The sequence below is a fragment of the Aquila chrysaetos genome, chromosome Z, assembly GCF_900496995.4.
Source record: "Aquila chrysaetos chrysaetos chromosome Z, bAquChr1.4, whole genome shotgun sequence".
In the NCBI taxonomy this organism is placed as follows: Eukaryota; Metazoa; Chordata; class Aves; order Accipitriformes; family Accipitridae; genus Aquila; species Aquila chrysaetos.
In genome coordinates this window covers 56,105,263-56,321,911 of record NC_044030.1, presented here as the reverse complement: position 1 = coordinate 56,321,911, position 216,649 = coordinate 56,105,263, and the positions used below count along the sequence as shown (strand labels likewise).

Sequence of the window (216,649 nt, the reverse complement as noted above, 5' to 3'; positions counted from 1 at the left end):
TGGAGGTTCCTCCTCTCGCTTTTGGAAAGCTGGGACAACAGGATAAGGTTGTGCTTGTTTTCCTCCAAAAACCAGTAATTGGAGATCTCAGTGCTGCAAGCTGCTTCGTGCAAGCAGGTGTGACATATTTACAGAAGCCCACTGAAGTACAGCAGACTGTACTACAGCAAATAAACTTGAACACAGGGAAGTACTTACGTGCTTTTATAAAGAGTCTGCCCAAACAGCAGGCCATACACCTCAGCATCACAGTACCATGTTTATTTGAACTTCTAACTTCGGGGAACAGTTGCTGCTAAAGGCAGCAGCAAAATAGCTGACTATGTTCCTGAAAAGGTAGGAGTAACTGCATTAAAAACTCAGACAGCTGCTCTCAAAAGGAACAAGGTGGCCTATTTTGGCCCTGTTTTCTATCCTGGGTATGAGTTCACATAAGAAGACTCAAGAGAGGGACTACTTTTTTGTACTGAACTTAGCTATTTGTCACCTGATCAATTTTGTAAGAAGCATAGAATTTCCTGAGAAAGGGATTTAGTTAGCTGACATCATGGCTTTGTAAGATAGTGAAGCATCAACACAGTATCTCCTACCTGAGAATCTCAAGTATTTTCCAAGTGTGTGTAAACGTTATCATACTATTTTACTGATGGAGAAGGCAAGCATGTACCTTAATAAAAGCAGACTGAAGGACATCGAAGGAATAAAAGCCACATCACTTGAGGTTTCACTACCATCGCCATATAACTAGTTTTACTACCCTTGCATGGCAAAATAAGTGTCAGTGAGCTGCAAGAGCAGGGCTGCCCCACGAGGGCCCATGAACCAGGAGCGCAGGGCAACCTCAGCACCATGCCATCCCCAGCAGGGCACAGCCCCACGGCGCCTAAGCAGGACCAGGGCTGGTGACACAATCTCCCAAAAACCCCTCACCAGCCCGGGTGACAAGTCAGGTCCAAGACCCACCCAGGGGATCCAGTTAGGCACAGCCAGCCAGGCCTGGAGACAGGGCAATCCATAGCATGGGCCCATGGTCCAGCCAGGAAAAGCAGTAAGTCAGGATGGCAGGGGCTAGAGCTGGGCACAGACCTACTCACAGCTCAGCTCCGGCAATGCTTGGGTGCCTGGGCATAAGCTTGAAGGGGGCTCCCAGTCCCACAGGCAGAGGGTGCACTGGTGGGCTCACCAATGAGGCTGGCCAGGGCACCTAAAGCCTACTCTTGCACGTAGTGCCCTGGCAATGACGAGTACATTGTCTTCTGTAAAACATCCTGTGTTCATTATTACTGGTTTTAATAGCGATCATCTTTGTACAAGACTGGGACATCTCCTGTGACTCCTATTCTTAGAGCAGCCACTTCTGCAGCAGCTATGCTCCTTCTGCTTTAACTGTTGTATTTAACTACAGCCCTGCATGTTGCTATTTTTAAATATCAAAGGGGTTTTTTGCAATAGGGAAGCAGACATGCATAGAACTATTATATTCATACTCAAATATAACTGTCCGTTAACAAAAATTAAAAGTCATTTAACTTCCAGTTGCTCTTCATTGCACAGCAGCACGATTTTTTTCCTTAGGAAAGCAGGAACGGTCCAAGACCCAAGCAGGTATTTGGAAAATTCTGAGCAGAAATACAGCCAACTTGATCCCTGTACCCACTCAGATCGATTTTTCTGCCTGAAAATTTGAAAGTAATCAAGAAACAAAAGTTGTCCCTGTTTCTCTACAGTTAAGCTCTGCTGAGCTGACCACAATGCTGCTAGCAGATCTTCTCTCAGGTTAGGTGGATTGGTTACATGCTTTAGTGACCTATTCACTTCTCTCTTTTTCAAAAGAAACTTGGTTAAATCTAACGAGATGCCATCTCAGGGCTGCTTCCGACAGCATGACTTTGCAACTTTGCTATTTCTCACAGTGTAGCAGACCAGAAGAATGGTAGTGCTGATAACGCAATAGCAAGCGGTAGAGACCTTCCTTGCACTAGTTCTGCCCTTACTGAACAACCATGCTCAGGCAAGGCCTTTTACCTTAAAGAGTGTGTTATACACGGTATCATGGTATGGAGCCAAGTGATTTTCAGTTGAATAAATCATCAGCTCAAGTACTACAGAATAACCTAATACCAAACAGAATAATGGAGAATTATAAACAAGACCTCATAATAAGATCCCACCATTTACAGAAGAAAACCATGGCAAAATGGAAGAACAATGCAAGTACTATTAAAAAAAGACAATGACAGATGGTAACTACGATACTTCCCCCACCCAAAAAAGAAAACAGGAATAGACTGCTAAAAATCTGCAGCATGTTTTACTAAGCAGCCCTGAGGATGTGAACAGAAAACAGTTTCACAGCTACGCAAATTGTATTGCTATTCAGTTATTTAACAAGTCCTCACTGTTGGGCACATAACCCTGGCTTACTGTGTGTCTCAAACAGCAGCGGGATTTTGATGGGGGTCTCTGATCAGGAATTTGTTAGCAAATTAGTAAAGGTTTCTTTGTGTGCCAGACTAATAGTTTTCTGTCCTATTTTCTGTCTGGTTCCTCTCCTCTCCCCCTGCCCTCCTCTGCATATTTCATATTTCAAATTTCTCCTGAGCAGTATGTGCCAACAGCCACAGAAAAAGCAAAAATAAAATGACAACATATTTGTTAACATTTTTACCTACATAACATCAACTTAAGTCAGAGTACCGCTGTCTGGTTGATGTCTCCAATAATCCCTTTTTGCTGGTAAGTCTATAAAGGCTTTACTTTACAAATACAGACATCTGAGTATTTTATGCTATTTGACTAAGGTGCCATTTCAAGTCAGACTCTATAAATACAATCAGACAAGCTGTCTGATGCCTAAGCACTGTGCTCTGTCCAGGGGTGTTGGGTGTGTGTGAGGGCTGTTTCTGAATGCCATGAGAACAACAGCTTGAGTTGCTTCTTGTAGGAAACATTGAGGGAAAACAGCAATACCGCAGAGAGATCTGTTTTTCTTTCTTTTTAACAAAATTATTTGCTGTGCACTATCAGCATGTATGCATTTGTAACAGAGGCTTGGAATCCAGCTCTAGTGTTCTTACACTTTTAATGACACCTAGCCCTTGTCAAAATAACAGTGGTATTGCTTCCATTGCTATTGATGTGAGGGAGGCTTGTATTTTACCTGTCATTTACGTGTTGAAACACCAGATTGCTAAGTGATTCCACCTGTTTCATCAGTAATGAAATTATAATGTCCTGTTCTTGGTGCAAAATCCTGTATTTCTGCAAGTCTTGCATTCTTCTACTGGCAGAAGCTCAGTTTTCAGCTCCTTAATTCAGATTTTCACATCACATTCGGAAACTTCTCTTCAGATCTTTACAGCCACATTTGGAACACATCACAGGACTCTGCCTGTAACATGGGCATTTTGTTTTACTGTCTCAGCAAGAGGTATATTATTTTGAAATCCAGTTCTTAGTGGGAGTATGAAGGAAGGAGGGATGAAATGTCAGTATTTCAAGGACTGTTACAAAACTTAGGGAAAAGGATCACAAGACAGAAGTCTTACAAGGCCAAGGACATCACATGACTCAAGACAGCATGTGCACATGACAAAGACCTTTTAAATTCAGCTTTTCTCCAGATGTTGCTAAGCAATGGCATATCTGGCTTTCCCATGTATACATAGAGCTAAATCCTGAGGGGCACCGAGCTCTTGCAAGTCCCTTTATGTTCAATGAAGCTGCAAATACTGAACAGTTTCCAGGACAAGACCTATACGCTTAATAATTCTACTGACTTCAGTTATGCATGTCCTGTGTTGGCTTACAAGTCTTGCAAGCTTGTAATTTTTTCCACCTGAAAAAGCAAAGGTTGCAAGCGCGGTTTTGCCTGTATGTCTTCCCATAAGCTCTCAGATGTCTGTCAAAGGAATTAAACAGAAAATAAAATTTTGCAAATCCACCTATTAAAAATGAATTTGTAATTGGTGAGTCACTAAGGTTCCTTTTTCCATGTCAATAGAGATTAATTAGAATTCTATCTATTTGTACACAGTTTCTAGATAAAATGGTTACTCTGTCGAAGAACACAAACATGGCATTTTGAAATGTGTTGCCTGAGTAAAAGCTGAAGGAGGATCATTGGATACTGTGGATGAAGCATTAGAATTTCGCCTCATTTAATGTTAGGGACTGCTCATGGACTATGTATTATGCATCCCAAATGGAGGTGGCATAGAAATGACAGTGGTTTTGATCCTGGACATTATGATTTTTATTCTTTATGCAATCTTATTCATGCTCTTCAAGGAACAATAGGTACTGGCTGATCCACTGATTTTGGAAAAAATCATAAAATGGGGAGAAGACGTGTCTACAACATAACAGCCTACTCAAGAAGTGGACCCACTGACTTCCTCCTTCCATTTATTCAGTACCTGTCCAAAGGCAAGCTTCACTGGATACTCCCTAGGTCTTATACTGGAAAGGACAGTGAACACCAGGTTCTTATTCATACTGTCAAGTTTGGTAAGATTTTGCAATGTTTCCCCCTCATCTCTTCCCTCCGTGATTCTCATGTAAACACAAACCACACTCATATAAGCATGGACATGCAGGAGTTGGCCTGATCCAGTTCCTCCTCTCCAGCTGATCAGTCTTGAAGGTCAATAGTGAAACATGCACATGCCCTCACTCACATATCTTACATGCACATTCATATTCGCAGTCCTTTTCAGGTCACGTACAAAATTTTCCACATTCTGTTCGCTGACTTTAACCCTGAGTCAGATCCTAGTCAGCAGCCTGCAGTCCTGAGGCCTTTGATCATTCTTGTTGCTCTTGGTGCCCTTTTTGGTGTGAAAGGGTGAGAACAGCCAACAGTGTTCAAGTGGCAAGAACAACTTGAACACACTAATAAAATAACGTTCTCATTACTACCAGTAAAGTAATGTTAAGATGGTATTTATTAGGGCAAAACTTCAATGATTAAAAAAGTGTTTAAGAGTTGATATTGTAGCCCTGGTTTAGGAGTGCATAAAAAACATGCTTCACTAATTTGCAATGTGTGAATAAAAAACTCTCATCTTCACAGTAAGGCACACTGAAAGTACTAAAGTGTTTAATGTATTTCAGTACCACTGAAGCCAATGTGAATCACCAAAGCACTTAAAGCACATGCTTGCTAAACTGGAGTCTTCTGACTAAACTTCTTGCTGCATCTGATCTCTATCAGGCATGCACATTTTCAGTCACAGAGATTATTTCAACATATTAGGGGCTGGCCAACAATTTTTGTTGACCTACATAAGTAAAACAGAAAAATAACTCTTAATATGGAAGTATAGTATTCTGACTAAAACCTAGTAATTATTTTTAATAAGACTGTAAATATGCCAGTCACTCTGAGACCTATGGTTCCCAGGATTGTTTAAGAACAATTGATGCCATGTTTCATCATACAATTCCAAAAAGATGAGTAATGGAAACATTTCTGCCTGAGTATGTCCTTATTTTGCATTAATTGTCCTTTATTTACTATAAGTATTGAGCCAAGTCATAAAGCAGTATCTGAACTGGAAAACTGGCATCCAATGACACATAACATGCTCACCAAAACAAGTAAGCATCTATGTACAGAATTGTTTTGTTCTGCCAGCATTCCAACCAGTTTGCTTCCTACTCAATAGTTTTGTGGGTATGGTCTACAAAAGCTGGAATGCTTCTCTATTTTTTATTAAGATCATATCACTGAAAACAAGTGCTTTGATTACATTTAGGAAAATGTCTATTTAACTCTGTCAAGGAACTGCTGAAAGGTTGGCATGGTTCAGTGACTGAAAAAATGTGACTACTGGAGTGTAGCCTAAAAGCAGAAGTTCATATAGCACTTCCCATTTTATTTTGCTGTTTTGATGTTATCTAATTTACATCCCCAGAAGAACAAGCTCTATAGCTCCACACAGTGTTTATTTACAAACGTCAAACCTCTAAACAGGCCACAGGATAGTTAATTAGAGATTTTTCTAAATGTGGATAAAGTCAACCACCTCTCTAGAATTTTTCCAATGCATTCTTCTTTAATGGGTTTACTTTTCTGATAGGTTATTTAATATTTGTGAGGTCCATCTAAGAACATAACTGACAGTATTCACAATTCTTGTGTGTGTATATATTACCAGCTAGTCCTGGTGTTGCATCTTTTGCCCCTTCGGCTCTTCAGCTGACATTAAGTACAAGCTTCTGCTTGACAAACAGCTAGGAATCTGTCTCCTTAACTAATTTACACACATAACAATTTGGTGAGGCACATATTATTAGCAAGATTTTAACAACAAAGACTTAGGTGACTTCCTAGACACCACACGGATGTCCCTGCATGGTCTCAGACCAGAAGTCAGAACTCTTGGCATATAGTTGTCCTCAATGCTCTGAGCCTCCTGATTGGAAAACATACTTTGATGTGCAGGAGATAGGCATGAAGAAGAGCAATTTACTCATAAATACAGTAATGAAAAGGCTCTACTTTAGGCTGATTATATTCTTGCATTGAATGGGTTATCATTTAATCAATGATGATTTGGAATGAGGAATCAGTTTTCATGTAATTTACCAAGAGATAAATGACTTCTGAGTTTTGTCCTGCAACTGGGAGATATTTTAAGCCGCAAGAGATAGATCATTAACAAATAGAAAAAAAAACAGAGTTTGAAAATAATTTCTTTTGGATTGGACTTGAACAGGAAACAGCTCAAAATATGATGCCTCCTCTGACAGTGACAATTTCAGTTGTACTTGCAGCTGTATTTTAGGCATGTTCGGCCAGCTTCACCTCAGTATCAACTTGGCTGAATCTGCCTTATAAAAGAGCTGATTTTTTTTTCAGTGTAGTCACCGATCACAAAGAACTAAAAACTGAACTGATCGCGCATTTCTTTCAGACACAGCCAGATCAGTATAGACAGAGATGAGTTCCTAAGGGGAAGAGAGATGGAAACTGGAATATCTGTTGCCCAGGATGCTGTATGGTTGTAACACACAAAGTGATAGGAAACCAGGGTCTTGAAACAAGTGTGTAATTTCTTTGCGTAGCACTTCAGGGATGTTCACTTACAGCACTCTGTGTTTGTTTCCAAGCAGCTTGGGAATAAAACTCCAAAGTTCAGATGATGCTCCGCTAGCAAAATATTTTAAAAGAACTAGCTGAACCGTATAAAAATGTTATCAAAATAGAGTGGAATTGCTATAGCTCTCTTTGCTTACCAAATAAAAGCCTGCAGAGGGCACTGCTAATGCTATAGGCACCTTAAAACACTGTCAGAGGTTATTTAATATGCATCTCAGTCCAGACAAGTGCCTACAATGAAGACACACAGAAGATGAAATTAAGGTTAATATCCACTAATCACAGACAAGAAAATCCCTCTGTTTTCTTCTTTTCTTTTACTTTGTCCCTTGTATCTGCTCAAGAAGATACTTGCAAATGTGTTTTGCATCTTGACACCTGTAAGTCAGGATCCTGCTTCTTGGATAGAGATGGTGTCACAGGCTGCTGATGATGTCCGACAGCCTACCAGATCAGATTCCTGCCTCCAACATGTATGTTTTCCTTCACTGTTCATCTTCAGACTGAAAACATTCTTCTTCAAATTCAACAGGGAAGTCAGGGCATGATCTATTACAGGTAACACTGTATCCATAACACAAGTGTTATGGATAACATGTATCAATCTAATATGTATAGCAAGACAATTCAAGTGCACTGCTGTGAGTTTCAGATGATACAACACAGCAAATGTTCACAAAATTCCAGAAACACCTAGTAAAACCAATAATTTAAATGTATAACATACAAGTCTAGGTCATCCTATCTACCAATGCTTCCACATGCAAGAGCTCCTATCTCTCCATTTTGTCTACAATTCCCATATGCATGTAATATACTGTAACCGTACTGTGTACCCCATACTTCAGGTAGAGGGTGGTACCTGTTAAAAACATGCAGCCATCACCCCATAAAAGCTTAATTAATTGCCCTCCACAGATGGCAGCTTGCATGGTTCTTCAGTCAGTTTACAGTGCATAGAAAATGTTTTTCCAGCACTGCTTTATACTGAAAATGATGTTAGAAAATGCATACCAAGAGTCATTTAGCTCATTCTACAATCACTTTTTCCTCCTGGAAAGCCATATATCATTTGTATATAGCCTCTTTATTGATCAGAGTTGATCCAATCCAATTAAATGATCTGCAGTTCATAATGTTGGTGCTTTCCTTAAGAGGCTGCATTGCATGTTTCAGAATCCAAAAGAATAACTTATTTCCTAAAGCCAAGACTTTAAAAATTATCTGTGATTCTGGATGTTTCAGATTCCTAGTATCAAATTTCAAACATCTTCAGGGAATGCAATTCTCTAGACGTATTCAGAAACCACAATGGCTTTTGGCAAAGTAATTGCGTGCACAAAGCAAACACTTCAGTGGTAGGCTACATGAAACTAAGAGCATATTCATAAGTCACTGAAACCCAGATAATAAAGGCTGAAAGAAGATAATGTATTTCTAGGGATATTTTCACTGATGTAGAAGAATTTTTTAAAAAATACCCCCCATACTGAATTTATAGCAGTTATGAAAACAAAACTGAAGTCCACAGTATTGTTTCTATATGGATTTTATTCCAAAGAACCCAAATCTTCTGAAAATGTTGTGGTAGCTATGTTCAATCTGATAGCCCATGGTTTTGGCACATGTATTTATTGACACTGACAATGATTAATCCATTAAGTGATATGGGTTGCTTCCAGAACTTTCAAATCTGTTTCTCCCTTCATATTTGGCTTTATATATTTTGTGTGGCTGTTAACATATGGATAAGAGCTCTGCTTTGATCTCCCTTTCTATTTTCTCAGAGACAAGTAAACATAAGAAAGTATTCTGGGCCCAAATGTATTTGATTTCTAACCTAACTAAGCCATAACTATGACTTTATTGTAATATTTGTATACACATATATTTCCACTTCAGAATTCACTAGCAGACTTACTAATTTACTTGCAAATTTTAGGTTTGGGTTCTTGAATGCTTGGTGAAAGCCACTTCTGAATAATATATACATTTCCAAAATTCAGAATAAAAATGTGTCAGTTGTTCAGTTCATCAACTGAAAAAACCCCAGAGATATTATTTCAAAACTCTATTGCAAAACTCCAGAAATGTGAGTTCTAACACTACTGGTTTATACTGCTGGTAAGTTACATGAATTGTCCAGTGAGAAAATGAAAACAGTACTGTGTGACTTGTGTGAAATGACATACCACTATAAAATGGATGGTGAGTATTTACAGGAAATTAGAGAATGATCTGAAACCAATTACTAACTGCATAAACTTACAAATTATCAAATGGTAAATAGTTGCCAAATGATTTTGTGACCATTTGTGAATAATTGCTAGGGAAAACAGGTGGAATGTATCCAATTAATTTTATTACTTGCACTTAACTTTGCTCAGGATCAGGTTTTTATTTTATTTAACCATAGCTGGGTGTAAAAATAAAAAATAATTTGACAGAAAGTGAGTATAAACATAATCATTAATCCAAAAGAACTGTACTGGTCTATTCCAGAATGACTGTTTTGTGTGGTACAATGATGGAGTCTAGCTATTATAAATGAGTATTGTCCCAGTATTTCAGGTCATATACTGTATATAAGCACTGATTGCTGACTTAGATTTTGCAGTAACAAGAGAATAAACTGTTCTTACCCTTCTTTCTAACAGTCTCTTCAAAGGAATACTCCTTCCATTTCTCTTGGCTGAATTCAGAAAATGTCTGCAATAATCAGAGTGATTTTTCTCTGTGCTTTAATAAAACTCATGACTTTGCAGCTGCCTAGACTTAGCATTCAATCCACTGTTTGGTTTTTTTTTTTAATTTTCCTTTTAAAATACAAAAGATTTTCCTGTGGTGTTATAGCATGTTATAGCAAGTAACTTCCCTTTTACTGTTTGGGTTTTTTTTTTTTTAATTTCTGGTATTAATAATTTGATATTTCCTTAGATTTCATGTTTAAGGATGATAACAACCATTATAATTCACCCCCTGAAATTATCTCTGTGGATGGTCTATAGGAAAATGAGCTGAATATTTGCCCTACCTTGTTCTGTTTACATGGATCTGTTCTCAGTGAAAAAGTCAATTTTTGGTGGGTCAAAGGATGACTAATGAAATAGGTAGTTTAAATAACAGGCTAATCTATGGCAACCTTCACATTTCAGCAGCAGAAATCTGCAAGGTAAAGGACTCATTTGTTCCATAACCAGTTCTAAGAATTCAAGCTGACTTTAAATAAAGATATTTTGATGTACATAACACAGATGTTCACACATTGTCACACACCTTCTGTGGCTTATGTGACATAACGCCTACATCTGTAAGCAGCATGGCAAAAATGTCATGCCATTGACTATGACCATGCTTCGCTAACAGTCTAAGTTTTTTTTGGCTTTGAGCTACATTGCTGGTAGTGATAATAGTGGAGGGAGGGATCTTTCTTTTTTTTCAATTTCACATACAAGGACTGACCTTCCATAATTGTTCATGCAACAGCTGCAGATATAACATTAGGTGAGAGCTAGCTGCACAATCTAAATGACAGTTCACGGCAATAGCTGCAAAGCAATGCCAGGAGTCTTAACAGTGGCAACTGTGCAGAATACCTACCCTCCTGCAACATTTTCATCCTGTATCTACTTTTGCCACCAGCAGTGTCCTCTCCTTCCTTTCACTAGCCTGCTAATATCAGGACTTAGGTATCTAGACTTACAATATTTCAATGCCCCTGGATGTTCCCACAGCTCTGCATGAGCTCTTCCTTTTCAGGACACAGCTATCTCAAGAGTGCAGTTTCCAAAACAACATGGCTGTCACTGAGTAGGCAGCTGCAAGTAACTCTTGTCTTCAACTAGGTGAACTTGATGACAACTGACAACTGGACCTCTGTGTATAAAACGTCTTTCACAGTTCCACTGAGCTTTGTTATCACAGTCTCGCTGCTATATAGTGTAATTGTGCCTTGGTAGCCACTGCCAGATCTGTTCAAGAAACTCTGTGAGCTTGGTGCCCTGCATGCAATTCATTTCTACACAACTTTTGTGTCCCAGGGTATTATTATTCCCAGAGTTACATTCCCATACTGCAACACTGGGAAATGTGCTTATGTTTTCGTACTCAAGTACAAACAGCCTATGACTAAAAAAAGTCTATTATTACCAAATTACCATCCTAAGCATCTAAGTATGTTCTTGATTCAGCCCACAAAAATGTACCAAAAATGACATAGTTTAATCATATTCCTATCACTGATGTGAGGATTTTGACAGTCACACTTTTAATGAAACACTGCACCATCATTATTTCTAATTTCAATTATGTGCCTCATGCCTCTCCACAAAGAAAGCAACAATAGCAGCAACACAAACATTACAAAGACTTCAGTCCATTTACTTTTTGCACAATGTACAGGTACAACAAAATGCTATAATGTAGTTGTCACTAACAGCAGTAGCTGTTTCCTTCATTAATGCTGCTCTCAGCACACAACCTGGCATTGTTCTGCAGGAACAGCACGAGCTGGAAGCATGTTTACCTCTTATGTGTACACATGCATTAGGATGCTGTAGCATTAACTAAGGAAGCTACAAAGTCGTATGAAAGACATGCAGGTGCCTTACGAATTGCTTCATGGATTTTCTTTGAGAAATTTCTCTGTACTTTCATCAAGATGAACTTGGCAAAATCTAATTAATCCAGAAGAAGGACAATTCTAAAAGTCCTACCTATTCTTCAGGATGTATTGTGCCATTTATTTTGTAATATGAGGAACGTAAGGGGTGTTAATAAATGAGATGCTGCTACACTCCTGAATATTATTTCCATTTCCTAATTTAGAAGACTAGCTATTAAAAAAGCAGGCCGAAAAGGGTTCAGAGGAGAGACTATAGCAAGGAGGGTGTTTGTAGCAGAAGTGCTGACTGGCACCTATCTGGCAGCAGTGAATTTGATGGTAAGGCATTTCCAAGTTGCCCACTTAAAAGTCATGGGTACGAAGTATCTTGCTATTTTCCTCCTTCACTATATTCTTTTTCACGGCATAATACAGTTTTGTCTGGATTGTAATATACACATCTTTATAACTCACTTCTCATTTTCTGTTTGTGTTCAGACAGAAATATTTCATCTGAAATGCGGTATTCATATGGTAACAACAACAATTTATTAGCATAAAGATGTTTGTTAGGAGACAGCAGGCCTTAGACACGGGGAGAGACCATGTTCTTTGAAGGGAACTGGGTAATTTGCATCCAGTGAGACCTGTTTCAGGATAGCTCAGTCCAGAGGAACTCCTCTAGCAAACAGTGCTGGGACACTGGTTCAGTAAACTTTCCTGATTTCTACCAGTAGCTATTCTTTCCAATACAGGCATTGCCCTTGCAACGGTGTGGACATCTACCTTTAGTTCTCTTCCACCTCCATTTATTTTCCAGTTACAAGAGAAGACTAACAAGTCTCATTCACTACATCTAAAGCTACAGCTTTAGTTTCTACTTTTCATCCTTCACAGCACATGCTCCTGTTCTCTCCTTAGTGTGCGAATAACAGCATTTGGGCAAGCATGGGAACAAGATTAAGGAACAGGTCTTGGATGGAAAAAAAACTAGCAAGAAGAAAAACCCCAAAGTTTCTTTAGGTTAATTAGGTCCTTGATCCAACTCGTCTCTTGGGAGAAATGTTTGGGGCAGCAACTGGCAGCAGCTTGACGCCAACGCCACGATGCCGCACACACGCTGCGTGAGCAACTGTTCCCTGCGCCTGCGCTCACCTTGTCCCCAAAACACGGCCTTGACGGCAACGCGCGCGCCCGCAGGTCCTTCTCACCCAGACTTCTCTTTATCACCTACAGCAGCCCTGCCCGGAACCCCTCTGTCACGAAACGACCTCTTCATCTCCCAAGCCGCCGGCTGGGCGCGGAAGGGACCTACTTCGTGCGAATGGTCCGACCGCACCCGGCCCAGACGCAGGCCGGGGCCTCCCGGGGCCGTGAGGCGTCAGCAGTCCCAGCGCCGGCGGCGGCAGCCAGAGGCCGAGCCGTACGCCGGCACCGCAGCCTCCCGGCTTGCCTGTTCGGGACGTGCCCTGCGGGCTCGTCCGGGGCCGGCGGACGGGACGGGACGGGAAGAAGGGGGGCCCCGGTCCCGGCCCCCGCACCCCTCCTCGCCCAACAGCCCCCCACGCATGCGCAGACCGCCACCACAGGCCACCGGACACCCCCACCCACCCCCCGCGCTAACTGCCGGACGGCGCCTTTGCGCGCTTGCGCAGAATACGCCTGCCTGCCTGCCTGCCTCCCTTCCCCTTCCCCTTCCCCTTCCCCTTCCCCTTCCCCTTCCCCTTCCCCGCCCTCCTCTGCACGCGCATGCGCTTGCGCTCTTCCGCCCATCCCCTCCCCGCCTCCGACGCCGGAGCGCGCCTTTTCGCCCGGAACCTTGACACGGAGTCTCTCGGGGCCGGGGGCGGGAGCCTCGGACGCCTCTGACGTCACTTCCGCGCGGCCCCGCCGCCGGGGCCAATGGGCGCCTCCGGTCGTGGCCCCGCCCCGCCGCCGCCCTCCCCCTCCCTCCCTCCGCTGCCGGGCCGCCGTCGCGCTCGGAGCCGCGGCGTTCAGACGCCGTAGCGGGGGAGGAGGAGGAGGAGGAGGAGGAGGAGGAGGAGGAGGAGGAGATGGCGGCGAGGGCCTCGGCGGCGACAACGACGACGACAGCGACAACAACAACGACGACGACGACAGCGACAGCGACACGGAGAGCGGGCGGGCGAGGCACCCGCAGGAGGGAGGAGCCGCCGCTGCAGCCGCCGCAGCTCCCGCGGGCCCGCTCGGAGCAGTGACCGGCCGCCTCCCCCACCGCCTCCCTCAGGCCCCGGTCCGCTTGGCTCTCGCCCCTCCGCGGACTCGCCTCCGCCTCTGCCCTCGGCGGCTGCGGCGCTCCCCGCCCCCACGCCCGCGCGAGAGCACCGGCGGCGGCGGCGGCGGCGGCTGGGGCGACGGCCCGCGACCCCCAGCGGCAGGGAGGCCTCGGCCGCCCCCCTCCCGGACGCGGGCGGCGGCGGTGAGCCGAGGGGTCCCGTCGTCTCGCTGGTGATTATGCGTGGCGGGCCCCGGGCCGGTGGTCAGAGCCCTTCGTCTGGAGGCCGTCGAGCGGGCAGCGAGCCCTCCTGCCTCTCTCCTTCGGCTGATGTCCCCGCCGTCCCCCGCCTAGGCTAGAGTAAGCTGAGAGCCCGCTTCTCGGGAAGAGGGAAATCTACAGCCATGTATTTTCTCAGCGGCTGGCCCAAGAGGCTGTTGTGTCCTCTGGAGTCCCAGGAGCAGCCTCTTCACATCCAGACGGATCCCCAGAGAGCTTTCTTCGCGGTCTTGTCCCCATCTCAGCTGAGCATCTGGTACTGCAGAGTGAGTATCCATCCTCCTGTTAGCCCTCAGACCCCGCTCTCCCAGCTGAAAAGAGCTCTCATCTGTAAAGTGGGGTTTTTTTTCGTTCCTGTTCCAGAAGGGGTTATAAAATTTGGGACTAAAGCTTACAGATGACTTCCATTATTTGTGAATCAGAGCTGTTAAGCCACGATGTTTACTGATAGTAATGTCACGTTGAGAAAATATGTAAGATCAATCTGCTTGGAGTTAACACCTGTTATTCCTGAAAATGAGCCTTCTAACCAACTATTTTTTTCCACTTTGACTTTAAATAACGCTTAAGCTTAATATAAAGAGTGTTTAGCAGTGCCTTTTTTTCAAATATGCTTAATGTCTTCTGCCTTCATATGTTCTGTGTTTTGTATAAAAAAAAAAAATGTAGGAGGTATGAAACGCGTTTTTTATAAAACAGAGAACAGACTATAACATTCTCTGTAATGGTATAACACAGAAGTTCACAAACTTTTCTTTTTGTGAAAAGTTTAAAAGTTTTGTGGCCCTAAACAGAAGAATTGTCATGGCTTTTGCATGGAAGTTGCTGCTCTAGCAACACCCGCTTTGAGACTACATGAATAATTGACATTAAATGCCTTGCTTTGAATTCACTTGGAATTAGTGTGGTAACAAAAATGCTGTTTGTCAGTTTGATTTGATGCAGTCAATGAAACAGCTGTGACATTGACTTTAAATTTTGATGCTGGATCCCTTTAAATACTGCCTAGATTAGACCCTAGATCTGTCTATAAATATCTCCAACTCCAGATAATTTACAGAGTTCATCTCAGGTTACAGGAGAGAACTAACAATCCAATTTTAGAAAGCTGATACTGAAAGGTATCAGATGATAGTCATAGCCTTAAAATCTTGTTTTAAGTTATACTGAGATTTCATTGCTTTACCTTGTGTTGTGCTCTGCATGGCTGTTCATTAGTTCCTGGGTGGGGTGCTGATGCTTTTTTTTAACCTATACCAGTAGCCAGCTAGGACATACCAGCCCAGTAACTATGCTGTGTGAACATCATCATGAGGCCTCTGTTTTGTTACATTTGTGGCACATAGTGTAGATAAAGCGTATGCCCTTCTAGCTTTTGCCAGTTGGTAAGGCTATGGTTGTAGTCTGTCAGCAGAGCACAACTGATTTTCTTTTCCAGGAAAATACATAAAGAAGAACAGGCTTGTAGGATGCTTCTCAGGATGTGCCTTGTTGTCTAGAATGTAGTTTACTTTATGGTCTGTTCCTCAGGACAACGTTCATTAACTTACATGTTCATTAGCTTACGTGCTTGGACTTGTTTTGAAATGTTAAATGTTGTATAACTGGCTACAGGCAGAGCACTAAAAGAATTCACTCGATGGAGAAAAGTTGAGGTAACTTACAGGTCATTAAAATGTTTTAAATATATTTTAGTTCAGTATATAATGGCTGGTTTTGAGGAAGGTGCTGACTTTGCCAGGCTTGATCACTGACTGATCTTAGACTAAAAACGATGTTACAATCTCACCACCTCTGTGGACATCCAGCTGTTAGCAATATCCTGCAAGAGAAAGGTTTCTGTTAAGGGCATTTCATTTTTTAAGAGAATCTCTTGCATTATTTTCTATGCATATAGCTGGGGTTTTGGGTGGGGTTTTTTTTGTTTGTTTGTTTTTGAAGTTGAAGCTTAAAACCATATGTTGGACTTTACTATAAAGGGAACTAAAATTATTGCATTCTAGAAAATGTTTTCATTTGTCAGAAGGACCTTCTTTGCAACAAGGCTAAGGTCTGGTCAGGTTGAATTAATTCAACTTCTTGAGGTAGAAGAGCTTTCACCTAATGTTCTTGTTAAGACTTACTACTGTCTCAACTACATATGAAGGTTTCATGTAAGAATGAAGTGATGATGCTGGTGAAGTTCTGTTTTGAATTTTTCAAGGAGAGGGAGGGGGCCCTTTGAAATACTTCCAGGTGTGTGAATTTACATTCAGTATGTGTATTTTTCAAGTGAAGTGGTAATGTTTAAAGCTCCTTTTCACCTACTGTGTGCTAAGAACTAATGGAACTAAGGAAGGTTTATGCAAAGTGTGGATTGTTTTCTGGTTTGGAAACAATATAGGTACTAAGATTAGAAACTGCGGTAAATGGTATAGGTAAAAACAGATGGAATTCTGTTAGTGGTTTTGAGCCAAAAAGTCCTTGACTATTTTACATGTTATTTTGTAGGGAGAGATTGGATTGTGGATAGGAAAGGCCTCTGATCAGTGGTGAATGTTTTTGATCATGCATCAGTATTGGTGAAAGATTTTTGAACATGCACCCCCAATATGTGTACATTTATTTGTTTATGAATTATATGCATGTGCTACTGTACTAGTATGCATGTTATCAAGCATATGCAACATAGAAATTAAAAAATAGAGTAGAATAGAATAGACTATTTCAGTTGGAAGGGACCTACAACGATGATCTAGTCAAACTGCCTGACCACTTCAGGGCTGACCAAAAGTTAAAGCACATCATTAAGGGCATTGTCCAAATGCCTCTTAAACACTGATGAGGCCTGGGGCATCGACCCTGTCTCTAGGAAGGCTGTTCCAGCATTTGAAAATTAAAAAAAAAAAAAAAAGAATGAGGTAAAGCTGAAATAAACACATTTTTAAAGTTTTACTTTATTTATTAATGGTACAAAAAATATTTTCTTCTTTCACCCCAATGGATTGTATTAAATGCATCTCACTTTGGAGACTGTTCCAAGTATTTTTCTTAAATCAGAAGAAATTATTGGCCGAGGTACCTCAGAAGATTCCTTGACACTAAGAGCCAATGAAACCATTCTCGTTGACAGCATTGGAAAGCTTGTCAGTGTTTTCATTCTGGTAATGTTAAGTACTTGGATGCTTGAAATGAGAAACTTCAATTCATGAAAGAAACTTTGTGAATTGCTAAAGTGAGGTAATTGATGTTTAATAGATTGACTTGGGAACCAAAGGTGATGTTTCGTGAGGCAGCTGTGCAGTACTAAGTGTTGTGATCCTTCCCGCTTGCACCTATATTTTAGTGGCTCTTGGGTTGGACTAGTATATGGCTTTTACAGGGTTGTTCAGCTTGCTGAACAAATAGAAGCATGTTTTTTTCAGCTCATGAAGGGATCAAAGGAGCATTGTAGTTGGCTTGTTGAAAGTGTTACTCCTTTAACAGTAGTGGCTTTTAATTTTAAATTGGTTCGGTTATCTGGCATCATAAGAGCTTGAGGCAGTACAGGGGATTCTAGCTATTCACCCACAGGGCTCTAGATATTAAGGGAAGATGTATGCAACAGAGGAAGGAGGTGTGATAGATGAACGGAGTTAGTTCCCCCTTGAAGTGTTGAGGAGTGAATTGTGTGCAACAAGAATAGTCTGATGACGTATTTATATGTATAAATATAGTTCAGCCTTTCCTTTCTTTAATCTTAACAAACTTGTGGCAATGACAGGACTAAGTACTGGACTTGAATATTTAATGAAACTCCTGGAGGTTGTTGGACTATCTGCTATGACTCTGCCAGTCAAAACCAGTTTTGTAAGCTGTTTGAAGACAAGAGTAGCTTGCCCCAACTACTCATTTTGAGGAGCATTTCTTAATTACCTAGGTGCTTATCAGCTTGTGATTTACATCTGTGCTTGTTTTTAAACTTTCCTGTTTTTTTGTGATGATCTGATGTTGAGTCAGATCACCCAAATGAACTATAAGCTTATGGGAAAGCATGCATGTCAGAATCCTAGATTGTCAAATAATCTGTATTCATGCTAAACGCTGAATAAGTCTATATTCAGACAGCTCTCATAACTTGCTCTTATGTGCTTTCCAGTCTCTATCTGTTGCAGTATTAAAGTTGCACTTGATAAGTGCTTTAAATCTAAGCGTATGCATTATTTAAACAAATAGGACAAAACAGAGGACTATGCTTGTGTTAGAGAAGTGATCTCCATAACCTGGAATTTTGGCATGCTATAAAAGGAGTTACTTGTGACACTAGTGCTTATAGTTCATACACTATATGAATAAATATGTTTAAAAAATGCAGTTGGTTTTGTAATTTTTTTTTATGGGGGTGGCCATTAAAAGGAAAAAAAAATTGTTTTCACTGTGCTTTCAGGATTATGCTTTCATCTCAGAACTGTAAGCAGAATAATTTACTGAATGATTGTATGTGGCCTTTTCCTAGATAGGATTAGATACAATCTCTGTAGTGTTTTTTTCTGGAATTTGGCTGCAAAATAGACAACAGACATCTTGATAACGATGTAAGTGGTTGTGTATTGTGAACAATATGACACAGATAGCATCAGTGCAAACTAAGATGTCTTGCTTCTTTTGCTGTGTTTTTTCCTTAGTAATTTAAGCCTGAGATGCTAACCTCCTACTGATACCCATCAGACATTTGTCCAAGAAGGCCATTTCTTTTTATATGTCAGTAACAGTTGTGCTGTTGCTTCTATTGTAAAGATGTATTTGTGGTTATATAATTAAAGAAAAGAGAAATACCTGTTAGACTGATGGATTTAGCATGTGAAATGTAAAATTGTCATGTGAATATTCAGTAGGCCTTACAAGGTTTTCTGTGTCTCCTGTATTAATATAAAATAGATAACATCTGAAAGACGTCTGAGAATGACTTGCATGAAGAGAAAAGCATCCTCGGTTATGAGTTTTGACTCTCCCCTTAGCTGCACATAACAGAGTCATTTGCCAGTATGAGATCAGAGATGAGGTTAGAAAGTCTATTCTCCATCACACACAATTCCATTTAATACAAATTTAAGCACTTGGCAATTCGTGGAGCTGAGGAGCAGCAAAGATCCATAGAATATGGCCTTTCTTGTTGGCAATGTTTTTGAGCAGTAGGTTAACAAAACTTCAGCTTGGGAGAGGTAGTGATTGACAGTTCTGATGCACTTTGGTTTTTTGAACTCTTTCACAGTACCTTATGTGAAGCACAGTACTGGGAGCTGTGTCTGCTGTGTTTGTTGGATGGATACTCTGCTGATTCTGACCTTTTCAGCTGCTTTTAAAACTGAATTAAGAGAGTTATGTTTTTATAATTAGCTCTGCTTTTAGAAATTCTTCTATCACCACCTTGTATCTCTGTTACTGACAATATGTTACTTTTTGTGGTTGTCTTTTTTTCTTCTAGTCCTTAGTGATGAATTTTCCTTATGCATGCATGCATGCTTTTCTTTTTTCCATCTAAGCTTTCCGGTTTCTTAGTTTATGAACCTGCAAAGCTTCAGCCTTTAAAGTGGAGCACAGACTAATGACGAAAATAAAGTGCACAGTGTCACCAGGCCTTTGTTCTGTTTTCTCCTAGCCTTGTCTTTGTCACTTAGATCATAAGCTCATCAGAACAGCATGTTTTTGATTTTTGTCTTATGCCTACAGCCTAATGAAGCGTCGAAGCATTTGTCTTAAAAGACTAAGCAGAACATTTGTGTTTTTGAAAGAAATTGCCTCTTCATTCTAAACAAGATCAATTTTTGATGTCTAGAATAGTAAATTGTTAGAGGCTGAGGGTATTAGGATTTTAACAGTTATCTATGGCCTTGCAGGTTCTTGTATTGATGTTGCATTAAAAAACTGAAACCTATTGTCGTGGTTTAACCCCAGCCAGCAACTAAGCACCACGCAGCCGCTCACTCACTCCCCCCCCACCCAGTGGGATGGGGGAGAAAATCGGGAAGAAGAAGCAAAACCCATGGGTTGAGATAAGAACAGTTTAATAGAACAGAAAAGAAGAAACGAATAATGATGATGATGACACTAATAAAATGACAACAGCAATAATGAAAGGATTGGAATGTACAAATGATGCGCAGTGCAGTTGCTCACCACCCGCCGACCGGCACCCAGCTAGTCCCCCAGCGGCGATTCCCCGCCCCCACTTCCCAGTTCCTATACTAGATGGGACGTCCCATGGTATGGAATACCCTGTTGGCCAGTTTGGGTCAGGTGCCCTGGCTGTGTCCTGTGCCAACTTCTTGTGCCCCTCCAGCTTTCTCACTGGCTGGGCATGAGAAGCTGAAAAATCCTTGACATTAGTCTAAACACTACTAGCAGCAACTGAAAACATCAGTGTTATCAACATTCTTCTCATACTGAACTCAAAACATAGCACCGTACCAGCTACTAGGAAGACAGTTAACTCTATCCCAGCTGAAACTAGGACACCTATACATAATACCATGTTGTCAGCTGCTAATACTGTTCATGCTCTCACCATATACAAGAATCTTCTTCCTAGACATAACAGTTGTGAAAAGACTGATAGTCTTCCAGATATTCAGTGTCTGAAAGCTATAATTAAATGTAAAAAATTCTGTGGAAAGTAAATTTGTAATAGTGAATTCATGGCATTAAAGATGACAATGCTTTAAAAGAGAAAAGGAAGTATTAAGGATTGTGAAATTTACTTGGGTTTAAAATTCAAGTTACTTTGGATTAATAGTTACAATAAAAAGAGCAAAATAAAAAATGGAGTTCAGAGCTGAACATGTTGACTATGGATAGGCTAGGCAAAACATTCAGAGCTTGTCAGTGTTCTTGGGTGTTATTTGAGCAGAAATAATTGGGTTCAGTGCAACTGTATCAGTATTTTAAAAAAATCATTTAACTTTTTGCAGTACGTAAGAATTTGAGTATGACTATCAACTGCTTGATGCAACATTCTTAGAATTTAGGCAAGGATATGATTTTGCTATTCATATTTAATGCAGGTATAATAACTATTTCTTTGTTTTGAATAAAAATTATGGGAGTGCTGATGTCTTACAGGAACATCCACAGGCCTAAGCAAGAGTATTACTTCATGGTTTCAGTCATTTTGGGGGTGACTGTAAATGGCAGTGTTCCTGTCTTGCTGTCTTTCCTTCTGGGTTCAAGTGGAATAATGGTAAGAGAGCAACTAAAAATAAAGGAGCACTAAGAAGTTTCAATGTCCGAATGCATACATCCTGTTAGGTGTTTACTTCTCAAACTTAGTCCAGTAGTTTTCCATTGTATTTGCTGACCCACTTAACTTGTTAAATCCACTATATGTACAGTTTGTCATTAACCTGCAGGAGTCAAACAATAGAATCTAAATTAAGGACAACTCATTTTTTCATTATTTTATATTCTGTCAAACAAAAAATGGTTGTACCTCTCTCCAGTTGGTTAATGTACCATTTTCTTCGAAGCCCTTTAAACATCTCAATTAGGACAGACACTTGCTCCTATGAGGGCTGCTGTTCAAGTCTGTACTACTTGTCCTATTTAAGGATGGCCTGTTCAGAGCAACATTCACGTCTTAGTGTAGGGTTTAAATGTCTACTTGATTTGCATTTACATCAGATGTGGTAGAATGTTTGTGTTTAGAGAACTGAAGTGGTAATATCCCATGTCTAAGCTTGCTGAGGGAATTTGCTGCAGGGTTTATATATCTTGATAGATTTCTTCATAAAAACTACTTTATATGGTTCAGTGTTCTGAGACTACTTATGCTGCTCATAGTTATTGCTTAAAAAGGGCAAGGGGAAAGATGTATTTGGTCAGGTAAAATTAAGTAAAATAGTAACAATTTTAAATTATTTCACCATGGGTTTGGTTTGTGTGTTGTTTTCTAGTGGTTTTTTTAATTGTTTGCTTAGGTATTTTGTCCTGAGGTTGATGCAGAGCTCATCTTTCTTAGTGGAAACTCCAAAGGAATTCTTAATGTACAACAACTGATAATGAAAGAAAAGTGAGTTTTAAAGCAGTTTGAGTTAGGTGTCTTTGCTCATGAAGCTAGCTTGCTATCTTACTGTTTTATAAATAGTGGAATTCCTCTGTTTCAGTATTGGTCATCCAAAACACATTTGCTTTTAGCTGCCTCTAGTGAATGTTGTCATAATATCACATCAGTAAAAAAAAGTAATGTTTTATGCTAGAAAGGCATTGTTGAGAAGCATAAAGATTTCTGAGTAAGAGCTCCTGGTTAAGGTGCTTTTGTGAAGAGGTAGCCAAGGTAGTTGAATGATGTATAAGAAGGGAAGGAGATAAAGTATATTAACTGTCTGAACAAGGGATTCTGTTTCTCTCTTTTCAGTGGCATTAACTAGAGCACCGGAGAATTTGTTTACTCTTTCATAATGATACTACTATATTATTTTTAAGGTTATCTTTCCCATTTTTTTCCTTTTCACCAGTTTTGTTATCCTGTGAGCATCCACCTCTACTGTTCTGTTCATAAGTGAGTGGCAGCTTCTGTTTTGCCTGACCTTACGTTCCTCCTGAGACACAAAATGTACTATATCAAAATGCTAGATTTTCTCCGCAGCAGATTGTAAAATGCCATATATGCTTCTTATGTATTTTGGGAAGCTTTTGCTAGTTTTAAGTTGCAATTTGAGTAAAGACTTGCTTACTCAGTTCTTTCTTCCTTAGTCTTGTGTTCTTTCTTCCTTAAGAACTGAAGCTGTTTACTTTTGTTCTGTAGACAATTTTTTTTTTTCCAAGCAACTCTTTATTTGTTAGGTCACTTGCTAGGTTTCTGGAATCACCAGTTTCTCCAAAAGATGTGGCTCTACCATTAACATTTCAGCAAGCGGATTTTAAGCATTATAAAGAAGGAGAATCAGTATATTCACTTATTTAAGACAGTGCACATGTTTCATTAGTTGTCCTTAACTAGATTTCTTTATAATTTTAGTAGCTGCATGCAGAAGTGTAAAGAGGGAAAAACCATGGAGCTTTCATGAAGCTGACATGGAGAGTTGGTTCTTCCAACAGAAACAAATGTAAAGGTTTAGGGAAAATTCTGTGTGATAGAATCTAAACCCCTACTGTTTCTGTACAGGCGGTGAGTTAAGTATCTAAAACTAACCAGAGAGAAGTATTGTGCTAACTAGGCACTTATTTTTGTTAAAAGGTGTGTTTAATGGCTTGCTCTGCTTGGGGGAAGTAATTAAAATTAGGCTGATATACTCCTGTTTAGAGAACATAGTCCTGTGCCATTATACACCTTCGGTAACTTTAAATGTAATAAATGACTTCAGATGTAAAATGACCATTTCTCTTTCTCTTGCATGAGCAGAGCAGGATAGCAAGCTGCCCTTCTAGCTTAGTTAACCTTGTAGCAGTCCACACTTTTGTGGGAAGCTTGTAAACAGGGGGATAAAGTTTGTGTTAAGGTTTTCCTCACACATGAAATAATGCTTTTGAGTTGTGGCGTATGTGGAAATAAATTGTATCAGTGAAATATTTATGCTTTAACCATTAGCTAGGTACCCTTTGTGACACATTGAAATAGAAGTGAGTCTGCTTTCTAACAAGAAAAGAAGCTACTTAAACTGCAAAAAGATGAAAATGATTACTTGCACTTTTAATGATAACTCCCTTAGTCCTCATCTGTAAGGCACAAAATGAGATCAGTCTAGAAGTCAATTTGTATAAATATTATAGGTGCTGTGTATACAGAAAGTTCCTCCATGTTCTAAGGTGTAATAGCAGCTTGCTTGTGAATAAATGTCACAAGAACATTACAGTATAAACACTGTCATTATGTTCTGTAAAAGTAGCAATATAGAAAGAAAATTGTTGTGCATTAATGAGCTTCTAAAATATTTTTTGCCTGCTGCTAAAATGCTTGAAGCACAGAAGTGCTTTAAGATTGGTCTCCAAATCTGCACTAATGATGCAGATTACCAAGATTGTACTGTCACAAGGCACTTTTTCTCTGTATATCTAAGGCAGTTAAGGTGGGTCTAAGCCAAGCAGTGAAAGTCTGTGTAGTTCATGAGAACAATTAGTAAGAATCTGTTAAGAATAATTAGTTATCTATTTAATGTTAGAGAATTTGATTGGCAAGTATCTGCAAAAGAAGCCACATGAATTGAAATGGCTGGTATAAATAGTTCTTAGGGTAATGATTAGTTTGCTTGTTATACTTTACAGTTTAAATATTTAACTTTATTTTTGATAATTTAGTTATGTGTGGGTGTGAAATTTAAGTAATAATGCTGTTTACAGGATGCAAAGTCATACTATGAATTTACCAAGGCTAAGACTGCCTGTGTGACATTAATTCAGCTCCTTATTTATATGTATGGTGAAAACATTTTATTACTTTGTTTCATACTATTTTTCCTTTTAAATTAATTTGTTTGTAACTCTACTTTTTCTTAAGCGAAACTGAAGCAACTGATGGCAAATATGATAGCAGTACATACCCACCGAATTCTGGGGTAGCACACACCCACTTGATTTCTGGGTAGAATTAATGTTTTTAGATTTGTTGTATCAGCTTCTGCCAGTTGAGCAAGTAAACTAACTAGGAACAATAGTAAGTTGCCATCACCGTGGTCCTAGTGGTGGCTGACGAGCTTTGCCAAGCAGTTTCATGATTCCTTTCAGCAAAAAGAGTGATTACTGTTTAGCCTTTTTGTTCCTTTCGAGGGGCTGGAGGAGTGTGCTCTTTTTGGTACAGTTTGCTGCTACAACTCTGAAGAAAAATTGACATTGATAAAGTTAGGGAGAGCTTCTGTTAATGAAGATGAGGGGAAACTTCTTTTAAAAAAAGAAAAGTGTGGGTTGTTTAATTGAACTGAAGGGTGAGGAAGTATAGTTGTCACCTAACGAATATATATGCACATACTTCTCCATCCCCACCTCCCAGTGGTGGAGGGTAGCAGAAGGGGGAATACCTATCTAAGCTGTAAGCTATTACTGGTTCAAGAGCAAGAAAGTGCAAACAGTTCTTAAATATATTTAAGAAGGAAGATTGTTTCTAAGCATTGGAGCAAGGAAGGCTAACTTTCCATTAGGTTTTTGTGTCAGTGCTCTCAACTGCTTTCATGAAAGGGAATGAAGACTTAGTGCCTATGGTAGCTTTGTCTGGGCTTCATGACCCCAAAGCTCTTCTCCATTCCCAGGAGGAAAGGTGCTAATGAGTGCGTGTCATCATATGCAAAATCTTTTCAGCAAACTGTAAAGGTGGATTTTTTGCACAATTTCTGGCAACCTGCTCTTGAAGAGGTATGAAACAGATTTCCTGATTATCATTCTCTGTAATACAATGGCCCATGCATTTAGTAGAAACTAAGCGAATTGTTGTACCAAATACTCTATAGAATATTTCATCCTAGTTAATTCAAAGTCCTTTTCATTATAGGAGCCTATTTGAGATGCTTCTGTTAATCTTAAGCGTCAGTCACCGTTTGTCTAACTTGAAACTACTTCTGTATTCTGTAATGACTCCTTTCTGGGCAAATGAAGTATTTTATTTAAATGTCCAGGTTTTGAAAGAGTGAGATTAGGAATGACAGTGTGGCAGTTCTGCATAAACACCCTTTAAAAGCACCATCATGTAACGCATTGTCAAATATACACTAATTTTTTAACCTCACTCTTTAAGGGAAATGTGTTGTTGCTGTTAAGGAAATATAGTTGCTTACAGTTATATCACAATATAACAAACATCCCATTCCTTTTAGATATGAGATGTAATTATTTTTTTTTTCCTCCAGCCCAGTGTATTAATCGTAAGCTACAAGGAACTATCAAAAGCAGCTTCTCAGTTTGGACCTTATAAACAAGCAGAGTGGCGGCCTGACAGCACCATGATAGCTGTTTCAGTAAGTAGCGTTTTTACTTCTTACTGCAGTTAAACTATTGCAAAGAGAGTTTTGTATTACCAATTTCTGCTTATGCAAACTTGCAGATTGTATGTACATTTAATTCATATTTATCTTGAGAAAATATATAATAGTACCAAGGTTTTTTTGGATGATAGAAGCTTCCTTTAGTAGTTTTCATTAATTTTTTTTTCCCCTGAAGAATGAACTGCCGTTCTTTGTATTAAAATTATGTTTAGATATATTGGCAAGGGGTGATCCAGCATCTCATTACTTTAGTAAGCTGGTCACAAAGAATAAGGGAACTTAAAGACATGTGAATGAAAGACATAGATGAGAAGTTAGATGACATAAGCATATTTAGCTTGATAAATAGGGTTTACAGGTGTTTGAGAAAGGTAGGTCTTAAGAGGATGAAACTGTGGCTTTATTAAGGTGGAGTATCTTTTGGTGATTAAAAAAAAATTGTAAGGCACTGAGAACACAGAAACAAGGGCAGTGATAGGTGATACATAGACTCTTCTGTTAAGAGTCTTGAAGGTAAAGTTGAGATCTTGTCTCACATGGAAATAAAATCTCGTTTCGTAGCTGGTGCTATGCTCACAGCGGTGGACTATTTCAGTACCAGCATTTAAAAATTCGAGGTGCAAAGTAGACACAACAAAGGTGGGAGTAGGGTTTATGGGAGTCAGAATAGAGGATGATACTCTTGGTGACTTTTGGTCAGGTCTTACATTAGGACCAGGTCTTAAATTGGGTAAGTTTCTTTTTCTAGCTTTTAAAATCAAGGCTATTGTATTTAAGATTTTCTTGTGAGAAGGTGCAGAAGAAAAGAATGATATAATTAAATTTCCCCATCAGAAGTTGATGATGTGCAATGACAAACTGGGTAACAACTACTGTATTTATTGGTACACAGACTTCATCTCCTAATATAAACCACCTTCTGTGCTTAAAATGATGCCTGTAATGCTTTGTAGTTTTTAAACCAATCAGATATTGTTATCTTAGTGGAAAATACCAGATGGTTTATGGAATAGATTGTGTCTCTACCAATATCATCACGACTCTAAATCAACTAAACTTTCTGTTTTCCCGTTTTCTTGTATGCAATGCAGGGGTAGACTTTTCTGAGTAGCTGGTTTAGAATGTTTAGATCACCTAAAAGGATCTCATGAAATCAATGCAGTAAAGTATTTCTGTTAGTGTCAGATTATATATTCAGTTAGCAAATGCTTATAGTTACCAGCAAAGGCAGAAAGGAGACTTCTGTAACATTTAGAATCATAGAATCATTTAGGTTGGAAAAGACGTTAAGATCATCGAGTCCAACTGTCAACCATGCCCACTAAACCATGTCCTGAAGTGCCTTGTCTATGTGCTTTTTGAATACCTCCAGGGATGGTGACTCAACCACTTCCCTGGGCAGCCTGTTCCAATGCCTGACAACCCTCTCAGTAAAGAAATTTTTCCTAATATCCAATCTAAACCTCCCCTGCCGCAACTTGAGGCCATTTCCTCTTGTCCTGTCACTAGTAACTTGATAGAAGAGACCAACACCCACCTCGCTACAACCTCCTTTCAGGTAGTTGTAGAGAGCGATAAGGTACCCCCTCAGCCTCCTTTTCTCCAGACTAAATAACCCCAGTTCCCTCAGCTGCTCCTCATAAGACTTGTGCTCCAGGCCCCTCACCAGCTTGGTTGCCCTTCTCTGAACACGCTCCACCACCTCAATGTCTTTCCTGTAGTGAGGGGCCCAAAACTGAACACAGTACTCGAGGTGCAGCCTCACCAGTGCCCAGTACAGGGGAACAATCACCTCCCTGCTCCTGCTGGCCACACTATTTCTGATACAGGCCAGGATGCCGCTGGCCTTCTTGGCCACCTGGGCACACTGCTGGCTCCTATTCAGCCGGCTGTCGACCAGCACCCCCAGGTCTTTTTCTGCCGGGCAGCTTTCCAGCCTCTCTTCCCCAAGCCCGTAGCGCTGCATGGGGTTGTTGTGACCCAAGTGCAGGACCCGGCACTTGGCCTTGTTGAACCTCATACAATTGGCCTTGGCCTATCGATCCAGCCTGTCCGGATCACTCCGTAGAGCCTCCCTACCATCAAGCAGATCAACCCTCCCTCCCAACTTGGTGTCATCTGCGAACTTGCTGAGGGTGCACTCGATCCCCTCATCCAAATCATTGATAAAGATATTAAACAGAACAGGGCCCAACACCAAGCCCTGGGGAACACCACTTGTGACCTGCTGCCGGTGGGATTTCACCCCATTCACCACAACCCTCTGGGCTCGTCCATCCAGCCAGTTTTTCACCCAGTGAAGAGTACACTTGTCCAAGCCATCAGCTGCCAGCTTCTCAAGGAGTATGCCGTGAGAGACAGTGTCAAAGGCCTTGCTGAAGTCCAGGTAGACAACATCCACAGCCTTTCCCTCATCCACTAGGCAGGTCACCTGGTCATAGAAGGAGATCAGGTTGGTCAAGCAGGACCTGCCTTTCATGAACCCATGCTGGCTGGGCCTGATCCTCTGCTTGTCCTGGACTTGCCATGTGAGTGCTCTCAAGACAAACTGTTCCATAATCTTCCCTGGTACCGAGGTCAAGCTGACAGGCCTGTAGTTCCCCAGATCCTCCCTCCGACCCTTCGTGTAAATGGGAGTCACATTGGCAAGCCTCCAGTCCTCTGGGACCTCCCCTGTTGACCAGGATTGCTGATAAATGATGGAGAGTGGCTTGGCAAGCTCCTCTGCCAGCTCCCTCTACTCTTGGATGGATCCCATCTGGTCCCGTAAACTTGTGAGTGTCCAGATGGTGTAGTAGGTCACTAGCTATTTCTTCCAGCATTATGGGGGATATATTCTGCTCTCCATCCTTGCCTTCCAGCTCAAGGGGCAGAGTACCCTGAGGATAACTGGTCTCCCTATTAAAGACTGAGGCAAAGGCGGCATTAAGTACCTCAGCCTTTTCCTCATCTCTGGTGGCAATGTTCCCCTCTGTATCCAATAAGGGATAGATATTCTCCTTGGCTCTCTTTTTATTGTTAACATATTTGTAAAAACATTTTTTGTTGTCTCCTACGATAGTGGCCAGATTGAGTTCTAGCTGAGATTTTGCCTTTCTAATTTCATTTCATCTCTGCGTGACCTAACAAGATCCCTGTACTCTTCCTGAGTTGCCTGCCCTATGAATAAAAAAGAATTTACTATGAATAAAAAAGAATTCTTCAATTTTATAATACAGCATATCATCACAAGTAAACTATCTAAACATATTTTAATTATACCTTTATGCAGTAGTTCAGAAAAGATTTAAATTGTTATATTGAGTTACTTTGCAAGTTCTGTTTTTTCTGTGGTGTTGGGATCCATGTGCTCAAGAGACCTTATGGCTTAGTTGACAGTCAGACTAGCTTTAATTTCTGCCAGTTCAGTTACCGTGCTTTCAAGTTTTTCTGCAGCTGAATATATAGTGTTCTTTTTGGCAGATGACGTCAGAATCTAAATGCCCATAGAGTCTCAGTTTGTAAACTTGAGTTGACAAATTAAAATTTGAAATGGTCATACAGTTTATATAACAATGAGTGTCATGAAATTTCTAATATTCTTCATGTTTCTTATGCTTATATTGCATCTCCTGGGTGTATATATACAAATAATATAGTCAAGTATGTTTGTTATGGTAGTTTTAACACCAGTTCTGTTTTGCAAGTTTCTTTTAATAATGCTTTTGGAATATATGTGAAGTTGAATTTGAAACAGTTAATGAGTCCTACTGAAAGACCACATTTACAAATATTGGTGTTTTTGTTATAGAGAGATGGGGTGGAAAGGCAGTTTTGGGAGCTTAATGAAGGTGTTCCTGCTGATGCATGATACTTTTATCCCTAAGTAAAACTGTGAACATTTTTCCAAGAGAATAAACATTTTTTCCCTTCTTTGTGACTTTTTCTTCAGAAGAAAACTAACGAGTACAAATGAAGGAGCAATAGCAAAGCAAGTTATTAATTAAAAAAAGAATAGTTTGTACTACCAGTTTTGTTGAACTGAATTAACTTCAGTTAATTACTGAAGTCCTGTGCAATAGCTCAAAATACTAGTTTGAAAGCTGACTGAGGTGATTTAGTTTCAACCTGTTATTACCTGTGCTCTTGAGTTGCTTGATTGTAGTAGTTTTTTGTAATAACAAAATTATGTTGTACTTTGTTTTTAGGAAGGTGAACAAAAGGCTTAGTATGTACTTATTAGCCAAGTAGTACATTCACTTTTTTTTAACAACATAGTAATGGAGACTGTAGTCTGTATTTAATGCCCACTAGAGCAGTGATGCACAGTGTTTGTCGTTTCTGACTGCCAGAGTGTTCAGAGCATCTCTCTGAAAATAAATCACTTTGCAGCATATGCTTTGAGGTAATTATTATTTGTATTGAAGTCAAACTTTGGTCTAGCATATAAGGCTTTATAAAATACCTCAAGTAGCTTTAATGGTATGCAGTTAAACAAACTTAAGCAGTTCTCACACTGTCATCATCCCCTAGCAAGTCTAACTTCTTCTATACTAGTATCCTCTATTGCTAAATGGTTGGCACATTTTCTAAACTGATCTTTTTTCCCTGATATTTTGTAGTTTCTTCTCTCAAATTGCTGCATTTGTAATTTTTCCAGTGTTACTGGGAAATATTTTGTTCCTTGTCTAGATTAGTGCATACACCTAAGGTAGCTGATTCTAGTAGTTAAACTTGTGAACTGGGTGAAGATGCTTCAATATAGAGAAATAAACAAGGCATTTTAGTCCTTCCCCTGTTACAGGCAGTCCTCTGATGGAGACTGCTCTTCAGTCTGCATTCCCATAGCTAAGGCAGAGCTTTATTAAACATCGTAGCATATGAGAAACTATGTGGTGAAATCCCTTGAAAGGTACTGTATGTTTATACTTTTGGCTGCCAGAGATGAGAATGATCAGGGAACAGATGACAGTGATGGTTACTTTAGTAAGTTCATTGCAACACAGACATTTCTAAAGCAATCTGGAAACTTATGTGAATGAATATGATCAATTTGCAGGAAGTGTATGGTTGAATGCTTCTGCATTTCATCCAGCTCTTCATGGAATATGAGGTTCTATTTAGAAATGAACCGGTAACAATAGCAAGTTTGTGCTTTGAATAGTGTTCAGTAAGGCCCTTTGTACCTCAATGTCAGTATAAAGATACTTGACGGTATTGCTTTACTTTTCTTTCCAGGATAAGATAACTTACAAGTTAAATATTTAATGATATAACGGAAAGAACCTGTAAAGATGTTAGAAATGAGCATGTTTCTTTACCACATAATACCTGAACGTGATATTACTGCATATAGAAAAGCTTCCATTTATTTTCAGCCTGTCTCAAGCTCACCATTATGGTTTGGATTTTATTCTTGCATGAGAAAGATACTTTGAATGAGAATAGTTGCGTTTCTTGGACTTTGAAGCCAAAACACAAATCTCTTTCATGATAAAGCAAAATATTTGACTGGGGAAAAATATGGCATCTGTGAACTGATAAACTACGCTATCAAGAGGGTTACTTTTTCCTTTATTCAAAGAAAAGGAAACCAACCTTGTAAAGTAACTTGAAACCGTTAATTTCAGTGCTTCTTGTCTCCAGTAATAGTGCTTTAGGTACATGCCCAGCCCATATTAAAATGATTGGATGGAAACACTGTTTAACCAAAATGCATTTGTCTATTTGCCTGAAGGATAAATTCATGCTTTAAACAAATTGTACTTCTTTGAACAACTAACCTTACTGGTCATCTGCCTCTCCTGTGCTTATACAAACACTGGATCAGCTTCTAGTCATGACTGGAGCACCTGATAACTAAATGATTTATATTTGTTCTCTGAATAGCGTTATAGTTTGAAGTCAGTCTTCCAGAATGACAGAATATGACTTGGGATTGAATTATAGTATAATTTTTTTCAGACACTGGAAGATTTTGAAAAGGTGTTTTAATATCTGAAGACACTGCGTGACATAAGGATTTTTTGAAAACTACCTGGATGACAAACATCGCGAGGCAGTGCCTAGCTTATTTGCACTGTGTAGTGTCCATACTGTTCAAACACCTTGAGTTCTTGTTCTGAAGGCATCCTACCTTCTACTACATGCTTTGTGCATTAATTCTCTTCGCTGGTGGGAGTTAGGTGTCCACATTCTAAATATCTGATGTAGCTGTCTGGTTTTATGTATTTATATGAATCAGAGGAAAATTTCTGCTGGACACATACATCAGCAATGGTGTTTTTCCATTTTTCTACTTACTGAGTGACCTATTCAGTAGGCTTTAAGGGCTAGTGTGGATTTTACTCAGAATGAATTTGAACACACAGTTTTTTAATATATCTGAAACTTGGTATGAGTATGTATTTATGTTCAATATATGAGACATATGTAGAAATCACAAGAATCTGTAGATTTTACTCATGCAGATGAACTAGACATGTATCTTATCAGTGTTTCTCTTTCAGACTGCAAATGGATACATCTTATTTTTTGAAATCCCATCAGCAAGAGACAAGTATCTTTATGAGCCAATGTATCCCAAGTGAGTATTTTAAACTTCCTTTGCATCCCCACAGTGTGATAAAATATGACTAGACAAGTCCTAAGCAGATTTTATGGTAAAAAATATTTCCTTCCAAAGTATGTTTTAAAACTTGATGAGTATATGAAGCATCATTCCTATGAGTTAGAGTCAGTTCAGAAGAGAATTTGGTCTAATTGGTTTGCTGTGTGCTGGTAAGATTCCTTAGGTCTCTCTTATAAGCTCTCAAAATCCTAAATAGCAGGGTTAAAATTGTCTAATTTTATAATTTGAGGTAGTTTGTTGAATTCATGACCTGTAGCAAGCTTTAATTCCTTTTGAATAACTCAAGTCATGTTTCTTAGGAACTATTAGGGTGCAGTTTTTTAATAGATTCCTCTCCGCTCCCCAACTTTGTAGTAACTTAGAGATTTTTGAAACAAATGGGAAATAAATTCTCAACATTTTGGAAAGAATACGAATCATTGTCAGTAAGAATATAGAAGTATTTTAGCTGCAGTGTGTTATGTTGTCATTATCATCTTATTTTTCTTACGGTGAATTGACAGAATTCTTTTTATGTGTATGTTGGATTTATTTGTGGTTGACTTAGTTGACTTAGATTGGCAAAATTGGGAAATATGTAGGACAAATTAAAACCCGAAGGGGTATATTTATATGTGTCTGTGTGTGTTTAGATAGGCAGAATCCATAGTCAGTGATTGGATCAAATTTGTCCACAGGAATAATAAAACACCCTTGATTTCTCATTGGCTAGAAACTGCTTTTTTTCATATATCTCTATATATACCTTTGTCATTATGATGATGCTAGTCAACTTAATTTTAAGTTTTTTTCATTTTCGTAAAACAAGTTAAAGTTCATTTGTGGGTGTCTCCAAATGGACATATATGGGGAGTATTGGATAACCTATGATACCATGTAAGAGGAAAATATTTTGATTTTTTTAAATCATAACTGTTAAACCGTGAACATTAAAAAAAAAATAATCAGGTCTTCACGAGTATTTAAATTTTAAATGTCTATTCTTTTACAAGTGCATATAGGAAGACATGACTTGGCAGGTAGTAAAGTATTTTGAAGTGAGTTCTTGCTTCATTGAGTGGAAAATTCTGTGTGTGTTACTACTATAATGCATCTTGTGGCCTCTGAAATAGCCCTCAAAGCTCTGGAATTAAATGGAATTTACTGTTGCAACTCACTTGTCTATTTTCCAAAAACTTAAGACATTACTTGCTTTTTCTGAGACCTGAATAGCATTTTTCAAACTGACTTTTCTTATCTATCATCATTTAAAAAAAACCCAAAGAAGCAGACAAGCTGTTGCTGCACCCTGTTGAAATAAGTTAAGGGATAGTATGTCTTCAGCTGTACGTAACGCAAAAGACTAAAAATAGTTTATGGTATGTTCTTGTTCTATTTGGAAAGTTGGGGGGTTTTTTATTGGCAAAATCTGAAAATATATGGAAATAAGTATAAAATATGCAGTAAGAGTTAAAAAAGAAGCTTTGAAAAGTTTGTTTAGACATGCCACATGTAGGAAGGTTTGGAAATATCTATTAAGCAGTCAATGACTAACCAGTCTCACTTTTATATAAAACATTGATAATCGATTTGTGTTGTCAACCTAAATTTGTGTTTTATGAAAAAGACTTTCTGTTAGCTGTGTGTTGAATGGTCAGGATTTGAAGATATATTTGTATAGCCCAAAAGGGTATGATGCTGATTCTGTGGATGAATAAGACAAGGTGTTTGTCCCTAGAAAGTTTATGATAGGTTGCTCACAGTCTCCTAAGACGAATGCATCTGCTTAACTTTAAGAAGATGAATGATCTCACTGAATTTACTGGGATTACTAGTCTGTCTATATTTAGCCCTCAATTTTGAAAACCTGCATAAAATTACTAGTGTTCTGGTTATATTAGATCAAAAGAAAGACACAAGCATTTGTGTGTGAATTATGCCTGCTGCGATTAACGTCAAAATTATTCTATAAGCTATTATAATGGGATGAACTTTTTTTGGTGCAGATACAGTGCACTGCCTGTAGGCCGTTTGACTAATTTGCTTTGTACATCAAATACTAACCGCCCCCCCCCCCGCCAAACCAAAAACCCAAACCAAAAAAACCCATAAACCCAAAATGAACAAACAGACAAACTAAATCAAAAGCCCAGAATTGAAACTTCTAACTTTCTTCTGGCATATGTTCATCTTCCAAAGACATTATTTCACTGAAATGCTTGTATTTAATTTCTACTGGACTGAACAATACCAAATTAATTTTGCTAACTCTGAAGCCATTAAAAAATCAGTGAAAGGCCTCGTATGTGACTTGCCTTGTGCTTAAAAGGGGACATCTTACTGTTTTCTCCCACTGTAACAGTGTGTTCTTGGCTCCTTCCTCTGTGTTGGCAGCAGGGATTATGCAGCTGTGCCTTAAGTAAAGTCGGGTTGCTGACCTGATGAGGAAACTAAACCTGCCCATCTCCCTTCTTTGCCCCTCCCCATCCCCTGCCCTGGCTTCCAGTAGCTTAGATTGCAAGTTGGCATATAATAAAAGGCTGGCATTAGAAAATTATGACCTTGAAGTAGCACTGAGTAGCAGCACTGGAAAGTTCAAAAACATGGAGTGACTGTTCAGTGATACTCATATGATAATTCTTATATGATAGTTCATGATAAATCAATTCCTTGCAACATTGTAACTCTCATGCAAATATTAATTACAATTTGTCCAGCTCTGTCTTATGTGGTTTTTTACCTACATTAGGCAAATTGAGTGGGAGGGTGGTGATTTTTGCAGAGAGCATAAAGATGTAAGGCTGTCCATGCATAGTGGTGTGATAGGACAGCTGCTGGAAACAAGTCACTAAAAACACTGAAAAGGGTGGACAAAAGGTTCAAATGTAGGTCTCCACACTTTGCATATTTGAGGTAAAGGTTTTTTTGTCTACCATTCTTCTCTTTGGACACCTCCACAACATACCAGAAAGTTAAGAGTTGTTGTAGAATTTCATCAGTTGTGGTTTTTTGTTTGTTGTTGGTTTGTTGTTGGTTTTGGTTTTGGTTTTTTTTTTTTGGTAGTGAGCACACTTAAGTCAGTGCTCCTAAAAGTTCTGTCTTATTCATAATTTTAAAAAGTAGAATAATTCTTAATGTTGATGAACAGTCCATATCTACTAATTTTTTGTAAGCAGAATGAAGCCTGTTCTAGTATCCTTTCTTTAAATAATAATGGCCAGTCCTGACAGAAATATAAAATTTCATTGTAGTGCCTACAAAAATAAAGGAAAACTCTCTTAATACAACTTCAGCTTGGACAGAATTCTTAAGCAGTGCAGGTCAGCATAATGAGGTGGTTGTGTGCTGGGAGTATACACCAGTAACGTCACCAGCCGTGCCAGAATCCCGGTACAAGATTTTCTAGTTTAGTCGGTATCCTGAAGTTGAACTTGCAGCTAGATTTGATCCCATACAAGTGAAAACATTGAGAAAGGTTGTGTTTAAATTCTTCTGTCAGCTTAGCTCTCATTTAAATAAAATTTGTATATTTTACTGTAAGTAAAAAAAGCATGTCAGAAAAGTGGGTAATAAGGTATATGATAGACAGTCACTTTCTTGACTTTAATTATTTTTGCAGTCTTCCAGATTGGTACACTGGTAGCTGCAGTAAAGTTACACTTTTGTGTAGTATTGTTATTTTTTAAATAACTGTTCTAAAATATCCTTGATAACGGTTTAGCCTTGATTTGAAGAAAAGGACCAAAAAAAGTTGCTGGAAATAAAAATCACACCTCATTTGTCCATATGGGAGAGGGACATTTGTGGAGAAGTACAGTCCTTCTAGTTTATAGCTGTTATTACATAGAGTTGTTACTCTATATGGCTGTTGAGCAAGATGATCCAGAACAGCTTGCCTGTATTTGATCTGTTAACAGAACTATTCTACCATACAGTTATTGTGTAAACTGTAATTACACTTGCAAAAGTTTTTTGCTGGTACAGCTTGAACAAAATTCCTCAAGGTAAAAAAAAATAAGCCCAAAACTGCATTGGAAGTGACAGAAACACTTTTGCCATTTATAACTCAACAGGCATTGCAGTATGTCTAATCACAGTATGTGGGGTTTTTTTTTAGCACCAAGTCTCTCTCTTCTCTCCCAATCTAATCAACACAGGTGTAGTAGAAGAGCTAAAGCATGAGTTGAGACTAAGCTCTCTGTCATCATGTTTGAATGCAAGATTGTCTGCTTCCCCTTATCTTTTAGTAGTGTGAAATAACCAGATTTTGGAACGGAAGGTTGAGTGAACTCCCCCTGTCCCCTGCTATTGTTTGTTTGAAAATGGACAGAATCGGAGTCTAGGAAAACAGATTTCCTGTTTAAAACTGCCTATTTGGCATGACTTCCTCCTTTTCATATCAACCTATTGTAATGGTCTTTATATTCTGAAATTTGGTGTTTTAATGGAAGTGCTGGAATTCAGGATTATCAATGTTTGCAGCTGGAGCCCACAAAACCTTTTAAGTTTGTTCTATCAATCACTGAAGGCATAGCTCCAACAAAACTGAGAATATATGAAATACTTTAAGATGGTTGAGTGGGAAGTTCTTTTTAAACCCTAGCTATTTTATACCTTTAAAGGTTTAATCAGTTTAAAATATACTTATGTAGATATGGTAAGGGTTAAGGAACTGACCTGTTCAGCATTATGTACATTTTATGTAAAATCTGTTATTAGATTAATGTGATAAAACAAGTCCTCATATCATAAGCACAGCATTCTGTCAAGAATTCTGAGTATTTATATTTATATATAAAAAGGGAAGCTTTTAAAATTTTTGCTGGAGTCAATTGATAGTTTTTTGTCAAATTGTAATATTTTAGGAATGTTATGAATTGCAGTTGTTCAGCTGAAGGAAATACTTCTGGCTCTGTTGATATTTCACTAGCAATTGCTAGTGTGTTCTTGGAGTGAACAGACATTCACGCTCAATGAAAACCTAAAGTATCCTGCTTAATTTGTTAGACTAAAAACAGGAAGAAAACCAGTAATTGTATGCGGTTTTGTTTTTTTAAATTGAGCCAGAATAGTCTGCAGCTTCATTCCAGCTCTTGGAGACTTTGCTCCAGTTCAGAGCAGACTTGGAAGAGAATCAGGATTGGCTGTTATCCCACATTCTGGGATACTTTCCTGCAGCGAGCCCAAGTACAAAGTCCTGCTTCAATTAGTTCAGTCTAATTTTACCACCATATTACTAACGTCGTTGCAAGATAAAACATGAAGAAAACGTACAGATGTACCATTATCTTACAATAATAGAATGGTAAAATAAAATTAATCTCCACCTATGATACACTTAAGAAAAGTGTCAGTGCAGACAAGCAAATTTTTAGCTTTGTAAGCTGTGATAAGGTACAGTAATTTTTTTTTGAGAAGTTTCCAAAGGAACTTGTACAGATATTCCTTTGTTTCACAGTGAAGAGATGTGTAACACCATCACAGTAGAGGCTTCCCTGTACTGAACTGATAGTTATTTCTGTTTAGAGTTCTGTCAAGGAGAGTGACTTAGGATTTGTCACTCAAAAAGGCAGCATGCAGTGACTTAATGCTGAGGATACTTTTGCCTTTAAAAAAGACAAAACCTAAAAAACTTTACATTGTTAATAAACTAAACATGGTAACTGGAGATTCTTTTTGCCTCAGATTTCTTCATATCCTCAAGTGGAGCCTGCATTTGAGGGGTGGGGGAAAGTGATATGAATGTTGTGTAAATTTAGAATGAGACCTCAGTGCTATAGATTTTTAAGTACCTGAAAATACTTTAAAAATTGAAGTTGTTTTCTAACCAATACGGGCATGTGAACAAGCTAGTGTTTATATCCTGGTTTACAATGCTGTATTGTTGCTTATACGTCTGGTTACTGTATTCATGTCCTACTCTTTCTGGCACTTCTCAAAGTTTTTTCCTTTTCTATAGCATATTGGTTTATAGGTGCCATAAATTACCTCATCAGTGGGGATTTTTTTCCTGATTCAGTGGACTTAAGATTAGTATGTACAAAGGTTTTGAACTTTAAACTCTGCAAGGGTAACTGATGAGGTGTACAGTTAATTAACTTAGCAAATAATTTTTGTTCAGGATTAAGCTTGTGCTAAACTTTAACAGTGTGGTTTTCCCCATAAGTTGTTTTTGGCATTGGTTGGAAAATGTATTTTTAAAACTAGATTAGTTGTAGAATTTTTATTAACCATTATGGCACTTGCTAGCCCTTGATGTGGTTCAGGAGGTTTAAAATGTCATCAAGAAGTCTTTGCAACTGGAATAATAATTGATAAACCATTTAGCTTTTTTACATGAATAATTGATGAATATGCTAGCTAGTTTTTTCTCTACTCAGACCACAGAAACCTGTAACTATCTAATTGCGTAGAAAAGGCTGTGCTAAGAATTACTTTTCTAAACCCTTATTCATTCTTTATAGTTGTTTCCATAGACTCTCTTTAAAGTTTGTCCAGCTCTTGCCAATCTGTGTGCGTATAGCTCTGGATCCAGCCAGACATATTTCATCTTCAGCTGGTGCCTGCCTGCAGTGTATGGTGGAGAGATGCAGGTTTAGGGGTGAGAAGGAGCTAGTTGTGTGGAAATCAGAGCTCATAGTGTAACTTGTTTTACTTGTTTAAGAACCTTTCCTAAAAAGCACAGTGGGCAGTGAATTGATAGTGAAGAATCACACGTTTAGAGGTGACGCAGGCTTTTTGAATCAGGTACAAAAAAGTTAAGTCCTTAGCTGTACAGACAATTCACTAACTGAAGTCTTCATGTGAACCATTTTAAAACAGTTATTAAATATTGTGTAATTGTGCTAATGCAACAGTAATGGCTGTTGTCAGTTTTTTGCTTTTATGCTTTCAAGGAGAGCAACTCAGAGTTCTTGGTGGTGTAAATTCATTTAGAAACCTTGTTTGCCCTATTTTTCTCACATGTATAATGCTCTTAATAGTTGAAACATAACCCAGAGATCTGCCCTGAGGCTGGATAATATGAGTGGCAGGGTGTGGGGGATAGTATGGGCAAGTATGTAGGACAGTGGGCACTTCCAGTGTTTTGGAACTTTACCTCTGAACAAGTGCAGAATCCAGAAAAACTAGTAAAATGTTTGGAAAAAGTATGCTGTCACCCTGGCAATTCCAGAGACACACAAATAACTGCAACGTGCTGGGGCCTGGCCTATGCCTGTCGAGCCCAGTTCAACACTATTCAATACCCTCAAGGAGAAGAGCAGGTCTCTGGATCTCACAACAAAACTGCGGCTACTCCAGCCCTGGCGACAGGCACTGCAGCTGAACCAGAGAACCAGCCTGTGCCAGTTATCAGTTGCCTCCATACAGAAGAGGAAATACACAAAAAAAATCAGTGTGCTAGGGTTATCACGGGAGCAGTAGGAAGCAGCAGAACCAGAGGTAATAATGCGATCCCTATCCCTGAATGAGCTGTGGGATATGTGGAAAGATTTCAGCCATTGTCCAGGAAAACACATTATCAGCTGGCTGCTTAGATGCTGGGACAATGGGGCTAGTAGCCTGGAATTGGAGGGTAGGGAAGCCAAGCAGCTGGGATCACTTTCTAGGAAAGGTTGTATTGATAAGGCAATTGGAAAAGGGACACAAGTCCTCAGCCTCTGTAGGTGACTCCTGTCAAGCATGAAGGAAAGGTACCCCTTCAAGAAGATGTTATATGTCAACCAGGCAAGTGGACAACAATGGACAGAGTTATTCAGTACCTGAGGGAATTAGCTGTGCTGGAGATGTTTTGTTATGACCCAGACAATGCACAATCACCCAGAGATCCAGGCATGGACTATCGTGGCCTGAATGAAGTCACACTGCCACTGAATGCTGCCGTGCCAGACATGCTAGAACTTCAATATGAACTGGAGTCCAAGGCAGCCAAGTGGTATGCCACAATTGATATCGCTAATGCATTTTTCTCAATCCTTCTGGCAGCAGAGTGCTGGCCACTGTTCGCTTTTCCACTGACCTCGGTATCTGCATAGGTGTTTCTCTCACATTCTACTCCTCCGCTGCAGGTTTCCCATTCTTAAATATGTGATCCCAGAGGTGCTACCACCATTGCTGATGGGCTCAGCCTTGGCCAGAGGCGGGTCCAACTTTGAGCCAGGGAAGCTTCTAGCAGCTTCTCACAGGAGCCACCCATGTAGCCTCTTCCCCACTATCAAAACCCAGCCACACAAATCCAAAACAAATGGCAAGATGAATATCATGAGAGCCCAGTGAATGTGATCAACAAAATAGCAGCTATGTCTCCACCGACTAATAAAAGGGGAACATAAGCTTTCTTAGGCATTGTGGGTTTTTGGAGGATGCATATTCCAAATTACAGTCAAATTGTAAGTCCTCTCTCTCAAGTGACCCAGAAGAAGAACCATTTTAAATGGGGTCCTGAACAACGACAAGCCTTTGAACAAATTAAACGGGAGATTGTTCATGCAGTAGCCCTTGGGCCTGTCCAGGCAGGACAAGATGTTAAAAATGTGCTCTATACCGCAGCTGGGAAGAATGGCCCTACCTGGAGTCTGGCAGAAACTGCTGTGGGAGACCTGAGGCCAACCCCTAGGATTTTGGAGTCGGGGATGTTGAGCATCTGAGGCTCACTATACTCCAATAGAAAAAGAGACACTGGCAGCTGCCTCAGAAGCGGTTGGTACTGAAGCACAGCTCCTCTTAGCACCCCAACTGCTGGTGCTGGGCTGGATGTTCAAAGGGAAGGTTCCCTCTAAACATCATGCAACTGATGCCATGTGGAGTAAGTGGGTCGCACTGATCACACAATGAGCTTGCATAGGAAACCCTAGTCACCCAGGAATTTTGGAAGTGATCACAGACTGGCCAGAAGGCAAAGATTTTGGAATATCACTAGCGGAGGAGGTGACCCATGCTGAAGAGGCCCCACCGTATAAAAAACCACCAGAAAATAAGAGGCAGTATGCCTTGTTTACTGATGGGTCCTGTCACATTGTAGGAAAGCATTGGAGGTGGAAGGCTGCTGTGTGGAGTCCTACACGACAAGTTGCAGACAACTGGTGAAGGAGAAGGTGAATCAAGCCAGTGTGCAGAGGTGAAAGCCATCCAGCTAGCTTTAGACATTGCTGACTGAGAAAAATGACCAGTGCTCTATCTCTGTACTGACTCATGGATGGTGGCAAATGCCCTGTATGGTTGATTACAGTAATGGAAGCAGAGCAACTGGCAGCGCAGAGGTAAACCCGTCTGGGCTGCCGCACTGTGGCAAGATATTGCGTCCCAGCTAGAGAATTTGGTTGTAAAAGTGTGTCACGTAGATGCTCATGTACCCAAGAGTCAGGCCACTTAAGAACATGAAAATAGCCAACAGGTGGATCAGGCTGCTAAGATTGAAGTGGTTCAGGTGGATCTGGACTGGAAACATAAGGTTGAATTATTTATGGCTTGGTGGGCCCATGACACCTCAGGCCATCAGGGAAGAGATGCAACATGTAGATGGGCTCATGACTGAGGGGTGGACTTGACCATGGATAGTACAGCATAAGTTATGCATGAATGTGAAACATGCTGCAATTAAGCAGGCCAAGTGGCTAAAGCCCCTGTGGTATGGAGGGCAATGGCTGAAATATAAATATGGGGAAGCCTGGCAGATTGACTATATCACACTCCCACAAATCCAACAAGGCAGGCACCATGTGCTTACAATGGTGGAAGCAACCACCGAATGGCTGGAAACATATCTCGTGCCCCATGACACCACCTGGAACACTATGCTGGGCCTTGAAAAACAAGTCTTATGGCGACACAGCACCCCAGAAATAATTGAGTCAGACAATGGGACTCATTTCCAAAACAACCTCATAGACACCTGGGCCAAAGAGCATGGCATTGAGTAAGTATATCACATCCCCTATCATGCACTAGCCTCCAGGAAAATCAAACGATACAATGGACTGTTGAAGACTACACTGAGAGCAGTGGGGGGTGGGACTTTCAAACATTGGGACACCCATTTAGCAAAAGCCACCTGGTTAGTCAACACCAGAGGACCTGCCAATTGGGCTGGCCCTGCCCAATCAGAACTTTATGTACTGTAAAAGGGGATAAAGTCCCCATAGTGCACATGAAGAGTATGTTAGGGAAGACAGTCTGGGTCACTCCTGCCTCAGGCAAAAGCAAACCCATCCATGGGATTGCTTTTGCTCAAGGACCTGAGTGCACTGGGAGGGTGATAAGGAAGGATGAGGAAGTCACCTGTGTGCCTCAAGGGGAGTTGATGTTAGGTGAGAATAGCCAATGAATTAAATTGTGTGATGTTAATTGCTATATAAACCTGCCACTGTATGTCATCATTGCTATAGTTGTGCTATGCTGTGCTGTGCTACATCAATGGTATTACAGTTAGAATCGCTTAGATTAAGGAAGAATGACAAAACCGAGGGAAGTGCAGTAGTGATGGGACCAGAACCGACTTCAGCATGCAACAGTCCAACATTACACACCATACTCCTGCTGTGCTCGATGTCACCCACCCGCCGCACTGCACCGAAGCCCAATCCTGCTCTGCTGACTAAGCGGACTTCACAACACCCTTCCTGCCCAGACCGACTGTTCTGACAGATGGAGCCCAAAGTGATGGACTGAATGAACTCAACCCATAGACTAAAGGAATGATCCCTGTCCCTCTCCCTCTCACTCTCCCACCCCCACCCCTCTCTCTCTAAGGACAGGAAAGGTGGTGGTAGTTAAGTGGGATGCATTGGAAAGTATGGGACCTGACCATGATGTAAATGGTATAGAATAAAGGGTGGATTCTGTCCTGGTTTTGGCTGGGATAGAGTTAATTTTCTTTCTAGTAGTGGGTATAGTGTTAGGGTTTGGATTTAGCATGAGAATAATGTTGATAACACACTGATGGTTTTGATTGTTGCTAAGTAGTGTTTATACCAAGTCAAGGATTTTCCAGCTTCTCATGCCCAGCCACCAAGAAGGCTGGAGGGGCAGAAGAAGTTGGGAGGGAACAGAGCCAGGACAGCTGACCCAAACTGGCCAAGGGGGTATTCCATACCATGTGGCATCATGTCCAGTATATAAACTGGGGGGAGTTGGCCAGGGGGGAGGGCGGGTTGCTGCTCCGAAGCTAACTAGGCATCAGTCAGTGAGAGGTGACCAATTGCATTTTGTGCATCACTTGTTTTGTATATTCCAATCCTTTTATTATTATTATTGTCATTTTATTATTGTTGTTACTGTCATTAGTATTTCCTTCCTTTCTGTCCTGTCAAACTATTTATATCTCAACTCGCAAGTTTTACTTTTTTTTCCCCTGATTCCCTCTCCCATCCCACTGGGACGGGGGAGTGAGTGAGCAGCTGTGTGGTGCTTAGTTGCTGGCTGGGGTTAAACCACAACACCATTTTAGCAGCAGCAATTAAGAATATCATAGCCCCAAAGTAGTATAAAAATATTTTACCTTGTTTGTATCAATTATTTGTTCTAAAGGTATTTACTGATGAACAAGGGTGGAGTCTTTAATATTTTTTTCAGTAAAATGTCTCCATTACATCCCAAGCAGCTGCAATTTGACTAGTGGGAATGGCTGCTACTGACTTGTTTGTTGTCTGTTTGGTTTTTTAGTTAATGAGATATCCGCCATTGTCTGTTTGTTTGGTTTTTTAGTTAATGAGATATCTGCCATTAGCCACACTAAATTTTTTTGGAAGCATAGTATTTGTTGACTGTGAGAGCATCTCTGAACTTTTCTAAACTATTATCCAGATATAATAGCTATCTATATTACTATGATTACCCCAGATAGTAAAATGGAAACTTAAATCCTAATCTAATGCTATTTTTACCTCTGGAATAGGATTCTCCAGTAACAAGCAGAGAACAGTGAACACTATTTTGAAATACTTAGAACAGACTAAAAAAGATGATGTGTTATATACCTTAATTGCAAATTATAATGAAGTCCTTAAGTACCTCTGTTCAGATTCTCCTGTAATTAACTTCCTAAGTATTTCTTAGTTTCTTCTGCTAGCAGTGACTAAGTCTGGTAACTGATATTACTGACTGAGTTTTGTCTGTGGATCATGCTGTATCACTTAACCGCTGTGCATGTAGTGGAGGACATAAGTGTGGTACTGTGTTGCTAGAAAAATTAGCTGGCTGGTGTCCTGTTTCCTCTCTGAACCTCACCCCACCCCAGATAACAAACTCCAAGGAGAGTCTTCCTCCCAGTTCAGGGGAGGCTAGCTGATTATATTTTTGCATGGTGCTGCCTCTTTCTTGAATTTAGGATGCTTAAGGTTTGTTGTTTGGGGTGGGGGGGGCATTAAATACACTTCTTCGTTTTCTTATTGTTGCATCTTGCATCATAGTTTGAGCTTACAGTTTTTTCTTCTGAAGAACCAAAGTGTTACTTCCAGAGCCAGTTCTTCCCTTGTAAGAGGATCAAATGAATACAAAAAAATCATGACTTCATGCTAAGAATTTTAGCAATTTACTTATTTATAGGCTTTTCTTTCATTTTGGGGAAATCAGGTTAGAACTGAGCAGCAGGAGAAGGTTAATGTGGGGAATGCTGAGAGGATTGGAGTTGGGAGAAAGAGGGCAAGCCCTTAAGGTGGCCTTATGTTTGCCATTCCTCTTTACCCTTATTTAAAATGCGATTCATGAGGTACGGTTACATAGCCTTTCAACATGTGAAAGATGTTTTGTTACACCATATAGTGCTCTGTTTTCTGTGAACAAGCATATCACTGATGACATGCTAAATAGGGAACAGAGAATGAACCTGGTGATTTCAAAAATACACCCTGATCTTCAAATCAAGATCTGAAACTTCCCCATAAACCTTGTGTTCTACCTTTAAAAATACAGCCTGGTATTCCTAATCTTTCCATGTTTGGGGTTTTCTTGGATTGCAGATGTAGTGGGAGATTTTTCATAATTCCAAGTGTTGAGAGATTTTTATTCACAGGTTTAGTTACGTTAACAGATGCTGTGGTAATAGAAGTGAAGTAATTATATTTGTTTCGACATGCAGCTAGTCAGTCACTGGAATGTGTCGGTTCCTCTCAATTCTTGTGCAAAAGCAAGCTACTTACAGTTTGGCTACAACAATAGCAGATGCCGATGTGGCAACCCGGACCAAACATTCTTTCCTTCTTCCGTCAGCAGTGCACATTCTTCGTTTAAAGGTCAAAGTTAACTAGTAAGGCTGATTCATGCAGATGTGGACTGTATGAACCCAGTGTACTTTAGATTGCAGCCCTTTTGCACCCATAGTAAGGGTTTCTTTGAATCAGTGAATTTGACGTAATCACAGGCAATGAATTAAAATACTGGCATTTTGGAGTTTGTCGTGATGGTAGTGCCTCAGTGGAAAAATATATACGCCGCAGATGGTAACAAATTTGCTGAAACTAGCTCATGAAACTGAAAATATTCAAATATTCTTGCAAATTATTTTTATCAAAGTTGTTTGAAGAAAAAGAAGCCTGCCCATATGGAGACTTGAAATTTCTCTTCCAGAAAAGATGTCTTTTAAACCATATTATTCCCATTCTGGCTTTATAGTTTGTGCTGTGCAGAAACACTGTGTTTATACTTCGTTATATACCTCAGTCAGTTACAACTGGCACGTTATATGGTGTGTTATACATATATAACAGTAACATTTATGCATTACACAACCGTTTTCTCTCAATTTTAGTAATTTGCTTACAAGATTTAGTTGTACCACTGATTCTTGATAACCCAGAGTCATTTCATCTTGATTGGGAGTATACTATCTGGACCTGTATGTCCATATGGGTTGAAAGGCATGTCTCCAGACACCTGGGGTTTTCTAAGTGTTTCTCCAACCCACACGATACTGCATTGCAGATAGTGACATAGAGATTTGAAGGAATTAATCCTGTATGATACACTTTTTATCTGTGAAATCCCTGACTCTAAAAGATACCAGGCCAAATCAGGTGGATTTCGCTTCGTGAACTTCAAGAAATGCAGTCTCATTTGCTGTTTTAAAAAAACCCCACAACACTCGTATTAACTTGTCACCTTTTTTAATTTTTTTTTTTATTTCAGGCCTCCTGTCAGTCCATGATAGCTAGTTTACATGAAGGGCTATTCTTTCCCAAGACACCTGTATTTTGTAATTAATTGCCTTTTGAAATGCAAAACAAACATTTTAATAATTTAATGTTTATACAAGTTACCATCTGTGGGTGGTAGATTAACTATAACCCTACAGTAGTTTTTTCTCATTTTTTGCTGTAATCCTTCATGGTCACCATACATCTGCTAACTCCAGAATGTCAAAGGTTGCCTTGGCCTTACCTTAGCTAGCATATATCTTTTGTCCTTGCTGGATAAGAAAAGGTGTAGTATCCATCAAAGAATAACAGATGTGAACTTTGTGTTTTCTATAAAATGGTAGTAGAATAAGGCACTTGTCAACTGAGATAACCAAGACAGAAAAGAGATTGAGGTATCCTCGTGGTGTCAAACTTACCTAAACCTGCAGCTGCTTTGGTTTCTGCCATGTCTTAGGCAGTTGCATTGGCTGCCCTGGTGTAAAATTAAAGAAGTGTTTTGTCAGTTAAGATTCAGGTAAAGGTTACATAGATTTGTGTATGTATCTGTTGTTTCTGACTAATGAAGTTATACTAAACTCTTAACTTGTCTGCAATGTCTGTTTCATGCATAAAGTGCTCTTTTTACTAGCATAATGCTCATGACATGGGTGAACTGGATGATATGTTACAATACTTATGATTGTATGTCAGTTTTCATTTTAAAAAAAAAAAAGTTAATGAAATGCATGGCACATCTGATAACCCAGACAAATAAGAAATACTTTAATGATGCTGTATTGAGTTTTAAAAATAACTGCATTTCATTAGAGAATGAAATGTGAAATTTAAAATGAGGAAAATAAAAATTGGAAGCTTTCTACATCTAGAAGTTGATACTGTGTAATGGTCTTTAAAGGAAGAGAATCAGTGCTCAGTCATCTCTTTTCTTAGTAGGTCTTAGGTTTATTGTTAATTTGTTATAGGGAGATACATTCTTATGAATTACTGTAATAAATGTCTTACCTGTTAGGTTATGCATGCTGAATTAATAGTATAGACATTGATCTGGCAAAAGGAACTGGAGAAACATGTACATTTTACAGTCTATAATATCTGTAATGCATCTTGGCAAAGAATGAATTGGAGATACTTAAAAATTCAACACATAATGGAAACAGTTGAATACCATTTTATTGAATCAGAATTTGCATTAATATATATAACTTATTTTAGGATTATTAAGATGGGCTGCACAGCTATCGTAGTGTTCATTTTCTGTTCATTGTTTTATTTTTGCTTGCATATTCTTTATAGACATATAGGATGATATGACAGACTAAACTTTTTGCACTAAAATGATGTTCTAGATACTAAGTGCTGCTCTGTGGCAGGCTGCACGAGTGCCTAGTGTATATATATGTAGGGGGGAAAAAAAACATGGGAATGTAAATCAGTAACTTACCTCTTTTAGGGGACATCTTGTTTCAGTTGTAGTATTTCTCTTTTATTTTAGAGGAAGCCCACATCTGAAGGGAACCCCACATTATAAGGAAGAACAATGTGCTCCTTCATTAAATCTAGAAATGAAGAAAGTGCTGGACTTGCAAGCCTCTATCACAAGGTATGCTCACTAATCCTGTCTTAAGAATTTTTTTGCATATAGCAGTTGTTCAAAAAGTGAAGGGGAAACTAGATGGAAAAAAACTTATAGTAAATTTTTAGACTTATTAATAGTAGGGACTAATAGTTACTAATAGTTAAGTTACTATTACTAAATCTAAGGACGTGAAAAAGTAAATTGCTGTTTAATAATTCTTTCTTTCTGTGCTTGGCTATACTGATATTTTTAGCATATAGAAGTATAGAGCACATGTATGTTCAGTATTACATTACGTTACTATAAATGTGTTTGTCCTTGGCCTCAGAAGTATGGATTAGAGATTTCATGGAGACATAGATACATAAGAGCAAAACTGTATGTAGCATTTCAACATTTCTTCAGCTGCCCACAGATTGTCCCTATTTGTCCTGGAAAAACTTTCTGTTTATCTCTTCCTTTTTTGTGGTGATTGCCTTCCCTATAAAATAAGCTTTGAACTTGCCAAATAAGTGTTTGTGAAAAGTTAGTGAAACTGTGTGGCACTGGCGTGGGGTAGAAAAGTAACAAAGTGCAATCTGGGAAGACGCCCAATAGGAGGAAATGGATGTTTGAAGAAATGCAGTATATGCTGGAAAAAGATTTCCTAGGAAGCTGGAGGTTGTTGTCTGCATGCAAACAGATTAACAGTAGTTTTCAGTATTTTGGAGATGTTTGAGGAAGGATTTAGGAGAACTCTAATTTCTACTTAATCAGTGAGCTTAGACCATGGGTTAGAAAGTGTTGTGGATTATTTACAGCCTAGGCAATATTGGTAATTTTCTAGGATGGGTGAATTGTTGGTAGATTGTTGGTAACAATGTCTTATGTTTAGTCAAAAGTATTAAAAAGATCTTCAGCAGTTTCTATACCAGTTAAATAGTTACTCTAACAATACAGACCTGTTAAAGAGCTCTGATTCCTGGAGAAAAATAGAGACATATACCATAGTTTGTCAGCTTGGTACCTTTACTGTCTAGATGATTTAGGCACTTAGTTTGTAACTTATTTGATGTAACTTCTCAACATAGTTGCTGATAGAGGAGGCAGTAAGATGCTGTTTATGACATTAATTGATTTTTCTGTGACATTGATTTGAGATGCAGTTTTTCAGAGAATGACAAATACATTTGTTAGTTTGCAGTCCATGTTAGAGGATCTACTTGTTGCTACTGCTGATGGATTTCTCCATCTCGTTCACTGGGACGGTATGACCAATGGAAGGAAGGCCATCAACCTATGTACAGTTCCATTTTCTGTGGACCTGCAGTCTTCTCGAGGTAAGTTTTGGGTTTTTTTATTGCTTTTGATGGTTAACTATTTGCAAAATACCATCTAATATAAAATATTATCTCTGTTCTCAAGCAGAGATTAGAAAAATGTGCCTTTTATAAATGTGAACAAAATAGCTTGTTTACATTGTTTTTTTCTTTGAAGTAAGAAGAAAACAACTGAAAAGGCTGTTGGCTTGCAATATCACTGTGTTTTTAAATTAATCTTGTTTTCTCAGCAGGTTCATTTTTGGGCTTTGAAGATGTTTACATCAGAGATATGGAATACTGTGCCACGCTTGATGGTTTTGCTGTTGTTTTTAATGATGGCAGAGTTGGTTTCATTACACCAATGTCAAGTAGATTCACCGCTGAGGTATATTTCCTTTAGTATTTCTAGCATGTACCCTACAATGAATGTGTTTTCCTTGGTCTCTGCATTTCAGTTAGCTTTCTACTTTAAATTCTGTTCAGCTGCAATGAAACTAAAATTTAGCAACTACTTAGGAGATATCATAAGAACAAGACTATATTTCATGCCATAATTTGAACTAGATTGTTCTAGGGCTAGTAGCTGTCTATGGGAGGGCATAACTGACAGTAGATTTAATTTTAGTTTATTGCTTCAAAATGTCATTATAGTTCTGAGATTTTCTGTCTTTGTGACAGGCTTCCTGTTGCTAGTTGTAAGTGGGGTGGTAAGAAGTGGTTTCTCCTATGGCAAAGTATCATAAGTGCTATTTCTAGCTTTTAGCTGTAATCAAGGCTAACTGTTCTTAGAGTGACAAACATACTTCAGAATTTGTTTTAAAGGAATCTTTTCCAAGTTAGGTGTTTTCTTACCTGTAATTCAGCCTACAAACTGTACTACATTTTGTCATTAGATCTCGTTAATTTAATTACAGAAAACCCAGCAGGATTTGTGTAGTGTGTCTGAAACTCCTTCACACACTTAACAATATCTGCGACTTGAGCTGTTGCAGATGGGAGTTTATTTTCCTGTTTTGTGTTTTGTCTTTATCCTCAGTACCATCTACTGATTTTTTTAATGCCGTATCAGAGATATTCTTGCCTTATATGTATTGACTTGCTTTGGTTATTTAGAGCTCTGATAAACAGTTTCCTTACATACTGGCATGTTTCTGTAATTTTTATTAAGAACAATGAAGCCAATTTTACATTTACTGGATTTTGTTTATCTGAGCCATGTCAGTTAATCTTGACATTTGCAATAGAAATTTCTTGAGGTGATGAGGGTCAACTGACAGATCTGTAATATGGCATACATGGGTAGCACATGGGTGGAAGCTGACTAACATGAATAAAAGCACTGTTAAACAAAAAATTCTGTGAATTCCTTTCTTTACAGCAGCTCCATGGTGTTTGGGCACAAGATGTGATTGACGGAACTTGTGTGGCAGTGAATAACAAATACAGGCTAATGGCATTTGGATGTGCCAAGTAAGTTTTGTAAGGCTGGTTCAATGGGGAGGAAAATGATTTCATTATAAAGCTTAAGTACTATTCTTAACAAGTTGTGTTGCAAGAGCTGCAAAGGTGAAAATGATCAGTCTTCTTAGAGATTGTATAATCTGCTCTGTCAAGAGGGTATGAGGGAAGAAATTATTGCGTGCTTGAACTGCAGTTGAAATTGGTGCTTGCTGTTCAGCTTTGGAAAAAAATAGAAAAGTGACTGGACCAGTAGTGAGAATTGGAAAGCGCTGCTGTCCCAGTTAATCTCAAAGCAAGATTATAAAGTCAGTTTTAAGCAGTTAATCGTAATGATATTGGAGAAGAATCAGCACTTTGCACCCAACTGAGAAAATGCTCTGTGAAGTGTTTGATTTCATCAGGAAAAATGTTGCCTGTTTGACTAACTGTGAATATAAATTAAATGTTTCAAAAGTGCTCTTAGTTTTGGTTTTTTGCTTACTGCTCCTTCAAGACAGTTCCTCCTGTATATTACTGCTTCAGCTGGTCTAGAGTGCAGCTTTTTTTTTTTAATTGTATTTTATTTGTTTTTTAAAATGTTCCAAAAGGTCTGGGCAGTTTAGTCTTCAACTGTCTTCTTAAGAAATAGTATTCTCAGTTGTAGTTGTAGTAACAATGCAGTGTGGTGGTGTTTGCCTCTAAAACAGAAATAGTTACTGTAATTCATTGATGTTGGTATGCATTAGTACACTCCTGATGAAGCTTTAGCACTAAGTGAATACTAACTTCCCTCATGGATTGTCTTGCAGTTGGAAGCTCTAAACATATCTGGATTGTGTGTGCATATGTATTTCAGAAAATGAAATAGTCTTAGTGCGTTGGTTATTATAGGCTGGTGTTTTGGGTCCCTCCACTGCCTTCTGGAAAGTATCTTATAAAGTTGTTTCATAAAATTCTTTGAGTGTTACTTGACACAATGTTTCTGTTCTAGATAAATTTGGTATTGGTGAGAAAAAAGCAGCTTTTATTAACCCCCTGAAACTGATGAGAAATCCAAACGGTCTGTAGTCTAAAGCATGTGTAATCTCTTCCAGCGGCTCTGTGCAGGTTTATACAATAGATACCACCACTGGTGCCATGCAGTTTTCTCATAAATTGGAGCTGACACCAAAACAATATCCTGGTAAGCTACTTTTATTGTTAGAATTTTCCAGCTGTTTTTAAGGTATTAAAAGAATATTTTTATCCTTGGCTAGTTAAAGTGTTTGTTGTTTGCATTATCACTGATGGGATTAGTATTTACTCTTCCGTGTTTTTAGTAATTTACTCTTGCACATTTGTTCTTTTAGCTGCTTGCTTTTAACAGACTTCTGGATGTGTTTCATATGTGAGGGCTGGGGCTGGTTTTGGGATTATTGTCTTTTTTTTCTAAATCTGAATCTGAGTTAGCAGTTTACAGACAGTGCTGCTTCTGGTTGTTCCTTTTTAAATACTGCAGATCTTAGTAGTTCCCACATGTAGTCTTGAGATTACTTTTCCATTACTCACCTGAGAAAATGAGAGATTATTGTCAAAACTGATAATGAATATAATAGAGGTGTGAATTAACTTGAAACAACTGACATGCAGGGTACAGAAAAAAACTGAGTAATCCAGCACCCTGCCTGAACTGCAGTGAACAAAAGCTCAGTGGAATTTTTCATGTAATAGTGATGAGTATTGCAGGCTTGAGAGTGAGGAACGTATAAGGTGGGTAAATTCTGTCCTCAGCTGAAAATATGTGTGCTTATTAGGTTTCAACAAAAAAATCAAATCTGTAAATAGGAGAGTTTTACAGTTGTGCTAAGTGCCAAAGGAAGAGGTTTCAAGGGTGAGTATAAAATCTTCTTTTGTCCTAAAAATCATTTTGCCAGAATTGGAGTTCTATGGTTGTGTCATAGCACATTGCATTTCTGGCCTGTTTTCATGTATTCTTAGTTTCCTGTGAAACCAAACATGTAATGGAAAGAAAACATGAATTTCTCATTTGCTGCCTATTCATTTTGAGATGGTCAGTTTGATGAATGCAGCAAAGAAGTTAATTGAAAAATCAAATATTTATTTCCATATGTTTTTGTTTCTACTCTTATGATGAACGCAGTTGAAGAACATTTGATGTTTTTCACATGGTATTTCATTGTTTTTAAACAGATATTTGGAATAAAACAGGACCTGTTAAACTAATCAAATGGTCACCTGATAGCTGTGTTGTGATGGTGACCTGGGAATGTGGAGGCTTGTCCTTATGGAGTGTTTTTGGTGCTCAGCTTATCTGTACTTTAGGAGGTGATTTTGCGTGAGTATCTTTAATGAAATTGTAAAATACTTTATTAAAAACCTTTATTTTTCTAATTAAAAGCATTTAATTAGAAACTGATTCACTGAATTAGCTTTTAAAAATCTTTTTCCATTGTAACTCCTTAGATACTGGAATCATTGAATAATATTTAGGAGGGGATCATTGGAATATAAATGAGAATGTATTATTTTCTTTTTGTAGTGATCTTTTTGCCATAAAAGCAAATTTGCCATAAAAGCAGGATTTAGCAGGCAAATACTAACATTCCCTCAGTGCCAGTATATATTTGCTGAAAATGTGCTAGCATCCAGAAATCACAATTCAGTTTATGCTAGATACCTGACAATTTCATTGCCTTTTATGCTGTGTCATGGATCAAACAGGCTTTATAGTTTGAGGTGAGGTTCAATACAGAACCATGTAACAATACAAAGATAGGAAGATAATTTCTTATTTTGATGAAGTTATTTTCAATCTCAAACTTGTTCTGTTCTGTTTTTAAGGTATCGGTCTGATGGTGCCAAAAAGGACCCTCTAAAGATCAGTTCTATGGTAAATGTGAATGTAAAACCACTGTAATAGGATGGCTGTTAATTTTTAAAATTATTTTTAGCAAAACAGATTTTCAGAAAATCAAACTGGCTTTCTTTAGCTTTATTACTTTTAAAGAGTAAGCTGCCTTTACTATACTTCCTAACACCAATGTTGTATTGAAGGAAGAGGGAAAAGGGGACAGCTGATTTTTTTAAAATTTTTTTTTTCACGTATATGCCTGATCATGAAGTGTGCATGACATGCCTTGGCTTTGCTTTTGATGTTAAGAATGAACACTTTTTGTTTTCCGTAACCTTTTTTTTTTTTTTTTTTTTTTAGTCTGGTGCTGTATTTCAGAGTACAATGAGACACAGAAAAACACTAATTGTAAACTTACTTATTTCTCTAAAATTACTAGCTTACCTTTGCCTGTTGAAGTAGCTTAAGTCAGAATATGAATTAAAGAGAAACTTAGCTGCTGTTGGTTTAATACAAACTAATTAACATGAAGTCCTGCTAGTCTGTCAAATCAGTAGCTGCTGATAAATATCAAACACAATCTTCAAGGCCTCTTTTACAAACCATGAATAATTTTGTACAATACTTCTAAAACTTTTGATTTTATTTATGTATAGGCTAGTTGCTATGAAGATTGGCAATTTTAAACGTGCATCCCAAGTGGATGTACATATTTGCAAGGACAGTACAATGTACCTTTTAAAAAACCCCAAAGATTGAAATTCGGATACCATTGAATTTAATGAACAACGACTGTAATTTTGGGGATCAGGATCTTTTCATACCTGATTCTGTTTGTGGATTTTTTGTTAGTTGCTTTAAGCTGCAAACTAAACAGTCTTCATTACTTATGTGGATGTCTTGCATACTTACTTTTCATTTAATCAACATTTTTTACATAAAAAAGAAAAGAATTTAAGCTAAATTCTTACTGTTCCTTGTGGATTTTACTGCTATGGGTTACTTATGATTCCTGTGATGATGCATTTTAGAACACCAAACTGTGTGGTTTTTTTACTAAGCTCATGTCTGTCATAAGATCAGTTTCAGTTACAGCAAGTTTTTGTAGTTTTTGTTTTCTGAGAATATATAGTGTTGGTTTTGCATTTTTACTATTGTTATTTTTTTACATTCAGACCTGGGGATCAGAAGGATATAATCTGTGGGTTATTGATGGGAATTCTTCTTCAAATGTGAAGCCTGAAAGAGATGTAAATAATGAAGCTCGCCAATTTGGTATTCTGCAGTTTCATTTCATCAAGAGTGCACTCACTGTTAATCCTTGTATGGTAAGTTTTTTGTTGATAAATATATCCTTATTTCAGACCACATTTCCAGTTTTCAGGTGACCTCTGAGTTATTTTTTTAACAGGTTTTAAGTCTGTTCTGTAGCCATTAGTCTGGTCTTCCTTTTTTCATCATAGAGCCTTTAAAATGGTACTTTGGAAATAGTGCTATGCAATACTGTAACATGAAACCTGGTAGTACATAGTGATACAAAAACTGAGAACTGCCTTAATGCTTATTTTTCATATTGTTTACATAGAACTTGTTAATATATTTATCATGTGTTTTCCTTTGTTTTCTGTACATGAAGTTCAAGGTTGCTTTTCTTTTTTTGTTGTTTTGTTTCGAATGTAGAGTAACCAGGAACAAGTCCTCCTTCAAGGAGAAGATCGCTTGTATTTGAACTGTGGAGATGCAACACAGGCTCAGAGTCCCAGAAATACTTCAGCACACTCTGAACATAAGCCTACCAGGGAAAGAGGCCCTTTTTCAGATGGCAGTTTAGATTCTCAGGGTTTAAGCACTTTACTAGGACACAGACATTGGCATGTTGTACAGGTAATTGTTGCTGGTTGCCCATATGTGCTTTGTGCTTGCAAGAGTTTATAGGACTGGAATTTGCAGCTGATCTCACCACTCTGCCATTTTCCTCTAGTTTGAGATCATTGCCTTTTTACTGCCTCTTGGATTTCCCCTGGTACAGCTTTTTCTTATGGCCAAATGGTAAAGGAAAGTTGACAGTCTCAGCCTTGTGGCTATGAGTTTGCATCCTAGCCAATAAAAAAATCTAAATGTCTTCTTGACTTCAGGAAGGAGTAGTTCAATTACTTTCCTATGCTTTGAAAGGGAGAATAAGTGCAACATGCAAGAAATCCTTTAGGGGTTTGTTCTGTTATTTATGCAAATTACTTTAAGCATATTCAGCTGATGAATACAGCCTTTGGACTTTGGCTGTATTTTCAAGCAGTCTTAGATGGCATCTATTTAAGCATGTAATTCAAATTTCACAATATCAATCTTGTGAAAAAGAAATTATTTCCAGGGGCAGTAATGGGACAGATTCTATTTTCTCTGGAATGTAGAAGAAATATTTAATAACTTTTAATCTGTAATTCTAGTGTGTGTTCTTCCATGCTTGAATTGGTAGATATTTTTCTAAATAAATGTTTTTAAAAGGTCCCCAAGATTTTTTTTTTCATCTAGTAAATGAATTGGTATTACTAAACAGCATTTGACTCTAGGCATGTATGTCAGGTTCTAGGTACTATTGAATTTCCACTTTAGCTGAATTTCCACGAGCTGAAACTGGTGCAGGAGGGCAAAGTCCTCATTCTGTGTAGGAGCAAAACTAACACAATTGGAATTACTGAGGGAGCAATATATCCATGAGAACAGCCAGTGGCTGAGCAATGAGAGCACCTACCTCCTTGTAACAGACCAAGGACTGGAGTTTGAACCTGGATTTGTATCATCCCATGTGACATGAACAATCCAGGATCAAGATTTAATTTGATATATCCCAGTCAACTGCTCTCATAACAAGGCTTTTGGATGTGCTGGTGTGTATTTCTGATGGGATTAGAAATTTCATCCCAACACTGAAAGTCCCTCCTGAGTGCTATGTTTATCAAAACTTCTATGTTCCCATGAAAGGCTCTGGTGGAGGAGAAGTACCTAGGGCGGGAGAAGAGCAAATTTTGACTATTAATCTGTAATATAGTATTAGCTGTTGTATGTTGTTAATGCATTTCTGTATTTCTTATATTAAAAACAGGCTAACATTTAGGCTTCAGTAACTTTCTGGGGGTGGGGGGCAGGGGAACCTAATTGTATTTAAAAAAGAAATCCCAATATTAAAATCCTTTAAGCCAGTGTTTTGGAAAAACATGGCCATTGTACAAATTCCTGGTATAGTTATGGTTCTGGTTTTCTCTCTTTTTTTTTTTTAGATTCATAGTACGTATCTAGAGAGCAACTGGCCTATAAGGGTGAGTTATTTAAAGAATATGTTCTTGCCTCTTTAAAGGTATGGGGTGTTGATAACTGTCCCTTAGGGCTGGATGAGCTCAGGAAGATGCAATCATTGTTTTAAATTACAGAAAGAAGAATATATGTTGGGCAGTAAAGTAGAAAACATGAAGATACCTTACAAGTTTTGACTCTGACATTATATTGCCTTGTAGTGATGTGCACTAGGGATAGGATGTATCATTTAAATAAGTTCCCTCCTGAGGTTCTGGGTTTTTTCTCTTTGAACAGTTTTCAGCTATTGACAAGCTTGGACAGAATGTAGCTGTTGTTGGCAAGTTTGGTTTTGCACATTATTCTTTACTTACCAAAAAATGGAAGTTGTTTGGAAACATTACCCAGGTGAGAGGTTATAGTACTTTGTTCAGGTATACTGGGGAGGTTGTATTTCTTGGAATGTGACTCTTAGATTATTTTTTTATTTTCTCCTTTTCAAATAACCTGTAGACACACTTGGGATTATGGATGCTGGTTTTGCATGTGTTTTTCATAAAGTGGCTGCAACACTTATCTTGGGGCTTTGGCACAATAATTCATGTCTGATTATTAAAAGGTTTCCAAATCTGAGTGTACATAGTCAGACACTCCCATATGTCTTATCTGACAGTTTTTGTGAGACATAGCTTTGGATGCTAAGCTTGTAAATTCTGGCCAGAAGCAGAAAGCTAATTTGAGAGAGTTCAGGGATGCCAGTAGCATAAGGAACTGTGGAGCTGTGTTTTGTAAGATGATGTTTGTCTTTCACATGTTATTCTTTAGTACTTTGGGTTTTTTATACAACAAACACTTCATATACATAGGTTGTCTTGCCACTATCAGTAAAGCTGATAGAGATCATGTATGGCTTTCAGAAATTTCCCATAGAATGTACGCGTATGTGTATGTGTGTATAAGTATATAAAAATACATACATATATGTCATTTGCTTGCTTTTTTCAGGAGCAAAATATGACGGTAACAGGTGGCTTAGCATGGTGGAATGACTTCATTGTTCTTGCATGTTATAATTTAAATGATCATCAGGAAGAGGTGACGTATTTTTCTTCAAAGTAAATTAATCATGTTTAGAATATCTGATCTGTTCTACAGTAGTATTATAAATATGAAAAGTTAGATACATAGGTGACTTTTGGTCATGTTCAAAAATTCTTTATTAATATGTAAGTAATTCTTTGCAGAAAAGTTTATTATAGCTATTAAAAACTATTGTCTGCTGACTACCAAGAATGTACTCATTGTTCTGAAAAATTTGTGATGTTTTTGCATGTTATCATGAAGCCTGTTTTGGGGTATCTAGTTACAGTATTTTGGGACACTTTTGTAAGGTGTTAAATTAGATGGGTGGAAGAGCTTTACTTACTCTTTGCTTTTTAAAACAAATGAATAAAACTCCTTCCTTTTGTTTGTTGTTTAGTACTTCAGATTTGGCTGTACTGTTCTTTAACCACTTTGGATGCAATAATATAGTGCAATGGATAAAACATTTGATGAAACTGAAACCCAGTTATTTGTCTTGCTAGAAATCCTTGACAGCCATTCCACAAAAAAGAAAATAATTGAATGTGGAATTACTATTAATTTGTTGGTAAACAGAATCTGTATTCAAACCTTTTCCTTGTAGCTGAGAATCTACCTGCGAACATCTAATCTTGACAATGCATTTGCACACATCACCAAAGTGCAAGCAGACACGTTACTACTGAGTGTCTTCCGGGACATTGTAATACTCTTCAGAGCAGATTGTTCCATTTGCCTATATAGTATTGAGAGAAGGCCTGAGGGGTGAGTATCAGTATTTAAATGCTTTTGCAGTAATGTCCTTGTAAATCTGTTCTCAGTCTGAGTAAATTCTTATCATAATATAAAGTTGTTTGATAACTTGTGGAGTCAGATTTTTAAAATACAGAGGGGTGTTATCTATATGCCCAAGTGATAGTTCACAAGTGTTGTCACTTGCATGCGTGCAGATACGCATATTAGGTGTGGAGGTAGTGACTGAGATACATGTGTTTCCAGCTGTCTGTACAAACATGTTCTAGCTGATAGGGACTTGAAAATGGAATGTAAATAGAAGAAAAAGGTACTAAAAGGCACCCACATATTTGAATATTTTTAATAAAAAATGTTTCTAACATTAAAAGTAGAAATTGGTGACGGTGGTGGTGGAGTAGCAAAGATGAAGAGAGACAATTTTGGTTTGCGGTTGTCGGGAGCTATTTTGGTGCAAAAGAAGTAGCAACGTAAGAGCCAGATACTTTCAGATAGTTAAGATTAGCGAACCTAAGGAGGAGATAAAGATTCCCAGATAGTTCTTTGAAGTGCCTAAGTAGGCAATTTTTCTTACACTTATGGCATCTTGGCTTCAGCAAGAAAGGACCTTTTTTTTTAGCAGAAAGCAAGCTGTTGATCCACTTTGGAGGAAAATACTTTCAATGCTTTTCAAAGAAAACTCCCAACAAAATCCAAACCCTGGAATTGTCTTATTGAAGGGTGAATAGAGTCTTATTCTGAAGCATCTGATGTTGTCTTCTATCCACTTATAGCTGTATTCCCCAAAACTATCAAGATAAAGTAGCCCAGCTTAGGTTTATTTGGTAACTTTATGTAGAGTAGTTACGTGGACCTGTGGGATTCCTGGTTAAAGAAAAGTAATTTTAGTCTATAGAGTAAACTGTTTGCTGAGATTAAGTTGTTTATTTTCATTAGGTTTACTTCAAGGTATTAATTTTATGTTAAATACTATTTTAAACAATATTTTGCAAATATTTTAAAATTGCTAAACATAGTCATTTTTCCTTTCAGTCTTAACCCTACTGCCAGTATCCAAGTTCTTCAAGAAGTGTCCATGTCTCGGTACATTCCTCATCCTTTTCTTGTAGTGTCTGTTACGTTGACATCAGTGAGGACAGAGACTGGCATCACCTTGAAGATGCCTCAGCAGGTAACATGTCTATAGTGCTCAAATTTAAAAGAATTGGTGCCTACATTTGTTAGCTTAGTCCCCAAAGGTTACGTGCTGATAAATGAACCACAAATCAGTGGTTCTTTTATGTGGTAAAATGCGGAACATGTTTTTTCTGATTCTTGTTATATAGACGTTTTATGTGTGAACTGGGGGCGGGGTGGGTGGTGGTAGGAATAAAATCCAAATTCTTACTTCTATTTCCTATCTTCTTTTGTCATCTTGTAAAGTTCGGGGGCAAACGTTGGAGGACAAAGTAAACTTAACTATGTCAAGGGTATGTTTCTCTATTGTGCATTAAAAGTTGAACACCAGAGCAATCCATGGCATTAAGAAGTGCCTTTCTTGCAGCAACAGGTCCATTACTCAAAGAATAAACAGAAAAGAGGAAAAGATGGCATGTGACCCTGTAAGGTTACTTCTAGTCAATTTCCTACTTGCTAAAATAAAGTAAGATGATCTCTCCCACTGGTTATGTCAGGAGATAGGCCAACAGTCAAACAATTACCAAGGTGTGAAGGTGAAGCCCTATCTTAACTCCAAGAAATTACTCAGGCCACTGAAAGCACAGTGCAAAGAGAACTTGCATTTTTGTTCCCTGTTGTGTAAACAAATTAAGCTTAACTATTTGAGTAGGTGCAGTATGAAGCATATTCTCTCATCAGAGCAGCTACCTTAAGATAGTTCGGATGTTGCGCTGTCTGTGAGGCAGGCCTGTAGACATGTGAAGGTGCATATTTTTCTCCACATACCAAGCCACTGGCAGATAGGACAGCAATGGCACAGATGTAAAATCTGAAGCTTTGCGCTTGCTTCCTTCCGTTCATTCTAATTTAGTGTCCCACAATGCTGAACATGTGTCCTGAGACTTTGCTACTATCTTAGACAAGGGCATAAAAGCCAACATGCTTATGGTTTTCTAGTCCATCTTGTTGTGAGACAGCGTCCTTATTCCTGAACTACCTGACATATGGTGTTTCCTAATTTTGAGAAAAAGCTACTGAAACTTTTTAGAGCACTAGTAATATTTTAAACTTAGCTTCAGACTGAACAAATATTACTTCTTTTCTTTCTAAGAGCCCATATCTTCAAACTTTGTCAATCCTCCTGACCAAAAGAAAAGTATTAATGTTAGCACTGAACATGACACTGCACTGTAGACAAAGCAATGTGTCTGACTTAGCAGAGTGTGTCAGCTTTCTCAGTGTTGTTGCCTACTGGTGACCTTAACCCCTGATGCTGCAAATTTACCATACAGACCCCCTACCCATTTATTTTAAAACTAAACTTCATGCACAGCATGGTATTAGCTCCAGTGACTTGGTTTAAAATTAACATGAAACAGTTCTGAAATAAATCTTTAGACATAATACTTTGCTTTCCTGATATACCTAACTAGAAAGATTCTTCTCTAAGTGCAGCTTCTAGAAGTTCAAGATGCTGTACAAGTGTGGCTAAATTCTTTATGGCTCAACTCTTTTCGGCTTCTGTACCAGTGTTAGTCTTTGCAGCCAGATACTGGCAATTATGTAGTGATGATACTGATAAGAACACAGAGCTTTATTTTTCTTAAAATACTGGTGGCTTGCCCATGCCAAGAGGCATAGTTGGAAAAAGCCTGTATGAAATAAACACATGGAATAAGTCTAGTGAACAAGAAACCTTCCAGTATTTACTCCCTTGCACAAGAACTATATGAATGAACCTATCTGTAGGTACCTAGTTCTACTGGATTTTTCTGAGTCCTTCTGCATTGCATTTGGTTGTTAGTCATCTCTGTATGGCAGTGCAGTTAATTTACTCTTTTTATTCTGGATTTGTATTGTGGTTATGGGTCAAGTGATGCATTCAAAAAGCTCAAATAATTTGCATAATACTATTTTATCCTTAGGCTTGTGAAGCTGAAAGTATTATGCTAAACTTAGCAGGACAACTCATCATGTTGCAAAGGGATCGATCTGGACCCCAGATCCGAGATAAGGATAATAATCCTAATCAAAGGAAGCATGTGAGTAAATGTATGTGGAATACTGTATATGGCTTCAAAGATGTCAGTGACTGAAGAAGTTCTGGAAGGGAATGGTCCGGGCATAAAGAAAAGAGGTCTGCAATGCAAGGCAGGGTCTACACTTACAGGCTGAATTGTTAGCTGGAAGTAAATCACTGCTCCCGTGATTTATTTTTTTTCCTAAGAATCTGTGAAATGTTACTACTTAATTATGTGAATGTCTAACCGAAGTATTTACTACTTGTGTTTACTACTTGTATTGCAGTGAAAGATATCAGTTTTAAGCATAAAGGTCCTGTGCAAAATTTGGTATGCAGTAATGACACAGAATCTCCAGTCTATCTAAAACTATTCTGTATGTTTATGGAACATTTCATTTTTTGCAGAGTATGTTTACAAAGTTCCTAAAAACAACAATCATAGAAATCAGTGACTGAACTTTTCAATTTTTCTGCACTGATGAAAAACACTTCTACATGAAAGAAGCACTTTGGGAGAGCGAAATCTGAGAAGTTTAGATGAAGAGTTCTTTGCAGCTCAATCAAACACTAGCAAATTTGGTGTTTGTAGTAATTTTGTCAGTTCTAGGTTGGACTCTTGGGCTCTCTGAAGAAGCAGAGAGCAGATTTTTATTTTCTTCCTTTATTTTCACCCCTCTGGCCTCCTGACTAAGGAGGTTAAAAAAATTGAAAGAAGTGTCTTTTGAGTTAATGTAAGTAATAAGTGATGCTTTCCTAGGTGGTAGGGTGCAGTTAAGGGATAAGCAGATTTGCTGCTTCTTTGTTAGAGGAATAACATGTTTGAAGAGAATAGTTCTTAGCTGAAAAGAGTTGTTGTGAAGTGGGTAAAAAAAAAACCAAAACCAACCAACCAACCAACCAACCAAAACCAAACGAATAATGAATTCTGATTTTTTTTTTTTTTTTTTTTTTTTTCCCCCTCTTGTTTTTCAAATAGCTGCCTTTTTGTGCTCCAGTTGTCCTAGCCCAGTCTGTTGAAAATGTATGGACTACTTGCAGGATCAACAAACAGAAACGCCACTTACTGGAGGCTCTGTGGCTCAGCTGTGGTGGGGCAGGTATGAAAGTCTGGCTTCCCCTGTTTCCCAGAGATCATCGAAAACCACACTCCTTTCTGTCAAGACGGATCATGCTGCCTTTCCACATCAACATATACCCATTGGCTGTTTTGTTTGAAGATGCCTTGGTTCTTGGTGCTGTTAATGACACTGTGCTCTATGACTGTTTATATCCTCAAACCAGTGCTAGAGAACACTTAGAGGTTCTCTTTCCTTTCTCCATTGTTGAGAGAACCTCTCAGATCTACCTCCATCACATTTTACGCCAGCTCTTGGTTAGGAACCTCGGTGAACAAGCCTTGCTTTTGGCCCACTCCTGTGCCACATTACCATACTTTCCTCACGTACTAGAACTGATGCTTCATGAAGTGCTGGAAGAAGAAGCTACCTCGCGGGAACCCATTCCCGACCCTCTGCTTCCCACTGTGGCGAAGTTCATTACAGAGTTCCCCCTCTTCCTGCAGACAGTTGTTCATTGTGCTAGGAAGACAGAATATGCCCTGTGGAATTACCTTTTTGCTGCTGTTGGAAACCCGAAGGACTTATTTGAAGAGTGCTTAATGGCCCAGGACTTGGACACAGCTGCCTCTTATCTTATTATCCTACAGGTAATGGTACCTCATATATTGCAAGAGAGGTGATATTTACTAATGTTGTAGTATTTTAGAAAATATTGTCATATCAAAGTTAATGCAAGTTAAACAAATTTTTAATAGTTTTCTGTTATGTCCGGTTATGAAGGGGCAGAATATTATACAATGTAAGTAGTTAGTTTACTGTTATAAAAAGGAAAATAATAGCATGAGATTTGCTTCTTCTAATCTCTGGTATACTTGAATGTGACATGTCATGGCTTGACTTAATAGGACTTCTGTTGCTTGATGGTGAAAGCAAATGACTTAATTATGTTTTGTTACTTGCAGAATATGGAAGTTCCAGCAGTCAGCAGACAACATGCTACTCTCCTATTTAATACTGCCTTAGAGCAGGGAAAGTGGGATCTTTGTCGTCATATGATCAGATTTCTTAAAGCCATTGGCTCTGGAGAAACAGAGACACCTCCAGCTACACCAACAACTCAGGTTTGTGATTAAAATAGTAAATACTGTGCATCAAACCTTGTATGATTAATCTTGCTATTACATAGCACGTTTGCTCCTTTGACTGTATGTTTGGCTTTTCTTGGTTTTAGGAACCTAGTTCAAGTAGTGGCTTTGAGTTCTTCAGACATCGAAGCATTAGTTTATCCCAATCAGCAGAGAATCTCCATAGCAAATTTAACTTGACAAAAACACTGAGTATGCCCTCTGGCCCATCTGGAAAAAGGTAATTGGTAGTAATGTCCTCTCCTTCCCTACTTTGTTAGGTACTGTACTAACTCTCTTACCAATTTAAGTTATAGAGGTACATTTGTATGAGAGTTACATTTGTCATAGTTTCCCTCCACATCCTTTTGCATTTGTCTTTTCCTGACTCTCATAATGTCTGTGCCTCTTTCTTGCGTTCTTGGGAGAATATGTTCTCACACATGTAAATATATATGTTTGTGTGTTTGTATGTATATATGCACAGGCACACTTACATGGATCCAGTGGATGCATATGTAGTAATTTAAATAGCTAGTGAGACTGCATGCCTTATATTTGAAGGATCTGTTTTGATGAAAGGTACATCTTGAACAGCTCACAGTATACATTAGTATACACAGTATACTATTAGCATCATAGTATACATTGCACTGTGTTACTGTGCACATCTTGATCTAGCAGTGTGTTGCCAAGCCATAAATAGAGCCTTTTATACCTTGGGGTGAATCCCTCTTAAACTGCTGTATACAGAATTCATATTGATCGGTATTAATGTTCAGAAGCAGCACTGAGCTGGGATTCATTATTATCTTGGGTTTGGCTTTTTTCCCCACATAAGACCTTTAGAACAACCTTAGTACAAATTCAAATGCTTTTATTTAGTAATTTTCCATAGAGAGTACTATCTTAAGAGTTTTGATAAGAAGGGTCCTAGACTAATACTTGACTTGTTCTCTAAACTTGTTTCTCAGAAGTCACTTTGCAATGGCATCTGCCTTTTATCTCTCCTTCTTTACCTTTTTCCTGCATTGCTAATAGTTTAATACTGTATGGACACTGCTGCTGTTGTAACTTGCTTCCCTTATTTCACTTACCTGTTGAGCGGGATCTTTTAGAGAACATAAAAAGCAAGGAATGGTGGAAACTGCTTCTGTTGGTCCATAGAAAGCTCCCACTAACTACTCTGGTCACTCCATGTACTGTGGTTGTGGCCAACAACATTTACAACTCTGTTTTATCAGTCTTAACGTCACTGTTCTCTGGTCTGTCTATAGGTGGAGTAAAGACAGCGACTGTGCCGAGAACATGTACATTGACATGATGCTCTGGCGGCATGCTCGGCGTCTGCTAGAAGAAATCAAGCTGAAGGACCTTGGCTGCTTTGCTGCACAGTTAGGCTTTGAGCTGATTGGTTGGCTGTGCAAGGAGCGAGCCAGAGCTGCCCGCGTGGAGGATTTTGTGTTTGCTTTGAAAAAGCTACACAAGGATTTCCTCTGGCCATTTCCAGTCATACCGGCTTCATCCATTAATTCACCTTTCAAGAATGGAAAGTACAAGACAGGTGCTGTAACATCTGAGTTGATTTGGTTTCCCTCCTGCAGTCCTACACCCATCAGTCTGAATCTGTCCTTCCTCAGTTCAGCCAAGCAAAGAACAGGCTCAGGCTTGTCACCTGCACAGCTTTCTCACACAGGGTGTGTTTTTTGAAGGGAATCTTTAGCACAGATGGCATCTCTTGTGTAGTCTGATTACAGTACTGTTTCTGTTGAAGTTTCTTGCTTTCTCAGGTGCAAACACTGAACTGGGTATCACTTGTGCAGATGTTGAGTTGAATGTGGATATTGCTCTTTCATGTAAATTCTACAGAAAATTATTAGAATCAACATTCTCATATAGCCTTTAGATGAGGTTTTGATTAACGTTTTATATTTTAAATAGTAATGTTTCTAATATTTGAAATTTGCTTTATGTTAAACGGTAAGAATTTTGAGGAATTGCAGTAAACCTCCTTTGTGTTATTAATCTCTCAGTTCACTAGTTTATCTTCTCTGGGCAAAGCTGATACTAGCTGCCAAGTCCTCCTCTTTTTGGTAGTAGCAGCACTATAATTTAGTTCTATTGATGCTAACACTTTATCAGCTGATATTTCTTTTATGCCAGTGCTGACATAAAAAGCTGATCAGAAATTCTTGAAGTACCTAAACTTGCTGCATTCCCTTGCTTTTGGTGATCCCTTAGCAAACTAATTGAATATTGATTTAGATACAAGTTTTAGCTTCCTGAAATGCCTGGAGAGAACTTTCCCAATTTTCTTTTTGATGTTTATATGACTTTTCTTTGGTGGGTTCTTTTTTTTAGCCGTAGGGGAGCAGTTGCTAAAGTCTCAGTCTGCAGACACCTTTGTAAACATGGAAATGGACACAGGGGTTTCAAACACACCTCGGAGTCGCAGCTGGCTTGGCACTATCAGCTCCTCTCAGAGAGAGATTGACACTGTTTCATCCCACGGACCACACATGCAAGATGCATTCCTTTCTCCTTTGCTAAGTAAAGGTTAGTCTCTGTTCCTTCTGTCTGCTCACTGGAAAAATGCACCTGGAAGTACGCACTTCTATTTTGATACTTGCATGCCACTGCTGTATTGTTGCTTCTCAACTGCTGATAACCATAATTCAGAAAAAAAAAAAAAGATTTGTTGAAAAGTGAACAAAAATTTTTACAACAGAAAGATAATGCCCATGTCATACATCTTTAAGTACTTGAAGTAGAATATGAAATTGATATTTGCTGAAGTTCCTGCCTGTGGTAGTAACTTGAAATTTATTATTTTTACAGTCTGGCTGGGAAGAGTGTTCTAAGTTTTATATTTTTGCCTCTTGCATGGGTCGGCCTCTTGCACAGTTTGGTATGGTTCTAATGCATGAACTTTGTGCTTTTGGATTTCTTTAGAAAGATATACATTCTTTATTGAGGAAATTATAGTCCCATCTAGTTTTCTTTTTTCCTATGGCTTTGTTTAAATCACTTTTTTAAAAGGTCAAATGTATGATCAGCTTATGAAAATACAACAGGGAATTTTATTCTTTGTTAAACTTTGCTGATCACAGTCAGAGACAGGAAATGTTTGTCTGACCATTCATATTTTTTTTTTTTTTCCCCTCCCTGTTGTCCTCAAGCATACAGCAACATTTTCAACAGTGTCTACATTATGTGATTCCCACTTTATTAGGGAAGAGACCTAAGTATCTAAGTATGAACTACAATCTCCCCAAGATGCTAGGGCCTCCTCTGAGAGTCAGAGCACTTGGAGCTGTAATTTAACAAGTTGACGGGCTTTAAAAAAATGAAGAAAGAGTGAGGTTCTCTTCCTCTGCTTGGGCACTTCCTCATTCTATTTTCACTTCTGTTTCTTCTGTTTATTACTTCTGGAGACTGCAAGAATGCATTAGGTTTAAGTAAGTTTGTTACAGAACTCTCCAAAAAAGCATAATTTAAATTTTCCCCATTTATTCCTCTTTTCATTGCATTATCTTGTACTGCTGTCTGCCACTACCGCTGTTTCTATAAACAAGTATCTCATTTTTTTTGCTGAGCTGGATGAAGACCTTTGAGTTCAATGGACTTTGGTATGCATTTTGAAGCGGTTTATTTCTAAAGTGAAACTAAATTAATAGTCTTTAAAACGTTGCGAGCTAAATTCTAATAGTAGTAATTTCACAAATAACTAAGCCAGCAGTGGTATGCATGGGCAAGAACCTAATAAAACAACTTTCTGACTTTCTCAACATTTTCCACAGAAAAGATACATCTACTTTAATATGGAAACTGTTCTGGAGGTTGGGTGCCTTCATGACTCACCACTATAATGGTTTTAGCTTTGCTGATACTGTTCCTGTGAAAATTCTGTGCCTACATCTACTCTTCATGTGTTTATTAGAAACGCTTATTTCCTTGTGTAATTAGTGCAGGTGAATATTTACATTACCAAGCATTCAGAATCTTCAGGGTTTTGTATGAAGAAAATAACTTGCTATTGCTTCTTCCTTTTTAACAGTTAAGGAATGAGTTATCTTTAGACAGACCACACAACCCTTCCTACAGACTTAATTCTAGGACTATAGTATATAAGAGGCTGTCACTGCGCTCTTACAATGATTGCCAACACATCTTTAGGATCCCTTATTGATATTATTCTGCAGAATTATTTTTATTTGATAGAAAAACTACTGCATTCCTCCAATAATAGTTCCACCATATAGTGTAACAAGAAGAATGCTGAAGTGGGATGGACAGTATGCCTGAAGTACAACTTAGCACTGTGATACACAGCAAAGCGTTACTGCATAATTTGTCAATTGCTATAGGAAGTAGTTCAGAAACTCTGCATCTTGCTAAAGCAAGCAGTTTCTTTTCCCCTCATGTTTCTGAGTGTTTTTGATAGGTGATGAATGCAGCATTGGTTCAGCAACGGACCTGACTGAAACAAGTTCTATGGTGGATGGTGACTGGACCATGGTGGATGAAAACTTCTCCAGTCTAAGTTTAACTCAGTCAGAGCTTGAACATCTCTCTTTAGAACTGGCTAGTAAAGGGCCACACAAGTCACAGGTCCAGCTGCGGTAAGTAATGTAATCTTTGCATTTGAAACTTAAAATGACTAGTATGTAGCATTAGGGGAAAGAAACACTGTCTACAGAATCACACTGGGATTTTTGTCTTTAGAGTGGAAAAAGAAGTAGACTGTTTTTCTATATAGGTACTTGCTACATATCTTCATGGAAGCAGGATGTCTGGATTGGTGTATTGTCATAGGCCTTATCCTCAGAGAATCTTCAGTAATCAACCAGGTTTTCAGTATAATGCAATCCTCTGATATTGATGGAGAAATCTGTCAGAACATCAAGACTGGCCTATATGCTGTTGACAAATGGGCTTCTACAGATTGGTAAGTGTTATTTTCCACCTTCATTTTCATTGCAGTTGTAGATAATTAGTTATCTAAAAAACCCCTTTGAGTTCTCTCAACCCTAGCTGAAACAATTATTTAAAAGCACTTTTGAAGAAAATTTCAGGACAGTCACTTAATACAGTTGTGATCAAACTGGAAAAAAACCAACAAACCAAACCCAAAACAACCAACATCCCCAACTTCTGTTGTTTTGCTTATGGTTGCCTTTTCCTGTCTATTAAAAAAAAAAAGTTTCTGTACAGGAAGGATTATAGAAGATACTCATTTATATTAAACATCTCCCAAGAAAAGCTGCTTTTCAGGCATATGACGGAAGTACTATTTTTTAATTCACTCACAGTGGTCTGTACTGTTAATTTTCCTAGCCCTGGGTACAAGCCATTTCTAAATATCATCAAACCACAGATCCAGAAACTAAGTGAAATAGCAGAAGAGCAAGTACCGCCTGAAGCTTTTCAGCCAGTGAATCCTTCTAAGGTTACTGAACAAGTGAACCCCAGAGCTGAGGAAAGCAGGACTTCATCTAGCCATGGTGCTAATCCTCAGAGTGATGCTGGCAACAGCAATGCAAGCAGGCATGAAGAGGACAAGTCTAAGATAGAGGATGAGGATTCATTCCAAGAAGGCAGTTATGACTGTATTGTGTCTTAAACGGAAGATGAACAACTTCCCAAGCATCAGGTGTGAAAGGAAGCAAACCAGCTTCTAGACATGCTTCCATGTTTTGGATTTGAACTATTTTTATTTTTTTTTTTTTTTAATATTTCAATCTTTGAAATCTTTAGTGGGGATAACTAAGCAGCAGTTTCATCTAATAATTTCAAAAGTAGGCAAGTTTTTTGGGGTTTTTTTTGATGCAATCTTCAGACTACAGCTTTAGGTTTTGATACTTAATAGTGTTGAGAGACAGTAAATACATATGGAGACAGGTTCAGCTAAAGTTCATCAGTACCTTTACATCACCAACATGTTCTGAAGGAACTACTTATCTCTTAATTGAGTTTAAAAGGCAAAGAGGGGATTAAATTTAAAAACTGTTATACTTTGCAGCTTGCCTGCCTAAGAAATATCTGATCAATGCAGTTCAGATTGGTTTGATATCGGTATTTTGTATTAAAGGACTGTAAAATATATTGTATGTTTTTGTGAATACTCTTGTACAAATACTCAAGGCTGTACCTTATTTGAAGGTACCTATATGTATTGTGCATGTTCCTAGATGACTAGTAAAGTTAAAGCAGAGTTGCACTTCTTTCTGGATGAGGCATACTTTACTGACCTAACATTGACACAAGGTGGCTTACCTGTTTTTTACTGCCACTTAACAGATCTTGTAGTTGGGCTTAAGGGATTGCTGAAGGTTATTTATTTCATTGTAAATTCTTTTCTGAAAAACAGATTTTTTAAATGTAAATAATCATCATATACTCTTGCTATGGAAAATTAGTTTAACAGCTCATACTTAAACATTTTTCAAACATTTTATAATACGCATACTTGTAACTAAGACATATTTAACTTTCATACAATGTTATGGAAAGCTGGCTGCATAAGTTTGTTGCTTTGAGGTACTTATTTTTTCTAGCTGCTGTCCCTATGTAATAACTACCTGTAACAGTATTAATTTAGGTATTAGCTTGTTTGTACTGTGCAATCTGAACAAAAATGCAACATTACTCATTTTATACAAAATAAACTAGTTTATTTTTTATAACATCACTTGATTACTGACATGGACCAAACTAGTCATCATAGGGTAGTTACAGCATCTGTTGCTTTTCTAGTGTAGTTACTAAATGCACATCCATTTAAACTCTGAAAATTAAGAGTATTCACAATTAAGTTGAAATAAATTGTGGTTTTATCATCTTTATTTCCTTTGTAGATAAGATCAAGTGCTTTAAAATGTACAAATGTTAAACTGTTGCTTTAGAATGGCTTTACTAAGCCACTACAACCAGTACAAGTGCAATAATTGCGAGTATTACTTGGAAAGCTGGAGATTTCAGTGAATGCAGCTTGAATTTCCATTTAAGAGTTGAAACTAATAGTGAAGTTCTAAGAAAAAAAATCTGGTTCAGGAGTCCCAGCATTAAGCTTAGTCTGCATTGTAGCTACTGGTTACATATAATGTCTATCATACCTACAAGCCTGTTGTGATCCGACATCAAAATCTATTATTGTTATATGGGGATACTTAAAGCTTTTTTATGATAAAAAAACCTGCTTAATCTATGGTAAAAGAAATAAAAACTGTGCTTCAAGTTAATATTTTTCTGTGGTTCTGTGGTAATGATGTAAACCGAGCTCATCCTGATCAGCTTTCTGCTCTTCAGGTTTTGGATCTGTACAAGTAAAAACATACATTAACTGATATACTAACATTCTTAATATTAGTATCTTACTACTGTGCTACTGTTGTTTAGCAGTTAAATCTTTTTAGTTGTGAAATTTTAGAAGTTTGTACTTCTTTAGTAGTAATTCTCTCTATGCAAATCTTATGTGCTAATTTTGTATTTCAATTTCACTGCTGTTATACCTGTAATTAAAAGACAAATGTATTCAACTTTACTTGAAGTTACTCCTGTGGAAAATAACTATTTCTGACTCCAAGCCATTGACAGTAACTTCGCAGAATTCAAGTAGGTTATCTCAGAGAAACAAAGCTCTCGAAACTACCCAATGAAGATTGTTTTAGTTTGCCACATCATACCCATATGGCCTGTTTTACAGGATGAATGTATCAAGCTTCTAAGTTAAAAGTTACCTTATTAGTGCACCTTTGAAGTTAAATCCACCTACTGTTCTGAAAAGAGGTGTATTGGGTTCAGGGGGCAAGGGTGTGGTAGCAAGGGGGGCTGCAGAGTTGGCTGCAGTGAGTACAGCCCAGGAGCTGCCCCTGTGTCAGGTGCAGCCAGTTCCAACAAACCCACCATGGGATATAGCTGAACCCCTCAGCCAAGCTGGTGCCTCCTCTCTGTAATATATTTAACAAGGGGGAAAATAATGCTGTGCAGCAGCTGTGAGAGAGATGAGTGAGGAAGAAAAGATGTGAGGAACAGTTCTGCAGACAGGGAGGCCCATAAGGCAAGAGCAGGAGGAGGTGCTCCAGGCACTGGAGCAGAGATCATCTGCAGCCTGTGGAGCTGTACAAGTAAAAACATACATTAACCAATACACTAACATTCTTAATATTAGTATCTTACTACTGTGCTACTGTTGTTTAGCAGTTAGTTAAGATCTTTTTAAGACCATGGTGAAGCAGGCTGTCCCCCTGCAACCCATTGTGGAGCACATCAGAGCAGATACCCACACTGTTGCCTGTGGAGGACCCCACACCAGTGCAGGTGGATGAGCCCTGAAGGAAGCTGCAGCCCACGAAGAGCCCACACAGGAGCAGGTTTTCTGGCAGGATTGGCAGCCCATGGGGGACTGGTGCTGGAACAGTCTGTTCCTGAAGGAGTATCCCATTGAGATGAATATCTACATTGGAGCAGTTCATGAAAGACTGTCCCATGGGAGGGACCCTACACTGGAGCTGGAGAACAGCAAGAAGAGGAAGGAGCAGCAGAGAGAAGTTGTTACAGACTGACCATGACCCGACCCTTGACTAACCATCCCCGATCCCTCTGCGTCACTGTGGAAGAGGAGGTAGAAGAGTGAAGTTAAGTCTGGGAAGAAGGGGAATGTTGGGCAAAGGCGGTTTTATTTTTTTGTTGTTGTTGTTGCTATCCTACTTTATTTTTAATTGGCAGTCAATTAATTTTCCCCAAGGACAGTTTGGTTTGCCTGTTACGGTAACCGATGAGTAATCTCCCTGTTTCAACCCATAAGCTTTTTCATCTCGTTTTTCTCCTCCTGGCCTGCTGAGGAGAGGGCATGAGAGCGCAGTTTGGTGGGCACCTGGCAGCCAGTCAAGATTAACCCACCACAAAAGGTTTATTTATCTAGAAATATGCACTATCACCTCAACATACACATAGGAAAAATGGGCCATTTAACCAGCTGGGAGTCAACATTGTCTACGGAATTCCAGCTCACTGCCTCTCATCATACTTTGTTTATCCAGCTCACATAAAACTGGCTGCCCTGGTTCTTAGGAGCCTGGCCTACTTAAGCATTTGCCATTAAATGCTGTAGAAAGATGTCCAACTTCCTCCTTCACCAGCATCTGCATATGAAGTTTTCTTGATCTGGTTCTCATCCTGTACAAAACCAATTGCCTCTGAAAAACAGCAACAATACTGGATTCCTTGCTACCCATTTAAAAAATCCTCTCACACAGGGTATACTTGCAAAACTGCTTGAGTCAAGTCACATTTCTGATAATAATTTTCACCATCACTTATGTCAACCAAAGTAAGCTAATTTTTCACTAATGTGTTTTAGTCCAAAGCAACCAACTTAAAACAGTTTTAAAGCTGAAGTGTCTGTAAGCTACAGGTTGAGATTCACTCCTAAGTAAACAAATACATGAATGCAAAATCTAGCCAGAACCTGTACAAAGGAGGTCCCTTCTCATTATAAACTGAGGGGACTTGTCTACAGCTATAATGATATATAAAAGAAGATGGGTAACTTGTTGAGGGTAGTAGGCTGGCTTCACTGAAGGAAGGAGAGGCCCCAAGAAAAAAAGGCCACAGATGCTATTTACTGTCTCATCATAGTTTCCTATCCTAGAGCTGAAGACTGTTGAAATATTCTAGTGGGCAGTGAGATGAATAGCAGCTTGTGGTGAATGGCTAAAGTAGTCCTAAGTGCTTAAACACAGAAAAGGAAAGAGCTTTCTCATACCACTCTGAAAGAAAGATACAACTTGCTGAGTTTTCTATTTATCATGTACCACCTGAGATAAGTAAACTCAAGGAGATTCCTGCCAGACAGCACTGAAAAGAGAGAGACTTTACAAAAGCACACAACTGGAGGCTGAAGCTAGCTAAACAGTTCAGACATAAGGCACCTAACCACTCTTTAATAACTTTTTTCAAATTATTGTTTCCTATCAAAAAAAAAGAAACACCACACCACCACACACAGAAAAAGCAACAACCCTGAATAAACGGTGCATAGGCAGCTTTCTAAGACAGTTACTTAAATTCTCCTGTACCTATTGGCTTTGAAGCTTCTATTTGTTCCAGAGTCTCAGACCCAACTGCAGAATTACTCCTTTCTAGATGAACTACTGCTAACTTTCAAGACTGATTCTTGCAGCCTTCTGAAACTGACATTTTTTTAAAAATTGTTCTGTTCATGGCCAGTGGTGCTTGACACCCTGCTTGAAATATAGGTAGCAGTGACTAGATGTCCCTAAATTGGCTTATACTTCCTGCTCAAGTCTCAGCTTTATCCTTGGCATGTTCTCAAGCTGCATCTGCAGCTTTGTCAGAACCATAAAGTGTCATAGCCCAACAGAACCTCTTCTGCAGTGAACAGGGAAGCCTAATTTCTAGGACTAATTTATCCTCTGAGACTGGAACGGATTTTCATGAAGACTTGAGAATCCACGTTCTAGCTTCAAAACAGAAGTCACACTTGCGCAACTTCACATCATTGAAGCACACGGTTTTGTGACAGCACATGGGGTTACTGATTTTGCATGGCTTTTTAACCATCCTTCACTGAGACCACATATCAAGTTCTAAAATGGGTCATCCTGCAGGCTCCTTCCAGATTATTATCAAGAACCAGATTAGGTTTAGCCCTCAAGGAAAAAAGTAGTGAACAGCATTACGATGCAGGCAAACTCTTCAGCAGCTATGTCCCATATGCTACAATTAGCTCTGTATAGACTTGTTAGATCTTGTCTATTTGATTAGTGTTTTTCCAACAGGCTTGCAACGCAACCTAAAATGAACAGACATTAAAGATGGGTCTTGCTAACACAGAACAGCTCTACTCAGCTCAACAGTCTGTCACTTTGTGTATGACAGCTGAAATTCTCCTGCTCATTGCACCTACCGCAACACTTTCTTTCTTCGAATGCATACTTCTACCTGACAGGCAATCTGAAGGTACAGTGACGCTCTAACGCTGCATTAGATTGTATAACCACAACAGGTACAGGCCTGCTTTGCAACCACATGCTTAAATTGATAAAGTGCTTATTTCTGAAGCTCTTTTACCTACAGATATGAAACAAAGTACTATGTATGTTAATAGAGAACATAATAGATTCTCAAAGCCATCAAAAGTCAGGGAAGAACTGTAGCATTAAGGAAGAGTAAAGCAATTTAGAAAAGCCTGTGCATGTGAATTGTTTCAGATGAACATAGGGTAATTCCAATCAACTGGCTGCTTACTGCCCCCACTAAGAATAAAGACTTTTTCTACTCCCATGCCCTTGTATCCTTAAAATCACCAGCTGGTTGCTTATCATATATTTCACAGAGTAAGACACACAATTTTTATGAGAATTAATAAACCACAGTAAAAGACTAATCTGCTTGTACTGAATGGGGAAGTAGACAGACACTGAAACAGCAAAATTTTCCATCCTGTTTTTCTACCTGTGATCAACAATAAATTTGCTCTCAGCTGTCAGTTTTGCAAGGAGTACTTACGTTTGCTACCAGTGACTTCCATACCATATCTTGTTTCAGGAAGAACCTTCCTCTCCAGGCAACTAGCCAGGGCCCTTATTTTAACAATTTTTACAGTCTTCCGCCAAGCATTATCTTCCACGTAGCTCTAATGCTAGCTGTCTAACTCCAGCATCACTTAAAAGTATTTCTACCCCAGGCTTAAATAAAACATAGTGCAATGAATAAAAACAACTCAAATATGCCTTTAATCATGCTGAAAATCGAATTTCACTGATTTTCGCTTTTATTTACAAAGACAGAAATTTATAACAAACCAGACATCCCTCATAATTAAATTATTTAATAAAGGTTAAATCCTGAGTTAGCAAAAGTTATTGCTTCACTGAAGTTTCAGACATTTCTAACAGGCATTTTTATATTTTTGGCTCCCACTACAAATTCTTCACATAGCACTTTTTCAAAGCCTTAAATCAGAGGCAAAACACAAAATAAAAATCAAAACCGAGGAAGACAGTAAATATCAGCGCAGCTTTAGTTAACTAGCTGTACATCAGCTAGAGTACAGTACAAAACATTTGCTGAGATTCAAGACAAGAGTTATGAACTAAACCTCCATTTTTCAAATAATTAATAGCACTTTTTAAAAAATAATAAATGTGTAATACAGGGATTGTAGTTTCAAATCAGATACAATCAAGCAAGTGATGATTAATGCACATGTTAATGTAGAAAGACCCACTGGTTTTAAGATACTGATGGACAGTTCATTATGATTACAGTAATTAAACCTCTTACTCTAGTCCATGAGCCAGTTGACAGTCTTCACAAATGTACCTTGCAACAAATGAAACTGGTTCTTGCCACTATCATCCACAACTACAGAACAATTTGAAGGAAAAATACCCGATCAGGGAGCTGCTCTACATCACAGCTCACACAAATTAGAGTCACAAAATTTTCTTTCACATGCCCTGCAAACTTCCCAGTACTAGCATGTTTTTACTCAAAATGATGATGCATGCACAAAATCTGCTTTGCACGCAATTTTGGCAATACTCATGAGATGAACAAAATACTGATCTGTACAATTTGTAGCATAGTATCCACGTCACAGTGTTTTATACACAGTTTGGAAACAAGTACGAATTTTCTCCAGGTACACAGAGTTCTTTGAATTTCAGAAACTAACATTAAATATTACACTGCAGTTAAAAAAAACTGGGAGTATAAAAAAACCCAAAGAGGTCAGTGGCTTCTGAACTCAAAGCTTGTCAATTAAAACTGGAAGATATTTTAAAGCACTCTCAGTCATTTACAAAACCCATCCTGTGGCAATAAGAGCAATCCAGAAATATCGGAGATCTTTTTGAAGATGACTCTTCCTGGTATTTTTCCTTATGGAAAGCAAACTGTACTTCAAGAAACAGTTAAACGTATTAGCGAAGTGCAATACTGTCACATTACCAAAAGTCTCTCCAGAGGAGATACCAAAAAGTAGCCAATTCTAATAAATTATTAGATAACGTGAAATATAAAGTAGGTTAATTACAAGACATCCACATAAAGGAGTGGGGACTTAGCACTCTTACATACAAGAGAGCAAGTCCCATGCTTACATGCTGATACTGAAAGATCCCAATAGGAAAAAAACACAATATGATGGTTAGGTCAAACTTACCCACGCAAGTTGTAACACTGAGGAGACAGGCAAAAGGGTAGGAACTAAGTTTTTAACAGAAACATATTATTTGGAGAAGACAATCTAGATAAATAGTTACCACATTCCATCATAATACCGATTTTTCTGCATTGTACATTTGCCAAGGACTGGGAATGCAACCTACACAAGCATCACAGCTTCAGTGACTTCATCCAGTGACAAAAGTAATGTTTAGGACTTTGCCACCTCTGCTCCCCCACCACATGAACAAGCATCCTTTAGCTGAAGGTCTTACTTTAATAGGACGGATAGGATTTATAGGTGATAGTCCCCACATGTGCGTGAAGTACGGGTTGTATTTTACATAGTATCAAAATAAGTTCATGAGGCCCTTTCATTGCAATTGCCGTAATATGCTAACATTACCTCGTCAAATGCAGTTCTCATTTTAAGAAACCCACTAGTCAAACTGCCATTTCAGTGGAAGAACCAAGGTGAACTGCATTCATGTTGACATGAAGTCATATCCCCAAGACAGCAGTAGTCTTTAAATAGTCAAACTGCCAAAGAAACACCATTTGTCGCCAAAGTACTTTAAATTCTTGTGAAAGTCTCTGGCATCTTGTTAGAAAGTGTTTGCTATAACAGCATTCTGCATCAGAGAGATTACCCTATTAGCGCTGCATTACTGTCAACGTTAAAAGACAAAAAGGTCATAAGTGCAGGACCAACCAGAAGAAAACGTCCAGTTTGGAAACCTCTCCAGTAAGGCATAGAGTTGAGGTGACTTTTGATCTTCCCCAAAAAAGTAATGTGCTGCTATGGCGAGGGACACTATTCCATCAGAATGCTTTTCTGGGGCCTGAAAGTGAGAAAAGGGCGACACAGTCTTTATGACTGTTTATGGCTTTTAAACATAAGATGAATCCAGATACACTTTTCTACAGACTTGATATCTATGCAACAAACTTCATCCTGCAGCTTTTTGTCCTATATGTTAAAACACTTCCTGTCTTCAAACATACCAGTCTGATTACATGATGAGTTCAATATTAATTGAACTTGCAACTAGGTATTCAGGTCACAGTGCCTCTGACATTACATAGCTTGCACATGCTCCGACTTCAAAGTTTGTATCTGTTCGTTTTGCTGACAAATCAAGACATGGACTCCAACACAGTATTTATACTGATCCTTCTATTGTGATCCTTAGGATGAAAAGGCTTTTCTGCCTAGCTTTGCCACTATCAATCTTGCAAAGCTTGTCACACTGCAGATTCCTGTCTGCCTTTATTAGATACCCTCAGAGGATTATTTGGTTAAGTGTTTAGACTGCCTGATCCAGGAAAAAACAAGGGACTTCCTGAACTTTCAAAGTTTTTTGTAATATTTACTCAAAGAATAAGACACTGTTAAACCTGTAATAAAAACACACAGATCTGCAAAAAGTTCTTCACTGGCAAGTTAACAGAGCAGGGAGGTCATAAATCCCACTGGAACAGCAATGCTGGAAGCCTTGCTTCCAACTGAAAATAACGTACAAGAAAATTTAGAAAACAAAGTTTTTACAACTCTCTTCAGCTTCAAGACAGGTAGGTTTCCCACCAAGGACTCCCTCTAATTTCCCCAAACCAACCAAAATACATCAAAAGGAAACTACTCACAATAGGAAAAAGAACTCTGAAATAACAGTAATAAAGATAAAACTTCAAGAACTATAAGGTTAAGATCAGAGAAATCCAAACTTACAACCTAAGACCGTGGAGACACGGAAAATATTCTCCCTTTGGCTGTTTGGCAAGTTAGTGGACTAAGCATAAAAAATATATGTGAGCTGATACATAAAGCTGAGGGAGAAATTAAAAGAGGGAAGCTAGAATTAGGATCTATCAAATAAAGCAAAGCTTAAGAAAGTTATAACATTTTTCACATAAGAATGCAGAAATGGTGACAACAGGGCAGACCAAGGGATCGCTATGTTTCCAGCAGCAGCATACTCACTGTCAGTTCTACCCAGAAGTGCCATGGTGTAGCCTGCAGCCCATGGGAGTAAAACACAAAATAGTCTCCTCCTAAGCTAGCAACTGGTATACCATCCCCGAGAGACCAGGTGGACAGAGCCGACCCTTCATGTGGCCGAACATAGAGAGACATGTGACTTGGACCTGCAGAGACAGGGATATGTATCTAGATGTATCAACAGGTGGAGGTAGAAGAACCATCTATTTTCCTGTATAGTAGCATGTTATCTATGTATTACTATTGCTGTCTTTCACAGCATGATGCAATTGTCTTGTGTACAGAAGAAGCTTCAATTATTTCTAAGTGGTGAGATAAATGAGATGATGATGTAGGAGAGGGACAGAGGTATAAAATCAACTTTAAGAAAGGACTTGGTATAAAAAGATCAAGGCTTACTCACAATAGACAAGGTTATCAGTACCCCAAATAACAACTGCAACACAACACCCACAGCTTCTAGCGTGTTATGAAACTGAATTAATTCATGCTAATCTCACAAAGCTCACTATCTTGGGAATAGCATTAGAACCTGCAGTACTGGAGTGAAAACCTGATTTGTTATCGGCATAAAAGTAAACACAAATCACAAACCAGAAGCTTCAGTCACTCACCAGATACTTCAAAGCTTAACCTCACAGAGTTCCAAGGCATCAGCTCCTTGGACAGAACTTTAAAGTGAATGGGGCTTCTTGGAAAAATTTCTGGAGCAGGAAGATACCAGTTTTTCCTGTTAAAAAAAACAAAAACAAAAACCCAAACGTTTTAACGTATTCTCAATGCAACACTCAGAGGTACTAAATAAGAGAAGCCGAGAAGTTTTTGTACAGCATAGCTGCCTGTGTGCTTACTAAATGAAATATTCAAAAGTTACTGACCCTAGCAGAAGGCAGGTAAAATTAGCACCTTATGGCCAGACAAATACTTAAAGTGCATATTAATAGAAAAATAGTCACCTGTATGTTCATTAACTTCATCTGCCTTAATTTACAAAGCAGTAAAATAAGTAAGAATATTTGCCTCTTCAAATTGCTACACTCTTGCTCAGAAGATTCTCTGGGTATGAGAAATAGTCACAGCAGCTTGTTTTCTTCCATGAAGACCAGCTACTTTAGACTTCCTCTGCTGTCAGCTGGGTGAGGCAGGGAAGAAGGGAAGAGACATACATACTCCTACTCTGAATTGCCCTTTGGAAGGCCGCCCCCTTCACCTTTTTTCCCACTGGTGCTGACATTGATTTTCCACACATCAACTTCTACAGCTCCTGCAGCAGACCCAGCAATCTCTTGCAGAGATTCTGGCAGAAGACACTGCACCTAGAGAGAAGTTTAAGTGTCTTCTGAAGTGGAAGGATTATTTACTTTTAGACCAAGATTAGCCTTACTTTTTCTTCGCTTACATAAGCAAGATTGCATAAATGACCAATGTGCTTTGGCATTAAGTGCTCAAGTGAAGCTGCGTTCACACCAACCGGAACATGAAATGCACTGGCAGAATCCAAGGAAGGCCACAGAAAGGAGCGTGCTCCTCACATGCAGTTCTAATGGTGTCGTTGATTTCAGGTACATGGGGAGTTATGTGAGATATCCCATTATAATCAAATCCATTAATCCATATACCAGAGTCACTTTTAACCACGTTTCCATGTACATCATGAAATCTTCTACTCGTGTGCTAGAAGGGGGGGGGGGAAGGGGGGGAGGGGAAGACATAGAGAAAGATGATGGAGCCTGCACAGTTCAGAAGAGTCAGAAGTGATTCTGAAATATCTCCGTGTCAATCCTTAAGGTCTACTCAATTTTCAGTATGCACTGAACACATCTCTAAGTATTTATGAATATGTAGAGAGAATTACTCAGATAAAAGAAACATACCATAAAAATACCTATGTTCAAAAGATGACTGTGCCTATAAGTATTTGCTCATCTCCCATCACATTCACTTTTTAAATCATCATTGCTTACTCAACTCTCCCACTTCAAACCCCCTAAAAAAAGCCTGCTCCTCTGACAGATAAACTGAACACAGAGATTGACCATGGGAAACATTAGCAATTCTTTCAAATCCAGGAATAATCGTTAGAGCTTTCAAATCAAGCAAGAAAGGGAAGGTTATTCTTTTGGGGGCAGGTGGGGTGGGGGGTTAAGCTTTGAAAAAAACAAACACTCTTGCAACCAATAGAGGCAATATGATATGCAAGGCTTTTCTTACCTGGAGAAAGACTCGCTTAGGCTTTGGATTAGCCGCATCAGAACTGTAAGGAAAGAAGATTCCACTACAAACGAGAATCAGAGTGACTACAAACACAGCAGTTAAAGTTATTAGCGTCGTTTTTGTACTTTTGACAAGGTAAATGAAGTTAATCTAGAGAATAAAAAGACAGCCCAGTTATAAAACTGCAAGATTTAAGAAATATGACGCTACTTGTATAACTCTAAAATCCAGTTATGGAACTGAAAGTACATTAAAAATATACCATTGCAAGTACTACCTGACACAAGACACTTCTTAGTAATCTCAGTATTTATAACCAAAATGAATAAAGTGAGTACTTCTTGGAGCTTTCAAAGATTTCCTGTTTTTTAAAACATCTGCCAACAAAAACTTAGAACCTTTGTGGCAAGGGCAGCAGACAAAAAAACAAACCTCCAAGAAATTTTCTTTTTTTAAGTGTAGTATATGTATTGTTCAGCTACATACTATACTTCACCTGAAACGAATATCTGTTCAAACTCCAGCATTAAATTGCATATTTTACACCAATCTTTACTACATCATCATAGAGCAGATACATTTTTGTAACCCGTTTCAATGACTTTTCTTTGACTAACACAAAACATGGAATCTTTGACATATTTCCTAGAAGTTTCCCTTAACAGTTAAGATATTGTCAAATTATCATTAACTTCAAGTATTAATTTAGAAAAACATTGATTCTAAACTCTAGAGAAAGTTTAAAAGTTTTAAACATTTACAAATTCTACTTACAAAATAGGATGACAGAATCATAGTGATGACCACAATAAATCCTGCCAACACCACATCTGGTAGAATTTCTGAACCACTTCGTCCCATGATAGGTGTAAACATTTCAAATACAGTCCAACTAAGATACATCATATACAGATATGGAACAAACATTCCAAGCATGTACATCATGACAAACTTCATTGTGGCACCTATAAGGGACACAAAAAAACAAAAGACAAAAAAATCGTAAAAGCTTAAAAGGACATAAACACACAGCTTTACTAATATATCCATATACTGCTGCAAGGCCCCATACACAATACTGGTCCTTATCCCTCACACAGATATGGAAAGGGGATCTCATTTTGCATGGCCAATGCCAATGTAACTCTTCCAAAAACACCCCAAAACAATTCTTGTATTACAAAAAAAAATTTAAACAGGTGTTCTGTTCCAAACACTGTTTAAATATTACAGTATTTTTTAACAACCTTTACTGTCCATCAAAGTATCTGATCACTTAATAACCCCAAATAATATTGTTCTTTTTAACTTGAGACACAGTAAGTTTTTCAGGTGGGTTTTTTGGGGGGTTTTTTTGGTTTTGTTTTTTTAAAGAGCTTCTCCGTACTTTCAAACTGTCCTTAGTTCATGAACACTTTTCCTTGTTACAAAAATGTCACATGGTTACTTTGACTATTCAGATTCGAAGTTTGGGATTTCTTTTGCTTAAATAACAGTTTGGAGGAAAACATTCAATATCCAATAGTAGGGGCAGAGGTTTCGGAATACAACCTCCCCCCCTCAAAATTCATACCTTTTTGGCTGAATTCTTTATGGATCATCAGCTTAGCAAGTAAAGGAAATGCTACCCATAACGTACAAATGAATGCTGAACAAAGGCCCATCTGAGTAACCACAGCCAATGCTATAGACCAAATCATCAATGAGGCATCAAAAAAAATATCTCCCAGGTACTGCTCATTCATATTCTGTAACAAAAAAAGCAAATATACTCATTACTGAGCATATTCCATGCATCACATCTCATGAGAACACACAGAAAAATCCTTATTTCTTGTATATAATTGATTTCCTTGGACAAAACAATTTTGACAAGCATCATCTCACCATTTTCTTACCATTTAGAGTTATCCATGACAGTCTACTTTTTTTTTTTTTTTTTTTTCATTTTTTAGATCTGCTCTGACATAGCTTCAAAAAGAGATTACATGGGCTGGGGTGAAGGGAGGAAGGGAACGTACAAATTACAACACCAAGAAGATGGAAGGCTAATGTTTCAGGTACACAGGCAAATAAGGCCTTTTTATAAAAAGCATTGGTATTTGTGAAGCATATAAAAAAGGTATGTAGTACTTATGTGTGAAAAAATTATCTGTATCTCCTGCGATTCTAAGCCTGTTTTTGAACAGCACCTGTTGATACACTTCTTATAGAAGCACAGTTACTAGTCCACAGCTGTCACTGTCATGGGTCAGGTAATACCAGATACCTTTTCAAAAGGAAGGAAGTTTAACCATCAAAAATGTAATTTGGTTTTGTGGGCTTTTTTTTAGGTTACACGGGCAATGCTACAGTGTTTGTAGTGCAAGATTCTTAACTGTGAAACCTGCTAGCAGCAAGAACTGCTTGCGTGAACAATGGCTATCAAAAAGCACCTAGTTCAGTTTCAGGCTAAGTAGAAAGAAAAAAAAGGGTAGGGGGAAGAAACATATGAGTTGCCAAATGTACTTCAAAACAAAAAGCTTATTAATTCACAAGTTCTTGAGCCACTAACAGAAAACACCAAGGCATTGCCTGTGATAGCCAAGTAAGAGATTAGCTTCCAAAATTTTTATGCAACTCTAAGTACAATGTGAGTTACAGAGGCAGCATAAACTGTATGGTGTATTGCAAACTACAGCATGCAAGAAAATTAAGAGACTCATGACATCAAGTTGGTTGATCTGATCAGACAATCAGCAAGCAAGAAGTAAATCCAGAGCCTGGAACGGCTGAACCGTTATCAAAGTATGGTCTCCCATCAGCTCTTCCAAAAGACTAGAAAATGGGAACATCGCATCTCTTTTATAATTGGCTCATCTTTTCCACAAAAGGACACCACCACATACATATACCAGTTAATGTTCCCCTCCCCCAAACAATTAAAAAAAACCACTTCCAGGTAAAGACATGATGGATCTGCCCAAACTTTCCATACAATCAAATTTCAGTAAATTCTTAAAACTTCTTCACATCCAAGGATGAAGCTAGATTTGGCTGACAGCTTACGTTTCCTAAATTCTCTTGCCCAAAGCTTGACAAATGGCAGAAAAGATAAGTAACAGCAAGCTGAACAACTGAATATTACTGCGCCTAAAACCTAAACCTAACAGGCTCAAGCAGTCTGCCCTGGAAAAGCATCATCTGTCAGATACCTCAAGGCACCACCTCACAGCCCTATTTGTTTTTAATACAAAATCATTAAACTATCATCTAAACATATGGGATTGTTGTGAGCTACAATTATGCCATTACTACGCAAGTAGAATCACGTTGGTTAGTCCATAAAAAAAGAATTCTAAGCAAAAAAGGTAGATAGACAGTAATCATGACGAATTACAGCAATGGAAAGGTAACACCACCGAATCCTCACCGAGCCTTGCAGGGGCCTAAATGACCTTTACTTGTTGCAGAAAAGAGCATGGACTATCAAGAGCTCTGTTCCATCTCCAGCTGTGGTCAAAACTAACAATCAGAATAATCATAGAGGGATGGATGACTACTCAAAATTTTTACAACAGCTTCATTTAGAAAGCTCTGTACAGCACAGATTACTGTATTGGAAGAGGGCACGACAGAACTAGAAATTCTGATAGATGTAAGAAAAAAGCTCTCAAATGAACCATCTGAAAAAAAAAATCATATTATTTGCTTAGAACGTTAGAAATACAAATGACATCACCAAAACATGTATAATAAAAGAACAGAATAAAACAGAGAGAACTGGAATTCCAAGTTTCACAACAAAATGTAAATGATAAATCAGATTAAATAAAGAATAAAAATACTAAAAGATACATAAGGAGGTACTGTACCAAAATAAATTATTAAATTTAGGGAACCTGTCATGCAAGTACATTCAGAGGCAACAATCTGGTAAGATTCAAAGAACGTTCCAGTATATATGTAGATTCTGTAATTATCAAGAACGTTGAAAAGTATCAAAAAACCTAAATTCTCCAGCTGTTGCTCTGCGCTCTTATCACTGAAGTGATAGCACGAAGGCAAGGTGCAGATAGAGAAAGAAACAGTACCTTATACTGTATTCTACTAGGTTTTTGCCCTTTTTTCTGAAGCAGCTCCTGAAGGTCATTAGCAAGGAAAAAGCCTTAAATCACAAAGCTCTTAACTCTGATTTAGTAGAGCCATCCCCATGCTTAGACATAGCAATTTTTACAGCAACATTTTAAATACTTCTGTCCAATACAGAAAACTTTTTGCAACTTTTTAATCAACTCAAAAATTAAGTCTTCCACAGATTAAACACTACATTACCCTTCAACATTAGCAATGAAGTCAAGCTTACCTTGAGGAAGAACTTCTTGGCTAGCGTGTGCACAAGAACAAGATTAGCTGCAGCTGCAGTGCCATACAGAAACACAGAAACATAGAAATGGGTGTACCAAGAAAGAGATCGTCCAATGACGGAGATGAACGCTGCCACTATAAGGACTGTCACCAGTGTACAGACCCAACTTATCAGTGTTACACCAAATGCAGTAAAAAATTTCTTCAGGTTATGAATAGCTATGAAGAAGAAAGAAGATTTATTCAACAGCCATGTATTCTACTCCAGACTATCACCAAGACTGTAGTTACCCCACCGTATAATTGCTTTAATGACCAAAGTAAAACTGCATGAGGAGTCCACTCTGAAGATTTCTTAACAGCATAGTCTAAATCACTTAGCCTATTTCTTTGCAAGTCTTTTTGCAGTCTTCCCTGCTGCAAGATTTATTCCCAGAGTAATAGTGTATTTTGCAGATTACCATGTTCCCGATAGTAAAAATTTCTCTAGGGCACCAGTGGAGCCATGTCTCAAAAAAAAAAAAAAAAAAAAAAAAAAATTGGAGTAGCTTTTCTCGTAACTTTTTCTTACTCCAGAAAAAGTTTGCTGGATTTTGGGGTGGGGTGCGGGAGGCAGGTTGGCAGGTTTTTTTGGTTTGATTTTTTTTTTTTTTTTTTTTAAAAGCTGTATGTTCCTACACATACCTGAAAAGGTCTAACTAGAAGATTTAAGTTGGTTTACACCCTTTCTTAAGTTTTGCTGTCCTTCTCCCCATTTGTTGTTTGCTTATTTGCTCCTGCCTATGGACAGGTGTTAAAGAAGGGACTCTGAAGCCCTACCTGTACTACCAGAACAATGAGTTTATACAGATACTAAGCAAGTTTTGGGGTTTGTTTTGCATTTTCAGATCTTTAAATGATTTACTTTTCATGAAAGCATAAGAGATGTAATCATGATTCATAAATGCTAGACATCTAGGCCTATCACAGTCTTTCTTCATCAGAATTATTCACAGTTGATTTAAAAAACACAAAGCATCTCCTATGTTATGCTGCACACCTAAAATTTATTTCTGAAGTTTATCTAAAAAGATGCCTTAATCATCTGAATCCTTCTACTTCTCCATCTACTAATTGCTATTCATTAAAGAGTAATATGATTGGTTTTTTTGTTTGTTTTTTGTTTTTTTTTTTTTAACAACTAGGCTTACCTCTAGTTTTGGGCTGTAATACTTTCTTGCTTAAATAAAGAAAAGCAATTGCTGCTGTAATATAGTTCATGATGGTGCCAACACGAGCAGGATAAGCCAGGACAAATAAGCCAAGTACATCAAAGAACACAACATTTCCATGTCGATACTCGAAAGATTTAGCCAACTTATCTGATGTTGCTAGGTATTTTAGGACACCTAGAATATTGTCACCTATTAAAAAAGCAGATACATAACTACATCAGGGTTAATGAATTAGTACACAGCATTCTTTTAAATGCAAGTGTTCTTAAAAATAAAACTGTATCGAAATATCCTCGAAGACATGAATATACAACTGATTATTCTGAAACAGGTATTCCATGGTATGCACAGCATACATTTTCATGAGTTAATCTATACAGCTGTCACTAAAATAAGTATACTTGGGAAGCTTCATGTATTTAAACCCTGTTGCAATGAAGGGAGTAATCAAGCTTCCAGCCCATAAGCCCTTCTTCAGGTCTGGTATTAAGGCACCGGACTTCAAGACTAACCCATAGATGAGTTTGTAATTTCCTAAACTTCCTCCTCTTCTCCTTGCCACTAGTAACCCCTCCATGTTTCAGTGACTGTGCATAACCTGCCTTTCTTTCCCTAGATGACTGTAAGGTAGGAGACAAGGAGGCTATTTTCCTTTGTAGCCTACAGGTATCAACAACCTTTTCCTTTCTCCCAGTACAGCCAAAACACATGTAATCACAACAATTGTTCTCAACTTTCATTTTGCTTTTGCTTGATGTGTAAAAGTGCTTACTGGCCAAAAAGTTTGTCTTTTTTTTTTTTTTTTAGCTGTGATATGTTTAGCAAGAGATGTTCTATGTAACTACCATGACCAGTACAACCACCTGTCCAACAGGAATTTAGAAGTGTTACTGTCTTGCAACTGCATTGGCACAAGAAAGCGTTTAAAACTCTTATTCATGTTGGTCATCTAAACTGGCTTCTGTAAGCTTAATCAGGGAAATGGTCAAAATCCTGTGGGCATTTAGGATTATGTTAATTTTTCCTGCAAAACTAAAGGTCTTACTGTAATTTTCTTTACTGCAGTATGTCAAATAGCCTGCTATGAGCACAACCTGTTAGTAGAAAATAAATCCTGTTTATCCACGGTCTGTGTGCTACCATAGAAATTTGACTGAGATATATTCTACAAGAAAAAAACTCTGCTGGCAGATCAGTCACTATGCCACCAACTTAACCATAAGCTCCTCATGATGAACATGAATCAATAAGGGGACTTACTGAGAGAAAATGAACACAGAACACTGAAAAATCAGGTATCAATGGCTAGATTATAACCTTAATGAGATTCCACAGTTACTTTCAAATGAACATCACTGGATGCTGATAAAGTTTATCTTCCCAAGTTGACAAAATACTTCCTTTGTCTTTGAAAGGCATGCATTCAGTTAATTCTTTGTTCTTTAGAACATGTCTAGCATGTTCTAAATGTGTAATTAAAATTACAAATTTCTTACGATGGTAGTCTTACAGCAAAATGAAAAAGCAGCTACAATACTACTCTTCAGTAAATTACTGAATTCTTGAAATACCAACCTGCTCTCTGAATGGAATCTGTTAAAATTCTGTCTGATGTGTCATATTCTGTATGATAAATATAGCCATTTTCAATAAAAGCCAAATCTATTCCTACAGAGAGAGAAAAAACACGTTTGAAATTACGTAAACATAAAACCTCAAAACAAACATGTGAAAGCCTCAGATATCTTTCACCGAAAACATTGCTCTACTTTGTAGCCCACTCACTATCCTTAAAAATGAACAAAATAGTCTGCTTTGTAGAAGGAAGACTAACAGGGATTCCATGTTGTCGTGCTTTAAGCCCAGCCAGCAACTAGGCACCACGCAGCCACTTGCTCACTCCCCCTCCACCCAGTGCGATGGGGAGGAGAATCAGAAAGAAAAAATAAAACCCGTTGGTTAAGAATTATTTAATAACTAAAGTAAAATAAAATGTTGTTAGTATTGTTAGTATTACAACAACAACAATAATAATAATGCAAAGGAATGTAACAAAAAAAAACCCAACCAAAACAAAACAAAAAAAAACCCCAAGACAAGTGATGCACAATGCAATTGCTCACCACCTGCTGACCGATGCCCAAGCAGCAATCCACAGGTGGTGAGCAATTGCGTTGTGCATCACTTGTCTTTTCTTGGGGTGTTTTTGTGTGTTATTTCCTTTCTATTACAACTATTATTATATTTTTTTATTAGTAATATTACATTTTATTTTACTTTAGTTGTTAAATTGTTCTTATCTCAATCCATGAGTTTTACTACTTTTTTTTTTTGATTCTCTTCCCCATCCCATTGAAGGGGGCGGGGGGGGGGGGTGGAGTGAGTGAGCAGCTGCATGGTGACGAGTTGCTGGGTGGGCTTAAACCACAACACACATGTATTTAGAAAAGGACACTTTAAAACATTTTAAAATATCTGTCCTTTCTAATGTATTGATTTGCATGACATCTGTACACAAACTGATCTCTACTGGAGAAACACATGAAAAATGTTAATTATCTCAGCTTCAGAAAAGATGCACAAGGTGCTTTCCAAACATTTACTAGTAAATAGAGATCCACATTCTAAAGTAAGTAAAAGCAGCACTTTCAAACTATATGAACACCTTCTCAAAATACCAGGTATGTTCTTTTTACGTCTAACTTGTAAACAGCTTTTCAACTAGCCAGTCTGAGAACTCTTAATTTAAAGGTCCAACTAATTTGTAAAAACAAACAAACAAAAATATTTACAAAAAAAAAAAGGTTTTCTGCAAGATCAATTATACATTCAGTGTATCCCAAACACACACCACCTCAGCTGCACATGCAAAAAGCTGCTGTCTGCAATCTGAATCCTCACAGTTTTGCAGAGGTTTAACAAATCACTCCTCAATTCTACCAGTAGACAAAGAGGAACAAACTAGTTCTTTTAACTCAATTGTTCTATTTCTATTTGTCTAGAAAAAACAGAGTTCAGTGAGAATTCGTTTATGATCCAGGTACAATTCTGAACAAATAAAGAACACATTGTACAATATCAGCTGCTTTATTTTCAGGCTAGAAGCACACTTTGGAACAGTTCAGAATATGCCAACATGTTTTGTTCCAATAATCAATTCAGAAATATCACTTTTCTTGAAAGCGACTCCAATGACCACCTGTGCCAGACAGCAAGGATTTTACAGAAGTCTACATTCCTTTGAACTGTGTTTGCATTGTGTGTACCACATTTTTTCCCCACTGGCCATTCTCTGCAGAATGGATAGCAAACTGTAAACAGATTAGCAAAACCAGTAACTGCTGTCCTGTCCTTGATTATGACAAAAAAAAAAAGTAACAAAAATGCATTAATTACTAAGTTTCTGTCTTTAGAAAAGATTCTTTTGGTTTATCCATTAGGTACAGACATTTAATTCCTGCAAGCAGGTTATTGGCACCATTACCAAAATGTTTCAAAACAGAATATTTAACAGCGTACTGTTAATTCATGCAGTGTTTTCCTGATTTTTGAGGAAACTTTTCTATCCTGTAGTTTCTTCCTGGAAAACAGCAGTCTCCAAAAAAAATCCTTAATAACCTACATGACAAACCAAATCTAAAGGCTCTTGCCTTAGCAAAAAAGCAGGAAAATTTGCTCCCAAACTGAAAGACAAACCAAATTTGAGGATGTTCACATAGTGAACCACAGAAGGGTCTCCTTGTTATAAAAACTTAAGATAAATGGCTGCATAACGCACATTGACATGCCTTCTGATAACATACCTGGAACATTGCCAAAGTCCCTGTAGATACGGAAGTCTGTATCTGCTGGGATAATGCCACTCTGAAATATTTCCTGTGCCACCACAGAGGCAAAGGGATGTTTCGCTGCAACTACGTATGCTTGTACCAACCAAGGATTCTCAGGTCCTAATAAAAGATGAGCAGAAATTCCACAACAACCACTTTTTGAACTTCAGTGAAGGTATCTGTGGTAACAAATAAATAATGCAAAGGAACTACTAAGTTTTAACACTGTTGCCCCACAGGGTATATACTAAGTGCATTTGTGTGGGCTGAATGACTCATACTTGAGAGAAAGAATTAGTTACACTTGGGGAGGGGCGGAGAAAGCACTGATACCTGGAGTGTTCATTGGCAGAGTATATAAGCCATCTCTCAAAAAAGACCCAGCACTAATGAAGAAGTCACAACCCTTAGCAGAGTTTCCAATTTATCATCTATGTATCACATCTCAAAACTGTTGTTTAGAGAAAAGTCTCTCCACTAAAGCGTTCAGTGCAAGTAAACAATTAAGTGGCTCCAGAAGTAGATGGAAGTCTGCAGTCCAACTAGGATGGAGCAGAAGTTTAACTGTAGCCTACAAAACGCAGAAGTTTTGCTGCTTCCTGAGCAGCAGATGGAGTTCTAATGCCAACAACTCCCTGCATAGATTTTGAAAGAGCTGCTGTGAAAATTAAATAAAGCATATGAAAGTATAAGTATGCAAGATATACGAGATATCCAAATCTGTTTTTCTCCTTACTACCTTGACGTAAAAGGGAAAGACAACTTCTGTAATTCTGTTCTACACAGGCTTCCCACCTACGAGGCAACTTCTGTGGCAGTGCTTTAGCCTACAAGTATATAAAGAGGGAGAGCAACTTATTTGCTGCACAGGGCTGGCAGAGAGGCACAGAGGTTCTCCTGTCTTTTGCTTATGAGTCACTTTCAATATTCCTTCAAGTCTACATTGTTTATTATCAAATTATCCTAGTGTAGAAACTGGACACATTGCAAGCTCATACCTGTTTGAAAAACAAGTTCTTTTCCTCCTACACCTGCTGCCTCCAGGTTAATAAAAGCTCTAATTGACTTGGCCCACTCATGTTGTGTAATGAAGCCATGACTAGCCTTGATGGGAAAACAAACAAAAAAAAATATAGGTCAAATATCTTCCAGACCAGCCTAAATGTTATTTTCCATCACATATGATCATAACTCAAGATTGGACAAGGCAGCCAGATCACTTAGAACACAAACAGATACAGAAAATCCAAGTCTTCTAATTAAATTAATATGGACAATATTCTTAATCTAAGTATATTTTTCCCTTTGAAATCAAACAAATTTTCCTCAGAATGTTAAGACTGGCATTCAACTATATTTCAACAGATTAAATACAAGCCTATCTGCAGTTACTCTTTCCTTTGCCAGAGTCTTAATACACAGCTTTGATATATATTTTATAATTCTGGCATATTCTCACCTGCAAAATATTTTCTTCTGCACCATTAAATAAGAATATGACAGCATGCTGCAGGGGCTCTGACGATTTTGAAAGTGTGTTGAGTATTTCAAGCATCACTGCACAGCTAACAGCATCATCACTGGCACCTTAAAATAATCAGCAGAATAGTATGGCTTACAACAAACACACAGAACTGCAACAAAGACCAGAGAAGAAAAAAAGCTTTATGCTATCTCAGTCACTTAATCTGAGGTACAATTATGCCAAGCTTTCGTACATCTTCTGCTACTGCTTGTACCCTGTGTCTATACTAGTTAAAAGCAACGGCAGACATAAAAATAATGCTCAAAAGTTGAGCAAGTGAAGTACAAGATATCAGATCCAATACTACTGCTCAAGCCAAGTAGACTAACTAGGTTACTAAGCAAGCAAAGTGATCATTATCTATTTTTCTAAGAACAATACAAATCAACAAGGACATAATTTTCACTTACAGCATACTCAAATTTTAAAAAAATAAACATTCCCACACAAGTCTCCCTAAAGCATTTTACACTGTTACAATGCATTCAAGCAAGTGGACAAAACCTCAAAGTAACACAAGGCCAAGACTGCAAAGTAAAGCAAAGGAAACACCAGAATTCACACCTTTAAAACATTCTTAAAATGAAAGTATACATAATAATACAGTATTTTCATGACCAGATGCTTTCTACCACCCTTCTTTATTTGCAGAAAACCCCTTTTGCTCTGAGCTCAATAGTCAGTTCTCTTTGAGTTCCTCATCCAACACTATTCTAAACTTACTCTCATTTCCTCACACCTCCTCCCATGCCCCACCACTTTTTTTATCTTGATTAAGCACCCATCTTTCAGCCAAGGTCACCCGTTGCTCTATTTCCCTCGCTTTGGTGCAAGCTGTAGCATCTCCCTACCCCACTCTAATCAATAACATTTAGAAGCAAACAGAGAAATTTAACCTCATTCCTTCAGGCCTGGGTTGCATATATAATGCTGATGTACATTGAGATGACGACAGTGTGGTCAGGCCTCAGCACACAATTAGGACAGACTCGTTAGCTGCTAAAACTGTTTAATTTACACACAAAAACTCAGCTTTTCCAAAGCTTGTAACTTGGCAGAATTTAGACATATCTGCCCCTTCCATGAAAAGGGCATATTCCCCATACAAATCTCAGTCTAAATTTTAGCCTTAGCTTATTGTACAGAAGTACTTTAGAATAAATAAATAAAACCAAAATCTTTCCAATACACTGTTCTCTGATCTATTTCTCAGAAATTAATGACTTGTTCTGCCAAAAGCTTTCCAAAAAGCCCCCGCCAAACATCTGATTTAAAGCCCTGATTATATTGCCACCCGCATTTATCAGTAGTCTACTCTTGGCCACACAGAGTTCTTTTATCTAACTTATGCTGTGTTGAGAACTCAGCAGACAAGTGATTACAGTTTTCAGCAAGACTAATCACTTATCTACCTCGCTGTGAAGCTAAGAAAAACAAGTTATTGGTTTCAACAAACATACAGATTTACATCTGAGTAAAGCAGCCATGTAGCCATAGACTATGACACAAGCTCATAGAGAAAGGTATCATCCTCAAATACTTCATATACGGCAAAATTGATGGGAGGTTAAAACAGATTTTATGGGAAATAACAGTAAACTAATAAAACCACGTTATCAGCTACGTCTATGATGATAATTTTAAGGATATTTCTGCTTTCAAGTTTATTAGAAAAGAACCAAATAGGCCATAAAAATGAGGACCACTAGAACAAGAGACATGTTTTAGAAATTTATTGTTTATGTTTTTCCTTCACAAGGAACTCAGGCTTTCTAACACTGAAGCTCTAATGGTTTACTGAGTTTTGCTTTACTTGTTTCACATGCATAAGCATCAACAGCAGATTATGTTTTATTATCTGATTTTCAACTATATTACTCGTTAACCACTGAGTCCTGCTGATTCTGGTTAAATAACACATTTTTGGAAATCAAAAAAAGATGTAAACAAATAACTTACAGAAATACAGAAGAATAGAAAACAAAACATTGTTGCTTAGATTATGTGCAAGTTTCACACTAAGACAACAAAACACAGAGCAGTTCCTCACTGTTGTGGTAAAGGGCTAGGCTGCTTTCTGATTAAAGGCAAGCATACAGGCCGATTTCTAGCTCCTCCACAGATTTCTGTACAATCCTATAAAAATCCCTAAAATTTTTTGGCACCTCTGTGCAAGGTTGGTGAAATATTTTAGTGTGAGAGTAACTATAAAGAAAGTAATTGATGTAGACATAATCCTGTGTTACAACCCATAGAAACAGACACACAATTTACCTCAGGCATCACTTTAAAGGCAGTTTTCAATAATCATTGTATTATGCTTGTGAAGTACTCTAAGTCTAAGGAGCTATATTTAGACTATAAATACAGTAATTAGCATCTCTGCAGTTCCTAAATCACAGAGCATGTGTAATAATCATACAGTTATTATTTAACATGATTAGGTTTATAAAAATGCAGAGGGACAAGAATAAGAGACTATGCAACAGTAACGGTGAAAGTAGCAGCGAGAGAGATGTACACACTACCAAGGCAACAGTACCTTAATCTTTGATCACTACAGTCTTTTGAGACAGAAGCTTTCAATGCAGAAAGAAAAAAAAAAACAATTGGCATCGCTTAAGGATATAACACTAAAAATTTGACATAAAGTACAATACCAGCAAAGGGAGGGGAAAACACAGATTGGTTAGTGGGAGTGGGAACATTCTCTGGCACAAAGCATCCTGTGAAAGGAAAGCCAGGATTAAATTACTACAGAAGTACGGAAAGACCTGAACGACAGGTGGAAGCAGCACATGAACCATATGCATAAGCACTGAACTACAAGGAAGTCAAATATAACCAAACTTTCTAGAAATCTAAATATAGTATCTGTAATTTGCTGCCTACCAGAAAGTGAGAGTGAAATCCTGACTTTCATAGGACCAACCTGTCACTCTAAATACTGAATCTCATGGAAATCAAGCAGATGAGTTGACACATGCAGTATTCTAGCACGTGGCTATAATGCTGCTTGATACAAGAAGACAGCGAGCCAAGTTCTGGGGCTCATGTAATATACAGAAAAACAGAATGAACATGTGGACCTACCCGGGGTATTTGGTACGGAATCAAAGTGACAATTGGATAACACTGCATGCTCAGCTCCATTTCGGGGTTCCAGCTTCACTATGACATTGGTTATGTTTGCATAGTAACTAGTAAAGCCTCCTAAAAAGTCAATGCTGAAGGAGCCGGTGGGCCTCTGTATGTCTACAGATATCTTGTGAGCATCTGTGCTTTCTCTTTCTATTGCCTGAATTTGTTCTAAGAGGTAGTTAACTGCAAGAACTTCGTTTTCTGGACTTCCAACTGTTCTGGGCCCAATTGCTGTTATGTTGTCAAGATACCCCCTGTAAGAGACAAATTACACATTCAGCATCAACACATTCAACATTTAGTACGCAACTTATCTACAGCGGTAACATTTTTGTACATTGTCCTATTTCAAAACTGACGGGAAGTGGAAGAGACTAAAGCCATCTGGAGATAACTGTAGTCAAGATGCCAAAGATCGTTATGGTAATGGGCATACAGTACTGATCTTTACTCAGGGCTCCTCATTCTGCCTATCACAATAATAAACCGAACTACCGGTTTCCTGTCTTGAACTTATCAATGCAAAAAGAAACAAAAGGGTGAACGGAGAAGCTGAAGATTTTACCCTTAACAGCGTTCCGCAAGCGCATACGCACTCTTCGCTGAACGTCTGAATAAGCACACTCTTGGCAAGATTTACACCAACTAAGAATCTGCAAAGAAACTTTCCCCTACGCCAAGCCCTTTACAATACCACGAGAGCACGCGCTGTTCGGTCAGCCCCAAAGGGGACCTCTAAGGCGCAGCCAGTACGAGACCTGGAGCCCTCACAACGTTCTCACCTACTTTCCGCGAGTGCCCGAGCGGGCTCCGAGCTCTCGCCGAGGGCAGGGGAAGACCCCAGCGCTCCGCGAAGGACGGTAACCCAGCAGCTGACGGGAGAGGCCCGCACCGGCTCAGCCTCAGCCAGCCCGCCGGACTCCCACCCGCTGCACCGACACCTCTAACGGGACGCCGCCGAGCCGGGACCCCCCGCCCGCCCGGAGGCAGGGCAGGGCCGGGCCGCGGCGGCGAGCGTCCCGCCGGGGCTCCCTGCGGAAAAGCAAACGGCACTCGCGACCACCGTCGCCCCGGGTCTAACCGCGGGCGGACTCTGCCCGCCGGCTGGCGCGGCACGGGCGCGCCCCAGGGCTCTCCGCCGCATCCTCCGCGGCCGCGGCCCCGGCAGGAGGGGCAGCCCTCCCTGCCCTCCCGCCCCCGCCGTACCTGGCGCGGGGGGCGCTGAACTCGCGGGGCCCGGCGGCGGACGGCTGGCTCAGCAGCTGCCGGTGCGAGACGTGCACCAGCGCCCGCAGCCCCAGCAGGTACAGCAGCACCAGCGGCGCCCCCCGCCCCTCGGGCAGCAGCGGCGGCGGCAACAGCCGCCGCCGCGGCGGCCCGCCCCGCTTCTTCCCCCCCCGTGTCGCCGTCGCCGTCATCCCGCGCCGGCGGGTGGCCGTGGTCCCGGTCCCGGTGGCCGCCGGTCGCGCGGAGCCGCCACACAGCCGCCGCCGTCGCGCTCTGCTCCATGGGCCGCGAGTTCCGCCGCGCAGGCGCGCGATACGGAAGCGGGCGAGGGTCAAAAAAAGGGGCCCGGCCCCCTCCTCGGCGGGGTACGGCGGGGCCAGAGGGCGGGGGGCGTGGCCCCGCCGAGTCACGGGGCGGCGGGGGGAGCGGGGAGGGGCAGGCCCCCGTCGCCGCCCGCTCACCCGTGCCGCGGCGGCTGGGGTCCCTCGCGCCCGCGCTGCGCGTTTCCCTGCGGGCCTGTAACGGTCGCTTCCCGCCTTGCAGGCCCGGTCGTGCGTCCGGCCGCAAAACCCAGGGCGGGAAGCCGTCGGCGGCGGTTGCCTTGGAGGCCACCGGCCCGGTAGTGGTGGAGCCCTCTGTACCGGCACGGCGCTCGGGCGAGCAGCGGCCTGACCCTGCGCTTGACCCGGGGTCGCCCCGTGCTTTGCGGGCATGTAGAACTCTTCGTCTGTTCACGGCATTTCTTCTTCTTTTTTTTTTTTTTTTTCCTCTTTCTCAACACTAAAACACGAAGGAAAGTGTGCAGAAGTGACGGCGGTGTCCATGGGGGAGCCGTAAAGAGCGCCAGAAACCACCAGACCTGGGCCGAGGGGTGGTGAAGCCTCGCAGACACGAAGTCATGGCACCGGCCGTGCTCGGGGTTGCTGGGGTGCCCCCCCCACCGCCACGTTATATTTGTGGCATTTAATAGCTGTGGCCATGCCCAGACTGGAGCTCGGGTAGCCGAGGGTGAAGTACAGTAACTCGTGGAGGTGCTGGGCAATAGCAGCTTCCACTGAAGTCATGCCAAGGAGAGCACCTGTGAGGATGGGGTCCTGAGGTGTGACACGGACTGTCACCCCTGCGGTGCTCCACTTGCTTCTCTTGGGGGGGGGGGGGGGGAGCATGCTTCTGCCTGCTCTCACAGCGCCTTCGAGTGATGGGACAGAGCTGTTCGATGGTTATTTTTCCTGTCTTTATCATACTGCTTTGCAGCGTACCTGGCAACTCTGAAAATACTTGTCTCTTGTGCTTTGTGACGTGATCTGGAAACAAAATATGTAATGACATGATCCAGAGAAATGGCTGTTTCAATATATCCAATGTTGCGGATAAACAGTGAACATTGCTGCTTTCTACCCTGCCTCTGTGTTGCCATGTGGAAGCTTTCTAACAGGAGTTGCAGTACCCTGGGGGATGAAAAAGTCTGAAGGAGCGGTGTGCTAAAATGTGATGACTGTGCTCTCTGGACACCTCAGGTGCTTTAGTAAATTTCCATATTCTGGCCTAGTGAGTTTTCTCATTTGCCTCACTGCACCCTCAGTACAGACAAGATTATTGCTTACAATTTATGATTTACGGCTCCAGATTATGCTACTACATTTAAGACGCAGTAACATAGTTCTAGGCTGCGAGGTTTCTTTTATCCTGTTTTGTTCAATTTTTCTTCCTTCCTGCTTTTGTTTTGCTTACCTGTGTTACCTCCCTCTTCACAAGTAGACAAACATACCCCCAGATTTGGTTCTCAAAAGTAGATTTTGCATTAGAAACAGCTCTACTATGAAAAATTCCAATGTAAATGTTTTCTTAAAAATACAAGTGCATAATTAGTCCAGTGAAATGGTTGCAACACAAATAATCAAAGCTAATTAAATGTAAGCCCCCTCCAAAATGTGATGGAGTGGAAGCTGCCCCTTGAATACATCACATTAATAATCTGTATCATGGTAAGGTAGTATTACTAATATACATAAGAAAATGTGGTTTTAAAGGAAGATGCGGCCAGATATTCAGTGCAGATCTGCATTTCTCCTTTGAAATTCCTAAGTAGGTCTTAAAGGTGTAAAGAGAAGTCAAACAAGGAATCAAATATGGACTTTCATCTTTTATTTTGATTTCATGTGTAATATCATCAGTGCTAAAATACTGGGGACCACCACTCCTGAAAAACTCACCTAAGCAGCTATATGCAGGCAGTTCCTCTCCAGCAACACATTTTGCTGCATTTCTATTTGACTGTGTCAGAACGGGCCCTACATTATTGATCTGGAGGGTAATAAACAATTTGAGAAAATAGGAGCTACACATCATTCATTTATTTTGGCTCTATGCTTACTTGAGGATTAGAACTGTAAAAGAATTTTGTCCTTTTCCTAATGGTCTTTTTCCCTTCATTCTTTGGGCAACATTTGAACATTAAAAACCCCTCAGTTAAGAAAAAGACCTGATTATACTTATTTTGGTGACAGTCATACTCTACAGGTCAAAACAATTGTTAATATTCCATCAATTCAAAATTCAGAAGTAATTTTCTGCTTTAGATCAGAAATTTCTGATGTTTGGAGTACCAACAGCCCTTTTATCATCTGTTCTGAGCACAGCATTTGGGAGGGCACTACGTGATGTGAATTAAGCTAGAAGTACAGTGCACACACGTTTTGACATGACTGGAACGTCAGGGTCAAATACATCAACAAATACAGTGCCCTTTATTGCTCTGTTAGTCTGGAATGACCGATTTAAGGTAATTGGATCTTATTTCCAAATAAATGATTCAGCATAGATTCAGTTTGACTTTATGTCAAGAAGGCTGATGCTTAACCTAGTATCTTGCAATCCACGCTGCTTCATTTTGTCAGCTCATGACAGAGGGAAAGCCTATGTTCACTGAGCATGACTTATACTTGTAAACCATGTTTTAAGCAGAAAAAGTAAAAATCCAGTCTCTCGTCCACAGGGACTATGGGCCTGCTTTGTTTTCTAATTTAGTAGCAAAACCAAGTTAAATGATGGCAGGATAACATTCTTGCTTAACAAATAAATACAAATATAAACATTCTATAGGTTAAGGCCACCATCAGCTATTTAGGGTAAGAGAACTGTCTTCATAAAAGCATTTAGTTTTGATTAAAAATAAACAATGATGAAGCATCCATCAAATAATTGGTAAATTGTTCCCATAGTTGTCTTTCTCATTCAGATGTGACTTAATTGTGGTACTAATTTCTTAGCTTCATTTTTCCATCCATTGTATCCTCATGTAATCCACTGATAAATTGAAAATCCCTTTATTACAAGATTTCTGGTCCACTGTAGGTATTAATACATCATGATCAAGACTCCTCTTACATTCATCTTCAAGCTCGAACTTTATAAGCTGTTACTTTTCCAGTCCCTTCTTCCTCTGCCTAACTGTTCTCTGGTGATTTCCAGTTTTTCAGTTAACTTTCCTGTATTGCTGAACCAAAAGGAGAAGTAGTATTCCAGTGCCTACACCAGTGCCAAATACAGGGGTAAAATAATCACTACCCTGCAGGAAGGCAGAGCTGTTTGTTTGCTTTAACATCAGCATGCTGTCACAGTTTTGAAGTGTCAGTTCTGTCCTACTGTCTTGGGAATCTGTTTCTGTCACTGCAGCACGTTCCAGCCATCTGCAAGGTGTCCCACAGCTTCTCTGACAGGCAGGATCTTCCAGACCAGCTTTCAGTGAAATTGGAACTCAGCAGGAAACCCTGTGAGGATGAGAAACCAGATTTTACATCCTCCGTTACTAGGGCCTATTGGGCCAGCCTTTCCTCGTGACACCTGGGGGTTTGGAAAAATCTTGCTTCCCTGTGCTAAAACCAGTGTTGCACCACTGAGCATCTGAGCCCTGCTGCTGCAATGGAGCTAGATCTTCACTCCTCCCTCAGGGCATCGGATCTATCCTCTCTTCGATCATATACCCATCAGTCACATCACTCCTGTAGCCACAGTGTTGTAACTGGAAGCTCATATTGAATCCATTTTCTATCCTCTCTTCAGGGTGTTCTTTTTGGTCTTTACTACCAACAGTCCAGTCCCCATCCCTTAACTATGGCCTGTCTCTGATTCTGTATGCTGCAAGCTTGAAAATGTTTGCCTTGCTAAATTGGTAAGCATTCAGCATTACTCTGAATCAACAGGTGTTCTTCTTCATTACCTGTAGCTATCCTAGTCTTAAAAATGAAACCAGGAAGAATATTGTAAGAACTCAGTGCAAGAATCCACCCTTGTAAAAATACAGGGCAGTCTTGCATAGCTTGTATTCAGTTTGGATATAAGCAGCTGTACACTTTGAGAACTTTTTTACACAGGCACACTTCATGCCATCAAGGAAGTTTGCATTTCTTTTGTGTGGTCTTTATTGCCTCACTTTATCACATGCCTCCATAATACAGCATCTCGCCATGGATGGCATTGCATGTCATAGTCTAGTCTAAGAAAATGGCGCAGGGAGTCTAATGAGCTTACATCCTCCAATGCCTGTGCTCTCAGCTGAATCCTTGTAAAAATCTTTCCCAGACATTAACCAGAGGACGTTTAGGGCTCATTTACTCAGACAGATCCATCTCTTTCCCAAGATACAAGCACAGAAGATGGCTCATCAACGCTCTAGAATTGGGCATTTCCACCAGCATCCTATAATTAAAGCAGAATGATTAAGCCCTGGTCGCTCATTTCAGAACTGGAAGTGGAAGAACCATCCACAGATTCTAGATTGATAGGGCGCAGATAGACTGTTGTTTGCATCAGCACTGTACTTACCTGTTTTGTTTTGATAAACTTAATCAGTGCTTTTCCCTCTTCTCTGTTTAGCAGTACTCATTTTCTGTACTCCCTCTCTTTCTTACCCTGTTATTTTGTAATGGGAGCTGTAATCACAATGAATAATTACAGAGAAAATGAACTGATTATCAACGCTTGTTGAAAAACAAAACAACAACCTTTCTTCAGATAGACCTACCCTCCCTTTGCAGCCAATTCAGGCTCTATGTCACCCTCTTCCCCGTGGATACTCTGCCCCCTTTTCCATGAAGGCTCAGCATTCCCTTTGTTCTTAAAGGAAGGTCAGGGCTTGATGTTACCCTGGAGAGAGGGCAGGGGGGTGCTCAGCACCCCCTGCTGTGATTTCAGGACAGAAGGCTTTTTCTTCTTTTGCTCCCAGCCTGGAAAGGTTCAGTCAATCTTAAACTAATAAGAATTTATTAAGCTGATAATAGGATAACTGGAACCCAGTCCAAATACAAGCCATTTATTCTTCCTTTAGCTATTAAATATCTCACCTTGTACAGTCTGGTAGCTTCTGCCAAACCCTAATCACTCAGTCGCTTGATTGCTACCTCTTTCTGGTCTTTAGCCCCTCCAATGTCTGCCAGCTATCACTGCCAGCTATCCTATCTCCACAAAACACAAGCATAGAAATCACCTTCTTCATCAGCCTAAAAACATTATGCAACTGATTCACCTCCCTGGTTCTCCTTCTCTAATCACATCAAGATTAATCTTTTTTTTTCCTTTCAAGACCTCAAGTCTCTCCACATTCATCTACATTTCTTACCCAGTTTCGTTTAGCATCCCATGTCAGCTGTTTTGGCAGTAATGTCAGCCTGTTTATTTCTTCCATAATAGTTTCCCAATACTTTCCCATGATAACATCTCTCCTACACACAGTCCTCAGAGAATTCATGTTCAGGCTACATCAACAGTCATTTGACACTACAAACCAAAGATACAGTCATTTCGATTGAGTCATTTTGATAAATATTCTCTTAGTTGAGAAATCATGTGACGTGGCAATATTTTATCTTGGCTTACTATCTGTTTATATAATGCTCTCAGAAAGATTTGGTCAGTAAAAAAAGACTGTGTATGTGATAAGAGCTGGTAGTTTCACGTAGAGGGACAAGCATGATCACCACCAAGGACTGCTGAATGCAGGAGGACACTTTATTAGCTATCCATCCTTCCACCTGACCACAGCTGACTGCTAGGAGACTTTGCCAGGCTCTGTGTGTATTTATGGCAGGCTGGCCTTTTACATTTATGCAGTTTATTTAAATAAGAACTACACTCCAGAGAGTGATGTTTCCCACATCTTATATATACTACTATAATAATAAACAGCCAATAGATAGATATAGTGTATCTTCTTCAAAACAGCCCTGTTCCAATTGAGAAATCAATGAAGAAATTCTCTGGTGGTAAAAGGGGTGAAATAACTTTGAACTCAATGGAGCTGAAACCATTTACAGCAGCAGAGAACACAGTCACTATTTTCAGTTTTGCAATTATTGAGAAAAAGGCATTTCGAAAAGCATGTGTAGTCAGCTTCTGTTTAAACCATTGCTGATTTTGTTCTACAAGCCTAATAGTAAAAGCCAAGACACAGCTAACTCCTGAATGGTTAAATAATTCTTTATTACTTGATTGGACAGAATTTAAGCATAATCTCTTCCTAATCATGAATCACGGTTATTCTCTGAAGTACGGATGTTCCAGGCAGATTCTTATTTCACTTCACACCAAATATTTCATGTAGCAGTCTACCTATGAATGTATTTTATGCTTACTCAAGCACTTAAAGTGGCAGCTAGCCCTTGGACTTAGTGAAGGCTGAGTTGACAAACTAGATCTGAGCAGAAGTGACTCTTCTTGCCACCTGGAATAAACTGTTTTCTCCCATGTATGAATGGAAACCTGTAAACTCTCTTAAGAGTATTCTAAAACCCTTAAATGCTAAATAAGAAATAATGTAAACAGTATTTATAGAAGTGCAGTGTACATTTTCTTCTTATTTCTCAAGGAGACATGAGAGACACTTAGATTTAGTTTTGAAATGTAAAATTCGGAGAAAAACAATAGGTGATTAGGGAGAAGTACTGTACGAAGCTGCAGGTATAGCATAAAGATTCCATACTTTGATAGAAAATTGTGAAAATAATATTTTAGCCTGATCAGTTGAACAAAAGCTGCTATGGTAGTAATTCATAATAGTAGTTCTTGATAACCCCAACTAAATGATATGACTAAAGATTAAATGTATGTAGTAGGAGGGACTGTAGAAAGTGAACATCCAGTGTACTATCAATAAGACCATTCTGGTTTTAAGCCACAGTCATGACAGACCATGACAATATTCCTTTCCACATAATCTCCAATAATTTCTGTGAATATAGTATTAAAAAATAATCTGAGGGATTGATCAATGAACTACTCCAGAGATGTTTATTTTGTCTATAGACTTGAACCTCCTTGACTAACAAATAACACAGTACTGGAATAAAGAAAAATCGTTCATGAATAACAAACTCAAAATAGCAAGGAAATCTTTTCCAATCCTGCTCTTGTCCCATATATTTTAACACATACAGGAAAAACCTTTGAGGTTGTTAATCTTTAAAAGGCTTCTTCTCATCTGACTGCTGACTTACTGTCTCATTTCTGAGTACTAACAGGTCTCATGGATTTAAAATGGTTACAAAAAATTGGGTGCAAACTCAGTGGAGATCTTCTCATTTTGATTACATGGCATATGCTTATTTAGTAGTTCCTAGGCTTGGCAGTTTCAAGCAACTATTTTTTCTTATTCACTAGGCTATCCATTATACCTCATTTTCTACATTGCCGTATTTTCCAATGGACTGAGCAGAAGTTCAGTGCAACTGGCAAAACAGACTTCAAAACCCTCCATAGGCCTGCAGTAGGCCTATGAAGAATTGTCTTTTACTTTCCATTGAGTGGCACAGGAAAAGGACAAAAGGCCAAAGTCATAAGCTACAGCAAGGCAAATTCAAATTATAATATTAGGGGAAAAAATCACAATGAGAGTGGTACAACACTGGCACAGGTTGTCCAGAGAGGCTTCATCTCTGCTGTGATCAACAAAATCCATTTGGATTGCTGTCTGTCTCCATCTGGTTTACAGCTCTATGTAAGAAATGTAGTCTTGTTTATCACAGCCACTGTCATATGCATATCTGCCTGGACAACATAGCTTAGTGTCATCCATCTATGCACATACAATTGCTACACAGTTTATTTTTTTCACAGTGGGGCTCTGGAAGGTAATGCAGGCCTACAGACTTAGGAGGGAAAATAAGCCTGTGAAAGAACCAGACCTATTGATCCAGTTTATATATATCAGGGCATAAGAAAATGCAGCATAAAGACATCTTTCAGCTCATGGCCTCCCAGGTTTCTCAGACAGAAGCTGTGCAGCAACATAGCACACAAAACCCTCCAGCGTGGGGAGGAAGGAAGAAGGGAGATGTGAGCAGTGTTATTGCTGACAAGTTACTCTGAAACTTTGTCCTAAAGTAAGTCCACAATTCAGTTATTGTTCCTCATTGGCACCATTGGAGTCACCTACCTTTCCTTGTCTATAAGGCAGAGTTTCTAGGCTCACAGCTTCACGGGGTGTGTGAATATACTAATTGTGCTACAATTGCCACATGAAATTCTCCTCTGCATTAAGCAGCCACATCTGCCAAGTTTCATTCCTGGCTACTTTTTTCTGCCTTCTGCATTGTGAAGGCACACAATGAATTTCTCTGAATTGAGGAACTGCCCCAGCATAGTGTTTTGCCCAGCTGGGTCAATTCACCAGTTTGGTTACTGCATAAAAGCCCACATGGTAGCAGGAAGGTGAAGAAAGGATGGCGGCAACTTTTCTGTCAGCGGTGCACACTTAAATACTCTTCAAAAACTACCCTGTAATTATTCTTTGCCATGCTTTTGACTTCTCCAGCCCTGCGAAACTGTCCTAGAGAATCTTCCCAGTGGAAGAAAATTAGAATGTCACCACAGAAACTTGCTGACTTCCCACTTCAAAAATGGTGAAAAATATGGAATGTGTCTGTTTCTTAGCTATGCAAGTCAGCTGACCAATCCATATGTTCATACTTCCCCTTGGCACAAACTACACAGATTACTGATCAAGTCATAAGGTAAGCACACAAACATGTAAATAAAAAGATTGCAAAAAGCGACAAGCTACTGCAACAACCCACCCTCCCCCCCCAACTATTACAATAGCAGGTTATAGCCACCATGACCTTAGTGCAAGGCAGATTGTTAGGAAACATAGAACCAGTTATAATAAACTAGCAGAGAAAGCTGGGAGATAAAAGCTTTACAGGATCCAGCAGTATATAAGGAATTTGAGACCCTTAAAAAACCAAATCATACAACAAAGGGATTGCTCTGGTAGGGTGGATGGTTTTGACCATCCATATTGCAGGGTTGGGACCTAGAGAGCATGTTCAAGCTTCCTATCATTTCTGTAGTTGCTGCAGTCTATGTGATGCTCAGCTGTAGCCAACATCTGCCCAACAGCACAGTCATAGAGAAACCACAAATGAATTTCATATTTGAACAAACATTGGCAGTAACTGCCCCAGAACACCAGGGAGTTTGAGGTTGGCTGACACATCTGAACCTTCTGGTTGGCCCAATAGTTGAGTTCAATAAAAACTCTGGAGCACAGTCCAAGTCTAGTACAAGTACAGTACAGATATAATATAAAATTTGCCTTCCTTCTCCCGTTCCCTCCACCCATCCCTGATTTTGCTTTCTCTGATTTCTAGTCAGGACAGAACTTTGTTTTTCTGAGGGTAGGTGGAGTCAAATAACTTTTGGGGAGGGGAGGAGGGGATTCTTATAAAATCTGGCAGCTTACACATCCTGAATGAGACAGATTGGTTTGTTCAGATAGACTGTGCATACAAGGAACAATGAGTAAGATGACCTGGTGGGTTGCAGCACGACTCAAGAACTTACATACAACTGGAAGGTGAAGGAAGAGCTTCATATCCCATACAAGCCTGGGTTACCTGAAAAAGGTAATTTCTTTATGCTATACTTTATTTTTGTTACTTCAAACTGACTGCTCAGGGCATTCAGCCCATCTTTTCCATCCTGATATGCTTTGTCAGTAAATTGTGTTATAGATCATATTCATTAGACTGGCTCTTACTAAAATGATGTTAATAAAGTTAGAAAGGAGAATTTTATTAAGAGGTCCTCTTGAATTTGTGTCTGAAAAGCAGTAACTATCATGGCTGTATTGTATTTGAAGCTGTGGTGGCATGAGAGCATCAGCAGAGCCAGTCTGAGTGTTAGATGAAGACCAGAAGGTATCTGAGTGTGACAATCATAGTAAGTACCTGTTCCCTGGCTGTGTAAAAAGGTATATGTGTGAAGGAAGTTTCAGTATGAATTACAATTTATTTCTGTGTTTCTTTCCATCTTTCTTCTAATACAACAATTAAAACAAGATTATATTAGTTAATCTGTTGTAAATTTATTAAAGATCTGATTTGTATCTAGTTTTATGTAGTTGATATTGCTGAATAGTTCCTACATCGAGGTAGTGTAGTTGGTGGTCCTGTCCCAATATCAGCTTTTGTTAAAAGTAGTTTTGCCTTTGTGTACATCAAGTGTGTTTTTCTTCTTTCTCTTTTTCTTTCTCTTTTTCTTTCTCTTTCTCTTTCTCTTTTTCTTTTTCTTTTCCTTTTTTTTTTTTTGTCCTTTTTCTTTTTTCTTTTTCTTTTTTCCTTTTCCTTTTTCTTTTTCCTTTTTCTTTTTTTCCTTTTTCTTTTCCTTTTTTCTTTTTTTCCTTTTCTTTTTCCTTTTTCTTTTTTTCCTTTTTCCTTTTCCTTTTTCTTTTTTTCCTTTTTCTTTTCCTTTTTCTTTTCCTTTTTCTGTTTTTTTGGCTAAGTCCAAATCCAAGGTAAAGTACCATGCTTGTACTGGAAACCCAAGCCAAACCCCCACTAACAAGTCATGTTTCTTCATCTAAGCATGGAAAAACTTAATGCTTGCCTTTTTTGTCTTCTTGGGGAACCTGTTTCTGCAAAGTGCTAAGTATTGGCAGCTCACAGGGAGTCCACCCAGCCTCTAAGAGAGAGTGAATGCAGTTATTTGCGGAGCTTTATGTATGAGTTGCATGAAAAGAAGACTAGGATTCATGGAAACAACAGTCTTTTCTTGATTCCACCACCAAGTTCTGCAACGTGTAGCAAATGTATTAAACTCATTTGCTCTTCTGTAAAAAGCAAATTAGAATATGGAACACAAGGTAACCAAGTAACGCAAGTATTGGTCTTCACAAGTTTATGTGGCACCCTAAAATGCAAGCAATCAGACAAGCTTTATATAATTTATTTTTATTATTGTCTGAGAAACCCTCTGAATCATTGACATGAATAAAAGAAGAAATAGCCTGGAGAACTTGTAGAGCGTGAATAGAGGAACACCCCCAGTGCCAGAGAAAGTGCCTTTGCAGCTACCCAGATAGCTAAAAGATAAAGATTGCACTTTTGTGTGCATGTTCTCACTGGCAAATTTTGCCATAAGGGTAAGGATACTACTGGCAGAGCTGTCTGCTCTTGGTGATGCACACACCAAGCACAGACGACAGTGTTGTGGCTTTCCTGACTGAAGCCCCTGTCTCACAGGGCACCCATTCCAGCTGCCATGGGAAAGCTTGGAGGTAGGAGACAGGGGACGCTAGGCAGAATGCTAATGCTTCCAGGCATGGCTTTACATTCTTTGAGGGGTCTTGTGTGTGGCGAAGCACAATAGAAAGGGAAGTTTCCATACAGGTTTTTCCTCCTTTTCTCTTAAAAGTTCAGTTTCAGGGGCAAGAGGAGAAAGTGAAGACATAAAAACGTTACCATTTACCATTACTCAATAGCTAAGAGCAAAAAGAGATCCTGGGTGGTTTTTTTCAGCTTAGTTTTTCTCAATTACATGCTTGTAGTAAACTTTCACTTGCAAGTGAAGGAGAGAAGAAAGTAGAGCATGGTGTCAGAAACAACATGTCCACCCATTGCAACATCTACGCTTTCTTCTACTTTGTTCAGGCATTCCAGCAATTCTCTACAGTATGTAGCTGCACTGCTTTCAAATCTGTAGGGCTCCTGGGAGATAACTACCTCATTAATTAATCACACAACTGAAATAGTAATCTCATTTTGGACTTGCATGTAACACTGTGATCATTAAAAGAGACTGGAGACTGAATTCTGAGCTGTGACATAAAAAATGTATTTGTGGTCAGGAAAAAGAGTGTTCGTTTAAGTCTTGTGAGCAGTAGAGCCTGATTTATACTCCTCCCAGGGCAGAGTTTGCCTAATGAAGGCGAAAGATACTGGGCGGTGTCAGGAAGTAGTAGATTTTATCATGCCTGTTTTAGTCTGGGTACTGCCTGGTAAGTAGCAGGATTTCTTCTGTCTTGTGGCAGAAATCATAATCCCCTGCTCAGGCATGTCCATGCAGAGTGCAGTAATTTCAGTATCACTCTGCCTAGGCAGGCTCATTTAGCCTGAGTGTTGCATCCTTTTTTACATTCTTCAGTGCCCCAGACCCAGCTATGACCATGCCACTTGAGCCCAGCAATATAAGACATGGCTACAACTTGATCTAGATCTGTATTTTCATATAGTAGATCAGCACTAATACAAGTATTAACATTTTCAACCTCACAAAATTCATGAGCTCTGAAAGTTATTAGCTGCATTTGACAACTGAGAAAACAGAGGCACAGCAAGATCAAACAACTTGTTCAAGGTCACACAGAAACTGTGGGAATGAAAACCAGATTCCTTCATATAGACCTCAACCACAAGGCTTTCCTCCATCTTTTGTGGCTGAGTTTTAAGATTTTCAGGATGCTGTCTGAGACCTTATGCAACTGATTAATCTGTCTGACTATGTCTGTCATGCAGATGTGTCCAGTGCCACGTGTTAGTCCGAAGTTTGAGCCAATCACATGGCAGCAGAAAGATTTTGCTTCTGATCCCTACAAGGCTCTGACGGCTTCTTTCCCCCACCCTGCTGCAGTGTTCTAGGTCCTCCCGATATCACGTACCTCAGTGTAGCAAATCACAGGACTAGTGACTGCTGCTTTGTACTGGATGGCTTCTAGTGGTACGGATTCCCTTAACCCTCATCTTTCCCAGCTGCACACAGGGAAGATAAATGTAAGTATAGTACATCTTTAGTTATCTTTAGCTACATTCTCCCTCTTAGACAAAACTGCTTCCTGTGCCCTCTCTCTTTTGCTCTCCTGCATTTTGTACAACATGCCCGCTCAGAACTTAGTGTCCACAAAGAAACAAGAAAAAAGTGGGAATGTTACCCTCCCTCAGCCAGGTCCTATGTCCTCTGTGCACCGCATGATTACTCCAAGTTTGTCACAAAACTTCTGAGGGGAAATACGCTTTTTTAGTTATGCTTTTAATAAGATACGCTTGCCTATTAAGATGTCTTCACAAGGAAGCATGTGCCCCATTTTGGCAAAAATGCTTTGCAGTGCTGGAGCCATGAATGTTTATAAATGCTCAGATGTTGAGGACCCTAAAATTATTATGCAGTGTTCCTTAAAAGTTACTCGCACTATAAAAACGGCTATATTGGTTCAGGCCGAAAGGGGATGTTTAAGAACAGACTAAGCATAAAGTGATACCTCCCAGTTTCTGACTACTTGCAGCTTGGAGACTTCCTGAGCCAGGGACCATTTTTAAGCATTTGGTAATCCTCAATAGTTTTGTACAGCACAGATTTATCTAATATTTCCATGTAAAGTTTTAGTATCCCTAGTATTATGTGGCAGGGAGCTCCAAAGTTTCACAGTGTACAGGTAGTGTTCAAACGTCCAGTACTGTATCTAATACCGGTTCCCTAATACACTCCTCAGAGACCAGAGTAACACCCAGTTTCATGCTGAATACCATTTTCGAGATCACATACATCCCGTTTACACAGGGAGAAGACCTATTGCCACTGGAATTATTAAGAAATTATTGTCATGGTTCTGAATTAGAGTATTGCTTACAACAACATCAAGAGTTAGTATTAAGTTTATACATTCCCACTCTTTAGTCAAAGTTGCCACTGCACTTGGGTTTTTAGAGACAAAGCACAAAGAGAAAAAACAGATTTGCAGTATTCCTGGAACTTAGGCAATGATTAAGTAGTATCAAGGTTGAAAGGATCCCATAGTCAATACTTTCAACTTGATTTCTTTTGTTTTTAAATGTCATTTTGGTATTTGCTAAATGGAAGGTGGAATCTTTCTTTGAGAGGCTGCCATTTCAGGAACGGAAAGTCCACTAGGTTCAGACTTCTAGAAAAGTGAAGTAGCTTCCATTTATGTGGATACATAGAAGATTGAAACTGGCAGATTTCCTGCCCTTTTAAGGTTAGGAATCTTTTCTTTTTTCCTACCCTTATTCTGTCACACTACTGATACTACTCAAAGGAGCAACTTAGCAAATATAATTATGCTTTATCCATACACACAATTATGACAAGAGGCTGATGGGTACAAACAGCTGCCTTGATGTCTTTGAAGTTCAGGAAGTTTATTGCAACGTCCAGAGAATGATAGAAAGTATGGTATCCTGTCAGGCATTTAATTTTCTAATTGTTTACTATAATGTATTGGTTTGAGAAGTGGGTGGGATAAGGTTCTTGAAGTTACTAGGATGGGTAGGATCCTGGGCCTATGTTTCAAAATCTTAGTGTCTGCATCATGTCTTTTCCTATCGTCTTCTCTCCTATCCTCACATCTGCAGGCTTCTTTTTCTGCCCTTCTTACCTGAATATTTTTCCTTTCTCCATTTTTTTCCTTTCTTTGTTTCTCTTTCTACTCTGCCTTCTGTTTCCTGGGGCATCTGTTTCCCAGGTAATATTTTCAATCAAATCACTGAAATGCATATTGTATTTTCACTTGCTAATTACTTGTGTAAGCCATTCCTAAAATCTTTTAATTAATTTCTTTAACACTGGGCCTTCCACTAATTTGCAGATCTGTTAAAAATCCTCACCACCATCACTACCACCCCAGCAAAAAAACCCTGAGAGAAGATCTGAGAATTAGAAAAGATGCAGGCCAAAGACAGCAGTCCACCAGATGGTGGCTATGGATGGGTTGTGGTAGTGTCAGCCTTCGTGGTGATGGGCCTCACTGCTGCTGTCCTCAAGACTTTTGGTTTGTTCTTTGTTGAAATCCAGCAGCACTTTGATGAACTTGCAAGCACCACTTCCTGGATCACATCAGTAACTATTGCCATCTTTCATTTAGGAGGTAGGTAGAAGTGTTCCTCTAGCATTTTGTTTTATTGTCTTAACTACTCAAGAAATTTTGAAGAGCTTCCTTAAAAAAAAAAAAAAAAAAGAAAGAAAACATGTAAGGACAATACTTCCTTCTGTCTCTACAGAAAATTGGCAGTTGCTTCCCCTAATAAAGATGTATCCATGCCTCAGACATGGAATGGGTTAATGAGAACTCTGTATATACACAGGAGTCTGTTTGCCTTAAAGAACGTCGTGTACCTAGACTCATGATTCAATTTTCCTACAGGATTTGGATCAAACTCAATGCAGATAATCCTAAGAACTACAGAGCTTGTTGCATCAAGCTCTTAACCAGTTTGTGCAAGTTCACTGATCTCACAGTGACTGTCACTTTTTCAAACTACTTTAAGATATAAGGACTGTGACCCTGCCTGGAAGATAAGCCATCTGCTACCAAAATGGTGACTCTTGGTCCTGCTTTCCCCCTCACTTCTTCTTTTTGTCTTCACCAAGATTCCCCCTTCCTTCCATGTATTGCCAGTTCTGCCTCTCTTTTCACCCCTTAGAGTGGTTCCAAGTCATTGATCTAACAGAAAACTCACTGAGTTAAAAATAATAAAAAAAATTCAATAATTCAATTCATTCATACAGAACATAAGGAAGAGAAGACCATGCAAGCAGACAGTAAGGGAACAGAGAGTTAACTATCCCAGTCAAAGTCAATGAGCTATGGGATCAAGTCAAATACAACATCTCACCAAACAAAGGAGGGAAAAATATCAAACATACTGCATTTGACTCTTAACTTAGTTGTTTACAGAGTCCTTTGTGCCCTTGTAAACTGGATGATCCTTCACCATTATGGTGAGGTTTCCAAACATGTGCATGCACTAAGTGTACAGAATTTGTGAAGTCCTCTCTACATGTTCTCATATAGATACATAGTTGCAATAGGTAAGTATCCTTACATAATAAATGCTATCATAATTTTGTTTGTGAACATGCTTCATAGTGTAGACACTATAATTATATGCATCCTACTCAGCCCACACCTATCAGTATTATTGCTTGTAAGAGTAGTACTTCCAAAGATCATGAGCAACTGATCTTTCTTTGAAAAATATATTCAGAAGAATGAAACAGTAATTCAAAGTCAAAGGAAAAAGATAAAGCAAGTCATGGGTTGAAAAGATTTTACCAGTTCCATGAACTGCTATCCTTGATGCTTGATTTGCAATATTAGAGCTTGTTTCATTCTGACAGAAATAATTAACTGAAGAATCAATGAGAACCTGCTTTTCCACCTACTTCACAGAATACAGAAATGAATAAATGGGAATCTATCAATTTGGTTTACAAATTAGACTTATCACTGACCTATTGTGATACTATTTTGTCATTCAGGAACATGAACTTAATGAGAAAAAAAAACCAGCATAGGAGGATAAAAGAACTCAAAGTCCTGGTTTAGGTTTTTTGTTTGTTTGTTTGTTTTTAATATATATTTACATTATATATGAATGTATCAGGGATAGAGCATATTAAATAATAATATCAAGTATAAACCAGCAAAACTGTATTTGCCTAGCCAGGGGCGAGGCTGGCCTACTTCAAAGAAGACAGCTACAATTTTCAGCAGAAATTCCTATGAAAAGAATCTCTTTTAGTGAATACAGCTTGATGGCCAAATGTTCCAAAACTCTTCTGTACAGCAGTTCATAATGTCTCGGGTCACTAGGTAATTTTCCTTATCTTCTCCTGCCTTTGCTTCATTTATAGGGACCAGAAGACTTTCTGCTGAAGATCATCTGAGCCTCCAGTTCTTTGAGCATCTTTCCCGGCCTGGTTTAGTCTTTCTTAATGTGTTCCTCTGGGAAACCTTCAGTGTCATTTGGCTCAGTATGAAGGATGATCAGTGAATTATTAATTTTTCCTGTTTGGATCCTTTCAACAGCAGCTCTGTGTCTCGTGTGGAAGGAGAACATGTGCTTCTACTTTTGGGGTTTGCATCTGCAACAGGCTGTTCAATTTACCACAGCAAGGATTCTCTCCATCACACACATAGACCTTATCTTGGTACTGATGTACATCTCCTATCACCTTTCTCTTTGAACTGTGATTATCATACTTTTTCATTGCTTGTAAGTTTTCTGTGTATTGCCCTTTATACTTTCAGACTCCGGATCCTAGCAATCTTCTCCATTTCCAGTTCTGTGAGTAGCTTCTTTCTTCCTCCTGCTACCCTGTTTTCAATTTCTGCTTATTTCTTCTCCTCATTCCCTGTTAAAAAAATTGCTTTTTGGTAGTATTTCTGTTCCAACTGCAGATCTTTCTCTTGTCTTTAAGCACTTCCATGGATCTCTTGTCATCCTGAGTCTACTTTTCTCTTCTTTTGTTCATCATATATTTATGATTCTCCAACTGTATATGCTTTATCCTGTCTCATCCCTTCCATTACATGTTACAGACCATGACTGAATTCCAGTGTCAATTTTACATGCTTATCAAATAATTTTATTTTTGCTGTAAATGCTGATGAGACATTTGGAGTTTGTGTAACTTCTGCCAGCTACCTGCTGTCAGACACTGTACGTCCTGCAGATTTTGCAGCCATTAATATCCCTCTGCCAGGTTTATTTCACTTGTCCTAGCTACCAAATTCTCTTCATTCTTATCTTACTTAACACAGGTGAACGTACAAGTTGCCCCTACAAACTACTATAAACCCTCCCTTGCTGACTGCCCTCTCTTCACTGTCTCCCCACTTAGTTCGGTTTATAAACATGGTCCTCGTCAACCAAATTTAATTTTATCCCCAGGCTCCAATTTCCAGAATATTAGTAAATTGTAGGGAGCAGTACAAAACCCCACCGAGAACCGGTGGTGTCAGATGTTACTTGGGATCACTCTAGTGGCCACGGTTAATTAAAAAAAAATCCTGTGCTTGTGGTTTGAAACTATCCCCACAGAACAGAGTGTCTTTCCGTGGTAGGTATGGCCTTGATCTTAACGCTGTGATGCTGATGGAAAAACAGCCAGGCAGTATAACTGATCCTTAATTAAGCAAAAATATCCCTAACATTTCAGGTGCTTCCATATAGCAACTAGAGACCAGTGCTTTGGGTTTTGGAATTGCTGCACAAAGTCAGATCTTTGCAACTCAGGTGCAACTTTGCCCTCATGTGTTGAAGAGTTCCTGCAGTCTGCTGAGAGAAACTGTACCACTGAAATAAAAATTTAAGAAATGAACTGCAAATTTCCTGGAGAAATATAACTTCAAAATAAACCTTGATTTTTGGTCCTCTATAAAATATTTGCAATACCATGAATAGATGACTTTGCAAAGCTCTGGAAGATGAAGATTAGTTTTCTCCAGAGAGTTTTCATGCCAGTCATATCAATAATACACTCTGAATAATACAATTTTTACAGATTAACCTAGAGGTTCTATGGCTGGGGTTTCACTTTCTGCTAAAACACTACATGAATTTCTGTCATATTGCTAGTTGTATCCTTGCATGAAACTCAGTAGAACTGTTCCATGAGAAGGGCACTGAAAAGCTCTTTCCCTTTAAAAAAGTCCAAATATTTTGAATATAATTTAAAAACTGTGCCCGAGGGCCTGTCATTTCACTATCAGCAAGGATCCAATTTTAAAATCTCCATTGATGCCCCCTGTCCAGCAGAATTCAGGCTGTTTGAGACAAGCATTATAAGGGTATTTCTCCTCCAAATGCTTTATTTGATTGTTTGGTCCAGTCAACCAGCTTAATGTTCCTAACGTATTTATCTTTCTCCTATTTTGCTGCTGATCCAGCCCCTGTTGCCAGCTCACTATGTGTACAATACACCCATCGGGCAGTTGTGATCACTGGAGGACTCCTGGCTTTTTCAGGAATGGCACTGGGATTTTTTGGACGCAACATGATCTGGATGTATGCAACGACTGGCTTCCTACAGGGTATGACTTTATGGCTTCATGGATTTCTTTCACGAACAACTCAGGGCCCTTATTTGAGGGTGCTAATGGTAGGGGTTTTAAAATCTGATTTCTATTTTGATTTTATGACCAACTAGAACCATCAACCCTCTGTAAAGGTCATTTCCCTCATGTCCCACTCCGGAAGTAAGAATTTGTGCTAGAAACCTGGATTGACAAAGAAGGTGAATAATTAGATGCTAGTAATTTTCACCTGCAAATTATATGCAACCAGAAAATGAAAAGTGTTTTATTTTTCACTCGGAGGCAAGAGCTCTGTGAAGGTTTAAAGAACCTAAAGGGTGCTGAAGTACAAGGACATAGAGATCCCAAATTTTGTACTTCCTATCAAATAATCTTATGTTTTGAATACAGGCCCAGGCTTGCAGTTGATTTCAATCCTTTCCTTTACTCCAGGTGAAAACAGGCCAGAAAGTTGTCTCCAACAGCTAGCAGATTTTCCTGGAACAGGAAGCGAAGCTGGCAGGGAATAAAATAAACCATTCCCAGTTCCATGCTGGATGCCTGAGAAAATGTCTGGAATTTGAGCCCTTTGGCAGTCCATGGCTGCCAAATAGTTTCAAGGGAGCCATTAAAATCACTGTAAGTTAGAGCAGGTTTGAAGCCTGCTCAAAGCAGCTGGGCAAGGAAATGAAGAGCAAATAGAGGTAATGCACCAGCTTCCTTCACGTCCTCCCTCACTTTCTACCCTGAGCACAGCTCAGCTAAACCTGGCAATGTGATCTAGTACCAGCCTTAATTAGGACAGTATGGACACTCTGAGATCTGTCTAGTTTCAACCACATGGCCGTGTGATTTTTCACCCAGTGGCAAACTTGTCAAACTAACATTTTTTTTTTTCCCCCAGCAGCAATATAATAGTGTATACTTCATACTCCTGCTTTTTTGCTTGAATGTAGAACTTACTCTTACAGAACATATGCCACAAATATACTCTTACACATAGTACAGCTACGCTCATGCTACTGCTAGGAGCAAAAGTGTTTTTCTTTTACCAGTTTTTAACTTTGCAAATGTAGGAGCACTGACTGCTTTAATTTCCACCTTCACAAAATACCTCAATAGTGTCTGACTGGTGCTATTTATATTGGTGTTTTTCAGGACTTGGGATTTCGTTTTCATGGACACCAGCCATTAGCATTGTTAGCCATTATTTCTCCAAGAAAAGAGCTTTGGCCAATGCTATTGCCAGTGCTGGAGAATGTGCCTTTGCATTCACATTTGGGCCATTTTTCCAGTGGCTGATTAGTCAATATGGATGGAAAGGTGCCCTCTTGATCATAGGTGGCATCCAACTCAATATCTGTGTCTGTGGAGTACTGATGCGACCCCTGGCAAGCAGCTGCCTCCTTGAGGCTAGCCATTCTGCAACCGAGACACCAGCTGGCAATGGTGCGTCTGGGATGGACAAAGAAGATAAGTCTCCCATCACACACAAAACCTTCAACTGGATGCTTGTGAGGCGACAGGAGTTTGTACTTTATGCCATTTTTGGCATATTAGCTGCCATGAGTTTTTTTGTTCCTCCATTGTTTTTAGTTCCACTTAGCTACAGCCTGGGAATAGATGAATCGTGGACTGCATCCCTCCTATCCATTTTGGCTATGGGGGACTTTGCAGGCAGACTGCTGTGTGGCTGGTATGCCAATCTCCACGTTACCAAAACTGTTCATTTGCTGACAATGACAATTACACTGATCAGTACTTCCCTGATGCTGTTGCCACTGGCTAACAATTACCTGTCCTTGGCAATATTCACTGGCTTCTATGGATTCTTCTTTGGTACAACAGTCGCCGTTCACATTACAGTGCTAGCAGATGTTGTAGGCATGCCAGATTTTGACAGTGCTCTAGGGCTTTTCATGCTCATTCGAAGCACTGGAGGTTTTGTGGGGCCTCCTCTTGCTGGTAAGTTAAGATGGTACTCTGCCAAATACCATTTACAAGAAGAAAGGGGAATGGCAACCCAAACTGGAAAAATCTGGGTCCAGACCTAAATTTCCCCCTTTTTTAGCTCAGAAGTATCTGGACCAAGAAGTCTATAAAAACAGAGAGTCAGTTTAATTCCTCTTCAAAATACCTTGCTCCCTCTCTTCTCTGTGGTTTTAGAGATACCTGTTTGACATGAAAGCAGGGCAGAATGGCAGGGTTTGCATGGTGGTGTTCTTGCTTCCTGAATCCTGCAGAATCCCACTTGATGGACTCCCACTGTCTTGCTATGAAAGTGTACCTTTGGGACAAGCAATCCATATTTTCAGAGAAGAAACTGAAATTTCAGACTAGTGATGTTGCATAAACACTGGTATTGTTGGGAGGGTTTCTACAGAAGGTCAAATTGAACAGCTTGAAGCATTAGGCTATGTGAACCTCAAGCAAATATTCACAGAGATGCCTGCTGTTTTCAGACAGCATTCAAGCTAACCAATATAATAAATGGGGGAGGCAGCACATAAAAACAGTGGGAAGAGAGAGTAAACAATGAGACAGCACATGGATTTATGGGGTGGCAATGAGACGAAGTCATCATGGAAAAGCGCAAGATAAGCAAAGTGCAAGCTGTAGGGACTTTACAAAATGATATGGCAGAAAAATGGCATGGCAGAAAAATGACTAATGTGACTTGTAAAGTGTGGATCTGAGTCCTCATCCAAAGACCACTGCTTACGCACTACAGTGACTTTTGTGGTAATGACACCACTAATAGGCTGCAAATGGGTCAGACTGAATACTGGAATATTTTAATTCACTTTTGAGAATATAGGAAGGAAGATTTATAATGAAATTGAGACAAAACAGTATCAAAAGTATGTTGGGAAGATCTGAATAAAATACAAAGATAGCAAGACGTTTATATTGTGGCTGGTCACTAGTACTGATTGCCTGGGGTTCAGTGTGACCCCTTTGTGTATATATAGTAAGCTAAAAAGAAGGTATGGAAGAGAAGGGAAACCTAAGTGGTTCTCGAGCTCTTCTTCTCTCCTACTTTAAGAGTAAAATCTAAAAGATCTGGGTTCAGAGTTCCTTTGCCTGACAGGACTGATGTTAGATTGGAACAAGGGCGAGGGAGTACACTAAATGTGGACAAACTTTCCGGTGGGAGACCAAGCAAAGCCTTCATCAGCCCACAAATGAACCTGCTATTGTACCCACAGAGCAGCTGATACTATCACATATACTGCTGCAGTACTATTACTATACTACTGCTTTTTCAGTACAGTATGCAATGACATTAGGTATTTTCGTTGGCTCAAAGCTACCTAAAACCCAGGGTCTTTTTGTTAACATCTGTGACTCTTTGAAAAGTGATGAACAGGGAAGCCCATAACACTGCAGGCAACCTCTCCAACTGTGTCTTCAGCAGAGGCCTCTCCTTGCCTTCTTTAAACTCTCTCGTGCGGCACAGTTATGGTCCAAATTACAGCAACTGATGACACCTACACCACAGAACATGGGGCTACTCAGATACAAAGCTGCATGATTTGGGTTTTTTCTGTCATTACCTTCATTGTCTGCCATGTTTTAGGTGGGAAAGTGCCTTAAACTGTATAGCATTTGTTTTACTAGCAATTCACATATGCAAAGTAAATAGATGTGAATTGTGTTTCAAATTTTAAAATGCTATAATGGGGTGATGTTTCATGCCCTCATGATGTAGAAAGCTGCAAGACAGGTATGTAGCCAGCATACTCTCTTTGTAAGGATATGTTCACACTGCTGAGCTGATTCACATTAGCCTGTTTTCTATCAATTAATTTCTATCAATGTAATTACATTGCTGTCATTTGTTTCTCTCAAGGTCTGATCGTGGACATGGCTGGAGATTACCGAGCAGGCTTCTACATGGCAGGAGCCACTCTTGTCCTATCAGCTGGATTTTTAGTTACTTTAGATCAACTTCAACAGAGAAAAGAAAGAAGAAGCTGGGCTAATATTAAACCAGAAAAGTCAGCATTACCCTACCCTTCCCTCCATCTCCTGAAATTTCAAAACAGAAGGTATCGAGAACATGACATAGTGGTGTGACTACATCAGACATCTTACACCATTTCAGGACATATGGAAGTGTTTTATTTTCTCCAAACTCAATATTAGTAGGATTTATGTAATGATGGAAGTTTGGGATAGGAAAGTTTGAAACTGAGGAAGAAAGTAATTAGTTTACAAGCAAACCACACTACTAATCATTATCATATTATTTTGATGTTGAAATTGCATTTTGACTATACGAGTCTTCAACAGAGTTCCACAGGGCCGTAATAAGCAAACTAGGGAAACTATGGTCTAAATGAAATTACCATGAAGCATGTATGCAGCAGATAGAAACCCTCCCCCCAAATACAGACTGCAGCCATCACTATCAAATAGGAAGAGGCATCAGCTCACAGATGTTTAGCTTGGGGAAGTAGCGTTCAGTGTTTTCAGTAAACAAGTTGGATGTGAAAGCAAGAGTACATGAATATAGTTTTGAGCTAAAGGGTTTGCAGGTATTCTACAGAGCGGGGCTGGAATATGATAAATTAAAAATAAACCCGGTAAATGGTGACAGTTACATGAAAAATAGAATTCAGTAGAGAGAAATACAGTCCTAAATAGAAAAAATAAAAAGCAAAATACACCCACATAAAATGGAGAGGGATTGATGAATAACAAAGGAAGACCTAAAGCTACAGTGGACTTAAAACCGAGTAAGAATCCCAAATGCAACCCTATATTAAAAATAGCAAATATCTTTCTGTGCTATGTTAAGCTAGAGGTGATAATGATGCTTGCAAGGCTTTAACTGGAAGAGGAACATAAGTTGCAAGGAATTAAGTGGAACAAGAATGAGAAATGTTAAGAAAATACAGCCTAAGGAAAAAGTGTAAGAAGGTTTGTCTGGTTTAGAAGACAAAAGGTTGTACAGGGCATGAGAACAGCCTTCAAATCTGTAATAGGTTGAGATAAAGAAGACAAAATTAATTTCTTTCCTTGTTAAGGCAATTAGTAATTGATATAATTTGCAGCAAGGCAGAGTTATGTAATGGGGTAACACTTCACTGTAGCTTGTTAAGCATAGAAACAGACTGTAGGGAGAATATGAGTACATAAACGTATCAGAGAATAAATAAGACATGAGAGAATCTGAATATATTCAGTTGTGCTTCAGAACATTGGGATGGACTAGGTTACTTTCTGAAGTCCTCTTTAGACCCACATTTCAACTCTCCTGAGGCTCTTTGAGCAAATACTCATTTATGAGAATAAAGAGTCTGTATCCAAATTTTTTTTTTTTTTTTGTCATTTTATTTTATCAGGGGGAAGAGGGAATGTAAAAGAAGGGAGAAACGGCTGGATCACATTTAAAAAGAAACAGTAAAAGGAAAAAACATAGCACTTAAAAGCTTTCAGACTATTACAAATGTCATAGCTGCCCTAGTTATGAACTTCAGAAATTTTTACCGTGGAAACACTTGATCTGCAAAGCCAAGTTTAACATAAATCACTCATCTAAAATAATTATTTCTTGTCTCATAAGAATAACAATTATTTCAAAAATTTAATTTAACTTACAGGAAATTAGGTGAACCCCTAATAAATCAACTATCTGTGAGGGCTTGATTGCAGAACACACACTGGAAGAGTCACAACTGGGTGGGCAAAGTCTTGTAGCTAGGCCCTGAAATTTCTGACAAAACATTTTTCAATATACCTATTGAAAAACTTAGATTTTTCAAGGAAGTATTATTTTTTCAGTCTTCTGCAGTGTTCCAATATTTAAAGTATATTGTCATTTTATAAAATTAAAGGAAGGGGAATTGCTGGATGCAGGGGAGGAATGGAGAGATGTTTAAGAGATGCTGTTTCCACCTCTGACTTTCTGTTAAAATTCTGCATTTTATTTGCAAGCCCTGTCACCCATTTCTGTATTTTGATATGACTGGCATCTGACACAGGCAGTAAAGAAGGCTTGTGGCATCCTGGGCTGTATGAACAGGGGCACAGACAGTAGATCAAAGGAGGTAATTATTTCCCTCTGCTCTGCAGTTGTGCATCCATTTTGGGGCACCAAGTACAGGAAAGGAGTTGATAAACATGACTGAGTTCAGCAGAGGGCCACTGAGATGCTGCTGGACTGGGGCTGGTTCAGGCAGGAGGTGGGGCAGGTTTGGGAGCATCGAAAAGCATCCCTGGCACCGCAGGGAGGGATGGAGGAGACGCAGCCAGGCTCTTCACAGAGGTGCATGGCGGGAGGGCGAGAGGCAGCCGCACAAGCTGAAACACGAGAGGCTCAGGCTGGAGCCACAAGGACAACCCAGTGGTGGAGCCAGGGCTGTCTCCATCCTTGGGGGCTTCATGTCCTGATTGTGTGAAGCCCTGAGCAGCCTGGTCTGAGTCCAGAACTTGCTCTGCTCTGGGCAGGGGCTGGTGCTGGAGATCTACTCAGGTCCCCACCAGTCTGAACAGGATCCTGTGACCGTGTGAAGGGAGAAATGAAAAGTCATTCTTTTATTTTTTTTTGTAAATGCATGGAATAGTATTAGTCATCTGGACTCTCTGTCGGCTGATGACTACGTATCTGTTTAATAGCACAGAAAAAGTACTGAGTGTTTGTATCCATTTTAGGACTGCTGTTACTTCAGCCGTAGCAGCATTATTCCAAGTTAAGTTTCACTGGCCTCTTACTGCAGGGATTACTTGCAAAGGGCTGTTTTGTTCCAAGATGCTAATGATGTAGTCAGTGTTGCCTGTATTCACTTTCTTCAAACAAAGAGTTTCTGAGGTGGCCTCAGAGACCTAAATCAGCAGCTCACCTGCACAGAGTTTCTCACCTCAAACCAGTTAGCCACTCACTGTTGGAAACAGGACTGTGAGGCTTTAGAAAGCATCGCCATTCTCCTGAATCCAGGTGTGGCCTCCTGAAATTACATGTAAGGAAAGTCATAACTCTGCCTCACCTTGATAATGCCTGACTGCATCCAAAAGGTTTTCATCCATGGTTGGTTATCCTGCATCTCATGGAGAAAGTCCCATAAATCTGAAAAATCCCCTGGGCACAGAACCACCAGTCAACTGCAGGCAAAGTAGCAGCAAAGAAAAACACTGCCAGAAAGCTATTCAATCTTTTTTCTGTGGAAAAACAAGGTGCAGGAACACAGACACCACTGCATTCATGGCATCCTCTTGGCATAGCTTAGATTAAGACTGCCACTTCTTTACTGTACATTGTTCAAAGGTGGAGCAGAGGGAGATGAGTCTGACACTAATGACCACAGTTTCACCTGGAAATTACTTGAGGAGGAACTTACTTTTATGAACCAGGCTTTCAGGATGACAACATATTAATGGTGCCTGTGCAAGGCACTCTACAGAACAACATGTTGCTTCCTGGAGGTGCCTGCAGTTGAGGTAGCAGCAATTTGAGGGATAGCTTCTTTTCAAAAAGCTCCAGATCAGGCCTATAGTGGAACTGTTCAGCCCTGGAAGCCAGATAATACCTACTTCAAAGTAAATCCCCAAACCATGGAGAGATGAGGATCCTTAGCACCGACTGAAAAGGGTATCATCTCCTTATTCACTCTTACTGTTACGGTTAATGTAGATTTAGCACTGAAATACTGGAGAGTTTCCACTGAAATTCCCATAAAACTCAGAATTAAAGCCTTTACTAAATCAGGTGTCAGGGTACTTATATTTCTTTGCTCTGTCTGCTGTAGGAAGCCTCAAATGCCAGAGAAAAATAAAGATTATCAAGTAAGGGAAATAAACAAATTAATAAAAATCCCAGGATCTTGTCGTAGAAAGATGGAATCACAGTAAACAGCATAAAAACAACTACTATTCTTTTTAAAAGGTCAAGCATGTTATTTTCAGTTACACCAGAAGCATTCATTTCATACCTATCATCAAAATTAATCAGAGTGTCCTAGGCTTGCCACAAGTTGCTGACTATCACAAAAGGCCTGGGTTGCTCTGGGGTTTCTCCTAAGTACGCCTCCTCTTCCATCCTCTTCTCCTCCTGAAATGTTATCTTTAAAAAGGTAACACCTGTGGAATCCATATGTCAATTCCAGTGACCTTACACTGACAGAGTTAGCAGCACCACCTCAGAGAAATAAGATTTTGTTAAAGAACTGAGATCTGAACCAGGACATGGTGTTTGACCTTCTCATCAACCCAATTCCCCAATAGCAGTGTTGTGCATTTACATACCAGATGGCACCACAGATCCATGACAAAGTTGTTCTTTTTTTCCCTTCCTTGTTATACTATTAACAAGCGATTCATTCAGAACACAAAATACTCAATCAGTTGACATTTTGCCCCAACACTGCTTGAGGCAAGGAAGGGGCAGAGGCTGGTTTTGGTATCACATGGATTTTGTGTATGTCTCATTTTTGATTCTGACAAGAACAAACAGTACCCTTCAGTTGTCATCCTCTCCCAGAAGTGAAGCTTTTCTTCAGGAAAACACATGATTTGATAATGAGCTCTACTTTTCAGAGTACTGCATAAGGGCTGGCGTGTTGCTTGGGAACTTGATAGACTGTGATAGCATACACTTACTGTTTTACAGGCATGGGTATCTACAGAAACTTTCCCTACATCTCTTTCACCTTTGAAACACCCATTGAGTTCATCTGGGATAATAGAAGAGAAACACTGAACTATTTGGCCAAATGAGCAAGTTTATGCTCCTCACTAATGTTCGTTCTTCTTCGTCCCTTTATTTTTCCCTCCACAAAGAACGTGTTGTTTCAAACTTCAATGGTTCTAGGAAAAAAAAAATTAGATCCTTCTGGTGTTAATCACAGAATGGCTGAGGTTGGCAGGGACCTCTGGAGGTCACCTGGTCCAACTCCCCTGCTCAAGCAGGGCCACGCAGAGCTGGTTGCCCAGGACCATGTCCAGATGGCTTTTGAACATCTCCAAGGAAGGAGACTCCACAACCATTCTGGATGACCTGTGCCAGGGCTCAGTCACCATCACAGTAAAAAAGCATTTCCTGATGTTCATCTGGAGCCTCCTGTGTTTCAGTCTGTGCTCATTGCCTCTGGTCCTGTCACTGAGCACCACCAGGGAAAAATATCCAAAGAAAGATCAGATTTTTGACATAATTAGGCAAAACACACAAGCAGAAAAATGGTCTGACTGTTGCCAGCCCGGCCCTAGCTAAGAATATTGATGTTAAGACTTTTAATCTGATTTCCTCTCACACTATCTGTTCTTTCCTGTTCACTTTTGAGTCTGTCAGCCACTTTCAACCACATTTAGAGCCAGGTTCTCAGCTTCAAAGATAAGCAAAAACTTCAGAGTTTTAAGTTTGAGTCCTTCAAACTTAAAAAAAAAAAATCTGCAGCAGGATAGAGAGGCCCAAATTAATGATACATTGGGACAAATGACAAAGAGAACATGGTTCTTACATCTTTTTTTTTGGCAGTAACTAACACTGCTGGCCCATGACAGTACCTCTGCATTAACCACAGACTGCCATTTCTTGCCTGGTGGTACAAATGGAATTACTGCAGTGTGAGCACAGGCAATTTGCACAAATCCATAGGAAACCAGGCCTCGTTCATTCTGCAGCCTGTGGGACAGACTCTATTTTTGTTGCAGCATTTGCTTACCAATACAGAATTAAACAGTACTTACCCTCATCTAAAACACTTCTATCATGGTATGACAGCATCCATCTATGAGTTTTGCTCCAACTATACTAGTTTCCATAGTGTTACGATTGTGCAAAAAATGTGCATAAACAAGGCTGTAGTTAAACACATGTGAAAACACCAGCCCTCTGTCATAAAATAATCAGTCCTAAATCAAAACTTGTTTGAATTTAGAAGTACTCTGCCCACTCTAGGAGCTCCTACTAATTAGCCAGCTAAATGGTGTTAAGCCATTTCTCAGAGAGTATGTAACAGATGAAAAAATAACAGATTTTTGAACTGCTTATTAGGAGGAAAGGATGCAGACTGTAAGAAGAAAATGAAAAGTTGTCTCCTTTCCTCTTTCACGCTAATTAATGCATTCAGAAGCTGTACTGAAAGGAATTTAAACTCGTGATAGTCATGAGAGAACAGATCAAAGAAGAAAAAACCAGACCAAGTCAAGGAAAAGCAAGCTGTACATGCCTTTCAGTTAACAGACAGAAGACAGGTCTGAAGGAGGTAAGATTTGTATTTTTTTATTCCACCCCAAATTTTCTGTGTTGCTTCAAAATTGCTTCAGAAGAGGCTTGACTGTCTCTAAGTGAACTCTGAAAATGTTTTGTTTCCTTGGCTAGAATTCTCTTCAGTAAAGTCAACAGGTTTTGTACTTTACCTGTGTAAGGTAGGTAGATTAGCTGGATACTGTCAAGTAGGATCTGTTGTGCTGTTTATATGACAGAAACATGATTACTTGTGGATGTCTTCTTCACTATACTTGATCAGTTAGACTTTTCACTGTTCAGACTGCTTTTAGTTGGATGATTATTCCTTTAAGAGCGGAAATTAAGATCATAATATAAATTCCCTACACATCTAAGTATAGATTGTCAGCAGACATAAATTAGTATAACCATCTGAAAAGCAACGGATCTCTGAGAGTTTACGCTGATGGAAAACTGGCCCTTGAGTGTTTACAGGGAATAACAGAAATAGGAAAACAACTACTTGTAAGGACAATCGTAGTTATTCTTCTTCTGAATAATTTTTCTTGTCCAGGTAAATTGCCTTTCTTTCTATATTCCTGAGAGATTTTACTTCAGAAGTCTGTCATCACTTAGTGCTTAAAGACACCATGTCAAATTCTTCTCTGTTACACTCAGGTGCAAATACCTTGATGTCAGTGGAGCTATTCAAATGTAGACTATAGTTACAGTTTTGAGTTTTGCCTTAAATTGGGACAGTTGCATATGTATATGGATCTACTTGATTCTGAAGATATCAGATTGTGCTGCCTGCCTAAAATGCTCCCTTAAAACAAAAAAGTTAATAATATTATGCTTTATAACAAATTATTTATTGCACTGAGGCACTGTATTCCTATCCTGTAGGTTTGAGCAGGACCAAGCTCACAAAATGCCCAGAAGAAACCACCATCTAGATGGCAACTTTTTCAGAGGGAAAGGACACAGCTATCTTGCAGCAGAAGAGTAAGCATAAAGCAAAATCTATGTTAGCATGTAAGCTGGTGAAAAAATTTACATTGAAAGAAATGTACAAAACAGTATCAGAAAAAGTCACCATTGTATATAGGTGGAGTGCATTTTAACTATCCTGTAGTTTTCTTCAGTGTTTGTGTGGTGGGTTGACCCTGGCTGGATGCCAGGTGCCCACCAAAGCCATTCTATCACTCCCCACTCCTCAGCCGGACAGGGGAGAGAAAATAAAATAAAGGGCTCGTGGCTCGAGATAAGGACAGGAGAGATCACTCACCAATTATCATCACGGGCAAAACAGACTCAACTTGTGGAAAATTAAATTAATTTATTGCCGATCAACCAGAGTAGGGTAATGAGAAATAAAACCAAATCTCAAAACACCTTCCCCTACCCCTCCCTTCTTCCCAGACACAGCTTCATTCCTGCATTCTCTACCTACCCCCCCAGCAGCGCAGGGGGACGGGGAATGGGGGTTACGGTCAGTTCATCACACGTTGTCTCTGCCGTTCCTTCCTCCTCAGGGGGAGGACTCATCACTCATCCCCTGCTCCACTGTGGGGTCTTTACCACAGGCTGCAGTTCTTCACGAACTGCTCCAGCATGGGTCCCTTCCATGGGCTGCAGTCCTTCAGGCACAGACTGCTCCAGCGTGGGTCTCCCACGGAGTCACAAGTCCTGCCAGAAAACCTGCTCCGTGGGCTCCTCTCCCCATGGGGCCACAGGTTCTGCCAGGAGCCTGCTCCAGTGTGGGCTTCCCACAGGGTCACAACCTCCTTTGGGCATCCACCTGCTCCGATGTGGGGTCCTCCATGGGCTGCAGGTGGATATCTGCTCCACCGTGGACCTCCATGGACTGCAGGGGACAGCCTGCCTCGCCATGGTCTTCACCACGGGCTGCAGGGGAATCTCTGCTCCGGCGCCTGGAGCATCTTCTCCCCCTCCTTCTTCACTGACCTGGGTGTCTGCAGGGCTGTTTCTCTCACATGTTCTCACTCCTCTCCCCAGCTGCAATTTCTGTGCCTGCTGCAACTTTTTTTCCCTTCTTAAATATGTTATCACAGAGGACTACCATTGTTGCTGATGGGCTCGGCCTTGGCTGGTGGCAGGTCTGTCTTAGAGCCAGCTGGCATTGGCTCTGTTGGACACAGGGGAAGGTTCCAGCAGCTTCTCACAGAAGCCACCCCTGTAAACCCCCTGCTACCAAAACCTTGCCACAAAAACCCAATACAGTTTGCCACTGCAGAATCATAAAAAGCCCTCAACAGCTAAGAAAAATCAGAATTGCAGAATTCAGGAATCTAGAGTTTGATCATATGATCACAAGCCATTAACCTTGATAATAAAATTACCAGGTTTATTGAGGCTTATTTAGAATTTTCTTTTGAGGCTGTTGCAAGGTTATCTTTACACTAAGTTTTATCTCCAGATTCACATACCTCTCTTCAAAACCTCAAAGGGACATTGTCTCACCCTAAAGAATATTATAAGTGAAAACCATAAAGAAATGGTAAAATACCATCAAAAAGCAGATGGAGACATCAATACCGTACAAATGTAACTCTCAGTAAATTGTTCCTGAGTGAGACTCCACTTAGGCAGAACTAATTCAAACTAATACTTTGTTAGTTTTGGCTTACAGTAAGATATGTTGGGTCTTGGATTACTAGAGACACTATCTCACCGGTGATGTGTTATTACTTTAGACAAATATTGGCAATGTGCTTGGGATATCTGTGCGTGGAATGTGCTTCTGGTACTGGTTTAGTGGCCCCCAAACTTGGTGACTTGTGTCTGTCCCCCCCTCCCTGCAAGATACTTGTTTCTCCATGTTCATCCCTGGGGAGAGAGAATAAACAAAGGGGAAGGGTGCCTCATAGTCCTTCGAAAGCAGTTCAGGTCTCCAAAAGAAAAAGCTGGTGAGTCATGTCTCAGCACTTAAAACTGAGCACACTCACCTCTAACTGCCATGAATCCGGATGGCTGCAATTGTAAGCAGGTTTTCTAGATATGAGAGGGAAAAGTGCCTCTCTCCTTCCAATACCAGAAGGAGCGGTCAAGACGCAAGCACAGATTCCTAGTAGCACAGCTGCAGCTTTAACTGGAATTGCAAGAAGCTGCATACACACTTTTCATACTAGCCTCTGAATAGGTAGGGAAGGAGTTAGGCGGCAAACACACAGCTAAAATCACCAACTCCAGAAATGACACACATTCTGTGGGGGATACAGGCTAATGGATGGCTAAAACTACAGAACATATGAAAAGCAGGAAGCAGACTCAAAATGTAGAAAAGGCAGCAGGTGCTTGGAGAAATAGTCTCTCCAAGTTTTAACTGTGCTGGGGGCAGTGACATAACCAGGGGGAGCCAACGCGTAACTTTGGAGATCAGCTGCGACATGGCTGCACCGGGTAGCAAGTGGATGTCGTGAGCTCTATTCTTGGGTTAAACAGATCTCCAGCCAACACAAAGTCTTGAAAAGGCAGGAGCAACTTGGAAGATTCAGGTACCTGTGAAAAAGAAAGTTCCTTTGGCTCCAAGGGGCTTCATACTTCAAACAGCACGCAGGCAGTTCAGATAGAAAGACAGCCTGTTCTGCCACACCGATCTGGTTTCATCTTCTTTCAGGCTTCTTAGGTCACAAAGAAACACTCCTTCATGAGACTCTGAGTCAGTGAAAATGATAACACATAGATATAAAAGTTCTCTGATAAGTCACATATCCCAGTCCTCAGTCTCAATGGAAAAGCCTGGTGGTAATTACTGCAGGGCAACTGGATAGAAGATACATGAAAGTAAGTTAGAATGAGTTTATCCTGACTCGTGGTTATTTTTTTTCTGGTCCTCTTTTCCCTCTCAGCGTTTTGCAGACTCTTCTGTTCCTGAAGAAGCAAAGAACAAAGAAGTGGGGAGTGAATTCCGTATGTGTTAACAGGGGGGATATTAGCACAGCAGGGAGGGTTTTGTGACGAGCAAACCTGCAATTACTTTGTCAGCTTGCTTTCTGACAGATAGTGTAACTGTGCTATTTCTCCCAAGTCCCTGGTAAGCAGTGGGAAGGATGTCTTACAGCACAGTTAGGAAAGCCTACGTTCCCTAAAATGAGCCAATGACACCAGTACTGTCCCTAGTACATCATGGAACAAGAACTAAAGAATTATAGAGCTTTTTATGAATAATTCAAAGTTTCTTGAATTGGGGTTTTGAGGTTGTGTAGTGTTTTATGTATCAAAAAAATCCTTCTGTCATCAGCAGTTGTTGCAATATGATGCAATTAGGATACATTTCTCCATACCTGCTGCCTAGAGAAATTTAACAAATAAACATGAGCTGTGTGTCTGCAGGTGTGGCATTTAATTTATTTCACATTCTCTTCCAATATCACAATGCTGTTTGCTGGATTTACAGGCAGGGGTTTTTTTAGAAGCAGTAGTCACTGGTAGATTATTATCTTTGAAGCAATATATTCCTGATCTGTAAACTGCTTAAGAACTTGGCAGAGAATTTAGCTAACTGCTTAATCTACAGAGACTGGCTGAAGTTACTGATACTTCGTCTATCTTCTGAGGTAAATTCTGTTCCATGCCTTCCTCTGATAAAAGGATGCTGATACAAACTTTTGCTCTGATCATTCTTGCTCCCAGAAGAATGCATCTAGTTCTGGTGTTAATTATTTTGTTTTGCTTTCCCAACAGAGCTCTGGGTATTGGACTTTTCATTCTGGTGCTGGCAATTTTACTTATCTTTGGCTGCTGGTATTACAAAAGACGTAGTGGCTATAAAAGTCTGCGGGTAAGCATGGCAGCTCACTTTCTAGCACACTTATTTTGATAACATACTATCATTATTTGCATTACATTAATGCAGAGAACATCGAATCTGTAATAGGACATCATTATCTCAGGCAATATATACACTGACATATACACAGGTAAAACCACACAATATGAAACACATCTTGCCCTGAAGAACTTGCAAGTCAGGCAAAGAGGTAAGAGGAAGCATAGGGAGATGAACCCAGTTGCCCAACACATCAGTGGTGGCAAAACTGATCTCTAGGAAGCATTATATTTAATATTTACACAAACTCAAGATATGTTCTGTGTGTTTTCATTTAAATAAAAATAACATATTCACTACTTATAAGACTTACCCCTAAATAAGGACAGTTATGATTAGAGTAAATTGAGGAAGCAGGGAAGAAAAATAACTGTTACGAGTAACTAAGTAAATATTGTGTTCGTGTATGCATGATGCGTGACTTATTTGTATAAAAGTTGACTTGCAGTTTTAAGATTTACAAAAAAGCAGTGCAGGTTTGAGGTTTGCTTTCTAAACACTACTTTTAAAAAACTCTACTTTCTGTCTTCTTAAAAAAATATAAAAATAGGCACAATCCTTCCTATAACATCTGTTGTTAGAATTCTCAAAGATTTATCTTTGAAGTTCTGCTCTCTCTCCTATGAAAGGGAGGCCACTTTTAATCCTTTAAAGTGACAGCTTTATCCAATTATATATTGGATAATAACTTTCAGTAAATAACTTTCAGTTATCCTAATATTTCAAAAAAGATGTGACCATTTGGAATTAAAAAACATATCTCTCATCTAAGTCAGCAAATCCACTTCCTTCCTGTTTCCAGTAACTTTGCCCTGTTACCTTTCCGGCAATCTATCCAATATAAGTATCAGCTGGCAGAATACATAAAACCTGAACTTCCATAGTGAAATGTTGCAAAAATGAAGGTAATACTCAAAAAAACCTTCAAAAAGCAAACCAGAATTCTGTCATGCCTGCTTTGTACATCATGGCAAAAAGCACAATCTCTTTTTTAATTCTTTCTCATTGCAGATTGCTGCTTTCTAGTTTTGAAAATCAAGTTTTTGTTAGGCTTTTTTGCTAGGGGAGAAGTGGTACAGAATGTATACAACAGAAATGGTGGAAAAATGGAAAAGAAAATGGTTGGAGATTAAAGAAAGAAATGGGTAGGATAAAAAGGAGGAGGCATTCAGGTATGTGAAAAGGTGTCAGTTCCTGCAGCAATTCTTGACCTAAAAAATGTGATCCTCATTTCTCTGGTGATGTAATTAGGTAATACAGGAGAGAATGTCTCAGCAGAGACAGCAAAAAGTGATAGGTAGATTACCTCTCTTACTTGCCGGCATTGTGTCTGGCCCTAATCCCAGATTCTAATACATATTGTAAATATGTTGTCAAATATTAAATTATGCATAATTTGCTCCAACTTCACATTCTCTTCTTCCTTTCATTTTCCCATATTTCTTTATGATCTGTCACAGAGCAAAAGCTCTAGTGTGGGCACAATACAGACCGTGGTAGGTGAGGGAAAAATACTGGACTGCAAAATGGCTCTGCAGGAGTACAGAAACTTTAATTCTGTGGTAAGTTGCAACTCAAGGTTTCATTTACTTACAACATAGCAAGACATGGTGAGACAATCTTGGTAAACAGTCACTTCTTGAAGATTTCTTTCTTGGGTTGTGCTCTCTAGATTGGGTCTTCAATGCCTCTATATTAACTTGAAAAGTATTTATTTTGCACAATTTTTACTGTCAAAAGGGTTTTTTAAATCTACTGTAAAGAATTCTTTTAAAAAATCCTTTTCTTTCAGTTACCTTTATTCTTAAGTTGTATGATCATGATGCAATCTATTAGAATGATGTAACAACTGAATGCTGAAAAATACTGAATAAACAAACATCTCCCTAACAGATGTTTTGCCATTCTGACAAACAACAAATGGACTGTGTCTGGAATACTAAACCCTGACAACGATTGTCAGGGAATGTTATAAAACTTCAAGGTTTTAGCTCCTCTAATCATTATGGAAAGATGAACATTCAAACCTATAATTTTAAAAAAGTTAAAATAACTTAATTGATAAATATATATGTCAAGTTATGGTGTGTTTAAATATTTTTAGAATAGGGAAAAGGCTAATTTACAGCCAATTTTAAATAAGCTGCCCAAATTGTTAACATTGGAAATAAGACAACCTACCTGCATCAAGACTCTTCATCAAGAAAAGTTTCAATACTAGTCTGAATTCTCAATAAAAAAAAAATATTTTCCTCTTTTTTGAAAATTCCTCTCCTTATAACACTAAAAATTATCTTTTTGGATGAATAATACAAAGAAAATGAATTTAATCTGGTGTAAAACCAAAAAACATATTAGCAAAAACTAAGTTAAAAAAAAAAAAAGACAATGAATGAGCTCAACTATTTAAAGCTGTAGTACCATATCTGATACAAAGGTAAATAGCACACTGCATCTTTAATGTCATTTTCTTGTACCTCAATTGTTTTTTCAGTCTTTCACACCCATTTTCCTTACCATAGGTACCTGATGCTCCACCAGCTTATGACAAAATTGCTGCAGATCAGTCACCACCACCTTATTCACCATGATATTATGAAATCTTACACTCTAAAGATACCGATTCAATTTCTTCATGCTCTCTCTTAATTTCCTGTACATGCTTAACTTTCTTAGAGCTAAAATAATTAAAAAAAAAAAAAAAATCACATGCTTTCCTTAGCAGTTGCTGAAAATTATTCCTGCTTAGTTTACAGAAGTGGTTCTTGAAATGCCTCAATAAATCTGAATATGCTTTTTGTTTTAAGTTTTTAATTTCCTATGGTCAGATTAATACACTGTACTCAAGTCTGGGCATCTTGCATCCTTCATAGATCTACCAAGAGTAAGTACATACCATTGAGTATCAACCAGAGTAGAAAGTGTTGGCACCTTTGTTTTAGTCTTCCCCACTTACTCTCAATTTCTTTAAAAATAAATAAATAAACTATTCCCTAGAATGTAATGTACAAGAATCTGTCATAAAATGGACAAAACCATTTGACTACATGTCCTGTTACAAAAACTAACCATTTTCCCTACCAAGATTTCTACCAGCAGTTCTAAAATTAACCTGCAAAAAGTGACTATGTTTTACAACAGGCTTTTACCTCACATCACTTGTTTATATACCTGTAATGAAATAATTCCTCATAAAACACGACCCAGGCAACCTAGGAATTTCTGCTTAGTGTCCATATTATTTCATACTGGTCAACAGGTATAACGATGATCACCTTTCGTTTCCTCTGCCAGTCTTGTGAGAAAGCAGAACTTGGTAGATACAGAGCTTTACGTGTCAACTATTTCTCACATGATGAAACAATATGAGACAATGTATGAAGCCCACGTTCCTTGGAAAATACAGAAGACAGCAGACTCCAAAATGTTAATTTTTCCAGGTTGCCAGAACGCTAGCATTAATAGAAAACACAGAATTGTGATACACATAAATTAGGCTACATACATTTGGCAGTTATTGTTTACTTAGCCTTTTTTGTTATTGTTGACTTGCCAGATTATTACTTGAGATTATATGCAGATCAACAAATTTATACACAAGGCCTGATATCTCATAGCAGGAGGTAGCTAAAACTGCACAACTTTCATTAAAATGAAAAGTAGTTACAGAAGAAAACTATTTTCATAAACCAATTATTAACTGCTACTAGTAAAGAATCCATTTCTTTGTCATTAAATATACAAACATAAACACCTTAAAACAAAAAATGTTTTAAATATGAGGTAGATTTACTTGCCTAACACAAACTCCATATATGGTGATAAATAATAAGACATAGGGTTTTAGAAATGTTTCTTTTGTAATAAAAATGTTTATATAGATTCATAAAATTAGATACTTACTGCAAGGTAATAAATATCTGTAATTGCTGTGAAAGGTTATAATCAATATATCTGTTTTTATAAATTTAGTTGACATTTGTATTTAGAAATTTAAAGAGATACTTTAACCTAAAAAGCTGTCTTACATGTGTCATTTCCAATATATACCTTTAAGAAAAAAATTCTGCGGACTTGTTTAGTGACAGGAAGATGAATATATACAAAATGCCAGCTTATAGCTAGTAAGCACCAGAGATGTAGAACACAATGGCTGACTAATTTTTTTGCAGAATTGGTAAGCTAAAGCTTGAGGCTAATGATCTTTAGCAACTCTGTACTCTGCAACTCTCTGCCCTGAGGCAACATCTTTTCAAAAGACTCCATGGTGCTACAGTTGAATGGAACTGACATACACATTCATGGCTGTGAAAAAAAGTAGTTTCTATAAAGATTAATTACTATAACGAAGTGGAGTGCTTAGAGTTCAAAAAGCTTTACTTGATCCCACACATTTTTCAGTAGTATCAGCATTAAATATGTTACTAGCGATTTCAAAAGCTCATGAAATAGTTGACATTCACTAAGTAGAAATATTGATTTATTTCCAGAAGTACATAAGGCCAAATTGTTGGAACTGCTCAGCAGCCAGGGTTGGAACTATTGAACTTTGACACTAATTTATAGATCCTTAAAGGATAGATAAGCCCTCTTGGAAACCTATCCTTAGTTTTCAGAAAGTCCTCCCATTTTTCCTCCCTGTGAAAGCAGTATTCTTTCTTTGTAGTCACAATCAGACAGTGGTCTCAGATTTTAGTGCATGAAAATAAGAGCAAGAAATAGAGGTTTGTAGAGTACTATTTTATGTAGGTGGAAGCTTCATCATTCATGCTAAACACCTTCACAAATTCCATTTTTCAAATCTGGCTTTATACCCAATGAGGGTACACTGGAGACACTGACCGATGATACATTAAAAACCACCCGTAAAGGACAGGTCAGAACTTGAAAGCAAGAGACCTGTAATTGCCAAAGTTGCACGCTGCAAGAACTGGCTATGTTATGCACTTTCTGCATTACACTCAAGCACACTGCACTTGACGAAAGACAACCTAAAACTCTCTAGAATGTCTGTCCCTTTAAAAAGGAAGAGAAATGCATAGAAACTTCTCAACTACTGCACATGCAGAATGTGGTATAGAGTTTTCAAATTTCCAGGAAAGGCTTTCACATTAGACAGTCATGTGACCGCAGAGTAATAAACGGTCACCAAAACTTAGATTTGTAATTTCTCTGGTATGTATGTACAGGGAGGATGTAAAAATCAAAGGTCTCCTGCTCCTCTTTTTTTACCCTCTTTGCACTCAGGCTGCAATCAGATGCCTTGTATTACAACTATAATTCTCAACAAACATGATCTTTGCACTTTATTTTCTCCCACCAAATGAGCAAATGAAGAAACCTGTGGGCAATTTGAGCTCTTCCCCTGGATGCTGATGAAGAGAGGTGGCTGGTCATAGCAAGAGAATGAAGCTCTGTGTGCTACTGTTCTGCATTATACTGCTTCTATCAGAAAGTAGACACACTGTTATTAAAGCTTATCCGTACAGAAGGATCTTAGCAACATCTCTGTAGCTATGCATGCAACCCTTATGTAGACACAATGAACAACTTGAAAACCAGGCCTTTCATTAATATAGTGTGTTTTCATCAGATGATTGGCAAATTATAACAGCAGTAGCAGTTGCATTGTCTGTGTTTGGATTCCTGGTATGATCCTGCTGGATCATCTACTTCCTAATGAGGTTACAAGCCTCAATGTAGCCTTAAAGATTCCAGGATATTGGTCAGCCATCCCAGGCACTGCACAAAGGTAAAATGCAGCAGGTCCTGACGGGTGCACTCTTCCTGGCATACTGAACCATGTAGCAAAACACTCACTGGGCCATGAGCCATAGGGTATACACTGCACATGTCAGAGAGCTATGACACAGGAAAGTACGAAGGACTTTCTGCAGGAAGCACTTGGTTTCTTAGAGTCTCACCATCCCAGTCTAACAGGACTGGCGTATGCAGCTGGTTGCCAGGACAATCCAGTGATGTTCACCTCAGCAATCTCTGTTGACTTAATACCTGCTACAACTGGGGATGTAGATAGATCATCTTGGCCTCAAGAACTGTATTAGTATTAACCATATTGCTTGTAATTTTTCAGTTAAATAAAACAGTGCCAGCAAATTTGGTTCATGTTTATGTCTAATATTGGTAAAATTTCCATTATTTTGTTTGTGTGTGTCCATGTATTTATGTGACATAAGTACATTTTCTTGCCTTTAAAAGCAAACTTATTTTCTTTTTTTATGTAAAGGAAAAGGTTAATGACTTCCTCTGTGCTTTGGAGAAGTAGCATTTACTGATTTGTACTTTTCTGTTGACTGTGCAACAAAACTGAAAGACTGTTGTGTGTTCATGCCATTTCATTAAATGTATTTTGTTGCCCATTAGATCTGAAAAGTGATTGAAAGTTTCCAGTGTTGTCTTTTAGCCACACATCTGCACTGAACTTTACAAATAGTAATAAAGGTAAACTAGCAGCAGTATAAAGTTAAAAAAGCTATCTACAGATACCATCTACACATCCCATACATGCTGACAGCTAAAAAACAGCCCTTGTGCACTTTTTGGAATTGACCCTCCGTACTCTTCTTCCTCACACATTCCTCCAATTTTCACTCTACTTCCTTTCCCCAGAAAATCCTTGGCTCAAAAGCAGCTTGGTTTCTAATAAACATAAAGAACTATTACTTCCCTTGCTGCAAAAATCTAGCTCTTCAAGATGTTTTGTCCACATAGGTTCTACTGTTGGGCCAGTGCAAAAGGCCACATTTTTGGGGGTAGCAGTGTTCCTAAATACCTTGTGCTCATGGCAATATGAAGGACAGACCCACGTCCATCTCATCCATGCTGAACCATCTCTCAAATTTACTCATCAAAAGAGAACCAGAGACTACTGGGCCCTATTTTATCAGGAAAGAAAGGGCAGAATGTAGACTCCCCTGTGACACTATTGACACCTAAGCTACAAGCCACAGTTACTGCCTTCTCTAGTTCCCCTAGAAAACTCTTGCCTTGTGATAGTGGTAAACTCCACTCTTGCTGGACTCACATGGGCCAAAACGTGAACAATGCCTGAGCAGCAGATGTGCCCTCGCATTTCCAAACCATTTTAGTATAGCCCCAATTACATGTTTGGACCACATGCTTTATTTGCTCCTTTCCTAAGAGGTATACCACATCAGTCAAGTACAAATCAGTATGAGACAAAGAGTGATGGCCTAATATAAATATTTCAGTCTTTCAATACTAATTTTGTAAGGTCTTTTCAACTCTGCTAGCTTCCATTTCTGGATGGGAGAAACAGACTGCCGTGCTACACATTCACCATGTTCTCTGCTTACACAGAAAAGCAGGCTTCCTTCTTCCCAGTTCTTTTTTTGAATTTACCTTATCATCAGCTGCATTCTTGTAGCTATCAGGGAAAAGAACTAACTCATTTTTGTTGAAGAGTGTTTTCTAAGAAAAAGGTCTGATCTTTCAATTTCTATCAGTTTGTCCATTCTCATTTATCTTGGTGGAAGTAATTGATTCTGTGCACCATCACTTACACCCCAAGTAACTCTTTACTGACACTCAGGAGCAGAACAGCTGCCCCTTTTAGACACTCTTCAGTGCTAGATTTGCTGTCTGCAGTTGTTTGCAGGAGGAACTTTAGGCTTGTCATCTGGTAACCATATTCAGAAAAATGTTGGAACTACTTCAGAATTTGCAGTAAAACAACGAAATCATATGGTAAGTGTGAATATTCCCTGAACATTAATCTCCTGTAGAGGCATCCTTGCAAAGATTAAAACTTATCGGATGCCTACCTTGTAACAAATTACTCCTATTTCTGTGTCTTCCTGAACATTTTTGGTGTCAACATAGATTTAAGAAGCCCTTCTTTCTTACATTTGTAATCCCCAGGATATGCAGTCCACATGCTCTACACCTCTTGGGTTTTGGCTTCACCAATGAGAGGACAACAATGATACTTCACAGTGAATTCCTCATTCAAAACTTCTGCTTTTTAGCAGGACTTATCCGGCTCTCCTACCATTTCTTAAACTGTAGAAGGAATTTTATGGTTTCATGTCCATTGTTTTTTCTGCTCTGCTTCTTTGAATTGCTGCTTACCTTTTTCCAGTACCCAATTTTCTGGCTGCAAAATCTGTTCTTTCATGACGCAGACAAGTCCAGGCTGAGTTCACACAGTTCTCCTGGAATCACGTTTGGAGGCTGTTGGTACAACCCAGACTGGGTAACCCAGGGAGTTATAGTGAGTTTGTGATCCCCTTGGGCTAAATTAAGGTGAGGCGACACCAAATGATAGATTAAACATTTTATTTATGGCAGAAGCAATCTGAACTTGGAAAATGTAATGGTTGGTGGCCTGGTCTACCAAAACAGGTTGCCTGGCACAGTGGAGGGGTTTTACGGGATCCTTTGTTTCCCTTTTCCCCAGGAGTAGGAAAGGGGCTTTGGGGCAAAGTGCGGTGAGCCTGGGGCATCCATTCAGCCCCCAGCAACTAGTCACTTTTGCTATGGCATCAGACAGTTGTGCAGGCCATCTGGAATTTTGGGGTTTAAGGACATGCTTCAGTAACCCATTCGTTCTTTCCACTATCCCTGAGGACAGCAGGAGGTCTGGAATATGCATTGCATTCCTTCACTTTCTGTGCATTCCTGAACCACCCCAGCAGTAAAGTGGCTACCATTGTCTGATTGGATTGATTGGGGTTTTGGTAAGTAACTAAACCGTATTTTCAACCCTTTCACCATGTTGTCCCCAGTTGCTTGTGCGATGGCCTCAGCCTGGGTAAGTCCCAACACCTGATGAGGCCTGGGTGAGTCCCAACACTTCCACCCTGATGAGGACATACTGCTTCCTGTCTGACTTCTTGAAAGGCCCAATGTAATTGACCTGCCAAGTCTCCCAGAGGCCCTTCCTGACCCGTAAGTGGAGAGGGGTTCTTGCAAGGGATGCCTACGGCAAGCAGAAATGATCGTGTTGCACAGTTCCGAGTAACAGGCCAACCCCTGCCACCGACTTCTCTGAGAAGGTCTTTAACCCCTGAATGACCATGTTTCACATGTAACTAACAGATGCTCGCACTTTTCTTCATCATCTTCTGCTGCTACTGAAGCTACAGAGGTTAACGAATCTACTTGATTAATCAAAATGTGGGCTGGGTGATTCCCCTTTTGGTGTGCAGCTACCTATCCCACCAAGAAAGTCCCCTGTTTAGCAATGTTTAATATTCCCTCCCATTTTTCTCTTTGCCACACAGGTACCCAGTTAACTTCCCATTGATTTTGTTCCCAGAAGGGGAGCCACTCGGTACATCCTTTAAATACAGCATAGGAATCTGTATAAATAAGCGCTGGTTCTTTGTTCTCAGCCCTCTGTATTGCACTCCAAACTGTTATCAGCTCCCTTACCTGACCACTTCCCTCACCTTCCGTTACAGTTTGCTCCCCCTAACCAACAGGTAAGGCTACTGCCTGGAGTTTCCATACCTTCCCTTCTCCGGGGTTGGGGTGCCCTCAACTGATCTTTTAGTTGTCCTGCATATAATTTCAAGGCGTTGTGTAGCCGCTTCCTTACAAGAGGATGCAACCTGGGTTGCCGCGGAGCCAGTAATCCGTCATGCATCAACTGGAGACACACAGTTTTCTGTACGCTCTCTAAAATGTGACCCGCCATAGGCATTTTAATCGAGAAGGGGGTCTCCTCTTTCCATAGGATCTAATGCACCTGTCCAATACGCTACTCTTTGGGTCAGGGACCAGGGCTCTCTATCACCATTTGTGGTTATAAAAACTCCTGGTCCCAATACTCATCAGAGACACTCCTTTTTCATTTCCTAGTAGCTTTTGTAAAGCATTCGCTAAATCGTAAAGGGGCTTTATTGCTTCCCCTCCTGCTTGTCAGGCCACGCATTTGTCCTGTTGTGCTGCCACCAAGGTGTCTCCTAAAACCAAACAGACCAACGCCTTCCCCTTTCCCTTGCTTCAACCTTCGTTCTTTAGCCAAAACAGAGATTCTGTCCGCTAGAGCTTGTGGATCATGCCAATTATTATGGGCCCAAGTCATACCAAGGGGAGAGGGCCGGGCATTGTAGCCCTCTAATCTCTCCAGAAGAGGGGTACAGTGTACGGCTGGACCTCCCAGGGAGGCCATAATAAGCACACAATTATAGGGATCGGATCCCTTTATTAGTCCTGCGACAACTGTCTCCCCTTGTGTATGACTCCTTTCAAAAAGGGGCCACAGTAAAGACCTGGTCCCAATGATCGCTTCAGCACCAACAAGGGGCTCCTGTCCGCTATGCCGATCAACCCAGAGTGGGTAACCCAGGGAGCTGCAGCAAGTTCGTGATCCCATCAGGCTAAATTAAGGTGAGGCAACAGCAAACAATCGATTAAACATTTTATTTAAGGTAGAAGCAATCTGAACTTGGAAAATTTAATGATTGGTGGTGGGCCTCTTATTGAAACAACTATAAGAAGAAAACCAGAGAAAAAAGGCGGGGGAGGGAGAAGGGGGGAAGCAGGGGCGGAGAGAGAGGAGGGATGGGAGAGAAAGGGGGGAGACGGCAGGAAAGGGGGGAAAGATGGGGGGGCAGGGGGAGAGAGGTTGGGGGAGGGGAGGGGGGAAGGTGGGGGGAGAGAGGTGGGGGGAGAGAAAGGGTGGAAAGGGAGAGAACGGGGTGGGGAGAGAAAGGGAGGCAGAGGGAACGGTGGGGGGGAGAGAATGGATAGGGGGGAGAGGAAGATGGGGGGGGCGAGAAGGGGTGAGAGGAGGGGGGGGAGAAAAGGGGAAGGCGGGGAAGGGAGGAGAGGGGAAGAAAAGGTGGGGAAGGCGGGAGGGCGGGAGAAAAGGGAGGAGGCGGAGAGAGGGGGAGGGGAGAATAGAGGGGAGGAGGGGGAAGGGGGGAGGGGGAACGGGACGGGGGGAGAGGGTGTAAGTGGGGGCGGAGACGGAGGAGGGCGGGAGAGAAGGAGGAAGAGAAAGAGGGCTGAGGGAAGGAAAGGGAGGGAGGGAAGAGAAAGAGGTAGAAGGGGAGGGAGGGGGCGGGGACAGGACGGCGAGGGCGGAGAGGAAGTTGGGGTGGAGAGAATGATGGGCAGGGAACGGTGAGGGGGGAGAGAAAGGTAGAGGGAAAGAAAGGTGGGGAGAAGACTGTTAGGTGGGGGGAGGTGGGGAGCGGGAAGAAAAGGAGGGAGGGAGAGAAAAGGGGGGAGAGAATGCGGGGAAGAGCAACGGGGGGAGAAAGGGGGGGAGGGGGGAGAGAAAGGTCGGGGGAGAGAAAGGGGGGAAGAGCAAGGGGGAGAGAAAGAAGGGAGAAAGGGAGGAGAGGTGGCGGGGATAGAGAGGTGGGAGGAATAGGAAGATTGGGGGAGCGAAACAGGTGGTGGGGACAGAAGGGGGAGAGAAAGGAGGAGGGGGGGGAGGAGAGAGGATAAGGGGGAGAGATGGGGAGAAAGAGGTGGGAAGGGAGAAGGGTCGGGAAGAGAAAGCAGGGGAGGGAAGGGGAGAGAGAAAGGCGGGAAAGGAAGTCGGGGGAGAGAAAGGTGGGGGGGGAAGGTAGGGGGAGGGGAAGGTGGGGAGGACAGAAGGTGGGGACGGAAGGGGGGGAGAGAAATGGGGGAGGAGAAAGGTGGGGGAAGACGGGGGGAGAAATGGGGGGAGAAGGGTGGGGGGAGAGAAATAGGGGGGCAGGATAGGTAGGGTAACGAGAAAGGTGGGGGGGAGAAAGCTGGGAGAGAGGTGTCGGTGGAGTGAAAGGTGGGGGGGCAAGAATGGGGGGGCAGAAGGGGGAGAGATGTGGAGAGCAGAGAAATGGGGGAGAGAAAGGTGGGGGGAGAGAAAGGTGTGGGGGAGAAGGGGGGGGTAGAAAGGTGGGGGGAGAGAAAAGTGTGGGGGAAGGGAGGGAACATGGGGGGAGAGAGAGGTGGGGGTGAGAGAAACGTTGGGGGAAAGAAAGGTGGATGGAGAGAAGTGTGGGGGTGAGAAAGGTGAGGGGGGGCAAGAAAGGTGTCAGAGAGAGAAGGGGGGAGAGCAAGGGGGGGAGAGACATCTGGGGCGGGAGGGGAGAGAGGCGGGGGCAGAGGTGGGGAGGAGAGGGAGTGGAGGGGGGGAGAAAGGTGGAGGATCGAGAAAGCTGGAGGGGAGCAAGAGAGGTGTGAGGGAGAAAGAGGTGGCAGAGCGAGAAGGGGGTCAGAAAGGGGGGGAGAAATTGGGGGGGGGAGACAGAGGTGGGGGAGCAAGAAAGGTGAGGGTTTGCGAGACAGGTGGGGGGTTGTGAGACAGCTGGGGGGAGATAGGTTGGGGGAAAGAAAGGTGGGGGCAGAGAAAGTTGGGGCAAAAGTGGGAGGGGAGCGAGAAAGGTGGGGGTTGGTGACAGAGGTGGCAGAGAGAGAACGGGGGAGAGAAACGGGGGATTGGGGTGCGGGGACGGGGGGAAGGTTTGGGGAGAGAGGAAGGTGGGGAGGAGAGAAAGGTGTGTTGGAGCAAGAAAGGTGGGGGGCTGAGAGACACGTGGGGGGTTGCGGGAGAGGTTGGGGTGAGAGAGAAAGGTGGGGGGAGCAAGGGGGCGAGAGAGGTGGGGGGACAAAGGTGGGGGAATGAGAAAGGTGGGGGGAGCAAGAAAGGTGGGGGTTGTGAGAGAGGTGGGGGGAGAAAGAAAGCGGGGGGAGAGAAAGGTGGGGTGGGGAGAGAAATGTGGGCAGGGAGAAGGCGAGTGGAGAGAGAGCAGGGGGTAGAGAGGTGGGGGCAGAGAGAAAGGCGAGGGGAGAGAAAGCTGGAGGGAGAGCAAGTGGGGAGAGAAGTCAGGGGGAAAGAGGTGTGGGCGAGAGAAAGTTGGGTGAAAGTGAGAAAGTTAGGGGTAATGAGAGAGGTGGCGAAGAGAGAAGGGGGTTAGAAAAGGGGGAGAGAAGGGGAGAGCGGTGGCAGGGGGAGAGAAAAAGGTAGGGGGTTGTGGGGGGGGGGGAGAGAAAGGGCGGGGGGCGAGGCGGGGAGAGAGGTGGGGGGGAGAGAGATGTGGGGGGGAGAAAAAGGGGGGCAAGCAAGAGAGATGGGAGAGAGAGAATGGGGGAGAGAAAGTGGGGAGAGAAGGGGCGAGCAGTGGCAGGGAGGGAGATAGTAAGGGCGGGGGAGCAAGAAAGGTGAGGGGTTGTGAGGCAGGTGAGGTTTGTGTAAGAGCTGGGGGGCTGCAAGAGAGTTGGGGGGAGAGAGAAGGGGGAGAGCAAGAAAAGGTTGGGGGGTCCAAAAAGGTGGGGGGGGGGGGAGTGAGAGAGGTGGCAGAGAGAGAAGGGGGCCAGGAAGGGGGGGGGGGAGAAAGTTTGGGGAGCGAGAAAGGTGAGGGTTTGCAAGACAGGTGGGGGTTTTGAGAGGGGTAGGGGGAGAAAGAAAGGTGGAGGGGAGAGAAAGGTGGGGGACACAAAGGTGCGGCGAGCAAGAAATGTGGGGGGTTGTGAGAAGGTGGCAGAGAGACAATGGGGAGAGAAAGGGGGAGAGAATGGGAGAGGGTTAGCGGCAGGAGAGAAAGGTCGGGGGAGAGAGCAAGGGGGAGAGAGAGGTTGGGGGGGGAGAGGTGGGGGAGAGAGGTTGGGGGGGAGAGGTGGGGGAGAGAGGTTGGGGGGAGAGGTGTGGGGGACAGAGGTAGCGGGGGACAGAGGTGGGTGGGAAAGGCGGGGGAGAAAAATGTGGGGGGAGAGAAAAGGGGGGTAGAGGGAAAGGGGGGAGAGAGAAGGGGGAGTGAGAAAGGGGGGAGAGCAAGAAAGGTGTGGGGAGTGAGAAAAGTTGGGGTAGAAAGAGGTGGGGGGGAGAGAGCAAAGGTGGGGGGGAGAAAGGTGGGTGGGGAGAGAAAGGTGGAGGGAGAGAGGGTTGGGGAGAGAGAAAGGGCAGAGAAAGGTGAGGGGGGAGAAGAATGGGGTGAGAGAAAGGCTGGGGGGATCGAAAAAGGTGTGGGGGGAGAGAAAGGTGGGGGAGCGAGAGAAGTGACAGGTAGAGAAGGGGGGAGAGGTTGGGGGGAGAGGGAGAAGAGGTGGGCGGAGAGGAAGGTCAGGGGAGAGATAGTTGGGGGAAAGAAAGGTGGGGGGGGAGTGAGAAGGGGGAAAGAAAGGGGGGAGAGAAAGGTGGGGGCTTGTGAGAGAGGTGGCAGGGAGAGAAGGGGAGAGGGGTCACGGGGGGACATGAAGGTGGAGGGGAGAGAAAGGTGGGGGGAGAGAAAGGTGGGGAGGACAGAAGGGGGAGAGAAAGGTGTGGGGGAGAAGGGGGGGGGTAGAAAGGTGGGGGGAGAGAAAAGTGTGGGGGAAGGGAGGGAACATGGGGGGAGAGAGGTGGGGGTGAGAGAAACGTTGGGGGAAAGAAAGGTGGATGGAGAGAAGTGTGGGGGGTGAGAAAGGTGAGGGGGGGCAAGAAAGGTGTCAGAGAAGGGGGGGAGGAAAAGGTGGGGAGAGAGCAAGGGGGGAGAGACATCTGGGGCGGGGGGGGGAGAGAGGCAGGGGCAGAGGTGGGGAGGAGAGGGAGTGGAGGGGGGGGAGAAAGGTGGAGGATCGAGAAAGCTGGAGGGGAGCAAGAGAGGTGTGAGGGAGAAAGAGGTGGCAGAGCGAGAAGGGGGTCAGAAAGGGGGGGAGAAGGGGAGGGGGTGGCAGGTGGAGAGATAGGTAGGAGGAAGAGAAAGTTGGGGGGGAGAGTATTGGGGGGAGAGAAAGGTGGGGAGAAGCAAGGGGGAGAGAGGGGTTGGGGGAGACAGTTGGGAGAGAGAGATGGGGCGAGAGAGAAAAATGGTGAGAGAAAGTTGGGGGAGAGAGAAAGATTGGTGGGAGAGAGAATGGTGGGGGGTTGCTAGACGGGTTGGGGGGAGACAGAAAGGGGGGGAGAGAAATGTGGGGGGGGTGTGAGAATTGGGGGGGGCAAGTAAGTTGGGGTGTTCAAGAGAGGTGATGGAGGGCGAAGAGGTAGAGGAACGGGGGAGAGGATGGGAAAAGGGTGGCAGGGGGAGAGGAAGGCAGGGGGAGAGAAAGGTGAGGGGGAGATAAAGGGGGGTGTAAAGTGGGGAGAGAGGCTGGGTGGCGTGAAAGATGGTGAAGAGGGAGGTGGGGGAATTGACGCTGGGGAAAGGGTGAAGAGGATCATGGTGGGGAGAGAAAGGTGGGGGCAGACAGGTGGGGGGATGAGAAGGGTGGGGGGGGACAAAGTTTGGAGTGAGAGGTGGGGGGAGAGAGAGGTGGGGGGAGAGTGAATTGGGGAGAGAAAGGATGGAGAGAAGGGGAGAGGTGTGCTGGTGGGACAGAAAGATGGGGGGGAAGGGGGAGAGCAAGAAGCATGGGTGTTTGCGAGAGAGGTGGCAGGGGGGAGAGAGGTGGGGGGAGAGAAGCGGGAGAGAGAAAGGGAGAGAGCTGGAGTGAGGCGGGGGAGAGAGGTAGAGAGTGATATGGGGGGTTGAGAGGGGTGAGGGGGGGGAGACGAGGGGTAGAGGAGGGGAGAGAGAGAGAACCACCTTTGCATCCCACGATGATGGTGACCGCAGCGATCCTCTGGCAATGGGCACGCACCTGCCCCCTCGGCTCCGTGAGAGTTTCAGTTCCCGCCTCTTGGTTCACAGCCGTCGCATTCTTGCAGACTGCTGTAACTCTCCATTTTGTGTGCAGGTGCCTTCGGGGGGGTGGTGGTGGTGAAGGTCCCTCGGGCGGCCCTGAGCCTCTTCCTCACATAAATGTTGTATGACCTCTGGCCACACATGGTGAGCCGCCCCGCTCACCGCACCGGCACAGGGAACTGCGCACCCCCCAGCACGACCTCCGCGTCCTGTTGCCGATCCCGGCTGCTCACCTGTGGGTCACCGTCGCTGTGCAGGGCTTGCCCTGCCACAGTGTTTGAGACGTTGTGTATACATACTGGGGAAAATTCACTCATCTTGGTCTATTTCTTCTTCCCACTAAGCATTCTGGATTGGCCGCTACAGTGAGATAAATGCCCAGTCCAAGGCACAGCTCACACAAGGACCGGACCGCTGTACGAGCCGTTATGTCATGGTTTAGCCCCAGCCGGCAACTCAATCCCACGCAGCCACTCCCTCACTCTCTCCCAGTGGGATGGGGGAAAAAAAATCAGAAGAGCAAAAGTGAGAAAATTTGTGGGTTGAGATAATGACAGTTTAATAAGTAAAGCAAAAGCCATGCACACAAGCAAAGCAAAACAAGGAATTCATTCACTACTTCCCATTGGCAGGCAGGTGTTCAGCTACCTCCAGGAAAGCAGGGCTCCATCACGCATAGCACTTACTTGGGAAGACAAACGCCACCACTCCGAAAGACCCCCCCACTTCCTTCTCCCAGCTGTATATGCTAAGCATGACGTCACATGGTATGGAATACCCCCTTGGCCAGTTTGGGTCAGCTGTCCTGGCTCTGTTCCCTCCCAACTTCTTCTGCCCCTCCAGCCTTCTTGCTGGCTGGGCATGAGAAGCTGGAAAATCCTTGACTTGGTATAAACACTACTTAGCAACAATCAAAACCATCAGTGTGTTATCAACATTATTCTCATGCTAAATCCAAACCCTAACACTATACCCACTACTAGAAAGAAAATTAACTATCCTGGCCGAAACCAGGACAGTATCCACCCCTTATTCTATACCATTTACGTCATGCTCAGGTCCCATACTTTCCAGTACCTCCCAATTAATCACCATTACCTTTCCTGTCCTTTGATACATATATACACACACAGAAGTATCATCCTTTTAGTCTATGAGCCAACCCTCTAAAATTTCTGTTGAGTTCATTCAGTCCATCACTTTGGGCTCCATCTGTCAGAACAGTCGGTCTGGGCAGGAAGGGTGTTGTGAAGTCCGCTTAGTCAGCAGAGCAGGATTGGGCTTCGGTGCAGTGCGGCGGGTGGGTGACATCGAGCACAGCAGGAGTATGGTGTGTAATGTTGGACTGTTGCATGCTGAAGTCGGTTCTGGTCCCATCACTACTGCACTTCCCTCGGTTTTGTCATTCTTCCTTAATCTAAGTGATTCTAACTGTAATACCATTGATGTAGCACAGCACAGCATAGCACAACTATAGCAATGATGACATACAGTGGCAGGTTTATATAGCAATTAACATCACACAATTTAATTCATTGGCTATTCTCACCTAACATCAACTCCCCTTGAGGCACACAGGTGACTTCCTCATCCTTCCTTATCACCCTCCCAGTGCACTCAGGTCCTTGAGCAAAAGCAATCCCATGGATGGGTTTGCTTTTGCCTGAGGCAGGAGTGACCCAGACTGTCTTCCCTAACATACTCTTCATGTGCACTGTGGGGACTTTATCCCCTTTTACAGTACATAAAGTTCTGATTGGGCAGGGCCAGCCCAATTGGCAGGTCCTCTGGTGTTGACTAACCAGGTGGCTTTTGCTAAATGGGTGTCCCAATGTTTGAAAGTCCCACCCCCCACTGCTCTCAGTCAGGCTTACCTCAGACTCCAGTACAGTTAGCTGTTGTGATCCCCCCCCTCACTCCAGAAATACGGATGGCTTCTGCCCCTTTGGAACTTGATGGCATTAGAGTACGCTGTGCACTGGTGTCTATTAGTGTCTCGTACTCTCCTGTGGGTCTAACGTGCCAGTCCATCGAATCCACACAGTCCAATAAACCCGGTTGTCCTTTCCTCCACCTGACTGGAGGCAGGGCCCCTCTAATTCTGGTCAGAGTATTTGTTGCTCTTTTCATGTAAAGATGACTTAGAAGTCCCTTCATGAAGATCAGATCAGCCCTTCTACTCTGTCTGGAAACTGGAGTGGTATTTTTCCTGGAAGAATCCCCTTCTGTGGTTTTTCCTTGCAACTCGCATACCTGTGTATGTAGGACCAAGGGAGGTTTTCCATCCCACTTCCTCATGTCCTCTCCCTGGTCACACAGCTAAAACCACCAGGTACCCCATGGTGTGTCCCTTCTATATTCTCTCTCGAGCAGAAGAACACTTCTAATAGCTGAGCCACTGGTCCATACAGGTGGGGAGTAGGACTTTTCAATCAATTTGATCAGTTTTTTGGACTTTTTGGACAGTTTTTCCACAGCTGAGATGCAGGCTTGTAGGGAGGAAGAGAGATTTTCTTCATGTTGCCAGAGTGCTTTCTGCATATCCCGCACCTCACTCAAGGATAGGGATCAGGTGATTACCTCTGGTTCTGCCTCTTCCTCCTGTTGCGATGATTTCTTCTGTGTGGGGGCGACTGATACTGGGACAGGCTGGTTCTCTGGTTCAGCTGCGGTACCTGTCGCAGCAGCTGGAGTAGCTGCGGTACCTGTCGCAGCAGTTGGTGTAGCTGCGGTGCCTGTCGCAGCAGCTGGAGTAGCTGCGGTGCCTGTCGCAGCAGTTGGTGTAGCTGCGGTACCTGTCGCAGCAGCTGGAGTAGCTGCGGTGCCTGTCGCAGCAGTTGGTGTAGCTGCGGTGCCTGCCAGCCTATTTTCCCTCCCCTACCCCTGAGGGTGCTGCATAATATTGAGCAGTGTTTGGTAGATACTGGCCAGGCCCCAGCACAGTATGGTAAGTTGTGCCTCTTTGGAATAGCCACAGCATTTTCCTTTCAAATCTTCTATTACTTTATCAGGGTCCTGTAGTTGTTTGGGAGTGAAGTTCCAAACCGTTGGAGGTGAGAAGTTCTGTAGATACCTGCCCATATTCTTCCACATGCCATGCCACCCATGATTATCCAGCCTCAGGGCAGATATCTGGGTGATGTTCTTAAACAGTTGTTTAACCTTAAACAAGACCTGGAACACATTCAGGAGACATAGCAATAGGAACATACTGGTTTTGAACATCCTGAGGATATTCAAAATTCTCAAACACTACTGTAATTTGCCTGGAGGAGAAGGGGAAGGTGAAGAAATGTGTCTCCCCAACGGATTAGCCCTCTGAGGAGAAAAGGCAAGAGGTGTAATTATTAATAGTTTCTGATAGATGGCTCCCAAAGTACAGAGATGACGGCAATGCTTAGTACAAACACCAGATTAGTTTCATGACCAGCAATTCTATTATATCATAAACCAGGGTTACAAAGTACAACAGCATGATAACTCTTGTGCCATTCCCACGGGTGACAAACAGAACAACAAGCATAGACTGCAAGCAAGGTATCGCATAATGCAACTTTAAGAATAAGCGCACTAACTTTGAGAGCTAATAAATCAACTTAGTCACCAGCAACTACTGAAGCAATATAATGAATGCTTATAACAAATTTGTTTTAACGCGTTCTACTCAGATTTGCTTTTATCTCAACCCGCTGGGGCCCACGGTGGGCACAAAAAAATGGCTGGCATGATTTAACCCCAGCCAGCAACTAAGCAGCACACAGCTGCTCAGTTACTGCCCCCCACCCAGTGGGTTGGGAGAGAGAAAAAGTAAAACAATAGGGTTGAGATAAAGAATGTTGAGCAGGAAAAAAAAGGAACAAAACAATAACAGTGATAAAAATAGCAATGGCAGTAATGATGATGATGATGATGGTGATGATAATCATAATTGCAATACAATAATAATAACAACAGTAAGAGAACTGGAAGATACAAACAAGTGATGCACAGTGCAATTGCTCACCACTCGCCGACCGATGCCCACTTAGCTCCCAGGCAGGAATTCACCCCCCGGCCAACTCTCCCCAGTTTATGTACTGGGCAGGACGTCACACCGTATGGAATATTCCTTTGGCCAGTTTGGGTCAGCTGTCCTGGCTCTGTCCCCTCCCAACTTCTTGTGCCCCTCCAGCCTTCTTGCTGGCTGGGCATGAGAAGCTGAAAAATCCTTGAATTCGGATAAGCACTACTTAGCAACAACTGAAAACATCAGTGTGTTATCAACAGCATTCTCATACTGAACCCAAAACATAGCACTATACCAGCTACTAGGAAGACAATTAACTCTATCCCAGCTGAAACCAGGACACTATTGTAATTTTATTATTGGTATATTGCTAATATGAATTGACAAGTTTTTTTATAAGTAGATATAAGCAATTCCTCCTCCCCAGTAGTTAAGATTGAATATAATGCTAAAAATACCTGCTTTTTATGCTGTGTAGATTGATTCGATCATAATTCCACTCTTTCCTTATTATAACCAAGACACCCTGTGACTACATATTAATACTCAATCACTAATCCCTCTTTGATATTCTATTTTACTGCTGCATATGATTAAAAAAAAGTGAGTGAGGAATGATTCTACAAATACCAGCCCATTATGTGGACAGGATCTCAATGTATGTGCTGGTACTAGGTGCCCATGACCTACAGATAGCCAAAATTGTCTGATCTTATACTTGTATATTTACTAGAAGTAATCAATATGAACAACTAATTTAAAAAGTATATTGTCTTCTTTTTATGACATCAGTATTGACAAGCAAAGTTCTAAAGCCTGAAGACAATCACAAAAATCACAGTTACAGTGGCTCCTTTCCTATCTTGTTTTTCTGTGTAATAATTTCAAGAAATATTATAAGGAATTAATTACATTTCCTTTACTTTGCTTTTACATACCATTTCCATTTCATGTGTTTAGTTCAGCTGAGATTGAAATAAAAGATAATCTGAGAACAGCAACTTCCTGCAGAACTTCTGGACCAATCATATATGAAATAACAAAGTATCCCGTTTTCCAAGTCTATGCCAGACATCCAGGTATGACTTGATCAGCAAATTCAGTATTTTGAGAAAAGAAGAAAAGACATGTTGATCAAGATCTTAAAAGTTAGTTTTATGCCACTGTATTTTCGAGGAAACTATTTAAAATGGAACATAATCTGTTTCACATTTGCAAAAGTGGCCTCTTCAACAACTCAAAAATTTTTATTTGGGTGCCAATGTGAATAAAATGATCATGCATCTAATATACAGACTTAAGCTTCTATCCTATGCACAAAAATAATGAGAGTTAAAAAACCACCATGTTCAAAATCATTACAGCAGTTTGTCCTTCTACATTTTCAAGAGAGCTAAAACAAACAAAAGTAGGAACTGTACAGAGAGAGGAGAGTGCCAGACTTGCACTGGTTTCAATAATCTGCTTTAAAGATCATGTCTTTACAGCCATGATATTCTGCAAGTGGTATAGTCTTACAGGATGAATAGAATTTATTTTGACACTGCTGTGCATTTGGTTTACAATTGATTTCTACGAAAAAGTTAGTACAAGGCTAAAGAATAGTCAGAAACCCACCCCCAAAATTTGAAATAATTGTTATGAGAGAATCATCATCACACTGCTGAATAGATTTGTAGTGCTTTTAGAACACGCACGATTCTGATACCACATCTCAAGTATATAGTAAAACTGAAAAAGGTACACACAGCAATGACAGTAACTGATTACTTCCATGTAAGAAATAATTGAATTGACTAAGTCTCTTTATCCTACAAAAGAGACAACCAACATGGCAAAGGTCTACATAGGCCACATGCAAAAATGAATAAAGAGCAAAGGTTTATTGTATCTTACAATAGAAATATTATTTGCATCAAATGAAACTAGCAGGTGCCAAGTTCAGAAACAAACAGGAAAAAATAAATCTTGGGCAAATTCATCAAGAAAAGAGGGCTATTAAATTGGAAAAAAAATCACAGCTGTTTGCGGAATACTCTGGCTCACAGATTAGTGGATACTAGAAGAGTATTCAGGCCTGTTACTATGCTCTTTTGGACTGCTACTGTTGACTGCTCCAAGAGACACGATGCTAGGATAGATGGTCCTGCAGTCTGATACAGCATTACTAATCTTGTTTTGAGTCCGTAAACTCACTTCAGGTGCAGCTTACAGAGAACAGGCTACATGAATTTAAGACTTTGTGAGCATCTCCTGCTGTTCTTTTTAAAGGAAACAGTCTCACCATAACAAACATTCATGCGTTAATAAAAATTATTAATTTACTTTAAAATCAAATTTAGCTACTAAAATTCTGCACTACCAGAAAATATAAGCAAAACCAGCTATGAAACAAACTCTGTGATGAGGCTGTGGACTCCCTTCAAATGCCAGCTTTTATTCATCGTCTCACCTACTTACACGAGACAAATAAATTTCTCTTCACTTACTTATCAGGAGAATTTTTGCTTCACTTTTCGCATTGTACTCTTTGCTATGTCAGAGAGTGAAATCAGAGTGGGTTCGAATGACTTGACAGTAACACACTTGGTTTGAACAGGTACTTCTGTGACTCCTAATGCTTGTGAAATTTAATTGCTTCTAGTATGGTGGAGGCAGAATCCCTAGAAGAAAATGGCAGCTCACACACACACACATGGGTTTGAACAGTGAAGCAAAATAAATGTAATTTTCTACTCAAAGCGAAGCAAAATTATTGTGCAGAATATGTCCATTTAGAGAAATATCAAAGTTATCATCCAAAATGTTGAAAGTCATTAATAAACCCAAAGGTTTGTATATAACATTGTCTGAATATCTGTATATAATATCTGAAGGGGTCTAAAAGCAAGGCATTTTACAAGCTCTGAAAAGTTGAACGTGTTTTCTTCAAAGATTGATTTACATATATATTTGTTTATATATGTAATTAAATGTCTTTTTAACTTCAACTAAAGATGCAAGTAATTCTGCTTTTTCATTGCATCTGAATATAATCTACTTTTTTACAGTTCTTTTTGTGCTACAGGTAGCACTATATGTTTGCTACAGAGAACAAAAGATAAGTAGCAGATTGTCAATGGCTATTTACTTTCCTTTGAAAGACTTACTCTGACCAACATTGTTGGTCCAACTAAAATTTTTTTTTACAAAGTAATGAATCATGCAAACCCATTACACAGCAGTCTCAAACCTTTCTCCAATAGGATTTGGAATCTGAACATGTGTCCAGTAGAGGATAAACATCCATGAAAATTCTAATCAAACTGAATCAAACTTTGCATGTTGCAAAGTTTATGCCTGCCAAATTATAAGATATTTATAAAACAATTCTAAAATATTATTGTACTAATTCAGAAAATTTATACAAAATCATTCAGGTAAGTAGCCTGAGTTCTGAGTTCCTTAATTAAGCTTTTCTAACTTTTCTCTTTATTAGAATTAATTATAGCATAAATCTTTCTACTACATTAGCACACGGAAAAATGTCATGCAAGATTTTTTTTTTTATCCAGGTTGCCTGCGATAGTAGAACCTAGTCTCAAGCTTTCCAAACAATGTAGATACTCACTTTACAACAAACATAAATAAAAATCAAAACCAGCCATTTAAGAGAAGAGAAAAATCCAAGTTAGTCCCAAGGTTCCACTAGTGAAATGGAAATAAAATCTGTTGCTGGTATATATGGTTTTAGAGTATGTAAAATCTCCATGAAGAAACTCCCATTCTCTACCATCTTCCTCTATTGGAAAAATCACCTGCAGCATTCAACTGCAAAATGCTGTCAGATTTAAAAAGCCTTAATATTGTAAAGTCTGGCAGGCAGACACCACTTACTACGAGGTGTCTTCAAAGCTGATTACATAACATCTTTAGTGAGAAGTTGGAAAAGTGTACCAGGTAGCTTTTTCTAAAATACAAACAAACCTTCTCTCAAAACAAAACTGACAGCTTCCATCTTTCCCAGCCCTGAGATAAGATGGAGACTGCTGATCCAGAAAGAGGCAATTTGCCAGTTCAAATTTCTTAGTGAGTGCAGAAAGGGAAGGTACCTATGGAAGGCACAAGCTTTTCTTCCTTCCACTTTCCCAGAATTCTAGTTAACTAGCGACCAGATTACTTTTTAGAACGGTATGAAGGCCAGCCAACAGAGGGAATAAGCTGTGGCCTTATTCTTGAACCCCAAATCCAAACTGCCAAACTATGTATAGCAAACAGGGAAGGGAAGGAGAAAATTTGATAGGATGAGGAGCAAAAGCTTAAGCTTCATCTTGAGGAACACTAGTCTAAGAACGCTGCTAAATACAGATATGTAAGCTTTTATCCCCCTTTGAAGTCATAGCTATTAAAAAGGCAACTAACATTCGTGAGTTCTGAAATCTTCCCTTTCAGTTTTGTAAAAAAAACCAACAAAAAAATCCCCCACATACAAAGATGTTCCGCCTAAGATTTGATCTTCCAGGCAACTAACAGAGACTATGACTTCAGATTTTAAAACAGCACTTCTAAAATCATCATCTTCCATAAAGTAAGAGCTGCTAGATGGGCACCCTTTCTTTATATGGTAAGTCTCAAAAGATACCAAAACCCACCTCTATTTCCATAAACACTGCAGGAGGCATCTGTGAACTCTGATCTGCAGAAAATAACCCAAGGGTTTTATCAGACCAAAAGGTGAACATAAGCCAACAAATAGTGTATACACTGCATAATAAGGAAAGGTCTATGTAATATGTGAATTATTCCCACTCAAAGCACTAATAAGGCCTCCTTTAATACTGTGTGATGTTTTAGCACTATTCTTCCAGACAGACCAATTAAAAGCTAAAAAAAACCAAACCAAAACAAAAAAAACCAGATCCAGAAAGTGCGACTGGTGAAAAAAATGGCTAGAAGATGAAAGAGTGACCTTGTTACAGTTAGCAGATACGTGGAAATGCATACTGGACTGTAAAAAAGAGAATAATGAAGTATTCAACAGATCTCTGTGCTTTATGACAAAACATAGTAGTCCTGAACAGCAACCAGTGTGACTTAAACTGGTGTCTGGCAAACCATTTCTAGCCTTACCACAACACTGGAGATTTTGGGCAATATAACCAAACATTTATTAAGAATGGATGACGTATACGTTATCCCACCCTGTATCAGGAGGATCAATGAGATGGCCTTCCTTCCAACTCCCATCAAATCATGTGAAATGTAAACCACAAAGAAAAGCAGCGGAGATTAAGTAATTTCATTCTACTATATTCCAAAAGCTGAGATGCATCTGCATTAAGTGGGAACATGTATATGTATGTATTCTGCCATGATGTAACAGATATACGCACTTTTAAACTATTGCCAACACAAAGCAGTACAGCAACTTGATTTATTATATGCAGATTCTTCTGCATTGTTGCTAAACAGTACACTGGTCCAAAGTTACTAAAATACTTAAAAAACTATACATTATGTAAACAAAACATAAATAAGACAGCATAGTTCTTTGTACATATAGTTTAGTACAGATTGTTAGGAATTAATGAATATGTACAATTCTATACCATAGATTGCATTTTTTACAATGCATAAATATTTTTTTTTACAGAAACAAATAAAAAATAAATTTGACAAATAAAAAGGAGATATATACTGTCATAAAGACACTGGTAAACAGTCCATACGGTAAGATGGAACATGTGCAAAAGGCTAGACTTCTCCAAACTAAAATGTTTAATGAACTCATTGGTCATTTCTGACCTTTTTACTAAAGAGCTCTCTGAAAACTTCTCTCTGACAAACCAAATACATTTTTCTTCTTCCTAAGCCCCACTGGTAAACAGGAAAGAACTGTAATCTTAAGTAATTTTAAGTAAATAAACTGTTTCAAACAATGTAAGAAATTATTCAATAGTTACAACTTCCAAAGTCAGAAGAATACCCCAAAATTTCAAAGTGGCTCATTTGCAGTAAATTCAGGATGCAGCTTTGTCAAGTTTATCAAGGCAAGATGACTGAGATGCAGGGAAGACAGTGGTAGGATTTCTGCTTGTGGACACAACAGGAGGCAGTGATGAAGACAGCGAAGAAACTTTGGATGCTGGAGTATTTAAAGCATTCAAAATGGCTCCCTCTGGACTGACCAACAGTTTTTTGATAGAAGTGTCTAAGCGAAACACTGAAGTGTTGCTCGGTATATGAGAGTTCAGAGGATGAACAGCAGAAACCACAGAAGATGTAGCTACAACATTAACAGGAGATTTTACCACTGAAGACAGAGACAGTGGCATTGCAGACAGTGGAGTACATGAGCTAGCTGGAGTACTAAATATCTGGGGTGTTGCATGTACAATGGGTAAAGCATCTGCAGACCCAAAAGAGTTCACAATTTTTGTAGAGCTTTTCAAAGGATGTTTTGGTATTTGCCAACTTAATGAATTACTCGGTGCTAGCATGATTTTTGAGGTTATTGGATTAACAATTTGTACACCTTGAGCCTCTTGACCTTGCTTAATAGTTAAAGGAGGAGTCTGTTTTGTATTACAAGAGAGAAGAAGAACATGGCTGCCAGCTCCAAGGCCTTGTGGCGGAACAACAAAACGAGTACCATTAATCATTATCTGAGTTCCAGGTGCCAAAGGCATACAGGTGTTAATGACTAGTTTCTGTTGAATGCAAGGTTCATTCAGCTCACCTCCTGCCTTGCTTGTTACAGTTGGTGAAGCTGCAGTCATCTGATCGGTAGAAGCACAAGTACAAGCATGACTTTGTTTCTCTGTACTGGGAGGCACCTGCTGGCATTGTAGGGAAGAAAAACTGGGAAAACTAATGACTTTACCTGTATTTGGTGATGGAGGGGGCAACACACTCTGAGGCTTGTGAACAACTGCATTACTTAGCATAGCAGCTGAAACTCCTGATGACTGAAACTGAAGCAGTGTGGGCAACTGACTTTTTGGTACTGGAGGAGGAGCTGGAACTGCTGCCAACTGAGGAACTGTATGTAACACTTTGTGGGGGCTGGCTACACATCCAGGCAAGCTAATGACTGGAAATTGCAAAGCAGATGCTAAGTTTTGAGGAGATACTGTTGGTTGTGTTGTTGAAATCAGCACAGATGAAGCAAGATGTCCTGTTTTCACAGTTGATATACCCACAGTATTTCCAATATTTGATGTACACAGTCGATTACCCAGAATTGGCCTTATTCTTGAGGGATCATTTCCACCAATCAAGATAGGGGGCTGTGTCCCAGAAGAAGTCCCACTTGATGTTACTGAAACAGATTCTACACATGCATTTGCTGTTGTTACTGTAAAGGCATTTTCAGCTTTTGTTGCAACACATACAGATTCATTAACTGACACTGCAGTTTGACTCACAAAACTTGGAACAGGAACCAAAGTACTAGTACTTGTCAAAGACAGCGCCAAGCCCATGCTCTTTTTGTCTTCTCCCTTAGAAATGGCAGAGTGCAATATATTAACTGGTGAAGCCTGCTGTGCATTGCCTTTAGTATTTACAATGGTTTGACCTATATTTAGTCCAATTTTCACATCTTTTACTTGAGCAATAGTTGGTGATGAATTTATTCTTATTGGTGCTCCCACTGTAGATGGGATCAGAACCAACTGTGGTTGCTCTGTGGCACTAACAAAGGTTTTGCTTAGGGAAGAAGGAAGGTTATGTTTCAATGACTCTGGAACTAGATTGGTGGTTGATGGGCCATTGGCAATTTGTGTGTTAATAAAAACCAACTTCTGAGCATTAATACCAGTGGATGCCAGAGAGGGTATAATACTGACTCCTGATGCCCCACAGGGTGATAAAATAGGTGGATTTGTGACTAATGTAAGTTTCTGAACTGGAGTACCGCTGATTAAATCTCCATATGTTGCTGAATTAGACTCAGATTGTATAACACGATTTGTTGTAGTTTTAGTATCACCTTGTTGCTGTACAGAAGAATTTGGAGTTATGGCAGTGTTATTTTGTCCAATGCTAGTCACACTAACAGGACTGTTTGGAGTTGCTGACATCAAACCGTTAGCTAATGAAATGGATGATAAAGGAGGAGAGGACACATAGCAGTTCTCCGCTACTTGTCCCAAAGTGCCCCCAACAACAGGCTGCTGTAATGTGAATTTCATATTCTTGTCCATTGCCTGGGTAAAATCAGCTGGGAAAACTGGAATGTTAACAGAAGAAGCTGTTGAGGGGGTAAATGCACAAACAGATGATTGTCCAATATGTGGGAGACCAGACATGGCCGTTTCTACAGATGGAAGAGTAGAGCATGATAAGGGTGTGGTTTTTGGCACAAAAAAGGCCTGAAGTTGAGGTGCGTAAGTGAAAACTGAACTAGAAGATAAACTACTAGGTGAAATTTGGTCTGGATTTGTTCGCACTTTAACAATTCCTGTGTTCCCACCTCGTGTCGTGACCAGAATAGATTGTGATTCTCTTACACACACCGTCTTCAGTTCTTGCCTAGTTTCAAAGGAGTCAGCTGTCTGCTGGGATGCAAGACTGTGACAGGCAGAAACAGTGTTTGTAGACCCACTTAATACTGTTGCTGATATCAAAGACTGGCTAGCTGTGGAAAGAGTAGGTGAAGTCAAAGACACAGGGAATGTGGCAGTTGAAACTGTAGTCTTGATTTGCTCAGTTTCGGTCTGGCTCACCTTAATTGTTGATGATGGTAAGTTACCTGCTGAAGTTACAGCTGGCAATGATTGTGTAGTGTTCATGGGACCAGTCACTTGTGATGGGTGGGTAATATTCTTGTTAAAAATTGTGCTAGGTGACTGAGTGGTAGCATTTGCAGGGCCTGTTACCACAAGAGGTGTTAAAGAAACACTGACATTTGATATTTCTGGTAAAGTTGTACATTGCAGCTCAGATGATTTTTGTTGCAGTGACTGAATGTCCTTGGCCACAATTTTTCCTTCCTTCTGCTGAATAAGAAAATTCTTAGGTAAAATAAGAACTTGTTGCATGACTTTTTCTCCAGTTTTAGGGTCAATCACAGGTTGCATTTGAATTTTCACAGAGCTGTTGTGAAGGTCTACTGGTACATAGTAGCCATTTGGCATTTTGTATACCATTTGTAAAGGAGTGTTTGAACTGGTCTGGCAGGGCAACACTGGTTTTACCAGTGATGATTCCAAAGGTGATAAAACTGGCTTTTCAGGAGTAGATACATTTATGCCAGGGGGAGGTGACAGTTGATTTGTTAAGGTCACTTTGTTCCCAGTATTCTTGGCAAGCAAGGCCTGGATGGGTTTGGTCCCTTTCAGAAATTTTGATACTGATGTTGCAGGATCTGTCAAGGAAAACAATTCTAGAGTTGACCCTTCAAATTGTTTCAGCTCAGTCAAACAACTCTCTGGCTGCAGGCTACTTTCTGAACTCTGGACCACAGCATCATTAGCGCTCAGTTTAGCTTTCTTCCTTGGTGAAAGCTCATTAGTGCTTTGATCCAGACAACTATTTTGCTTGGACTGTCGTTTAACACATTTGGGCAGTGTCTTCTGTATTTCTTTAGAAGTTAATTCTTTTTTCAGAATTCTGTTTTTTCCTGCAGGTAAATTCATCTCTAATAGCTTCATTTCACCTGCAAGGATATTAAAACAGAAACTGTGTTTTAGACATTTGCAACTAATACCTCTATGTAACAATTTTACAGCATCTAGCTAAAGGCAAAATGCTAGTTTGCAAGTGTAAGGATATGTGGAAGGAGAATATCTGCTTCTTTAAAGGCATCTGGTCAAGATCCTTTTTTAATGCAAAAAAGGGGGTAATAAGGAAAGGAGGAAGTCATAAACAAGAACATACAGGGACACAAACCCAACCAGCATGGGAGACAGTGAGGAAAACCAAATCTGGTCATTCACATTAATTGATGAAGGCATGTGAGAATGTGAAAATGTTTATTCCAGCAAGGTTACCTCGAGGGAAAAAGGGAGAAGCCAGGAAAAAAATATACAGAGACACAGATTGAACAAAACACGAAACAATCATTGTCATTGCACAATGACAAGAAACAACCTCAACAATCACACCAAGTGATGGGCTATTAAGAAACTGCAGGTGCCCCTTCCAGGAAGATCAACCTGGACTTTGCAACTGATATGACTGTAAACCAGGGGGTATCCTGGACACTGGGCTGGGAGGGGTGAGGGAATCAGTAGAGTTATACAAACACATGAAGGGATGTGCAGAGGAGGGGGGAGCTGCAAGGACAGAGCAGAGGGTCACAGCCTATGTGCCTGGTGCCAGCTGCTGGGAGGCCAGTATCTGTATCTTCTCCAAATCCAGTGTGCATGGGGGCAGTGTGTGTGTATTCACTGGCAAACTTCAAGCTGGACTAGCTGATGAGCAGGGGGCCTGGGGTCTGGGCTGGCATATCAGGTGGACTATTGAGTATGGGGTGCCTGTGGGACAAGGGTGTGAGTGCCACATGTTTCACACTGAGCATTGAGCTGGACCAGCCAGCAAGCAGGGGATGCATGAACTGGATAAGAGGGCCCAGAACGCAGGCAGGGGTGCTGGGTGGACAGGAGGGTCATCCACTGAAGTTTTGGCAGTGCGGGGCTGCAGGGGGGGCCTTTGTGAGGACAGGACAGGAACTGCCCTGTGCCAGACACAGCTGGCTCAAAAACAGATCCACTGCAGGACACAGCTGAGCCTGTCAGCCAAGCTGGTCATGCTGCACAGAAGAGTGTGACAGAGGGGAGTGAGGAAAAAATGTAGAAGAAACCCTGTAGACACCAAGGTCAGTGAAGGAGGGGAAAGAAGTTTTTCAGGCACTGGAATGGATTCCCTTGCAACCTGTGAAGACCATGGTGATACAGGTTGATCCCTTCCCATGGAGGACTAAGCTGGAGCAGCTATCTACACTGCAGCCTGTTGAGGACCCCATTCCACAGCAGGTGAATACACCCTGAAGGAAGCTGCAGCCCATGGAGAGCCCGCACTGGAGCAGACTACTGACAGGAACTGTGGCTTGTGGGGGACCCACACTGGAGTAGTCTTATCCTGAAGGACTCTAGCCTGTGGAGAGGACCCACACTGGAGCAGTTTGTGAAGGACTGTATCCCATGGAAGGGACCCCACATTGCAGCAGGTCAAAAGCATGAGGAAGAAGCAGCAGAGATGAAGTGTTATGAACTGACGTCAACCCCCAATCTGCATCCACCCTGTGCCACTTGCTTGACAGGGGAGGAGGTAGAAGAATTGGAAATGAAGTTAAGCCTGGGAAGAAGGTGGAGATGGGGTGGGGGGAGGAAGGTGTTTTAGTTTTTGTCTTTGTTTCTCAGCATCCTACTCTATTTTTAATTGGCAATAAATCAAATTAATTTTCCCCAAATGAGTCTGTTTTGCCTGTGATAGTAACTGGTGAGTGATCTCCTTGTTTGTATCTTGACCTATGAGCTTTCACATCTTATTTTCTTTCCTTGTCCTGTTAAGGAAGGGGAGTGACAGAGTGGCTGGTTAGGCATCTGGCAGCCAGCCAAGGTCAACCCACCATAAGCGTAAATTCCAAGCAGGCCTACTATGTTATCACAGGAATAGTTAATCACAAAAATGGCAAAAACTAGCATTAATCAGAATTTTCATCTTGGTCACATCTGCCCTCTTCTAGTCTACATCCGTCAGATGTGCATCACAAGCTATTTCAATATTATCACAGTAGTACTTACAGTAAAAAGGAGGACACAAGCTCACTTGGAAGAATTAAGCTCCTGAATCAAGTTCAAACTATCAGATTCCAGTAAATGCTTACCATTGTCTGGGTGATCTTTTTGGGGAACTTCTGCATGTTCTACAGGCTCTGAAGATTTACTGCATACTACTGCAAAAGAATCTTTGCCAGAATCAACTTCACTTTCATCATTACTCCACAATTCTCTGGTAAATTTATCATGCTCTGGATGTCTTTTAAAGTCATCATAGTCCTTCTTCAATCTAGACCTTGAAAATAACAAAACTAACTTTACTGAAGAACCACACTGTTTTTAACATTTTTATTTGTATTGCTGCCACACAAAAAGTTGGTATAGAATTAATTGCCTGTGCCCTTCAAAAAATTTCATGGTAGCTCTGTCTGCAAATCTCTAAAACCCAGAAAATGTGAAGGGACAGGGATGTCCCTTCCCTCACCAAAACTGAAATCTATGTCATTAAGTCCCCCAACAACAGACAAAAAGACTGAGTCAAATATGACCATCACTGTTTTACTACATCCATCTTCTGTTTCTTTCTTCATCTTGCGTTGTGACAGATGTGCTTGTATGGACTTGAGTATTAACTGTAACAAGTCTACTCTTCCCTCTGAAGGCAACCCCAACTACAGAATTAAGTAAATATTGTTTTTCTTAAATGCATCAAGTTTTTGGCCCAGGTATGGGACCATAATGTAACTTTCTCCTCTACAAAAACCTTATTATCTCTGGGCCATTAGAGCAGCTACCACTGTCCTTTCCATAAGCTCATGCTCCACTAAAGAATGTGCATGTGATGGACATACATAGCTGCTTTACTCATTTGAACACCATTCAGAAACACATCCACCTACCTTGATACTCCTAAACTGCTACATATTTCTATTGTCCCTTCTTCTAAGCCATTGTTTAGATGAGATCTAGGGGGTATTTTAGTGTATAAATACAGTGAACCCCAGGATTCAGCTGATGGGAACCAACACAATATCCAGGAAGATTATTTAGCAAACAAATAAATAGATTACAGCAATTAGCACCTTATGTGGAATAGAATCTAGACTCTAGTCTGGATCTAACCCTTAGGACAGTAAGAATAATATCTTAAATTTCCCCATTCTTATGCATTAAAATAACAGTTTTTGCATTGAGTGCAGCAATGGCCAGCTGGTCCCTAAAGGATGGAAAGGGAGGAGCCAAACATGATGTCACAGATAGCAGGGCATGAGCCTCACCAGACACTATGCCATCCCACCACCCCTGAATGAGGGAGCAGGGCAGGCCTAGGAGTGCTAACTGGGTTCAACTGAAAGCCCAGATCAACAGGCAAGTTCCTACTGCTGAGGCAGGTCTGAGGTCAAGCTGGGAAGTCAATTCACAGGTTCACATCAAGATCAGGTCCAGTGATAGCTGCCAGGGTCCGGACCCAGGCAAGTGATTTCTGGGCAGGTCCACAGTGATGATGCCAGTCCAAGGTCAGTCTGAGGGTCAGTCCAGATCAGCACGACCCACGGCCAGGCAGGGTAACTGCTGTAGTTGCGTTGAAAACTGGCATTCCTAGGCAGAGATTGAAGGCTGCAGAATGACCTGAAATAGGGATCCTGGGCCCATGGGCAGGTGATGTGGATGGAGGCCCAGGTGATGCTGGTCAGGGTCAGTAAGACCTAATAGTTTACTCACAGCTTCGACACTGAGAGAAGACAACCTTGAAGTCTGTATCAAGATGTAGTCTGGATGAAACTTCAACTCCGTCATTAGAATTTTGAGCTTGAAGTCGAGGTGTGGAAGAACTACAGAAGGACGCTGTGGAACCATAGGAGGACACTAGAGAACCACTACTGTACTAAAGCTTCTGGATGGGAATTTCCTTTTTTCTTTTGAGGATCTTCTGCCAGAGGGGCCGTGAACAAATGTGATCAGTGGGCACAAGTAACCTTTCCTTTCAAACCTTGCTGCTATTCAAATACCATTCAAAATTATACTGTTATAATTCTGAAAAGACCAGAGGACCTTTCAGAAGGGAAAAAAAAAAAAAAAAGGATTTTGATCATAAAGAGTGTTCCTACTAATTAAATACAACAAAAAAGGAAGGAAGGAAAACTCCACACTCTTATTGCATACTGAGGTCTTGCACAGAAGGAAGGAGCTCTGCCCAGCCCTTGACAACGTAGAAGGCCAACACTGTCATTCAATTAGTAGATGTTAGTAGCTGGCTGAGACACCCTACAGACAATGCAACTGCAGCTAGACTTGTGGTGGTGCTGCTGTTTACACCAGCATAAGCAATCTTTACTCAGTTGCTTTTTCCGTTTTACATGATGCCATTCTTCACCACTGTAATGGGCGCTACACAGCTGCCTAGCAGCTCCATAATGAACCAGATCAAGACATTGATCTAGCCTCCTCTCACCCATCTCTCTTTTCTCCCCATGATTTGTAAAGATTGTTTTTCAGCTGGAGCTGTTCCCTGGTATACTATGTGTCTGTCCAAACAGTTATGTCACGGAAATACCTAGGCTAGCATTGCTGAATAAACTAGGGTTACAGCCTAAAACATACATCCTAAGAAATATAAATTAATGTCAGAAATTATCCTCCGCTCTAAGTGCATGCTTCTCTAGCTACCGGCACACATACATGCAAGACCCCTGCCACCCAGTTCCAGACTAAAATTTACTCGTATTAGGCACACCTCATATTTAGTACTTCTACATACTCTATACGACAGTTTTACTTCTGTATTCTAGAACCACATTTAACAAACAAGAACAAATACTGGGCACCAAACCATTTCACAGCAGAATTTACACAAAGGATAAAACTGAAATCCTTTCTAATAGTATTACTATCTGCCACATTTCCAGAAGTCTGAATTGCTACAGTCAGAAAGAAATGAACAGCTAAGGAAAATGAACAGAAACTTGAATAGAAAGGAATACAAAAAAGGCAAAATTTGTACTTTGGTCCATTATTTAAAGCAAAATGTTCAAAAACATCTTAGATTTCCAATAAGGACTTTAATTCATGCATGATATCTGTAAAATGAGCTACTAAAGAACCAACTCTTAGTAATTCTATTTGTTCACTGTGTTTGGTGCTATGTTGTTGGGGTTTTTTTAACATAATACCTTTTACACTTTTCAGAATTAGTTCTGTACCACATAACTATGTAAGCTGCTTCCTTCATACTCAACATTTAAGCAGCTCCCTAACTTTACCTATCATTTGACACAGAGTTCAAGCGTCTAATCATTACTTGATTTTTAAATGTCTATGTGGCAAAACTAAGGTATGATTATAGCAACAGCTGTATGGCTAACTGACAACAACGGCACCAAGCTTCAAGACACAATGACAATACCAAGTCAACATCCAGTCTCTCCAGGATTTAAAATCTGCGTAGCATCTTCACTGCTACTAATAATTGCCCTTACAAGATTTAAATCAGTCACTGCTTCACTGATATTTCTCTGACACACCTCATTCCAGATGCATTTCAAATCTATAGAGTTACAAAGACCTTAAAACAACGTTTTAAGAATTGCTTTGTGCAGAATTCATTACCAACCAATTTAGGTAGCTTTAGACAGTAAGTAGTCTGACGAAGTATTCTAAGCAGCCCTGGTCTAGCTTTCTAGACACAGGTTTTCAGCACCTCTTAACCAAATAAACAGCAATACAAATCCTAGCTGGATTGTGACACAACTATTTGTAGGCAGGCTTAAGAATTCTAGAGCATTTTAGAGGAAAAAAAATATTAGGGGGTTAAACTCAACTTTATTTAGAGACAGTAAGTCTGGAACATAAAATAATTCTTCCAACTAAAGCACTGCCAGTCCCTCACTCCTCAAAGTATTTTCATTTAATTTATTTGAGAAGCCAACTTATTGATTAGTTTTAAAAAGTGAATTTTGTTGTTTTCCATCCCATGCACTACTGTTAAAAAAAGAGTAGCTAATTACCTGTTTCTTTGAAATGCTTTCATTAGCTTTGGCTCCCATGGTAACAGTTCATTAAGCAGTCGTAACAATGTACCATGCAATTCCTTTACTGCTTGCCTCCGATGGTACCATCTTCCCTGCAAACATAAATACCATTTATTTATCATTGCAGTAGACTTGAATCTTGTTACGTTGTATTAATACTACAATAATCCTGGTACACTAATACAGCATACGAGGAAAATAACTGGAGGAAAATATTAGTAAGTTTCACAGTTACACCTACCCTTAACCTACGTAAGACTTTAATACTTCTACTTTTTTTAATACTACAGACACATAATGTCCGAGCTAAAAAAGCAATACTGCAAGGATGTTCACTTTCTACAGGTCAAACTTAAAACTGAAACAGAATCCTATGAGCATATCATGTGTTTAAAATTACTTAAATGAGTAACTAACATAGGTAGTAATCCATTCAGGTCAGGGAAACCAACCATGTCTGTACACTTTTAATAGTTAGAGATAAAATTTCTACAGAAAATCTTACCATAATCTCATTTAACATAAGTGATATAATTTATATTATTATTATTTTCAAAAACAATTTACTACAATTTTTAGGGATATAAAAGACAGATTTTTTTGCATTACATTTTTATATTTTATTCAAAGTTCTAGATAAAATGTTTTTTTAAAAGAAATTTTTGCAAATTGGTTATTTATGAAGTAACAGAATATGCAGCAGAGACCAGTTTTCCAACATAAAAGCTTTAAGCTTTTAACTCAAATGTATAATTAAAAATGGTTTCCTTTTGCAAACTACTACATGTAATCTTATGATCTTCCATGAAGAATTCATGTTTTAATAAAGCTGGAAAGGCTGAATGAGGATAAAATACATTGGGAAATGACAATTAGCATGTATACACATATATACCGCACAACCATGGTGGCCATAATGCTGCAGAACACATCTCTTAACACTCTTAGATACCCCTTACAAGTATTTCTTCCCAAAACTTTATTCTCTAGTTTATTACATAAAAGATTGAACACTGCATACACATGTGACAGCTATGGAAAGAGATGTGGTATACTCTAGTACTTCTGCCACTCTACTAATTCTGTGCATTTTACATAAATGAGGATTTTATCTTTTGACTTGTCAGAGAGCATGCAAGACAGTAGAAAGACTAGGGTTCTGCAAGAAAAAGAAGCAAGACTTGGGAACTTATTTATTTCATATACATATTTAGCTTTCAAGAGAGCTCATATCCTTCACAGCTTCCTGTGGTCCAGCACACCAAGAAATGTAGGGCAGGACAAGCTGCATAAAGCTTGACATGGCTGCCTTTCAACAGTCTACAATAATGATTTTTCTACGGACTTTGGAGTAATTCCTTTCTACATATTTCAGCAGATCTCTCCAATGTACAGCAAGATCAGTCAGGCTGAATGCTTCTTTGAAGACCAGGTATCTATTTTTTATGGATAAGCATTTACATGTTACATAACAAACTGAATAGCTACTCCATCATTCTTCAATTAAAATTACAAAAGCAAGGATTTTAAGTACGAAATTATGTCACATTACCCCATAATGGTCACTGTTGACCACACAGACAAGCCAGCAAACTGTATTCTAATTTCTAATGTCACTTGCAGCCAGTCATATTTGCACATGTAATGCACTGCAGCGTAAAACGTGCCACTGAGCACTGCAACAGAAAACAGGCCTTGTGCATACTGTAGCCTACCAAGGCATTTGGTATCACCTCCTAATGTTAGCAGTCAACAGAATTAATTGCTAACATATGAAAGGATATTATGTGCACAGATTTATCTTTCTTGTAACATATACAAAACATTTCACAGTTTTAAAAGGATGAATTTATATACTACACAGTATTAGTGGATTGTACCAAAACAAAAATCAAAATGGCAAAAATATACACTGCCACTACTATCAGGATATAGAAATGCTGTACATCCATTCGATATAGCAAACAATGGGATGTATGAAAATGTAGTATTAAAAAGATATGAAAAATTACTACAGAGTAAAAACAACAAGAAATTATTCATTTCTGAGACATTTGTCTTTAAATAAAGCTACGATCTTGGCTTCAGTAGAAAAAAACCCAGTATTTATGAGCTAGATAAATATCAGCTGACCACTGAGTAAACTTTGAAGTGGTAACTGTAACATGCATTGAATACCCAGACATAGGTAGAAGGCTTAGTCAAGAGCAGACTTCAAGACTTTACTGTCTTCATTAACACTTCAAAGAACAACAAAAACGAGTCACTCTTCTCCTTGCTTACAAAAATGAACAAAAAAATAAACCAATCCCCTGCCCTCTGAATTCTAGAGCTCATTTTTAACAAAAATAGTGTCCTCTGGATATAAACTCGGAAAACTCCATATTTGCTTCCAAAAAATTTTAATGCAAATATTATAGCAATGTAATTTTAAAAAAAGTAAATTAAATATTTCCCTGTATCCCAATTACTCATTTTTCTTACTGAGATTTAGGAGTTGACAATATACCTGTTAGTGGAAACATACAAAAATTTAAGCCATGAGAATAATTTTCTTTCCTCAGAAACAGTCAGGACACAGAATATGGGCCAAAAAAGACTGGGGGGTGGGGAGATCCTTATCTTTTAAATTATTGTTGTTCAGTTGATTTTCTGTGCAAATACATAAGATTTCTGCAAAGCCCAGATGTTACACAAATGATCTGCTATTATTCCTTAAATATTAAAATAGTAAAAAGGAAGGGATTAAAAAATGTCTATAACCTTAAGACACTCACTACAAAATCTAGCATTAACTTTCCTATGCAATTTCATTCTCTAACACAGTCTGGAGTTTTTTCCGGGCAGGGGGAAGGCAAATCAATAATTGGTAAAGCTCTTAACTGCCTACCTCAGCATTACATAGCTGCCTACTAATTTCTACAGATAATAAACTTGCCTTTACAAATGTCTGCACTGGAAACTCTTCTCAGTGATACCAAATGATGTAAGGCAGGAGAAATCTACAAACTGAAGCTTAGGAGGTTCAGGCTGGACCTTAGAAGGTATATTTTCATCAGAAACATATGGCATTAGAACAGGTTGTGCAGAGAAGCTGTTCAATCCCCATTTTCTTTCTTTTTTTCAGAACTTGGCTAGTCAGGTCATGGATGACTTAATGCAGCACTGACAACAGTCCTGCTTCAAGGTGGGGAGACCTTCAAATATCCCTTTCAATCACTGACTGCATGGTTCCTTATGGTGAAAGATAAAAGCCTCTGAGTATGACATGATGTGTTATGGGATTAGCAAATAAATGGAATGCAACATCTAATGGCACAGAAGGAACTGACCACAGCAGAGTAGCCATGACTGTTTCACTCAACATAATCAAAATATAGCTGTTCAGGAAATTCCACGAGGAGTGGTTTAGCCGAACAGCAGTGTTAGTACAAAGGAATAGCTACTACAGCCCCATAGTTCAGTCCTCTTGTCAACAAGGGGTCTGTAGAAGTTGAGATCTGGATGCATTGCCTTCTGGTGTTTATGAAATCCAGCAGGATCTTATTAGTAGACATGAACTAAAATTATCCAACTACATCAACCCAAGACAGTACTTTAGTGGTAAAAACAGTCTTTATCACTGAAGAGCTTGCTCTTAATAGATGTGCAAAGAAACTGTTCCCCTTCAATTTACTTGAGCTAATTCTAAGTCTGATAAGAGCCTGCATTCCTAACTGATTATTTAAATAGAAATATCCAGTAGCTAACTTGGGTGTGTACTGAGTTATGTTCTTATGTGGTCTGTAATTTACATTCCCAGGACCACTGCTTCTGTACCTTTGCTCTGACTTCTAGAATCGCAGAATCATTTGGGTTGGAAAAGACCCTTACAATCGTCAAATCCAGTCGTTAACCTAACACTGCTAAATCCACCACTAAACCATGTCCCTAAGCATCATGTCTACATGTCTTTTAAATACCTCCAGGGATGGTGACTCAACCACTTCCCCAGGCAGCCTGTGCCAATGTCTGACAACCTCTTTGGTGAAGAAATTTTTCCTAATATCCAATCTAAACCTCCCCTGGTACAACTTGAGGCCGCTTCCTCTTGTCCTATTGCTTGTTACTTGGGAGAAGGGACCAACACTCACCGCGCTACAACCTTCTTTCAGGCAGTTGTAGAGAGCTATAATAAGGTCTCCCCTCAGCCTCCTCTTTTCTAGACTAAACAACCCCAGATCCCTCAGCCGCTCCTCATAAGACTTGTGCTCCAGGCCCCTCACCAACTTGGTTGCCCTTCTCTGGACACGCTCCAGCACCTCAATGTCTTTCCTGTAGTGAGGGGCCCAAAACTGAACACAGCCCTCAATGTGCGGCCTCACCAGTGCCCAGTACAGGGGGACGATCACCTCCCTGCTCCTGCTGGCCACACTATTTCTGATACAGGCCAGGATGCTGTTGACCTTCTTGGCCACCTGGGCACACTGCTGGCTCCTATTCAGCCGGCTGTGGACCAGCACCCCCAGGTCCTTTTCCACTGGGCAGCTTTCCAGCCACTCTTCCCCAAGCCCGTAGCGCTGCATGGGGTTGCTGTGACCCAAGTGCAGGACCCGGCACTTGGCCTTGTTGAACCTCATACAATTGGCCTCGGCCCATCGATCCAGCCTGTCCAGATCCCTCTGTAGAGCCTCCCTACCCTCAAGCAGATCAACCCTCCCTCCCAACTTGGTGTCGTCTGTGAACTTGCTGAGGGTGCACTCGATCCCTTCATCGAGATTGTTGATAAAGATATTAAATGAACTTAATTACCATCTTGTTCCAGGTAGTGACAAACAAAACACTATTTTTTTCTAGAAACACAGGATAAGGTATTAACAACAGAACAAAAGAGAAAAAAGGCCTAGATAGAGGACAAGTATAAATGTGACTTTCAGCTGCGTTAAGCAACAAGTAAATTTAAAAAAATGCAAACACAATAAAAATACATTTCAGAAATGTGCTGAATGTTTACATATAAACACAGAGAGACATTCAACACATTGTTAGCTGAAAACTTACCTTTTAAAATAAGGTTTCTGACATCCAGAGCAGCCAGGAAATGCTGACTCCACTCTCCGTGATGCCCCAACATACACTATTCTGGCATACTCATCATGGAACCCCAAAGCAGACTGGAGCCAGGATATGGATATATGGGGTAAGGACTGAACTTTATATGGGGGGTTGTTTTGTTTTTAAATAAACACACACACACAACACCACAATATTATGCAGTTTTATAAGATTTTCTTCAATCTTTACTTTATATCCCAGGGACATAAAATAAAGATTAGAAATCTTATAAAACCATGCAATATTGTTGAAAAGGGGTGGTGGTGGAGGGAGAAAACTTACCTTACCCTTAATAGGCCCGCTCCATTCTGCAGCGGGGTTCTGTGGTATGTGTGACATCACCAGTCTAGCATTTTCTAGTGATGTCACACAGAGAGGGAGTTGGTGATCTGCAGCTGCTTTGGACATCAGATACCTAAAGAAAAGAGATTGATAACTTTTTCAATTCAGATATGGATGGCTACTGAATGTTCTTATTAAGCAATTTATGGGCCAAATACTAGAATTTCAGACACTTACTTCAGTGGCTGTTTTGACTGGGTAAGACTGCATGATGAGATTATGTATTCATACTATACAAACTCATCTATAATTGAAAGTGTTTTCATTCTGAAAATGCTTAGAGTTATCTGCTACAGTAAAAGTTCCTGAAAGTCAGTATCTTGTATTTTACTTTCAGCAATGTCATTCTGAATATTATAAATATTTATCAACAGCTAGCCTCTGATGTTATTTGAAGACTGGGACTGAATATAGTCAGGAAAAATTACTTGTAGGAAATTATAAAACAAATTCAGTCATGATATCTCTTAATTTTACTTTTGAGCATTTACCAGCAACTAATGAAAAGATATCATATATCAGCCCTCAAACTTTTTTTTTAAAAAAGACTTCAGCTTGCACTTCTATGACCTAGATATCTGATCACACCAAGCTATATCCTAAAATGGTATCCCATACTCTCTTATTAAACATTGCAAACAAAGTAAAAAAAAAAAAAAAAAAAGCAATAAATTTCTTGCTACTGAAAGTGTCTTTATCTCATGATTTAGTTCATTACTATGAAATGACTTTTCATTCAGACATTTAGCCACACGTTCTAATTTTCTTTAGGCAAAATTACTACACAATTATCATGGCGCTAATTAATCTGCCACATTTATTTTAAACATATAAACCACAAAAGCACAGGAGAAACTTTATTATCAGCATGCTCTTACTATCTTTTTGATCCTAACTCAGAACAGTGAAATTATCTGGCACTGAACTGTCACATTTTACCCTTCATTAAAAGAACTTCAAGATATTAACTAACTTATACTTCTGTAACTCATGAAGAAACTGGATGTATGTAGTATCTTAAACTATTTACAAAAAAGCTGGGTCTGTTAAGCTATTATGGATCTTACTTGACACCCTTTCATACAGCTGAATCTTGCATCTTCTCAACTCCGGATATACAAGTATTTCTCTATTCTTCAGCTGAACATCTTAATATCAGCTGTTTTGTTATAACTGTGTGCTGACAGGAATGCCTTGAACAATTTGTTCAAAATAATATACTAACTGACCAAAATCCAAAGCACTGTGAAATGTTCTGAATATACAGTAGTATCTCTGTGACAAAAACGTTCCAGATTAAATGTATCAGTACACATTCATATCTTTGATGCAGAATTCACCCTTTCACATTTGGAACTGTAGAAAGGTACATGACAAAAGTGGCTTAAGGAAAGCTTCTTAGCAAACATTTATTGGTGGACTTGCCACACAAGGAAAAGCATGAAAGATGACAGGAAGCTACAAGAAAATAGGTGTGAAAAAACTAGACAATATGGATGGAAAAAGAGATACTGGAGGAGCTAAGAAATACTGAAGACTGGGACAAAAATATTGAAAGTTAGTGAGATAATCAGAAGACAGAAATACCAGAGAAGAAAAAGCAATTAATGTGCAGAAGATTTCTAAATTTGAAGCCTAAAATTGGCTTTATTCATTCATACTTTGCAACTAAATAGCTCGTTGACAACTAAATAGCTGGTTGGATTTCCAAAAGCTGCACATACTCAATCTCTCCTCAGAAGTACAACAAACTGTATGGATGTAAATGTGTAAATTTCAGACTCAAAATTCAGCATTTTGGGCTCATACCAGTGTTTTTAAAAGATGCAGGCAAGCCAGAGAGAAGCAATAACAAACTATTTGGAAGTGACTAAAGTACAAATCAAGTTTTTGGGACACAGAATGGAAAAAGAGACTATGTTAGATACATTACAGACGAAGATGCATAGAAACACAGAAACTAAGCTGAAATTAAAAGAAAATGTTTCAGCTGCAAGACTTCAAGCAGGTCTATTAAAATTTTGTTATCCTAAATATTTATTGGAATAAGGATCTCATCAGCAGTTTAAACCTGCAAATGTGTGTGCAAACACAGACCTCTCAGACTATGTTATTTGTTTGCATGTACATTTACATATATGTAGTAATACAGATGAAAACAAGTATAACTGAAAACTCCTTACATGCAAAAGTCTCGAGCATGGTACATATTTCCCTGGAGAGGTGGGGAAGAGGCCAGGAGGAGGGAGGAATGGGGGGAAGAAAGTCCACCTCCTGCTACAAAGTGAAGAAGATTTAACCCAGTAATAATTAAGTTTCCACAGGGCCCAAATGAGAAGACACAGTAAGTTTTTCCACTTCATTTTTTGTAAAGTTGAGGTCCGATTCACTAAAATATTAGTAAGAGCCCTAGTCTATTTTTGATGGTTACATGAATTTCTGCTGAGCATTCTTAGGAAGTCCCCGTACAGTCTTATCTAAATACAGTTTCCCCACCAGACATTTTCAAGCATATAGCAATATTTCCCATTTCTTTATTGTACACAGAGGAAATACCTTGTAAACTTCTATTTAGTAAATGAGCCATTTTGCATTATTTTTGCCATATATTAACATTTTTCTAAGTAAAGTGTAGCAAATCAATTAAAAAAACCCAGAAAACAGCCTCTTCTCTTAGTTTAGATACTTCTACTTCCTATGAACAAATTTAACAGCAGCCTGTTTGCAATTTCAAAAAAAAGCAGACACAGAAAATATGCTCCATACTGGCCCAATGTATTCCTTTGGATAGCCTCGGTATCCTATAAATGAATTTATATCTGAGGTTCTAAATATTTCTGACATGAACCAGTGGGTTTTTAACTCCGAATTTTCAGGTGCACTCCAAAATACATATTTCTGCAGGTGATATGGACTTACAGCTGGAGAAAACCTGAGTTTGCTTTCAGCCCTTCCGATTCGCCTGTTTAAAAGATATATACACTCCCAAAGATAGACAAAGACATTCACCTGTCTTTGGAAGTAAAACTGTCTAGTTAGTACCTTCAGGAATAACATTAGAAGATGGCAGAACCCCTAATCTTTATAAAGGAGGTTTTTTCTACTAAGTCAAGAACATCAGCGTGTTACAGACCTCTGCAAAACAATAAAATTTTCAATGCATTTTCTCCAAATCCTAATTAGTCGTGAATTTGGCTGGTGTCCTTTGACTAAGTAATTCTCCTTCCCCTCACCTCTGTCTGACTTTTCTCTCCCTGTGGGAACAGTCTGGTCTCCTTCTCAGCAAGGTACTGCCCGTTAACTTTGTCAACTTAATTGTGGGAATCCTGGGTTTCAGCCTCCATTCTCACTCCCCAGACAGCTATGCGCTTACCAATCAGACTTGCAGGGAATTATTAAAATCCAGTGGTGCTAACAAAATAAAGTCTTGCATTTCAGTAAACAAGGAATCTTTCAACATTTATGTTCTCTCCAGGCCAATCTATGCTTCAACATAATCAGGACAGGGTCTAGAATTAACTTTCCTTGTCAAAACCCAGTTCATTTTACAATAAACATGCTTACTACAAAGTCAGCTTGCAAAATGACATCTGCAAAAAAGCCTGAAGTTCACTGTTTGATACAAGTATCTGCAATCCTGTCAGTTTCATACTACACAACCACAAGAAGGGATTTAAAAAAAAAAAAAAAAAAAATCAATTTCTGCTATGATATGCAACAGTTAAATACATACAACTGATCTACAGAATAGCTTAATTAACAGTTTCACACAAAAAACCAATGACTTCAGATCACAAGAATAGCTGATTATCTGGAAGGCAGTAAAGAGATTTCCATTCACTCTGCAACTCCCACTGATTTTACCCAACACAGAAGACAACAGGGAAAAATCGGATCCAAAATGTCAGAAACTGATAGTTATTACCTTGCATACTGATCGGGACATCTCTTCTCATAAAAGAAATTTCATATATTAGACCAAAGCCATTATGTTATCCTAAATATATTGGCAAAATGCTTCACTATCATGTATGTTTGTCAAAATTATTTTTTCATCAATACCGGTGCAAGTAGACTTTTAAAGTGGAATTAGGCTACTTTGCATGTCTTGATCAATTTGCTAGTTATAGCAAATTTCTAGGAGTTCACATTCAGCTGAACTGCGTGCTTATATATAGTCTAAATTTTCAGCCAACATGAGGTAAAAATGCAATAAAATCTCATTAGAATTTTTAGCCAATATGTTCTACTTCAGATTTATAATTTGCTTGTAACTTCCCCCATCTTACCTATGTCAGTATTAGCAACAAAACAGACATAATTTTTACCAGAATCTAATTCTTGTTACTGTAAATTCTGTGGGTTTTTCTATTAATTCCATTTTTACTCTACTTTTTACTCACACTGCTTTAAAGTGAAAGGATGTCACTTCACATGTCCTAAGGAACATACCAAAGCTAGAAGACATTCTAGCTTAGACATTCCTTAGGGAGCCACTCTCCATCCTTTCATTAGGCAGTGCACAGAGCATTAGACTCAAGTCCTTCAACTCCCCTTCCTGCACCTCCTGCTTTCTGATTTCCAATCAGGCACTCTCATAAATAGTAGATCTGATAACTTACTCTCTCCTCTCCCTCCTGAAATGTAGTAGGTGGTAAGGAGAGGAACTGTTCAGTAGCTGAAGGGATAGACTTTTTAGAGCACCCCTGACTGGAATATCACATGCAACTTCACAAAATAGCACTTTTCATGTCAAAAGCAGTCCCACTTTCTTTTGGCTCCACATGCTCATTCCTGTCTTTACAATGACCCCTCAAACTGTGGCAGAACACAAGCATAGGTATCTGTGCAACTGCATGATAAATTGCACTAGAAAACTGATCTGGGTAACAAAACACCTAAGCAGCAGTAAAAAAGTAGTTAGGTTTATCACAGACCAACTCTTTCACCACGCAGCTGAACAAAGAATTTTGCTCCCCCCTCTCATGGGTTGGCACAGAACATGTAAGCTGCAAGAGACACAGAGAGTAGGAACTATTTATTTGGCAGCAGTTGTGGCTTATGTCAGTTGAACGCGTATGTGAAATTGCAGCCTCGCTTCAGAACTGTGGCTAGAGTTCAACTGCAAAGCAGTCTGGGAAGTGATAATACTAAGACTGGGTTGAACTTCTGTTTAAAATTAAAGAACTGAGGTCAAATTTCATTTTCCTCTCTGAACAATTATGGCAAACTGGCGCTAAGGCAAATCTCATCATTGTTACAACAAACTCACTAGTAATAAAGCAAAAGTGCAAGACTTTAAATGGAAAAATATCACTCATAGCTAATTCAAAAGACAATACAGGTGTACAAAAGAGTACAGAACCAAACTTTAATCAACCAAACAGTGAAAATCCTTTCCAACAGGTTTATTATTTCACTGTTGTAGAAGAAACTGGTAGTAATGCCTACACTTAAAATTACCCATGCCTTTCCATTACATAACCCTGTTCTAATTTGCTTTTAACCTGCCAAAACAAAACTTGTTTGGGCTAAAAAATCTCTCATGTCATTTGTTGGCTCAAGCTGATGTTCTGAAAAGTGTCAGATACAACCAGTCCAACTACCTACAGAAAATGCAGGAAACCTGTAAGTTTACTCATGTTAAAGAAGTCTTACAGCTCAGCTCTTTTCATTACAGCCTCCAGTACTTCCAAGTTCTGGAGAAGGAATTCCTTTTACATACTCCAGAATGGTCTCCTAGGAAACAAAGGGCAGTTAGGACTAAGAAAAAGGTTATACTTTAAAGTCTTAATATAAATTAGACAAGCTGTATTTCTAACATGTTTTAGTATTTAACACTAGCTTTAAAGCTTGCCTTGAAAGTTTCTCTCAGTAGCACATGCTAACAACTGCTAAAACTGGAATTACCTAGCAGGTTAGTCATGAAGAAGAAAGATTCCTATGGCTTCACCTAGGTCACTACTGCAAACAAAAATCAATAAAGTTAACATGAAGTAGTAAGAACACCACCATCTTTGGGTCAAGACAAGAAAGAAGTCCATGAACAGCATCAAAATGAATACCATCATATTAAAAGAAGCTTTCACATTAGGTCAAATTTCCATCATCAAATTAGAACAGTGTTTTACTTAATAGACTAGGCACTTCAGAAAAGCTGAAACAAACTCTATTCTGGATGCTTCTGAAACTGCCACTGTCATTTGTGCCATAGCTGAAGAATGAAAATCTCCATTTCCTCCAGTTTTTAAGATATCTAACCTAATTACACATGGTGTTAGACATCAAAAATGAATAATGACTTCCCTTGCAAAACAAAACCTCATTTTAGAGAGTCAAGTTTATTGACTATTCATCTAGTTTAACATCTGTTTACTTGTATTTTTTAAAAGTGAATATGAAATTTGCCTGTTAATTATTTTTTAAAAATCAATACTTCACTGTTTCCTTGTTATCACTTCTTCAGCAACTAATCCTAGCCTTTTTTCTTTACATAAAATTTCTAATAATACAAGCATTTAGAGACCCAGAATCATGATCTGATAGATCTATACAAGCACACAGAAAGACTGGCCTTACCTCACAACTTCTCAATGCTGAATGAGTTGTATCTTAACTCCCCTGTACTTAAGTGTTTGGTTTTTTTAAGACGGTGTGATTAGAACTAAACATAGTATTCCTGCTGAAGTCATGCAACTTATTTACATAATGACATTATCAGATTTCAGTTCAAAGAGCAATTATGACATATTTAGCATTTGTCTACCCTTGAAGAAGTCTTGTTGGTATGGTTTTACTAGTAGACGAAAAGTCTCACCTATACTAAGATTATTGATATGCTGATGTGTATTCTCATTTTTGGCTTTTTCTTCTATTGCTGACATAGCCTTTCTGATAACCTCTTGACAATCTTATCATAAAACCAATCTGCAATTTAGCAACTACAAAATAATTTCAAGTTAAATCTGTTTTTATTCCTTTTGGTATTTTAACAACTATTATGCTAAGTGTCTGCACTGAGATTTGTCTTTCAGAGTCCTAATTTATATTGCCTCTTGCCTACCATCTCTCTTTCCCCTATTTAAATAATTTAAGCATAAATTGTTTCTGCATGAGACTAAAGACATTCACAGAAATTAGCAGCCTAACTTCTGAGGTATAGAAAAAGTGACATTTTTAACTATTACTGTTCATAGAAATGCCACAGAAATGCCTACCAAAGGTTTTATTAAACTGCAATGAAAAAGAGTAAGTAATAAGAAGAGTCGGCTGCAGAGGTCCATTTAAATGAGTACTAATCATGTATTTAAAACCATCCACCATCTTGATGAGAATCACTGCCTCCTACAAAACCGCTAACGTGTTGGATTCTCTTGTCTAATCGTTACTCTTTTGAGCTTTTCAACTGCATAGACCAAGTGATCCAGTGTACATCGGTAGAATTTGTATTTCAATCTGGTATCAAGAGCCAGATAACATAATTTCCTGTACAACCTACTTGAATAAAAATTAAGCAAAGCCAGTTTTAAGAACTTACTTGCAAACAAAAGGAGTTAGGAATCCTAATAAGCAACGTAAGAGTCAGCTCACAGGAAGATCTGATCAGCACTGCATAGGCAGATATGAGAACTCTATCCTGTAATTGCTTGTTGGGTAAGAGTTTGTCCTCAGGGAAGAATGGTCACATGTTTAGTAGAAATGAACTACTCCTTCTAAGGTATTACTACTATCCACATTTTATTTTGGCAGTGAAAAGTGTTAACACAGTTATTGAACTTACTTATCATAAAAACATTGTGAACAGAGCACTATATACAGAGAAGATTAAGATTACAGTCTCCAGGCATCAACCTTATGAGGCTTCATGCAGTTACTGAACAGGCATAAAATCTTCAGTTGACATGCCTCAGCAAATAACTGGCACTGTTTTATACCCATACAAGAGAAAGCTTTTAATGTCACATACCGATTTCTTTTTAATGTCCTCCAGATCTTTGAGTTCATTCTCAATCTTTCTGATTAATTCCCTGAGTTCATCAAGATTAGTGCAAATAAGCTAAAAAACAAATGAACACAAACACTTGGTAATGTGGGACTTGGAAAATGTACAGTGAAGTTAAATAAAATCTAAAGCACATGTTATTACTTAGTGCCATCATTTGATTTTTATTTTCTTATAGCATTTTTAAATGTAAAAAAATAGGACTTTTTGAAAGGAAGAAAACCTAATAAGAAAATACTTCACTCTCTGGACATAAACCATATCTCTGCCTGTAAGCTTCCATTTCAAAATGTAGGTATTTTCTTAAAACTTCTGTAAATGACAACTACCAAATTTGTCTCAAGTATAGTAATGAGTTGGAACAGGTTTGAGTACCAAACAACTCCCCGGTGAATTAAAGAGTAGTAGCTTTGGACTACGCTGCGGTTACAACTTAATTACACTTGTTACAACTTTTTCCTGAACATAACTTTATGGGCTTACACAGAGTATTACTGAAAGATAACCTAGCCATGTCTATCAAATCTACCTACCTATCTATGTTTTGAAAAAGCATTATATTCTTCTTATTCCTGCCCTTAGAAAAAATCCTTTTTACATTTTTCCTTTCAGAATATGGAAGTTAGTTTCTTGAAAAAATTGTCAAACAAAAGTAATCTACAGGTTTGGGCTTACCATCATTTAGGGCAATTAAAAAGTTAATAAACTGGAAATTATTAAGTTGTTAGGTTCTTTCAGGTTATCATATGTTAAGATTTGCTTCTTTCTGAACACCCTTAGGTGGAAATGTTTTCATTACTACTGAAAACATGTTGAAATAATTTAAGAAAATCAAATCCAAAAAAAAAAAAAAAAAAAAAAAAAGGCTTTTATCTTACAAATGCTAATTTTTAATTTTTTTTCCCAAATCAGTAATTCATAACAATATATTTTTACTTCAATTACACATACAGTTTTAGATTTGCAGCAAATTCGTATTAAAAAATCCTTTGTTTCAGTATTAAAACACAGAAGTGACACTTTTAACAAAATATATAAATTTCAGAAACCTCTTATGCATACATGCTATTATTTTCATAATACTTGTGTACATTTGAGAGCATTGGGGAACTGGAGTAACTCAAACTAAAGTTTACAGTGTTCACATTTATCAAGTTTAAAATAGCAAATGAATCAGGAAATTGGCACTGTCTTGCTGTAGGCAATGTATGTAAAATTAACTTGCAAAAGGTTTCTCTCTTAACCTAGAAAATAGTATTACTATGTGTAACTCTACTAGGTTCAACATGCATGTCTGTCCTGCACTTAAAGAACTTCCAAATACCTAAGATGTAAACTGGAAGACAAATACTGGCTTTTGTTTTCCCATCTGGCCTGCAAAAAAATCTATGATACCGTATTATCATACAAAAAGGTGCAAGTTTGTCACATCAAGCCCTTGACAGAAGTCAATAAAGGCATGGATAAAGATTTTCCCTATGCAATTACAATCCACTCCTTTGACTATACACCTGACAATTCAGTTTTTAAATTTTATCACTGTTTTTTATTTTCTCTGATGAGACACGTTTAATTCAGTGTACCATGACTCAAAGATAAAGCTGAACTATGAACCAAAGAAAGACACTGTCTTCATTTGCTAGAAGTGGGTGAGTTTCTCTTTAGGAACTCACTTCTAGAAAGGCAAGAGTTTTCAAGGAGAAGGATGATTTCACTATTGTCAGTTGAATGGTGTCTTGGAAGTACCAACTCTGTCTTTGACTCTACCATAAAAAGCTCCTCCATGTCATCAGACAATTCACGTGGCCAAACTTTTCACAGGTCCCAGTCCTGTTTCTCATTTTCAGAACAGTCACTTGAGACATAAGAATCCAATTTGCAAAATTGTTAGTGTGTACCCATCCAAAGGACATCAATGGGAAAAACAATGCAAATATATAAACTTTAGTTGTCTTGGGGCTGGGGGTGACAGTGAAGAGTAATCAAATCTCTAAGCCCCAATTTTCATCAGAAGAGGCGTACATTTGAGGCTAGTATCTGTGTGTCAATCACCCACTGGTAAAACAAGGTAACAGAAGTTCAAGTTAGAGTATTTACTGTCAAACTGAGTTTAGTATTTGAAATACTCCAATACTGTACTGAAAACCACTATAAAAAGAAGATAATTTCAAGAAGAAATTTACATTTCTTTGCTTACAGTAGGATTTGAGATGAGGTACTAAAGATGCACAGTGATTGGGAAGAAGCTATTTCTGGAACTTCTCTCACTTGGTTAACATTTCCCATCTTACAGAATGAAGCCAGCATTTTGAAGGAAAGATGAAAAAAGCAGTAATGAAAACTATTTACCATTATAAAAGCAAAACTAATCTGTGGATCTATTAATAAATACAAACCTACCGTTCTCCCCCAAATCACTGATGCTCCCTCTTTGCCCTCCTTAACTTCAGCAAATCTTTCAGCATAATTTTTACTCACTTCAGTGGGATCTCGTGCTTAACTTCAGGTTATCTATGTAATGATTGTAAATTATACTTTTATTTCCTATGAACCTGCTCTTTTATTGCTGCCATCTCCACGTGGAAAATGTCCAGATAGCCCCCTTTTGAGATCTGTATTTAATATAGACCATAGCTGATAAAACTGAAACTGTTAAGACACAGTTAAACAAAAAAGCTGGTTAGCCCTGTTCCTTAAAATGTGTGCGTTCCTTTTTTCCTTAGTTACAGTACATGTTGGTCTATATAGCTACATGTGTATTTATGTGAGGCGAAAGGAGGAAAGACTGAGACACAGCACTTGCTACCAAATCTAAATGTACTTTGTAACTGGAAAAGAAACCCCGCAAACCCACATTAGTGTCCCTTCTGTACAGCAATATAATTACTGTAATTTCTTTAAAACATTAATGAGCAACAGTAATAATAAGCTTGTAACTCAGAATTTCTTTTAACAAGATATATGCAACAGCCAACTAACTCATGATCTATGAAGCTGCAAACTCACTTCTCAAATAATTTTCAAAATATTAAAAACCAGACATGTTTTTTGTGTCTTTTTATTTGGTAAAGGGAATTTAATTTGCATCTGCTTTTGTTCTGGGTTTGTGGGTTTTTTATTTAAAGCAGCCTTGACCTAAGAAATTAATATGAGGTCTGAAATCACATACAAGGAAGGAGTGATGTTCACTGACCTATGCTTCTACTGCTTTGTCCATGACATTGAAACTATGATAGAGAGCAGAAAATCTGTGCAGTAAGTTTTCTCAAAAGGTTGTTTAAAAATGGCATTATAAATGTAAGGGATTAAGTAGTACAATTATCTCCTGAATTGTTTTGTTAATAATTGATTTTAATATATAACTTGGGTCACTGCACATATTAAAAGATTTAGTAATACTAATTTTCTCAGCTTTAATGTCTAGTTATGATTTTCAGGTAAAGGATCTATACTTAAGTAAAGGATCTAGTCTTATGAAATAAAGTGCCTGTGCTGCAGGCACATAAAACATCTTACAAATTTTCATTTATTTACTTTCTTTCCAAAAGAACTGATGTTTAGACGTAAATAGCAATATTCTTATGGTTATATCCTCCCTGGCATACCTCATTGGGCCTGTATACACTCAAGCTGTCTTACCAAATATTTTTAAAATATACTCTCACCTTCAAATAGTTACATAATTTCAGTAAGTTTGGCCATCCATGTATGTGGAGCAGAGTATCTTGAAGCATACTTTACCAGGCTCTAAAAGTCTTAGTAGTATTCCAAATATAAATGTTTTAATATTTGCAAGTATTTCTAACAGTCATAGCAGTCCTGCCTGTCCTCTTGAAAAAGGCAGGTTAAATTGTTAAAAATCTCCCTAGTAAGATTAAACTGCTCATACTAATCAATCTTAGCTTCACCTAAAACAGATACAAACCTAGCTTTGATCAAAAGAGCCACAATTATTTTGTTACATTTTAATTAATATTTTACATAGGTAAATACTATAATGTGAATTTTACACTTAGATAGACGTGTAAATGTACAGTTTACCTTGGTTAGATAAAAAGTTAGGCTAAGTTTTACATAATGTTTTAGACTACTTAAATGCAGTAGTTTAATACTGTAAAAAACGATTTCTAACCTAACCATGTATATCCATGGCATGCAGGTAATGCCCTGGAAAAAAAAAAAAATTTAGACACTATACCTATTTTTTGGAGCTGCTAGGAAACATTTTAGTTTAGTTACTACCATTAGAATATATACAAAAGTCAGTGTACATTTAAATGTCTTTTCTCAATAGTGACTGTTACTAACCAATTTTATCACCAGAAATTCTACTAGCTCCACCTGAAACACATCATCATCATTGAATAAACTGACTCAGTGTCAGGGTTTTACAGAACAGTCATGATTTAATGGGGGTCTATTGCTCAGAATAACACAGATTGCTTTCTGAAAAAAAATAATTATAGTCAAAGGAGAACATCAATCCAAGCAGGCATATGTACATAAATTGTGACTTAGAACTGAAGTACTGTTAACACTTCTAGTACAGTACCATAAACCAACATTATCATAACTAGCATTCTTTTCTTAGTGCTCTCCGGTCTAAAGGTCATGTGCAGATAAGCAGCAAAAGTTGCAAACAAGATGAGCACAGAAGCCTGAAAATATTTTGCAAGTTCTTCAGTAAATCAAGCTAGATTTCAATTCAAGGACAACAGTGTTACACCTCATATAAAACCCAAGTAACTTTATCCCAGAAAATTTTACCTACCTTAAAAATTCCATGAACAACTCCTAGTTTTTACAGGTTTTGTCCTGTAACAGATTTGTTTGGGATCTTAAACAATACTGTGAAACAGTATGTAAGCTGCACATAACAAAAAACACTGAAACATTCTCTACCAAGAAAAGGTGAAATGCAGTTTTAAAAACACTGTCAGATTAAACTTTTTGAACTGGAAGAAGGAAATTCATCTTTGATTAGGATTTCCAAGGTCTCTATCAGAAACTAAAGGATTTATTTTACAGACATTCAGATTTCAAGTGCTTAAAACAAAAATTAAAATAATTTACCTGAAATTCTGGTATGGTAGACTTTGTGACACCTTTCCTCTTCTTTGTGATTGCTTTTTTAGATATCGATTTTTTTCCTTGTAAGATTAAAAGAGAAAAGCTTCATAATGCTGTTTGTTGTACTTCATTAACAAAACCAAATTAAATACAGACTTGAAAGTTAAACTATAACTAACAGGTGGCTGCCAGCAAGTCATGTAAACATGATGAATCAGAACTAGACTCAGCAAAAGCAAACATTAAACAAGTATCTGTGTATGGCAGTCTCTTGGGGAGGGGGGGAGGAAAAAAAGGGGGGGGGGGGGGGGGGAATAAAAGAACAAACCCACTACAGTGCCTACAATATACTACCTAAAAATTTAAGTCATAAAAGAAACATTCACACCACTGTTCTGAAAGGAGTGAAATCCAGAACTTATGCCACAAACTTAAGAAATATAGCATCTTACCTGCAAGATTTCTTCTCTGACACCATATACTGAACCACACATTAGGATCTGGGACCTCTGTATCTTATAGTAAAAAATACTCTTGAAGTGCAATCAATATCTAGAAATCCCTGAATGAACATACTGAAGTTACCAGTGAAAGCAGATTACTCATTTGTTTTTCCTGGCTGTGGCAAAACCTAAGATTTTAGAAGAAAGCAAACACCTTCCTGTAATGCCCTTCACACCCAGCTGTGCTATGTAAGAACATGGATGTTACTAAAAAACTTTAACGTAAGGGAAGTGCTTTACTGCCTATAGTATCAGGGTTCACAAGTCACATACCTTTCTCAAATCAAGTAGTTATACCACCAAGCTATATATGCAAAATAATGGAGTTTCTTATGTGGTTATTTCTACATTCACATAGTAAACTGAAACAAGCCCACTTTTGACCTGTTCATTCAGACCAAAACCATCACTCTAAGATGACAGCTGTGGTCACACTCAGGAGTCCTAAACAATAACTAATCTTAATTAAAAAGAAATAATCATACAAAGTATGTAATATTCGTTGTCAAATAGAATCATTACAGGCACCTGGTAATAACACAAACAGAGGCAGATCTGATATTTATATTAATGAAAATATTGGCAGGAATTGCATTTAACTTTTTTCTAACAGATGCTTGCTTGTGTGTGAAAATGCATATGTACCTATACACACATGTATTCATAGATGCCTAGGCATCTTATTTTCAGTTTATTATACTATCCTATTTTCAGTTTATTACACTATGAGTTTCCTGAACATCTTACCTGAACCTGAAATAAAACACACTTTAAGAGACAGGGCACAGGGCTCAAAGGATCCATATTTGAAACTCCACATAAAATCAAACCATATAAAAATCAATAAATCAACCTCTATTTGAAACTCCACATACTGAACACATAACAAAGTTTAAAGAGCCCTCAACTACCAAAAACAAACACTCACAGATTTCACATTACAGGACAAGTGATAAAACAGAGAAGCATGTTTATTAGAACAATCACCCAAATGTTTTGACAATGGGCAAAGAAGTCAGCATTTTTGTTATATATTTTACAAATCCAGCTGCATTGAAAACATAATTGCTACTACTGAGAACAGTACTGTCAATTTAACGAGCTAAAGCAGACATCTAATATAAGTTTTGTTGACAAACTGACTCAAAAAGAAGTCTGGTCATACGGTGGTTCCTTGTTATAGCCCTGTAAAAGAATGTTATCTGGCAAGAACATGAAGAGATAAAAACATGGGGCAGCTAGACTGTCTTGCTTCTTTACAAAAAGAAAGACATCAACATAATCGAAATGAAAATTTTCATTTTATTTGAATAATTTCAGCATACTTTTCAGGAAATATTTACTTGAATATTTTCAGCATCAGGTGCTGTATGATGCAGTGTACTTCAAAAAGTAAGAGTTAACAGAAATATACTCTCCCTTCCCCAATATTTCCTTCTGAAAAAAGGGGTACAAAATTGTTAGAAAGAATTATAATTAATTACCAAAAAAAGAAAGGAAAAATTTCTTCTTTTGCAGCAGCATCTGAAAAGCATGCAGTAGGGAAGATATGGGGTAACAGACAGAATAAGAATTAAAAAAAACACTGACTAGAAGCACAAACAAAATGAGCCTTACCTTCTGTGTTAACTGAATCAAGGAAAAAAAAGTCTTTAGACTATGACATATGAGTTATCATAAAGCATGCCTCCTAGACTATACATACCATAAGACTTACACAATTCCCAGGCTGACATCTGCCACAAACTAAGAAGATGTTTGTACAGGGCAGCACTACAGTCTCTTTCCCACTTTGTGACTATACACACCAGATGTCCTATGGTGCAGGCACATATCACATACCAAACCATAAGAAAACACTACAGATATTTGCACAGTGGGAGAGAATTAATACATATAGCAAACTAACTTTGGCAAACTCATCTTCTACCTTAATAACGTCCTTATAAAATACCAAATTGAAATTCAAAACAAGTTATAGCACTAGTACTGATAATCTCTCTCTTTTAAAAAAGTTACCTCTGGTTTTCCAAAAATAGTATTTCTCGTTTGCTTTCCAAGCAAGAAAGATAATAAAGGAAAAACTTCTATTCAGTATTCCTGAGACAATGCAGCTGCACCTGTGTCCAGTTTCCAGATTGATATTAGTACCTAAAAATATTCCAATTCACTTACCTTTAAGCAGAAAAAACTTTGGATAAAATTAACCAAGGATCAGATCTCCACAATAAAAATCTACTTTTAGATTGCCAGACCACAAGCTGACACATTCAGCAAAAACAACAGCAATGGTAAGGGATGTCAGCCTCTACTAGCTGCTGGCCCTGTCGCATGTAGCATAACCACAGGAATGCTTCAGCCATGCCACCACAGAGCAGTCACAGCTTCAACTGCCAGGCTGAGGTGGGCATAGATTCTGTACAGAGGGTAAAATCACTTTGGGGTTGAACAGGCATCACCTGTGAGCAGCAACTTCTCAAACCACTTCACTAAGGTCTGCTAGAGCTCCTTTGCCCATAATCCTAGGTAAACAGACTATTTTAAATGGCTTAAATTACTTCAGCAGATGAAGTAATGCTTCTGAGAGCAGCTAGATGGATTTTGAATCACAGCACACTGTACCTTTCAGAACATACTCAATGAACAAATATATTTAATTGCTGATTGAGAGCAATCAGAGTTAGAAAAACACACCTAAGAAATAATGAAGAAAAAAAAATATTTCTAATAAGGAAGCTCATATGCATTATCTCTTCAGGTCACCTATTGCAATTCAACACACCCTGCTTGTTTCTCACCTCTCAGTCCCCAGCTTCTACTAGCCATCATTTATAAACCACTTACCAAGAATTCTACACATAGGCAAAATAATAAAGTAATTTCAGTACAAAAATTCTCAGAGGGGGAAGGGGGAACATTGGCTCAATAAATAGATTTCCATCTTTAGAGGTCTCCAAGTCACCACTGACCTGATCTGGTATTTCTGACAGTCCTGCTTCAAACAAGGACTCAGACTGGGTGACCTACACAGGTTCCTTCCAACCAGCTTTTCTATGGCTCTGTGACTCTTCTAAAGACTGCTTTGCACAGTATACATATATTAGTAACAAATACACAGGAATCAATACCGCAGGACTGCACTGCACAGAAGGAAGATAAATCAGATAATGCTTTTGACCAAACAATTTCCTTACACTTCTCCCTGATCATTTAAGAATGAAATGAGAAAAACACTCTCCATCAAGACAAATTAAGAGTTTCCCAAACTAAAACAAGATGTCCAAAGAAAATAATGATCTTGAAATAGGTGAAGAGGCCTCCTCCTTCAATAGCTGCAACTACATAAAAGCTGTTGTTAGGTTGACCATCCTGAGGCACTTACAGTGGCTTCCCTATCCAGCAACAGCTACAACACTAAATTATTTTTTGTGGAGTAGAGATATTCTTATTTGGACAAGTATTTGATAAATGTTTTATAAATATTGATAAATAAATATTGATTTATTCTTATTTCTGTCTCTACTATAGGGCAATGCTTGTAATAAAGATTAAAGTTTTACTTCTTTTTGATAAAAAGTTCAATTTCGAATATAGTTAACACTTCTCTGGAAAAAAAAGAGCTTTATTCCCCCTTGCCAGAATTATAAAATAACATTACTGAATTTAAAAAAATTTGTTTGTATTCAAATATATACACATCAAAACTATATATATATAAAAATCTACTTTGCTGCAAATGGAACTGTTCTAAAGCTAAGAAATGTTAGCCTATTCCTCTGTAACCTTACATTCACCAACATGATTTTACTGTGCCACAATTACTAATTATGTCTCCACATTGCCTTTTCCAACAGGCTCCACATCTCAGATGGGTTTCAGTTCAGAGAGAAAGAGACTACGAGACATTGCACCTTGGGTAGAAGTTGTAACTATCATCTCTCTTCCCCTCACATGCTGCAGGAGAGGATCAGCTCTTTTTGTACCACCTCCAATACTGACAGAGAGCTAAGCAGTTCGTGAGATTAGGGAGGGGACCACTACAGACACCCAAGGCAAGAGCCCTTCCATGTTCAGTGGACAAATCGGACTATGCAACAAATAGAGAGTCCTTTTCATTCTCTGCTAGATAATAAAGGGAAAATACACATTCACTTTATTCTTCAAGCAAACTACAACAAATCTTATCATAAATTAAACTATAATTCAGTTATCTGTGGATATAAACCAAAACTCTTTATTGATTTGAGGTATTATTTCTCTGCAATAACATGCTACCAACCTATACCAAGAGCTGGTAGCATCAGAGCCTAAAAGGTCAATTTGCATGTCTCCTGACTTCACCTGCTGAAACAAGCCACTTGGATATTAAATTGAAACAAGAACACTGCCAAAATGCATACAATCTGCAGTAAAGGACACTGCAGCTGTGTAACATTTTAGCTATCACATTATTGTTTTTTCTGAATGAAAACAAACTCTATCTTGCAGTAGGAATGCAGTAAAATATAGGTTTTCCACAGTAAACTTACTTGAGCAAGCCCTTAGTCATCTGTCAAAAAAGCTGAAAACTGTATTAAGCAGACACAAGTAACATTAACTTGGATACTGCTCTGTCCATCCAGACAGTGTCTGGTGCTTGAAGGATGATGAGGACTGAAACCTGCAGAGTGAGTATTAGTATAAGCAAGTTAACAGAGGTTAGTGAAAGCACTAAAGAATGTGAAACAAATGCTATTCTGAGAAAAGCTGATTTCAAAGTAAGTGAACGTCATATTGGAAAGCACTGAAATATTTGTACTGTTTGAAATAGTGTATTCCAGGTTTCATGTATGACTCAGTCTCAGAGTAAAGACATAACTTTATATAACAAACTAAAACTAAACCAAAATAAATAAGTCAAATAATTCAAAGATGAACAATTTTTACATTACTGCTTTTTAATTTTTAATGCTAAATTAATGGTGATCACAATAGGTGGAGCGGAAGAAATATTTCTTCCCTGAATAATCTCAGTTCCAAGAGATCAGATTATTTTATACTTTCAAATGATAGTTAAGAGTTGGTTTTTATCAATTTTCCTTCTACATATTTATAATGGTCATCAAGTAATTTGTTAAGCAACTTATTGCTGAAACTAAAAAACAAATACAGATCTACAGATCTTTCACATTTATTCCTTTTAAATAACACCACCGCTGGAACATTTCTGTTGTAAGATTCACTGAAAATCAACATTTTACTAGCCAACAGCCCCTTAGCCAGCTCTGAGAAAATTCTTAGATGTTATTTAAGTTCAGTAGGTCCAGAAGATATCTGACTGCCATATGTTTTCCTTTCAAGCCAAAACAAATTCCACAGATGTCAGCACTGAATAGAAGTGCAGGCAATTAACAAGGTAACATAAAAACTAGTGCCTGGACACTAATTATGAGCATCAAAAAAACCCACTAGGGAGATTAGATGCAACTAAAACAGAAGCCATCTCAAGTTGATCTTGCCATATGTGGGTCAAGACGGGGGAATAAATAAAAAAAATGGTATTTCAGATCTCATTTAGTCCTGTGCCTAGAGGCACAGAAGCACAGACAAATAAAACACTAAGCCACAGGAATGCTCTTGACGTTGGTAAATTATCTCAGCACAGACAGTACAATCCATTCATAAGTTATCATAACATAAATAATTTTGACTTGAAAGCAGGAATATTTATACAGATCTAGTAAAACTTTTTGTTATGAACTATGATATTTGAGTCCTCATGGCTCCTCCTTGAAGGACAACAGTAATGTTAATCCATGCTGCAAATTATAAAGTGACAACACAGAGCAATATTTAGTTAAAATTTATTTTAATAATGATTTTTAACAAAAAATGCAATTTTTACCACATATGCAGCAGAGACTCATTACCTCACATGGGGAAACAGATGTTTTTGACATCAAACACTAACTCAGTAGTATTTGCCATAGTAAAATAAAGTTAAGTTAGTCCCTTCCAATTGCAAGAATTCCTGTTTTCTCATTTCATTCTAGCAGCAACTCCACTGTTCCCAAATTGAAAAACTGGCCCTATATTTTCCTGTTCACAGATTTGTAAAACACATTTCATGCCTTTCAAAGATTTGGCAACTACTGAGCATGTCCTGTTTTCTCTTTATTCTCCTAATCTTCTATCTTGCTCCCAACAGCTCCTCTTTTAGAAAATATAACAGCTTCCACATTGACACCGCATATGCTTTTATACAGTCAAAACAGCAAGGCGGGTCTGAACAAATGCATTAATAACGCTGCTTTACCGAACAACGTAAGTAAACCCAATAAAATCTCAGCAGTACATGTTTTCTGAAGATACTGACACTTCAGCTTAATGCAGAGTACATTGTTACAACTTTGTAGACTACCTCATTTAATGTTTTCAGCATGGTTAACAGGTTGTTCCAAAAATAGAGGTTAGATAACACTACAAGAAAGTTTTTACAACTTTGAAGACAGAAGTGGAGATTAAACTCCCAAGGACAGTACACCATACACTACAAAACTGCTGCCATATTAAACTGCTGTTAAATTCATTTCTTCACATTCAAGTAATGCTTGATTTTATAAACAAAATGTAATGGTACTCTAAAGAAATAAAATATACTATGAAATAGGCTTTAAGCAGGTGGACTGCTATGAATCTTTCAGAGCACAAGTATAGGGTATAGAATTTACATCAAGGTTCTTCTAAAGGTGTGTGCTATATTGGTGTTTTCTACACCAACTGGAATAAAAGAGATTGAACTTACACTTACTTCAACTCTACTTTGGGGACATCACAGTTATTACAAGCAGCCTCTGGTCCCTCCTATTTTCTCAACCCTATGGATGTTCTGAATTTCATCCAATCCCTGTTTCAAGCATGCAAGCACAGAATTCTCATGCTTTTGTACTGTGCCTTGGACTGCAATCTTTGTTGTACCCCGTGATTTACTTCTGCATAACTGCCTCAGTCCAGATCCAACAAGCCTACCACCATTGTCACAGTCCAATTCAAGGATTTATAGCCTAATTTATCTAACTCCAGTAATTAACATTTAAAATGACTGTGTAGCATGCAAGTAATTTACAGAACTACTCTCTCTGATTCTTTCCATTATATTCAGTACTACTCTGTCAATAACATTGACACAGAACACTGCCACAGTAATAACCATCACCTTGTTTCAGAGACACAGATTCAATAAAGTGGTTATATCTTCCTTTTCCTAACTTGTAAGAAAACCTCGTAACTATGGCAAGGCTCACGACATAGCTGTGTTCTCAAGTTTTGCTCACAATAGTTATGGGAAGTTTTCAGCTAAAAAACCTGCAAAACCAGTCTATATTCATGAACAGTATCTTTCGGGTACCACTGCTACAGCAAGTCAGGAATGTGCAAATCATCTCAACAGAAACATGAACCGTGACTCGAAGTTAAATTTAGCTGCCTTAGAGAACCAATAGTACCTTGTTAAAAAATATGGAAAAGTACTCACTTTTGCATTCCTCATGCTCTCTTCTACCTCCTGTACTTGTAAAGAACATTGTGAAGAGTGATTATGACTATGATAGATTTGAATCAAGTGGTTTTGTGAATTCAGAACAAGTTTTACCAAATGTCTCTCTGTTCTACATTGTAAGAGTATCTTTAAAGAGAAGATAAAATTTCAGAAGATCTTTGAGAAATACTACTTAGCCTTAAACATTATGAAACATTACAAAACAGTAAGACATTAGCATGAATTCAGTCAAATCCTATTCATTTCAGCCTAACAGCTGTGGGACTAATGGACACTTAGAATCATAGAATCATTTAGGCTGGAAAAGACCTTCAAGATCATCGAGTCCAACCATCATCTATGCCCACTAAACCATGTTATGGAGTACCTTGTCTACATGCTTTTTGAATACCTTCAGGGATGGTGACTCAACTACTTCCCTGGGCAGCCTGTTCCAATGTCTGAAAACCCTCAGTAAAGAAATTTTCCCCAATATCCAACCTAAATCTCCCTTGCCACAACTTGAGGCCATTTCCTCTCGTCCTATCTCCAGCCACCTGACAGAAGAGACCAGCAGCCACCTCACTACAACCCCCCTTCAGGCAGTTGTACAGAGCAATAAGGTCTCCCCTCAGCCTCCTCTTTTCTAGACTAAACAACCCCAGATCCCTCAGCCGCTCCTCATAAGACTTGTGCTCCAGGCCCCTCACCAGCTTGGTTGCCCTTCTCTGGACACTCTCCAGCACCTCAGTGTCCTTCCTGTAGTGAGGGGCCCAAAACTGAACACAGCCCTCAATGTGCGGCCTCACCAGTGCCCAGTACAGGGGGACGATCACCTCCCTGCTCCTGCTGGCCACACTATTTCTGATGCAGGCCAGGATGCCGTTGGCCTTCTTGCCCACCTGGGCACACTGCTGGCTCATATTCAGCCGGCTGTCGACCAGCACCCCCAGGTCCTTTTCCACTGGGCAGCTTTCCAGCCACTCTTCCCCAAGCCCGTAGCGCTGCATGGGGTTGTTGTGACCCAAGTGCAGGACCTGGCACTTGGCCTTGTTGAACCTCATACAATTGGCCTTGGCCTATTGATCCAGCCTGTCCGGATCGCTCTGTAGAGCCTCCCTACCATCAAGCAGATCAACCCTCCCTCCCAACTTGGTGTCGTCTGCGAACTTGCTGAGGGTGCACTCGATCCCCTCATCCAAATCATAAATAAAGATATTAAACAGAACGGGGCCCAACACCGAGCCCTGGGGAACACCACTTGTGACCCGCCGCCAACTGGATTTCACCCCATTCACCACAACCCTCTGGGCTCGTCCATCCAGCCAGTTTTTCACCCAGTGAAGAGTACACTTGTCCAAGCCATGAGCTGCCAGCTTCTCAAGGAGTATGCCGTGAGAGACAGTGTCAAAGGCCTTGCTGAAGTCCAGGTAGACAACATCCACAGCCTTTCCCTCATCCACTAAGCTGGTCACCTGGTCATAGAAGGACATCAAGTTGGCCAAGCAGGACCTGCCTTTCAGAACCCCATGCTCGCTGGGCCTGATCCCCTGCTTGTCCTGGACTTGCCATGTGAGTGCTCTCAAGCATAGGAGGAAAAGTTCCTTCTTGTAATACCCTAATGTTTTCCTCCAGCGAGGTCAAAATTTGCAATGCAGAAGTAGTCAGAATAAGAAGGGAAATGCCTCAACATATTAAGAGATAAAGGACGAGAGAGTACCAAAAAAAACCTGGACCCTTCATATCATGCCCAGGACAATAATGCCTGTCACCTGCAGATGAAAAAGAATGTTTTATGCCCTTCACCTGAATGGAAATGAACACACTATCTGAGCGTAACTTAGACTATCAGATCCAGCAGATCAAGTAGTTAGAGATGCAGGAAAAGTAAAAGTGGAGAAGAGGTATTTCCATCATTTCTCATTGAATAGACACACATGACGTCTCCATGTGCAGTCAGGGTTGCAAAACTGTGCAAACACCAGTAGAATGCATGACAGAAAACTTTGTTACACTTTTCTGGATTTCCACCTGCAGTGACGCATCTCCGCCCTATCTCAAACTGACAATGAAAGGGAGTAGTAATACTATACCTGCAGTGTTCTCTGACGATGAAAATATGTACAATTAAAATCTAAGTTCAGATGATTAACGGCATCTGGCACTGGTCTACAGTTACAGATACATATTCTTAATAAAACTATACACTATTTTCTGTATTAAATTACCTCTGATAACGTTAAGCTCCTTATGACACAACATGGAATCGGAAAAAACAAGGTACATGGCATTCTACTGCTGAATTTACTAGTCAGTCATGTAAAACTGCAAGTTAAAACTGAAAGAACGACTGTTCTAACTCCCATGTTTTTAGTGGTACGGAACACTAGCTTGTTTTGTAATAAGCTTCTGAAACATATTTATGTCCTAAATTACATTCTAATAAAGCATAAAGGATGATAATTGGATAAATAACCTCCATTATAATCCTGTATCAGATGAGCATTAGATGAGCCTTGGTATTAAGGTACTACAAAACCCAACCTTTTTTTAGCAGTTCAGAAAACAAAACAAACTATTGCAAGAAATGGACATCACATAATAGCTATACAGGTCAATGTATGTAAGGTATCTGGGATAATGAAAAGCCAGGGATTTCTGTTTTCACTTTAGCATCCGTGCACTATATGCAAGATACAAAAAGTAAACTGACTGAAGGAAAAGTTCTCTCAATTCCAGTTTTATTAATGAGCTTAATTTCCACTGTGTCAATTAAAAGACAGGAATTGGAAACTGAAAGAACTGCCTATATTTAGGTATTGCAATTAAGTGTACTACAGTAAGCACTACAGTTTCCACTAACAGTGCAGGATTTAGTCTGGGATCTACTCAAGACCAAAAACTCCTTAAAGTTACAGACTAAAAATATGAGAATTTTCACTGAGATTATATTATAGAAATTATTTTTATTATAAATACAATCATTCTGTGATAGCTGTTCATGATGCATTTCTTTCAAAAAAAGTTTAAATTCACATGAATGTTTACAGTTCTTCTAACAGCACTTCAAAATTTGTCTCTTTTCATCTTTAAAAACAAAACATAATTTGTAACTATAAACAAAATCTGCTAACATGCTATTAAGTATATTAAGATGGAGGCAAACAGGCAGCTTTTCTGAACTTGTTATTTTTATGACACATATAAGAAAAGCAGTTATCATAGTATAAACATCATCTCTATCAATCAACTTCAAAAGCTACTTTCAAATATTGCCAGTCTGTTTTGCTAACAGTGGTTGTTTTTCAAAACAATAATCTATTAAAAAAATGACACATGCTGTTCTATGAGCATTGCTTAATTCATAGAAGGTAGACTTTTAAGCATGTGTTGTAAAATGAGGGTTACAATGAAGATGGTGACCTACTTTAAATGCTTGCACAGAACAATAAAGGACACTTGGTCCCCAATTTTTTTTCCAATAGTTCTCTAAATTAAAGAGCCCTTATTTGCAATTTGGGTTATTATTCATTTTGTTGTTGTTTGGTTTCAAGAAGAATTAAAACCATGATACATTTGGAGAGCTAACAGACAGAAAAGTAAATGTAAAATACGTTACTTTTGCTCCATACTACGTATATGAACTTCAACAATAACTCTTAAAATTTATGGTTAGATGTGGGCATTTAAGTTTTTTGGAGGGAGGAGTTTGTGATTTATATGGTAAGACAGTTCTTTGGGTATTCTGCACAAATATTTGGGATCTAAACATTATTTGTATTCTTAGCTTTAAATTTCCACTCAACTTCTAGCTAAATGCATTGGTATCAGATCTCTGAACTCTCTTACCCTTTAGAAGATGTTTTGTTACACAGATTTTTGGTTTTGGCTCTCTGCTTTTCAGCTGAAATCCAGTGGTTACCTGTCAATCTACACTGTTTCGAAAATAAGCCTGTCGCTTCAGAAAATGTAATGTTTGAAGCAGTCGGCTGAAATCTAGCACAGATAGCTTAGCCCATGACTCAACAGGATAGCAGATCAAGCTTTATGGGGCTTCATATGACATGAAAAATACTACAACTACCTGACAATTTGAACTGACTTAAAAGACTTTGTCTTAAAATTTTCCAGTGAGTTAACTGAAATCTGGATCGTGTATCACCTACCTGAAACACTTAAATAGATGCTCCCCACATCTGTAATAAACTCTGTATCTCAATTATTGGACTAAACAGAAATATGATCAATCCCGCAGTCAAAGCAGTACGATTTGGTGACCTAAAACTGCACAGTTCCAGTAGGAATTATTTTAGATTCATGATCCTATGTAAGTACTCTGCTTTTCTTTGTAATTTGGATAATCAGAAAGGGTAGAAATATTTCCACAATTGCTATGATATAAGACAGCATAAAATAACTTCAAGCTACACTCTCTGATGCTAACTAGTCAGTCACATTCATTCTCCTGAAGAGTTTTTGTAACAAACAAGCTCTTCCAGTGAATTACTTTCTCTGAAGATACATTCTGCAAATGAATCATGGTTTAATCAGCTGATAAGCCTGTTTTATATGATTGTGTTATTGAATGGGAAACCTTCACACTAAAATTAACATCAGAGAAGTCTAATGCCATGAGACTGTCCTGTTTCACAAAATAAAATGTAGACTAATCAGTTATGAAAACAATAATAAAAAAACCAAACCCCAGTATCCTCTTAATTTTTACTATAGGTAAAAATATCAACTTACCAGACTTGTGCTTCTTGTGTTTTGCTTTCTTTTTAATTGTAAACAACTTGTTCTGGATCTCAGATTTGTAAGATTTGAATGGATGAAGATGAACCTCACGCTTTCTTTGCAAGTCATCAAGTTTTCTCTGTAGATTTTCATTTAGAATATCCTTCAACTTCTTTTTTTTCTTTTTCTTCTTTTTTGCCCGCAACTTACTTAGTTTCTTGTTATTTCGCAGTGAGTCCTCTAGCATTGTTTCCTTAGCAGATTCGTGATAATTTATCTCTTGGTTGTCATTATGGGTGCCATTTACATGCATTTGGCAAGCTTTCAGTGTGTTCTCCTTGAACGGACTGATCTCAGCTTTTAGTCTGGCCATTTCAGGACAACCTTGTCCATTCTCCACAGCCCTTATTTCTCCTGAACTAGGGTGACCACCCATACCAACAATCTCTCCTGAACTAATAAAATTCCTCAAGTTCTCTTTACAGCAACCAGTTTTTTTGATGTCACAGACTCTGGAGGTCTTGATTTCATAGTTAATCTTAATCTCCTCTGTAGTGACTCTAAAGCTGCCTAAATGTGTTTTTTTTTCTGGGCAGATAACAATCGAATCCATACTCTTCTCTACTTCTGTCTTGGAATGATGTAGCAGCTCTTCTCTACCACCAGAACTGACATCCCCGTTGCTTTTGCTTACAAATTCACGTTTTACTTTCTCCAATTTAACACGTGACACTTTTTTAACTTTGATGGGAGGAGATGGGAATTCAGGAGCCTGAAAAGGTTTTTGTTTGTAAATCCGAACATCTGCACCGCAAAACTGTGGAAAATGAACATATGCATTCTCCAAGTAGTCGTAACCAAGAATTACTTCTCTGCATTCATGGATAGGCTGACTTAGCACTGCATCCTGAACATCCTTCTGTGTTTCATACACGAAATCACAGAGACCTTTTAGCAGCCACACTTTTTGGTAGAATGGTAGCTCATGAAACGATTTTTCCTCCAAGGGATTAACTTCACCAAGGACTTTGAAAAACTGGGGACACAATCCAAGTTTTTCTGCAGAGCTATTAGGATTGTCAGTCTGCCCTACAGCAGTATACCAGTGTTGTACTTTCTGTCTGAGTGCTGCTTCCCAAGTCTTATAAGAAAGTGTAGGCCTGCGATGTAACGTAGATCTGCGGTGAGGAGGACTTAACAAAGAAGTCATTATTTTAGATAAAAAAGCATTACACTGAGGCATCAGAAGACAACGTTCCAATTCATAGAACACTATTTCAGGTAAATTTAAAATCTGCTGTGCTAAACAAAGAAAATGACCAATAGCTGGAATCTCCCACATTGTCTCCATCCTTGTAGGTGCTGCTTGAGCTAAAAGTGACTTTTCCCATTCTTCTATTTCTTTCTGACTAGCTTCTTCTGCTTCTTTTCTTTCTTGCTCTCTCAGCCTATTAAAAGAAAGTTCATGGAAATTCAGATATCAGGTGAAGAAAAAGAAACAAGGGAGAAAAAATCAGAACTACAGCACAACAAACGTACTTATCTTGAAGTAATAAAGAATACAGTACATAAAGCTTTCATTCAGTTTGTCTTACTTTGGATTACACAATGCATCACTGCACCAAAATGGGAAATTATCGTCTTTTATTTCTATCACCACTAGGTTAAAAAAGGGGAAAAAAACCTGGCAGATATCTATAGTTTGGGTGGGTGAGATTTAAAAAAAAAATGCATTCCCTTCCCCAATTCCTTTTCGGCAGGATTAAGCATTTCCAAAAAACTGTCCATATAAAAATCTCTGAAAACAAATTCCAGATAAATCTTGCTTTCAAATGTTTGTGCTGTGGCTTGTGTCACCTACCTTGTAACTCCCCTCCTCAGTACACAAGTATACATGCCTTACTGTTAAGTGCTTCATTCACATACAAAAGCCATTTTCCCTCCCACCCATAGGCATGTTACTAGTTGGTTTGCAATGGTGGTCAAAAAGGAAACAAGTATCAGGATGCATGAAAAATGTGATGGAAAATAACACCAGAAATAAAATGTCATTACATTAATAAATGGTTTGCCCTCACCTGAAAAAATGTATTCAGTTCTGGTCCCCCTATCTAAAAAAAGGATAGAGCAGAAATAGTGGGTATTCAGAGAAAGAGGTTATCAGTAATCAGAGGCCTGTAAAAACTTCTGAAAAATCTGGGACTCTACACAAAACACTAGCAAGAGGAAACATGACAGCAATATACAAAACTAGTATGACAGACTGGGAACCTCTATTTACTTGTATTTGTAAATTCATCATGAAATTTAAAGGCAACAAGTTTAAGTGGAAGAAATGCTTCCACTTCAGATAATCGGTCATGCGTAGCTTACCATCTAACTTACTAGAACAGAAGGTATGTTAATTTAGTTCCAAAGTGAAAAATAGGACATCTGCATGAATCACAAGAATATCAAGGGTTACCAGTAACAGGAGGGATTTTTCTTTAATGTTGCAGTAGTAAACTAACATTTTTGCCTCAAGGCATGACCGCATTCCAAAAGATAGGATTTAGGATACAGCTGCACTTACAGAAAGTTTTTTCTAGAGCTCATCCAAAGCTTCTCATACCTTTTTCTCTGAAGCTTCTATCACTGACCACTGCTAGAAACAATCACCTGCAGATATCACTAATGCGACCCGTTACTGGAATCTACACATCCTTATTTCCAGATTGCTAATGTCCAATTATATTTATTTGTATAAAAGTAGCACATAAATGCCATGTATCCATTCAAAGCATCAATGCTTTCCAAATTCAGCCAAGGAGTAATGGTATATTAAAATCTTTCTTTTGACAACATGAAGCTGATAGTGGCTTCTAGCATGAAGAATGTGTATTTGAAGCCTTAAATATTGACTAGGTATCTCAAAACCGCAAAAAATGTGACAAACCTAGCTTAGACCACATTTTAGTATCAATGCAAGGAGAAATACGCAATGACTACAAACTTAAAATTTGCATCCTCTGTATATGCAAAATGACATAGAACACAGTAAGTTTTCATGAAATGCTTTATCTTACCTAATTAAGTTAAATTTCAAGTGACTTGTTACCATAATTTGAACAGAAATTTTTAATACCACATACAAGCATCATTGTTACTTATGTACCTATCAAATGCAGAAAGACAGGTTCATGTAAAACATAAAATTAAAATGTAAAAGCAAACAGGTCAGTAAATTCTCAACTTCACTCTTCCAATGCAGGACTAATTTAACCGTATAATGGATGGGATCTAAAAACAAAATCCCACTTTGCAGCATTAATTTAAACATGTAATGCGTGTGGTCTAATGACAAAATCCCATTTGACATTCTAGGTGAATAAACCAGTAAATTCAACAATACTACTTGCATAGGTAAAGTGAGCATTTTTTTTATTCTGGCTTTTGTTCTATTTCCATATGTTAATACTGCATTAATACAATAAATAAAAATAACTAAAAAAAATAAAGAAAAAATAAATAACTTACAAGTGGGGCAGAGGAAGAAATTATAGTAAGTAAAAAGTGTTCCCAAAAATAAATTTCAAAGCACTGTTGAATCCCACTCCCTCCTCTCCCTCCTAACTGTAAAACATCAAATAACCTGCTGCCTCCAAAAGGTGTGAACTCTATTAAAAAGGTACGGAAATAAGCTTAAATATGAATAGATAGTGAGATAGAACATTTGTAGAAACAATCACATTTCAGTATCGTTTAATAAAAACACAGGCTGTAGATGATCTAAAAATACTGTCTTTGCAAGCTGTTTCAATTTATCACCAATTAATAATTTAAATTAAGGTAGAATTCTCACAATAAACACAATACTCTAGATTCACCTCTGCCTTGTATCTCATAAAATGACAATCATTATACTATTTTAAACAACTTTTTAAAAAGAAAAACATACATTGTTTTACTTGCAAAAAGTTTGCCTTTTTGGTTTTTTTAAAGCTATAATTTTATCACAATATCTGTAGTCATTCCATTCTCCGTAGACATTCAAGAGAAAATGTAAGTAACAGGACACTTTCATATCTTCATTATTGAGGTCTTCCTACTAGCTGCCCATCTTTTGGAGGGCATAGCTTTTTCCTGGGGTGTTTTTTTGAGAGGGAGGAGGAGGATTAAGAGGGGAGAGGAGGTGGAGCAAGGGAGCAGGGGTAGAAGGAGAGAGAAATATTTGATATTTAGCAGGACAAATACCCTTACACTGAAATTCTCTGGACAAACACATGTGGCTTTCATGCTGACAGCAACTGTAAAATACCTGTTGTTTCATACTTTTATTTACATTCATGAGGAATAAGTTTGCAGACGTGTTGTGTTTACAATCATAACACAAAACTTTTCTATTCAATTACCACTTCTAACCCACTCAAGTGTTGAGTAATTTTTGCTCTGATGATGAGGTAGTTTTAATTCTACAATAACTTGTTTCTAAAAACTTTATTTTAAAAAATAATCTAGAAAGCTACATACAATATAGCAATATTAGGCTTTATTCTAAATTAAATAATGATTTAATAGTCAGAAGAAACTAAATTTGGAGATGCCCACGTGACCTTAATTCTGCTTCTGTAATGTCTTACATCTTACTAGACATACTCTGTATTTTTCCATAGGACCCAGTTCATTCCACGCTCACAACATTCTCATAAAAGGCAAAATTGACTGTATAAGCATAGCTCATTCCACAATTTGCTAATTTAAATGACTAACTTGCAACTGGAATTGAATTCTTTAAATGTTTTAATGCACATGTTTGGAACTTAACCCAGGATCACATTTTCAGAGACGGTAAAGACACAGAGCTATCTAGCATAATTTTCAACAAACCAAAGTCATACACACACTTAATTCACATTGAAATCAACCAGCTACTTGTCATTCACTGTGGTTTTAAAAATTTCAGTAGGAATCTACCTCTGTGTCTCGGTATCTAAATGCCTCTAAATAGGCATGCATTTCCAATTATATAATAATTCCACAATTATTTACTGTTAACTAATATGGAAATTAGTATGTATATTGTTATGTTACCTAATTAGCATGTAACCAAGCAGCTGAGTAGAACCTCATGGAAATGCAACCAATAACCCAAAGAAGACATTCTGATAATTAGAACAATTGAACAAAAGTAAAGCTTATAAACAAGACTGACAAGAAAAGTAAATCAGATGTTGTTATAATATACCTGGGCAGGGGGGAAGTGCTTTTGCTGCTGTACAGAAACCATTAGCCACAAAATAGTGAAATCCACTTTGCAAAGACATCTATCTCCATTTTTACATGTTGAGTCTACCATGATGAAGGTACCACTTGGGGGAGGTTATAAAATATTAAATAAAGAAAAAATGAAATAGATTGTGCAAGAAATGGATAAAGTTCAAGAAAGAAAAAGAGAATGCTCTGCAAAAGATACCTATATAACAAAAATAACGAAAGGATTTGGAGTACGATTTCCATGAGGTTAGCTACAGAAAAGAATACAAAAACCACACTTCAGGATATTCTTCCAAAATATGCAGTTGAAAAAAAGCTTTTAAAATAAATTTCAAGATTTGGAAAAAAAATATCAAAAACTATTTTAAAGATTTCATTTACTGCAGTTCTTTCTACTCATCATATGATGTCTGTGCCTTTTAAGAGTATCTAAATATCTAAAGCAAGGGATTAGATACTAACTTGGACTTCATCAAGCAATTTCTGTAGGTACCAGGCTAAGTTTTGTAGAAAGGCACTTGCATTTGCAACGTTACTTACCTGAGGCTGTAACTCCTAGTGAGGTGGCTAAACAGCCTAAGCTAAGGTAATTACTAGCTAGAAGGTATGTATGTGCTAAGTGGTCAGCTGGATGGCCAGACAGTGAGCACTTTATGTTCCTGATAACTTGTCTGCAAGCTGGGTGAACAGCAGGTGCTGCCTATCCAAACACAACTGATTCGGCAGCACAGAAACAAGTTGCACTACCACACTACACACAATTTTATGGGGAAAAACAGCAGCAGAGCAAGACCAGGAGGAAGGCAGAGTTCAGTACAGTAGAAATTAAAATCCTAAATAGTTTACCCACTCATTTGAGTTGACCATCACAGTCATTCATAATTATACCCTGACACAGGATAGCCTATATTACAGCAACAGATCTGGACACTCATTCTTTTACAACTGTGATGAAAGACTAAGTGAAACAATCCATCATCATCATCAATAAAATAATCCGTATCCATTAAAGTAGCACTTTAATTCTAAGAATACAGATTATACCATGAATTCTATTGGGATACATTAAAATAAATAGAAATTCTGCATTAACATTTTGTGGCCTGAAAAAGATGTGGATAATTGTTCAGAATCACATATTTTTACTTGAATTTTCCTTGCAGATTCCATATAAGCTTTAAACAGGTATAAATGCAATTTCAGTTCAGCAAACTTCATTTTTATTACAAAAACTTAAGGGTGAGTGAAAGCCAAATTCAGTAATGAAAATGCACATCTGTCAATGGACTAAGACTGTAGCTCTAAGGACTACTGCAATGGGGTTACCATAAGGACGGCACTATGCACTCCAATTAAACTACCCAAGTCTGCAATCTTGCATATAGTTTTCAAAGTATCTATTCTGTGCCAACCTCAGTGTGTCAGTTTTCAAAAAAAAAAAAAAAAAAAAAAGCAGCTGAATAACAATTTTCTCTTCTTAACAGGTAACAATATATTCAACATAATCTATACTTTAGCAATAATCCAAAGTAAGTTTAGGAAGTTGTAACGCATTTTCGAATAAAAACAGTGTCCCATCTTCATGTTGCAAGTACATGCATTTATATATAAAACACTTTGTAAATTTATATATGCTGTAACATATGATCTTCACTGCTAATGTGTTACTAATTTTATAGGCCTTCCAATTTCCAAGCCTTTTTCATAAAATACCTCTACAATACACTTCGGGAACATTTGCATTTTGGTGAATTGGGAAACAACTGGTATAGAGAGGTCCAATGGTGGATCCATTAAGAAATAAAAAAATTTAAGGAGATACCTGAAGCATGATTATTTAAGGAGATCAATAGAGTCAAAGAAACATTCAACCAGCTATCTACTGACACATTTTTATTGCTTCCTAGTGAGTGGCATAGTTCAAAATTTTAGGGCATAGAGGCAAGCTAGTTGTGATCTTTTCCTGTTATTGTAGAACATTCTGTAGAATCAACCACCGTGGAGCATCCTTTGCACAGGATCTGGGACTTTTGAGTATATCCAGATACATGGATTTAACCGTTAATTACAACAGTTTTGCAGGAACACGCTTAAAACAGGTGTATGAAAGCAAAATTTTTATTTGATTGGGTAATATGTTCTACTGACTCTATGGATTAAAATCCAATCAAAACATCCTTTTTCGTAACAATGTTATCAAGTTCAGAGATCTAGAACACAGAGTTGAACACAAATCAAAGAGAATTTTACCAGAGAAGCAACAACCCTAGTGACCTTTGCTTTTTTGCAAAGTATGAGGTGGATCAGAAGAAAGATTCAGTCATTTCTAGGGAAAAGTACTGGCTAACACTCAAGAACTGTATGGCTTCAAATCTGTTGAAAATGAAGGTTACCTGCAAAACGAGAGTGAACTGGTTATATGTGGGAAAAATGTCCAAAACTGTAAGCTGTGAAAAAAGCTGGAAATATTTTGCTTCCTAAAGCTAATACTGTTTTACCATCATGCCCCATGTTCAGACACAGTCTCCCAAGTTACTGTTAAAGTATACAAGCCTCTAAGCTTCATTTTCCTCAAAGTAAAATGTATCACAATCAATATTAGACACTGCCTGGAATTACATACCTCTTTAATTCATGAAAACCACAAAATCCCACAGAGTTAATTACACACACATTCTAAATTTGCTACCTAACTGCCAAGCTGAAATGCCACATCAGTGAGATAATGGGAGAGGCACTGGCAGAGATAATTTGGATCTGGCTATCAGTGAGGGAAGCAGTGACGAGATCAAAGACTTAAGACTCTAATTAAGCATTCTGGTAGTTTTTAATCTAATTGTTGCGTGGAAAACGGTCCAAAGAGAGGTACGATAACCATGACTGAGCTAACACAAAATTGCTGTGGATGCTTTCAGTTACTGTTAGAAGTTTCACAATCCTAAAATAACAGCAGCCTTAATTTATGACTTTAGCAATTTTTCAAGAAGGTCATAAATCAAAAACTAATTTCCTGTTTTGTGGATGCGCTGTACTGAAGTCCTAGGTTCATACATGAACTTAAGACAAAAGGCACCACCACATTTATTTATCTAAAAAAGCCTTAAGGAGCTAGCCCCTGTAGAAAACTAGGAAGACATAATTATTTAAAACCAAAACAAAACAGTTTTTCCTATTACCTCTTTTCCTCTTTTGCTCTCAGCTGTTCCTCTTGTCTTAGAGCCTGAACCATCACAGACTCAAACGTGCCTGTTGACAAGCCTACTAAATTGCGAGGCGTGGAACGTCGTCTTGTTGAAATGCATGCTGTTCCTTTCTCATCTTCCAGCCTATAGCATCCTCTAGATGTTACAGCTATTGATGTTTTCTCTCTTAAATGCCTAGAAGAAAAAAGCAAGCCAATTCACAATTACAATTTTCCTTACCAACGGCACTTCAATGCCTACACTATTTTTCACCTGCCATTTTTTCCACTTTGAAAGTTCCTTCATGAAACTTTAAACTTAAACCCAACATGCTAACATGAGCTACATTTTCACACCTGTTAGAAATGGTGGATATTTATCTCAAGTAATCAAATATTATTTGGAGATTGAATTTTCTATATTAATCCATAAATATTTGGAAAGAAAATACTTCCACGAGATCTGAAACAAGAAACTATCATTTTTAGAATACACCTAAAAAAACCAAGTGCACTTGTTGGTTTGTGTTGGGGATGTGTGTGTGTTAAACAGCAGTTTAATTTTGTTAAAAATTAAAAAAGATGAAAAGCAAAACACTACAAATTTGGTTGTAAAGTTACGTTTCATCTTATACTGCTTCAAAGTACTCCAGCAAAACTGGTATAAGAAGTAACGCTCTATCGCACAACCTCTGAAAACGTTTGAGGGGAGGGGGGAAAATCCAACCTCCATTCAAAAGCAACCTCCATTCTAAGGTAATTTTCTGTGGTTTGTAGTATCTGAGAATCATAAAACCAACACTGATCACTTGGAGTCACTTGATGCGGATCGTTGAGCTAAATACTGCTCTGTAACGAAGCAAGGATAATTATTCCAAGAAGTGGTTCTTGAATTTCATTTTACTAATAAAATTAGTTCTGTTAAACACATAAAACAAACTTGTCTGATCAAAAACTGTAAAAGAACTTTGAGACTTCTAGATTCCATAATCCTTTCTATATATAGTTTAGAAACTTTTACCAAGCTAGTGTACACAGACATATTGAAAAAATCTTTACAAATCTCTGAAGAGTTAATATAAGAGAAATTCACTATATACTGAGGTAGGATTATTTTTAGCCAGTTTAATATTTCTTAATATTTATTTGTACAAAGACTGTGCATTTGTGAAAGAATGACAACAGCAATTGAATTTTTTTAGTAAATACGTATATTGCTATTTGATGACACAGTACATAAACTGACTTCACTTTCTTACGGAGCTTCTAATAAAAAGGCATTGAGCATTCTCAGGTTCTACCAAATCCATTAAGTAGTCCTGTAGTTCAAGAGAGAGCCCTCAACAAAACGCCCTTCAATTCAACACAGTTGAGATGTTACAGTCACACAACATACAAAAATGAACTTGGAATAAATCTTCCAAGCTGCATTTGGTTAGCTATTTATTTGCCAGCAGTAACTCTTTTAAGCCAGGAATTCAGATTTTTTTTTTTTTTTTTTTAAATCAAGTTTATGCCCCATTAGGTTCAGCTCCTTCCCTTCTCCTCCCCACTGTCCCAAAACTGCTGTTAGGCAAAAAAACTTTCAAATACAGTGTTGCTACACCAACACAGAACACATCCACTCTGGCTTATTCAGTTGAGTTATGCAGCACGCTCCTCCAGTGTTCCTGCTACACAACCAAGATTCTTCTTACCATCTGGCGGCTAATGCTCTGTGTCACTAGCAAGGTTAAGGCTGACAGACATGCACAGCTTTATGCATTTCCTAAGACTGTTCCTTCTTCACCTTCACCCTTTGCCAAACAATCCTTTTGGTTTTCTCATGCAAAATACTATGTCGCTCAGAAGACTGGTGTACTTTTTCATTGTAAGAAGCCACCACCGTTTGCTGAATATGACTAAACTAAGCCTGTGTCAAACTCATGAGAAAGCATGTATTTCAGCTGTGATTTAAACCAGGTTTTCTACTATACAGGTTGACAGCTTTCTATGCTTCAGCTGCTTTGGCTGATAAACAAGTTCCTCCCAGGGACTTGTATTTCAATGTATCACAATTTCCATTTTGCCATTTAAGACCATAATACACCAAGCATCGTCTTTTGTCTCATAATTATCAAAAAATATGCCATTTCAAAGCAGGTACTTTGGCTCAAGATTTTATTCCTACGTATTTTAAAGACTCTAAAAATTCGGAGACTGTAAAAATCACAGTTTTGAAGAGCCAGATGTTCATACAGAGTTTTGGTAGCTTCACTTGCTTTTGATAGCATAAAATAAAGAAAGGAGCGTTTGACATCTTGCCTAAACGAGTGTGCCTCCCTGTTCATAAAAGGCTTCTTTCAGAAGGAAAATCTTAGCCAGGAAATGCCATGCCCTATTTTGCATTTTGGGGTTTGGAATCTCCAAAGCATTTTGATTTGAGATTGGAATAGTTCTCAGTACGAAACGTTCCTCTTTGTGGAAGTATTGAGAGTTTGTGTGTTTTATTGTGGGTTTTTTAAAAAACATTCAAATGGTGTTTTTTATATAAAAAACCCCCACATCCTCCTGTTCTGCTTTATGTAAATAGCATCTGGCTGGGCCCCTACACAGCCTTCTGCACGTACCGGGACAGCAGCGCCAGCTTCTGTTCCAGCATCATCTCCAGCTTCTGGGCCTGTCTGGAGAGCCAGTGATCTACACCATGCAGCCGGTAACATGTCTCCAGCATTAGCCGGAAGTCACCCACGAAATCTGCTATCCCCATGTACTGCCCACTGGAAAATTTCTCTTCCATCTTCAACAGCCACATTCCAGCTGGCGACGGCTGAAAGGAGCGACTACTGTTATGACCCGAGACGGAGCCAGCTCCTTCTGCCCTGACGGATGCCTGATCCGCGAGGGGTTTCAAAAACGGTTCTGTCAGAGGGCGATACTTCTCCAGGAGAAACTCGCGCAGGATGCGGTACCCCTGCTGCAGCTCGGGATTCAGGCTCTGCTCCCCGGAGCAGCCGCCGCTCTTCCCTCCCGCATCATCTCCCTCCTTGTCCGGCTCCTCCTCCCCGCACCGAAGGCGGCTAGCCGCGGGCCGATCCGCCGAAAGGCCTCTGCCCGCGGGCTCTGCCGAGTCCATCTCTCCCACCCCGCGCACGCACAGGGCCTGGCCGGCTGCGGGGGGGCTGCCGGCCCCGGGCCTGCTCTTCAGCATCACCTAGGCACCGCCTTGCTCCCCCTCGCCCAGCCGGCGAATCCACATCGGGGCCACCTATGCACAGAGACACGATTCAGTCCCTCGCCACGCTCCCCCGCGACGGCCCAGCCTTGCCCCCAGCTACGGGGATGGGGGGGATGGGGGGGGGAAAGGAAGGGCGTGTGGGGGGTGTGCGGGGGGTGTGTGTGCCGCGGCTGCCGGGGAGGAGGCAGCGGCCGGCCGCCGGCTTGACCCGCCTCCCCCCGGCTCCAGCCTCCCCCGGCCTCCGGCCAGCGCGCCCGGCCCTGCGTACCGCCCCGCCCGCCCGGCGACAGTGACCGCGCCGTCGCCTCGAGGGGCCGCCCGCGGCGGCGGACACCGGCGCGTCCCCCCCCCCCCCCCGCATCCCGCCGGCCTCGACCCCTCGCTCCCTTCCCCGCCCGCCCGCGCCGCAGCCCCCCCCCCGCCTCCCCCGGCCGCGACGGGGCCTCCCTTCTCCGCTCGCCCACGGCCATCTCCCGACGGGAGGAGGAACGGGCGGCCGGGCGGCGGGGACCGTCGCCGCGCTGGCCGTCCCCGGCCAGCCCGGGTCTGCGCGGCGAGCGCTTCCCCTCCTCGCCTCACAGCGCGGCGGGGCCGGCCCAGTGGCGGCGGCTGGGGGCGGCCGCGGCGGGCAGCCGTGTCAGTTAACGGTCGGCGCGTTCCGGGGGGTCAGGGGGGGTCGGGGAGGGGGGGGGGCACCCCCCCCGGGAGAGGGGCGAGAGAAAGGGACCCGCCGCCTCACCTAGCGCGCATGCGCCCGAGCGGCGGCGGCGGCGGCACGCTGGTTGTTTTGGACGCCAGGTGAGGTGGCGTCATCAGAGGGCGCCTGCCTTGGAGCGGGGCGCGGGAGGCGGGCGCTGGTGCGCACGCGCAGGGTTGGGCGTTCCCGGCGGGAATATTGGGGGGGGGTGTGGAGGACGGCGGCGGCCGGCGCGCCGGGGAGACGGCGCCGCCTAGCGACCGCGGTGAGGGCGTCCTCTCGTCAGGGCGGGTGAACGCCCCCCCCCGGTCCTCCGCCCTGTCCTCGCTCGGCACGGTGGTCGATACCGGTGCGTAATAACCTCCGCCAGCGTCACCGAAGCGCAGGCGGGCCTTTGCTCTCGTGCTGCGCGTAAGAGGTTTCCTCGATGGACACCCGGATCACATTCGAGTTTCCCGAGCGTTAGAGGTGTTCCGTTACGGACGCGCAGCCGCGAGCGTGAGGCAGTTCGCAAAAGCACTCGGTTCCGCCCGCGGGGGAGTTGGTGTCCCGCGAGTGGAAGCTGCTGGAATCCGCGCTGAGCCTTCCGGCTTGCCCTCGAGCCCCCTCCGCGCCGGCAGACCCCGCCACGACACGCTGCGCAGCGTGGCCCGCGCTTCAGGCGGCTCCGCAGCGGCAGCCTCACGCACCTGGGAGACGATCGTTTGGGTGCACAGTGCTGACCTTGCCCCCCCCCCCGCCCCCCCCGGCAGATACAGCTGCCTGAAAAGCTTAGGGTACCTCGCTAAGAGAGAGACAGGGAATGTAAGGGGGGGGGAAGCCCAAGTTTTCTTTGATCGAGCCTCTACTTCTATGGCGGCATTCTCGTCCCTTCTGCCAGGTAGGTTTCTGCAGAGATTGCTTCCAGAGACCTTGCTCGCGACACTGTCTTGACAGGAGTAAGTCAGACTTTGCAACGTGAAGGAATGCAGAAGCACTCCCCTGTCATGACTGCACTTTATCAATTCTAAGGGCACCAGGAAATTTCTGTCCCTGTGTGGTCACAGCCAGCTTTCGTAAGTGCTTCTGCCAAGCTGTTTTTGCAGAAGGGGCCTGAGCGGAGGCCACAGGCACAGTAGCCCGCTCGCCATGCTATGCTTCCCCTGCAGGCCATGCCTAAGGGACAGAAGTTTGGGACCCACTAGCTTACCAAATGCCCCCTCTTGCCCCGTTTTCCAACCCCAGTCTACAAAGCCCTGGTACAGCCTATGAACAAAGGTTGATCCCTGAGGTCCTGGCACCTCTCCTATCACACCTCTCCTGTAATATCTGCCACTGATACTAGAGCTACCTGGCTTTATCCTCCCAATCCTCCCTCTTGAACTGCAGACTCCAAAGAACGGACGTCAGACACCTTGGCACGCAGTTTGTGGCACTGTAGCAGAGGCTGCAGCCTGCCTCCACGTTGGAGGGGGGCGATCCTGCCTGGAGGACCACTGTGCACCCAGAAGTTAGCGATCCACGCAACAGTTAACCCGAGTGTTGCCAGGTACAGCATGACCTTCAGGCCGCTGTTGTGCCATGCACATCACATGGCCGCAGGACAAACTCAGCCAGCTCGCTGTTAAGAGGAGACGGCGGGCAGCTGCTGCATACCGATGATTACACCGCCTCCGTGACCTTGGCTCAATCTCAAAGTGCAGCAAGAAGTTATGTGAATATCCTTGCTGTCTGACAGTAGAAATGATAAATAGAGTTGTTTTCTTGTAAGAAAATCCTCTAATAGCCTGAATGACCACAAATGGGGTAGCCCTTCCACAGATGGGGTTTTCACAGTGTGTGCCCTGGTCAGAGGGCGATTTGATGCTGCACTGCTCGTGGCTTGCAGCATCTGAAATGCTGTTAGGTAACAGTTCTCTATTTCCTTATGGTGTTAACTCTAATAAATTGCGTTTGAAATGATACTTTGCAAAGTCTGAATGCCTTTCTTGCTGGGACCATAATAAACCAGCATGTCCTGGTACAAAACAGAGGGAATGCTGTCTTGTGTTTTCTTTGATAACTTATCTCAGGAAGAGAGTTCAGCTTGTCTAATTCCCACTCCCAGTTGAAGGGGGAGGGTCGTCATCAGGGGGACAGAAGTGGTGGAGGGCTTCCTGCAACATACATGGAGGTTAAATCAACTGTAGAAAAAGCATGATTGAAGATGATGGAAAGCAGCCAAGCAAGTTACAGTGGGAATTTCTGGTATAAGTTAAACAAAAGTAGATTAGACTGGCAGCTGCTTTAGCAGCTTTGTGGCATTGGGATTTCAGCCAGCAATACTCGCTTTCTGGTACTGCTGGGTCAATCAGATAGGAAAATTCATCCCAGCAGGACTCTGAGGCCTCTTCCCAGGACACCCAACAGTGGCTTCCCCCCTCCCTTCAATCCTTGGCCTAACAACATGTAAGGCCACGAGTCTTCACAAGTCTCAAGATCAGGCCTGCCCTGGATTAATGAGGATCACCTCTCCACTAATGTTCAAAATGAGGCTTTTCTTTCTTCAGGACTGTGAATGTCCAGCCCCACTGAGATGTGAGTTGCTTGCAACCTCCCTGCTGTGGCACCTGCTGGCAGCCAGAGACTTTGCAGAAATCTGTTAGCCGTGGGAAATGGCAGAGTGGAAGAAAGCTTAGTGAGACTATAGACAGTCCAACTATTTCAGTTGGACCAAACATGTACTGTTGGAGGAGAGAAGGAATTACAAGCCCTGTTCTTCTTGCTTGGGTGCTACGGTACTGCAGCTCTTGTGAGTGAGCTCTCTGCCCTGCGTGCTGTGCTGTGTCTCTCTGCTCCCAGCTGACCTTCTGCTCCCTGACACTTTCATTATACCAATCCACACCTGCTTGTGATTGCCCAGAATGTGGGAGGTGTGCTTCAAAGAGCTTCTTTCTCCCTGAAATACAGCTTCACAAAGACTAGAAATGGCAACAGTAAAGTTGCTTTGACTTGTGTCAGCTGACCAGTTACCATTTCTCCAGTTGCCTAAAAGCTCTCGGTTTACAGGTACCTATTATGATTTCTTTGAGGTGGCTGTCTTCTCAATGACAGAAAAAGTAATTGTGGTCTCTGGAATATGCAGCTTTGTGATGGGGAAGGAGAGAGACTGTAATGAACTGCAAAGCCAGTATCTGTCTTCCACTGTTGTTGTATTCCAAAAAGTTAGAGTTTTAGTTCAATGGTTGTGAATGTGTTCTGTAGGTCTCCCCTGCAAGACAGGACTGAGATAACATGGATGGTTATATCATGTGCTGCATATCTAAGTAAATAAGAGCAATTGTTTTCAATGTATGGTTAGCTTTCAACTCCACTTTTTTTGATTGTTTCTTTGTTTGAAGGGCTTGTTTGCTGGAAGGTTATTTATATGTCCTTCAACAATACCAGGTAGCTTAATAAAAGTTATTACTTCTTGCTATACATCTGGCCTTGCCTTGAGGCTATGAGAAGTTGTAGTCAGAATTTTGCATACAATTTATCGACTAGTACATGAGGAGCCACAAAATGGGATGCCTGTCGATTTTTGTGTGATAACATCTCAGCTATATTCAGATCTGCCTTAGAAAACAGATATTTTAGTCTATGGTGATGAAAGAAATACAAATATCAAGATTACACTCTGAAATTAAATTTACAGTGACGAATGGGGCCACGTATGACAAAACAAGATAATATCCTTTATTGGGAGCTGTGACTTGTATCACTGAAATATTTTAAAGGGGATAATTTTTCTAGGTATGCAATCAAACTAGGATAAAAGAATTAAAAAAAAAATGCCTGAGGTGAATTATACTGGAGAACACATCATTCTACCTATCTGCAACTTTTATGTGTTATTTTGTCTTCCGTAATGAAAAAATACATTGCATTTAACCAAGCCCGTAGTATGCTATCTGTGTACTTTCTACGTCTTGCCACACGAGTGCACTGTTGAATAAAAACCATACCCCATTCCTGCTTTAAGTTAGAGGTAGTACTCCATTTCGATCTAGCCAGGATATAACTGTGGAAGCAGAAGGAAACAAACTTTAGAAAATATGTAACAGTGATAAAATGGAGTTGTGTTTTACCACATTCACTTTTAGTAATAGGAGCTACGACCCACATACCAGAAAAAAATATTGTTCAGAATAAATAGAGCTGATAAATTTAACACTTCAATGAGGCTTATTCTAATTTTTCTCCATACATCTGAATTTGATACACAATTTTTGTAAAATGCCATGATATAGATTTACATCTTTTTTAACCATAAAAAATAATTACAAATGTGGATCTGCATGATCTTTTCTAAGACAGCATGTTACACTAAATGAGCCACTCTGCCTTCATGTTATCACAAAGATGGCAAGAAATTTTGCAATTACAGTGTTATGCACAGTGTCTGAGGTAGTTAGGGAAAAATGCAAATGTCAAGTGGATAAAGGCATCAGGGAGAAATGTGAGATATGCTTGGGAAAGAATAATCTTCCATATACAGTTCGCAAAGGACAGGATGATCTTGTAGAGGAATAGAGACAACTATCAGACATGACCAGTGTCCTTTACCTCCAATATGATTGTTCGGTGAGGGAACCTTAGCGGGTCATGGAGATCAAACTCAGGGATCTCAAGTTAAGTGAGTATTTTAGGCTGACCATGAAAGCATCCACAATTTCTGCAGATACCCATTGACAATGTAAATATTTAGTCTCTTCCTGAAACTTGACCTGGGTATTATTATAAAGATTTTATAGTGTGCCCTAACCTGATACTTTGTGTTTACATTTTCTCTCAAACTGAATTCAGTGTTACTAGACCATAAAGTAACAGCTAGCGGCTACAAATATTATATAGATTAAGATGAACTACTAGGCAAAACCCAAAAGTTCTAACTGCCTGGGTTACTTGCGGCCATTGTCTATATTTAACAGCAGATTGTATGTGAATTCTCAGAGATTTATACATAATTCTTAGAAAATGTGTAAAATATTTTACAAAAACTGCTCTAAACCTCTTAAATCTAAAGGCCCCCTAGCTCAAGTTCTTGTGTATCCTAACCTTTTCAAGAGGACTATAGCCTTTTTGTAAAGGAAAATATCACCATTCCACCACCCTCAAAGAATCATTTAGGCTGGCAGAATTATAATATGCATATTAGGACACTGGAAGGTTGTGTCCTAACAGGTCAGGAGCTGCTTGTTTCAGAGTGTGGGATGAAGAAAGATGATCGCTGCAGCAGCAGTACAGAAACACTGTTTAGCAAGAAGAGTAAAATTGTGTGTTTCTTTTTGTGAAATGCTGGACTTTCTGAACCTTGAAATAATGTTATCTGTTTGCTTCTGGAGCAGTAAAGGGGGTCAAAAAGTATCTTCCACCTTCAACTTCAGGTTATGCTCCACATACCAGAAAAAAAACTGTTCTTTATATAACACACATCCACTCAGTGTATCATTTTCTTCTTCTGCTGGCAGTGTCATAAATAGTGACTGATTAGATTACTGTTATCTTCATTCTGCTTCTTTTAGTTCAATTCTTAAACCCAGAGGTCCAAAATCCAATTTTCTGCTACTGATGACCCCCACAGTGACATACAAGACAGCCCACATTAAGGATCCTCAGAGCTCTTCTGTGAGGTGAATTACCACTGCCAGCAGAAACACTTAAATTGTGTGCCCAGATAACCACATGCTCCATTTGCTTACATAACCTAACGGTGAATAAACCCAACACTAAACTCTAGACAACACTATCAAAGTTCTTTTCTTTTGAGGATCTGCCACCTGAAGTTTCCTTTTTATCAGCTGCACAAAAATTCTTGCGGAACAGGGTCTCTGACATGTGAAGAAAATAATCAATTTTTTAAACGTTCCAGATGAGTTATTTTTCTGATCTTTTTCATCCTCTCACATGTCCCACCACTGTTACTTAGATCTTCCTCCCATTTAGGGATACAGTACTACTTCTTATTGCGAATGCTGTCCTCATTGCCAATTAGATATACAAGCCGACAGAAAACAGAGGAAGCATCCTTGAATTTTACACTTTAGAGGCATTCCCACTTTTTTGAGTTCTCAAAGCCGTAAGCTGTTTTGCACCCAAAGTTCTGCATCAAGTAGTGCCGAAAAACTACAGTTCTCCCTAAAATAAGTAATTCTCAGCAACCTAAAGTAAAGCAGAAGTAAAATTTTACGTCTTGCAATGCATCAAAAATCCATTCTTTTACAAAAACCAGAAATAAATATTTAATTTTTATTAATATGACGTTATGATTCAAAATTCTGTTATGACGTCTTTTTAGAACTAGAGAAAGAATAAAGCAAAATGAACAAATTCAAATATTTTTTCTTGATTCCAGATTGCCTTTGAAGTCCACTGCATGAGCTAGTTACTTCTGATTAG

General features: G+C 39.6%; 5 protein-coding genes and 1 long non-coding RNA gene across 11 annotated transcripts; 4 read left to right on the top strand and 2 right to left on the bottom strand.

Annotated features, from left to right (window-relative positions):
- The first annotated feature begins 14,266 nt into the window (after positions 1-14,266).
- RIC1 (RIC1 homolog, RAB6A GEF complex partner 1) lies at positions 14,267-71,761 on the top strand. Of its 5 annotated transcripts, none has more exons than XM_030003664.2 (26): positions 14,267-14,489; positions 26,010-26,117; positions 32,633-32,709; positions 48,358-48,465; positions 49,618-49,760; positions 49,994-50,127; positions 51,121-51,212; positions 52,277-52,365; positions 53,373-53,517; positions 54,024-54,072; positions 55,209-55,361; positions 55,714-55,917; positions 57,309-57,347; positions 57,619-57,729; positions 58,327-58,416; positions 59,009-59,169; positions 60,190-60,328; positions 62,241-62,357; positions 63,315-64,043; positions 64,359-64,517; positions 64,628-64,761; positions 65,798-66,084; positions 66,882-67,076; positions 68,965-69,142; positions 69,280-69,468; positions 69,858-71,761. In XM_030003664.2, the coding sequence occupies exons 1-26, from the start codon at positions 14,349-14,351 to the stop codon at positions 70,141-70,143; spliced, it is 4,257 nt and encodes a 1,418-aa protein (XP_029859524.1). In that variant the 5' UTR covers positions 14,267-14,348; the 3' UTR covers positions 70,144-71,761. The 5 variants fall into 5 exon arrangements, 4 of the variants coding, with proteins under 4 accessions (XP_029859524.1, XP_029859525.1, XP_029859523.1 ...); XM_030003665.2 differs by having other exon boundaries at positions 49,991-50,127; positions 51,124-51,212; XM_030003663.2 differs by having other exon boundaries at positions 49,991-50,127.
- Positions 71,762-76,299: 4,538 nt separating this feature from the next.
- ERMP1 (endoplasmic reticulum metallopeptidase 1) lies at positions 76,300-97,523 on the bottom strand. Its single transcript, XM_030003666.2, is given in 16 exon segments — positions 76,300-78,556; positions 79,696-79,859; positions 80,328-80,443; positions 81,185-81,387; positions 81,925-82,077; positions 82,702-82,892; positions 83,501-83,675; positions 86,273-86,493; positions 87,465-87,677; positions 89,064-89,156; positions 91,292-91,438; positions 92,317-92,422; positions 92,778-92,905; positions 95,937-96,238; positions 97,191-97,381; positions 97,383-97,523. Coding segments are annotated over 16 exon segments (2,679 nt in total). The 5' UTR covers positions 97,494-97,523; the 3' UTR covers positions 76,300-78,391.
- LOC115336522 lies at positions 97,509-98,756 on the top strand. Its single transcript, XR_003921803.1, has 2 exons — positions 97,509-97,576; positions 98,005-98,756. It is a non-coding gene; the product is annotated as an uncharacterized LOC115336522 (long non-coding RNA).
- Positions 98,757-106,835: 8,079 nt separating this feature from the next.
- On the top strand, positions 106,836-121,669 carry LOC115337520 (monocarboxylate transporter 13-like). Its single transcript, XM_030005897.1, has 6 exons — positions 106,836-107,110; positions 110,115-110,254; positions 112,084-112,362; positions 116,170-116,313; positions 117,454-118,260; positions 120,149-121,669. The coding sequence occupies exons 3-6, from the start codon at positions 112,161-112,163 to the stop codon at positions 120,373-120,375; spliced, it is 1,380 nt and encodes a 459-aa protein (XP_029861757.1). The 5' UTR covers positions 106,836-107,110; positions 110,115-110,254; positions 112,084-112,160; the 3' UTR covers positions 120,376-121,669.
- A 4,693-nt stretch (positions 121,670-126,362) lies between these two features.
- On the top strand, positions 126,363-134,003 carry MLANA (melan-A). The gene is made up of 5 exons (XM_030004591.1): positions 126,363-126,500; positions 127,370-127,468; positions 131,171-131,267; positions 132,776-132,877; positions 133,838-134,003. Exons 2-5 carry the CDS (start codon positions 127,395-127,397, stop codon positions 133,904-133,906), a joined length of 342 nt encoding a protein of 113 aa, XP_029860451.1. The 5' UTR covers positions 126,363-126,500; positions 127,370-127,394; the 3' UTR covers positions 133,907-134,003.
- Positions 134,004-156,178: 22,175 nt separating this feature from the next.
- KIAA2026 (KIAA2026 ortholog) lies at positions 156,179-210,821 on the bottom strand. 2 transcript variants are annotated; one of them, XM_030004243.2, is made up of 9 exons: positions 210,293-210,821; positions 208,946-209,583; positions 206,332-206,532; positions 197,915-199,350; positions 185,150-185,226; positions 180,041-180,130; positions 166,615-166,730; positions 162,718-162,905; positions 156,179-160,545 (listed from the first exon to the last, which is right to left on the bottom strand). In XM_030004243.2, exons 2-9 carry the CDS (start codon positions 209,524-209,526, stop codon positions 156,905-156,907), a joined length of 6,330 nt encoding a protein of 2,109 aa, XP_029860103.1. In that variant the 5' UTR covers positions 209,527-209,583; positions 210,293-210,821; the 3' UTR covers positions 156,179-156,904. The 2 variants fall into 2 exon arrangements, with proteins under 2 accessions (XP_029860103.1, XP_029860104.1); XM_030004244.2 differs by lacking the exons at positions 208,946-209,583; positions 210,293-210,821 and adding an exon at positions 199,981-200,013 and having other exon boundaries at positions 206,332-206,441.
- Positions 210,822-216,649: the final 5,828 nt, after the last annotated feature.

What these genes read in the sequence shown, in the direction of transcription:
- RIC1 (XM_030003663.2), top strand. Translation starts at nt 14,349, where the DNA reads ATGTATTTTCTCAGCGGCTGGCCCAAGAGGCTGTTGTGTCCTCTGGAG. An exon ending in ATGGCATTTGGATGTGCCAA is followed by an intron (nt 51,213 to 52,276) that starts GTAAGTTTTGTA and finishes AATCTCTTCCAG; the next exon opens with CGGCTCTGTGCAGGTTTATA. An exon ending in GACATTGGCATGTTGTACAG is followed by an intron (nt 55,918 to 57,308) that starts GTAATTGTTGCT and finishes TTTTTTTTTTAG; the next exon opens with ATTCATAGTACGTATCTAGA.
- LOC115337520 (XM_030005897.1), top strand. Translation starts at nt 112,161, where the DNA reads ATGCAGGCCAAAGACAGCAGTCCACCAGATGGTGGCTATGGATGGGTT. An exon ending in TGCCATCTTTCATTTAGGAG is followed by an intron (nt 112,363 to 116,169) that starts GTAGGTAGAAGT and finishes CTGCTGATCCAG; the next exon opens with CCCCTGTTGCCAGCTCACTA. An exon ending in TGTGGGGCCTCCTCTTGCTG is followed by an intron (nt 118,261 to 120,148) that starts GTAAGTTAAGAT and finishes GTTTCTCTCAAG; the next exon opens with GTCTGATCGTGGACATGGCT.
- MLANA (XM_030004591.1), top strand. Translation starts at nt 127,395, where the DNA reads ATGCCCAGAAGAAACCACCATCTAGATGGCAACTTTTTCAGAGGGAAA. An exon ending in AGCTATCTTGCAGCAGAAGA is followed by an intron (nt 127,469 to 131,170) that starts GTAAGCATAAAG and finishes CTTTCCCAACAG; the next exon opens with AGCTCTGGGTATTGGACTTT. An exon ending in GTGGCTATAAAAGTCTGCGG is followed by an intron (nt 131,268 to 132,775) that starts GTAAGCATGGCA and finishes GATCTGTCACAG; the next exon opens with AGCAAAAGCTCTAGTGTGGG.
- KIAA2026 (XM_030004243.2), bottom strand. Translation starts at nt 209,526, where the DNA reads ATGCTGAAGAGCAGGCCCGGGGCCGGCAGCCCCCCCGCAGCCGGCCAG. An exon ending in CTACCATACCAGAATTTCAG is followed by an intron (nt 180,131 to 185,149) that starts GTAAATTATTTT and finishes TTTGTTTTTTAG; the next exon opens with CTTATTTGCACTAATCTTGA. An exon ending in AAAAGATCACCCAGACAATG is followed by an intron (nt 160,546 to 162,717) that starts GTAAGCATTTAC and finishes ATATCCTTGCAG; the next exon opens with GTGAAATGAAGCTATTAGAG.